Source organism: Bos grunniens, chromosome 3, assembly GCF_055505025.1.
Source record: "Bos grunniens cultivar Pamir isolate PY7600 chromosome 3, Bosgru_T2T1.0, whole genome shotgun sequence".
NCBI classification, from domain to species: Eukaryota; Metazoa; Chordata; class Mammalia; order Artiodactyla; family Bovidae; genus Bos; species Bos grunniens.
This window is the reverse complement of record NC_141167.1, coordinates 98,387,454-98,641,083: the sequence shown is the minus strand read 5'-3', so window position 1 is coordinate 98,641,083 and position 253,630 is coordinate 98,387,454. Positions and strand designations below refer to the sequence as shown.

The 253,630-nt window shown below is 42.0% G+C and overlaps 1 protein-coding gene, 1 long non-coding RNA gene and 1 other non-coding gene across 52 annotated transcripts; all 3 read right to left on the bottom strand.

The window, feature by feature from the left end:
• Positions 1 to 13,694: 13,694 nt before the first annotated feature.
• Positions 13,695 to 13,858, bottom strand: LOC147376210 (U1 spliceosomal RNA). Its single transcript, XR_015161751.1, has one exon. It is a non-coding gene; the product is annotated as a U1 spliceosomal RNA (small nuclear RNA).
• A 23,693-nt stretch (positions 13,859 to 37,551) lies between these two features.
• On the bottom strand, positions 37,552 to 241,798 carry PDE4DIP (phosphodiesterase 4D interacting protein). Of its 50 annotated transcripts, none has more exons than XM_086392183.1 (48): positions 241,256 to 241,798; positions 219,165 to 219,220; positions 213,961 to 214,106; positions 184,263 to 184,373; positions 150,193 to 150,269; positions 147,600 to 147,723; positions 147,239 to 147,414; positions 142,053 to 142,170; positions 106,695 to 106,826; positions 105,940 to 106,059; positions 105,606 to 105,698; positions 105,258 to 105,470; positions 104,244 to 104,402; positions 103,290 to 103,403; positions 102,961 to 103,098; positions 102,073 to 102,252; positions 100,774 to 100,968; positions 97,178 to 97,345; positions 96,926 to 97,007; positions 93,461 to 93,552; positions 91,747 to 91,863; positions 91,290 to 91,427; positions 90,323 to 90,435; positions 88,557 to 88,684; positions 77,927 to 78,015; positions 72,412 to 72,644; positions 68,975 to 69,410; positions 67,660 to 67,852; positions 66,439 to 66,558; positions 64,764 to 65,292; positions 63,116 to 63,351; positions 62,033 to 62,084; positions 60,725 to 60,948; positions 60,056 to 60,208; positions 57,922 to 58,107; positions 54,871 to 55,122; positions 53,865 to 53,996; positions 53,060 to 53,179; positions 51,767 to 51,956; positions 51,053 to 51,177; positions 45,564 to 45,803; positions 43,790 to 43,906; positions 43,005 to 43,231; positions 41,779 to 41,958; positions 40,549 to 40,687; positions 40,186 to 40,232; positions 39,269 to 39,320; positions 37,552 to 38,591 (listed from the first exon to the last, which is right to left on the bottom strand). In XM_086392183.1, exons 1-48 carry the CDS (start codon positions 241,273 to 241,275, stop codon positions 38,446 to 38,448), a joined length of 7,428 nt encoding a protein of 2,475 aa, XP_086248309.1. In that variant the 5' UTR covers positions 241,276 to 241,798; the 3' UTR covers positions 37,552 to 38,445. The 50 variants fall into 50 exon arrangements, 34 of the variants coding, with proteins under 34 accessions (XP_086248309.1, XP_086248310.1, XP_086248311.1 ...); XM_086392184.1 differs by having other exon boundaries at positions 41,779 to 41,922; XM_086392185.1 differs by having other exon boundaries at positions 41,779 to 41,922; positions 53,868 to 53,996.
• Positions 165,676 to 167,914, bottom strand: LOC147376209 (uncharacterized). Its single transcript, XR_015160860.1, has 3 exons — positions 167,783 to 167,914; positions 167,271 to 167,312; positions 165,676 to 165,809 (listed from the first exon to the last, which is right to left on the bottom strand). It is a non-coding gene; the product is annotated as an uncharacterized LOC147376209 (long non-coding RNA).
• Positions 241,799 to 253,630: the final 11,832 nt, after the last annotated feature.

Here is a 253,630-nt window from a genome sequence, read left to right as displayed (position 1 = left end):
TCCTCCTCATCAGAATAGCAGCATTTAAGCCTCGAAAACACTGGCCCTAAATCACACGCATTCTTGGTCTCTTCACCTTACTTTCCCCGCCCCTGCCTCCACGTCCACTGCCTCTTTCTTCCAGGATCACATCATAAGGAATCACTTGCATGTGAGTTGGCTTCTGGAGAAATGAACCTAGGACAGCCCTTAACCCTCAGCTTTTCCACCTGAATAAGAAACGCCAGAACTGAAGGGAAAAGCCTTGATTAGTAAAATAAAATAACAACCTGGGTCATAGGTGAGCATGCTGGACTGGCCCGGGTCATGATTCCCCTCAGCCTCGGATAGGCGGAACTTTGCTAACGTGCAGGGGGCTTCCAGGAACTCACTGGAGCTGGCATTCGGTGGAGGGCAGTAAATGGCTCCCTAAAGGGACATCGGGGAAAAGGAGATACAGAAGCCAGGTTTTCAAAATACATAGAGCATGAGATGGACAGGCATTCAGACCTCTCCAGTTTTACTCACATTATTCCTTCTCCATATTAGTAAAAGCCCAGAAAAATGAACTGAGTTGAAATCTGAGGCCAGGGAATGTAGGACAGCATTATACTGAATTAAATTTGGGCCACATTTATGAAGACCCAGGGAGCTACACAAGAATACAAGATAATCATTGCTTCAGACAATCCAATGGAGAAGGTCAATTATTTATATGCGAGTAACAGAGAAAGACCAAAAAATCTTTAGGGCCAGTGGAGAGACTGGTCCATATTGGACTAGAAGGAGGAAATAAAAAGAGTGGCGTGAAATAGTGTAGGTCTAGTGAGTAGTTCTAAATCATGCTATTGTAAAATGAGAACGGATTGAGTTTTGAGCTAATATGAATGCCTTAACTCAATCCATTGAAATTCTGATTTTAAAGTTCTGGGGATGAGGTTTGGATATCAGTATCTTTTAAAGCTCTGCTAATATGCATCAAGGATTAGAAGCACTGTGGGTCTGATAGGATATAAGTAACCAATATGGCAGTGGCCTATGAGTGGCTGCTTCCTAAAAAAGCTGAATATCAACAAGTAAGGGAATTTGCATTCTTCTCTCAACAGAACTATTTGTACAGCCTGGAGAATATAAAAGAGAAAAAAGGAGACGTAGATAGTTAAGTTAGATATATAATCTCTCTGTTTGGATTCAAATTTCTCACAATTTTCATAGTGCAAGATTAAAAAAAAAATACATAGAACCCAAAGTATAAAATTGACCCTCCCCTTGCCATAAGAATAAAATTTAGTATTTCCTTTTCTGCTGTTAAAATGCAACTTGCAGTTAGCTATTCACTAAACATGTTTCACAGACTACTAACTGGCTCAGAACAGCAGGTTCAACAAATTTTTTTTCATTGAATATATTCTTTATGCAAAAACCCCATAATGAATATTAGGCCTTATCCTGCTATAGTTATCCTTTTACATACCCTTCTATCAGTTCAGTTATGTTGCTCAGTTGTGTCCAAATCTTTGCGACCCCATGGACTGCAGCACGCCAGGCTTCTCTGTTCATCACCAACTCCCAGAGCTTGCTCACACTCATGTCCACTGAGTAGGTGATGCCATCCAACCATCTCATCCTCTGTCGTCCCCTTCTCCTCTTGCCTTCAATGTTTCCCAGCATCAGGGTCTTTTCTCAGGAGTCAGTTCTTCACATCAGGTGGCCAAAGTATTGAAGTTTCAGCTTCAGCATCAGTCCTTCCAATGAATATTCAGGACTGATTTCCTTTAGGATGGACTGGTTGGATCTCCTTGCACCCCAAGGGACTCAAGAGTCTTCTCTAACACCACAGTCCAAAAGCACCAATTCTTTGACACTAAGCTTTCTTTATGGTCCAACTCTCACATCCATACATGACTACTGGAAAAACCATAACTTTGACTAGATGGACCTTTGTTGGCAAGTCACGTCTCTGCTTTTTAATATGCTGTCTCAGTTTATCATAACTTTTCTTCCAAGGAGTAAGTGTCTTTTAATTTTATGGCTGCAGTCACCATCTGCAGTGATTTTGGAGCCCAAGAACATTAAATATCTCTCTGTTTCCATTGTTTCCTCATCTATTTGCCATGAAGCGATGGGACCGGATGCCATGATCTTCGTTTTTTTGAATGCATAGTTTTAAGCCACCCTTTTCACTCTTCTCTCACTTTCATCAAGAGGCTCTTTAGTTCCTCTTTGTTTTCTGCTCCAAGGGTGGTGTCATCTGCATATCTCAGGTTATTGATATTTCCCCTGGCAATCTTGATTCCAACTGTGCTTCATCCAGCCCAGCACTTCGCATGATGTACTCTGGATAAAAGTTAAATAATCAAGGTGAAAATATAAAGCCTTGACATATTCCTTTCTCAATTTGGAACCCGTCTGTGTTCCATGTCCAGTTCTAATGATGTTTCTTGACCTGCATACAGGTTTCTCAGGAGGCAGGTAAGGTGGTTTGGTATTCCCATCTCTTTAAGAATTTTCCATAGTTTGTTGTGATCCACACAGTCAAAGGCTTTGGCCTAGTCAAGAAAGCAGAAGTAGATGTTTTTCTATGTTTTTCTATACACTAGCATAAAATACTAGGAGAGACTCTTTCTTTGAGAAAAGTTTGAGAAAAAGGTGATGAAAATTTAGTATAACTAAACTGAATATTCTTTCACTTCAGAGTTTTATTTGTGTAGATGTCAAGGATATTCCTAGAAATGCCTTAAGGTAGATCCAGCATGAAATGAAATCACCTTCATAGCATTTTGGTGTCCATGGGATGCGAATGGCTTGAGACACAGTTACACTCCCTGCTCTCTTTTTGCTAATTTTATTTTGAGTTTTCACCCTTTCCATTCATTCCTCAGTCTCTTTGGAGCAGGATTTTCCTGGAAAGCCTTATTCCTGTCCATGAGGATGACCAAACAGCCTCTATTAACTGTTGACTCCTCCAGATTGGAGCCTTCCTCTTCTCCTCTCCCTTCCCGCAAATGTATAGGAAGGGCCTGTGGCCTGGGTTGTCAATAACAAGTCATGTGGTTTTGGATAGTCCTTAGATCCTTGAGAACATAGCTCCTCCTTTGTGAATTATGGAACTGGACTTGGATTCGTTCTGAGGTCCCTATTGGTGCTCACAATCCAGGACTCTCTGGTAGCCTGCTTCTCCTCCTCAGAAGGCAGGATGAAGAGGTAGAAGAGGGTGTCTTTCTCAGTTGAGGGTCCTCTGCTCCCATAGCAGTCTGTTTCTAATTGTGTATGAGGGATGCTCAGCACGTCCATCCCTCAACATGTGGGAAAGTGTACAGATGAAGGGGATTCAGGGGTGAAATGACTATTGAGGATTGAGTGGTGGGGGTCCATTTAAGGCTTGGAAGCAGCTTTGAGCTGAGATATCACCAAGCAAGGTGGGGTGAGGACTGGGGTCCTTAGATGCTGCACCACAGGCTGGATGAAAGTTTAGGGAGCTATTCCTTCTAACTCATGGATCTCACTTTTCTCTCCAGCCAGCCTGTGGCTCTCCCTTCAGCTCATCCTGTCAGCAGGAGCTCTGTCTGCCCCTGGCCCCAGTCACCATGTGGCCATCCCTCCAGGCTCAGCAGGACCTAACAAACACTCACGTTTCTTCTCTCTCTCTGTCTTTCACAGATACCAATTATTTTAGGAACTAAGAAAAGATATTGTCAAGTTGAGAAACCACACTATAAAATTCCCTTTTCCATTTGATGAAAAACAAAATCTACAACAGCAACTCAATTTAAACCTCAGCAACACTGGAGGGATCCTTTCCTGAGAATGAACATCCCAACCAACAAGCACTCTCCACACCCCAAGGGACAGAATTGATGGGAATAATCCCAGCATCAGCCTCGGAATGTAATCCTCAGTAAGGTGATCAATGCTTTGATGGACACACAGTTTGGAAAGACCTTAACTCTTGCTTCTCTAAATATCCATCCTCCACACACCAGCATGGGAACAACTGCAAGAAGACAACATATCAACCCGGTCACTCTTTGCCACCAGATGGACTGTGCTCAAAGCAGACAGCGTTTACTATGCATTGTTCTCGCTGAAAGTGTTCATCCTGTGTTTAATGTTGAGGTAGATATCAGATAACTGCAGAATTTAGACCTTTGAACCAGACAACTGGCCTTTCTTTCTTCAAACAGTCAATGTTTGCAACAAAGACAACGAAAAGGAGAAGAGATGTTTTAGGTCCCAAAGGACTAAGAAGATTGTGTTACTTTATTTTTTAGTCCTTCGGAACCTCAAACATCTCTCCTTCTTGTAGTTGTCTTTGATGGTCGTGACATTGACTTCTTTGCAGAGGATAGGTCAGTTGTCTACTCAATGGTCTACATTTCGCAGTTGTCTGATCACTTCCTCATGATTAATTCGGGTGAACCCTTTCTGCCAAGAACACCGTCTAGTGCCTGCTGTGAGCTTCCTAGTGGAGCCTGTGGAGGCTGAGCGTCCACTTCACCTGTCACCACGATTATTATTCCAGCATTGAACACTGTTATGCAGAGGCTTGTAAGATCCGTTCACTGAAAAGACAGGTTTTTGTGTCTGTAATGAGTAATTTGATTAGTGGTATTTTGAGAGTGTATGAATATTGTATTATATGATGCTCTTTCTGTAAAAATTTTACTGTCCTTTATTGATCCCTGATGTGTGTCAGATATCATATCTGTGGTATTGCCAGCTTTGTGCTGTGGAAAAGACAATCCCTACCCCTAACATATTATTAAAAATATTTTTGAGTTTCACTGTGGACTCATGCTTTTTCAAAATTCAGTGTTATAATCCATTATTTTCTTACATTTATTTTTAATTGGAGGCTAACTGCTTTACAATGTAGTGTTGGTTTCTGCCATACAGCAGTGGGAATCAAACGTAAGAATAAATATGTCCCCTCCTTCTTGAACCTCCTTCCCAGCCCTCCCCCATCCACAATCCATTATTAACATGACTGATTTTATTAATATCAATACTCTTGTCTCATGTGCCGTGCTGTGATTAGTTGCTCAGTTGTGTCTGACTCTTTGCAACCCCATGGACTGTAGCCCGCCAGGCTCCTGTGTCCATGGGGATTCTCCAGGCAAGAATACTGGAATGGGTTGCCATGGTCTACTTCAGGGGATTTTTCCAACCCAGGGATCGAATCCAGGTGTCCACCATTGCAGGCGGATTCCACCAGGGAAGCCCAAGAATACTGGAGTGGGTATCCTATCCCTTCTCCAGGGAATCCTACAAAACCAGGACTTGATCCGGGCTCGCCTGAATCGCAGGCAGATTTTTTGCCAGCTGAGCTACCAGGGAAGCCCCTTTGTATCTCCTGTTCAGTTTTGATCTTAAACTCCTCTCACATCTTTTCATCTGTGTTTACCATTTGTAGTAGATTGTATCTTCTGTGTTTCTTTCTCTGTTATTTTATTTTCTTTGTGTATGCATATTTGTGGGTGTGTTTCTTTTGCTTGGTATTTTGGAAGGCCTGGGTAGCTAGTTACTGCACTAAAATTTTTGACACGTTAGTCCTTTAGTATTTCGTCACATTTATAATATTTGAAGTATATGTTTTAAATGTTATCTGTCAACTTCAACTTTTTACTACTGTGATGCTCGAGGACATTATTCTGCTTTTTCCTTCTGTCTTTACCTACCTTATAGTAGTATTACCTTATTGTATTATTTCAACCCAATCAAATGTATACCCTTTATATACTATAGTTTTCCTACCTTTTTTTGTTAATGTGCTAACTGGTAGAGTAGAGGTAGGAGCTGGAGGAGGGCCCCACTGGGTCCTTTCGACCCCCTGGTGGCACAGGATGGCTGTCCCACTCTGGGAGTACCAGCAGCCTCCCTGCAGAAGTTTGAGGGTGTACCTAGGCTGCCCCCAGAGCAGGGCCCACGACACAGTGGCTAAAATCTACAATCACATATATACAGTGATGACCAGATGTATGAAACTCATAGTTTCCAGTCAATTCTTGATGAGCAGAGTTCATCTTTAAAGATTTCTCTTGATGGAGTGAGGACTCCTTAAGTTTGATATATTTAATACTTGTTTTCTGTTGCTTTGATATAGGACAGACACCTTGGCTAAATATAAAGAACTTGTCCACAATGAGTTTATTGATTTTTTTAAAAAATAATATCTTACTTTGTATGTTCTGCTGAGATGTAGAATGTAAATTGATTTTTCTTCACTGAGGGCAAAGGGTGGTCTGGAGCTTCAGGACATTTTTTCTTTTTTAAAAAAAAGTCTTTCAGCTCTACTAGGATAGGTCTTAGAACTGACCATTCCAGGTCTACTTCCCCTAGGTCTCTATGATTTTCTCTCTGATCCTTTCTCACTACCTTTTGTTCATTTCTATTCTGTTTGATGCTTTCATTTGTAATGCAGTGTCCCTTATAAGTTGGGATAAATATGTTCTCTATGTACCTTGTCATTCAGCCTTCTTTTTTCAAAGAATTTTCTATACCTTCAATTTTTTAAAATCTCTGCCAGTTCCAGTTTCTCATTTCTTCTTTCCTGTCTACTTCTGTCTCGTTTACGTAAAATATTGAAGTTTTTTCCATGTGCATGTATCTACAAATGCTTTGTTCAGAACAATTCAAAATATGGATGCCATGTTACATTTCCCAATGTTTTTTGATTAATTTTGAGGCAATCTTTTCATTTGCTGAAATTTTTGACTCTCGTTTTACACTTTTTTCTTCTGTCACCTTGGAAGAAATGTCTGCTATACAGTTTTCATTTTCATATGACTAGGTTTACCTGAATGAGAAACAGTTGTTCCAGGTCAGAAGGGATTAGTGCTTTGAGTGGCCTAGTTGATTTCTTTGTTTTAGTTCTGTCTTGTCCAGTTATTCTAGCAGAGCTAAGGCTTGGGGGAAAGGCTTGGTGTGTCTCTTGATTTAGGGATTCTATTTCTTCCGGTAGGTCCTTTAATTTCTGCCAGTTGCACCATTCTTTTTTCATCACCACAAGTGTCCAAAGGATGCTCCCTTCAGCTCGGTCTCACACCCGATCCCAGTAATTGTGCCTCCTCAAGATTGCCACCCTCGGTCCTCTGCACTGTCGAACCCCTTCCTATCAATTCCCTAGTCACCAGAGCTAGAGCCAATCATGTCTCAGACACCCTCTGAGTTACTCTTTCTGTGAGTTACTTTACCTGAGTTCTGTCTGGAGTACTCCCTCCCTGCTGCGCTCTCCTCTATATGCAGGGTCTTTGTTGATCCCTCTGCTGCTGTGTGGCTCCCAGACCTAGCTGAATACAAACCAAGTCACGCCCACAGTGTTCTCTGGTCCCTGGTTGTTTGGGGCAGGGTTTTGAATGGTGTCCTTGACTCTCTCTGTTAGTCCCTAGCCCTCAGAATTGTATGTTGAGAGATTCTGCTGCTATTATTCAGGTGGACCTGTGTTCTCCTATCATTCTTTTTCAAATCCAAAATTTCGGTAGTACACAAAAGTAGACATAACAGAACACCCCCAGCTTTGTCAGGCATGGTCTACAATTACCAGCTTATGGTTGAACTTGTCTTACTATATCCATGCACTTACCTTTTCCTATTTTTTTTAAGGAAATCTCAGACATCATGTTTCATCTATATCAGCATGTTTCTTCTCGATGAGAACTCTTTTTAAAAGTATTATCATCACGGCATTATAATCATAAATTAATTCAAAATCTTTAATATCATAAAAGACTATTCAAAATTTCCATTTTTTAAAATGCAGCATTTTTTTCAGCTTATTTGATCACATAGGCTTTTAAAATTAATTTATTTGTTTATGGCTGCCCTGGGTCTTTATGGCTTGGTGCAGGGCTTCTCCAGCTGTGGAGAGGGGGAGCTCCTCTCTTGCCGTTTGCTGGTTTCTTGGGCTTCAGTAGTTGCTGCCCATGCGCTCAGTTGTTGCGGCTTGTGGGCTTAGGAGCCCCACAGCATGTGGGATCTTCCTGGACCAGGGATCAAACCTGTGTCCTCTGCATTGCTAGGCAAATTCTTAACCAGGGAAGCCCCGCTCCCCCTCCTCCATTATTGTTTCTAAGTTAGTATTCTTTTTTGGATCCAAATAGAGTCCACAAACTGGAATCACTAAGATAATGCATTTAAGTCTCTTACATGTATGCTTACCTTCAATTTCTTCTTTCCTTCCTTCCTTACTTTCTCTCTCTCTCACTCACTCTCCATCTCTCTTGGTCTATTGCTGTCCTTTTTTTTCCCTTTAAATCATTCATTTGTTGAAGAAACTGAGTTGGTTTTTCTGTAGCATTCCCATAGTCTAAACTGTATACTGCTGCTGAATCACTTCAGTTGTGTCTGACTCTGTGCGACCCCATAGACGGCAGCCCACCAGGCTCTCCTGTCCCTGGGATTCTCCAGGCAAGGACACTGGAGTGGGTTGTCATTTCCTTCTCCAATGCATGAATGTGAAAGTGAAGTCGCTCAGTCGTGTCTGACTCTCAGAGACCCCAAGGACTGCAGCCTACCAGGCTCCTCCGTCCATGGGATTTTCCAGGCAAGAGTACTGGAATGGGGTGCTATTGCCTTCTCCAAAACTGTATACTAGGGTGTACCTTAATAAGTGTTTCTGTCCTTCATACTTCCTTCTTGGTGGTAGAATAGACAGCAGTGTTGTAATGTAATGAAAATGCAAGTCACACACACACGTAGTTTAAAATTTTCTAGTAACCACATTGACAATTAAAAAGTATAAGAGCACAATAATGCAAATATAATCTTCTACATAGCTGATAATGCTATATATACCTTAAAGGAAATATGGGGCTTCCCAAGAACTCGCCCGTCAATGCAGGAGACACAAGAAATGCAGATTTGATCCCTGGGTCAAGAAGATCCTCTGGAATAGGAAATGGCAACCCACTCCAGTATTCTAGCCTGGGAAATCCCATGGATAGAGGTGCCTGTGGGATATGATCCATGGACCCAAAAGAGTTGGATAAAACTGAGTGACTGAGCACACACACAAAGGAAATATAATTCTACCAATGTTTTAAAGTTGTGTTTGTTAGAAAAATATTGTGCATGTCTCCAACTTTTAAGGTTACAGTCACACGAATTATAAATGAAAATCCAGGTCCTCAGTCCTACTACTTTGTAACTATTCAACAGCCATATGTCTAGTGGTCCCTACTTTGGACCTGTTGATACAGAGACTGATGAGATTCACACTTGCAAGCCTGCCAAGACTACTTCAGAAGTGGTGTGCGCTCTTGTGAGGAGGCACATCAAGTCCTGTGTGTTTCTTCAAATAGTATTACCAGCCCTTTTAGTTCAAGACCTCTCAATCCATTTACTGATTCTGTGGCACTAAATGGTGATATTCCATCATCATGTAGTATTTAACTGGAATACTTGCATAAAAAGAAACCTCTCCTAAATACTAAATACTGTTTAGTTACTCAGTGGTACCCTCTGTAAAGAAAACTGCAGCTTAATGAGCAATACTCCAAGCATCCTCTGTGGTCACCAGTTCATTTATTTCCTTTTTACTCTATGTGCTAATATGAATTCAAAAATTCAAACACAGTGAAGTATTTCAATTCATTGCAATATAGCTCTTATCAATACTTAAATTCTCTCTCTTTTGATAGTGAAAGTGACTTTAAGCTGGCTCCTCAACTCTTTTGAAGTTTCTAATAGTATTTGAGACCTTTCTTGATAACACTATAAGGTGCATCTCTTTGATCCTGAATATTTTCTGCCCCTGACCTGGACTCAGTCATTTGTCTAAGAATCTCTGGTTTCCTTTTGTGCAAAATGTTATTCCCAAATCAAATTATAACCTTAAGATGCTTCCTGGATTTGGTTTGTTTCTAGGCATTTCCAGTGGACAGAGCTAAGAAATGCATACTCATCTTTGTATGAATGTATATATTCAAATTCAGAATGTCAGGCTTTATTGAATGTTTATCTTTCATCTGCCTCTTTTCTGAATACCAGGATTTTTGTTTTTAAGGACACGGGGAGTAACAGAAATACAAGATTTCATACAATCTCCTTTGCTTTTCCCCACATCATTTGGAATAAGAATAAATACCAACAATGTCAATAATAACACAATTAAGGAAAGCAGCTTTTTAAAAAATTTTGTCACTGTTCCAGGGTACATATAAATTATTCTCTTTTATAGTTCTCATCTATATGGTTGTTCCACCAAAGTTACATCGTGTTTCCAATGTCTAGAAGTGACATTTAAAAAGTTAATTATATAATGATAAAAAAGTGAATGCTGTTTCCAACTCAAATCTAACTAGAATATATTCACTATTCTGGCCCCAACTATAAGATCTGCAAGTGTCTCAAAGGCGTGGGTGGCCAACCCCTGATCTCAGACGCTGGAATACACCGGCCAGACTCCTCTTTCTGGCTGAGTTTGGGATGAAAGGACAAGATTTCCTGGAGTCAAGGTTCAAGTCTTAGCCTAACAGCAGTTTTTCGTGTCCAAAGGAGACTTAGGAGCGAGAAGTTCTGAAATAAACTGAAATAGGATCAATCAAGACTGCGAATAATAGGGCACCTGAATAAAATATAGTGCTTCCCATTCAGGTCTGGAACCCCGCCCGGAAAGCTGTCACCCTGGCTGGTCAATGACATCACAGCCCCGGGACCACTATTCACAGGGACAAGACGTGCGGTCCGAAGCCCCATCGTGGGGCAGGACTCAGTGGGCGCAGCTTCTGCCTTTTACCTCGAGACCCAGGGTGACCCGACAGGGGGTGGCAGTGCTTCGGTCGCTGCGCCCTTTGGCGGCGGGGCCGGGCCTCCGATGACCATTGACCGGCAGAGCCACAGGGTCCTGCGGGGACGCCACGGGCTCGTCCCCCACCTCCCCGTGGTCCACGGACCTGTGCTTCTCAAAGCAGCAGGTTTCGGACCTCGACTGCTGAGGAGGAGGCGGCAGAGCACGGGGGCCCAGGGCCTCCTCCGCGGGACCCAGACGTTCTGGTCCCGAGAGCAGGACGAGTTGGGCGCTGGGGCGGGAGAGTAGGCCCACTCAGCGCGCACCTGAGGCGCAGTTCGCTTTCAGGAGGAGACTGAGTTCCGGCTGCGCCAGTAGAAGACCCTGCGTGCGGCCTAAAGGGAAAGGTCCCATGGAGACTCTAACTCGGATCGCTGGATTCAGTCCAAAGTGCTGCCATCACACCGTGGAAACACGGCCGTCTCGCTCTCCACCAGCTGAGCCGTGTGGCTCGCAACCGCGCGGTCCCAGGACTCCCCTCCCTCCCGGCGCGCTTGTCACCCCGGCGCGCTTGTCACTCCGCCGCGAGAGGCTTCCTCCGCGACGCCAGCGGGCGCCTGACTCGCCAGCCAGCGGCCGTCTCTACAGCTTTGGGCGAAGTGCAATGAGAGGAAACCCATTCCGGGTGAGCGACGGGGAGGGGCTTTTAGGCCTCCTTCAAATGCGCCTGCTCTGCTGGTATTTCTAGAGTTTTCTGCCCTGAGGTGAAATTCCCGCCAGGAAAAATTTTAAAAAGTCCCTTTGCTCTTTGCAGTTGTCCTCTTCCTGCTGCCATGGGAACTCTGAACGTCCTCAGAAGAGCCCTTGGGACTTCGTGGGCTGTCCCATGTCTGGTACCCCAGGTCCAAAGGTAGAATTGCGGGCCACCGCCGGCTTCGTGTGGCGCGGGAGGGGCGGGGCGACGACACGGCGTTTGCTCTGGTCGGAATTCGACCAGAAGCCAAAGATCCGCCTTCCCACCCGTTGCACCATGACGGTGGAGGATCTGCGAGCCCAAATAAGTTAGGCACAAAGAAGGATTTACAGCAGTAACAGGACTGTTCAAATGTGCCAAATTCTGTAAGCGTTGAGCGGTGCAAAGTATGCGTTTGTTTTGTTGTTCAGCCGCTCTGTCGTGCCCAACTCTTTTCGACCCCATGGACTGCAGAACGCCAGGCTTCCCCGCCCTTCACCATCTCCGAGACCTTACTCAAACTTATGTCCGCTGAATTGGTAATGCCATCCAACCATCTCGTCCTCTGTCGTCGTCTTCCCCTCTTGCCTTCAACTTTCCCAGCATCAGGGTCTTTTCTAGTGAGTTGGCTCTTCGCATAATGTGGCCAAAGTATTGGAGATTCAGCTTCAGTGTCAGTCCTTCCAATGAATATTCAGGACTGATTCCCTTTAGGATTGACTGGTTTAGTCTTGCAGTCTAAGAGTCTCTCAAGAGTCTTCTCCAACACTACAGTTCAAAAGCATCAAGTCTTTGGCTCTCAGCTTTCTTTGGGCTTCCCTTGTGGCTCAGAGGTTAAAGTGTCTGCCTGCAATGCTGGATACCTGGGTTTAATCCCCAACTCCGGAAGATCCTCTGGAGAAGGAAATAACAACCCACTCCAGTACTCTTGCCTCAGAGGAACCTGGTAGGTCACAGTCCATGGGATCACAGAGTCGCATAGGACTGAGCAACTTTTCTTCTTCTTTATGATTCAACTCACATCCATACACGACCACGGAAAAACTATAGCTTTGACTAGACAGACGTTTGTTGGCAAATTAATGTCTCTGCTTTCTAATATGCTTTCTAGGTTTATAGTAGCTTTTCTTCCAAGGAGCGAGTGTCTTGTAATTTCATGGCTGCAGTCACCATCTGCAGTGACTTTGGCGCCAAGTAGAGAAAGTCTGTCACTGTTTCCCTTGTTTCCTCCATCTATTTGTCATGAAGTGATGGGACCGGATACCATGATTTTTGTCTTTTGCATGTTGAGTTTTAAGCCAACTTTTTTCACTCTCACTTTTTCTGCTTTCTGGCATAATACGGATGGTGTCACCTGCATACCCAGTTTTGTACATGATGTACTCTGCGTGTAAATAAGCAGGCTGACAAGATACAACCTTTGATGTACCCCCTAGACTCATCTGAAATGACCCTGATGCTGGGAAAGACTGAAGGTGGGAGGAGAAGGGGACGACAGAGGATGAGATGGCTGGAACGTGAACGTGAAGTCCCTCAGTCGTGTCCGACTCTTTTCGACCCAGTGGACTGTAGCCTACCAGGCTTCTCCGTCCATGGGATTCTCCAAGCAAGAATACTGGAGTGGGTTACCATTTCCTTCTCCAAGATGGCTGGAAGGCATCACCAATTCAACAGACTTAAGTCTGAGTAAACGCTGGGAGTTGGCGATGTACAGAGAAGCCTGGAGTGCTGCATGCAGTCCATGGGGTCTACAGAGTCGACAAGACTGAACTGAAGTAGCTACTGTAGTATATATATAAAAAACAATGCATAACCTCTATGTATAATACAAAACATAAAAAGTTAATAGCTTGAGGGAGCAGTGTATTCACTGCTGCTGCTGCGAAGTTGCTTCAGTCGTGTCTGACTCTGTGACCCGAGACAGCAGCCCACCAGGCTCTGCTGGGATTCTCCAGGCAAGAACACTGGAGTGGGTTGCCATTTCCTTCTCCACTACTTCTTCCTGTATTCACTACTGAGCTGAACTTGTTTGACTAGTCGTGTTTACTTTTTGTGATCTCATGGACTATAGCCTACCAAGTTCTTCCATCCATGGGGTTTCCCAAGCAAGACTACTGGAGTGGGTTGCTATTTCCTTCTCTAGGAAATCTTTCCGAGGGCTTCCTGCATTGCAGGGAGATGTTTCAAATTGCCTGAGCCGGCAGAGAAATCCCACATTATGGTAGAAGGTAGTTTTATCATTGAAACTATAGTTACCAGGGGAAAGTGCGCACGCAGTCCCCCACTACCACAAATTATGCAGTTGAGTTTCCCGCGTTTGGGGAAATCGCAGAGGTCAACACACCCGCAGTGCAATGGGTGAGCCTCGCCGTGGGAGAACCACCTTCGTGATCACAGTATCTCCCCTGCCAGGTAGGTCAGTTCTGTTCAGTCAGCTCAGTCGTGTCCGATTCTTTGCGACCCAGGTAAATATGAAGTAATTCTGCCCGCCGCCCGCACAGCCTTAGACACGTTCACTGTCCGCACAGGCTCACTTTGCTATTGCCACCATCTCTTCCACCACCGACCGCACCCCATCGTTTCCCGCGCCTCTCGGGCACTCCTAACAACTCTTCTAATAAAATCCAAGCAGTATCTGGGAAAAACTTCCACAGCCGGCAAAGTGGCAGGCCCGCTACTGTACCACTTCTGCTGCAAAATTTACATAAGCCCAGCCCCATTCAGGACCTGTAAGGCGGTTCCTCTTCTCCAACCCACGCCCTGTCCCATGCCCCTCATCTCCCCTCCCACCCCAGCCTAGACAACCAATGGGCAGGCCAGATGCTGAAGGAGAAGTGATGTCATGATTCCCAACAGCTTAGGGAGCCCAGGAATCAGTGGAAGCAGATCCTTTATTCTTTAGTTGAGATGTAGGGGACTTTAGCCAGCTTCCTTGCATTCTTAACCTTTGTTCTGGGTTACATGCTAAGAATAGTAATTCTGTGGTCCTCTGTTCAGTTCAGTTCAGTCGCTCAGTCGTGTCTGACTCTTTGCGACCCCATGAATCACACCACTCCAGGCCTCCCTGTCCATCACCAACTCCTGGAGTTCACCCAAACTCAGGAGTTCACCCAAACTCACGTCCATAGAGTCGGTGATGCCATCCAGCCATCTCATCCTCTGTCGTCCCCTTCTCCTCCTTCCCCCAATCCCTCCCAGCATCAGAATCTTTTCCAATGAGTCAACTCTTCGCATGAGGTGGCCAAAGTACTGGAGTTTCAGCTTTAGCATCATTCCTTCCAAAGAACACCCAGGACTGATCTCCTTTAGAATGGACTGGTTGGATCTCCTTGCAGTCCAAGGGACTCTCAAGAGTCTTCTCCAACACCACAGCTCAAAAGCATCAATTCTTCGGCGCTCAGCTTTCTTCACAGTCCAACTCTCACATCCATACATGACCACTGGAAGAACCATAGCCTTAACTTGACGGACCTTTGTTGGCAAAGTAATGTCTCTGTGTTGCTGATCCAATTTTGTTTTAAGAAGTAATAAGTTGTAAAACAATGAATGTAAATATATATTTGTAGGAACAAAATAAACCATAAGTATGTGTTATATGTGTAGACATATAGATTCAGGGTGCTAACTTTAAAAAATGCACAGCATCAGAGTTGTGAGTTCAAGGATTATTTGGGGCAAAATGAGGAGCTCAGGAGGCAGCATTTCAGATAGCTCTGAGAACTTGCTCCACAAAGGTACGGGTGAAGGTCAGTGTATGTGTAGTCTTGGTGAAGGGAGAGTACATGCATTCCAGTGCAGATTCTTTGCAGAAGGTTACTGCTAGTCGTGAGGATCACATGTCACCAGGAAGGATTTTAGTGCTTTTCTAGGTACTAGGAGATATTCAGGTCATAAAATCGGCGCCTGAAAATACATCACTATCTGAAGACTTGTTCTGCCAGTTTTTCCCAGAGCACAGAGTGGGCTCATTTCTGCTCTCCACCCTGAACTCCTTTCAGGGGGTGTTGAAAATCAGTGGCTGCAGCATTTAATCCTTGTAAAGGTGGATGGCAAGTGCCAGTTTGTAGTTGACAAAAGTTATATCTCAAAGTTCTATGTGGTGTATTTTCTGTGCACCTTCTTACTTCATCCTCATGGTCTCCCAGGTACCATGTTTTTCCTTTTCTTACCATACAGAATACAAAAGTTGAAGATTCTGAAGAAGCTGATGACTAAAATAAGGGATAGAAAGATAATGTGTTTGCCTGAAGAATGAGGTTTGTATGTTTTCTCTTACTGGATAAGACTGGGTTAGACCTGAGGGCAGGGAGTGCGGAGGCTAGAGAAGCAACCAGCTTGCTTTTCAGACCAGAGACCAAGGAGTGGAGGAACTTGATTCTTGAAGTGCATTTGGCTTAAGAGGGAAGGTGATTAGCCTGGAGGGAGAATCTTGAACTCAGCACCCAGTTAACTTCCAGGCAAACCTGTCCTTTCTTGGAACAGCTGACACTACTCGTCCTGCACACTGACTTTAAATATTCTTTATCCACTGCTGTCCACTGTAGGAGTTTCCTGTTGCTCCTATAACCTGTTACTACACACTTTGTGGCTTAAAACAACAAACATTTATTATTTTATGACTCTGGAGATCAGAAGTCCAAGATGCAACTCCCTGGGCAAAAATCAAAGTGACAGTTGGGTTGTGGTGATTCTTCATGGAGATGCTAAGAGAAAATCTCTTTCTTTGCCTTGTCCAGCCTCTAGAAGATGCCCACATTCTACTCTCATAGGCCCCTGTCATCTTCAAAGATAATTACAGCTGATCAAGTTATTCTCACAACACATTATTCTGACACCAATTCTCCTTCCGTCTGTATGAACCTTTGCGATTCCATGGGGGCCCCATCTCAGTTCAGTTCAGTCGCTCAGTCCTGTCCGACTCTTTGTGACCCCATGAATCGCAGCACACCAGGCCTCCCTGTGCATCACCAACTCCCGGAGTCCACCCAAACTCATGTCAATTGTGTTGGTGATGCCATCCAGCCATCTTATCCTCTGCCATCCCCTTCTCCTCTGGCCCTCAATCTTTCCCAGCATCAGAGTATTTTCAAATGAGTCAGCTCTCTGCATCAGGTGCCCAAAGTACTGGAGTTTCAGCTTCAACATCAGTCCCTCCAGTGAACACCCAGGACTGATCTCCTTTAGGATGGACTGGTTGGATCTCCTTACAGTCCAAGGGACTCTCAAGAGTCTTCTCAAACACCACAGTTCAAAAGCATCAATTCTTCGGTACTTAGCTTTCTTTATAGTCCACCTCTCACATCCATACATGACCACTGGAAAAACCATAGCCTTGACTAGACGGACCTTTGTTGATAAAGTAATGTCTGTGCTTTTTAATATGCTGTCTAGGTTGCTCATAACTTTCCTTCCAAGGAGCAAGCATCTTTAATTTCATGGCTGCAATCACCATCCGCAGTGATTTTGGAGCCCAGAAAAATAAAGTCAGCCACTGTTTCCCCATCAATTTGCCATGAAGTGATAGGACTGGATGCCATGATCTTAGTTTTCTGAATGTTGAGCTTTAAGCCAACTTTCTCTCCTCTTTCACTTTCATCAAGAGGCTCTTTAGTTCTTCTTCACTTTCTGCCATAAGGGTGGTGTCATCTGCATATCTGAGGTTATTGATATTTCTCCTGGCAAGCTTGATTCCAGTTTCTGCTTCCTCGAGCCCAGCGTTTCTCTGATGTATTCTGCATATAAGTTAAATATGCAGGATGACAATATACAGCCTTGACGTACTCCTTTTCCTATTTGGAACCAGTCTGTTGTTCCATGTCCAGTTCTAACTGTTGCTTCCTGACCTGCATACAGATTTCTCAAGAGGCAGGTCAGGTGGTCTGGTATTCCCATCTCTTTCAGAATTTTCCACAGTTTATTGTGATCCACACAGTCAAAGGCTTTGGCATAGTCAATAAAGCAGAAATTGATGTTTTTCTGGAACTCTCTTGCTTTTTCGATGATCCACGGATGTTGGCAATTTAATCTCTGGTCCCCCTGCCTTTTCTAAAACCATCTTGAACATCTGGAAGTTCATGGTTCACGTATTGCTGAAGCCTGGCTTGGAGAATTTTGAGCATTACTTTACTAGCGTGTGAAACACAAGTTGGAATCAAGATTGCCGGGAGAAATGTCAATAACCTCAGATATGCAGATGACGCCACCCTTATGGCAGAAAGTGAAGAGGAACTCAAAAGCCTCTTGATGAAAGTGAAAGTGGAGAGTGAAAAAGTTGGCTTAAAGCTCAACATTCAGAAAACGAAGATCATGGCATCTGGTCCCACCACTTCATGGGAAATAGATGGGGAAACAGTGGAAACAGTGTCAGACTTTATTTTTCTGGGCTCCAAAATCACTGCAGTTGGTGACTTCAGCCATGAAATTAAAAGACGCTTACTCCTTGGAAGGAAAGTTATGACCAACCTAGATAGCATATTGAAAAGCAGAGACATTACTTTGCCAACAAAGGTTTGTCTAGTCAAGGCTATGGTTTTTCCTGTGGTCATGTATGGATGTGAGAGTTGGACTGTGAAGAAGGCTGAGCACCGAAGAATTGATGCCTTTGAACTGTGGTGTTGGAGAAGACTCTTGGGAGTCCCTTGGACTGCAAGGAGATCCAACCAGTCCATTCTGAAGGAGATCAGCCCTGGGATTTCTTTGGAAGGAATGATGCTAAAGCTGAAACTCCAGTACTTTGGCCACCTCATGCGAAGAGTTGACTCATTGGAAAAGACTCTGATGCTGAGAGGGATTGGGGGCAGGAGGAGAAGGGGAAGACAGAGGATGAGATGGCTGGATGGCATCACTGACTCGATGGACGTGAGTCTGAGTGAACTCCAGGAGTTGGTGATGGACAGGGAGGCCTGGAGTGGTGTGATTCATGGGGTCGCAAAGAGTCGGACACGACTGAGTGACTGAACTGAACTGAACTGATGCAGTAGTTTGAGCATTCTTTGGCATTACCTTTCTTTGGGATTGGAATGAAAACTGACCTTTTCTAGTCCTGTGGCCACTGCTGAGTTTTCCAAATGTGCTGGCATACTGAGTGCAGCACTTTCACAGCATCATCTTTTACACTTTGAAACAGCTCAACTGGAATTCCATCACCTCCACTAACTTTGCTCATAGTGATGCTTCCTAAGGCCCACCTGACTTCTCCTTAATTTAATCACACCCACAAATTCTCTTTTTCCATGTCAAGTAACATAATCACAAATTCCAGGGACCCAGATGTGGGCATCTTTGAGGAAGCATTAGTCTATCACAGCCAGTCTCCCCAGTGAACACATTTCCGCAGGCATATCAGTCAGTGGTGGCTGCTCCATTCTGAAAGTGATCCAGGTGAAAGCAAGTCAGTCTACTGCTTCTGAGGGTCAGCCAGTCAACAGCTGGGCCCCATATTGAGGCATCTGAGTCGGAGAGAGAAAAGGAAAATGCCTGTGGGGAGACGAATCTGAGGACCCAGCCTGGGCAGTTCCCAGGGATCAGAGTTGAGAGCTGCAAATGCCTTCATGGGGGAAGGAGGCTGGGGTGGTGTTAGGAGCTGAGTATATGTGTTTCCCACCCTCCCCCAGCCCCCCACCACAAATTCATATCTTGGACGCTAATCCCCAGTGAAGCTGTATTTGGGGAAGGAACTTTGAAGGATGTAATTAAATGAGATCATAGCCTTGGGGCACTGATAGGATGTTTCAGTTTCAGTTTAGTCACTCAGTCATGTCCGACTCTTTGCGACCCCATGGAGTGCAGCACGCCAGGCCTCCCTGTCCATCACCAACTGCCGGAGTCTATCCAAACTCATGTCCGTTGAGTCATTATGCCATCCAACCATCTCATCCTCTGTCATCCCCTTCTACGCCTGCCCTCAGTCTTTCCCAGCATCCGGGTCTTTTCAAATGAGTCAGCTGTTTGCATCAGGTGGCCAAAGTATTGGAGTTTCAGCTTCAGCATCAGTCCTTCCAATGAACACCCAGGACTGATCTCTTTACGATGGATTGGTTGGATCTCCTTGCAGTCCAAGGGACTCTCACGAGTCTTCAACACCACAGTTCAAAAGCCATCAATTCTTTGGCGCTCAGCTTTCTTTATAGTCCAACTCTCACATCCATACATGACCACTGGAAAAACCATAGCCTTGACTAGATGGACCTTTGTTGACAAAGTAATGTCTCTGCTTTTCAACATACTGTCTAGGTTGGTCATAATTTTCCTTCCAAGCAGTAAGTATCTTTTAATTTCATGGCTGCAGTCATGGTTTTAGAAAAGGCAGAGGAAACAGAGATCAAATTGCCATCATCCTCTGGATCATCAAAAAAGCAACAGAGTTCCAGAAAAACATCTATTTCTGCTTTATTGACTACGCCAAAGCCTTTGACTGTGTGGATCACAATAAACTATGGAAAATTCTGAAAGAGATGGGAATACCAGACCACCTGACGTACCTCTTGAGAAATCTGTATGCAGGTCAGGAAGCCACAGTTAGAAATGGACGTGGAACAACAGACTGGTTCCAAGTAGGAAAAGGGGTACATGTCCCTAAATGAAGAGATACCAGAGAGCTTGGGCTCCTGCCCTATCCCAGCTTAAGTAACAAGAAAAGACCTTGTGAGGATCCAGCCAGGCAAGGACTATCTGCAAGCCAGGAAGAGAGCTTGCACCAGAAACTGAATTGCTGGGAAGTTCCAACCATGATCTAGGACTTCTCAAAATTGTGAGAAAACAGATTTCTGGTTAAGCCACCCAGTCCATAGCATTTTTTTTTTTTCTGGAAGCCCAAGCTAACTAATACAGGAGGTCACTTAGTCATTGACCTAGGCAGCTTCTCCTACTTGGCCCTTTTGGGGACCTGCACCAGTCTTGTTGATTACCAGTAATTAGCACTGACCACCTGCTTTGCTTTTAAAGACTTACCCATGACTTTTGAATGAGAAGTCATCACCTGGTTTAAGATTTCATAGCATAGTTGGACATGACTGAGCAACTGAGCACAGCACACAGCACAGCATAATTTGCTACGTGCAGCAATGGCCTGCAACAAGGATCTCAGAGTTTCTTTTGAATGAGTTTTACATCTTCAAAAACAACCCAGAATGGCCTGGGACAGCTGATCATTCTTCAGGGTGACCCAATACCCCGTGTGGCCTGCATTTCCTCTTCTACTGGATGATTTCTATGCTTTGGACTCTCCACAACCATAGACAAGGGTTTGGGTGCTGGTGAAGAATCTGTGCCTAATTCTGGGGAGGCTCAGAGAAAAAGGAAAGAACTCCCAGAATCTGGGCATGGGAGGGTGCGGGGGCTGAGAGGCTGCTCTTCTGTGAATAAAGGAGGTTGGAGGGTGTGAGAGGAGCTGGGGTGTGTGTGTGTGTGTGTGTGTGTGTGCCCATTGTGTGTGTCCAGGATAAATTCAAGGGAAGTTCAAGAGAGGGCAGCTGCCATTCTGGGACCAGAGACTAGAGCACCTTGGCACTCAAGCTCTGCTCATCCTCCTCCTTCTTCTGCCTTTGTTTCCCTTTCTCCTCTCTGTCCTCACTAGTGTCTCACCAGTGTTTTATTTTTCCCACTCCTCCTTCCTCTCTTGGATCATTCCCACTACCATACCCCACTCCCAACACAAAGCAGGCCAGCAAAGAAGAGGGCTGAGCAATCTGGGAGGAAGATGAGGGAATATTTTCCACCAGCCTAAGAAGCACAGATACATTTCTTTCTGGTTAGATTCTTGTTTGGAGGGGACAGAGTAAGATGGCTCCACCTCCACAGACAGCTAAAGCAGCACAGGCCTTAAGGCCAACCCTGGGGATATTTGACCAAAAGTCAGGAACTCTGGACATGGATGGAGGACATCTGGTTCACAAGATCCCAGACAACTTAAAATCTTGGTGCCACCTTCTTTATAAGGCAAGTTCCAAGGGAAGGACTACATTGTACCCTCCTGGCTTTGTTCACGTAAGGGTGCATAGGTACGTGTTTGTGTCTGACTCTTTTCAACCTCATGGACTGTACCCTACCAGGCTCCTTTGTCCATGGGACTCTCCAGGCAAGAATATAGGATTGGTTTGCTATTTCTTCCTCCAGGGGATCTTCCCAACCCAGGTATTGAACCTGTGCCTCATACCCTGCATTGGCAGAAACCTGAGAAGGTGTGTAGGCCTCCTGTTCCTCCCTTTCCTGGATCTTTACTGCTGAGCCACCAGGGAAGCCCTGGTAGTTTAGTAATTCTGCCTTTTCCCTTTTCTTTGGGTTTTGTTATCTTCCCAAGCAGTGACCTTTCCTCTCACATTTCTTGCTTGAGGAGGCTAATTTAGAAATATCTCTTTGATATTCCGTTTTTTCCATAAGCATTCTTTCATTCTGGACTTAATCTTTTTGAACAATATTCTGAGCCTTTTTGATTATTCAGTAAATATTTGTAAATAAAATTGTTAATTTTGATATATTGATGCAACCAATCAACACTTAGGTTGGCTCCCCAACCCCATGCCATCCACACAGGAAATGAGGCCCAGCTGTGGATGCCCATTGAACAGTGTTGGGGAAGCTCTGAAGGAAGTTTTGCTGGCACCTCCAGATGAAATTGTATGGTCAAGTCATTCAAAATGACTGTTCTCTTGCTATCATTCTCCTTCACCAGCCACTCCTTCACCCACATGACTATCCAATCCCCTTAATTACCAGTTCAATCAGTTGCTCAGTTGTGTCTTGCGACCCCATGGACTGCAGCATGTGAGGCCTCCCTGTCCATTATGAACTCCCAGAGTTTACTCAGACTCATGTGCATTGAGTTAGTGATGCCATCCAACCATCTCATCCTCTGTCATCCCCTTCTCCTCCCACCTTCAATATTTCCCAGCATCAGAATCTTTTCAAATGAGTCAGTTCTTCGAATCAGGTGGCCAGAGTATTGGGGTTTAAGCTTTAGCATCAGTCCTTCCAGTGAATGTTCAGAACTGCTTTCCTTTAGGATGGACTGGTTGGATCTCCTTGCAGTCCAAGGGACACTCAAGAGTCTCCTCCAACACCACAGTTCACAAACATCAATTCTTCAGTGCTCAGCTCTCTTTATAGTTCAACTCTCACATCCATACATGACTACTGGAAAAACCATAGCTTTGACTAGATGGATCTTTGTTGGCAAAGTAATGTCCCTGCTTTTTAATTTGCTGTCTAGGTTTGTCATGACTTTTCTTCCTAGGAGGAAGTGTCTTTGAATTTCATGGCTGCAGTCATCATCTGCAGTGATTTTGGAACCCAAAAAATAAAGTCTGTCACTGTTTCCATTGTTCCCCCATCTATTTGCCATGAAGTTATGGGACCAGATGCCATGATCTTAGTTTTCTGAATGTTGAGTTTTAAGCCAACTTTTCCACTCTCCTCTTTCACTTTCATCAAGAGGCTCTTTAGTTTTTCTTCACTTTCTGCCATAAGGGTGGTGTCATCTGCATATCTGAGGTTATTGATATTTCTCCTGGCAATCTTGATTCCAGCTGTGCTTCATCAAGTCCAGTGTTTCTCATGATATACACTGCATATAAGTTAAAGAAGCAGGGTGACAATATACAGACTTGAGGTACTCCTTTCCCGATTTGAAGCACTTTAATTATAGGGCTTAATCAATAACCAACTATGTGGTTGCCCTGACCCCGGCCTCTGGTTTCTCTGGTGATGGGTGAGCCAATCAGACATCAATGGTCCCTATAAGTTGTAGTCTTCCCTCAAGTCTGTCCCCTCCACCGCCTCTAGTAGTGAAGATCCTTGCCTTGTTGTTCCTGCCATTTGCTGAACATTGTGGCGTATCACTCCAGGACACTTTGTTTAGGATTTGTAAGATTCTATATATATAAGCGTCTGAATGGAGAATTCCAAAGAATAGCAAGAAGAGATAAGAAAGCCTTCCTCAGCGATCAATGCAAAGAAACTGAGGAAAACAACAGAATGGGAAAGACTAGAGATCTCTTCAAGAAAATTAGAGATACCAAGGGAACATTTCATGCAAAGATGGGCTTGATAAAGGACAGAAAAGGTATGGCCCTAACAGAAGCAGAAGATATTAAGAAGAGGTGGCAAGAATACAAGAAGAACTGTACAAAAAAGAGCTTCACGACCCAGATAATCACAATAGTGTGATCACTCACCTAGAGCCAGACATCCTGGAATGTGAAGTCAAGTGGGCCTTAGAAAGCATCACTACGAACAAAGCTAGTGGAGGTGATGGAATTCCAGTGGAGCTATTTCAAATCCTGAAAGATGATGCTGTGAAAGTGCTGCACTCAATATGCCAGCAAATTTGGAAAACTCAGCAGTGGCCACAGGACTGGAAAAAGTCAGTTTTCATTCCAATCCCAAAGAAAGGCAATGCCAAAGAATGGTCAAACTACCGCACAATTGCACTCATCTCACATGCTAGTAAAGTAATGCTCAAAATTCTCCAAGCCACGCTTCAGCAATATGTGAACCGTGAACTTCCTGATGTTCAAGCTGGTTTTAGAAAAGGCAGAGGAACCAGAGATCAAATTGCCAACATGTGCTGGATCATGGAAAAAGCAAGAGAGTTCCAGAAAAACATCTATTTCTGCTTTATTGACTATGCCAAAGCCTTTGACTGTGTGGATCACAATAAACTGTGGAAAATTCTGAAAGAGAGGGAGTACGATACCACCTGACCTGCCTCTTGAGAAATCTGTATGCAGGTCAGGAAGCAACAGTTAGAACTGGACATGGAACAACAGACTGGTTCCAAATAGGAAAAGGAGTACATCAAGGCTGTATATTGTCACCCTGCTTATTTAACTTATATGCAGAGTACATCATGAGAAGCACTGGACTGGAAGAAGAACAAGCTGGAATCAAGATTGCATAACCTCAATTATGCCGAGGCCCAGGGTGGGGAGAATGAAGGATGTGCTTGGAATGATTCAGCACTGCCAGGGCCATTTCCTTTATTCCCACTCTGTGAGCAGGGACTAGAGGAGACATGGAAAATGCTGCCCTGGTAGGAAAGGGGTGGACCCTAAATGAGACTTCATTTCACAGGCTGACCTACTTGGGTTTGTATTTACCTGTGGGCTTGGAGTTAAGCTGGTACATGGAGGAGCCTGAGGATAGGTCCCCGGATATGCTCCCTTTCTGAGGCCTCATCATGTCCCACTGGCCACTGCTGCCCAGGTACCCAGGCTCCAGGATTCTGCCCAGGTCCGTGGTGCCCCTTGGAGGACAGAGGGGCTGGGGAGGGTTGAGGTAGTGGGAAGATCTGGCTTCTGTGTGGTTGGTTGGCAGTGTGGCTGGGGAAGCAGGATGAACACTGGTGACACCTGGGCAGAAGGAAACATGAGTGAGAAGCAGTAGCAGAGCACAAGGATCAGCCAGGAAACGTGTGACTGAGAAGAGCAGACACTGGAGGGGACACACAGGCTGAGGTCCCAGTCAGCTGTGGAAAAGCAGTGACATGAAGACTGACACCCCAGAAGCTACAACTCTAACCCCTTGTATTTGCTAGCATGAGCGCAAGAGTTAGGGGGTGAATAAAGCATCATAAAGTCAGCCATGTGCACAAAAGGATGTGCACATGTGCACAAAAGCCATGTGCACCTGTGGCCCTAATCCTGGCTCCTATGATAATGCCTCCTGATAGAGTCCAGGGAAGTTCCTGGGCAGAACTCACTGGGAAAGTCAGGGGTTAAGAGCGTGATGGGCCGTAGCACTGAGCACACCTGTGAACAGGAATGTTTGTGTTCCTGTGAGTACTTGCTGTTCTGGAAGCTAAGGTCCCAGTTTTCCTTTGGGGTTGTCAAAAGAGGAAGGGGGCATAAATCCAGCTAGAATGGTGGCCCCAGTCACTCCAGAGTGAATGTTTTGCTGAGGTTGGGGGAGGTTCTGTGTGAGGTAAGGGGTGATTTGAATCTTAACACAATTGAAGGAACTCAAATGTCACCACTCGTGTCTGAAGAGTTGTGAACACTCTCCCATGCTTAGTCACTTAGTGCCATGCTTAGTCACTTACTCGTGTAAGTGACTTACTGCACTTGTGGTCACTGTCTTTGTGACCACACGCACTGCAGTCTGCTGGGCTCCTCCTGGGGAGTCTCCAGGCAGGAATAATGGAATGGGTTGCCATGCCCTCCACCCAGGGATCTTCCCAACCCAGGGATCGAACCCAGGTCTCCCGCATTGCAGGTGGATTCTTTACCAGCTGAACTACCCCGGAAGCCCTCCATGGGGGAGGGAGGACCCTTCATTTCATAGGCTGATGCTTTCATAGATCCTGTGCAATCATGGGCCTTCACATCATCTCTGCTTCTATGTAAAAAGAAGCCCAGCTTGGTGGAGAGAGGGAAAGAGGTGAACCGGCTATAGTTTAGGATATTTACATTCAGAAGACTGCTTTTTTCCAGGGATTATCAACATAGGCAGCAGAGTAAAAACCAGCTGCACCTAAGAAATAGGAGTGAGAGCATGGTTTTCTCCAACCAAGCCAACCCTTTGATGGGTGAATGCAGTTGGCTGCTGCCAGTTTTGATCCTCATTTATAACTGTTTCTCAAATGTGGCTACATACTGGAGTCATCTTAGACAATGTGAAAACATAACTGGACCTCCAGAGAATTTGCTTTAATTGGTATAGGGTATAGCTTGGGCAGTGGATATTTAAAACTATCCCAGCTGATTCTATTGTGCAGGAAAGTTTGATGAGTATTGTCCTGGGTCTCTCCCTCCCCAATTTTATAATTTTGTTATTAGGATCACTAGAAATTAAAGAGAGGGCTGAAAAATATTAAGCATCTAAGTTATAGTCAGGATAAGAGACGTGACTTCCTATCACTTTCACACCCCTTTCGATCCCAACACCACACAAGGCAGGAGGGAAATTCGTGGTTGTCTCCAATCGGCTTATTTTCTCACTAAGGCCAAAGGACGTTCCACCTCTATCAGTAATAGTGATCAGTACAGACCACATGCCCTAAACCATGCCGATGCCAGAAAGACACTTATGCAAGGAAATTTTAGCTCCGTAGTGACCTGAGAATCTGCCATGCATCACTGTCCAGATTGTTTCAAAGCAAAGGAGGAGTACTGATGAGTGATGGTTCCTTTGAGAGGACTGTCCTTCACCAGGTAAAAGAAGGGCTATAGCCTTTCTCACCAAGGCTGGGCCATCCAAACTCTGGGCTGATGGAACAGACTGGATGTGACTCCAGTTCAACCCACATCAGCAGACCCTTTCATGCACCATGCTCTCCTTCCTCCGTATTTCCCTGGGCAAAGACAATGTGACAGTGTGGAAAGATGAAGGAAATGGAGGCAAGGAAAAGAAGGGCAATCTAGTGAACAGTCTTGCCTTTTGGCATGGGACAGATTTGTTATCCATCAATTGTTGGTTCCAGGTGTGCTATGGTAGCACGTTCTAGGCCAGAGAGAATAGCGCCTTCCTGTCATCTCGAAAGAGAGAAAAGATTGTTGCAAGGGGCCTGCAGCACTATTCAGCAGGTTACCATTCTAGACAGAGAAGGTATAATGGAAACATGGAATCAGTAGTCAAAGACCTGGGTCCAAGCCCATTTCACCCCCTTACTAGTGACCTTGAAAAAGTAACCTCACTTCCTGAGTTATAGTTCTCTGCCCTGGTAAGACCATGTTCATGTTGGTAGATAAGCTTAGATTACTGTACCCATGTAGCACTGATAGCAGAAGGTAGCCTCTTAGACCTCACTGCCTGCTGGAAGGAAGATGTGCAGACTCACCTAAATAATAGACTCAGTCTAGCTGGTTCTGGAAACCACACTGGTGTCAGAGTAGATTGTGTAACCATTTTCAATACTAAAGTGGTCCAAATGATATTTGGGGTCCAGGTCTACACATTCTCAGCGTGGTCTTAGGTCACTGGACATCTTTTGTATGGTGTTCTTACCATCAATCTCTGGCTCACCTTCGATCAGTGCATGTTTGAAGGCATATCACAGTTTTGTAAACATTTTTGCCAACATGACAATAGTGGTGTGTATGTTCTGTCTTGGATATCATGAGATGTGTTGTTCAAGAATATGGAGTTACTTTCCTGGGTTGGGAAGATCCCCTGGAGAAGAGAATGGCAATCCACTCCAGTATTCTTGCTGGGAAAATCCCACGGACAGAGGAGCCTGGTGGGCTACCGTCTATGGGGTCGCAAGAGTCAGACATGACTTAGCAACTACACCACCACCACCAAGGTAAGAGTAGGGAAACTAGCTAGGGTCCTGCCAAATCAAGAGCCATTCTGAACTCTGATAGTATCCTAAAGACTGGCTGACATTTCCTGAGCTCAACCCAGAGACCCTACACTTTCCAGATTTGTTGGATTTCCTGGGTGTAGTCACAGGTACTTTAGCAGACAAAAGTATTTATGCTGACTACAGAACTAGACAAAGAAGCATCCTACATGTATATGCTACCTTCCTTATCACCTCTTACTGTAATGGTTTCACTGAAAATGGGAAGGGGCAGGTGAAACACCTAGTATTCAAATCAGGTTATGAGACAAAATTGGCAGTGTCAGGTGAATTTAAATTATTGTGTCTTCATGGATTAAATATGCAGTGGTCTTTATCACCAAATATGCTGCTAAAGTTTCTTCCAAGATAGTATGTTCTTATGCATTTGCTCTGGAGAAGGAAACGACAACCCACTCCAGTATTCTTGCCTGGAGAATTCTGTGGACAGAGGAGCCTGGTGGGCTACAGTTCATGGGGTCGAAAAGAGCTGGAAATGACTGAAGTGACTGAGCACACAAGCATGCATTGCTCATTTGCAACTCCAAAGGCCCAAAGCCATATTTCTCTGTTACTTGGTGGTCCTTGTCATCATCTTCAGTCAACAAATCATTATTCCAGACCAAATTCTAGAATCTGAGTCAAGAAATCATCATTCCTTCAATGATGATTTTTCTATTCATGGTAACATTTTTTTTCCTGGTAACATTTTTAAAGAACACATACTATCTTAAGTCCTACTGAAAATGGTTCCCATTGTACAAGTAACCATAAGATAAATCATAACTCTTAACTAGCTTTTCCTTAGTGAGCAAGTACTGGCCAGGACTTCAGAAGTTTTTAATAACCTGTAATAATTGCTTAATATGTAGTACATGGGATTATTTTTAATAGCACTTCAGATAAATCAGTGCAATGTGACTTTAGGCAAGTCACTTAATATTCTTTATATTTCAATCCTCGTTTTAGAAAGAATTTGGATAACTATTTTTTTCTGCCACAAATACACTTTTGAGCTTTCTAACCCAGCAATATCATTCCTTTGCTGGGAGAAATATCGATAACCTCAGATATGCAGATGACACCACCCTTATGGCAGAAAGTGAAGAAGAACTAAAGAGCCTCTTGATAAAAGTGAAAGAGGAGAATGGAAAAGTTGGCTTAAAGCTCAACATTCAGAAAACTAAGATCATGGCATCTGGTTCCATCACTTCATGGAAAATAGATGGGGAAACAGTGGAAACAGTGACTTTATGTTTTTTGGGCTCCCAAATCGCTGCAGATGGTGACTGCAGCCATGAAATTAAAAGATGCTTACTCCTTGGAAGGAAAGTTATGACCAACCTAGACAGTATATTAAAAAGCAGAGATATTACTTGGCCAACAAAGGTCCGTCTAGTCAAGGCTATGGTTTTTCCAGTAGTCATGTGAAAGTTGGACCATAAATAAAGCTGAGTGCTGAAGAATTGATACTTTCGAACTGTGGTGTTGGAGAAGACTCTTAAGAGTCCCTTGGACTGCAAGGAGATCCAATCAGTCCATCCTAAAGGAAATCAGTCCTGAATATTCATTGGAAGGACTGATGTTAAAGCTGAAACTCCAATACTTTGGCCACCCGAAGAGCTGACTCATTTGAAGATACTCTGATGCTGGGAAGGATTGAAGGTGGGAGGAGAAGTGGACGACAGAGGATGAGATGGTTGGATGGCATCACCAACTCAATGGACTTGAGTTTGAGTAAACTCCAGGAGTTGGTGATAGACAGGGAGGCCTGGTGTGCTGCAGTCCATGGGGTCACAAGGAGTCAGACACGACTGAACTACTGAACTGAACTGAATTGAACTGTAATGAGAGGTGGGGCCCCAGCATTGGGAAGCAATCTGCTCACTCCTTCCTTCACTTCACTAGTCATAAGTACTTAGTGGAACACTTGGATATTGTGGCCATTGTCACCCTTGTGAACCCACCAGCCTAGCCAGTCCCAGCAGAGTTATAGTGACACACATATATCAGGAGAACTTCCCATATTTTGGACTCACAAACTGTGGGATAATGTAGGTTAGAAGATGACTCTGTTTTTTTTTTTTTTTTTTTGCCCACATCTCTCTTCCTGACTCAAGCTGCTGTGCCTCTAAACATTCTTGTGCCTGCATGGTATATATCCTTTTCACCTCTGATCCTGGCTTATATTTCCCCATGTACATCTGAGAAACACAGCCACAGGTTCCTGGTATGTGCCAACCCAGGTAGATTCAGCAACTGTTGCATAGAAACTGCCCTTGCATCCTTTCCATTGAATATACTGATTTTCCCAAGTTAGATAAAAGTAACGTCAGGTTTACTACTTGTATTTAAGGAAATATATATGAAATATTAGTTGATTCCCTGGTGGCTCAGACGGTAAAGCGTCTACCCACAATGTGGGAGACCCTGGTTTGATCCATGGGTCGGGAAGATCCCCTGGATAAGGAAATGGCAACCCACTCCAGTACTCTTGCCTAGAAAATTCCATGGATGGAGAAGCCTGGTGGGCTACAGTCCATGGGATCACAAAGAGTCAAACACTCTGACAAGTAGGAAAGAGATCCTGTGGAATTGTAATAAAATTCATTAGTTACACATACAGAGTCTAATTCTCATAGAAACTTAAAACTACAGCCAACAGAGGATGAAATAGGGAAATAGGCATGTCCAAACTGACTTCAGGTTACATAAAACCCAGTATGTTGCCATGGGGGGAATTTGAGTCAACATTATAATGGGATATATCAGGAATAATAAAGTTGGGGAAAATATGCCTTTGCTGAATTGACTAGTCATAAGTTTAAGCTGAAGAAAAGTGAAAGTGTTAGTCACTCAGCCGTATCCGACTCTTCGAGACCCCATGGACTGTAACCCACCAGGCTCCTCTGTCCATGAAATTCTTCAGGCAAGAATACTGGAGTGGGTTGCCTTTCCCTTCTCCAGGGGATCTTCCCAACCCAGGGATCAAACCTGGGTCTCCTGCATTGCAGGCAGATTCTTTACTTTCTGAGCCACCAGGGAAGTGAGTTTAAGCTAAGTAAAGTATTATTATCAAATTGTCTTCATGTGAAAGATTGGTAAAGTCTAAAAGAACAATGTGTAACATTTTACATTTTTCTTTGAGGAAAAGCACCAAGGACAGTTCAAAGAGAAACAGATTGATGAATGACCTCAATAGAGTCCTGCATAAATGAAAGTTACTGGGAAATATTGCCGCCTTGATGTTTTTCCCTGTATACACAACACTGAATAAGCAGAAATTCTCAGATTTGAGAAACAGCGTTTGCAGGATCAAAGAAAAGAAGCCTGAAATTGCAAGGGGCTGTTGGGAAAGATGGTCTCCTTCAGAGACCTTCAGAGTGGAACTAAATGGCCTTTACTCTGACTTATTGAGCCTGTTTTCTGTGGCTAGCACTCTAATGTGATGTGGGTGTCTGATAAGGCTTCCTGGCTTACACAGTGTATCCAGGGACTGCATTTAAACCAGAAGATAAGAATCACAGCCTTCTTGTCTCCAGCATAATTCAAAGCACCTTTGTTTTCCTTAGAGTCACTCACTGTTGCTTGTTTCTCTTCTCACACACTTCCAGGTCCTTCATTTCCTCCTCATGGCTGTTATCTCTTCTTGTCCTCCCACCCACAGATGGTTCCAGGCCCAGATGACCAAGAAAGCAATTATCTGAATCATTCCCTAGGGCCGACTCTTCCTTTAGGAGCTGCCTTTGTGCTGCCATGTTTGGATAGGACCTCTTTGTCACCTGACCTCTTTATAGGTAAATGATAAATTTAATGATGATAAATTTTGAAAAAAATTTATTTTTTAAATTTTAAGGTTTTTTTAAACAACATTGTGTTTCAGGTATACATCAAAGTTATTCAGTAATATATATATACACATATATATATACATATATATATACATACATATATATATATTTCAGATTCTTTTCCATTATAGATTATCACAAAGTATTGAATATAGTTCCCTGTACTATACAGTAAATCCTTGTTGTGTATCTATTTTATATATAGTAGTGTGTACCTGTTAATCCCAAGCTCCTAATTTATACCTCTGTCCTTATTTTTCCTTTGGTAACCATAAATTTGTTTCTATGGAAGTCTGTTTCTATTTTGTGAATAAATTCATTGTATTATTTTTCAGATTGCACATATACATGATATAAAATTGTCTTTCTCTGCTTCATTCAGTATGATAATCTCTAGGTTCATCTGTGTTGCTGCAAATGGCAATATTTCATTCTTTTTCACAGCCAACTAATATCCCATTGTATATGTACATAGTTCACATCTCCCTCATCCGCTCATCTGTCCATGGACACTTAGGTTGTTTTCATGTCTTGTCTATTGTAAATAGTGCTTCTATGAAGATTCAGGTAAACATTGTGGTACAGCTATCTTTTTAAAATAGGGTTTTCATCATTTATTTTATTTTATTTTATTTTAAAAATTTATTTTTAATTAGACAATAATTGCTTTAGAATGTTGTGTTAGTTTCTGTCATACAGCAACGTGAAGCAGCTATAACTGTACACATATACTCTCCCTCTTGACCTCCCTCCCACCCCACTCATCCTATCCATCTAGGTTGTCACAGATGACCAAGCTGGGCTCCCTGTGTTATATAGCAGCTTCCCACTAGCTGTTTTCCATATAGTAGTGTATATATGTCAATACTACTTTCTCAATTTGTCCCACCCTCTCCTTCTCCCACTGTGTCCACAAGTCCTTTCTTTACATCTGCATCTCTATTCCTGCCCTGAAAATAGGTTCATCAGTACCATTTTTCTAGATTCCATATATATGCATTAACAAGCACTGACCCTTATTTTCAAGTATGTTGACTCACAATTTATATCTACTTGCTTTAAAATTGGAAGTCATACTAGTGCAAACACTTTCTAAAAGATCTACATTTTTATAATCCCCTTCCCCACCTTTTGTGACTTCGTCCTGTTTTACATCTTCATGCTTATCTTCTTACTGCTATTTGTATTTACAATTGCTTTGACAATTTTTTTCATTGTTTTTTAAAATCTCTACTGGCTTATTTAAGTGATCTTCAGTCCTTGTATGTATACCTTTCCAACTGTGATGTTCCTTTTCTATAGATTCTTGTTTCTTTTCTCTTTAGAGAAGACCCTTTAATATTTCTTTTGGGGGTAGGTTTAATCTCGCTGAATGCTTTTAGTTTTTACTTGGCTGAGAAACTCTTTCTCTCTCATCTATACTAAATGATCATTTTGCTGGGTATAGGATCCATGGTTGAAGGTTTTTTTCCCTTCCTGGACTTCAGATATATTATGTCACTCCTTCTGGCCTGCAAAATTTCTTCAGAGAAATCAGCTGATAGCTTTATAGAAATTATATTTTAATTGATTCTTTGTTTTTCTCTTGCTGCATTTAGAATCCTCTTGTTACCTTTAATTTTTGCCATTTGAAGTATGATATGTCTTGGTATAAATCTCTTTATGTTCATCTTGTTTGGGACCCTCAGTGCTTCCTGTATCTGGATTTCTATTTCCTTCTTAGATTTGAAAAGTTTTAAGCCATAATTTCTTCACATATATTTTCAATCCCCCTTTCTCTTTATTTTCCTTCTGGACTCCCTATTACGTGAAAGCTGGCATGATTTCTGTTGTCTCATAAGTCTTGTAAGTTGTGCTTTTCTTTTTTTTTAATTTGTCTTTCTATCTCCTCTTTGGATTTGATTCCCATTATGCTATCTTCAAGATCACTTATTCATTCTTCTGTGTCATTTAGTCTGCTAGTCATTGCTTCTAGATTATATTTCTGTCTTGGCAGTTGAGTTATCTATTTTTTATTGGTTCATAGTTATGGTTTCTAGGTCCTTGTTACAGTGACCTACATTTCTGTTGATACTTTTTCTTAATTCAGTTAGCATTTTATTACCTCCTCTTTTATTGAAGTATAGTTGATTTACAATGTTGTGTAAATTACTGCTGTATAACAAAGTCAGTTAGTTATACATACATATATGTATATTCTTTTTCCATTATGATTTATTATAGGATACTGAGTATAGTTCTCTGGACTATATAGTAGGACTTTGTTGTTTATCCATTCTGCATATAAAAGCTTACATCTCCTAACCCCAGCCTTCCATTCCATACCTCCCTCAGCCCTCTCCCCCTTGGCAACACTAGTCTGTTCTCTATGTCCATGAATCTGTTCCATGGTTAGGTTCATTTGTGTTATATTTTAGATTCCACATATAAGTGATATCATATGGAATTTGTCTTTCTCTTTCTGACTTACTCCACTTAGTATGATCATCTCTAGTCACATCCAAGTTGCTGCAAATGGCTTGATTTTGTTCTTTTTTATGGTTGAGTAGTATTCCTGTGTGTGTGTGTGTGTGTGTGTGTGTGTGTGTGTATCATATCTTCTTTATCCATTCATCTGTCAATGGACATTTAGGTTCTTTCCATGTCTTGGCTATTGTGACTAGTGCTGCTATGAACATAGGGGTACATTTATCTTTTTGAATTATAGTTTTGTCCAGATATATACCCAGGAGTGGATTGCTGGATCATATGGTAATTCTATTTTTAGTTTCTGAGGAACTTCCATGCTATTTTCCACAGTGGCTGCACCAACTTATATTTCTGCCAAGAGTGCAGAAGAGTTCCCTTTTCTCCACACCCTCTCCAACCTTTTTTACTGGTAGATATTTTAGTGATGGCCATTCTGAGTGGTGTGAGGTGGTAACCTTATTTTAGTTTTGATTTGCATTTCTCTAATAATTAGCCATGTTGAGCATTTTTTCATGTGCATATTGGCCATCTGTATTTCTTTGGAGAAATGTCTATTTAGATTTTCTGCCCATTTTTGGGTTGGGTTGTTTTTGTTTCTTTCTTGTTGAGTTGTATGAGGTGTTTGTGTATTTTGAAAATTAAGCCCTTACTGATGGCATTATTTGAAAATATTTTCTCCTATTCTAGAGGTTGTCTTTTCATTTTCTATATGGTTTACTTTGCTATGCAAAAGTCTGTAAATTTGATTAGGTTCCATTTGTTGATTTTTGTTTTTATTTCTGTTGGGAGACTGACCTAAGAAAATGTTGGCACGGTCATGTCAGAGAATGTTCTGCCTCTTCTAGTTTTATGGTGTCATGTCTTATGTTTAAGTAGTTAAGCCATTTTGAGTTTATTTTTGTGTATGGTGAGAGGATGTGTTCTAACTTCATTGGTTTACATGCGGCTCTCCAACTTTCCCAACACCACTTGCTGAAGAGACTTTTTCCTGTTGTATGTTCTTGCCTCCTTTGTCAAAGGTAAATTGACCATAGATGTGTGGGTTTATTTCTGGGCTCTCTATTTTGTTCCATTAATCCACATGTCCATTTTTGTCCTAATACCACATAATTTTGATTATTATCATTTTGTAGTATTGTCTGAAGTCTTGGAGGATTATGTTTCCAGCTTTGTTATTTTTCCTCACGATTGCTTTTGCAATTCTAAATCTTTCATGGTTTCGAATGAATTTTAGGATTATTTGTTCTAGTTATGTGAAACATGTCATGGATGATTTTAAAAGGATTGTGTTAAATCCATAGATTGTTTTGAGTAGTATGGCCATTTTAACTATATTAATTCTTCCAATTCAGAGCTGGGATATCCTTCTATGTCTTTGAATCATCTTCAATGTCCTTTATTAATGTATAGTTCTCAGCATAGAAACCTTTGACTTCCTTGGTGAGGTTTATTCCTAAGCAGTTTATTTTGGGGATTGCAATTTTTAAAGGTATAGTTTATTTACATTCCCTTTCTGATATTTCATTGTTGGAGTAAAGAAATGCAACCAATTTCTGTATGTTAACCTTGTATCCTGCTAACTTACTGAATTTGTGTATCAGTTCTAGTAGTTTTTGTGTGGAGTCCATAGGGTTTTCTATATACAGTGTCATATCTGCATATAATGACAATGTTAAATCTTCCCCTTCATTTGAATACCTTTTATTTCTTTCATGTGTGATTGCTATGGCTAAGACTTCTAATACTATGTTGAATACAAGTGGTGAGAATGAGCTTCCTTGTCTTGTTCCAGATTTTAGTGAGAAGGCTTTCAGTGTTTCACCATTGAGTTGTATATTGGCTGCAATTCTGTCATAAATAACTTTTATTATCTTGAGTTATTACCTCTTTGTGCACTCCTGGTCTAGTAGACTGGTGAGATCTGTTTCATTATTTGTTCTTTCAGGGAATTTCTTTTGTTCTTCTAATTGGGAGTAGATCTTCCTTTTCATTTTACTTAACTTTGTATGATTTTAGGAGAAACAGTTATCTATTATGGTCTTGAATGGCTGATTTTATGTGGGAGTATCCCTGTGTAGCCTCCATGAGTCTCATATTTTTGGTGTGAGGGCTGGTTTCAGATGGATGCCAGTCAAGTCTTTCCTCAGTTTGTGCTGGTCATTATCCCCTTGATAGTGGGGTGTGATTGGTGGTGTAGTATCGAAAGCCTGTGCTAGATGTGAGGTGGGGCTTCCTCTCTGCTCTGTATCATGGCTGTCTCAGGGGCAGGGTGTGTTCCCCAGTTGTTGGAGTAGAAGCCTTGAGGGTTGGGTTTAATCAGGCTGTTGCCCTTGAGTGCATGCTCTGCCCCAAAGGAAGTGAGTGGTGAAGCAAGTGAGGGCCATATATTCACAGAGGATATACATCTACAGCTCTACTCAGGGTCAGTCCAAGGTTATGTCCCTATTGTTTGTCTCAGATCTAGTATAAGGCTGTGGTGTGGAGTGGGCTGGGGCTGGAGGTTGGGGGGTTGTGGCTGCAAGGATTGAGGTGGCTGCACTGCTGCCTGAGATCTGGGTTGCCTCTGTGGCAGACCTCACCCAGGACCTGTCTGCCTAGATCTGGTACTAAACTGGAAGACAAACCACTACATACTCCTCAGTGTGGTGTGTTCGTGATGGCCATCAAAGCCCCAGCTGGACCACACCCCAGGGCCTCTGGGTTGTCTCTGTCCTCTCTCAGGGCCTGTCTGCTCAAGATTCACCCCTTGGCCCTTGCACGGCCCTGTTGTGCCGCCCTGTGCACACACTAACGTTTGCTGCATCTACACCTGTTGCTCTGAGCCCTCACTGACTATGGCCTCTGAGGCTATTCTGGGATTACACCCCAGCTGTCCTGGTCTGTCTCTGCAAAGCTAGATCAAGTATCTGCCAAGATCCTGTGCCAGACCGTGGTATGGAGTGAGTGGGGCCAGGGCATTGGCCCCTTTGGATTGGGAAATACAGCAAGGAGGCTGCTCACAGTGCACGACTCTCCACCCTGATTGTCAGCAACCCAGCATGTGCTCCTGATGAGTCTAGACTTCTCCAAACCTTCTGTCTCAGATTTCCCAGGAGGCAAGGGGGCCGGGCCACTCCTTGCAGGACCCCAGGACTGGGATGCCCAAATTGTGACTTGACCTGCTAACTCCAGGGCCGGGTCTACCCTTGTGGACCTTCTCTTTGCAGATCCCTCCCAGGGGCCCAGAACCCGGACAGATTCTTTTCTTTCCCATCCTACCGAGTTATGTGTAGATCCTTCTTGCAGCTTTGGTTTTCAGGAGTTATGCTAGTTTCCAGTTAGTTTCCATTAATAAGTGTCCCACATGTGAATGTATTTTTGATGTGTTTGTGGGGGAGGGGATCTCCATACCAGCTACTACAGCATCTTGATTCTGCTTCAGATGCTGAGCTTTTTAGTGACAGTTTGTCTTTCCTATTCTTACACACTCACCCTGCAGGCTGGTATAGAAATTGGAAACTAAGCAGGCAAAGAAAACTTTTTTTTTATACATAGTTTGCTTTAATAGCCACCAAAAAGACTGTGTCATTTCCTTTCACTGACCCTGTCCACCAGTTATGTTAGCTTTCCACATATCACTATAGCAACATATATAAATATATATCATACATTTATACACACATACACACTTTCTAAAGCACTTTTGTGAAGACACAGACTAGGCTTCAGCACAAGCACAACTGGGGGCCTCTTGCATGTCACTTAAAAATGATCACTGCTTTGCTTTACACAAGACTTTCAGTGGGCTTGCTGTGGCCATTAGTCCCTCGTTCCCAGAGATAAGTTGGGATGACAAAAGGGGACAGTATATGTAAAGTCAGTACAGCTTTTGGAGATCACAATAGAATATAAGTAGGAAGTCTAGGCTATGCATGAGATGGCATATGGGAGTCACCACTCCCACCACATGGATTCAAAGTAGTCAGGTGCTGCAGTGTCGACTGATGCCCAGCCTGACAGTGACCCAGCTGCATGGGCCCTGGGTCAGGCAGTCGGGCCCCCCTGCCCACACTGTCCTGCAGGGCACCGCTGCTCAGTCCTGTGCTTTCAGATCTGCCGAGGAGTGCCAATGTGGGGACCACATGCTGCATTGTGGAGAAGCAGGTCGTTTCCCCTGAGCTGACCCTCTGAGGACAGGTGATGAGGCAAGAAATGTCTGTTGCTGGCTCCCATGCCCCCAGCGTATTCAGAAGCAGTGTCACAAGGTCCTCTATGAACTAGGCATGTTTTCCTTAGTGCTGAGCCGTGGGCACCCTGCCTTGTTATTCCTCAACTGCAGGAAAGACCCTCTGCCTTTCACCCTGCCCACGAGGCAATCTCTCTGACTCCTTCCAGACCCTCCAGTAGGTGTGGAGGAGGGCCCAGATCCTCCTCAGCAGACAGGGAGCTGTGAAGAAGGGGCACAGGCCCATCCTTCCTGCTGTTTTAAGGACCTCTGGTGGCTTCGCTTCTTGCATGTCTCCTGGAAGGCAAGGGTCACAGGACTGGAGTGCATGGCAGGGCCCTTAGGGATTTCACCTGGAGACCAAAGTAACACAATGGAAGTAAGAGTCCATTATCAGATCCTGCTGGTGGCTAACAGGCTGGAGAGGGCTGAGTGGTGACAGAAGCCAGGATCGTGGTGAGAGCCTGTCAAGAGGATGAGCTGAAGGGAGGCGCTGAGGTCTGGAGGAGCAGCGGGTGCCACCAGATTAGAGTGAAACCTTCCCACACCACCTGTGGCCAGATCTCTGCTCACAGCCACTGCACACCAGGTGGCCAGACCCTACGGCTCCCTCTTCAGGGGCCAGCTCACTCTCCAGTTTGCTTGGGAGAACGAGGATGACTTTTGTCATTTCCCAGGAAGAGATATGCTTAGCATGAAACAGGCACATATAGAAGTGGCCTGTTTTAAGAAGGAGAGGGCATTTTGAGAGGCAGGCCCTTGTTAAGTTTATGTTCTGTTTACTTGATGAGGAGATGGGGGTGGAGGGCGGTGGGGGCAGGTCAGCAGGGCCCTCAGAAATCATCTAAATCTAGTGCCTCCTTTCCAGATGAGGGTCAGTGGTCTCACAGAGACTGGGGCCAGCCAAAGCCACACAGCCAGTTAGTGACAAGCCTGGGATTAGAACTGGGGCCCTGGCCCATTTCCAGTGGCCTAGCAGAAGTGGGAAGGAGACTCCCAAGCCAGCGAGTATGAGAGGCTGTTGGGTTACCTTTGCTGGGACAGGAATAAGGCTTTACAGAAGCAGTCTTGTAAGAGGTCTTCTAAAAAGGCTCAGGAAAGAAAGGAATCAGAAGAAATTAGCAGGAAAAAATATCAGGGTTAAATTATGGCCCAACCCATTTTCACACTGTGGGGTCAACATCTTTTTAGGTTACAATTTAGGAACATTCCTAGGAATGAACTCAACTGATTATGGCAAAGCTTTAAAGTCCAAGGTAAAAGGCTTAGTTTTTGACTTTGAAGCCATTTCTAACACCTCAAGTTTTTCTTCAAAGTGGCTGCTAGAGAATGCATTGGTATTTTCAATAAACATAGAGAATGCCTGCCTTATAAATAATCTTTCCCTTTAAGTTTCAGTTTTTCCTTATTACCAAGTTCTCTTTTAGATCAATAAGACCCAATGATTTTATGTTGTTTCCTAAAGAAAAACTTGTCAAAATCAAATTGCTGCTTTCAGCCCAATATTATGCAGTGAAATCAACTTGTTAGGTGGCATCTTTCCATCGGTTTTTCATACAGTGACATAGGAACCCCGGAACCCGTGACTGGCCTCAGGATTCCTTTACTGGAAAGCTCATTCAGAGGCAGACCCCACATGTCCTCTGACCTTGAGAATCAACTGAACTGCATTTCTCCCCAGTCCTGACATGGCATAAAGGAGAGAGAATTGGGGTCAAGAGAGAAGATGATGATAAAGTGAGAGTGAACTGAGAAGTCAGGGAAGGTTTCTGATGAGGGTGGGAGGACTGATGGGGATGGAATCCAGAGGGATGTTCATTGAGAACCTGTGCTCTCACAGGTGGACCAGAAATTTCCTCTTGGAAGGTCAGTGCAGGTCAGGAGTCACCTGTGCATTCTGATACAGATGGTGATAGTTTGCTCTGATCAGTGCAGTGTTTTCCTTACCTCCAAATTAGTCCTTGCCTTCTTCAAAACGTCGTGTGTCCTGGTCACTGAAACAAACAAACAAACAAACAAACAAAAAAACAGTTCCCAAAGGCAGAAATTACCAGCGGGGTCCATATCTGTCTTGGGTGTGTGTGTTCTAAAGCTTGTCTTTCTGGCCACTAAGCTTGGGGTCTCCTGCTCCCCTCCACCCTCACATCTCCTCCTCTGCCTCTATGATTACTGATGGCACAGGAGGTTCAGGGATATCACATCAGTCTTCCCCATCCCCTAGCCTCTATGGTCACTGTCCATTCACAGCCCAGGTGGGGAGCCTGGAAGGCCCCCCAGTTTCCTGTCCCATTCTCTGGCTCAGGCACCCACACTGGCTGAAGATGAACTGCTCCATGCTCTCCTTCTGCTGGTTGGCGGTCTTCAGACGCTCAGATGTACTCTGAAGGAGACTTTCCTGTTTGGATAGTTTGGTTCTCAGTTCCAGAAGCTCCTTTTTCATAGACTCTCCCTGGGAAGAAAAATAGGTGCTCTGTCAGTGGTCAGAAGGCCTAAAGCACCCTGTGATTTGTGGCTCTTTACACCCCAAATAGGATTCTACAATCTTCTCAAGTATTTCTGGACCAGATTTCCCTCATGAAAGCCTCTAAAACCCTCCAGCAGGTGATGGCTCAGGATGGGCCATGAGGTGGGAACACTGAGGACCTGGAAGCCCCTGTGCAAACGAGCACAGGCCACACTCCAGCTGCTGCAGAGAACCTGAGTCCAGGCCACACTGAAGCTCCCAGCTGTGAGTAAGAGCTCTGATTTAGTGCTGACATAGTTCTATTACTTGGGCATCAAAACTTGGTCATTAGGAATATTATGCCTGGGGAGACAGGGCTGGCCTGAGACAGTCTACAAGTCTGTAAATATATCTGCCAACCTCAGGATGGCAAAATACTTCCTCCTTGCAATTAGCAAAGTTGGATCCCATAAAGTTATCACTGATACTAGTCTAGAATGAGAACCCTAGGAGGGATTTTGAAATCTACCTAATCCAAGATCATCAACCAGAGTGGCCTAAGATCTGAGAGCACCTGGGGGAGGCTGACTCTCACCAGGCTTGACCCAGAGACACAGGTTTAAGTGGAAATTTTTCTGGGATTTCAGTGGGTGGGTAAAAAGGGCTGGTCCACTCCTGGTGACATTCTGTGATCCTGTCTGCCTATGTGGACTTGGGGGTGAGTGGGAGTGGGCTTAGGATGGAAAAGGAGGTGTTGATGTTTTAAATGGCCCTGAACTTCAGCTCAGCTGAACTTTAGAAAGTTAAAGGGATGGAACAATTGTGGGTTACCAGGGCTCTCATGTCTCTGCCTCCTCTATGTTCTTTTCTTCTCCTGTTTGGCTCCTTATCCTGGGGGTCAGGCTGGGAGGAGAGGAATGTTTTCAGACCTGTACAGAGAGCGCTCACCATGGAGGAGAGGTCTCCCACCAGGGACACATGCCTCATGTCACCTTTGTCCCAACTGCCCATTCGGCTCCTGATCTTCAGGCTCTGCAGGCCGAGGAGGTAGAAGGCTAGTTGGGGGGCAGAACCGGTAGAGGATGCTGGCTTCTTACCACTTTGTCCACAAGCACAGGGCCGGGGGAGCTTGGCAAGGCTGCTCGCCAGAACATGGTGAGGAGGGAGGCTGACTCCTCCAGCCGGTGGTGCAGGGCGGTGGCGCTGCTCCTCAGCTCCTGGATGCCTTCGCTGCCCATCACCTGGGAAAGGGGCAGTAGCCATGGGCATCCCTGTGGCTGAGAGAGCACAGGCCTCAGCTTCCTTTGTGAGCGAGGTACGGCCACAGGCTTGCTTGAACCTGTGAGACTTTTTTCTAACCTGGAAGCCAAGGTTCTCTGACCTCAGCAAGGACCTCCCACTTTGTAAGAATTCATTTGATTCCACACCTTTTAGCTTTTAGTCCTGCTTTGTGCTCTGGAGTCTAAGGTTCCTATTTTTGTACTGTACCCCCACCCCCACTGCCCTTCCCTAAATCAGGCCTTATGCTTCAAATGGGCTGCACCATTTGTAGCTCAAAGGACTGAGTGCTGCTCCCTTTACCTGGCATTCTCCTCCCCAGAGAACTGCACAGCCGCTAGTGGCGCCCTAACCCCCATGAACCTGTCGCCTTCCTTCTGGGATAATCGCCACTTCTGGGTTCACTCCGTCAGCACTTCCAGCACTGTGCCTGGAGCCCCTTGTTGTATTTGTTGACTCAGGTGTGGGTCTCCCTCTCACGTGTTGGGGCTCCTGGAGCTAAGACAGCACAGTGGCTGGTACCTAGGTCTCTCCCTGGGGAAAGACTCTGAGAAGCCTTGTGGCCTGCTCCCCTCTCCTGCTCAATTTGAGCAGAGAAGTCCAAGGCTGCCACCCTCCTCACCCCTTCCACACATCTGGCCCATATGGATGAATATTCTCAATTCCCAGGCAACTGATGAAGTGATTTTATCCTGCCCACAAATGATCATATCCCAGTGTGACTTTAGCAGATAATAAAGAACCAAACAGCATTCCAAGTATGCTGATGCTTAATATGCTCTACTGATGAGGATGGCAATGCTGCACATGCTTTTCTGTGGTTCTCAGGGGAAATGGAGAGTCAGCTACATCTGGAACAGAACAAAGCTAGTAGTGAAACTAGCTGGTGAAGACAGAAGGCCTAGGTGGATGTAAATGGAAGATACATCCTCAGCTGGTGAGAGATGTGGAGCAGGCAGGAAAAATGATAGTGGGAGAAGGAGTTAAAATCAAAAGAAGAAAGGGCTTAAGGAAAAGGTGCACCTAAGAGCTAAAATGTGATTACCTCTATGCCTGGAGCCTCAAGACCAGAGAAGCTGCAGGTTGGTCTCACCAGTGATGCTATCTTCTTGACCAGCAGTCTGCCCTCCCCAATCTGCTCTCTTAGGGCACTATAGTCATCAATGTGGCCAATGACGTGGCGGCCATGCTTATTGGCAAAGGAGCCATCAGTAGCGTCGCCCTCCAGCTTGGGAGGGTTCTTCATTACTGGAGAAGCATCCAAACCCAGCTCTGAGGAATAAAACCACAACAACAAAGAACCCACTGTTATTCATAGTCATCCTCAGTTCAATCCAAAAGGGACATCAAATAGTAAAAGAGGCCAGAAACAAGATTGACAGTTTTGGAAAGCACACCTGTGAAGTCCATACATATTCTGGGTTCTATATTATTATAGTCTTTCTCTCACCATCTCAGAATCATAAAATTGCCAGGAGGTAAATTTTATCCTTATTGACAAACATTCAGGAAAGACATTAATGTGTTTTTTTTTTTTAATTTGGGGGTTGAGAAGACACAGACAAGGAAATTAAGCTGGATACAGAGAGCACTTTCAAGAAGGAAGAGGTTACAGTACAATGAAGCAATACCAGAGCAACAGGAAAACCATATGAGGAAGAGTAGTAACAAAAAAGGCAGCCACAGGAGGTGGAATGATAGGGCTAAAGGCCTTGGAACATGCAGAGAAAAATCTCTAAATTCAGATAATGTATATACAGAGAACCAAAAGTTACTTGTATTAATAATTTTCCATCATTAGACCCTGAGTCCTGTGGTTGCCCTCTTTACCGTTCATCCTACTGAAGGTTGTGGTCTCTGGGCCAGGAGCTGCAGAAGAAGAGCTGGGGAAGACCAGAACTGGAGAATTCATGCCCACATCCCGAACTGGAGGGGAGGCAACCGAATCTAGGGAGTAAAGACAGCCACAGCTTTAGGAACCCTGGAACACACCACTCCACTGGAGATCTAAGGCACCATGACTCTCCTCTCATACAGTCATCACCCATGTTCCACAATCAAAATCAACAGCAAACTAATCACTTATTTTGAAATAAGATGTGAAGGCTGTTCCATGAGAAAAAAGCTTGTAATTTGAAAAAATTATTAGGTGTATTTTTCTAATCCCAAATATGAATACAATATTGTATGCAGTATGTCTAATACAATGCTTTGTAACTAAATATAAATATGCATAAATATATGCGAAGAATTGATGCTTTTGAACTGTGGTGTTGGAGAAGACTCTTTCTCGTCCCTTGGACTGCAAAGAAATCCAAACAGTCCATTCTAAAGGAGATCAGTCCTGAGTGTTCTTTGGAAGGACTGATGCTAAAGCTGAAACTCCAATACTTTGGCCACCTCATGTGAAGAATTGACTTATTGGAAAAGACTCTGATGCTGGAAGGGATTGGGGGTAGGAGGAGAAGGGGATGACAGAGGATGAGATGGCTGGATGGCATCACCGACTCGATGGACATGAGTTTGGGTGAACTCCGGGAGTTGGTGATGGACAGGGAGGCCTGGCGTGCTGCGATTCATGGGGTCGCAAAGAGTCGGACACGACTGAGCGACTGAACTGAACTGATATGCAGTACATATGTTAAAATATTTGATCAAGAAGTGAATGGATTTATGGGGATTTAACTCTGCTCTCTAATCACTGTTCTGATGAGTCAGTACTGGAAAATATGTACTAGTATAAGAAGAATAGGAGACATAAGCCTTGGTAAGTTTGAGATGCCCTAGTGGAGACCAGACCACAATCTGGAAAATATCACGAAGAGACTGATATGATCCCACTCAGGCAAATGTGGCTTAGAACCAGATTTCTAGCTCAGGCCTCTCTGCTATATGATGATGAGGAGGAGTGACTGAGCCAGCAGGGATGAGTCCTGGCTGGTGCTGTGGGGAGGCACTGAGAGGGCAAAGCCTGAGAGGGAAGAGAAGCAATACCGAGACAGAACATAATGAAGGAGAAGAAACACAGCAAATCAAAACTTCTGCTTTAAATCCTGGGTTGGCCCGTTAACTCCCGCAGACCTCAGCGTATCAATTAATTGTCTCAGTGCCTATATTTTCTCATGTGAAATACAGAGATAGTAAATCCTGCACTAGCTCTGATGAAATTATTTGAAAAATTATTTGAAAACATGGTAAATTTTAAAACACTCCACAAACATAAGGAATAGGCATTAACATATACAGCTGTTAATTGTTTTGAGTACTTCTCATGGTGTCAGGTACTTGTAAATTATTTCATTTAATGCTCCACATAATAGTTTATATTATTATTATCCTCATGTTAAAGATGAGGAAGCTAAGGCTTAAATACTTGAGGAGTTTTAGCACTTTTCCTAAGGCAAACAACATGTAAGTGGCAAACTCAGAATCTGGAGCCAGATCTGACCCCAAACTCCATGCCCTCAAGGCACTGTACTGAAGCATCTTTGACTTCACCCTGACCCTAAGGAGTGTGGAAGAGGCAATATTGTCCCTTCCACCACACACATCCTGGGGACCTTCCCACTGGCCGAGGGCTTCATGATTCCCTTTTCCTTCCTACCTTGGAAGAATGGCTGCTTGTTTCCAGGGTCAGTGTTGGTGGGGAATTTCTGGTTAACGGAGGAGGAGCTGAGGCCGGCTTTGCTGGCACCACCATCCAACTGCTGTTCGAGCTGCAGTCGCAGACAGTTGTTCACCTGAATGCTCTGCTCCAGCTGCCCTCGCAAAGCTCGGATCTCTGCCACCAGGTGGCTCAAGTCACTGCTCAAAGGGACTTGGTGACAGGCATCCCAGGTATAAGCTGAAAGGAGAGAGAGAGGTCTGGTGGCACTGAACCAAGTGTTTCCAAGCATCTGTCAGAACACTCTTCTGTGACGTTCCTTTCTGCCAAGGACCCCACTGTAATCTCAGAATCCCAGGACTAATGTGGCTTAGAATCTGTTTAGAACCATTACATCCCCTGCTGTGATGGGGATGTCACTTTTCCTGGGCGAGGACTGGCACATATTAAGATGGTACACACTCCAGCCTGGAGTTTCCTTGAGACTCAAATGACCCTTGTCCATTTAGAGGGCACATGATTGGCAGATGAAGTCAAACCTAATATTTCTCCTCCTTATTAACCTTAGTCCTTCAGGCTAGAGAGCAGGGTCTTTCAAGGCAGAAGATCAATACTAAGCTGGAGAAGTACACAGACTGAGAGAGAAGATGTGATGACCTCTACATTCAGGAATCAAAGAGGACAGGAAGAAGAAGGCATCAGGCCTTTGGGCAGCACTTAAGAATGGGAGGGATAGGGCTTCCCTGGTGGCTCAGTGGTAAAGAATCTGCCTGCTAACACAGAAGTCATGAGTTCAATCCCTGGCCCAGGAAGATCCCACATGCCATGAAGCAACTAAGCCCATAGGTCACAACTACTGAGCCTGTGCTCTGGAGTCTGGGAACTACAATTATGGGGCCCGTATGCCTAGAGCCTATGCTTTTCAGCAAAAGAAGCCACCACAATGAGAAGCCCATCCATCCCAACTAGAGAAAAGCCTGTGCAACAGTGAAGACCCAGTACAGTCAAAAATAAATGAATTTTAAAAATTAAAAAAAAAATGAGAGGGAGAGATCATAACTAATTGGATTTCTCAAGTTCTACTTGCCTTTTTACCTGCACTCATCACCCATAGCCTTTCTCTATGTACTGGGGGAAGAAGAAATCTAAGAAATGTTCTATAAGACTATAATTGCTCATCTAAAAACATTGAAGTCAAATGTGTTTAAAAAGATAGTATTTGTTTCAGTTTTTATCAAGGTAATAGGATGCATATACCATATTATACATGCATCCAGTTGCATCAGAGCCATGGGCCTTAACCAAACACATTATTTCTGCAGTGAGCTATGTGAATATTCTCACGAAATGGAATAAATGAAGAGTGCAGGACAAGATGGCAGAGTAGAAGGACGAGCTCACCTCTTCTTGTGAAAACACTAAAATCACAACTAACTGCTAAACAACCATCAACAGAAAACGCTGGCACCTACCAAAACAGATATTCTGCATCCAAAGACAAAGAAGACACAGTGAGAGAGTAGGAGGGGTGCTTTCATGATATAATCAAATCCCATACCTGCTGGGTGGGCTACCCACAAACAGGAAAATATATTGCAGCAGTTCTCCCACAGGAGAATTCTGAGTCCCACACCAGGCTTCCCAGCCTGGGGATCTGTAATAGGAAGGAGGAGCTACTGGAGCATTTGGCTCTGAAGGCCAGCAGGGTTTGAGTGTAGGAGTTCCACAGGGCTAGGAGAAACAGACTCCAGTTTTAGAGGGTGCACACAAAGTTTCATGAGCACTGGGACCTAGGCCAAAGCAATGACACCATAGAAACCTGAGCCAGACCTACCTGCAGGTCTTGGAGGGTATCCTGGCTCTCTGTAGGGATATGAACACTGGTGGTAGAAGCTCCAGGGAATATTCAACAATGTGAGCTCCCACTCCAGTGTTCTTGCCTGGAGAATCCCAGGGATGGGGGATCCTGGTGGGCTGCCGTCTATGGGGTTGCACAGAGTTGGCCACGACTGAAGCAACTTAGCAGCAGCAGCAGGAGGCTCTCCAGGAGGTTGCCACTTTGGCACCAAGACCTGGCCCCACCCAACAGCCTATAGGCTCCAGTGCTGGGATGCCTCAGGATAAACAACCAACAGGAGGATGGGAACACAACACTACTCATTAGCAGACAGGCTGAATAAAGTAATCAGGAGTCCACTGATGCCTCTAAACATACCCGTTGACCTAGCTCTGCCCACCAGAGGGGCAAGATCCAGGTCCACCCACCACTAGGCAGGCACCAGTCTCTCCCACCAGGATGCCTGAACAATCTCCTGGACCAACCTCACCCACTAGGTGGCAGATATCAGAAGCAAAAATAACTATAATCCTGTTGCCTATGGAAAGGAGACCACAAACACGGAAACTTAGACAACATGAGACAGCAGGGAAATATGTTCCAAACAAAGGAACAAGATAAAACCCCAGGAGAACAACTAAGTGACGTGCAGGTAGGCAATCTACCAAAAAAAATTCAGAGTAATGTTGGGTAAAGATGATTCAAAATCTCAGAAAAGAATGGAGGCACAGATCAAGAAGATACAAGAAATGTTTAACAAAGAGCTAGAAGGTATAAAGAACAGAGTTTTACAATACAGTAACTAAAATGAAAAAGGCACTAGAAGGAATCAGTATCAGAATAAATGAGGTAGAAGAACAGATAAGTGAGTTGGAAGACAGAATGGTAGAAATCACTGCCATGGAACAAAAGAATGAAAACAAAATAAGGACAGTTTAAAACTAATGCTCTGCGGAGAGGATATTGGCCTTCCTACAACATTGCTTTCCATGAAAAAGTCTACAGCTGGAGTGACTATCCAATGCTGGTTAAGAAGCTGGGTTTGGACTACTCTTACCATCTGGCTTCATGAACTAAAATCTTCTGGCGTGACCAAGGAAAAGTGACTGACATGGAATCTATGAAATATATCATGCAATACAGTAGTATGTAGCACATTTCTCAAGAATCATTCTTCAAAAGTCCTTTTCTTCCCCATGGATAAAGAATCCACATTACAAGGAGGATCCTTACAGGAAGGGTGATCCCTGGAACACCACCTGGTGCTGTGAGGATATAAACTCATAGAGACCAAATTCTGGAGGTGGCTCTGACACAAGGTGGCAGATGTCTACCTGGCATCCAAGTACAAAGCCGGTGCCATTAGTGGGCACACAGTACAAGGTGGTCTCCCTGTTTTTTACTGGAGCCATTTCAACAAAACTCTCCATGAAAGCATGCCAGAGGCCTAAGACTGATTTTATTATCATGAAACCAAGTTTGTAACTTGACATAAAATGAAGGAGGGAGATGAGGGAATAGAATGGAATAGAAAGCTTCAAATAAGATGCCAAAGGCACTATTTTGGCTATGTTTTTCCATTCAGAATTAGTCTTAATAAAATACATTCAATTGAAAAAAGTAAATTAAAAAATTAGGACAGTTTTAAGAGACTTCTGGGACAACATTAAATGTATCAACATTTGTATTATAGGAGTTCCAGAAGGAGAAAAGAGAGAGAAAGAGCCTGAGATAATATTGGAAGAGATAACAGCTGAAAACACTCTTAACGTGTGATAGGAAACAGTTGCTCAAGTCAAGAAAGTGAAGACAGTCCTATACAGGATAAACCCAAGGAGGAACACTCTCAGACACATATTAGTCAAATTGGGAAAAATAAAAGACAAAGAGAAAATATAGCCAAGACATGGAAAAATAAAAGACAAAGAAAAAAATAGCCAAGACATGGAAGCAACCTAAATGTCCATTGACAAATGAATGATTAAAGAAGATATGGTGCATGTATACAATGGGCTATTGCTTAGCCATAAAAAAGAATGAAATAATGCCATGTACAACAACATGGGTGGACCTAGAGATTATCACACTAAGTGAGGTCAATCATACAGAAAAACACAAATATAATATCACTTATATATGGAATCTTAGAAAATGATACAAGTGAACTTATTTACAAAGCAGAAACTGACTCGCGGACTTAGAAAACAAACTTCTGGTTACCAAAAGGGAAAGGTGGGGGGAGGGATAAATGAGGAGGTTGGTATTAACATAAACATCCTCTGTAAAACCTATATGGGAAAAGATTCTGAAAATGAATGGATATATGTCTATGTATAACTATATCACTTTTCTGTACACCTGAAACTAACACATTGTGTATGAAATGTACTCCAATATTTTTTTTTAATTTTAAAAGAGAAAAAAAAAAACAAAGTGTGAAGACTTAGCCAAACAAATTCAGATTTTACTATAAAAACTCTAACAGCTTGTTATTGGTGGAAGAATGGACATATTTATTAATGGAACAGAGTGAAGAATTCAGAAATAGACTCACACATATATTGGCAAGTGATTTTTTTTTGCCTTGGCCGTTGTTTTTCAATGGAGATGCCAAGCAATTTGAGGATGGTTGTGGTGATGAAAAATCAATTGTGTTTCTATATCCTAGCAAAAAAATTACTTGGCAGTTGAAATGAAAATGTTATCCCACACATGAGAAATATTTATGTAAAAATTAAAATATGAAAGATGAATATACAAAAAATTACAAAATATTACTAACAGAAGTTATGGTCAGTTGATTGTCAACAAAGCTACCAAGGTAATTAAATGGGAAAAGGACATTCTTTGTAATAAATGGTGCTGGAAAAACTGGATATCAATATAGGGAAAAAAGAACTTTAACCTTTTTCTCACATCATATACAAAATTAACTCAAAATGAAACACAGCAAAACACAGTTTTGCTCTTAAACATAAGAGCAAAAACTATAAAACTTCAAGAAGAAAAATACAAGGAAATCTTTATGATCTTGAGATAGACAAAGCTTTCTTCGCTAGGACATAAAGAAAAGAGTAAATAATAAAAAAAAAATTTGATGTTCAATAAAATCTAAAAAGTGCTGTCTTTCAAAGACACTAAAAGGACTTAGAGAAATATCTGCAAATTATTTTTCTGACAAATTAATTATGCCCAGAATAAAAATGTCTTTAAAGAAAACTTTTTTCTCACTTTGGAAAGGTCAGTGTGGGAGCTGGTTGTCTGCAACAATCGCTGCGTGGGTGATCAGAATTCACAACATCTGAGACTTTTTCAAATGATGACACCACCAGCATGGTTCTTTGCATTTTTTAAAAATCACTGTATAATCTGGATTTTGATTAACTTGTCTCAGACCATCCAGGTAGGTGAAGTTTGACTCTTGTAGCCTATTTTTAAGGATCTGTAGGCTGAATCTTGCTCTTGTCACCAGCATCTGGGCTTTGTGTGTGAGGGCTCCCCCCTTTTTATTGGGATCCTCAATGACTGAGGCTTTTTCTCAGATAGAACAAAGTAAGTTTCCAAGATCTCTGGAACTCCCAAGGTAAAGACTTCATCGGAAGCTCTAGCAAGAACAAGAAGCTCCTAGGGTGGGGAAGAAGGGAAAACATACCTTTCAGCGTCTTCTTGGAGTCACCATAAAGTGCCTCATAGATCTGTAGCTCTGACTGGAGGGACTGGAAGAGCTGCTGTTTCTCTTCGCACTGTTGCTGCAGGAGGGCCAGCTTACGCTGCAGCCTGGCAAGGGAGAAGCAAGGGTCCACTGAGCAGGTGGATTCCTATCAGGGCAAGAGGCTCTGAGCCAACTTTTACATCATAGAATTTTAGCCCTAGATGTCAACTGAGGTGTCATGAAGACCACTGCCTTTATTTTACAGATGTGGCAAGGGAGGCTCAGAGGGTAAAGCCCCTTTGCTTAGAACTGTGCTGTTAGCTATCACACCTGGGACACACTACCCGGTGTTCTTACTGCCCCACCGTGTCTTGTCATGTTGTCCAGCAGTTACAGGGCTTATGCTGGGAAGCAGCACCAAGGCTGGTGTAGACCTCCTAGGTGATGATGGGACTAATATCCCAAAACTCACTAGAAGTACTTTCTCCAGAATCTGATATGCTAAAGCCTTACTTACATAAGAGAGTTTTACTCTCTCAACTTTGGAGTGAAAAAGTCATTCTTAGAGAAGTCCTTCCTTCTGTTCAAAGTTACCCATAAATCTGAAATAGCAGAAGGGATATCGAGGTTTCTGAAAAGGACCATTCACTGACTTGCCAATATCCCTTTTTCTAAATCTGAAAATGCGGCCATCTTCAACGGGCTCCCTCTAACCTGGAGTCTTTCTCCTGGAGAGACAGTCGTTCCTCCTGGAAATGCAAGATCTCCTGCTGCTTCTCCTTCAGGTCTTCCAGTAACTGCTGCCGGTCTACCTTTTGGTGCTCCAGCTCCATTTCCAGCTCTTGAAGCCGGGATCGAGAGGTCAGCAGAGCCTCCCTCAGGCATTCTGTTTCCTGGGAGTGCTCTGGAAAGCAGGACACAGGAGTGCATATATTGTAGGGTCAAAGGTCAGCAGGAAGATAAGCCCAAACACATCCATCCCGACAAACAGAACTAAGGTGAAAGGAAGGCCAGCTTATGCTGCCAGGGAGGCAAAGCCAGTGTCTGCTGTTACATCCACATGCTCCAAGGAGTGGGGGCCTCTTTCTCTGCAGAAAGAGGTTGCAGCTGTGATTCAGTATGGCCCGCCTTGGTTTTAGGGAACACACTCTGCTTCCTAACTCTATTTTCTAAGTACTCACATACGCTCTATGCAATAATCCACTCGTGAGTTTTGCCAAGGATCAAGAGGCTTATGTAGAAACCTCTCTTAATGTCTTTTTCCTTTCCTGCAAGCATTATTTCATTCTGGGCTTAATCCTCTTAGCCACCATTCTTTGTCTATTTGGCTATTCAATAAATATTTGTAAATAAAAATAATTTGTGATTGAAAATACATTGATTTCATTAACTCAATTAAAACTAAGGTCACCGCCCACCCCCCATGCCCCCACCCAGGCCCCACAGGAAATGATGCCCACACATGGATGCCCGCTCAATAGTGTTGAGAAAGCTCTGCAAGATGTTTTTCTAGCAGAGGACCAGGGACCAAAGAGGAGCCCTGAGTGTGTAAGGAGGGAGATGGAGAGGAGACATGGGGATAGCACATCAGCACGAGAGGGACACAGGGAGCTTCAGCGAGGTCTTGGAAGAACCTGAGAGGGTGTTTAGGCCTCCTGCTCCTCCCTTTCCTGGGTCCAAACTAGCTGTGAGTTGTGGGGAGGTAGGACAGGCACTAACTGGTGTCCAGTTTGATAGCTAATGACTGAATTACTGCAAGTGGGTTGCACAGAAGTGGATTTCCTAAAGCTCCTCCTCCTGGAGCCTAGGCGTCTGAAGGCCCATGCTTGGGCATTGTCAGGAAATAGCCCTTTCTAGAGTGAGAAAAGCTATGGGAGTTTGATGTTGGTGGGTCTGAGTAGCTCTGTTCTCTCCACCTTCTCTCTTTGCTTCTCCAATTGGTGATGGGTGTGGCCAGGGAAGAAATGGATACAACACTGACCACAGTTTGTGGCTTTTGGCACTCACCTCTGGAAACATGACTGAGCTGAGCCTGAAGCCTGTGGTTTTCTTCCCTAAGGACTCTGTTCTCATTGGAGAGCTGAGGTGTGGACTCCAGGCCTGGACTGTAGAAGTTAGAGGTTGAGCCTGTCCGGGGAAGTGCAAGCAGGTAAGTTACACATTTGTGTAATAGAGGATCTCTGTTTGCTCATTCTCTGTCTCCAGACACTGTCCCAACCCAGCAGAAAACCCCGAGGACTCGTGTCCTGGTGGGACAAAGTCTGCTGGGCTGAATGCCTGGCTTTCCTGTGGCTCCTCTGCATGGGTTCTTTGCATGCATTTCATGTGCCCTGGGTGAGCTGTTCAGGAGGCTCTGTTCCCTAAATAGCTGCTCCTGCTGCAGTGTGGACAGGTCAAGGGTGTTTGGAAAGGCTGGCCTCCCAGTGTCAGCAGCCTGGGGGAGAGTGTGGGCAGGAGGCTACCTTGGTGAGTGGCTGCGGGAGGCCTTGCAGACCTGGCTCCACCACATGCCAATCACAGAACCAGGGCACAGAAGTCAGCAGGCAGCAGATGAGCAGCTTTAGGGTGAACAAGAAGCCAGAAGATTCTGGGGACCAGATCTGGTTAGATCTGCAGTGAGGAGAGTTACTCTCTGAGCTCAGATACAGCAACAAAGGGAAGGGAATGGTCCTTGCTCCTGCCTTGCTGACTGTAAGGAGCAAGTGGAGGAAAGCAGACTACAGTGCTTTGAAATCTGTGACTCTCTTCTCTAGGGAAACCTTCAGAATCTCCCTAATTAGACTGGAAATAGGAGGCCCTGGGCCTCTCCTACCACTTTCGCGGGCAGTGGAGCTGAGCCTGTTTTCCAGTTGCTCCCGCAGGCGGTCATTAATGCAGATGGACTCCTCCAGGCGCTGGCGTAGGTTCCGGATTTCACCAAGATGCTCCTCTAGCAGGTCAGCCCCTGCAGCCACCCAGGACAGGAAGAGGTAGAGATGGAGCATCCTGTCTATTAGTGGGACCCACTAGGGGGGCTCTGCTAGTGGTCTCTCAGCAAGATCCCTAAACATCACTGTCCTCTCTCATGGGCATATGGGAGCTCAGGTGACTTTGTTTAAAGAGTAAATTGGCTCCACCAAGATGTATACACACAGACACACACACACAGACACACACACACACACACACAATGGAATATTACTCAGCCGTAAAAAATAACAAAATAATGCCATTGCAGCAACATGAATGGACTTAGAGATCGTCATACTGAGTGAAGTCAGAGAAGGAGAAATATCATATGACATCCCTTATATGTGGATTTTAAAAAGAAATGATACAAATGAATTTACTTACAAAACAGAAAGAGACTCACAAACTTAGACAACAAACTTATGGTTGCCAGGGAGAAGGTTGGGGGAAAGAGATAGTTAGGGCATTTGGGATGAACACGCACACACTGCTATATTTTAAATGGATAACCAACAAGGACCTACTATATAGCACACAGACCTCTGTTCATGTTGCCTGGATGGGAGGCGAGTATGCGGGAGAATGGGTACGTGTATATGTATCACTGAGTCCCTTTGTTATTCACCTAAAACTATCACAACATTGTTAACTGGCTATACCTCAATACAAAAAAAAGGTTTAAAATTAAATAACCTATCACTTTTACCCTAAAAAAGAGTAATTTGATTTCAAACACAGGACAGCTAGTGCTAAGCAAGCCCCATGGGCCTCCTCCCATATAGGGGTGCATGTAAGGGAGTTGTAAGTGTACATGTACAGGGTTTCATAGGGTTTAGAGAAACAATTGACCTGCTCGGCTTTGTATTTACCTGTGGGCTTGGAGTTAAGCTGGTACATGGAGGAGCCTGAGGATAGGTCCCCGGATATGCTCCCTTTCTGAGGCCTCATCATGTCCCACTGGCCACTGCTGCCCAGGTACCCAGGCTCCAGGATTCTGCCCAGGTCCGTGGTGCCCCTTGGAGGACAGAGGGGCTGGGGAGGGTTGAGGTAGTGGGAAGATCTGGCTTCTGTGTGGTTGGTTGGCAGTGTGGCTGGGGAAGCAGGATGAACACTGGTGACACCTGGGCAGAAGGAAACATGAGTGAGAAGCAGTAGCAGAGCACAAGGATCAGCCAGGAAACGTGTGACTGAGAAGAGCAGACACTGGAGGGGACACACAGGCTGAGGTCCCAGTCAGCTGTGGAAAAGCAGTGACATGAAGACTGACACCCCAGAAGCTACAACTCTAACCCCTTGTATTTGCTAGCATGAGCGCAAGAGTTAGGGGGTGAATAAAGCATCATAAAGTCAGCCATGTGCACGAAAGGAAAGTCCTGTGGCCCTAATCCTGGCTCCTATGATAATGCCTCCTGATAGAGTCCAGGGAAGTTCCTGGGCAGAACTCACTGGGAAAGTCAGGGGTCAAGAGTGTGATGGGCCGTAGCACTGAGCACACCTGTGAACAGGAATGTCTGTGTTCCTGTGAGTACTTGCTGTTCCAGAAGCTAAAGTGCCCGTTTTCCCAGTTTTCCTTTGGGGTTGTCAAAAGAGGAAGGGGGCATAAATCCAGCTAGAATGGTGGCCCCAGTCACTCCAGACTGAACTCTTTGCTGAGGTTGGGGGAGGTTCTGTATAAGGTAAGAGGTGATCTGAATCTTACTCAACATGATTCAGGGAACCGAAATGTCATCACTTGCATCTGAAGAGTCACGAACACTCTCCCATGGGAGAGGTAGGACCTTTCATTTCATAGGCTGATGCCTTCATAGACCCTGTGAAATCATGGGCCTTCCCATCATCTCCGCTTCTATTTAAAAATAATCCCAGCTGGGTGAGAGAGGGAAAGAAGTGAACTGGCTATAGTTCAGGATATTCACATTCAGAAGACTGCTTTCTTCCAGGGATTATCGACATGAGCAGCAGAGTAAACAGGTAGCTCTGCCTAAGAAACAGGAGTGAGGAGTGAGGTCCTGGTTTCTTCCAACCAAGCCAACCCCCTTTGAGGGATTAATGTAGTTGGCAGTTGCCAATTTTGATCCTTGTTTATAACTGTTCTCAAATTTGGCTACATTCTGGAATCATCTAAGACAATGTAAAAACAAGTACCAGTGCCTGGTTCCCCAGAGATTTGACCTTAATTGGTATGTGGTACAGCTTGGGTACTGAATGTTTTAAAATCGTCCTAGCTGACTCTAATAAGCAGGAAAGTTTGAGAAGTATTGTCAAGTATCTCCCCTTCCCCAATTTGAAAAATACTAGATATTCATTGGGATCACTGGAAATTAAGGAGGAGGATAAAAAGTGTAAGCATCCAAATTACAGTCCAGGATTTAAAAGAGAGGTGACTCCCTACATTGTCCACACCTCTTTCAACCCAACGCCACACAAGGCAAAGGGGGAAATCAGTGGTTGCTGACACTCAGCTTACTTTCTCACCAAGGTTGTAGGAGGCTTCAAATCTTATCAGTAACAGGGATCAGTAGTCTCATGTTCCAGTCTCCCCGGCCACACAATACAGAGCACATGCCCTAAACCATGCAAAAACACCAGATAGACACTTGCACAAGAAGATTTTAGCTCCATAGAGACCTGAGAAGCTGCCATGCACCACTATCCACTCGGAAGCTTGCTTTAAAGCAAAGGAGGAGAGCTGATGAGCTGTTTGGAGAGGACTGTGCTTAACAAGGCAAAGAAAGGGCTACAGCCTTTCTCGCCAAGGCTGGACCATCCAAAATCTGGCCCATGGAACAGACTGGTTGTGACTCCAGTTCAACCCACATCAGCGGACCACTTCAGGCACAGTGCTCTTCTTCCTGTCTTTCCCTTTGGGCAAAGACAATGTGACAATGTGGAAAGATGAAGGAAAAGGAAACGAAGAAAAGAAAAGTAGTCTAGTGAACACTCTTTGCCTTTCGGCATGGAACAGATTTGTTATCCATCAGTTGTTGGTTCCAGATCTGCTATGGTAGCATGGTAGCAAGTTCTAGTTCAGAGAGAATAGCACCTTTCTGTCATCTCTAAAGAGAGAAAAGACTTTTGCAAGGGGCCTCCAGATGGTTCAGCTGAGCTCAGCCTGTGCTCTCAGCAGAACTGTAACAAAACCATTCTAGATGGAGAAGGTATAATGGAAACATGGAACCAGGAGCAGCAGATCCAAATTCAAGCCCATTTCTCCCCCTTACTAGTGACCTTGATCAAGTAACCTCACTCTCTGAGTTTTAGTTCTCTGCCCTGGCTCTGTCACACAAGGTAAGACCATGTTCATGTTGGTAGGTACTTAGATTGCTATACCCGTGTAACACTGGTAGCAGAAGGTAGCCTCTTAGACCTCACTGCCTGCTGGAAGGAACATGTGCAGACTCTCCTTAAAAATAATCTCAGTCTCGCTGGAAATCAAACTAATGTTAGAGTAGACAGTGTATCCAATTTCAGGGATACTAATGTGGTCTAAATGGGGCTCAAGGTGTACACATTCTCAGCTGTGGTCTTAGGTCATTGGACACTCTCTATATGGTGACCATCAATCTCTGGCCCATCCAAGCTCTTCTTTACAGGCACAGACCATGGTTACAAGGTAATTTCAGATTGCTTTCTAGTATTTTTTAAAGCACTACTAGAGGGAAAATTCATCATGTGAAGTTCTTTTCTTATTTCACATAGGAGGATAGTTAGTTGCCTACTAACTGATGAAACACACATATGAGAAAGATAACAGCGAATATATTTCCCAAAACAGCAAGCGCAGCTCTGCCTCAATCGTCCACTGATAGCGTGTACCCCTGTGTTATTTTTAAAACTCTGCCATCCAGCCAAAGCCATGCAGAGACACACAGTGTGGGTCCACCATTCGCAAGCACACAAACGCAGCAGGAAGTGCTCACTTTCTCCTAACTGCTTCCGCAGCATCTGCAGCTCCTGCTGAGCCTCTGCCAAGGAGACCATGGGTGTCTCACAGCAGCCAGGGAGGGGAGGGCCAGCAGAGCTGAAAGGCAGGAAGCTGGGTGGAGCTGAGGGCAGTGGTGCCTGGGGAAGGCTAACCAGCGTGGGTATGGATTGGAAATGAAGGCCTAGAAACAGAAAGTTAGGGAGAAAGGACATAAGTCATTAGACCGAAAGGGAGAGAAAAGAACGGGTGAAAGACTGAGAAGGTGAAACTATTTCCTGACCAGGTGTCTCCTTGGGGAGTGTCTGTCATTCAACTTGGTGATGACTAAGATGGCCAAGGGGGAGCAGAGCTACCCAAGAGGCTGACTTTTCTCACCCCCTCCTTCTTCTCCCCTGCCAGGGCTATCCTGCTTTCACATTCTATGCTCATCTTGTAAACAACTGGTTATAAAAGGCAAGGTAGCATTACCATAGCTCAGGCAGCCATGAGAGCCCCATCCTAGCCATCTGGGCGTGGCAGGTCAGGATGGCTCTGCCTGAATGCTCTCAGGAGCCCTGGGGTGCTGCTGCCAGCATGGGCCAGTCAAGACTCCCCTACACCTAGAACTCCTGAAAGCAGCAGGACTCGCCCTGAGGAGGACTGAGTAGACTAGGAGAGTGGGGACGCTGGCATGACTAATGCATGAAATTCAAGGCTGACGGAAACAAACTTGAGAATCCCAAATCACTGTGCTCATTCACCAAAGGAAAAATAAAAGCCTTGGCAAACTGAGACACAGTGGCATGCAAATCTGTCTGGACATTCAAATAGTTTAAGAAAAATGCTTAACATATGTGGATTCTTCCATCGATGCAAACCTACTGAATTGTAAACTCTGGCAGAAAGTTTTTTAAAAGAAAAAACTTCGCAGGTGATCATTATGCAGCCCATCTATAGACTTCAGGAAGCCTGGGAAGTTCTGATGGTTGAATCTCCTTTTCCCAAAAACAGTTGAAGGGCATGTAGCCCATGGAGGGAGCAGAAACCAAGACGTCTAGACTTGTGGAGACTGCTTCACACAGAAGACAGTGATCACATTCTGAAAAACATCCCTTATCCCAGGATGCTGACATAGTATCAGAGCAGTACAAGACCCCTGAATTACCAAGTGACACAGTCCAGGCCTCCTTCATTCTGATTCTAAAACCTTCGACCTTCTGCTCTTTTTAACCCCAAAGCATTCACAGAGATGTCTACAGTGCTTGATGAATGGTTTTTCCCCATGATTTCCTGGTTTAGCTGGAAATTTTGGCCCAGAAACTTTGAGCCCAAAAAGAGTTGGAAACATTCTTTTCCTTAAGATTTGGTTGACTTGCTCTCAAGAGAGACAAGGACGGCAGAAGAAAAGTGTTGTTCTTCTGTAGGCATCTCTACTGAATGCAGCCTCACCACAACCACACTGAAGGCAGGCAGCCAGCCCGTCTTGTTGGGGGGCAGCAGGTGAGAATAAGGTTTGCCCGTTCTATGCCATTGCTAGTGTGGAGCTGTGATTGGATAATACAACCCCTGGTAACTAACCTGAGGCAGGTAAATGAAATATACAACTCTTTCAGTCCAAGATATACACCATGTATATATCAAGGACCACCGACTCATTCATAAAACCATGAAAGATAATGTAATGTGAACAGAATCCCTTTTAAGGATACGGAAGCATCCTCAGCTATGAAGGAAATAGCCCCACCAACTACAGAGGCTCCTCTGCAGATAAAATGGGGAAAACATACAAGGGAACAGCAGATGGAAATTTCTTTATGCTCTCTGGCTACAATAATCCTGAGAGAAACATTTTGCCTCTTTGATTCCCAGGGTGAGATGAGAGAAAGAAATGAAGATGATTCTTTTAAAATGATTAGCCAACGACTGGTCAAAATTTGATCTGGTATGCAGATCAAAGTCTGATGTGGATTATTTATTTTTCTACAGTAGTTAAAGACTAATCAGACCCTCTTAGTGAATTTGAATGGTCTTTTGATTTTTGTCTAGGATTCAATGTATCTAAGCTCCTAATGATGCTTTTCTTGTCTCTGAAGAAAAGTCAGAGCTGAGTGAGAGGAGATGAAGCCCCTGCCCCATTGGCTAGTGCATACCTGGATGGGCCTGGCTGGCCTCCTTGGGGGGATTCTGGGGAGCTGGGAAGCTGACGGGGTTGCTGCTGGGTTCGGCCTTAACCTCCTGAGATGAACTGGTTGCTGATGGTTTGGAAGACAGTACAGCAGAATGACTCGAATGATGGATGGAATCTACAAAACCCATGAATGAAAGAACATGTTTGGTATTCTACAAAGAACTGGAATCTGATCTTACAATTTAACCAGGGCAGAGCCTTGTTTTCAGAGAGAGCACCAAGCACAAGCACTGTGAGCAGCTTTCATTCCTTACTTGCAGATTGCTCCTTCAGTGAGAAAAGCCACCTGAGAGGTAATAGTGGGGCTCAGAGCCGGGAACCAAGACAAAGGCACCTCCAAAAATACCAGGCAAGGGCAGCAGCAGATGTGGACACCCAAGGAAACTCAGGGGTTCAGGAGCTGCAGCGGGTGGAGGGATAAGACATCCCATCTTAAAGGAGGAGATCAATCAGACAGATTGTGTGCCCGTGAGGCAGTGGGGAAACAGAAGTCTCCATCCTCTTCTCACTCTTCCCACTGTGGTTTGCCTGGTTCAGCCTGACACATGCCAAAGTGTATCTATAAAGCCTGGATGTAGACGTCTCCTCTCAGCCTAGAACAAGGTGGTTCCACTCAGAAAGTGGAGGCTACCTGAGTGACCAGGTGAAGCCTTCTTCTCTTCATAGTGTGTGTACTCGCTGGCGATGTCCATGTCAGAGCAGGCTTCCAGCTCGTCAGACAAGAAGGAGGAGCTGCTGGGACAGCGCTGAGAGTCTGACAAGGCATGGCTGCTGCACGGTGTGAGGGAGCGGGCGTCCAGCTTGGCCTGCAGGACTTCGATCACTTTCTCCTTCTCCTGCAGCTCCCTGCTAAGCCTAGTGGGGTGAAGGAGGACAGAGGGGAAGCCAGAATCACTGGATGAGCTAGTTCTTATGAGGAAAACTACATAAGTCAAGGGGACCATGCCTGCAAAGAATAAATGAAATTACCCATGTCTGGTTTAGGAGTGAGAAGTAGGCTGGGTGCAGAGGGAGGGGAAGCAAGAGGTGCCCAGTGCACTGGCCACACGATACACTGAGGACTCCCAGGGGCTCAGCCAGCCCTCTAAGGCACTGCTGCTCCAAGCGTGGTCCCCAGGACAGCTGGAGGCTGAGAACTGCTGGTTCCCGGTCTCCAACAACATAAGTACAGAAATGGACGGTGAGCACTGAGAAACACAGCAGTGTGGCATTCTCACTACATCCAAGAGTACGTAAGTAGAATCATCTGGCTGATTAAGGTTCAGACCATGTGTGGGTCTATGATAGATTAGAGATAGAAACAAAATCCTTTGTCCTTCACCACAGATATTTTGAGGAGCACTGAGTGGTCAAAAGCATACTCATGACACAAAGGGATTTGATCTAGTAACTACAAAGAACTCTGAGCCTGAACTTTATTGCACATAAGAAACGATGCAGTGACTCATTGAAAACTGGTTTCCAAGGCACTGTAGCCTCCCAAGATCTGCAACATTGAGGGATTTTATTAGGAACTGTAATCCAATTCTTTTTTTCCCAGGGAAACTGTATGGCCACTAAACTAGCTGCTAACTCAACTTGGGGGTAAGCCAACTTGGCAAAAAGCACACTGTGTATTTAAACACACAGAGTCAGGGAGCAGAGGAGATCCTTGGGGTGCCAAGGACCCTTGAAATTTGGTAAGTTTACTTTTAGGTCAGACTGACTCCAGGTTACTAAGCCTGGAGAATCATTATACAAATAGAAATCAACAGAATTCTATCAAAAGAGTGTAAAGAATTGGGCTAAAAAGAACAGGAAGGTGTTTCATGAACAAATTAATTCATTACAATCAGTGTTTTCCATACCCACCTCCCCACTTCTGACTTGTGAAGTTGCAGCCCTCCTTGATCCCTTAGGCCTTGTTCCCAATTACTTTACCAGATTCTATTTGAATTACCTCAGAGCCAGTGGCTCGAGTCCAGCTTGATCTTTCTCACTTTTATGATCCTCTGCAAACCAAATTCAGAAAGAAACAGTAAGAAATTAAACAGGTCTCACTTTACACATTACAACTGCAAGAGCCTATTCGAGTGCAAAATAGTGACCACTCTATGTGTGGTCAGGACATGTGGAAGAATTAATCTGGGAGACCTCAGGCAGCATCTTTAGAGAACAGACCTGCGGGATCTCCAGCGCTCGCCAGGCAGAACTTCCCTGACCTGGCGATCACCATCATGACTGCCTCTGCCCCAAATCAATGCAAAAAAAAGTTTAAAAGGCACTTGGCCAGATTCCCTCTGTAACATACCAGGCTCCAAGCCTGCCACAGAATGACTCCCAGGTGAGAGCTCTGTGTCCCCGCATAGCTTTCACGTAGAACCTACTCTTGCTTTGAGGAAGTGACCAACAGCCCTGCCCCACCTCTGCACCTACCACTGGGATGTGGGTTGGTTGTCCCCCAAAACTGATCCTGCTGTGCCCCCTCGGGTGCTCTCAGGAAATTCTAAGTAAAAGACTCTAACCGTGACCAATATTCCTGGCCTGTGTACTGTGATGTTCAGTGCCCATGTTCAAGTGGGCATGGTGCTGTCCTTTATCTCTATTTGAATTATATTCATGTGTGATGCCGGGCAATAGGCGAAGAAACAAGAGATGTCAAAAGGTAAGTCATTTGCCCAGAGACTGAATGGTAGCATCAGGCTAGAGCTTGTGTCTTGCAGTTCTCAATTCAGGGCTCTTTTTATTGCCATAAAGTCCTCCCATCCCTCCTCCCTTTCTCCCCCAACACTGGATGAACTCAGCCTCCTTTCCCAAAGGGCACATTCCATAAATGATGACGTTTCTACAGTTGTAATCACGGCCTCTCTGACCCTGTGGTTCCTCCTCTGTGCGGCCTACTGGCCAGTCCTGATCCAATAACAGCCCCCGGGAATGAAGCAGAAGCAGGACTTGGGTTAACAGCTGTGGCAGGTGAGGCGGCCATCTGGGGCTAGGCTCTGGGAGTCACCGAAAGGGTACCAAAGCCATGAGGCCAACTTACTGGTGCTGAGTTTGCTGGTGAGCCTTTCTGTCAGCTGGCTGCCCTGGGCGAGGTGCTCCCGGAAGCTCTGTCCCAGGTAGTAGTCAATGTCATTGCTCCTTAGGAGGTCCTCGAAAGACTTTACTGTGTCTTTCGAGTGCTGGGTGAGAAGATAACAGATACCTCTCCCTTCCCGTATTTTCTGACGTAGGTAGGACAGTTCTCGGGCCTGGTCCTGAATCAGGGAATCATATTTCCTAATGAATGAAAGAAGAGGAAAGAGTAAGAATGGAAAATTAAGCTATGGGGGCTTCTGTAGAGATTTCTGTAAGAGCATCTCTAAGAATTCCTCAGTTTATGCTGAGTTCTGGCACCAAAACCAAAGGATGTATTTAAGAGTAAATTCTGTTCTGACAAGCTTGCATCAAACACCATGGTACACCACCATTCCTCCACTGTTTAATATGCATTAGTCATGTGCCAAAAGGGAAAACTAAGTTCTGTGGGGGTAAATACCGTGCTGTATTTTACTTCCCTTACAGCACCAATATAGTGTAGACTTCTAGTTGATAATAAATGCTAAATATATTTATTGAGTAGGCACTCAATAAATACTAAAAATCCAAAAAAGTCCTTTCATGTCCTCTACTTCAAAGACCATCTATATTACGGCAGACTGTATTTTGCAAAGATGGCCGTTACTCAAGCTCCCGTTCCACATGCTTGGCTACAATGTGGCTGTGCCCCTCTTTCATCATTAGGTAGAAGTCATTCTCTACCTCCTCAAATCCGTGTGGGCTCTGTGACACTGTGCCAAGTCCAGGAATCACTCTTAATTCACTGGGCAACTTTTACTTCCTGACTCTTGGAAGCCAGCTACCATGCTGAAGTGAGACAACCACTATGAGAGGCCCAGGCCAGGAAGAAAGGCCCCAGAAGACAGGAAGCCACGTGCAGAAAGAGAGAAGCCAGGGAGCACTGTGTCACCAGACACGTGGATGAAGAAGCCATGTCTAGCCAGACATCTCAGTGACTCCAGCCCCAGCCATCATCTGACAGCATGAGAGACCCCAAGTGAGAGCTACCTCTACTAAGCCCAGCCAATCCACATAAATTACTGTTTGAATCCCCTACTTTGGGGTGGTTTGTTACTCAGCATAGATAACCTGGATACTGAGATGGACATCTAGTCCAGTGTTTTTCAACACGAAGTATTAATAACAATAATAATTATGGCAAATAGGGTTGAGAGCTTTAATATGTTCTAGGCATTGTTATAAGCACATAGATTAATTCATTTAAACCTAATAACCACCCTTTGAGATAGGTTTTCTTATTATCCTCATTTAATAGATAAAGAAACAGGCTCAGGAAGACTAAGGAGCCTGTAAGTACTGGACCTAGGATTCAAACCCAGGAAGTCTGCCTCCAGTTTTACTACTTGTATGTCTGGTCGCTGTATGAAGGCATTCCTAAGAGGAAATCCCAGGGACCTGGTATCTCCCAGCAGGGGTCATGTGTCCTTTCTTAACACCCAGGGCTACCATTGAAATAGGTCCTCTCTGACTGCCCCAATGGGTTCTCTCTTCTACCTGCCTGGGCTTCCCTATTTCACACATAAACTTAGACATCTTCAATCAAGCAGTGATCCACAGAGCACCCTCCTTACCCAGGCCACGAAGCAGATCTCAGCTCCTCGGCCAGCTTCCCTTCCGTTCCAGTTTTTGGGAGCTGGGCTTCTAGCTGGGACACCCTCTGGATCAGACTCTCCAGATCCTTTTTAGCCTGAAGCCCTGGAGGGTAGAAAGCCCCAGTGCCATCAGACAGCCACCCCTCGTCCTCATCAGTGACACTGTGCGGTGAAGTTCCTTCTAGGGCACCAACGGCCTTCAGCTTTCGGGGTCTCTCCAGACTAGATGAATAATCGCTTGTAACTGAGAGGGACCGAACCCGGCTCTTCAGGTTATGAATGACCTTGTTGGCGTTCTGCAGCTGGGCCTTCAGATCTTTGATGTCCTTACGTAGGACAGAGATGTCTTCTGACTTTCCATACGCCCGGAGCTCCTCCTGCTTCCCTGGTTGGCTCTCCAGGGGCTTCTTCCCAGGGGGGCTGGTCATTGTGGAGTCCAGGTGTCCCTGCTTGGAGCACAGCCCCTCCATCAAGACTGTTTCCCTGAGGCTGTCGTGCTCCTCACACTCTGAGAAAAGATAAGACATCCTCCTGAGTAAAGCTGGGCATGCTGCTGAGGCCATGCCCTTCAAGGTCTTGAGGACAATAATTACTAGAACAAAAGTTAAAGCAGTACTTTATTCAGTGCTGGCACTATGCAGGCCTCCATATGCTGTATTTCTTGTCCTCCAAGAGCCCTGCAAGTCAGGTGTGGTCACCTTCTATTTTACTCAGTGTTTTTCTCCTCAATTTCAATTTGGTGAATGTCCCTATAGCTAAAGTACAGAAAAACACTTTTTTTAGATGTTCAGTTTGCATATCCCCCTGATAGTTCAGTTGGTATCTGCCTGCAATGCAGGAGACCCTGGTTCAATTCCTGGGTCAGGAAGATCCGCTGGAGAAGGGATAGGCTACTCAGTACTGTATTCTTGGCTTTCCTAGTAGCTCAGCTGGTAAAGAATCCTCCTGCAACATGGGAGACCTGGGTTCTATCCCTGGGAAGGGAAGATCTCCTGGAGAAGGGAAAGGCTACCCATTCCAGTGATCTGGCCTAGAGAATTCCATGGACTGTATCATCCATGGGGTCCCAAAGAGTTGGACATGACTGAGCAACTTTCACTGACTCACTCAAAGCTCATTTGATCTTCTCATTAATAAATAGACTTTAGTATTTTTTTTTTTCTGGTGGTTCAGATAGTAAAGAATCTGCCTGCAATGCAAGAGACTGGGTTTGATCCCTGGGTTGGGAAGATCCTCTTGAGAAGGGAATGGCAACCCACTCCAGTACTTTTGCCTGGAGAATTACATGGACAGAGGAGCCTGGTGGGCTGCAGTCCATGAGGTCACAGAGTCAGATACAACTGAGCGACTAACACATACACAGTATTTTTTCTGAAATAATCAGCTGGATGGAACATCTTTTTTTAAAGTTCACGCTGAATTTTTTTTTTAAACAGGCAGCATGTTGAAAACTAATTGTAGAAATTCAAACTCACTCTCAGCTTCATTTTGGGCATGAGTTCTCCAAACTTTCTGTCCCCCTCTGTCCTGTGTCCCCTTCAGTCTACTGCACCCCTCAGCCCTGCTCCTCATCAGATGTGGGGTTGGCCAGCAGCACCCAAATGTGAAGGCTGCCCTTAGTGGGGGAGGGCGAGTCCCACACCCAAGCTCTCACCAGGGCTGGTGCTCTCCTCCCGCTCAGCCTCGTTCTCGCTTCGGCCACAGGTCTCATAGCCCAGGTCCTGGAGGTCCACCTGCACCTGCTTGCTGTCCTGCTTCACCGACGATCCACCTGCTTGGGGACAGACCGGGGGTGCTACAGAGGATCGAAATTTCCCACATACACTCATCCTCAGCAGCATGCACCCTGGCCCTTGGGGAGGTCAGACCCCGAGTGGGATAGATGCTTCTCTGGACTGAGGTGGGAGAAGAAACACCTGCTCCAGGCACCAGGCCCTCCCCACCAGGTGAGCTTGTTCCCCATTGGTGAGCTTACCTACAGATAACCTGGGCTTCCCTGGGACCAGACATGTTTAAGTCAGACACTGTATACTATCAGCTCTACAAGCCCCAGGGAAACTAGCAAATGCTTTGTTCATGGGGCTCAGGGAATGTTTGGATGGAGCAGAACTAACTCAGGTTCAAAGACACCAAGATCTGCACTGTTCTGTAAGTGTTATAAACGTGACTGTTTTATGTTAAACTGATAAAAGTTAAATAAAACTTTAAATCCTCAAATTGAATTAGCTACATTTCATGTTCTCCATAACCACATGTGATGTAGATACAGAACATTTATGTCACTGCAGAAGTTCTACGAGAAAGCACTGATTCTAGACCAACAACATGGTACATTTTTGAAGAGTCTACTGTGGTGCAAAGAGGAGCAGAAGAGAAAGAATCAACATATGTTGAGAGTGGTAAGGCAGTCTGTTGACTGTACCAGAAATCAGTGAAGCTAGATGTTAGCTCATTTCCTCCCTATGCTGTCACTGCAAACTTGCTTTATTCATTTATTTGTTTCTGCCATCTGCAAACTGAAGTTAAGTATCCACTTCCATGGGCTTCCCTGGTGGCTCAGTGAAGAATCCACCTGCCAAAGCAGGAGATGTGGATTCGAGCCCTGGGTCAGGGAGATCCCCTGGAGAAGGAAATGGCAACACACTCCAGTATTCTTGCCTGGAAAATCCCAAGGACAGAAAAGCCTGGCAGGCTACAATCCATGGGGTTGTAAAAGAGTTGGACATGATTTAGTGACTAACAAAAACAATCCACTTCCACAGTGCTAAGGTCATAGTCAGGATTAAATTGGCCATGAGACTGGGAAAGAAGAGTGAAGTCTGCAAAGCATGAGCTTCTCAGGAAGAAGACAGGTGGTGGTGAACTTAAGACTTACTAAACATGACTCTGTATTTCTCCAGCTGGTTGGCCTGGGCAAAGACAGTGGCTTCTGATATCAGCAGCTTCTCCTGGAGATCCTGATAGCGTTGTTTGCATTGCGCCAACTGGGAGCGCAGGTGCTTCGTGGATCCTGAGAGGCTAAATTCTGACTGCGGCCCAGGATCATGGGTCTGGGGCTGGTTATCCAGCTGTGAAAAGAGCCAGCACAGAGTCAGGGCCATCTGAGCGCCTCCCCAGGCAGTGGTGGCCACTTCGCCTTGCGAACCCTGTGTACTTCATCCATGTGTCTGTCGTAACATTCCTCATTCCACTTGGCAGCTACTTGCTTTCCAGACTGAGCACCTGGAGAGCTGGGGTGATGTTTTATTTATCTCTGTTGCTACAGCACACAGCACAGTGCCACCTGAGTCTGTGAGGAACCCTCAGCAAATGTTTGTTCAATGGTTGAAAAGAGAAGGGGTGGAAACCTCCACTCATCTCTCCCTGCATTCCTACCCAGTTGTTCTCTCAGTCCTCTGCAATCCATTTTACCTAATCCTCAGCAGGCAATGGCACCCCACTCCAGTACTCTTGCCTGAAAATCCCACGGGCGGAGGAGCCTGCTGGGCTGCAGTTCATGGGGTCACAAAGAGTCGGACACGACTGAGCGACTTCACTTTCACTTTTCACTTTCATGCACTGGAGAAGGAAATGGCAGCCCACTCCAGTGTTCTTGCCTGGAGAATCCCAGGGACAGGGGAGCCTGGTGGGCTGCTGTCTTGGGGTCGCACAGAGTCGGACACAACTGAAGCGACTTAGTAGCAGCAGCAGCTCAACCCCCTCCCCTTAGAGAATCCTGACAGTTCCTCTGAGGCTCAGGAGCAGACCCCTGTGCTGAGCTGTGAAGTACACAGCAGTGATAAGTAAGAGATGTCATTACACACCACTGACTGGCTGCCTTAAAGCCCCGTGTGGCTCTATATTGCATCCTATGGAAATGATCTGGTTTTGTGCCATCTTTCCCCGCCATGTTGAATATCTGAAGGGCAGAGATGAAGTCTTATTGCCTGTTTCCAGTGCCTAGTGTCTTGCCTGGAAAATTAAGCACCCAAATATTTATGAAAATTAATTACTCATGTAATATTCATGAGATAATATCATAAAAGAAACCTTTCTAAAGGCTGGATGTTAGAGGAACATTATCACCACTACTTGTGGTGCAAAGGTGCCCTTCCCGTGGTACCTCCTGACCCACAGGGCAGACCTGTTTAAGGCAAAAACGGACATTTCCAGCCTTTCTCCAAGGGCTTTTCATCTAACCCCATACTTACTTGGTGAGCATCCACTGTGAGGGCAGCCCCAAGGTCAAGGCTCCGGGGTCTGGGGCACGGCCTTGTGGTCACACCCTCCTCTTCTAGGCATTGGTGCTTTCCAGGAGAGTAAACCAGCTCTGTGTTCATTCTGTTGATCTCCTTGGCCAGGTGCACAAGGAGCTCAGGATTAAGCTTACTAGTCCCTTCCTTGCTGCTCAACACCAGCTGTTCTTTGAGGAGGCTGATGATATTGCGGGCATTCTTCAGTTTTCCCTGGACCTTTCTGAATTCAGCCTGAAGGCTATTCTCATTCAGAACCCCTTTGGCAACCACAGTCTCCACCATCGCCTCGCCCTTCTCCTTGTCTTCCTCAATCTCCCATCCATCAGACATTGCTTCTCCCATCTGCTCTTTCAGCTCTGCATTCTCAAGGCAAAGGCTCAGCATGGTGTTCCTGCAAGAAACATACACAGTCAGGGGCCGGGTCTGGTCTTGGCCTCATTTCCTAAGAGCCCGGTTAACCCACAACTCAGTCCATCAGAGACTCAGAGACACCCCAGTACATGAAGTGACTTCAGAGACCTATTAAAACATCCCTTATTTTATATACAAAGAAATCAAGGCTCAGGAAGAGCAGGAGATTCCCCACACTCCCATAAATACTTGGCAGCATTATCACTAAAAATCTGGGACTCAAGACACACAGTCTACTTGTCTTTACCCATGTTTGCAACCTCATGTTCTAATTTTCAGTGGCCTGTAGAATAAACAAGGATACTTAAACTGTTAATAAAAAATTAAAAAGGACATTGCCTGGGATAAATTTATTATTATGTAGACTACAGTTCTATTAATTATCATCAGTCATTTTTCAACTACTGGATGAGAAACTGGGACCCAGGAACACAGAAGAAACAAACAACACTAACCAGAACTGTAGTCAAATGTACTTATGCTAATTAGTTGCTTTCTGTCTGGCTCCTTTGTAGGAGATCGTCTTCATGAGAGCAGGGATTCTGTCTGTCCTGTTCACCCAGTGTCCCCAGAGCCTCCACAGTGCCAGCTGCACATAGAATATTCATATTTGCTGAGAAGATATAATGGGCTAAACAACTAATTTTCACCAAGATATTCTGGTTGCAGCTTTTCCTCCCACCAAATCCTTTACTAGGATTGGATGAAAGCAATAAAAAGTATGGCTTTAATAAGGCAATTTACTTAAAAAGGCAATTCACTTCATTGACTTAGTGGAGCCACTGGATGCTTACATGAAATTCTTAAGTGCTATGGTTAGTTCAGTGTCTGCAACTGAGAAGTTACAGAATTCTGCTCTTGTCAACTGCAGACCTGAGGAATACTAACAGCAGAATCCTAGGAGGTGCTTGCTTAAAAAGCTTTAGGGCTAAGGCCTAAGAATCCACATTTTATTTAAGTTCCACAGGTGATTCTTAAGCACGTTGAGAACTGCTGACCAGAGAGACAAAGGAAGTAGCTGATTCACAGCCTGAAGGACCAGCAGTTGGCTGTGCCTCTACACTGTGTTTCTCAGAATCCTAAAGTTTTGGAATAGAGCAGAGCTTGTCTAGAGTGAATTAAGGGTGAGCGTGGTTTAGGACACAGGAATCAGAGAGACTGTGAGAGTTTCCTCAACGGAGAAAAGGGGAACAGGTATTTTACTAAAACGGAGGTGTAACAGGGAAAGAAAGGGGCGAAAGGGGCACATGTGTGGTATAAAGAATATTTAATGTTATGTCATAACTTTGTATTTGGGGGAAAACCCTGCTGTTTTCACAATACAAACTAACAAAAGCAATGCTCAACGAAATCTTCCCAAAAGAGAATTACATAGAATTACGAATTACATAGTCAATCTTGTACAGTATCAGTGGTCCTTCTATATTCAGCTGTGGGATTGAAAGAGATGTACTGTTCTCACCCATGATAGCACAACAAAGTTTACACATAATGAAGTTTAAATCAAACTTAAGCTTTAGCTTAAGTAGAATTTAAGATGAGAAATATCATGATGATTCAGAGTAAAAGAACCAGAACAAAGGATGATTGCAAGAAAATTTCAAAAAACGTTCGATAAAGTATATAGGAGAAAAGGCTTAGAAATTAATATTTGGGAGCCAGGGATCTTGCCATGGACTATTATGCAAACTTCAGCAAGTTTGCTAGAACTTTTTGGGCCTGAGGTTCCTTAACAGTAAAAGGTACATTGTGCTAGATGTCAAAGTACTAATATTAATATTATTCTATGACTCAGGGACATTTAAGTGGCGTACAATAGACAGGGAAACTATAGGGTATGGATTAGGAGCTGTTCATCTGCACAGCTGTGTTCAAACAGCAGGCCATGAGGATTGTGACCCTTATGGACAAATGAGTGAGTGGATTATCCCTATGCTATTAGCATGTTTTCCAAGCTTCTTTGGGGGGCGAGGGGAAAGATTAAAGGCAGAGCCATTCTAGCCAATGAATAAGTTACTTCCCACTTTTGCAAAGTAAATAAAACAGAGATTATTAAAATTGTTATTCCACAATTTAAGGATTTGTGCTGCTGAGAGAAAGATGAGTGGAGGCTCTGTGTAAACCCTCCTCCTCATGGACTGTTCTGGTTCTGCATACAGCAGTGAAGCATCTTGGGTAGCAGGAGATTCCTTACACATTCCAGTCAATTCAAAAGAGCAATACCTGTCATACAACTGGGAGATTTCCACTTGTGACAGTCATACATATAGCAGAAAATGGGCATTTTTATATTAAATTAAGAACAGATTTATTTGAATAGGGCTTCCCTGGTGACTCAGAGGGTAAAGCGTCTGCCTACAATGTGGAGACCGGAGTTCAATCCCTGGGTCAGGAAGATCCCCTGGAGAAGGAAATGGCAACCCACTCCAGTACTCTTGCCTGGAAAATCCCATGGACTGAGAAGCCTGGTAGGCTACAATCCATGGGGTCACAAAGAGTCGGACACAACTGAGCGGCTTCACTTTTACTTTATTTGAATAGTTCAAATGGTAATTATTGATAATCACCATTATTCAGGGCTTCCCAGGTGGCTCAGTGGTAAAGAATCCACCTGCCAATGCAGGAGATGCAAGAGACACGGGTTTGATCCCTGGGTCGGGAAGATCCCCTGGAGGAGGAAATGGCCCTCACTCCAGTATTCTTGCCTGGGAAATCCCATGGGCAGGGGAGCCTGGTGGGCTATAGTCCATAGCATCACAAAGAGTTAGACATGGAGCACGTACACACACACACACACACACATATGCATTATCTAGTATTATTAGCTTTTCTAAGAACCTGTAGAACCATGCATGCATGGAGCCTGGGATGTGGACCAAGAAGCCCCATGGTGGCATGAATTCCTTGGCTGCAGCAATGTGGTCCCTTGGCTACAGCAGCCTCTCAATCAGCAGGCTCCTCTTCTCTGGGGCACGTCCTACCTGATGTGGGCCACAGAGGAGAATCCTGCTTCCTCAATTTGAGCCTTTAGCTCCTTCAGTTCCCCCTCAGCTTTCCTCTTCTCCTCTAAGTGCCGGTGAATTTCAGCCCTCAGGTGGAGCATTTCCTCCTGAAGACCCCTGTTACCGTCCCCTCCTGTCAGGGTGGGAGGAGCAGGAGACACATTCTGGGTCTCCACAGCTGCCCGGCTTTTCTCCAACGCCACCTTGATGAGCTGAAAGAAAACCACGGTTTAAAGAAGTTAGTTCACTAAGAGGATCTATGAGGAACATCAGAGCACAAAGGCAGCCTTTAAAGGGACCTAAAAAGGTAGACCTCCCTCCTAGGACTTTCCCAACCATGGGATCCCTGGAGACTGGGTTGGGTGAGAGGACGCACCACACAAGCAGGGAGAATTTTTGCCGTGGGCAGCAGGAAGAAATTGAGCAGGTGGGTGAGGAAAAACCACAAGCACACAACAAACTTAAAACAAATGTGAACAGACGAGGTTTAAAGAGAACTGGAGAGTGTGGATGCTCTTGATTCTTCTCTTTCTTGGGGGACAGAGTTCCCTGGGAGCCTTCTCACAAGACAAAAACTTCATCAGTTCCACAGCACTCAAGCCCTTGATTGCAAATAGCATGGCTAAGATACCACAGCTTAGAGCCTGAGGCTGGGCCTGTAACTCAGACTCTGACAAGGATGATTATGAGGAAGGATCTGGGCACTCAGGAGTCATAACCAGAGAAATAGGGTATGGGTGGAGTTACAGGTAAGACAAAGAAACTAATTTCATTGGCAGCAGGAGAATCACAATCTATAGTTGGCGAGAAGTTAAAGTTGAGACCACCTAGATGGGATGGGATGGGATAGGAGGAGGGTTTGGGGGAGAATGGATACATGTACATGTATGGGCTGAGTCCTTCCACTGTCCACCTGAAACTATTACAACCTTGTTAATTGGCTATACCCCAATATAAAACAGAAAGTTGAATAAAATATTTTAAAAATAAAATAAAATGAGGCCACCTGTCTAGCAACCACCTTCCCTGTTGGCTAACACTCTGTGCTGGTGCTGCCAGCCAAACTCTGTCTACAGATCTAAGCAAGTGAGAAGAAAACAAGCAGAAACAATTTCCAAGCAATTTGGTTTTTGAAGATACTCTTGAAGTTACTCCTTAAGATTTTAACAAAAGCAGACTGTATGGTTTTTTCCTCAAATAACAATTTTTTAACTTTTAAACTTTTTTACTGTTTGTCTTAGGGGCCTCTCCAGCTTTTTCATCATGCTCTTTAAAGAAACCAAAACCCAAGTATGATAATCTACTTAGTGTATGACCAATTATTTTAGTACATGAATTTCTTGCCTGTCAAATATTAATCTTATATCCCAATGTTATAATGGCTTCTTTTTCCTTTCAGCGGCAGCATTTTGGGGTTTTGCTTAACTTCAAATTGATTTTGACCTCCCAATTTTCCACCTCTCCACACAGCTATTTCTGGGTCATGTTTTCTCTCTATAAATATACTGACTTGTACCTGTCACAAATTCTTTCTGGCTATGAAGAACCACTTACAATCATCAACATTATCAAAATATTTATGTGCATCTCCATAAATCATGTAGTGGCCACTTGATTAGGAATGACTTGTAGAATTAATTATATTCTTGATTCCTTCAATTAGATCAGGAATATATTGAAGAAAACAGGGCTCAGAGGAGCTTAAATGAATCAGTGATTAATAGATCTGCTTGGCTCGGCTCAAAGCCACTGACTGTTGCTTTGGACCTCGTAACAGCATGCTAAAATCTAGGCTTCAGGTGCGTGCTGGGGTTGATTCATGGCGTGTATGTGTAAAGCGTTTAGTAGCACAGCACTGGAGGTTGTGAAGAGATGTGCAAGTTCTGCCCTCTCCAGGAAGAAAGGAGAAGCTGCCCACGTGTGCTCATTTCCCAGCACCAATCCCACCTGCAGCTGTAAGCCTGAGATCTGGGAGGCTCCTGAGAATGTCTCTATGGCTCTGCTGCCAGGCTTAGACTGGTGGCCATCCCCGCATGTGCCACGATGCACTTGGGACAAAATGGAGGAGGACTGGATAAAACCACTTTTGAAAGCTTATGACCTAACCTTTCATTTAAATTATGTGACGTTATCTTTATACATAAGCTCTTTGCAACTAAGTTACCTAAAATAAACACTGCCATCAGCCTTGCATATGGACACAGTTATTCTTTGCTGTTAATAAAGGGTGCTCAGTTGCTCAGTTGTGTTTGACTCTTTGGGGCCCCAAAGACAGGGGTCCTCTCTTGATGGAATTTTCCAAGCAAGAATACTGGAGCAGGTTGCCATTTCCTACTCCAGGGAAACCTTAAGGGTTCCTTCTGCTTAAAAATAATGTCTAATTTTAATGATGCCATCTATTTTTTCAGTGCCTTCTGGATGTATGTTATCTTTTATTGATTTAAATACAGTGGCTTTCTTTAAAAAGGGAAAATAAGACCCATGGAATGTCAACACTAGAATGGACCATATGGTTTATCTGGTCTGATTTCTTACTTTTAAATGAGAAAACAGAGATCTGATTTGTTCCCAGGCTAATCTGACTTTTCATATTTCAATGTCCAAGGGAGTTTATTTTGACTGCTTTGTCTTTAAATTTTAAATGCAAACGCATGAAAAGTGATTCTGGATCTAGCATTTTAATTATTTTTTTCTTTATCATCTATGGGAAGCTAATATTTCTATTGTTTTTCCTCAAGCAAAACCCCAGGGTTTTGCAGTGTATGCAATAGTGGTATGAATCCTGTGGTTCTATTGTTAATTACATCACATAAATTATTGTTGCTGTTGTTTTTCTCATTTCCTAATTTTTCTGTTCTATTGCTTCCATTTTATATTTCAGCTTTTTGGTGTGCTGGTTTTTCCATTTGCCCCACAGAAGTCAATGTGCAAACCTGATCTCTTATTTGAATAGAATGGCTTTGTTTTAGCCCTATTGCTCCATACCTCCCACAACGTATTCAGTTCTCAGACAGCATTAAGGTATTAAAAGTGACCCTTTTTCAAGTTCATCACTGCCTTTCTTTCCTTTGCATTTGTGACTGTTGATTAGTTTTCTCTATTGCAAAAGTTCAAATGAAGAAAGACAATGATGATTAGTTTCTTTCACAGGAATTTCCTAGGTATTATAGACTTTACATTTGATTGAGAATGGAATTGTGTGAGAGATACCTGGGGGAAATTACCATTATGGCCAGACCTGAAACTTCCTGAGGAGGGTGAGTCCAAAAACAAAGATGGAGCAATATGCTTTGGCCAAAAGTTGGTTCTTGCCTTAAAAGGAACATAAAGTTGGATGGATATGTGTATAAGGGGAAGTGTGTGTATGCCTGAGGCAGGAAGGGAGCTTGGTGTTGAGAATAAGGTCTACTCCCAAGGACATAACTAGGAGAAGCTCAGAGCACAACCTTAAGGGACCAGTTCCCTGGAAACAAGCAGATACATTTTTGAGAATCTGGACACAAGACAGTTATGACAAAACAAGCTTTATTTAATTGGTAGCAGAAGATCCACGCCCACAACCCTCAGAAAACTTGCTGTAAGTTTACAATGATTTCACATACCTCCTTCCCAGAACTGAAGATTGACTCTCAAGGAAAGGAGATGCAAAGAAAAACAGTGCTTACCCAAGATATTCTTTCATCCAACAGATAAATACTTGTCTAATTTATTAAGTATCTCCTATGCCAAGTGATTGCAGAAGGAAATGGCAACCCACTCCAGTATTCTTGCCTGGGGAATCCCATAGACAGAGGAACCTGGAAGGCTACAGTCCATGGGGTTGCAAAGAGTCGGACACGACTGAAGCAACTGAACACATGCCAAGGGATAGGGAAGACACTGCAAGGCAAGTACAAATGCCCCAATGTAACAATTTATTCCAGGGTTGGACTGACCTCAAAATGTAGTCTGATCATTTCTCCACTCTCAGCTATAGGAAAAAGAAGGTTGAGGAAGAAGTGACTTTACAAACCAGTCTGCCTATAACTGAGAATCAGAGTGGAGAACCCCTACTATCACGCATAGTTTGGACCACATCTGACTCTTTCCGTATCTGTGGCTCCTGCTCATATACTCTGAAGTTAATAACCATCAGTGTCAGCTTAACAGCTGACATCCCAGTCAAGCTCTGTGTGAGAGTAGATATTTTCACTTCCTGCAGACCCTTCTCTCCCACCCAAAATCCTCAATGCAATCAGGGAGTGAGAGGTGAGGCGAGGGATCGGCCCAGAGGGGCAACCGAGCACATAATTAAAGTTACAAGCATTGGTTAGAAGGACTCACAAGCTGTCCAAGCAAAAAGAGAAGTGGAGCTCGTGCAGGAACTCAAGGGATAAGTTAGGGCCAGGTGTGTTTAGAGCAACACAAAGGGGGTCTTGGTAGAAGGTAGAGAAACTGTGTTGAGAACGGGAGGTGTTTCAGACAACTGCTTATGTCCTCAAGAGTCAAAGATTGGGCCCAATCCTGTGAGGTTTGGGTCCTGCTCAAGTGGGTCTTTCCGTAGGATTATTAGACATGCCTCATCTTTTTCTTGTGCAGGAGATGAAGAGGCAGACTCATTTCCCCCATAGTTTTCCAACTGCTCCAAGGAAGCTATCTCTGGAAATGCCCAGCTGCTTCTGCAGAACGACAGATACCAATGATCCACTTGCTCCTGAAAAAATCTACACGACCGGTCCCTTTAGGACATGAGATTGCCAAATGTCCCTGGGCAAGGTGAAGACACAGAGGCGTTCCAGTGGATGCTATGGGATCACTCTCGGTGACTAAGTCCAGGACATTCTACCCTTGAACTCGAGAAAATGCTGGTTACACCTTCACTGCTGGTCAATGAGAACAATGTTTCAGCCTTGGGTACCACGTTCTGAGGTCCGACCAGGGCTTGCTCTTGATGTGTCATCTGCTGGTCACTGATTCATCACCACTTGAGCAGTCAAGTGCCCAAGAAAGTTCTCTTTTATATAGTGAGACTTCCCCAAGAATAAGCCTGGTTTTGGAGGCATTCCAGTCCTCTGTAGTTCCTCAGAGAGCACTCTCCTGAAGCAGGGGCCAGGCCTGCCACCTCCCCAAGTGGCCCTTTGGTGACTGTCTTCTGGGATGTGTTTCGGTTACAAAAGCCCAAGATGGTAAGTGTCCATGGTTTTGTTGTGAGTAAAAATTCTTCTGAAGCTATAGCTATAGATGGTACGTAGGGGCAAAGGAGGGCAGGAAGGGGCAGGGAGCAGGAGCACAAGATACAAGGAGCAGAAAGGGTGGATTGGAAAGAAAAATGGAGTGAGAATGGGGGTTGGAAAGGTGGCTGGGAAGCTTGGGGAGAGCAGGAAGAAGACAGGGAAGTGGTTTATGCACAAAGAGAGCTTCTCATGCCAGGCCCACGATGGCTGCAGGAGACCACCAGTCCCCGAAGGGCTCTGAGCCCTCCACCCCGGGACCCCAGGACTCAGCTTGGACTTACTTGCTGGTGGCTGTTGTGTGCAGCCTCCTCCTCGATACTGTCGGTAAACTCCGTGCTCGCATCCTCCGTGTCGTCCCCTGCAGCTGTACCTAGGAGTGGGTCCAGAAAAGAAAGGTGACTCCCTTCGCAGGTGCCTTCCAGACAGCAGCTTAGATTACACTCATTTTGCCATCCGCCTCTGATTTCTTCCTTTCCCCCCAGAGTGGTCCCCTTGCCAGAAGGGCAGACAGGGAAGGCAGCACCAACACTGTAGAAAAGTCATCACTGATACTTTGTTACTAACACTCCAGCTTAAACCTCAAAAGGTAAGCTGGCTTCAACTGCACAGCTGTTAGACTGCAGGACTAAGTGGTTACCCCTCTCACTTCTTTCCAGAAAGCCTGAATTATTTCCTTCCTGCCACTATGTAATAATTTTCCCTACTGTGACATGGACCCAATGCGACAACTTTTTCCCACCACTGAGTGCGGAGAGGATCCCCGATTTCCTTGGGATGGGGCAGCCCTGCTCCTCCCACGTTTCCATTGTTGGGATCAGTCGTGCGTGGGGTGATTACCTCTATGAGGAACCTTCCTGCGAGGGTCTCGTGTCCTACAGCAGCTGAGGTCTAGTCCAGCTCCAGGGCCGAGAATGGTTCAGCTGTTTCCTAACCCCTTCCTCTTACCTCCCCTCCTCCCATCGCCCCTAAACCCTTGTCCAATGCCAACATCCTGTGCCTGAAGGGTTTCTCGCACCATTTTGTCTAAAAGGAATTTAATCCATTCACTGACTCACCAAAAATGAACACAGTCACCCTGGGACACAAACATCTATGCCCCACACCAAGGGACAAGTAGCTGCAGTTCATGATCTAGATATATGTCTAGGGCAGTGCTGACCAACACAAGTTTTTGCAATTTTATGCCTTTGCTGTTCAGTTCAGTAGACACTATTCACATGTGGCTACTGAGCCCAAGGAAATGATTTTTTTCAAACATCTAAAAGTAAAATATTCTTTTTAAAAATATTATCCTGTTATGTCTAATCCTTTTGAAGAAATTCTGGATGGCACTGAGAGAATTAGTAGCAATACAAAGAATCACTTTCATAATTTTGTATCTGAAACTGTGGATACTGCTTAAAAGAATTTTCATGAGGCTTTTTTCTTATAAGAGTCCCAATGTTATGTCTGTCTATCTTTTTAAATGTAATTCAAATAGTCATACACTTGGCTGGTGGCTGCCATTTCAGACAGCACAAATATAGGGTGTTCCTTCTTCTCCACATCTGTAAAAATAAGACTGTTCATCAAATTTTAGATTAAGACCTATCGCTCACATTACTGATTTCTTCTGAAAATGTAGGATTTTATAATTAATTATAATTATAATTAATTCAAAGAAAATGTATCGTTGATACTCCTTGGGTCTTACAGAACCTGCACAAGTTAAACAACGCTGAGATCCAGTTCTGACCTTGGCCTCGGAAACCAACCTGTTACAACTCCTCTTCTGGCCACTGAGTAACCTGAGCCTCAGAGATTAGGTGGCTTGACCACAGTTACACAGCTGTAGCTAGCCCTGTATAAGAGCCATGCCAAGATGGCAAGTCTCTGGATTTTCAGGCAGAGACCACTCACTGTTCCTTCTGGTGACAAATCAGATTTTTGTCTCCTCCTCCAAGAGCAGAGAACCTGCTCCTGAGCTCGCACACCATGAATGAAAGGCTCTGCATAAATAATGAGCATTCACTACCCTCTACAAGTGAGATGAGCAGGCCAGCTCACACCTACACTCCATCTCTCGGCATCTGCAAGGTTATGCCAGGGTACTTGCAATGGCCCCGGCCAATCTCATGAAAAAGTACTAAAAGCATGTTGTCCTAACAGCTTAATTTTATGACTCATTTGCTGATCTTTACCATGAATGCTGTGTTCACTTCGGACCAAGGCAGTACCCTATTCAGTAAAGCCCTGCTCACAAGGAGACACCTTTGGAGCTCTGTGGCAGACTGTTGTACAATAGAGATTTCCAATACTTACTTTTTTAAACCAGCCCCAGAACCATCTCATTCAGGACACTGGTTTTCTAGAGGTGAATGAACACACTTCCTAAGCTGTGGGGGCTTTGGGAATTCATTGAACCCAGGATGCTAATTCACTTGAGGACAACTATGGTGTATTATGCTCACTTTGAACACTATTGTTCACTGTTCCCTGAACAATAGAGATCAGAACCTTTTTTTCTTTCTCTACAAAGAAAATGAATTGTTCCACTCAGTGACAGACTTAAAAAACACACTTTTCATATTGTTTCCCTTCTGAGTGTTGAAAAGAATAATCCTGTGGTTGAAGAAAGTTCAGCTCTATGAGGTCAGGATTCTCACCCCCACCATACCACACTGGGCTCACATCCTACGATGATTCCTGTACAGGATTCCAGAAGTAAGGTAAGTGGAGATTAGAAAGGGTGATTGTCACTGGCCTTGAAGGCTTCTAACCCTTTCTGCCCTCGACTTTCCTTTGTCGACCTTTCTGATGCCACATCTGCCTTTCTATTAATAATGTTCTCTCTTTAATTCACTCTGGGGCAGGATACCATGATTTTGACTTCATCAAGAGTTAAACGAAGACAAAGCAAAAATGCCCATTTCATCCTGACACTCTACTGCATAGGGGTTTTGTTTTCCTTATTCATTTTCTCAGCAGCAGCAGTCTGTGGTACTTCCTTCAGGGCAGCTTGACGGGTACCTCAGCATTTACCAATTTGAATGCAAAAGGCTTTTTTGAATGTGTTTGTTTGAGGGGTAAATTTAAAAAAAATATATATATATATATACATGTATATATATATATATAAAATATTGAAATAAGTTATCCTGCACAAAGTCCTACCTGTAAGTTTACAGTAGACAAGCCTCTGCTGTTACCATTCCTGGTTTTAAAAATGACAGTAAGAACTTCCCTTTTGTGGAGAATACCCTTTTCTAAGCTTTTCCAAGCAACAAAACACTTCTCAGAACTATAAATTTCTAATTTAAAGGTACTATATTTTATACTGATGAAGTTATTGCTAATGTTTGATAAATATGAACTAAAATGTTCTGCCACCTTTAGAACTACTGAAAGCTAAGAATCTGTTCTTTCAAATTTACCTTGTCTCTCGATCTCCAGGGTAAGTTTTACATGTTAGACTGGAAACTGTATTAAAAACTTTTATTTGAGGCTTCAATAATAGTTATCAAGTTGTGGTTCTCCCAAGTTTCAAGGCCCTGAATCACAGAGAAGGAGGTGCTACCAAAACTTCCCTCTCTTGAAGCATTACTTTCTATCAACTATCTGGCTCTATAAAGTACATAGAAATAAACTTCTAAATACAATACTTTAAAATCTTTGGGCAAAATTTAAGTGGTATGAAAATATAAGGTCTGTTTTATCACAGAGGCAAAAAGTCATACTTTTGTGCTTTTTAAGTTGAGGATGGCATAATTATTGAGAACATGGACTCTAGAGCCAGTTTGTCTAGGTTAGATTTCTGCTTGCATCATTAGTTATGTGCCTTTAGACAAATCCTTTTCATAACTTAGTTCTCTCACTTCTTAGGGTTAATAGTAATATCCACTCCATACATTTTTCAGCTATAAAGGGTTTGGTGCCTTTGAAGTGCTTGAAACAGTGCTTGGCATACACTCAGTATATTCCTTATTATTACTATTTTACAATATTATTGGCAAACTGGTTTATGTGCTAGAAAGTAGAGAGTTGAAAAAGGGCATAGAACCTAAATGTACTCAACAGAACACTCAGTGGTAAAGAATCCGCCTGCCAATGCAGGAGACACAGGTTTGATCCCTGGGTCGGGAAGATCTGGAGGAGGAAATGGCAACCCACTCCAGTATTCTTGCCTGGGAAATCCCACGGACAGAGGAGTCTGGTGGACTACAGTCCATGGGGGTCACAAAAGTCAGACAGAACTGAGTGACTAAACAACAGTGTTTTCAGGGGATGATCTTAAGTCTATTTGATCTTAAGTCTACCTCTTCGCTGCTCACTATGGAGGTCTGAAGTAACACTCTTCTAAGTTCTTCCTACTTTGCAGGACAGTTGAAAAAAACACAGATCAGTAGATTAAGATGAACTCTTGAATAGGTGTTTTAACAAATAGGATTAATCATCATTAAATAATAACTCCTTAAAACTCCATCATGCACAAATAAGCCTTGAGGGAAAGTCATGAAGTATTATTTTAATTCTTCAGTAATGAGCCCCAACTGGGCTGCAACAAGACCATTTTCTCCAAATTCTACTCTACAGTCATTCTTGTTTTCTTTTTAAGCCATTTATATGCAACCAACAGAAAAGGAATAATATTTTCCCATAAAGTTACTCAGAACACAGGAGTCATAGCTGACTAATTTTGAAACGTGATTTAAAGAGCTAAACTTTATAGATGAAAAAGTTTGCAGTAACAAGTGCCTGGCTGTTTTTCCCTCAGTGCCAGGCTCTTTATGTCCTCCGGGCCCACCTCCCTCTCACTCTTAGGCACTCTACCATGAAATTATAAGAACTTTCACCTGTTCACCTCATGAACCAACTATTGATGACTTAAATATTAAGATCCTACATGAGAGTATCAAAGAAAAAAGGTTTCCTATCAAACTGCAATTTTACCTGCATCCATTCCCTTCTAGAACCATAAGAAAACTAAGATTTCATAGAGTCTTCCATAAGCTTCTCCTGAGAAATAAAATTCTTTAACTAGACATTCTAATATTGGAACCAAAGTAGCTGGGGGGCGGGGTGGGGACACATGTCTGCAGTCAAGTTCCTTTATGGTGTATCCTTGTCTTTAAATCACAGTATCTCTTAGGTACCCTTCCAGCTTACAAGCTTATAATTCAGAAGGCAACTGTTTTCAGTGACTTAAAATTCTGTAATGTCAAGGAATTCTTCCTTCTATGATCTCTTTGTTCCTCAAAGAACACAAGAAACAGGCCTTTCCAGAACATACACAGGGACAGCACCACCCATCATAACAATTGTTCAGTTGCTCAGCTGTGTCCGACTCTTTGAGACCCATGAGCTGTAGCGTGCCAGGCTTCCCTGTCTTTCACTATCTCCCGGATAGCTCATAACAATAGGCTCCTCAAACTTTCATCCCACTTTCCACTACTCTCCTTCAGCAAGCAGAGCAGGAAGGGTTTTTTAAGGTAAAGCAATCCATTTCACATTTCTAGGGGAAGTTTAATGCCGTTTCTTTAGCTTCATTTCCTTGAGAGTAGAAAAATTCAGGTTTCTTCTGCTTCCTTCCTTTAGTTAAATAAATACAAAGGCATTCACTTATTTCAGAGCCTTATTTAACTTGGAGTTTTAGTACAATCATCAATAGACTGGTTCTCCTATAAGGGGAAAAAAAAGATAAAGAGCTTTCTCTACTTTTCTCATTGATCTTTTAAGAATGAAACCAAATAATTACTGTTTGGCCTTTGATACTTTTATTGGATAAGTAACAATTTTGTGTTTCAACTAAAATAGCTGAAATTCTAACACTTATATATAGAAAAGTACATGCTCCATGCTAGCACAAATGTTAACACAGTTTAACACAACACAGTGCCATGAAGAAATGAAAACTTACAGCTTGTTTTGGTGGGTAAATAGGCCTAAGAGGATCTAGTGCCCAGTTACTGGATGTAACATGTTACTTCCTTCTTCATCTAAATTGTTAGGAATCACTTTTTCCTCAACAGCCCTAAGATCAAAACTTTAAGTGGTAAGAAGTAAACCTGCTTTTATTATCAAATTGATCATACTTAGTGGAAACACACAAATTCATGGTTTATAAAACATACTTGTATATACACATGCCTCTAAAGTTTACAGACTGAGAGGGGTATTTCAAAGCAATTATTTTGAAATTGCAAAAGGAAGCACTGTCTATTCATGTTATACACTAAAAACAAATCTACATGCATTTGCTAGACAATCATGAGTTCTCAAAGGGAACAAGGAAGTCGATTTGGTTCATGTACTTAACAACCATACTCTTCATTATTATTTTAGATCAAACATTTTCTGATGTTGCTGAATTTTTTATTTTATCCTTCCAGCTTTAGCAAGAAGAAAACAGTATGATAAAGATTTTTATTTCTGGAATTTGACTTTAAATAACAAAAAGGGAAAGTGATGCAAAAAGAATTAGTATATCATTTTATAAGTTTAATTACTCTTATTTGAAATCTGATAAAATTAGTATTGTTAGCGCTACAGTTCAATGTCTCTCTTCCACTTCCCATCCTTTGTTGGAAGCAAATTACAAACACTGATTTTTTATTTGGGAAATTTATCCTGGCTCAGTGATAATATGGGAAGAAGTTGAGGACTTACCTTCTGTTAATACTCACACTACTTACAATCTATATGATTGTCTTTTAATTGTCATAAAAATGACTTAAAGTTAATTGCTCCAAATGCCTAGTGACAAGGTGGCTTAAATCCATATTCTAAAATGCTTTAAGACAATAGAAACTATCACCCCACAGAAATTATTCTGCTGTCCTGGCCTGTGGACTCATTCCTTGTTTTTCTTATTGGGTTGCCTTATATAAACTCCATATCCCCAGCTATTTTTTCTGCAGTACAAATGATTCTGCAGTACCAAAGGCAGAAGAATAAAAGCTCTCTGAGCTTCACCACAAAAAGAAATGAGAGAAAATTCTCTAAATGTTTGTGTCTCACAGGATATTAGTATCTGAAAAACAAAGCTAATTTCACTTATCACACCTCTAGTACCATTTCTACAAGGCAGGATGGAAAACGGACTTGAAAAGCGTGTGAGTCACTATATTCCTTCCCTACTCTCTAAGAAGTTTGTCACATATCCCTGCACATTGGCTGCAAACTGCAGAGTTACTAGTGAGACCCTAGTTGAAGGAGCAACTTGAGTTTTTCAGGGACGTGAAGATTCTGTGACTTCAAAATATAAAGAAAAGAAAGAAAATGACCAATAAGTCAGAAAACGATAACTTGATCATATCAACAGGAACCAGAATTTTCTAATACTAGCTCAAAGAAAGCAAAGGTATTAAACAACTGTTTGCTCTAGGGCTTACACTCCAAAGGGAAGTGATTTTAGGTAGGTCACTTATTCCTCAATGACAGGAGCAATTTGGGGTGTAATCTGTTCTGTTTCTCCTTGTCTTAATCAGAGGATTCTAGATCCAACTGAAGCAGAGAGAGGAAGAAGATGACTGAAGCAGAGAGAACTGAAATCAATTTTCTTGGACTGTTTTGAAGCTGTGAGCCAAACTTCTGAACCAGACACTGGATTAGAAGCGTAAGCAAGCATAACAGTGATAGGCCTTTTACAGAAATCTGCCACTGGGGTCATTTAGGCATAAATGGTGCAAGTGGAATAAACTAAAGAACCTCCTTAGGAAACTTACGGCTTGGACCTACTATCCTATTCAGGTCAAGATTTTCTTGCTCTTTCACAGATCTCTGACTATACATAATGACAAAGACAAATCTTTTAAAAATACAAATGAGGAAGCAGAAGAAATGAAAATACTGCTGCTGTCCAGAAATGAATGAAGAGAAGTGGGTGTGGGAGGGGGCGGAAGGGGGGGTAAGGATAAGAGTTAAAGGCTGACAATATTAGAACAGTCCCATCAGGCCTTTTCAAAAAAGTTACTGTAACTTGACTAAATAGTTAAAAAGAGAACACCAGAAAATGCTGATTTATACTAGGTATTATCAATGATCAGACTTCAATGATACAGTTTAATCCTGTAATAGAAAAGAGTTTAAAGGAAATATCTATCAAAAGGACTTCCATTTCACTCATTATATAAATCTTCTTGGAGGTCCTTTTCAACTCTTTAGTTTCTAAAAACTATATAGACTTCAATTACCTTGACCTCTTACAACCATTACAACCAGAAAGGAAATATGTGAAAGACCAAATCTATCAATACTATCAAATCTACCAAATCGATCAAATTCAGATTCTTCTGAATTTAAGTTCTGTTTCCAATTAAGCATAGTCTGAGTGAGAATTTAACTCCATTTTATTTCACCTTTTTCCCCCCTCAAACATAAGGTTCTATAAGCACACAAGGCTTTATCTAAAGTTATTGTAATATTGAAAAACTCCTGGCAAAGGTAGAACAATTCAGTAAAAGAAAAGGTCTGCGCTCCTAAGGAGGGAGTGGAATCTTATTTTATAGCATGCTAAATACAAGTATATGAATGAAGGGGCCAAAGCATCATCTGCGGGATACAGAGCAAAATTCATTAGAACCATATTCTCTAAGAAGATGCCAAATTATCACACAAAATTGTTAGACTGGCAAACTCTCTCCAGTTAGCACTGTTCACAAGCCTTATTCCAACTCTATAGACCAGAAAGTCAGAACCAGATTTTAGTCACATCTATGATATCAAGATCAAACTTCTAATTTCTGTGCCACTAAATCCCTTAACTTTCTAAAATGTTTCCTAAGGACCAATATCAAAGGTAAGAAACTAAAGAACAAGTTACTCCATCTTTTCAGGATCCGAATCAGGACTAGAGTTCACTTACTTTCTCCCCCAATCTATGTATTTTGTTAATTTTTTGGTAGGAAGTTGGGTTTCTCATTATTCATTCCACTACCTTTTCTAACATTTAGCAACTGTTCAAGATAACAAGGGAAATGCCTACTCTTGTAGGATGACAGAAACAGAAGTAGTAGCTTACCTAAATTACTGTAATCTCTATGAGCCATTAGAAGCCAAATATCACCCATGGCTGAATCTTAACAGGAAACTTAGCACCACTGGTCTATTAGTAAAAATAAGAAAAGACATTTCCTAAATGCCTTGTAATCATATGAGAGGCTAGTTGGTGGGTTGATATTTCTACAGCTTGATTATCTGTTTCTTTACTTCTAGAATGTTACAAAAAGCTTTGTGCAGGAACGGGTCACTAAAAATTGGAAGACTAAGAAAAAAATGGATGATTCAACTTATACTTCCTATCTCCTTTATTGAATGATGCCTTTTCCCCTCAAAACAAGCCCATTAAAACTGTAAAGCATTTCCATTTAAGAGGAAGCTTATGGCTAACAATCTTTTGCAAATTCAGAGAATTCCAGGGTGTTTCTCCAGGAAAATATTTTCTTCCCTGTCCACGTTAGAGTGATGCTCTGTTACAGGTGTTGCTGAGGTTACAGAAACTTGGACAGAATTTAGAATGCAAACAAGCCATGTAAGCACATGAATGTGAAAGAAGTAAAATGTCATGTAAAAAAATGGGAGGGAAAAAAGAAAAACCATTGTGCTCCACGTAGTTTAGAAAGGGTACTCAGTTCCATTTATGGTGCTAAAGAGCCCCAATCCCTAGTTCCAAATTCCATGTTTAAAATCTGAAACCTCAGCTTCTAAGCTAGGAAAATTATACCCAGCAGAAATAACAAATTTCAGGAGCTTGCAAAGCTCCAGAGTAACTTTGGTTACTGTTATTTTTTATTGATATTTAAGATATCAATTACATTGATATTTAAGATACCAGAAGTATAATCTAAAGGGCCTCCTTTCTTACTTCCATCATGTTGCAATAACAAAACACTGGACAATGACCAAAACCTAGAAAGATGTGTGACATTTCTTTCTAAACTATTCAAACACATCAAAGCCAGAAGCCTTAGTTGTTTTAATATGGAGAAATGCAAAAGCACTAAAAAGTCAAAAATATAGTACTCCAACTAGTGCCACTACCAATGAAAAAATTACAAGAAGTAGGCTATTCTGACCATAATGAGTTATTTGGTGAAATACTGAACTTGAAAGGGGACATTACATTTGAAATTATCCTTTTATGTGGAGAATTCTGACCCTGAAAGACCTGGGAACCTCCTTAAAGTTATGTTCTGACTAAATATTATACGCTTGATTTAAAAAAAAAAAATTAATGTAATTTAACCTGCATCTAATCTCTTTTCACTGTCATTCAATAATCAACTCTGAAACAATATTAGAGGTAAAGGTTTACTATAAATGTTTTAACAGTCTTTGCCTCTGCTCTTTAACTTGGCCTTCCCAATACTTTCAGTCTACTACTGCAAGTCTTAGCTTTGATTACCTTCTAAGGATTATACCATTTCTGCAGAGTCATTCTTACAGACTCTCATTCTCTATCTCTCTCATCTTGAACCTTTGATTAAAAAATTGCTCACTCAAAGAGCAGGAGTTGATCGAATGGCAAAAAAAATACACACACATGCATTTATGACATGATATGGAATATATGAAATGGATTGTGGAAGTGGGGGGGGAATAAACTTTATTGGCCCATAGAAAGGATAAGGGAAAAGAAGGAAGGAGGGGTGAGGAAACTAAAATGGAATGATTTAGAGTGTGCAAATATACCTTGTAACCTCCACCATTCAACTTAGAGACAGTTACGAACAGTGAAATTCAGGTAGACTAAAGTGAGTCTCACTCCGTAGGTGATGCTACTTGTACCAGTTCTAGCATTAGTAAGTCACCGTTTAGTTCAGACAGGGCTCTCTGGTTAGTGCACGCAAGGGTCTCCATCCCGGGCTGCAGTCTGACCCGCCAGTGCTCAGAAGCCATGCTCGTGATGAACTCGCACACTTTCCAGTTCCCCACCTCCAATGGCGGCCAGGGTCTCCAGCCTGCTTAAGCGCTCCAGGCTTCTTCCGAGAACTTCTTCTAGCCGATTGCGTATCACCTGGGCCCCTTCTAGTTCCACCTGCAGAGTTCGGTCTCTCTCAGAGCTGATTAAACATGCCACACATGGAAGGAAAATGAATTAGCCATCAATGTAATGAGTCCATTGTTGTTGTTTAGTCGCTAAGTCATGTCCGACTCTTTTGCAACCGCATAGCTGTAGCCCCCCAGGCTCTTCTGTCCATGGGATTTTCCAGGCAAGAATACTGGAGTGGGTTGCCATTTCCTCCTCCAGGGGATCTTTTGGACCCAGGGATCGAACCTGTGTCCCCTGCATTGTAGGCAGATTCTTTGCCACTGAGCTACCAGGGAAGCCCATAATGAGTCCATAGATGCTTCCAAAGAGCCAACAGTGCCACTCTGAGCCATGAGACTCTAGGAGACACATTTTACTGTGTCTCTAGAATACAATCAATGAATGTGGTCTTTGTTGTGGCACCTGTGTTCATTGCTGGTAGACTAGCAAGGTCTGCTTTCTGTAAAGTTTGTCCTTTTATCCGAGATTCTGGGCCAATCTGACATAAAATTATAGTTCCTAATATTTAGCTAACACCACTATAAGGTTACTAGGAGACATTTCATTTTCTAACTGAATGCGTTGCTGCTGCTAAGTCGCTTCAGTCATGTCTGACTCTGTGCGACCCCATAGAGGGCAGCCCACCAGGCTCCCCCGTCCCTGGGATTCTCCAGGCAAGAACACTGGAGTGGGTTGCCATTTCCTTCTCCAATGCATGAAAGTGAAAAGTGAAAGTGAAGTCCCTCAGTTGTGTCCGACTCTTAGTGACCCCATGGACTACAGCCCACCAGGCCCTCCGTCCATGGGATTTTCCAGGCAAGAGTACTGGAGTGGGGTGCCATTGCCTTCTCTGAAAAACCAAAACCCAGGAAAAACTAACTGTAAACTGAATTCATGTTGAGCCAAGTAGGGTTGGTTGCTACTGAAGGTATATGTTTTGTCATTTGTTAACCAAACTTTACAGTACTTTGAGAAGGAATCCAGTTCACAGAGTCAGATTCTTTAACAAGTAACACAAGTGGTCCTATCATACCCTTCCTCTGCCTTCATTTTCTTGAAAGAGAAAGAAAACAAATTTGACTCAGCAATACATTAGAGAAAGCTGAAGAGTGACAAAAATAAAAATTAGGAAACAAAGAAAGGGGCTAGGAGGGAAGACAAAACAAGAAAAAAAATAAAGAGAACAGAAAATGTACCAGAAAGATAATAATATATATGACCAAAAATTAAGAGGTACAGGAAAACATATTCATCATGATGGCTATTGGTAATCTTGCAGTAATAGTAGCCATAACAACAAATACATTTTCTTCAGTGACATTCAGTGAATATCAGGGCCCTTTATAGTCTTACTCTTATTATTAGAATATAACGAAGCAGCCTTTAATAGGACAAGGAGCAGACAAATGAAAGAAGTATACAAGTTCTTACTACATGCAAGGTACTAATTGAGACACCTGACATGTATTCTCATTTGATCTTTGCAATAACTACATGAAACAGGAAGTATTCCTGACTTAATTTAGACGCTGAGGCTCAGAGGAATCCATAAAACGAATGACAAATTGGACCCCAGTAATGGTCCACTTTCTTTTTCTTCCCACTTTGTAAGCTGTAGGCATCTTCACGTAATGAGGAATAAAAGGAAAAAATGAAGTCACTCTCTCACCTCTCTGGATGGGCATGGAACTTCACCAGACTGCTATAGAGCTGTCTCTCTGCCTGTAAGGCCTCATTGAGCCGACTCCGCTCATCTACCAGTCCTTCGAGCATCAGCAGCAACTGAGGGGAAAAAGAAGTGAAGCAACATGCAAGCAGAAACATGAAGCCACAGTTAATTCTGAGAAAGAGATCAAAAGAACGTATTAGCACAGACAATGACTCAAACAGCTCACTATCTCATTACTGACTTAACCTTTCTATATAGTATGCTACAGTTTTCAAGTCAATGTCATATTTGTCATAAAGTTTTTATCTTTTAAACTCTGTAAGGCAGAATTCAACTATGGGAGGAAGAAGAAGAAAGAAGAAAACAAAGCCAGAAACACAGGAGACAGGCTAAGAGGGAGGAGTGGGAGACAAAGCCAGGATAGGGCAAGAGGGACACAGACAGCAGGACTCACAAGTGCTCTTCATCCACTGAGTAAACATTAACTGGGCCCCTTCTCTGTGCCAGGTTCTAAGGACAAACTTACTATCCAGCTGGGGAAAAGACATCCATCAGTCACAGACAGGTGTCACTGTGAGCTACAGTAAAGTGCTCTAAAGAAGACGACCTGTGATAATGCATGACCGGCAACCTGTTTAAGGGAACTGGTAGCATTAAAGCCAGTTTGGAGTGAGATGAGTAGTTAGTGTCTAGAGACATGGTAACAGAGACACGGAGGAGTACAGGTAAACCGGTCTTTCGATTAATAACAAGATTGGCACTCAAGAAAGGTCAGATCTGGGGCAGCGGTTACAATGGAACCACACGTGGTAGAAAACAGCACCTGTGGCTGCTACTGGCCACGGTGGGGAACTTGGGAGCACAGATTCTCGATGAAATTCCAGCAACAGCCACCATCATAAGTAACTGACATCTTGTTCACTGCTGATTTTGCAGTAAAAATAAGGCCTGTACTCCAATAGCTTACTTGTTGTCTTCGGTTTCCGGACGTTTCCTGTCCTTGTGATTCTACTGAAGCCACTTTTTCCCGAAGAAGCAAGACTTCCTGGGTCAGGCGTTCCATAGCTGGGATGTCTTCAGGATCAACCAGCTGCATCTGCAGGTCCTAAAAGTAAAAAAAACTAGTAATAAAAATAGTAATAAAAAAAATGCTATTCAGCAGAGGAACAAATGCTCTTGAAATAATCTACTACGCATTAAGTGGGATATTAATAAGCCGTGATAGTAACAATAGCTTCTTCATGAAATCTGAGCCACTCTGATATCAGTCAGAGAGAATATGGTAACACCAAGAGGCTCAAACAAGCACCGCATCCAGAAGACAAGCACCGGCACAGGGACTCAATGAATCCAAGTGCTGTCTGAAGGTGAAGGTATTCTGAGCTGTAATCATTTCCAAGAGTCTTTCAAAAGCTTTGAACGACCTTTATGAGGTCTTCCTTAATCTGTATGGTCCTGGTCAGGGACTCCATGTCAGCAGCCTGAACCTGCAGCTCTTGCTCCTGCACAGCCACCATGGACTGGAGTGCAGAGAGTTCCATCTGTGGAGAAAGAAATCCTGAAGTCAGTGGGCAGAGCAAACAGTGGGTGTCATGGTTACATTTTGACACTGAAGCAGATGCTTTTCCATATCATATTATTATCAACCAGTAGTGCAAATAAAAACTAGAACATGAATAGTGAGCTACTGGATCAGATCCATAAACCACACCGTGTGATATCAAAGGATGTTTCATAGGAAGTTGTAATGTGGTTTTAATGATGTCCTCTACTTTTTGTTAGCACTACAAAACATACCAAATTGGTTTTTTTTTTTAATTTTTTTTTTTTTTTGGCTGTACTGCATGGCATGTGGGATCTCAGGGAAGTCCAGAAACATTAGTCTTAATTGAGTGTATGTGAGAGAAACAGGAACAACATACTGGCTAGGGTAGAACCGAAATTTTAGAAAAGGAGGGAAACTAGGGGATTTTTTTTTAAACTCGTATTTTTAAAATACCACACAATTTCACATCCTCAAAACTTGAGTCATATAACATGATTCTGTTTGTAAGGAGAGATGTGGTAATGAAAAGAAATACAATAAGATAATTTCATCACAAATATGAACACAGGTTTTATATTATAGATCTAACTATGGGAAAGAGGTGGAACAAAAACTGAGGAGCTATATAGACTGGCCAACCAGACTTAGTTTAGGGACCCATGACACTGTCTGATCTTCTACAGTAGAGGCGATGGTGACATAAAGGTTTTTTAGTTTTAGCCTGTAACCCTATATTGTGGCCCTAAAGCTTCCTCTCTCTTCATCCAAGTTGGACAAACAATTAGTTGTATAGGGAGGCAGAAGGGGAAGGGATTCTGTAAGGCTGAGAGGCCTCTTCTAAGAAAATGATGAAAACTGTCACTAGAAATAGAGCATATGGATGGGAAAAATTATCTGCTCCGGGAAAGGACTTCTGAGGAAGCATGCTGAGTCACAGAAGACCTGAGCTTAAATCACAGCTTTAGTATTTTCTAGCCACATAACAATTCCTCTCCATCTTTTAAAACAGTGTTTCAGCTTCTTCTTCTGTAAAATAAGGCCAACATTAACCTACTTTGCAGAGTTGTAAATATTAGTGCTAATTTAAATGCCCAGTGCAGTGCATAACATACAGCAAGTTCTCAATAAACATTATGGATCTTTCTTGAATGTCTCTTGTTCTATGTTTCTAAAACTAATTTCATGGATCTGTCATAATTATAAGCAGCAATTATATAGCACTTCATTTTTTTCACAAGTCTGCTATAATTATTTTATTCCAGTTAGATATGGGTAAAGAAAACTGTGTTCTTTCAGCACTTAAAAAGTTTTAAGCAATTTCTACTTTTCTCTAGAAAGAAAAAAGGCTCAACTTGCATTTGGACCCAGATATTATACTTGGAGAATTTTACTCTTTCATTTTTAAAAAAGTTTTTTTAAAAAATTTATTTACCTTTAATTGGAGGATGATTGCTTTACAATGTTGTGTTGGTTTCTATAATACATCAATGAATCAGCCATAGGTACACATATGTTCTCTCCCTCTTGAATACTTAAAACTCTTTTGAAAAAAAAATAGGAACTTAGAAATTAGACTTAACTAGAAAACTCACCCGACTTTCTCTCTCTTTTTTAGCCATGAGCTCAAGTTCCTCTTTGGCATTACTCAGTTCTTTTTCCAGCCCCGCAACTGTATCCAAGTCCCCTAAAGATGAATACATAGTGCTAGTTACAATCAGTATCAACATAATACGATCTGTGCTGCCTTGTTTCTGAGGAATTTATTCTAAGATGCAACCCAATAACAACAAAACATACATACACAGGATGTTCTTTGCAGCATTATTTGTAATAACAAAACACTGCAATCCATCTATAAGCCTATAAAAAGAAGATTGAATACATATAGTATATCCACACGATGAAGTTCTATATATAGCTGTAAAAAAGAATGAGGAATATCTTTATGAACTGATATGGAGTGATTTCTAAGATATTAAGTACAACAAGCTGTTTAGAAAAGAATACATCTATGGAGTATGTTTTATGTTAGGAAAAGGGGACGCATGCATGTTACATATACACATAGGATTAATCTGCTTACTTCTGTAAAAAGAAACACAGGAAGGATACCTCAGAAATGAAACCAGTTGCCTTCAGAGGATGAGTGAAAACAGGAGAGAAAGGACAGAGAAGTAGATGGGACTTCTGAGTACACTTTTCTCTATTTTTGAGCTTGGAACCATTTTAATGTTTTATTATCAATGGGTAAAGTTAGTTCAACAATAATGAGGAAGAAAAATCCAAAACTGAATACTAACAAAAATGAATGAAACTAAACGGCAAATAGATAAGATAATCACCCAGAATACAACTTAAAAAATTAATCCAAATAATTTTTGAATCCAATATTCAACTGTACATCCTCAGTTGGAAATATTCTAAGGATAATAAGAATTACAAAGAAATTTTAAACATTATTTAATAGATTTACTTTTGATAGTGGTATTCATATAGCCATTCTGAAACTATTTTTCTATATTATGCAAATATATAAATATAGTGATGTTATAGGTAACCAGGTTTCTCAATGTTGGGAGAAGGGAGATATAAAATAAGGGAGAGAAAGAACTTTTACTGTTAAACTGGAATTAGAGGAACCAGTATCAAAAGGTGTTACACACACACATACACATCCTTAGCTCTTTTCACTTAAAAGGGCCTAGAAGCAAAGGACATACCTGAAGTTATGAACTTATCTTATGCCCAGGTATTAGTATATAAATGCTATTACCCATTAAAAGGAACTAGAGAGCTCCTTGAAGTAATGGATAATTTCAGGGTTGAGGCAGGCAAAGAAAAAGGTAATTATATAACATCTTGTGCCAGAAAGTATGGAAGTAATCAAAAACTGATGAAGAATTATTGAAAGGACAGAGAAACAGTTTGAAGGGGCTCCAATTAGCCAAATCCCAAATAATTTGGTCATCACGTGGAAGAATGACAGAAATGGGTAATAAAATATTAAAAAAAAAAAAAAACAAGCCATTACTTCATACTGATATAAACAAACAAAAGGAACAGAAAGGATAGGGAAAGGGCACCTCTTCTTTATACAAGAAGACACATTACTAAAGAAAGAAGGAATTTTAGAAACAGAAAATCAGTCTTCTAAACTACCAAAGTAACAGTGGGTACAAGCAAGCTTGAAGATGCTAAACCACTGGGTGAATGGCTGTGGGAAACAGAACCATCAACACCTTAAGGTATTTGGGCAGATCACTTATCTCTTATTAATTACAAAGGCGAAAATGAACCTTTACAATGGAGACATCTGGTGGATACAACCTTAACCGAATGACTAAACTTAACATCACTGAACATAACACAAGTAGTAACATGGGCTCCTGAGGCATTGCACCAAGAAAGATATCACCCAAGCAGCATTCTTGCCAAAGATGTTTAACTTGAATCTAACCACGAGGAGACAATCAGAGCCAAACTGAGGGCCATTAGCTGGCCCAGAGCTTTAAAAAATGCCAGTGTCAGGGAACAGACTTGTGGCTGCCGAGCGGGGATGGCGGAGGGCTGGATTGGAAACTGGGGGCTGGCAGATGCAAACTATTATATACAGAATGGATAAACAACAAGGTCCGACTGAATGGCAAAGGGAGCTATATTCAATAACCTGTAATAAACCATAATGCAAAAGAATCTGATAAAGATATATACAACAGAATCACTTTGCTGTACACTGGGAACAAACAACACTATAAATCAACTACACTTGAAATTGAAAAAACTGCTAATGCCAAAAAAAGACAAAAAAGGCTAGAAAATGGTTCTAGATTAAAGGAGACTAAAGAACCATGATGGTAGGGAGGGAAGAAAACAACCAGCTATCAAGAGTATTACAGGGACAATGGAAATCCTGAAAATAGACTGCCCAGTAGATGCTAGGACTATGTTAAAGCTACATTGACTGAACTTGGTAATTGTAGTTACCCAGGAGATTGCTCTTGTTTAATGAAGTATTTAGGGATGAAGTGTCATGATCTCTGCAATTTTTAAATGGTTCAGAAAAAACATTACATCTGTGTGTACACGCACATACATGCAAGAAATGATGCAAAAGTGGCAAAATGTTAACAGTTGGTGAATCTTAATAAAAATGTACATGGGTATTCACTGTACTATTTTTCCCACTTTTATATAGGTTTGAAATTTACAAAATAAATTGGGGAAAGATGCTTTTTTAAAAAGGCAAATAGGGAGTAAATTAAACAAATCCAGCATCTTTACCCTTCGACTAGAATAAAGTTTCCCACTAAAAAATGATTACCTGCACAGCTTACCTATGAATTCCACAATGCCCTATACTATAAAACAGACACAAAGTTTTTACATTCTGAAAATCATTTAAAAAACTGTAAGTTAATTCTTCAAGTCCACAACACTTCTATCAGCGCTATAATCACCAAGTCACTAATCATGGTGAGCCCCTGTTTCTGTAACACTTCTCCAGATCCTGATATTTTGGTCTCTGAGACTAATCTAAGGCATTCGTTTTGAGTTTTGCTCACACCTCACATATAATTCAGTTACTTTTATGGAGTTCAAGGCCTACAACCACCTCTTGGATGGGGCAGAGCTTGGCAAATGACTCAATGTACACTGCCTACTCTTCCCAATACTGTAATGTAGCTTATGTCTAGATGTAGTAAGTAGCCTCAGCTTGCTTCAAAGATACTCAGGAGAAGGTATCAGCCCCATGGTCCTGCCGTGTAGGTTTGAAAACACTGCCTCCTGCATTCTTGAGTCCCTGCAAAGCTATCTGAAAAGGAAAATTAGGATGCAGCTTCTTTGGGCCAAATTGTATAGCCAGAACAATAGCTTTAATTCAATGTAAGGTAAAGTCAGTTCTCCCAAGAATAGATATATCTTCAGTCTTTCAGTGGAATCCAAGCTTATTTTTTCCATTAAGGTAGGAAAGGAAAGAGTCTTGGCCAAATCTGTTAACAGAGTGTTACAAGAAGGAAAGACGGAGATTCCTTAATGAAATCAAATTTGATACTTACCTAACGAGGACCTGGGTACGCTAGCATCCCCTTTGGCAGTCAATGAAGTGCTATCATCTCTGGAGGGTATATGCACTGAACCCTAAAAATTGGAAGAGTTGGGGGATTTAGGAAGATACAGGAATCATGATCACAATGACAGGACTTGGAACATCCTCACACAACTTGGAATTAAAATTATCATACTTATGCCTCAGATATAAAAAGAAAATGCAGCTGGCATAAACATCTATACAAGTCTATAGTTCTTACTTGATCAGTTTGCTCTCCGAGATGGGGGCTGATGGAGGTAACTTCAGCTGGTCGGTTAGAGAGGGGTGCTTGGGACATGATGAAATCTTTCCCTCCTAAATATTGGCGCAGGGCCTGTAATTCTGAATTTCTTTCCATTAGAGCTTGTACCATCTTTTCTGCAGCAGCCTAGTAAGGAAATCACAAGCAACATGAGACAGAGACTCTACTAAAACAAAATTTGTGTTCTGATGTCATTTGTTAAAAGCCAACCATTTAAAAAAAAGTTAGTGGGGCTCTAAGAAATGGTTTCCTTGCTTTCATTTTACAGGAAAAAACAGTCAAGGAGTGGAAAGAAAGTCTGTCATAGACAGAATACTGGAAAAACAGAACACAACATGTCTATCATAGATAAACTCATCTGAAATTGGTTCTGCTAGAAATGCCAGGCTAATAACATATTGAACTGGGTAACTGATATCTTTCTTTACTTGGGGATACATGTGCCTTTGGCATGGATGGTCTTGCTCAAACATTTGTCATTTGCATGGTTTGCTCCCTTAAAATGTCTAGGAGAGTGTCAGTCACTCAGTTGTGTCTGACTCTTTGTGACCCCATGAACTGTAGCCTGTCAAGCTCTTCTGTTCATGGAATTCTCCAGGAAAGAATACTGGAATGGGTTGCCATTTCCTTCTTCAAGGTCTTTGCCAAATTTCAACTTTTCAGATTGGCCTTTTCTGCATTTCCTATCTAAATGCAGCAAGCTCATCTACTCCCAATTTCTGCTGACCTGCTACATTTTTTTTTACATTGCACTTACCAGTAATCAATATATCTATTATTGTCTCTCTCTCCCCCAACACCTGCAACTGGATGAAAGTTTTCTAAGAGCAAGCACTGTGATGTTTTATTCAGTGCTGAATCCCAAGCTCCCAGAACAGAGTCTGGCCCATAGAAGGCACTCAATACATAGGCACTCAAGACCTAGATATTGAATGAATCACACAGGAACATTTTATCAGACCACATGACCAGGAGAATCTGGACCTCAAAATCACACCAGTTTATTTCATTTCTAATCCCATAGTTTACTAAGACACATGATGGCACAATAAGGAAAAAATTGATAAAGAACCTGCCCGCCAATGCAGGAGACATAAGAGACATGGGTTCAATCTCTGGGTTGGGAAGATGCCCTGGAGGAGGGCATGGCAACCCACTCCGGTGTTCCAGCCTGGAGAATCCATATGGACAGAGGAGCCTGGTGGGCTATAGTCAACAGGGTCACAAAGAGTCAGACACAACTGAAGCAACTTAGCATGCACACCACATAGAAAGTCTGCATTTAATCAGAAAATCCAGAAATAATAAACTAAGACTAAAATTACTAAGAATGTAAGATGATGGATATGTCAGATATAGCATCAACTATCTCTGGGGAGAATTACTACTGTTTTAAATAAGAATCTGAGCCCTCGCCATAACTTCTAAGAGAAATGAAAGAATAACCTTCTAGCTTTAACATGGAAAATTCAGACTCTTTAGGGATTTGGACATAACCATCTTAGATGTAACAGTACGTTATTAATTTGCCTTAATAAAAATCTGTTAGACTATGGGAAGAAACAAAGTAAATAATACACAAGATATCTTGTGTCATACATATGATCTAACTGGCTTGACTCTTTCTAGTAATGCTGCTTTTAGCACCACTCCCCCAAATGTGGTTCTTGGACCAGCAGCATCACCATCATCTGGAAGCTTGTAAGAAATGCAGATTTTTGAGGCCATGTTTTTTAAAAGCTATTTGAGGGATTGTTCTGCATATAAAATTCAAGAACCACATCTAGAAGAATACAATCACTACTCTTCCTTGAGCTGAAGATCTTTTGTAATTTCAGGCATCTCTTAGATTCCATTATTTTACTACAAACGCATACACAACATATATGTATATATTAAGTGTAATAAGACTAATTCTTTCACATGACAAAAGGGTGAAAAAGAAAACTCAAAGACTCATTAGTCTCCTGCTAAATTTTTAAATAATTTACAATGATTTTGTTAGGTCATTCTAAAAGCAGTTTCTGCAGCACAAAGCAGCATGTTTCTAACAAAATGTGTATTTACTTCAGTGGGCCTAAGAATTGGATGAGTGGAATATAACCATCCCATACTAAAAGGAAGCATTAGAGACTATTACAGTCAAATAACATAGGCAATGGTAAGAATCTATTTCCCTCTGAAAACTGACTAGGGGGAATTCTGAGTGACAGGTCCCTGAAATGTAGCACAAGCCAACTATATCAGACTCTAGCCTTTAGGAGAAAGATATATGGAAATGAGGATTAAATTAAGAATTTGCTTTTGAAATATCTGTGGTACATATATACAATGGAGTATTACTCAGCCATTAAAAAGAATACATTTGAATCAGTTCTAATGAGGTGGATGAAACTGGAGCCTATTATACAGAGTGAAGTAAGCCAGAAAGAAAAACACCAATACAGTATACTAATGCATATATATGGAATTTAGAAAGATAGTAACGATAACCCTATATGCGAGACAGCAAAAGAGACACAGATGTATAGAACAGTCTTTTGGACTCTGTGAGAGAGGGAGAGGGTGGGATGATTTGGGAGAATGGCATTGAAACATGTATAATATCATATAAGAAACGAATCACCAGTCCAGGTTCAATGCAGGATACAGGATGCTTGGGGCTGGTGCACTGGGATGACCCAGAGGGATGGTACGGCGAGGGAGGTGGGAGGAGGGTTCAGGATGGGGAACACGTGTATACCTGTGGCAGATTCATGTTGATGTATGGCAAAACCAATACAATATTGTAATTAGCCTCCAATTAAAACAAATAAATTTGTATTAAAAAAAGAAATATTTGTGCATTGTTATTTTGAAATTACTATATCCCATATTACTATGAGATTGTTTATTCTCATCATGGCTTTGAAAAAAATCTTTTCTTCCCTCTTAAGATAACTCAGACTTTACATGAATTAAGAGAAAATGTACAAAGAATAAGCTTCCCCATATCTTGGGTAGAAACAAAATATCACTCAAGTCTTGATAATTTAGAATTGAAATCAAAACACTCCAGAACCCCATATTTCTTATGGTCAAAATGATCAGAACATTAAGGAAAGGAAAATGTTATCAATACATAATGAACTTAATGAGTGGGAATATGTATTATTTAGGCACCCTCCAAAAGCAAAGTGTTCTAGAAATAGTTCATATGGGCATCCCTGGTGGCTCAGCTGGTAAAAAATCTGCCTGCAATGCGAGAGACATGGTTTTGATCCCTGAGTTGGGAAGATCCCCTGAAAAAGGGAATGGCTACCCACTCCATTATTCTGGCTGAAGAACTCCAAGGACTGTATGGCCATGGGTCACAGAGTTGGATACGACTGAGTGACTTTCACTTGATGATTCATGTAAAACTATAGTCTAGTCAATAGGCTGAAGGAAAAAAAGCTAATAGAATGGACTTAAGACAACATAAATTTTACAAGTTACAAGGGTCTGATGCTTTCTGTAGTGTGGACTATAAATGTACAGGGCGATGCTCTCCCAGCCTGTGCATTAGTCCTTACGTGGCTCTCCTGCTCTCTGGTGCTCATGGACTGAAGCAGGCCCTGAATCTCCATTTCATATTCCACCGCTTGCTTGTTCCGATCACTCAGAAGGTCCTGCAGCATCCTTTCCTTCCGCTGTAGACGCTGGCACAGCTCCTCAACTATCTCAGTCTGCCCTGGTCCAAGTTTGCAGAGCAATGTTGCGGTAAGATCCTAATACAGGAGAGAGAGTATAAGTTCTGGAGGAAAGAATTCCCTCTAATACACATCAAAGGGCTTAAAAGAATCTTTCATAGAAGAGACAGCAAGTATGATGTTTTACTCATTTTTGTTGCCCCAGATCTAGCACAGGCCTTGCACATAAAAGACTGTCAGTACACAGTGAATGAACACTAATAATACAGAAAAAAAAAACTTAGAATGACAACTTACATGTTGTTTTCTAAAATAAGTCCTTTCCTTATATGCTCAGGGCACATAATATTGGGGATAAAGGGGCACTCAATTCATTTATTTTCTCCCCAGTTTAACTTTATAGGGGAACACACAATGATAAACTGCAAAAAACAACAAGCACTGTTTTTATAAGCATGGTGATGTAGCTCCTAGGTCTACACTAGGAGGTAATACATGGTGGTTAAAACTGCGGAGCCACACCATCTGGGTTGCACACTGGTTATACCACTTATTAGCTATGTCACTTTGGATAAGTTAATTCACCTCAGAAGTCTGTTCCCTTGACTGTAAAAGAGGAATAACAGTATGTACCTCATAGGTTTGCAAGGATTCAGTGAATTAGTATCCATCTTAAACGGGGCTTCCCTGGTGGCTCAGTGGTAAAGAATCTGCCTGCAGTGCAGGAGATCAGGGTTTGATCCCCGGGTGGGAAAGATCCCCTGCAGGAGGGCATGGCAACCCACTCTAGTATTCTTGCCTGGAGAATCCCATGGACAGAGGAGCCTGGTGGGCTACAGTCCATAAGGTTGCACAGTCAGACATGAGTGAGGCGACTAAGCAGTAGCAGTAAGCTCTTAAAACAGCGCCTGACGCAGCATATGCACCATAACAAAGGTTAGTTACCATACTGTGGGTATATTTTTTAGATCTCATTCTCACATAACTTCTTTGAGAAAGATAATTGTTCCCTTGAGTTTATAGGCGTAGGGGAAAAATTCCCGTGAAAGCCAATGACCTGCTCAGGCACAGGATGGAATTAAACACTTGGGTCACCAGTCTCTCAGACCTCAAGAGTCCTAATCCAAGACTGAGATTATGTCATCACTAAACCGACAGCCCATAAGTTAACTAAATCCTTGCCTCCACTTCTTTGTTCCTGTCATGCAGAGATGTCTGTAGCTGCTGAATGATGCTTTCTTGCTCCTTCTGCCAACGGCTAAATTTGGTTTCCATTTCTTCTTTCAGCCACTGGAGGTTCTGACAGGTGGCAGACAACTGTTCCACTTCCAGGCCTTTGGACCTCAGGAGACTCTCCATACTCTACAGTCACAGAGACAGCAGTTGCTAAGTCAAAGAGCCACCCCACACTCCTCAGCATGAACAGGAGACCTGACTCACCTTTACATTATCTCCTCCATTATCTTATCTATTTATTTTGCAAAAGGAAAAACTGTGTATCTAATCTAACAATGCCATATTAGTCTATTTTTTGTTATTAGAAACTCTTATCTAGTTTGTAGAGAGATAGATATAATGTATGTCCTAAATAAAGTATTTTGGAGGAAGTGAAGAACTTCTTTAAGAAGTTCCAGATGGTTAGATATTAAAGATCTAAAAGAAATATACAAAAATAGCCCAGAGTAAATATTAATAAGAGAAACAAGGACTCTTGACTGTGGTTATACACAGACATGTACATAATATTAATGAGAAAAATACAATATAACAGTTGTATCTGAGCAATGGTTCTATAAAAGCATATAAACACTGGCAGGGATTAGAAATAAATTAGAGCTATGAATCCATATTCACTGCCCTGTCCTACAAAGTTCATACTAGAAGTGCTAAAACTTCTCACTCCATAGTCTATGATAACAGAACTAATGACTGCTATTTTTGTTTGGTTTTGTATTTTTTAATATATAAAACACATATCCTGATTTTCAGCAAATGATGGAAGGGGTGATGCTTCAGGCTTGGAATCCAAGTGGGAGAGGGATGCTGAGTCATGACGGCGTTTGCTCTAACCTGCATGGTAGCTTCATTGGCGGAGAGGATACCGCGCAGCCTCTCTAAGTCGTGATCTCGCTCTCTCATGGCAAGGTGAAGCTGACGCAGTTCTTTTTCCTTTTCTTCTAGGCTGGAGAACTTTTCATCTATAGCCCGCTGCAAGCAAAATAAGCATCCCAAAGCTCCGTAAGAGCCACTATTCTGATTACGCTTATTCAATAAGATTCCAAATATAAAAGAATAGAAAATCAACTCCAAAAAGCAGCAAATTCAGTTAACACACATTTCTATAGTCCCTCTGGGGACAGAATAACCCATAGCATCATGAGCAGAATTATGGTACATACCTCTAGGGCAACATCTCTATCTTGTATTCTTTGCCTAAGTTTCTCAAGCAACATTTCATTTGCTTCAAGGGTTTTGTCTGAGTTATTTCGGTACTGCAGGAGCTCCCGAAATTCCTATCAGGACCAAGAAATAATTCCCTTTATTCATTTTACTTAGTATTAACTGAATTCCTACACTGTGTCAAGCAATCTGTTAGTGTTTCAGGATAAAAAACACAATGTGATCACTCTCAAGGGGAACACAGTTTAGCAGAGATAGCAGACACACAAAGCGCTAACAATTCTGCATCATATATATGTGAGTATACAGAAACACGTCTCCTGGGGGAACACAGGACGCACTGTCTAACTCTGCCTGAAGGTGTCACTAAAGTTCGCAGGAAGGAGGTTACATTGCTCTTAAAGCAAGCACTAGGAGTTTCCCAAGAGGCTGTGTGAGGTATTTCTGTCAGAGAAAAAATGTAGGTATAATATATGTATGCGTATTATGAAAAAAATCATATGGTCAGTGAAGTATAAGGTATTCAATGTGACTAAATCTTAGAGTAGGTGGTAGAACTGACCACTCTCTCCCTTAGTTTTCCATTTTTTCCCTATAACTTACATTTTATCACCTAAATAGCTGGATATATAGAGGTCTTCAGCGGGAGCAGAAGACATATCTTCTCTTCATCTTCCTCTTCCTGGCCTGGTATCTGACTCACAGAGATGCTTAATAACTATTGGCTAAATATTTACCGCTGAAGTCTTTCCGGTCTTTGTTCTTACTTCCTACACTTGCTGGTTATCATCTTGGTTCACAGATTGTACTTTCTATTTCTTTTGAATCCTCCTGGTTCCCACATCTCAATGATCTACATGTAGGAGGTACTCAACACAAGTGGACAGATGATATGAACATAAATGCCCGTGTCCTGTGAACCCAGTTTTAGCTGAGTCATTCTGTGGACTCACCTGAAGCAGCTGCTCTTTGTGACTCAGACTGTAGTGGAGGTGCTGAATGTGCTGCTCTTGGGTGCGAATCTCATTATATTTTTCAGCCTCCAGGGTATGAAGCTGTTGGCTCTTACTCTGAAGTTCTCCTTGTAGCTGCTGTAGGGCTTTTTGCAATTCCTGAATTAAACAGATTCCCTTTTTCAAACAATCTAAAATTTTCACATGGTCATTAGATACGGAGGCCTTAAAACTTTCAAGGCATAGAGACCAAAAAAATAAAGTAGCAAAAAGTGCCATTCTTAAAATTACGAAAGAAATACTACAAGGGTCAAATAGGATGAGGGAAACTATGGGAACTGTGGATGGGAGTATTAATACTCTGATTCAATACTTACTTTTTGGCTTAAAAGTGATATATCTATATAAGCACTAAGTGGGATTTGGTTCCAGTGTAAACATGGATCCTTTATCAATAAGCTCAAGGATACACGATTACTACCCATGCTTTTAAATCTTAAAGAAGAACTGGGAGCATTTTTTCCAAGCTAACAAGAAACTATTTAAGAATTATGTGTTTTAATTTTTTAAAAAAGCACACATGGCTAACTATGCAGGCCATTCCTCTCACTCAGTTGGTCTTCCTGCTTTTCTGTCTCACTGACTTTTACCCACCCTTCAAGAATAATCTTAGACAATATGCTCCTTTGTGAAGCTTTCTCTGGCTCCCTCAGCTCTCCCTATATATTCCTATAGGATCCTTATGCCTCCTCTATAATATTTGCCACACTGAAATACTGTTTACAAGACTGTCTCTCATACTATATTACAAGTATCTTAGGAGGAAAGTGCCTGTGATACTCACTCTTGTATTTCCACAACACAGCCCAATACCTGGCATACAGAATAAGGGTTAGCAAATGTTGAACTGAATTACTTAGATTAAGTAAGTTCAACACAAGCTATCCCTATAAAAAGTTATGACCAGGGCAAAGTTCACCTTTACACACTGCCACACAACGATTAATGATTTACTTGGTTATGTTTCCAAGAAGCCTCTTTCTGCTGTTCTCTCTCCTGTGCTGCAGCCTCTACAAACCGCACACATCGTCTAGCATCAGCCAGCTGCCTTTCTTTTTGGCGTACTGCCCTCTGGAGCTTCTGTATTTCAAGCTGGCTGCAGAATAAAGCACTTTGAAGATCAAGCAGAGCCACCTGTTGCTGAGCTGGGGAAGTACCCTCTGAGTTCTGAAGAGAGAGAGAAAAGCATCGTCACAAGAAGGCCCGGCACTGAGCAGCCAAGAAGACCACCGAGACCAAGACCGTGGCTGAGAGTGGCACATCCTCAAGTGATGCCTCCTGCCCTGGGTGATCCTCACATACATGAAGCTGTTTAAGCTGACTCTGGTGCAGCATTTCTCGAAGCTTAGCCATTGTGTCGTTTTGACCTTCAATCACCTGGTACAACTCCTCGGTCTGCAAACGAGAGAGGGGGTACCAAACATATTAGCAAACTAAGTATAAACTCCATTATCTTATTATCTCACCGATACAGATTTTAGTAGCAGGACTATTCCAAAATACCAATCTAGATGACACGACAATTCCTCTAAGATCTGTTAGGCTGAAAATATCCATTTCTACAAATTATAGGATACTTGTCTACTTTGATGGGAAAAACATTTCCTCATAGGTCCATGATTGCCAAACATTTTACCTCACTTTCCCTGCTTTTCAGAGTTTCCTTGAGGTTTTGAATTGTATCATCTTGCTTCTGAGATGACTCCTGAGCAGACTTCAGTTCATAGCTCATTTCATTCAGTTTTTCTTGAAGCATCTGAATTCAGTAAAGAAAAACAGTTCGGTAGGTCAATGATTTCTTTTACTCTCAAATGCGACCATGAAATCTGTCCTCAAATCTAGGTTTAAAGGATTTCTTTAGGGGATGTTACGTTGCTATTTTCCCCCACACAGTGTAACCATTAAAGTCTTAAGTCAATCAGCAAAGTAGCAGGAGACATGAAATACTTCCTTCAATACTCAATTGCTTCAACTCTCATGAGCTGTGCTTTCTGTATGACAGCAGCCATACTGGGGGTACTTGTCCACATGAGTCACTGTGGAGCCTTTATACAAAGACCAAGGAGCTTTTGCTGTCTACTACATGACAGGACACAAGGGTAGAACAAGCAAGGAGTGCTGCGTCCCAAACTGTGGGAATCTTCTTCTAAGCAGATGTTAAAGCCCATGGGCTGTATAAAGGTCAAACGTTAAATCAAAAGCATAAACTTCTTGTCTCAGTACCTTATACAGTTAAAAACCATAGTCAAGTTTTAATTTCAGACCTAAAAGACAGCAGAAATTCTGATCTGTGCAGAACAGACTAAAACACTTGAGACCGGAAGGAAAGAGCTACACTTCTAAGGACATAAAGAAACCCTGTGATCCCCAAGGGCATGGTTTTGATCATACCTTGTTGGTGGTCTCTGTTTGCTGGATTTTTTCCTGGAGTTCTGCCAGATGGGAATCAGATACAGACTGCTGAGTTGTACCGGTCTCATTTGAATTCAACTTCTGTTGTTTGAGTAAGTCTTCAGTCATGGGCTAGGAAGAAGCACAAGACAAGTTAAGTGTATCCGACAATAAATTTTATCTTCAAATGTTTTTGGCCTCTTTTGCCAGAGACTTAGAAAATTACAGCTGCTGAATGGATCATCAGTATGAATTGATGAAGACAAGGAAAAGTTCTGTTCCTTATTAAGACTTATCAAGTCACTTACTCCCAAGCTACCATTCATACCTTTCTGTACGAACCTATACAAACACTACTCAAAGCAAGTAATTCAGAAATTAAAAAGGGAGGATTTTAAAAAACACTCATGATGGCCAAATATTTGCTATATTCTATTTTCAATCAGGGAATTCAAAATATCAAATTTCTACCATTCCTAGGGGAGAAAACGTTATAATTCAACTACCCTCCTTATAGTATGCCTATTTCACATTATTAGAAAAATGAGTAGATTTCAAATATGAAGCATACATTAGATAATAGTATTTAATCAATACTAAATTTCCTAACTTTGGTAACTGAATTGTTGTTATGCTATCTTTAGGAATTACATGCTTATTGAGCATAAAGATATATCTGCAATTAATTCTCAAATAATTCAGAAATAAAAAATGTGTCTACAGATAGTTGGAGTGATAAAGCAATTGTAGCAACATATTAGCAACTGGTAAATCTGAGTAAATCTTAGCAACTGGTGAACTTGGAAGTTCTTTGTACTTCTCTTAAGACTTCTCTAAGTTTGAAATTATTTCAAAGTAAAAAATAAAAATTAAAACTTCAAATCCATAAGGTCTGGGAAGGACGTATGTTTTATAGAAATATTAGTTCATCAAAAAGACTTTGGAGTAAAAAACATCTATTTATATTTGGGACAATCAATCAGACTAAGATAACTCATTGAACTTGACCTAATATTCATTATGAGCTGCTGCTACTGCTGCTGCTAAGTTGCTTCAGTCGTGTCCGACTCTGTGCGTCCCAATGGACGGCAGCCCACCAGGCTCCCCTGTCCCTCGGATTCTCCAGGCAAGAACACTGGAGTGGGTTGCCATTTCCTTCCCCAATGCATGAAAGTGAAAAGTGACAGTGAAGTCACTCAGTCATATCCGACTCTTTGCGACCCCATGGACTGCAGCCTACCAGGCTCCTCCGTCGATGGGATTTTCCAGGCAAGGGTACTGGAGTGGGGTGCCATTGCCTTCTCCATTATGAGCTAAGATACAGAATTAAAACTTTAGCAATTCACTGTGGCATTAAATTCCACCTTTTCTCTCCCTGCTTCCTCCCCTCTTCTCTCCCACTCCCAATTAGGGAAAATACAAATCCATTAGGAAGAGAAAAAAGGCAACTGCTCTTCATTTTTTCTTTACCTCACATGTTCAAGTTCTGACTACCACCTTCCAGGCTGTGGGGTTACAGCTGACCTTAAACCACTTCCTGATAGCAATTGACTGGAAGTATGGGCCTCCCTCCTGGCTCAGATGGTAAAGAATCTGCCTGCAATGAGGGAGACCTGGGTTCAATCCCTGGGTTGGGAAGGCAACGGCTACCCACTCCAGTATTCTGGCCTGGAGAATTTCAAGGACAGAGGAGCCTGGCAGGCTACAGTCCATGGGGTCGCACAGTCAGACACAACTGAGTGCCTTTCAGTTTCTTTCTTAATAAAGATTTCAGAAGAAAAATCTTTTCTATTCTCCCAGCGCTGTTCATCATTTTAAAAAATATCTACGAAGTACCCTAATATGCAAAGCACTATGGGAGGGGGAGTGGGGAGCCACAGAATAAAAGAACAAGGAAACACACAAAATAAAAGATAGTGACAAGGAAACAGGTAAGCAGGACAAAGTCATTAAGTTACTCTAAATTGGCTGATCAGTGGGAGGTCTCTTTCAGACAGCATTTAAATGAAGATCTACCTGATAAGGAACCAGCAATGCAAAGATCTAGGCAGAGCAACAACTCATGGAAAAGACCTAGGGTAGATACAACCCTGGGAAAGAAAAATGCCTTTGTGGATGGAGAAGTACTTTTCAACAGAAATATAATGTGAGCTACATGTGTAATTTAAAATTTTCTAGTTATCTTCATTGACTAAAGTAAAACATAAATAAACTTAATTTTAATAAAACATTTTGCCACTCAGTCGTGTCTGACCCTTCAGGCCAGAATACTGGCGTGGGTAGCCTTTCCCTTCTCCAGGGGATCTTCCCAAGCCAGGGATCGAAATCCAGGTCTCCCACATGGCAAGTGGATTCTTTACAAGCTAAGCCACAGTTCAGTGCAGTTCAGTCGCTCAGTCGTGCCCGACTCTTTGTGACCCCATGGACTGCAGCATGCTAGGCCTCCCTGTCCATCACCAACTCCCAGAGTTTACTCAAACTCATGTCCATTGAGTCGGTGATGCCGTCCAACCATCTCATCCTCTGTCGTCCCCTTCTCCTCTCGCCTTCAATCTTTCCCAGCATCAGGATCTTTTCAAATGAGTCAGATCTTGACATCAGGTGGCCAAAGTATTGGAGTTTCAGCTTCAGCATCCATTCACTCCTTCCAATGAATATTCAGGAGTGATTTCCTTTAGAATGGACTGGTTGGATCTCCTTGCAGTCCAAGGGACTCTCAAGAGTCTTCTCCAACACCACAGTTCAAAAGCATCAATTCTTTGGCGCTCAGCTATCTTTATAGTCCAGCTCTCACATCCATACATGACTATTGGAAAAACCATAGCTTTGACTAGATGGACCTTTGGCTGGCAAGGTAATGTCTCTGCTTTTGAATATGCTGTCTAGGTTCATCATAGCTTTTCTTCCAAGGAGCAAGCATCTTTTAATTTCATGGCTGCAGTCGCCATCTGCAGTGATTTTAGAACTCAAAAAAATAAAGTTTGTCACTGTTTCCACTGTTTCCCCATCTATTTGCCATGAAGTGATGGGACGAGATACCATGACCTTAGTTTTCTGAATGTTGAGTTTTAAGCCAACTTTTTCACTCTCCTCTTTCACTTTCATCAAGAGGCTCTTTAGGTCTTGATGAGCCACAAGAGAAGCCCAAGAATACTGGAGTGAGCTATCTGGAGTATAGCCTATCCCTTCTCCAGGGGATCTTCCTAATCCAGGAATCGAACTGGGGTCTCCTGCATTGCAGACGGATTCTTTACCAACTGAGTTATCAGGGAAACCTTTCAATGAAACATTTTGACCAAATATATTTAAAATATTGTCACAAGTATGCATGCAATATGAAAATTAACAAGATACTAATTCTTTACATTGTTCCTTTAAAATTAAAGGTATACTGTACACTCATAGCATATCTCAATTTGGACTAGCCACATTTCATGCAGTCAACAGCCACACAAGGCTAACGGTTGCCTTGCTGGAGCACACAGGGCCAGAGCACGATGGGCAAAGTGGGTGCTGACACATGATGAAGTGGGAAGGCAGGCAGGGGTCAGATCAGATGTAGCTTCTGTGCACCACAGGTAATGAAGCTGTATTTCATTCTCATTGACATGGGAATGGACTGCAGTGTTTTTAACAGAAAAGTAATCAATTATATTTAAATTTTTAAAAGATCACTCTAGTTGCTATGTGATAACTGAACTGTTGGAGAGCATCAGGAAAAATGAGAAGACCAGCTAGGAGGCTGCTGCATGGGAATGAAAATACTGCTTTGGATTATAGTGGTAATAAAGGAGGGAAAGAGAAATGGATAGATTCGGACATGTTTTGAAAGTAGAGGCAACAGGCCTGGATAGTGGGAGAGGGAGAAAGAGACAAGTAGCAAGGATAAGGACTCCTAGAAAAAATTGAGATATTTGTTGTTGTGGGTATAATGGGGAGCCTTGCCCTGAAGCAATGTGAATTATGTCACACCACAGGAGAGGCAAGTCTTTTCATAGATATTTACAACAGTTCTACTGATAAATAACTTTATCACTTAATGATAAAACCTTCTCTACAAAACTTGGCTTCTTACTTCCTCGGTGTAAAACAACTTTTCAACAACATCTATTTTAAAGTATTTTCCAAATTTAAACTGTAACAAGCAGAATTAAGTAAAATAGCTTCAAGTTTTAAATGCCAGGGAAGGTAGCCATATTTAGTCACTTCAAACCAAAGAATCTTAGACCAGTGAAGGACACTTTATAAACTAACCATCTGATCCACTCTCAACTCACGTGTGAGAAAATGGAGACTTATAACAGGTAAATAAATTGTCCAAAGTTACATTGGAAATAGAATCCAATTAAACTGAATGCACTTAAAGCGGTAACTTCTCTTTCATATTTATAAAAATCGACTGCCTACCATAATGCCTGGAATATTAAGTAAGTAAGTGTTTTTCGCTCAGTCGTGCCCAACTCTTTGCGACCCCATGGACTGCAGCCCACCAGGCTCCTCTGTCCATGATACTTTCCAGGCAAGGATACTGGAGTGGGTTGCCATTTCCTTCTCCAGGGGATCTTCCCAACCCAGGGATCAAACCCAGGTCTCCCGAATTGCAGGTAGATTCTTTACCAGCTGAGCCACAAGGGAAGCCACCTGGAATATTACTCAAACCAAAAATTTTTGCTTACAGTGAACAACAGAAACAAAAGCAAATAAGCAACAGGTCTGTCTTCTAATTTCCAGCCCAATGTTATAATCCCTCAGTGGCTCTCTTAGAAAAAAGACTGGCTAGATAGAAAGGGAGATGTTTAATTTAAATATTTCAACATCAACTTTAAATCTGAAGAATGCCACAGAAAAGCACATAATGAGTCTGGACCTCATCTGAACCCATCTTGGCATGCGTATTCATAGGAAACCTCTCCTTCTAGGAATGTCATGTATGGACCAAAAGGCTGGAAGACGCTTGTGTCTTCTTTATTCTTAGTACTTTGTTACTTTAAATCTCAAGAAAAAAAAAAAAGTCCTTGCAGGTAAGTCTGCCAAAAGAGTGCTTAGCAAAGGCCCACTGAGTAAACAGCTGACAATTAATTCTTGTGAGTATCAAGTACATAAACCAATCACTCCTATGAAGATTTTGTAGAGCATGACATCAGTAATACTTGATCTGGTTGAATGCGTGTTAATCTCCAGGGTATCAGTTACTAAAATCATGTTGTAATCATAATTTTAAGTTGCTTTTGACTCAGGACAAATCGGAGAAGGCAATGGCACCCCACTCCAGTACTTTTGCCTGGAAAACCCCATGGATGGAGGGGCCTGGTAGGCTGCAGTCCATGGGGTCGCTAGGAGTTGGACACGACTGAGTGACTTCACTTTCACTTTTCACTTTCATGCTTTGGAGAAGGAAATGGCAACCCACTCCAGTGTTCTTGCCTGGAGAATCCCAGGGACGGGGGAACCTGGTGGGCTGCCGTCTATGGGGTCACAGAGAGTCCGACACGACTGAAGTGACTTAGCAGCAGCAGCAGCAGGACAAATGCTTTTCAGCAACAGAAAAGAGAATTCCTTCCAAGTCTAATGGTGCATAATATAAGACCTTTAGGCTAAAAGGCGGTTATTTTGATCTGGATTAACATTTTTCTTGACACTTTCCTAGTCATAACAGCAAGTCATAGAGCTCAAACTGCTATAATTTTCTATCCTATTGTTAGTAATAGAAGATACAGCAGCATCTAATGCTTACATCTTGCAAAGGGCCTGATCTGGGTTATGTAGCTAAGCTATGAGAGGGATAAATTCATCACAGTCATACAAGAGCAGGTTTTGGCATTGCAAGGTTTGAAGCAAAGATCTCTCACTCTTTGAATTTAGATAGAAAAGGAATCTGCACATGAGCCAAAACTGAAATAATGTTCACTAAGGGACACGGCCCTCCTATCATAGCTTTTCTAGTTCTGGGCCAGACCATAAAGAAGGAAATAACAAGATAGAAGAAGGCTTCAAAAAGAAAAACCTTGGGTCTTCAGACATAAATTCTGTAGGAGGCAATAAATCAGTTTGCACAATATGAGAAAATTAGTAAGCAGAACTACATTGTTGCTCGTTAGCTTTAAAATAAGAAAGAAAGAAAAAGGAGAAAGGCAACCAGGAGGAATTCTGATGGTGACATTTAACAGTAACCAGATTAAACAAAGGAATCAAAACGCCCTTACAGAACAATCTCCCTCTTTAGGAGAGAAGAGCTTTTCTTCATATTTTGAGTACAATTTAACTAAAGGAAAATAATTTGCACTTACTTCTATTCTATACACACTTGTTCAGAGAAAGACAAAAATCTGTCTGCCTTTGTCCCACTTAGCTCTGCTTTCGCCATAAAGCACACTAGGCCTTAAAACGCTTATAAAAGTCAACCAGACTTAGACAGTAGATCTGGAATCCAAAATACACATTTTATCTACAAACACTTTAAGTCTAATTAATCTATTTCCCTCCACATTCTTAATTACTGGAGAAAATAGCTTAGCAATCAAATGCCATAATTCTTCAAGCTGAATGTTTTCTCTCTTCTATGTTTTAATATTCAACAAACAGTAAAGATGGTAAAGCCTGATGACAGCAGAAGTCTTATACTGCTGTATTAAAGGGCTATTTTTTTTTCTAATGTCTACGTTTAGTGAAGTAAAGGGATTTGACCTAAAGGTACAATTACCATATTTTAACTGTGCTCATTAGGATGCCAAATTTCTTCACAGTATCTATCCCTAAAGAATCTGCCTGACATCCTCAGGTTATAGAATGAAAGCCCTGCACTTAAAATAAGTAGTTATTTAATTCAATGCCATCAGGCAGTGTGATTTAATACACAGAATAAAAAGGTCTTGGATGAGAATGGCTAGGAACCTTTGACACCACCGGAGCTAAGTCATTTAACCATGAGCTTTCCATATCTCTAAACTGAGAGACTGCATGAGATGATCTTTAGAATCCTTCTCAATTCCAAAATTTGTTGAGCCTAGGCACCAAGAGAGTATTTTAAATTTAATATGGAGGAAAAAACTCTTGCTTTACTGCAGTTTTCTAAGTCTTCACCTTTCTTCAATATTGGCCATATTCGAAGGGGGCTATATTTCTACAATATTGGTCATATTTCCCATCCACTCTGTCCAACTACTTTTAGATCCTAATACGGAAACACTACGATGAATCTGTGACATCTATGTTGGCTCACAGAAATACTGTACTGGAAAGCTCAAATTTAGCTGTGAAACTCAATGAAAGAAAAGGAAGTGAAAGGAAAGTACACAAGTGTTGGGCATCCTAAACATTTTACATAAATGAAAACACAGTTTAAACTTTTGGATATTCATACTTCTCCCTAACAATGCTGTTTCTGACAAGTTAGTGCAAATTCAAAAATATTTCCCCCATATTCTTATTGTGATGCAAATTTTATACATAATAGAACTGTTTTTCAAAGCTATCAAGTGACAATCAACAATTTCATTTAGAAGCTCTAAGGTTCTGGGATGATGTTGACTGGTTAGCAAGCTTTCCAAAAACACCTTCTAGACTGTCCACCTCTGTAAGGGTATCACTAAAGAATCTGTATCAAGTAGAACATGCCAGATGTTTCACAACGTTAACTGAAACTAACGCTGCTGTATAAACAAGACAGCATCTGTCAGGTAGGTCCCTGTACACAACTGAATTTAAAAGGCTGCATGAACAGCTCAGAGTAAGATCAACTGCCATCTTCCAGTCATTACGAAATTCATGAGTAAAACAGACAAAACTCTATCACCCAATAATGGATGAAGTCCTGCTCAACACCAAATATCTTTACATAGAGCTCATTACACAAACTGGCTGTAGACACTTTTTGCCTTAACATTTTAAATTTTGAATTCCCAAGTCTCTTTTATGAAAAAGTCATCAGTAGTCCTCAAATGACCTCTTAATTTATTATAAATGTTGTCCACATATTACAATATTTTGGTGGATTAATAGGTTCTCCCCAAACCTTTACCCTATGCTCTAATCAGTTCAAGGCACAAGTGGGGATGAAAGGCTTAATGCTCTAGGGAGGACTAACTTGAGAACTAACTCCCTCACAGGAGAAAATATTCATAAATCTAAAAGTGAAAACAAAACAAACAGACAAAAGTAGAAAGGCAGTAGGACAAGTGAGAGGAAAGAGTTCTAGTGCCAGAAAGAAGATTAAATTTTTCTAGGGTAAAAATGAATTATGAATCTTCGTCTTAAACATGTACAATTTTGATAATTAGTGGGAAAGCCAACAGATAATCTTATAAAGAGGGTATTGTGGAAAGTAAATTACTTGCGTGAATCACATTTATTAAAATGGACAGAAGCAAAAGGTAAAGCAAAAATGGGTTCAATGATTACTTTTCTCAAGTCTAGACCATTAACTTTCCCCTAGAAAGAAATCATGTGAAGCCAGCTAACTTTAATCAGAAAGGCACTATGCAGCCATTTTGTATACCTGGACCCGAAGTGGCAAATAATCTTCACAGAGATCATCCCACAGCTCCTGCAGGTCTGAAATCTCCAAGGGATAACTCACAGGTGTCTTGTAAAGGGGTTTCAAAGACCTGTTAAGGAAACCAGAACTAACTCCATCTGTCATGATATGGCCAGGCCTGGTTCCAGATGGATTGGATTTCACTGGAATAGGAAGCTTGCTCCCTCGGGGGCTCTGGATGGGCTTATAATCAAGACCTTTAATCATGCTAAGAGCTAGCTCCAGCTTATGGTTACACGTATGCTGGGGAGCCTGCTCATCTGAACAGCAGTCACACTTTGCAAGTTCCTTTGCACTTCTCTCAGGTTCCTCATCCTTTGGTTGTGGAGGACTAGCCTGGATGCTTGCATCCAAAGATTCCACAGAGGATCCCGGGGTCCCTTCCTCCATGCTTTCTCCATCTGGCGGTACCTTCGCATTTGGTAAATCCGGTGGCCCAACCTCGGACAACGCTGGTTCTTCAGTGCAAATGCTGGTGGACCATCTGGTAGAGGGGCCACACGAGATACTTTTCGCCACCTTTCGAGGTACCTTACAAATGGCTTCATAGTCAGAATCAGCCACCCGCAAAGCTGCACAGCCTCGGCATCTCCTGGGTCGATTTCCGGGGCCTTCCGAAGCATGACAGCTGTGCTCCTGAATCTGATCCTCATTTTCTACCCAACACTCGAACCCTGAATAGGCAAAGTCTTCCTGGAGCAGTGCAGAGTATCTGACATCGGGTAAGCCGGAAATGTCAACCGTTCCATTCCCCGCCTTGGTCTCCGCGCCAGGGTCATCGTTATTCTTCCGATACATGCTAGCAATGCAGAACTTGAGGCGGTCCTTCTCCAGCAGCAGCTTCTGCAAGCGCTCAATAGAAAGGGCTTCGATCCGGGCAATGACGGTGTCGAATCTATAGATCCGATCGAGCATGAACGCGCACTTGCTGCAAGCAAACTCAGCTTTGCCATCGCGGGAGACATCCTTGCCCAGGACATGCGACAACAGAACCTGGAGGTTGAGCTTGGACGCCGTGTGGAAGATCCAGCGCCGCTGGTTTCCGCACAGCTCCCGGGCACAGATCCTGCAAATCTCCTTCATCTTCCCTCCTGCGGTTGCCGAGCTTCCCTGAGGCGGCTGCTGCTCGGTGATCGCTCACTGGCTCTTGGTTGCGTTCCGTCTCCCGCCTCGGTGGCCTCCGGCTAGCATGGCACAGCTCGGTGGGGTGCCCACTCCGCAGGGGCGCTCCGCTGACACCCGCGCGCGGGTTCTGGGTACCAGAGTGGTCAGCCCCGCCCCTCGGGGAGGCGGCGGGCGAGGAAATGCCTCAGGAGGATGCTGAGTGACAGCAGCGCAGGCCGCGCTCAGAACCTGCCATGTCTCCTCCAGCTGTCTCTCTCTCCAGCCGCTGTGTCCTCAATGTCCTCCCTTTTCAGCGGGCTGAGTTCGCGGTCCTCCGGCGGCCGCCCGCGGCTGACGCAAAGACTCAGAGATTGAGGATCAGATTTCAAGATGGCGCCAGCGGCTCGCCGCCTGCGGCCGCCGTCAAACTGCTCTGGGAGCTGTAGTCCAGGAGGCCGGCTCCTCGCTCTGCGCATGCGGGGTGGCCAGCGCGTCCCCTCGCTCCCAAACAAGTCAGTGCTCCTCGCGGTACAGCGCAGACTCGACCTGCTGGGGTTACCCGGGTGGAAGAGCGGGACGGATGCCCACCGCTGCCAGGCCACTTTTATCTGCTAAAATTTCACTCCAAAAGCGCACCAGAACCCTTGCGGTTCCTCCCTCCCGCCCGGGAGGACTGTCCCCAGGCTCTGCTCGGGGAGGAGAAAGCCGAATCCCCTCCCCTTCTGTCCACGGGGACTGCCACGTACTCAGGAGGCAGCAGTCTTGCAGCACCACTGGGTACCGCTGCGCGCTGCCTCGCTCCGGCCCCACCTCCTCTCCCTTCTCACTCCTGTTCCTAGATTAAAAGGCCCTGCGGCTTCACCCGCGCCCGGGGAGGCAGGAATTTTAGGAGGCTCAGTGCAACCTCCCTCTGGACTGTTGGGAGCACTCAGAAAAGAGAACAAGTGTTTCTTCCCTCGCCATGCTGGGGTTGAGTTTGCCAGGATGATTTGCCTTTTTTTTAAAGAGCGTAAATTGAGAGGCGGCACAAAGTAGTCACCTGAGAAAGAGTCCAACAAAAACCACACGAGTGCAGCTGGTTTACCAAGATTTTGAAGAAAATGGACAAAATGAGCTTTTTCAAGAATGTAGACACCTGAGAGGAGACTGCCGTCAGCAAATCCTCTTTCAAGTTTCACGTGGACTGCAGGCCTTATTTTCTGGGTGGGAAGGGGAGACAAACACTAGAACAAAAGACCTTGTTTATTTAAGCAAGAGTCCAAAGTATCAGGGAGTGCTGCTCTCTGCAGAAGTGGGGCTGGGAATTTAACTGACTTCAGTTAGTATCCTGTCTTATTCAACATTATCCAGTAGTAAGTCACCCCACCCTTGGGTATAGAACTTGAATTGCACACAAAGAGTGGAGGGAAGCTGGGGCTCTCTCTAGGTGGAATTGAGGTGTCATCCTTCTTTTATAATTTTCTCCCTGGCAAACTCCAAATAGGAGGAAAAACAGTCCCAGGCAATCATCTGGAGTTTTCCCAGAGCAGGACATTTCCCAGTTACAGTAATGCTAGATTTCACTACCTTGACCTTGTGAGATATGAAATTAATAAGGCCAACAACAGTCAAAGTATTTCTGAACCTCATCTCCAGGTCAGAGCCTATACTCCTAAACCTGGAGACATGCAGATGCCTTCAATGAAAACTCAATAAACACCCAAAGTTCTTATGGAGGATTAAATGAGAGGATTTGGGGTAAGTACTTGAACAGAATTTGGCTCATTAAACAAATGGGACTCTGCACACACAAGATTGTATCACTCTTTTATTTAATCATCGAAACAAAATCTTAGTAGCTCCATCATGAACGATAAGGACAGTCCTTAGAGCTTTGGCTTTAGTAGGCTACAGAACTTTGCATCTGTGATTTCACCTAAATATGCACATTCTGACCCCCAAACCAAGTATGTAAAAGAGATTTCCAAGTAAAACTCACCATAGGTGCGTTTTTGCATGGAGAGGGCAATGGCACCCCACTCCAGTACTCTTGCCTGGAAAATCCCATGGACGGAGGAGCCTGGTAGGCTGCAGTCCATTGGGTCGCTAAGAGTCGGACACGACTGAGCGACTTCCCTTTCACTTTTCACTCTCACGCATTGGAGAAGGAAATGGCAACCCACTCCAGTGTTCTTGCCTGGAGAATCCCAGGGACGGGGGAGCCTGGTGGGCTGCCGTCTATGGGGTCGCACAGAGTCGGACACGACTGAAGTGACTTAGCAGTAGCAGTAGCTATATGAACTTCAGAGTCAGAAGAAATTAAGTAACAATCTTTGGAATATATACAGAGGCAAGGAGTTTCTGGCCTGCCAGAACACTACCCTGCTATACCCTGTCTTAAGTATTGTCTTCAAGAAAAGCAAGGACTCAAAAGTCCAAAAAGTACAAACTAAGGTATTAATTAAGGCCTCATCTTTGGCTGTGGATGCAAGCCCCATTCTCTTACTAAAGAAAATGCAAAATGAAACAAAGTAATTAATGAATCAAAAGTGCTCTTTGGGAGGAAACTAAATAATACTTAGTATTATTGTGTATTCTTTAATAAGATTTTGCACCTGACCTGCAGTCTCTAAACTTTAATGACATCATACAGATAGTTGACATAGACATTCAAGTCAGTACAAACAGAGAAAAAGCAACTTAGCATTGAAGAATATGTTTGCTATAACAAAGATCAACATACTAGAAAAGAGAGCTATACATTTCTTGGCTTCCAACAAGATAAATAAAGCACTCAACTCTTTACTCCCGGAGGAAATACTTAAAGACCGTATCTCAAAATGGATAATAAGCTAGAGTACTAGAACTTCTCCTAACATGATCATTTGATATTTTTCTGTTCAGTTCAGTCACTCAGTTGCGTCCAACTCTTTGCAACCCCATGAACCACAGCATGCCAGGCCTCCCTGTCCAACACCAACTCCTGGAGCCTGCCCAAACTTATGTCCATTGAGTTGGTGATGCCATCCAACCATCTCATCCTCTGTCGTGCCCTTCTCTTCCTGCCTTCAATCTTTCCCAGCATCAGGGTCTTTTCAAATGAGTCAGTTCTTCACATCAGGTGGCCAAAGTACTGGAGTTTCAGATTCAACATCAGACCTTCCAATGAACACCCAGGACTAATCTCCTTTAGGATGGACTGGTTGGATCTCCTTGCAGTCCAAGTGACTCTCAAGAGTCTTCTCCAACACCAATTCTTCGGCACTCAGCTTTCTTTATAGTCCAACTCTCACATCCATACATGACCACTGGAAAAATCATAGCCTTGACTAGATGGACCTTTGTTGGCAAAGTAATGTCTCTGCTTTTAATATACTGTCTAGGTTGGTCATAACTTTCCTTCCAAGGAGTAAGCGTCTTTTAATTTCATGGCTGCAATCACCATCTGCAGTGATTTTGGAGTCCAAACAAAGTTTGACACTGTTTCCATTGTTTCCCCATCTATTTGCACCTGACCTGCAGTCTCTAAACTTTAATGACATCACACAGATAGTTGACATAGACACGCAAGTCAGTACAAACAGAGAAAAAGCAACTTAGCATTGAATAATATGTTTGCTATAACAAAGATCAATATACCAGATGCCATGATCTTAGTTTTCTGAATGTTGAGCTTTAAGCCAACTTTTTAACTCTCCTCTTTCACTTTCATCAACAGGCTCTTTAGTTCTTCTTCACTTTCTGCCATAAGGGTATTGTCATCTGCATATCTGAGGTTACTGATATTTCTCCCAGCAATCTTGATTCCACCTTGTGCTTCATCCAGCACAGTGTTTCTCATGATATACTCTGCATATAAGTTAAATAAGCAGGGTGACAATATACAGCCTTGACGTACTCCTTTTCCTATTTGGAACCAGTCTGTTGTTCCATGTCCAGTTCTAACTGTTGCTTCCTGACCTGCATACAGGCTTCTCAAGAGGCAGGTAAGGTGGTCTGGTATTCCCATCTCTTTCAGAATTTTCCACAGTTTATTGTGATCCACACAGTCAAAGGCTTTGGCATAGTCAATAAAGCAGAAATAGATGTTTTTCTGGAACTCTCTTGCTGTTTCCATGATCCAATGGATGTTGGCAATTTGATCTCTGGTTCCTCTGCCTTTTCTAAAACCAGCTTGAACATTGGGAAGTTCATGGTTCATATATTACTGAAGCCTAGCTTGGAGAATTTTGAGCATTACTTTACTAGCGTGTGAGATGAGTGTAATTGTGCTGTAGTTTGAGCATTCTTTGGCATTGCCTTTCTTTGGCAATTTCTTTGGGATTGGAATGAAAACTGACCTTTTCCAGTCCTGTGGCCACTGCTGAGTTTTCCAAATGTGCTGGCATATTGAGTGCAGCACTTTCACAGCATCATCTTTCAGGATTTGAAATAGCTCCACTGGAATTCCATCACCTCCACTAGCTTAGTTTGTAGTGATGCTTCCTAAGGCCCACTTGACTTCACATTCCAGGATGTCTGGCTCTAGGTGAGTAATCACACCATCGTAATTAACTGGGTCATGAAGATCTTTTTTGTACAGCTAAAAAGATCACTTTTGTATAGATCAACTGAAAATAAAAATTTTAAAGTCAAACTCGGGAGAAAAGTTATGTGGGACATCCTTGATGGTCCTGCCAATTCAGAGGACATGGGTTTGATCCCTAAGTCCAGGAAGATCTTCCATGCCTTGGAGCAACTAAGGCTATGAACCACAACTACCGGACCTGTACTCTAGAGCCCACGCTCCACAAGAGAAGGCACCACAATGAGAAGCTGGCGCTCCACAAGAAAGAGTAGCCCCCACTAGAGAAATCAGAGAAAAGCCTGCCCACAGCAATGAAGATCCAGCCCAGCCATAAATAAATAAGTGAAATTTTTTTAAAAGAGAGAGAAGAAAAGAAACAAAAGTTATGGATAGTAAATTCAGCACTTTGTGGTTCTTACCAATATCATCTTAGTCAAGATTTTTTGTATCTAACTGAGTGTTGGAGAAGACTCCTGAGAGTCCCTTGGACTGCAAGGAGATCCCATCAGTCCGTTCTGAAGGAGATCAGTCCTGGGATTTCTTTGGAAGGAATGATGCTAAAGCTGAAACTCCAGTACTTTGGCCACATCATGCGAAGAGTTGACTCATTGGAAAAGACTCTGATGCTGGGAGGGATTGGGGGCAGGAGGAGAAGGGGACGACAGAGGATGAGATGGCTGGAGGGCATCACTGACTTGATGGACATGAGTCTGAGTGAACTCCGGGAGTTGGTGATGGACAGGGAGGCCTGGCGTGCTGCGATTCATGGGGTCGCAAAGAGTCGGACACGACTGAGCGACTGAACTGAACTGAACTGAATACTGTCTACCTCTGGGGAGGCAAGCAAAGTGGGGAGCTGAACAGAACATTTACTTTTATTCTGTAAACCATGGATGATTTGAATCTGGGGTGGTAAGTATATATTCATATATTAGTTTTTAAAAGTTTTAAAATTTGGAAATATCCTATAGTTAAAACTAAGAGGAGTTCCCTGGCAGCCTACTGATTTCCACTGGCTTTTACTGCTGTGGCCTGGGTTCAATCTCTGGTCAGGGAACTGACATTCCCACAAGCCTTGAGGCAAAAAAAAAAAAAAAAAAAAAAACCCACGACAAAACAACTAAGAATTGTGCCAATTTAAGAAAATCCCATGGATGGAGGAGCCTGGTGGGCTGCAGTCCCTGGGGTCGCCAAGAGTCGGACACGACTGAGTGACTTCACTTTCACTTTCACGCGTTGGAGAAGGAAATGGCAACCCACTCCAGTGTTCTTGCCTGGAGAATCCCAGGGATGGGGGAGCCTGGTGGGCTGCCATCTATGGGGTCGCACAGAGTTGGACACGACTGAAGTGACTTAGCAGCAGCAGCAGCAAGACACATAGAGTCTAAGTGGTAAAACTTGAACCTACAATGAGAACTTTTATAATATATAAAATAAATATCTGTGGACAGTTTATATAAACAAAAGTTCAAGGGGATATGCAAGTTATTATTTAGTGATTACGTCTGGAGAGTATAATTATGGAGACTTCCTTTCTCCTTTCCTCATTTGTATTCTGTAATTTTGTGTAATAAGCATATATTGATTTTGTGATAAGAAAAAAAAGTGTTACTAAGAGGCAGGATAAACACATTTTGATATGTTCATATAATGTAATATTAGAAGTGTGTGTGTGCTCAGTCATGTCTAACTCTTTGTGACACTATGGACTGTAGCCTGTCAGGCTTCTCTGTCCATGAAATTTTCCAGGCAAGAATACTGGAGTGGGTGGCCATTTCCTTCTGCAGGGAATTTTCCCAACCCAGGGATAGAACCCATGTATCCTGCATTTGCTGCATTGCCAGGCAGATTCTTTTCCACTAGTGAACCCAATATTAACCATCAATAAAAAAGAATGAAGTCTGATACCCACAACATGAGTGAATCACAAAAGCATCTTAAGTGAAACAAGCATATCAGTATACCCTGTGTGATTTCATTTAAGTCTAACAACTTAAAGTCTGTTTATATAATAATAGAAATTCAGAAAGTGGTTATTGGCTGGGGTGGGGGGAGATAGGGTAACAACTGATTGAAAGGGGGAACAACAGAATTTTCTGGAATGATGAAAATATTCTATATCTTGTTTTGGGTGATGGTTACATGGATGTGTACAATTTTGAAGCTCACAGAACTAAATGGTTTTATCTGTAGATTTTAAATGTTATTATTAGTTCAATTTTTAAAAGATTAAAGGAGTAAATAAATGTGTAAGTACCCATAAAATTTTAATCTGAGGGATTTCTTTGGTGAAAAGTAACTTCTACTTTGGGCTTCCCTGGTGGCTCAGTGGTAAAGAATCTGCCTGCCAAGCAAGAGACACAGGTCCCTGGGTTGGGAAGATCCCCTGGAGAAGGAAATGGCAACCCACTCCAGTATTCTTGCCTTGGAAATCTCATGGCCAGAGGAGCCTGACTGGCTAGAATCCACAGGGTCACAAAAGAGTCAGACATGACTTCGCGACTTAACAACCAACCTCTACTTTATCGTAAGAATAACTTTGAAGACTGGGAAAATAAAATGTAGCCCAGAAGAAATTCTATAAAAGGCTCAGTTGAAACTTCATAGTTCCTAGCCATATGAGCTTTGGAAAATATTATTTTATATACATGTACACACCATATAGATGGCACAGTGGTAAAAGAATCTGCCTGTCAATGCAGGAGATGCAAAAGACAGATTCGATCCCTGGGTCAGGAAGAACCCTGGAGAAGGAAATGGCAACCCAATCCAGTATTATTGCCTGGGAAATCTCATAGACAGAGGAACATGGTAGGTTACACTCCACAGGGTCTCAAAGAGTTGGGAACAACTGAACAACTGAGCATGCGCACATACACACATACATTTATAATTGAAGTGAAGCATTTGTTAAGGTAAGACCTAGCAATAACCTCAGATATGCAGATGACAACACCCTTATGGCAGAAAGTGAAGAAGAACTAAAGAGCTTCTTGACGAAAGTGAAAGAAGAGAGTGAAAAAGTTGGCTTAAAGCTCAACATTCAGAAGAAAACTAAGATCATGGCATCCAGTCCCATTACTTCATGGCAAATAGATGGGGAAATAGTGGAAACAGTGGCTGACTTTATTTTTTGCGGCTCCAAAATCACTGCAGATGGTGATTGCAGCCATGAAATTAAAAGACACTTGCTCCTTGGAAGGAAAGTGACCTTCTTTACTGACCAACCTAGACAGTATAATAAAAAGCAGAGACATTACTTTGCCAACAAAGGTCCATCTAGTCAAGGCTATGGTTTTTCCAGTGGTCATGTATGGATGTGAGAGTTGGACTATAAAGAAAGCTGAGTGCTGAAGAATTGATGCTTTTGAACTGTGGTGTTGGAGAAGACTCTTGAGAGTCCCTTGGACTGCAAGGAGATCCAACCAGTCCATCCTAAAGGAGATTAGTCCTGGTGTTCATTGGAGGGACTGATGTTGAAGCTGAAACTCCAGTACTTTGGCCACCTGATGTGAAGAGCTGACTGATTGGAAAAGACCCTGATGCTGGGAAAGACTGAGGGCAGGAGGAGAAGGGGACAAAAGAGGATGAGATGGTTGGATGGCATCACTGACACAATGGACATGGGCTTGGGTGGACTCTGGGAGTTGGTGATGGACAGGGAGGCCTGGCTTGCTGTGGTTCATGGGGTGGCAGAGAGTCAGACACGACTGAGCGACTGAACTGAACTGATTGCTTCTAAAACTTATCAAAAGTACATAATAAAGGAAAATTCTACTGAGAAAAATTTTCATATTATGATAAGCTATTAATGAATGTAACAAATTAAGCAAATGATTAATTTTATATATCAGCAGTTTGCCCTCAAAATGAATTGACAAATGCATTCACAAGAACATATTTGCTGTCTGCTGCTGCTAAATCACTTCAGTTGTGTCCAACTCTGTGCGACCCCATAGACGGTAGCCCACCAGGCTCCCCCATCCCTGGATTCTCCAGGCAAGAACAATGGAGTTGGTTGCCATTTCCTTCTCCAATGCATGAAAGTGGAAAGTGAAAGTGAAGTCACTTAGTCGTGTCTGACCCTCAGCGACCCCATGGACTGCAGCCTACCAGGCTCCTTCGCCCATGGGATTTTCCAGGCAAGAGTAGTGGAGTGGGGTGCCATTGCCTTCTCCTATTTGCTGTCTATCCTAAGTCAAATCACTTATATCTGGCCCTTAATTTCCTAATCTACAAAATAAACATATTGAAATTAAACAGTGGTTTTTCCACCTTTGGCATGTATCAGAATCACTTGGAGGGCCTGTTAAAAGGTAGATTTAACACATTTCTAATTCATTTGGTCTAAGAAGGGCCCAATAATGTGTATTCCCAACAGATTCTCAGATCATACAGATGCTGCTGAGAACCAAACAGAACTCTCTTAAAGTGTATTCCGACACATCTCAGCTAAAAGATCAGTTCTACAGATAAATGGGAAAACTCATTAAGGAAGAACTACATACAAAATTGTTGAATGTAGAGAACTGTATGCTCCTTTGGAACAAGATTCCTAAGTATTACTATGATCGGGATCTTTTGCACTCTCTCTATTTTGATCTCCAAATCTGGGGCCCTGGGGAGATGCTCTTAGAACCGTAGCTACTTTTGTACTCCCTCTGTTGTAGTGTTTCTAAGACCTCATTCTGGGCTGAGAGGGAGTTTCCAAGAGGTGGAAAATCCCTATGTCCAAACCAGTTGTATTAGATTTCATCACCCTAGTTTATGACATTGAAAATAGCTGTCCTAATTACTAAAAACTATGCCCCCCTCCCCCTCAAAAAAGTCATTCTGGCAGAGAAACAAAAGCAGATGAGGAAATGTGAGAATATCAAAGTCAAGCCAGTTAGACTTTATGGTAGCACCACAAGCATGTGAATGATTTCCCTCTGCTGGTTAGAAATCCTGAAGAAGACAGAAGCAATCATACTTTGCATTAATTAAACACACAGCATTTCAAAACAGTTGATTTAATACCAGGAGACTTCCAGTTCAACTACAAACTGTAGTAATATGGTTATCAGCAGAACTTATCTTAATACAGTAAACACTGCAGGCTTTCATGTTATTAAATATCCACAGCTGTTTAAATGAATTTCAAAATACTTGTTAATAACTGATGAGCAAGAATTTATGCAAACTCAGTGTTTTTTTTTTCTCTGTCTTCAGGGAGTTTTCAGTTTAGTTGAAGGGGTGAGAATGTGCATGCTACAATTAGAATAACTGATTGGGAAACTAAATGGTACTGACAACTTCAATGTAAGTGCAGAAAAAGCTGAGATAAGTGTGAGCTAATTCAGGTGAAGTGGACAAGAGTGGGACCTGAAATGGGTTTTAGGATGGAGGAAACAAAGGAAAGGAAAAAAAGAGAAAGAAAGCAAAAGTAAAAAAAAAAAAAAAAGAAGAAGAAAGTAGCATCATGAAAAGTCTTGGGAGTTAGGTTAAATCTGGGCTAGCCTGTCAGTAAAGAGGATTTTGTGGGACATCTGATCCTAATCCATGTATCTATATTTACACTTTGTACCTCTCAAAAATTGCTCATTCAAAGAACATATATGAAAGGCCACCTGAAAACCAGACCCTATGCTATGGTGGGCCTTAGCAACTATAATTTGGTTAATGTTTGAGAAAGGCAAAAGAATTTGGACTTGGTGTTATGAATTTGAGCAAAGAATGACATGATGAAAAGTTTATTTTAGGGAAATCAGATAACAGAATGGCTTGAAGATTTTGGGATGGTTACAGGGAAGACTTGCTAAAAAAAACCATTGCCATGATTCATATGTGGGATAATGTGGTACAGTATAAAAACGGGAAAAAAAGTGGTAAATATGAGTCATTTTGAAGGCGTGAACAGCAGGACTTGATGCAGAGAGGATGAAAGGTTAAAAATGGTGATAACGGTTTTGGTCTAGAAGACTGGTAGAAAAATTGTCTAAACAGAAATGTGGGAGTTGAGGCCATATGCAAAAAGATTATACAAAGTTTTATTTGGGACATGCAGTATTTAGGGACCGAGGGAAAAACTAAGTGGAAAAACTAAGCAGAGCTCTTCCACAATCAAAACACAGGTGAGGGAATTCCCCGGCAGTCCGGTGACTAAGATTCACCACCTTCACTGCAGGGGCCTGGGTTCAATCCCTGGTCAGGGAGCTAGGATTCCACAGGTTATGGGATACAGCCAAAAAACAAAAGCAAGCAAACAAAAAACAATTGGCGACTTCCTGAACGGTCTGGTGATTCGGACTCTACTGGACTCTACTAGGAGGCCTGGGGTCTCCCTGGCCTGGGAACTAAGATCCCACATGCTGCACAATTTTACCAAAAATAAACAAGAAACAAATAGATAAAGATGAAAACTGGAACCAAAGAAATAAAAATAAAACTTAGAAAAAAAAAAAAACAAACACAGGTGAGAGGGGAATGAAGTTTCAAGAATGAGAGGGTTAGTTAACATTGTCACTATCTGGACAAACATCAGGAGGAATGAGGTCAAGCATAAACTATTATCCACAACAGGTTAGACTTGTAAACTAAAGAGGTGTCACCTTAACCTCTCAGAATCCTTCCCTATTAAGCCAAATGCTAAATTCTTTTTGACCCTATTTCTGAGCATCTCTAGTGTGTTCAGAAATGTTGTTTCACATCTTCCCTACACTGTCCTTTTCAGTTCAGTCTGTCAGTCATGTCCGACTCTTTGCAACCCCATGAATCACAGCACGCCAGGCCTCCCTGTCCATCACCAACTCCCAGAGTTCACTCAAACTCACGTCCATCGAGTCGGTGATGCCATCCAGCCATCTCATCCTCTGTTGTCCCCTTCTCCTCCTGCCCCCAATCCCTCCCAGCATCAGAGTCTTTTCCAGTGAGTCAACTCTTCACATGAGGTGGCCAAAGTACTGGAGGTTCAGCTTTAGCATCAGTCCTTCCAAAGAACACCCAGGACTGATCTCCTTTAGAATGGACTGGTTGGATATCCTTTTGAACACCACAGTTCAAAAGCATCAATTCTTCTGCGCTCAGCTTTCTTCACAGTCCAATTCTCACATCCATACATGACCACTGGAAAAACCATAGCCTTGACTAGACGGACCTTTGTTGGCAAAGTAATGTCTCTGCTTTTGAATATGCTATCTAGGTTGGTCATAACCTTCCTTCCAAGGAGTAAGCGTCTTTTAACTTCATGGCTGCAGTCACCATCTGCAGTGATTTTACACTGTCCTTTTAGGGTTCTTAAAACCTGAAACCTGCATCATGTTACACAGCCTTAGATGCTTAAGTCTCTAATCATCCTGCATACTATTTCTAGAGCGTTTATGGCAAAGATCCATACTGTCCACAACCTATAGCATGTCCACTACCTACCTTTCCCTTCTCCAGGGATCGAACCAGGGTCTCCTGCACTGCAGGCAAATTCTTTACCAGCTGAGCTACCAGGGAAGCCCCACTAGCTACAGCATCCAAAACCCTTAGCCTGGCATTTCAATATCTATACGAAAATATCCTAACCTATTTCCCTTTCAGCTCATCTCACATTTCTTCCCTGATCAAATGATGACAAGGTACATTTTTTAATATAGAGGTATTACCTGTATACCCCCACCCACCTCTTTCCTAAATCTGATAATTAAAGCCCTTAGCATTCCTTTGACTAGTTTTTTGCAGAGCAAAGAACAGAGGTGGACTAAAGCCAAATGCATTTCCTGACTTGGATAAAATTTTAAACCCACTGAAAAGATTAAGCCAGGTGTCCCAGTGTGGAAGAGAAAAGAGAGAAATATCTTTGAGGTCAACAAAAGAGGAAAGGGTGAGTTTTCACCCAAATCAGGAAGAGAATGGGGTGGAGGTGGGAGGTCAAAGAGAAACAGGGACCCACCTCCATTATTAGTGTCCTGCAGAAGCAGCCGGACCTGAGAGGAGAAGGCCTGGGTGACTTGGAGAGGATAAACTCTAGTCTAGGCTCCATCAAAGAGTCCACTTAGGATTGGTAGAACTGTGTCTGCTATGGCAGGGGTGCTTTATCGGTGGACCAATGATCAGAGTAGTCTCCTTGATGCTTTGACATCTGATAAAGCCTATGGTCCGTCACGTAACTGAGAGAGTGGGGAGGAGGAAGTACCAAACGAATGGAGTTTAATTTCCCACCAGCCTGACTAGGATAAGGACTCAGGGTAACACTAAATTGACTTAAGGAAAGTAATGTGGTATTTCCTACACAACTGAATTTGTAAATTCAGAGTCACACCCACTATGAACCTTTTGTAGGTGTTCAATGAGAGTGAGTCAGTCCTAGGCCACTTTCACCTGTCTTTTCATTGGCTTTCAATATCATCTCAGCCTTTTCCACTTTTGTATTAATTAATAACTTCCAATTTATATTTTTGATACTGTGATGGGCTTCCCTGGTGGCTCAGATGGTAAAGAATCCACCTGCAGTACAGGAGACCTAGGTTCAATCCCTGGGATCTTCCCTGGGTTGGGAAGATCCCCCTGGAGGAGGGCATGGTAACCCACTCCAGTATTCTTGCCTCAAGAATCCCCATGGACAGAGGAGCCTGGCAGGCTACAGTCCATGGGGTCTCAGAGAGTCAGATACAACTGAGTGACTAAGCACACACAGCCTTTTCCATCTTTGTATTAATAACTTCCAACTTATATTTATGATACTGTGATTAATAATAATATATATTTGATTTGTCCCTCTTTCTGGCACAAAATCCAAAATCTTTGGCATTTCCTAAAAGATGAAAGTGATAAAGCTGTCTTTTATTATGTTAATGAGGTGACTCAAAGCGTGGGGTAGTCACCAGAGGAACAAAATTGTTATTGTTGTTCAGTCACTAAATCCTGTCCTACTCTTTGCAACCCCGTGGACTGTAGCATGCCGGACTTCCCTGTCCTTCATTATCTTCCCATTTGCTCAAACTTATGTCCATTGTGTCGGTGATGTCATTCAGCCATTTCACCCTCTGTGGTCCCCCTCTCATTCTGCCCTCAATCTTTCCCAGCATCAGGGTCTTTTCCAATGAGTTGGTTCTTAGCATCTAGTGGTCAAAGTATTGGAGCTTCACTTTCAGCATCAGTCTTACCAATGAATATTCAGGGTTGATTTCCTTTAGGATTAACAGGTTTGATCTCCTTGCTGTCCAACATACTCTCAAGAATCTTCTCCAGCACCACAATTCAAAATCACCAATTCTTCAGTGCTCAGTTTTCTTTATGGTCCAACTCTCACATCTGTATATGACTACTGAATAAACTGTAACTTTGACTATATGGACCTTTGTTGGCAAAGTGACGTCTCTGCTTTTTAATACACTGTCTAGGTTTGTCATTTTGGAGAAGGCAATGGCAACCCACTCCAGTACTCTTGCCTGGAAAATCCCATGGACAGAGGAGCCTGGTGGGCTGCCGTCCATGGGGTCGCACAGAGTCGGACACGACTGAAGCGACTTAGCAGCAGCAGCAGCAAAGGCTCTTTAGTTCCTCTTTACATTCTGCCATTAGAGTGGTATCATCTACATATCTGAGGTTGTTGGTATTTCTCCTGACAATCTTCATTCCAGCTTGAGATTCATCCAACCTGGCATTTTGCATGGTGTACTCTGCATATAAGTTAAATAAGCAGGGTGACAATATACAGCCTTGACATACTCCCTTCTCAATTTTAACCAGTCCAGTGTTCTATGTAAGGTTCTAACTGTTGCTTTTTGACCTGCATACAGGTTTCTCAGGAGACAGGTAAGGTGATCTGGTGGAATTTTCAGTCCTATCCCCAATCTCTGGGGAAGGGAAAAAGACCTGAAGGCTGTCAGTCACCAATGGCCAATGACCCAATCAACCATGCTTTTGTAATGAAGCCTCCATAAAAACCCAAGAGGACTGGGTTCAGACAGCTTTTGGGTTGGTGAATGCCCGGAAATTCAGGGAGAGTACTGTGCTTGGTAAAGGAAGGCTTGGGAGCTCCTCACCACTTCTCGTATACCTTGCCCAATGCATCTCTCTCATCTTGCTGTTGCTGGGTTATATCCTTATATAATAAACCAGTGATCTAGTAAGTAAACTGTTTCTCTTCTGTGAGCAGCTCTAGCAAATTAATCTAACCCAAGGAGGGGATTGTATCATGTGAACCTCTAATTTCTAGCAAGTTGGTCATACATGTAACAGTCTGTACTTGTGACTGGTGTCTGAAGTCCAAGGAGGAGGCCACTGAAACTTCTAATCTATTGCTGGCCAGAGGCACAGGTGATAAAGTGGGATTTGTAACCATTGTCTGAAGCCCCAGGGGTGGGAAGAAGATGGACAGAGGGGTCACTGAGAAGGGTGTGGAGGCAGTCCTTAAGGTGAGACTGAATCCTTAACTGTGGGCTCTGATGCTGTCTCCAGGTAGATAGTATCAGAATTGAGTTGAATTCTCGGATACTCTGCTATGTCTAATAATGGCTCAGTGTTGTGTGGGAAGTGCTCCTGCTCGGAACACACATGTTGCAGTTGGTACCCAGAACCACTAAAAGAATATCTTTATCCCAGAATGCTCCTCTGAGTTCAACTCTCAAGTGGCCAACTACTATTTGTACCTGCAACTATATGTGTCAGTGAAGTGAAATGGCTCAGTCGTGTCTGACTCTTTGCGACCCCATGGACTGTAGCCTACCAGGCTCCTCTGTCCATGGGATTTTCCAGGCAATGGTACTGGAGTGGGTTGCCATTTCCTTCTCCAGGGGATCTTCCCGACCCAGGGATCGAACCCAGGTCTTCCGCATTGCGGGCAGACGCTTTACTGTCTGAGCCATGAGGGAATCTCAAAATTATCCCAGGAAAGACGGAATTCTTTTTTGCCATCTTCCCTCTACCTATAGTGCCTCCCCCTCTTTCCTCCTAATTATCTATTAAGGGTCATGGGAACTATGAATTGGGAGCTAAACCCAACCCCCACCTGTTTTTGTAAATAAAGTTTTATTGGAACACTGCTATGCCAAGTCCTTCATGTATTGTGTATGGCTGGTCTTGGGCTACAATGGCAGAAATCTTATGGCCTGTGAAGTCTAAATTATTTCTATCTGGTCTTTGCCAGATAGTTTGCCAATCCTTGCTCTTTTTTCTTTTCTCAATGTATTTATCACAGTTTGCAATTATTTGCTTGATTATGTGGTTATTTAGCTCCCTTATTAGAATATAAGCTCCCTGAGGGGAAGGACTCTACCATGCTTATTCTTATGGTTTCTCCAGCACTTAATTGCACCAGTGTCTGGCTATGGTAGGGACTCAATAAATAGTCACTGACTGGATTACATGAGTGAATGAATAAATAAATGAATCACTTGCATGCATGCCAAGTTGCTTCAGTCATGTCTGACTCTGTGATCCCATTGTAGCCTGCCAGACTCCTCTGTCCATGGGATTCTCCAGGCAAGAATACTGGAGTGGATTGGGGTTGCCATTTCCTTCTCCAGGTGATCTTCCACACCCAGGGATCAAACCTGTGTCTCTTATTTCTCCTGCATTGTCAGGCTATTATATCTTAAAATTTTATTTCATTCTTTTGTTGCTGTTGTTCAGTCACTAAATTGTTTCTGATTCTTTGCAACCCCATCAACTGCTGCTGCCAGGCTGCTCTGTCCTCCACTATCTCCCAGATAGTGGTGCTCAAATTCATGTCTATTCAGTCAGTGATGCCATTCAACCATCTCTTCCTCTGCTGCCCCCATCTCCTCTGGCCTTCAATCTTCCCCATCATCAGGGTCTTTTCCAATGAGTTGGTGCTTCGCATCAGGTGGCCAAAGTATTGGAGCCTTCGTTCTTTTGCCTTAGCACAAATCCTTCATTCTTGGTTGCCCTCTAGCAGCCTCATATCTTAAGTAATAGAGTTCCATAATAGTTAGTCCTCTCACCTTCTTTCTCCTCTACTCATTCCTCCTTCCAGATTAATCTTTCTAAGACATCTCAATATATCCTTTTCCTGCATAGTAACCTGGAGACCTAAGGACTTAACCCACAATTATAAACCTCTTGACCTGCCATCTAAGGTCTTCTGACTCCAGCATTATCCTATGTATCCAGCCTAAACTCACTGTCTCCCTCACATCCTCACTATTCCACCTGCTGCTTCCTTATCCTGAGATTTCCTACCTCTCTCTTACCTACTTGTAACACTCTTTCCCACTGTTACCACCTCCACTTGTCAAAGCCCTATCCAGCCTCAAGTATTTCCTTTAAGCTGCCTTTCTTAATCCCTTCCTATCTTTCTCTTCTCTGAACTTCCAAAGTACTTTTTATACCCATAGTAATATGTGTGTCATTTTGCCTTCTCCCCTTAGGCAGATAAGCTCCTTAAGAAGAGGAACCACACTTTACTCATCGTGTTATCTTCTGAGGTACTCCATTGGATGAATAAATAAATTGATGTCTATTATTTTTTTAATCTCTTATTAAAATCCTGTTTATTTCTCACAGACCAGAATCTTCACTGCCCACCCAGCCCCTTTCTTTGATTTTTTTTTCCTTTCTCCTCTGCCTTGTATTCTGTTTCCATCAGAGGTTTTCTTATCTTCCAATTAGATTGTAATCCCTAGAAGTCAGAGACTCACTGTATGTTTTTGTCTTCTCTTCCTTCACCTTACAGTACCTTGTGCATTGTAAGTGCTCAGGAAATAAAGTTGCAAAGAAACCCCTCATTTTTCCACCTCCTCTCCTGCTCTAACAGAACTATGATTGCCTTGGGTGATAAAGCCTGTTTCTGAGACACGTTACCGATGAAGGCTTGTCTGGAAGACACCGACATTAAATGATGATTTATAAATGAGTCTCTAGCTTCAATTTCATCAGCTTAAGAAGGGGATACTGAAAAACTGCTGTAAAAAAAAAAAATCTCTTTACATGAAGTTGGCTGGAGCTGCCTGAGCTGCTAATCCTTGAAAGGTTTTTAGTCTCTGCCTTGAGCATTTAGAGTGCATTCTTGCCTTAACCTTCTACACCAGATGTCTCCATGGTAACACTGGAATGTTAGCTATTTTAGGAAATCTGCCTCACTGCATGCAGTGATATTTACATTAGGTTCGAAACGAGGCATAAATGCGATGGCTCGAGTGGCTGCTGCTTTGTGTGAGGAGGAAGGTCCTGATGGCTTAATGGATGACTCCCCTACGTCTGTTGTCCTGTGTCATTTTTTAGGCCAACCATAGTGTAATCACACAATAAAAATGGTGTTTATATAATACTGGTGGGGGGGAATGCAGAGGAGAAAAAAAGAAACAAAGCAAGAATTTCTCCAGATATTCCTTTGCAAGGATATTCTCTCGTCTCCTGCCTTCATACCCTTCGGGTCTGATTTCATTTAAAAAGTTCTTTTAAATAAAGCTTCTACCATTCCGTAGAAAGCGGCTACCCTGATGGCTCAGCAGGTAAAGAATCCACCTGCAATGCAGGAGACGTGGATTCAATGCTAGGTCATGGAAGATCCCCTGGAAGAGTAAATGGCAACCCATTCTAGTATCCTTGCCTGAAAAATCCCATGGACACAGGAGTCTGGCAGGCTATAGTCCGAAGGGTCACAAAGAGTCGGATGCGACTGAACAGGCATATTGGATTCTGAAGAAGAGAATAATATCAATAACTAGAACAACTGACGGCTTTTGCCTGCAACTTTGTGGATACCTTCACTAAGGAAGAGAAAAACACTTTGTAAACTGCACTTTATTAGGTTTTCTGAGTCCCTAGTAAGAAAGATGTAGAGCAGTTGCCGTGGCCTGACAGCTCCATCACGAAGCTCCTGAGCAGGGTGGTCACAACATGCTGTTGATCTGAATGGACATGGAGCATTGAAAGCAAACGTGGAGTGTTGCCAATCCGTGGCATGTCAAGGTTGTGGCATTGTTGTTGTTGTTGTTCTATGGAGTTAATTATATAAAAGACGTTCATAACAATTCTCCAGGTACACTCCAGCTAAAATGGATGCTAATAAAGAATCCGCCTACCAAACTGGAGATGCGGGTTCAATCCCTGGGTTGGAAGGAAGGAAATGGCGACCCGCTCCAGTATTCTTGCCTGGAAAATCCCATGGACAGAGGAGCCTGGGGGGCTACAGTCGGTAGGGTTGCAAAGAGTTGGACACAATTTAGAGGCAACAACAACGCACAATGTTCTGGTGGAATGAAAAAGGCAAACAGCTAGAGGGATAGTAAAACAAATTAAATCAAATAATTTTTATCAAAACTGTCTTTCTTATTTGAGGAAGACTCTGAAGTAAACTTCAGAGATTTTTTCTCTGAAGCTCAGAGATTATTTCTCAGTCCAGACTTTCGTACTGGGATTACATGAGAAGTAAAATATTTATCTATGGGAGGAGGGGTAAGATGAGTGTCTTACATTTGAACAACTCAAACCTAGAAGTGTATGAGTTGTGAGCTGTCTTTCTTCTGAAGCCAAGGTGTGGAGTTCCCAATTGGGAGGGCTGGGAGGAGGTGGCGGAGAAGGCGATGGCACCCCACTCCAGTACTCTTGCCTGGAAATTCCCATGGACGGGGGAGCCTGGTAGGCTGCAGTCCATGGGGTTGCGAAGAGTCAGACACGACTGAGTGACTTCACTTTCATTTTTCACTTTCATGCATTGGAGAAGGAAATGGCAACCCACTCCAGTGTTCTTGCCTGGAGAATCCCAGGGATGGTGGAGCCTGGTGGGCTGCCGTCTATGGGGTCGCACAGAGTCGGACACGACTGAAGCGACTTGGCAGCAGCAGCAGCAGGGAGGAGGTGGAGGAAGTGAATCACTCCTCAGAACTCAAGCTCCTTTGTTCCCTAACATCTGTAAGGGGTTTTGGGGATGGCTTTGCTGGAGATGAAAAAATTCTTCAGTCTCTGTGGAGCAGGCCCAGAGCTTAGAAGTTTAACTTGTGCCTTTCACATAGTGGAGGTGTGGCTCCTGTGGTGACAGGAGGCATGGCAGATTACAGTTTGAGTATAATACAGTAGAACTAAGATGCTGTTATTGTTAGCAAACAAGGATAACACCTGCATCCAGGGCTTCAGTTCAGTTCAGTTCAGTCGCTCAGTCATGTCTGACTGTAATCCCATGAACTGCAGCACGCCAGGCCTCCCTGCCCATCACCAACTCCTGGAGTTTACCCAAACTCATGCCCATTGGGTCGGTGATGCCATCCAACCATCTCATCCTCTGTTGTCCCCTTCTCCTCCCGCCTTCAATCTTTCCAGCATCAGGGCTTGGGGTGTCACAAATAAGGAGTTGTCACACTTCACTATATAGGCAAAGTGCTCTATAACTGGTTTTATAATATTGTTTACTTTTATCTAATCCACAGAATGGGCTAGGTTGAAGCAGTTAATAGATGCACTGAACCATGATTTGCTATCCCAAGTGCATGCATGTCCAACTTTGTGTGACTCTATGGACTGTAGCCTGCCAGGCTCCTCTGTCCATGGAATTCTCTAGGCAAAAATACTGGAGTGGATTGCTGTTTCCTCCTCCAGGGAATCTTTCCAATCCAGGGACTGAACCAGCATCTCTTTTGACTCCTGCCTTGGCAGGCAGATTCTTTACCACTGAGGCACCTGGGAAATGACATCAGTGATCTGCTCAGTCAATCCTGCATCTCAACAACCACCAGGATTGTCTTTCTATAATGCCACTTCAAAGGCTTTTATTTCCTTTGCTTTTTTTTTTTTTTTTTAAATTTTTAGTTCTTCATTACCTAGAACAGCAGTCCCCAACCTTTCTGACACCTGGGGATAACTTCATGGAAGACAATTTTTCCATGGACTAGGGGTGGGGGGATGGTTTCATGATGATTCAACCTCATTACATTTATTGCACACTTTATTTCTAATCTAATTCTGCCACTGATCTGGTAGGAGGTATCATTCTGCAGCCCAGAGATTGGGAACCCCGCACCTAGAACATGAAGTCCTTTGCTTGACATTTATGGGACTTTCCGGCTATATATTCCATCATTCTTCAACACTTTTCGTATATTTGGTAATACCAATGACTCCCAATTCCTTGAGTGTGTTCCATACCATTGTACATATTGTTCCCGTGCCTAGAATGCCTTTCTCTTACTGTCTATCTAGGGACTCAGTCTTTAAGGCCCCAGCTTCAGGCTGACTTCCAAGTGAGGCTTTCTCTGACTTCCAAAGATAGAGATAATCCTTTCCTCTCTGGGTCCTCTTAGTACTATGAGTATATTTCTTATATTTCTCTCCATTTGTTATGCTGCATTTTAATACTTTGTTTATATGCCAATCACTTATTGGATTTTAAACCCTTTGAAGGCCAGGATGCCCAGACCAGTGGTTCTTATCAAGAAGCCATATCCTAGAATGCACTGAAAATTTGTGGGGCATTTCTTGTTTCAATGATGAGTGGGGCTAGAGGTACAACATAACTGGCAATAGGCAGGACAGAGCCTTGTCCCCAAATCTGAATGACTTTCAAATGTTCCACTGGGCACTAATGGAAATAATCAAATTGTTTATATAATCATCTGAATCTAGGACTTAGTTCTGTTGTATATAGGAACACAACGTTAATATACTCTGAATCTTCTATGAATTAAACTGATATGTAAATTAAAGGAGGATTATGTTAGTTCTTTTGGAGAAGGAAACGGCAACCCACTCCAGTGTTCTTGCCTGGAGAATCCCAGGGACGGGGGAGCCTGGTGGGCTGCCATCTATGGGGTCGCACAGAGTTGGCCCCGACTGAAGTGACTTAGCAGCACCAGCAGCATGTTAGTTCTTTATTGGAAATTTTACCAAGAGCTTTTCACCTTGACATTGCCACTTGCTGTTTTTGAATTGCCAATGTAATATACCTGCATTAGACTGTATTTGAAGCTGTGACTCCACATACAAGCATCTGCTTATTTCTTTATATCCTTTAATAGATCTGTGCCTTCAAATTTACATATTAATATGACCACTGGTTTATTATAAATTAATCTCTTTTTATGTTTCATGTAGTTCAGTATCTAATTTACTGGGTTGCTATGAGACTTAAATTGAGTTAAAATATGAGGTATTTAGAGGAGTAGCACCTGGCACACAGAAAATGCTACCATATATACTGATGTTATTACTATAGAAAAGTTGTTGAATATTCATTGATAAATATTTTAAATTATACTTGGAATAGGTATTAAGAAATCCTGTGACTACTTTTAGGTCTCAATATTATAATAATCTGAACCATTAGAATATAACTACATGATCCCAAGATGTTATAGAAAGTGCTTCAATATTTTTTTGTGTGTCTAGGAGACTAAAATGAGATTATGATTCTCTTTGTGACCAATTTACCCTGAAGGATTCACACTCTGCTGTGGTCTTCCTGGGGAGCAATAACACAAACTGGTAACTTTGAGTTTGGTCTTTGCCTATGAACCAGTTTTACTATGTGCAAGGGTAACAGGTCCAAAGGGATAACTGTGACCGTTAATCTCACAAATATGCTATATTTAATAATTTTATATTTGTCTTTAGTCAGACAAAGATAGGTGCAATGTGAGTCAAGTCTGCAATATCCGACTCGATGACTATGTCTTTTTTAGCTGCTACTCATTTTAAGAATAGCCTTACTCTCGTCCAGGTTGTTGACATGCGTAATGATAACAGTAGTTACCATGTTTTGAGCACTGTGGCGTGCTGCGATTCACGGGGTCGCAGAGTCGGACACGACTGAGCGACTGAACAACTGAACTGAACTGAGGCACTATAAACATATTATTTCTAATCCTTACAAAGACCTGTAATCATTACAGAGAAGGAAACTGTACTTGGAAGGGCTATGTAACTTATTCAGGGCCATTCATCTAAAAAGTGTTTATGTTGGAATCAAATGCCAAAACCTGAGCTCATTCTTTCATACCACTCTGCTTCCCTAATTAAAACTCAAGAGACTTCATATTAGAATTGGTTCTTGAAGGACCAAGATTATTTCTCTAAAAAGGACTTGACTGTATCCTTTCATTATGACAATCTGAACCACTTGAGCATGGCTAAATAGTCCCAAATATAGTCCCAAATTTCAAATTTCTTTCTGTTTAGGCCATAGAATGTAAGACAGAAACACTGTGACCAAAACATTGTTTTCTTTTGGAACCTGGACACACACTGAGAGAAGTTTTCAGAGGATTATCTGAATGCTCACTATAAAGCTGACTCTCTGGCCAGTCTTCTTTGGGCTGTTTAGAGATGATGATTGGGCTTCCCAGGTGGTTCAGTGGTAAAGAACCCATCCGCCTGCTAATGCAGGAGACTCGGGTTCAACTTCTGGGTCGGGAAGACCCCTTGGAGAAGGAAATGATAATATAAAATAATTCTATGTATACTGAGCAGCACTTGGTGCCAATTTATTTTTTCCTTCATAAGGCACACACCCAAAGGGAGTAACTAGAAAGTGAACTATGGGAGGCTTTCTCTCCTCCACATTTGAGAGGACCTACTGTCAGAGGCCCTCTATGGCAGAGCTTTCCATCTTGGGTATTCTGGACAACACCTAAAAAAGTGGCCCACCCCTGTGCTGAGATGTCATGCCGTCAGGTCTCAGGTGGTGGGTAGGTCAGAAGGTAGACACAGGTAATCACCTCTAACCATGACCAGCCTCAGTCACTTACTTCAGAGTAACAGAGACCCTCAATCAACTGGTCCCAGCAACATTAAAGAAGCATATCAAGTTAGTACAATTTATGTGACTTGATGTATTTCTTTTCTCTGCTCACCCAATGTTATTATCCTCTAGACACTGTACTTAACTTATTCTAAGCATTCCTTTAGGATAGATTGGTAAATAATTTAGTCTCTTTGAAATTATAATTTTTCTGTTCAAGTCTGTTTTAAAAACTGATACCAACTCAATTCCCCTTATTAGCATTCAAATATTGAACTACATATACTCATTTCAGTGCTTATATAAATATGTGTACATAAATATATCACATCAATGTGTCTGTAAATATAAAACTAGAACAATGAGAGTGATTTTATTACAGAATTTACATGAGTATTTTTCTTTGAAAGTGCTTATCTTGGGGACTACACACTTTCCCCAGTGATGCTGAACTCAGAATGTCAAAATTATAAGGATCCTTTGGAGATTATTTGGGCTAATTTTTCCCATTTTACACATATGGAGGCTGAGAAGTGATGTATCCATAGAAGTGACTATCCATAGTTAATAAAGAAAGAATCGGGACAGAAATACAATTCTTCTAATTTCCAACCAAGTTATTTCAAATTTTAAAATGTTGTGAGTATGGAACAGTCTTATGGACTCTGTGGGAGAGGGAGAGGGTGGGAAGATTTGGGAGAATGGCATTGAAACATGTAAAATATCACGTATGAAACGAGATGCCAGTCCAGGTTCAATGCACGATACTGGATGCTTGGGGCTAGTGCACTGGGACGACCCAGAGGGATGGTATGGGGAGGGAGGAGGGAGGAGGGTTCAGGATGGGAAGCACATGTATACCTGTGATGGATTCATTTTGATATTTGGCAAAACTAATACAATTATGTAAAGTTTAAAAATAAAATAAAATTTAAAAAAATGTTGTGGGATCTTCCATATATTTCAATATATATGCTGCAAAAAGCCTATGAACTTTAATTTTTACTCATATCTATGAAATTACATGTATGCACATCATTTTCTGAGTTTGTTAACCAGAGCTTTCCAACCAAAATGGATTTAGAGTCCAAGGGGTTGATAGTGCAGTCAAGATAGTGATTTCTTCTGCCCTCATTGTGGTCTAAACACCCAGGCTGGCCACTTTCAAGTGAGAGGTTCCATTCATTTCTGCCGCCTCTTATAAATATTATCATTTGCTACTATTTAAAACTATAATTAATGAATAAATTTATTGCAGGGTCTCAAGTTTAAAAACTGTATTTCTTTTATACTGGTCATAGCTATTGAAAACATTTTTTTGCTTATTTGAATTTTCAGATTTTATTTTATGTAATTGCTATTTATGACTTGAGTAATAAAAAAGAACAGTTGATAACGAGAAAAATGAGAAAAAGTCACTTAAGCAACTTGATTATGTTGTAAATCATTTCATTTTCTACATGTTTATTATTATTAGCTATTTTTTGTCATGATATGGGAAAGGTGGAAAACACTGCTTTATACACATTGTTAGCCCTACTCTTTTTAACCTGATTCCAACCTTTGTATATGTGACCAATAAATTAAATTGCACATTTTGCTTCATCATTGATCTAAGATTTGTAAGAATACCTAGTAATTATTTATGTTGCTTGAGCAGAGATGGATCCTAGGGTTCCTTCATAAAGTATATTTTTAGTAAATTAAAAGTTGAATGAAGAAGAGGAGCTCCTTCTGAGGTAACCTCCAAGAACCACCATACAGATGAATGCAATTACTTTCACAGCGGTGAGGGTTCTTTGCTCAATATTAAAACCACGATGCATTCTCTATTGCTATACATCACTCAGCGTGGCAGGCAGAATCCTGAGACGGCCCCTGTGATCATCACCTCCTTGTATCCACACCTTTGTATAATCCCCACTCCTTGAATGTGGGGAGACCTGTAACTTGCTTCTAACCAACAGAAAATGGCAAAGGTGAGGGATATCGCTACATAGTTATGCAATGTTATATGGCAAAAGTGAAGGGGTGTGGCAGATGTAATTAAGATCCCTACTCAGTTGACTTTAAGTTAACCAAAAGGGATAGTACACTGATGGCTGGACTTAATCAGGTGAACCCCTTAAAAGAGTGTCGAGAAGTAAGAGACTGTCTCTCTCCACTGCTGCTGTGAAGAAACTAGCTGCCATAACTTCTACAGTCGCACAACCATATTCTTCCAACAACTTGAGGGAGCTTAGAAGTGGATCCTTCCCTAAGTGAGCCTCTGGCTGAGAAAGCAGCCCAGCTGACACCTTGATTTCAGACTTGTGAGACCCTGAGCAGAAAAGTCAGCTAAGTCATGCCTGGACTCTTGACCCACAGAAACTCTGGAGTAATAAATACATGTTGTTTTGAACCACTGAGTGCAGTAATTGCTTACATAGCAATAAACACTAACACATTTATATGTAAAGCTGGGCTCCCAAAAGCATGAAGCAGGTGCCTCAGGAAGTACAGCCCAAACCTCACCTGCACTTCCATGTCAGCTGGCTCCTCCAACAGACGTAGCAGTTGTTGTTTCTCTTGAGACAGCTGCTCTACAAGTTTCTCCTGTGCAGTCAGGCTTTGACTCAGTTCTTCAATTTTTCTGGAGCAAAGGAAAAGTAAGAACAACAATTACGGTCATGATACATTACTAACTTTATTTTTCAGCCCACTCCAAAGATAGCATGGTCTGGTACAGTCAGTTTTTACCTTTTTAAAATCATTGAACTCTTTGATACTTTTCTTCAGTAAGCCATGCATTCTCTGCCCCAGCCCCGCAACGTATACACAAATGAGTTTTTTGCTTACATTGTTATAATGTAAGTAAGGTTCATAGACCTCCTGAAACCAATCCATGGATCTATAGACCATAAGTATAAAACTCTTAGAAGTTGTGGATCTTTTTATTTGTTATTGTTGTTGCAGTTAAAAAACAACTATCAAGTAACCATTATGTATATGGGCTTCCCAGGGACACGGTGGTAAAGAATCCACCTGCCAATGCAGGAGACAAGAGATGTGGGTTCGATCCCTGGGTAAGGAAGATCCCCTGGAGGAGGAAATGGCAACCCACTCCAGTATTCTTGCCTGAAGAATCCCTGAAGAGGAGCCTGGTGGGCTACAGTCGATGGGGTCGAAAAAGAGTCAGACATGACTAGGCACACATATACACATTATGTATATAATTCAATGCGTCCCCAATGTACTGGTGATATAAAGTTGGAAAACACACAATCTCTACAGAAAGTTAAACTTTTTTTGGTGTGTGTGCCAAGAGTCTTGGGAATAGGGAGTCACAGATATATCAACAGATAGACTACAGTAAGTGCTACCCTACCAGAGGTATGAACCAAATAGTACAGTGAGTATTGTCATGCAGCTACAGGAAGAAAGATAAAGAAGTCATTCATTTGACTTGGAGGAGCCTGAGGGAAGCTCAGGAGAAGAGATTTTGAAGACTGGATTGTTTTATAGGCTCAGAGGAAGAAGTTTAAATAAAGGAATGAAGGTATGAAGATACAAGATATATGGGGAAGAGTTACTGGCAGGGAAAAGGCTGGTGGGAAGAGACAATGGCTAGAGAAGAGGCTGGAAATTCAGACCAGAATTCAGTTGTCAAAGACTGCATGCTGTGCTGATGTATATAAACCCAGGTTCAAATCAACAGTTTTGTGCAAGGCGTATCTTGCTGTTTCTCTGTGTGTAAGTCTGAGTACTAGAGATACCTGTCCTTGGAAAACATGCTGGTAATAGATGTAAAATTTCCGATTGTGATTATTATTCCTGTGTGTGTGGCTTCCCAGGTGGCTCAGTGGTAAAGAATCTGCCTGCCAATGCAGGACATGCAGGAGATGCAGGTGTGATCCCTGGGTCAGGAAGATCCTCTGGAAAAGGGAATGGCAACCCACCCCAGTATTCTTGCCTGGAGAATCCCATGGACAGAGGAGCCTGGCGGGCTACAGTCCCAGGGGTCACAACTGAGCATGCATGCAACACAGCATATGTTAAGACGGTGACAGCACCTTGGCAGGAAAATGGTATGGCCAAAAGGTTACGGGCACCAGAAAGTCAAGTAGGAATCTCATAGACAAATTATAAATTAATTTAAGGTATGAGCATCAGCTTAGACTTGGGGATGAGAAAGGACTTTTAAAATTTAAAAATGTATATGAATGTAAGTTGCAATGATAGTTATGATGACGAATGTGGACTTCCTATTAACTTCCCCATGGTATCTGTGCTAGAACATCTCTACTTTTCTCAAGCCTCAGACCTCACTATTCCCTTTGACCCTCAGTCTCTACAGATGATCTACTTTCCTACTTTACAAAGTTATTCAAGGCCATCTGACATGAACTCCCTCAATTTGTTAGGTACGTCTGTCTTTTTTTTTTCCTTTTGGTTTGACAAGTGTTCACTGGAATACAGAGATAGGACAGAGTCTCAGGTAATCTAGCAGAGAAGATCTGAAGGAAAATACGACAATGCACAGAAGACTGTGCACTGATGGCTGTGTATACAAAACAAGGACTTCCCAGGCGGCGCAGTGCTGAAGAATCCACTTGCCAATGCAGGAGACACAGGAGATGCAGGTTTGACCCCCGGGTCAGGAAGATGCCCTGGAGTAGGAAATAACAACCCACTCCAGTATTCTTGCCTGGAAAATTCCATGGACAGAGCAGCCTGGAGGGTTACTGTCTATGGAGTCACAAAGAGTAGGACATGAATTAGTGACTGAGCATGTACGCATACAAAACAAGAATATAAATACTTAATTCTGTCACAAAAGCCTTCACAGAAGTAAGCACTGATGCCTTCAAGAGTTTTGAAGAATGAACAAGAGTTCACCAGGAGGGGAAAACACAGATGTTTCCCCACAAAGGAAGAGCATGAACAAAATTCTGGGTACCTGACATAGCACTGTATGCTTCTGGAGGTGGTGTGCCTTCAGGGTCTGGATTCCAGCAAAGCCTGAAGCCATGTTACATAACTCTCTAAATGACAATTTCTTCCTTTATAAAATATAATAATCCCTATCTTATGGGATTGTTAACTTTATGAGAGAACTAAACTTTATGGGAGAATTAAACAAGAATATAAAGGACTCAGCTCAGTTATATAGTAAGAGCCCAGCAAACCTTAGTCATCATTATTATTACTAGTCTGCTGCTGCTAAGTCGCTTCAGTCATGTCTGACTCTGTGCGACCCCATAGACGGCAGCTCACCAGGCTCCCCCGTCCCTGGGATTCTCCAGGCAAGAACACTGGAGTGGGTTGCCATTTCCTTCTCCAATGCATGAAAGTGAAAAGTGAAAGTGAAGTCATTCAGTCGTGTCCGACTCTTAGTGACCCCATGGACTGCAGCCCACCAGGCCCTCCGTCCATGGGATTTTCCAGGCAAGAGTACTGGAGTGGGGTGCCATTGCCTACTAGTCTAGAATCAGTGAAATGTGAAGGAGTCATGGTAGGGGATGAGTCTGGGGGAAATCAGGGGTCAGAACATAACAGGCTTTGATGGCCACACTAAGAACAGATCTTACTTCCTAAAGATGTTGGGAACTTTCCAAACGGCTCTGCAATAATATGATCAGATTTGTGTCTCAAAAAGATCACACTGGTCATCGGTCACTGTGTGTACACTGTGTGTTTTTCACCTATCCAGTTAAAAACCACTTACGGCTTTTTATGCCACCGTAGTATCATGCATTGAAGAGGCTAAATATTTGTCAATTTCATTTCAAAACTGCTCTGAATTGTTAGATTGGGATGAAATGGAGAAGGGCAGGACCAGAAGAGAACATTTAAGAAGTTGCTCCAATAACCAAGACACAGCCCTGCCCTCAACAATTGCCCACTTACATTTATGAGAAAATTCAAGTTCCTTTTAAATACAAAGCCAGCACAGTCAGATGCCCTTTTCCAAATACAGCTTACCTCTCACTGGTCTTTCCCAGACCCTCCACTCTGGTCCTGTAGAACTAATTCTTTGTCCTGAAATATGCCTGTCCCTGAGTCTCCCCTCAGTGGTGTTTCCTCCTGCACAGGACCTTTCCCCTCCCTAACCACTTCTTACATTGTTTCTTTCAACTCCTATTCACTCTTCAAAATCCACCTCAGATTTCACCTCCTCCAGGAAACTTTTTCTTTCGTTTTTTTTTTTTTTTAATGTATCCTGGAAATGTTCTAGGGTTCCATCTGTTTTATTTTTAATTTAATTTAATTTTTTAACTTTACAATATTGTATTGGTTTTGCCATATATCAACATGAATCCGCCACAGGTATACACATGTTCCCCATCATGAACCCTCCTCCCTCCTCCCTCCCCATACCATCCCTCTGGGTCGTTCCAGTGCACCAGCCCCAAGCATCCAGTATCATGCATCGAACCTGGACTGGCGACTCGTTTCATATATGATATTATATATGTTTCAATGCCATTCTCCCAAATCATCCCACCCTCTCCCTCTCTCACAGAGTCCAAAAGACTGTTCTATACATCAGTGTCTCTTTTGCTGTCTCGTATACAGGGTTATTGTTACCATCTTTCTAAATTCCATATATATGTGTTAGTATACCGTATTGGTGTTTTTCTTTCTGGCTTACTTCACTCTGTATAATAGGCTCCAGTTTCATCCACCTCATTAGAACTGATTCAAATGTATTCTTTTTAATGGCTAATACTCCATTGTGTATATGTACCACAGCTTTCTTATCCATTCATCTGCTGATGGACATCTAGGTTGCTTCCATGTCCTGGCTATTATAAACAGTGCTGCAATGAACATTGGGGTACATGTGTCTCTTTCAATTCTGGTTTCCTCAGTGTGTATGCCCAGCAGTGGGATTGCTGGGTCATAAGGCAGTTGTAGTTCCAGTTTTTTAAGGAATCTCCACACTGTTCTCCATAGTGGCTGTATTAGTTTGCATTCCCACCAACAGTATAAGAGGGTTCCCTTTTCTCCACACCCTCTCCAGCATTTATTGCTTGTAGACTTTTGTATCGCAGCCATTCTGACTGGCATGAAATGGTACCTCATAGTGGTTTTGATTTGCATTTCTCTGATAATGAGTGATGTTGAGCATCTTTTCATGTGTTTGTTAGCCATCTGTATGTCTTCTTTGGAGAAATGTCTATTTAGTTCTTTGGCCCATTTTTTTATTGGGTCATTTATTTTTCTGCAATTGAGCTGTAGGAGTTGCTTGTATTCCAGTGGCACCCTGCTCTTGAGTAGATGACAATCCTATACACCCCAGAGTATCCCATGTTACTCCTACTAGAGAACTTATTAATAATGTATAACATGTGTCTTGATGACAGGAAATGGGTCTTTCATCTCTGTAACCTGAGTGCTTAGTCCTTTGTCTGGCATACAGCAGGTGCTCAATCCATGTGAATAAGTGATCATGTCTCTTGTTCACTATCATTTGACCATTGTTCTACTTACACCTACTTAAATCTCCTGATTGCCAGCAAGTCAGTTCTGTTAATGGATACCATTAAAGACTCAACCCTAAAGAGAGATTCTTTACTTAGGGGAGCCATAAAGTCTTGGAAATGGTGAAGGCCCACCGTAAGTCCTTAAAAGGCAACAGTGTAGCTGCCATATACTCTCACAGGCTTGAAAACAGACGAAAGACAAGTAGCAAATACAGTACCAAAGGTACCTACTTGTCCCTCTGGGCCAGGGTCTCAGTGTACTGGTCAGATTTGACCCGGTCTCCTGGTACATCTTCCCTCTCCTTGGTGACTCCCTTCAGTTTCTCTGAGAGCTCCAGGTTACACTCTTTCTCTGCTTCCACCAGAGCCGCCATCCGTGCGGCTTCATTTTTTGCTAGTCTGGACTCCTGCAAGGAGGCACAAAAAAGAATGAAAACCAAGCAGCTGCAGAGCCCCCACCTAGGTTAGGAGCCCTGAAACACAGGGACACTTAAGGACCTTAGGAAGGAAAGTAGAGAGGGAAAAGGTGAAGGCCAGGAGGCAGAGCAGTCAGGAAAGAGGTAAAAGGGGACCCGTAGCTGGGGATACTCACCTCTTGCAGAAGCTGGATCTTATTCTCCAGGAGCTCGTAAACATGCTCCGTCTCCTGCTGTCTCTCCTCAAACTGGCGCCGGAGCTCAGCTTCATTATGGCTGTTGATATTCTCTGCATCAGCGCTAAAACCACAGAACATCAGCCAGTCACAGCCAGCTATATAACTTAGCAAGTGGACCCACTCAGGCTGTTTCAGTAATTCTGAATCACACTGGTGAGAAGAAATTATTTGTGGAACAGCAATTATTCGTGGAACTGCTCATTCCAACTTTTCAGATAATCTTTTAGGAACTCTAATTTGTATTGCTTGTCAATCAGAATATAATACTTGACACCCAAGAAGCTTCACTACTGCTACAGCTTTAAGAGGAAAAGCTTTCAGTTGAAAGGCAGGCAGTCATCAAATGGCTTAGAACTCAGCATCCATGTTCACTGCCACCTGTCCCTGGACTTTTCCATTTGGACTGCTCTCCCAGAGTCCTTTGCTCATTCCTTGATTTCTTGCTATTTGAATTTAGAGTGTTCCTTCCATTTAGGTTGCTGGAACAGAATATCCATTTGGACAGCCATAGAAAGGCTCTTGTCCTTTCTAGCCAGTAACCTGTAGACTGTCCTGAGTCTGGGCTACCTACCCAGAGTTCTATCCAGTTTCCCCATGGTCCCATGCAGAAAGTGGACATTTAATCTATGGAAGATCAGGGTTCTGGGCCAGCTTTGCTTCTCTGATGTCCTCAGGAATGAATGTCCAGGCACTAGCACGAAGCGGGTAAGGTGTCACCAGCTTATTTATAGCTGACAACAGCTGCCCTTAGATGTCTGAGGATTAGTGAAGGCAGTATCAGGTGCTGAATGATCTTAATTCCGGTTTGATTTTATTCCTGTTTTAAGCCATTTGTTGAGAACCACTGACCATCTTCTTGTTTTCAGGGTAGAGAGAACAATACTGAACCTTCACAGGCTCATGATAAATCAAAGGTGCTCTGTCCAAGCCCAGGAGTATTTTAATATTAGGCCCAAGAGGTTGTGTCCATGGCGACTAAATGGAGCTTCCTTAAAGATTATAGAATTCCTTGGTCGAAGTGGACACTACTCAGCACTGTCCTGGAAACTATATTTATCTTGAGTTCATGTCATTATACAGCCTTTTGGGAATAGAAGGGTCTTTGTTGTACAAGTGATACCAGTCAAGAGAATAACCTAAGAACCCCCCTAAATAGGCAGACCTCAGGAATAATCAACTTTTACTTTGACTCCATATTCCTTGATAAATGTAATAGACAACAGCAAAGTACAATATCGTAAGATTGAAGTTACACATTTTCTGAGTAACTCAGTTAGCCAGGAATGCCTGATTTAATAGGCTACAGCTGTTGTGAAGGCAGAAGTGCCTTGAACTTGATGCCAGACGTTGTGGGTTCTGCCACTCATCTGCAAAGACTTTAACACTCTGTACCTTAGCTTTCTCATTTCTAAAAATAGGATAGTGCCACCTAATAAAAGGCTGAAATGATAATTAAAAATACACTATACAAATCTCAAAATTTATAACTCAATTGGTATTTCACATTTTCCTAAAATCTATAAGCTCATTTAATGCCTTAGTAAGTAATTGAGTAATATCAGCATACTGTGTACAGCTGAGTCTAGTTTGAGTATTCTAATATTACTGGACTATCACTCTATTAATTAAGTATCAAGAAATACTGTAGAGATAGAAGGAATGCCAGATCAGATTGAATATATACTGATTCTAGGACATAATCTGAAAATTTTTAGTAAAAATTTCAGTAACATTTGTCATTTAAAACTAAGGGGTTTTTAATTATAAAAGTAACCATGCTAATAATATTGGTATATAAAAATAATCAAGTCTTCTCCCTATCACAAATTCCAGTCTCTCTCTCTTGAAGACAGCAATGTTAAAGTGTTTGGTATGTAACCCTGCAGTTTTTTCTATGCATACTCAACCAAGCACATGTACACATAGGGTGTTTTTCTTTACCCAAAGGGGCTTATATTCTAAGTATCACTCAGCACTTCACCCCTTACTTAGTGTATCAGGGACTTCCCACCTTGAAATGTTTTCAACCATTGTCCTATTGATGGATAGTTGTTTTCATTTTTTTTTGCCATTATGAAAAAATGATGTGGTTAATATCCTTATTTATTTATCCTTTTATGCTCATACTTTTATTTATAATGAATAGATTCCTTTTAGGAATTATTTGATCAAATAAAGTATTAATTTTTTACTTTCATAAGTAGTACTACATTCCAAAAATGTTACCACAATTTGCATTCTCACCAGCAGTATATGACAGTACCCATTTCCCCCGAATTCTGTGTCAACCCTGGATGCTCTTTGTAGATTACTGACTAGGTAGTTTATAGGCTTAGGTTTGATGACATTACAATCTACTTCAATGTCACTCAGACTTGCAGAGAGCCCGGAAAAGAAGGCCCCTTGTTTCAACTCCTGAATTGGATACAGCACTCAAATGCCAGAATTAAGGTTAAAGAATTTGGTTACAGCTAAATGAGCCAGACTCTGGAAAGAACCAAGAGTTCAACTAGTTCAGACTGCAACTCACCATGTTTTATCCGGATGCTGTCTCTTGTCCTGGAGTTCTCGTTTCAGGCTCTCTACTTCAACCTTCAACTCGATGTTCTGAAAAGCAAACAGGCATTAATTATCATTAACTGCCACAGACACCTGGTTAGACAGAGAAAGACAAATATTATACGATACCACTTATATGTGGAGAAGGAAATGGCAACCCACTCCAGTATCCTTGCGTGGAGAATCCCATGGACAAGAGCCGGGTGGGCTCCAGTCCATGGGGTCACAAAGAGTCGGACACAACTTGAGCGACTAACACACACATATGTGGAGTATAAAATATGACACAAATGAACTTATTTACAAAACAGAAACAGACTCACAGACATAGAAAACAAACTTATGATTACCAAAGTGGAGGTGGGAAGTAGGGATTAGAGTAAGGGATTAACAAATACATACCACTATACACACACATATCTGAATCACTTTGCTATACATCTGAAACTAACACAATATTGTAAATAACTAAGTAATTTTTTTAAATTTGCTATTATTACTTACAAAAACAATAGTTTTCCCTTCCTGACTGGGATAGCTGAAGTTCTCAGCCATAATCACATACTAAATTAATAATATGCCATACAAAGGAAAGAAAATAATGACACCAAAGGTGGAATATCCTGGGCACCTGCACACAAACAGATATTCAATCTAAACATTCTTCTTCTAAGTAAGTAGAAAAGAGGAATGAAAAGGAGGGGGAAAAAAATAAATACAGTTACTTCTCTAGGTTTTATCATTTTATCTATCCAAGCAAACAGACAATAAAGTTTATGAGCCTCATACAGAACTGCTAAAACAGTCTCGTCTTACAAGATTAGATTGTAAATCTTTTATTCTGGTGGATAACAATCAATTATTCTGGTGGATCAAGGTAATTTCATGGTAATTTCAAAATCTAACACATGGAAATGTAAGTACATTCCAATTTACAACATTAAATTTTAACCCTCTGTAACCATTCTCTTCAGAAAAATTCCTGCATAGTTAATCACATTTCTCCATTCTCCATTAGTAAATATTCAAATGTAAACTGTTAAATTCTATATACAGCTGAAGAGAATCTGAATTTAACTGTATTTGCTTATCTTATCACCAAATTTTGTCAGCTTTTTGTCAAGATACCTATGCAAATGTATGTACTCAAGAAAGAGTGGCTGGGGAGGAGAGACTCCCTCTCTTTCTACATGTCCCCAGAGGAGTATGGGGCTTCCCTTGTGGTTCCGCTGGTAAAGAATCTGCCTATAATGCTGGAGACCTGGGTTCAATCCCTGGGTCAGAAAGATCCCCTGGAGAAGGGAAAGGAAACCCACTCCGGTATTCTGGCCTGGAGAATTAGTATCTAGAACTAGAGTACTGGGCTAACAGTGTTTACAGATTAACTGTGTTTAGTTAGATTTTCTCTTTGTTGGTAGCTTGTTTTGTTTCAGGAAACATCACTTGACTGGAATCTTAACACCAATCCATATTAAACACAAAATTCTCCTGAACTGATTTCCATTATTGGTGCTTACTACAAAGTTCAATATACAATTAGGTTAAAAAAAAAAAAAAAAAGAGAGAGTAACCAATTACCTGACTCCTTTCCAAGAATTTTTTTTAAAAAAGATTATCGTTTTATTTGACATACCATACCTTTTTTCCCCCTCCCCTTCCAGTTCTATTGAGATATATTTGACATACACCACTGTGTAAGTTTAAAGGGTAGAGCATAATGACTTACATAAATAATGAAATGAGCTTAGTAAACATTCATCATCCCATGAAAAGTGAAAAAGTGAAATGAAGTCGCTCAGTTGTGTCAAGCTCTTTGCAACCCCATGGACTGTAGCCTACCAGGCTCCTCCGCCCATGGGATTCTCCAGGCAAGAATACTGGAGCGGGTTGCCATTTCCTTCTCCAGGGGATCTTCCCGATCCAGGGATCGAACCCGGGTCTCCCACATTGCAGGCAGATGCTTTAACCTCTGAGCCACCAGGGAAGCCCATATAGATATAAAATTAAAGAACAGAAATTTTTTTCCAAGTCTACAATTTTAACTCTATAAATTGATCCACTACTCATATAATCTACAATGTGGCTATTCCTTTTAAAAATAGAGGTTTAAAAAATTCTTCTCCAGTAGAAGCTGTGACACAGTGAATCCCTAAAAAACAAACAAACCACCTTTCTTAAAAATCAAGAGAAAATTTTTTGCCTGACCAGTTTAAAAAAAAGAATTTTAATGCAAAATGTATCAATCCTTTCAGCATCAGAATAGATTCATTATTACTCACTATATTAATTAGGTGGAGAAGGAAATGGCAACCCACTCCAGTATTCTTGCCTGGAGAATCCCAGGGACAGAGGAGCCTGGTGGGCTGCCATCTATGGGGTGGCACAGAGTCGGACATGACTGAAGCGACTTAGCATGTATGCATGCATTGGAGAAGGAAATGGCAACCCACTCCAGTATTCTTGCCTGGAGAATCCCAGGGACAGAGGAGCCTGGTGGGCTGCCATTTACGGGGTTGCATAGAGTTGGACACTACTGAAGCGACTTAGCAGCAGCAGCAGCAGCAGCAGCAGCATATTAATTAGCAATAGTTTTCACACTATGTTCCACAAATAAACAATATTCTACCTACAACAACTAGAGAAAGAAGAACAAACAAAATCAACGTTCAGAAAACTAAGATCTTGGTATCCAGTCCCATCACTTCATGGCAAAAAGATGGGAAGACAATGGAAACAGTGACAGACTTTATTTTCTTGGGCTCCAAAATCACTGCAGATGGTGACTGTAGTCATGAAATTAAAAGACGCTTACTGCTTGGAAGAAAAGCTATGACCAAGCTAGTGAAAAGTGAAAGTGAAAAGCACTCAGTCATGTCTGACTCTTTGCGACCCCATGGAATTCTCCAGGCCAGAATACAGGAGTAGGATAGCCTTTCCCTTCTCCAGGAATGACCAACCTAAACAGCATATTAAAAAGCAGAGACATTACTTTGCCATTAAAGGTCCGACTACTCAAAGCTATGGTTTTTCCAGTAGTCATGTATGGATGTGAGAGCTGGACTATAAAGAAAACTGAGTGCCAAAGAAATGATGCTTTTGAACTCTGGTGTTGGAGAAGACTCTTGAGAGTCCCTTGGACAGCAAGGAGATCAAACCAGTCCATCCTAAAGGAAATCAGTCTTGAATATGCATTGGAAGGACTGATGCTGAAGCTGAAACTCCAATACTTTGGCTGACTCATTTGAAAAGACCCTGATGCTGGGAAAGAATGAAGGCAGGAGGAGAAGGGGATGACAGAGGATGAGATGGTTGGATGGCATCACTGACTCAATGGACTTGAGTTTGAATAAACTCCGGGAGTTGGTAATGGACAGGGAGGCTTGGCGTGGTGCAGTCCATGGAGTCACAGAGTCAGACACGACTGAGCCACTGAACTGAACTGAAACAGACTCACAGATTTAGAAAATAAATTTTGGTTACCAAAGGGGAAAGATTGGGGGAGGGATAAATTAGAAGTTTGGGATTAACAGATACACACCACTATATACAAAATTAGATAATCAACAATGACCTACTGATTAGCACAGGGAACTCTACTCGATACTCTGTAGTAATCTATATAGGAAAACAATTTGTAAAAGGATATACATATATATGGAAAACTGAATCACTTTGCTATACACCTGAAAATAACACAATACTGTAAATCAACTACACTCCAACATAAAATAAAAATTTAAACATATCCAAAGAGAAATGGTTTTACCTGATCAGTTCTTTAAAAAAGAGAACTTAAAAATTTTTTTATTTACTTATTTTTGGCTGTGCTCGTTCTTCATTGCTGCAGGGGCTTTTCTCTAGTTGCAGAGAGCAGGGGCTGCTCTCTAGTTACAGTGTGTGGGCTTTTCCTTGCAGTGGCCTCTCGTTGCAGAGTCCTAGGAAATTTGGGCTTTAGCAGGTGCACACAGGGGCTCAATAGTTGAGGCTCCTTGGTTCTAGAGCACTGGCTCAGTAGCCATGGCATACAGGCTCAGTTGTTCCACAGCATGTGGGATCTTCCCAGATCCAGGATTGAACCCATGTCTCCTGCATTGGCAGGCAGATTCTTTACCACTGAGCCACCAGGGAAGCCCTAAAAAAATGTACTTAATGTAAAAATGTACTAATCATTTCATCATTAGATTAGAAGATTGCCTGTTATGTTTTCTAAGTCAATAGTTTGCACACTGTCCCACCAATATTCCACAAGACACTTTTAGGAGTGGGGGAGGGAGAAGTTTAAATTGAAAAAGTGTGGTCACAGCCTGAGAGTGTTAAAATAGTCTGCTTTGACTCTTGCAGGCCCCCCTCTCTTCCATTGTTAACAACACTCAGTGGGGAAACAGGTCATGTGGGGAATCATGAAGATGTGTAACATATATTTCTTACACTTGGTATATGCTTGTAGTCCAGCTGAGAAAAGCAAAGTTCCAAGGTATGGATTTAAAATGCTAAAGGCAATGACTGATGAGGAAGTACAGGATATAGCCTAACCCAAAGAAGGTTTAATGTCTGGATAAAGAAAGTCACTGTAGATGAGTAAATATGGTATTAAGATAGAAATTGCTATACAATCCATTCAATAGGTCACTTATTTCAAGCACAAATATTTTACATAGCAACATTCTAGAATAATTGAAAAAATTTTATCCATGATTTAATAAATAAACAAAATGTGGTATATCCATACAATGGAATGCTGTTTGGCCATAAAAAGGAATGCTATATGCTACAACATGGCTGATCCTTGAATACATTATGCCAAGCAAAAGCAGTCACAAAGCCACACATTGTATGATTCCATTTATATGAAATGTCCAGAGTAGACAAATCCAGAAAAATAAAGTCCATTGGTGATTGACTCAGGCTGGGGGAATTGGGGAGTGATGTTTAATGGGGAGGGGGTTTCCTTGTGGAGTGATAAAAATGTTCTAAAATTTACTGCCTTGATATTTGCACAACACTGGATATTCTAGAAACACTGATGTATACATTAATTATACACTTTAAATGAGTGAATTGATGTGGTATGTGAATTTTATTTCAATTAAATTGCTATAAAATATTTTCAAAACCCCCAGGAAGTTACAGTGGTTATAATTAAATGGTAACAATGATTATATATTGTATATCATACATGCTCTTAGAACATCATTATTGTATCTGAACTAAAGAGCAAAACTATACCTTGCCTTCAAGCATTTCTAGTGGAGGTTGGCACTGGGTATTTCAAAATCTCTTTCCAATCCTGGCCCTCCTCTCCAGCCCCCACAGTTACCACCCTATGAGGTACCCCTTCCTTATCCCTGGGATAAGAATGAATAGTCTCAAAACTGATCTCTCCAACCTCAGTCTCTCTGTAACAGGAGGGAAAGGGACAGGGCACAACTTTTCACAGAATGACACAGCCCAAGGACACAACATAAATCACAAGAATCAAATGGGTTCAAGATGACAGACATGTCGACTTTAACTAGACCTTGATCCTCAATTAGCAAGCTAAATGACACACCCAGAGGCACCATGACAGTCCCAAGGCACTGTCAAAAGACCAAGGAGTGGGCAGTGGCCCAATTCCTGGAAATTTCCACCCTTTCCCCAAAATAGTTGGAATAATCCTCCCACTCATTCAGTTCAGTTCAGTTCAGTTGCTCAGTCGTATCTGACTCTTTGCTACCCCATGGACATCAGCACGCCAGGCTTCCCTGTCCATCACCAACTCCCAGAGCTTGCTCAAACTTATGTCCACTGAGTTGGTATGCCATCCAACCATCTCACCCTTTGTCGTCCCCTTCTCCTGCCTTCAATCTTTCCCAGCATCAGGGTCTTTTCAAATGAGTCAGTTCTTTGCATCAAGTGGCCAAAGTATTGGTGTTTCAGCTTCAGCATCAGTCCTTCCAATGAATATTCAGGACTGATTTCCTTTAGGACTGACTGGCTGGATCGCCTTGCATTCCAAGGGACTCTCAAGAGTCTTCTTCAACACCACAGTTCAAAAGCATCAATTCTTGGACGCTCAGTTTTCTTTATGGTCCAACTCTCACATCCATACATGACTACTGGAAAAACCATAGCTTTGACTAGATGGACCTTTAGCTGGCAAGGTAACATCTCTGCTTTTTAATATGCTGTCTAGGTTGGTCATAGCTTTGATTCCAAGCAGCAAGCGTCCTTTAATTTCATGGCTTCAGTCATCATCTGCAGTCATTTTGGAGCCCAAGAAAATAAAGTCTCTCACTGATTCCATTGTTTCCCCATCTATTTGCCATGAAGTGATGGGACTGGATGCCATGATCTTAGTTTTCTGAATGTTGAATTTTAAGCCAATTTTTTCACTCTCCTCTTTCACTTTCATCAAGAGGCCCTTTAGTGGCTCTTCACTTTCTGCCATAATGGTAATGTCATCGGCATATCTGAGGTTATTGATATTTCTCCTGGCAATCTTGATTCCAGCTTGTGCTTCATCCAGCTTGGCATTCTGCATGATGGTGGCTCAGACAGTAAAGCATCTGTCTACAATGCAGGAGACCTGGGTTCGATCCCTGGGTTGGGAAGGTCCCCTGGAGAAGGAAATGGCAATTCACTCCAGTACTATTGCCTGGAAAATCCCATGGACAGAGGAGCCTGGTAGGCTACAGTCCATGGGGTCGCAAAGAGTCGGACACGATTGAGCGGCTTCACTTCACTCACTCTGCATAAAAGTTAAATAAAGCAGGGTGACAATATACAGCCTTAATGCACTCTTTTCCCAATTTGGAACCAGGCTGTTGTTCCATGTCCGGTTCTAACTGTTGCTTCCTGACCTGCATACAGATTTCTCAGAAGGCAGGTCAGGTGGTCTGGTATTCCCATCTCTTTCAGAATTTTCCACAGTTTGTTGTGATCCACACAGTCAAAGGCTTTGGCGCAATCAATAAAGCAGAAGTAGATGTTTTTCTGGAATTCTCTTGCTTTTTCAATGGATGTTGGCAATTTGATCTCTGGTTCCTCTGGCTTTTCTAAATCCAGCTTAAACATCTGGAAGTTCACAGTTCACATATGGTTGAAGCCTGGCTTGGAGAATTTTCAGCAGTACTTTACTAGCATGTGAGATGAGTGCAATTGTGGACATTCTTTGGCATTGCCCTTCTTTGGAATTGGAATGAAAACTGACATTTCCAGTCCTGTGGCCACTGTTGAGTTTTCCAAATTTGCTGATATTGAGTGCAGCACTTTAACAGCATCATCTTTTAGTATTTGAAATAGCTCAACTGGAATTCCATCACCTCCTCTAGCTTTGTTCGTAGTGATGCTTCCTAAGGCCTACTTGACTTTGCGTTTCAGGATGTCCCACTCATTAGCATATGAAATTACCCAGCCTATAAAAACTAACCACGTCATATTTTGTAGCCACACTTGGCCTCTGCAATGGCCCACACTCTGTATGTGGAGTGTGCTTCTCTCTGAATCTGAATAAATCCACTTCTTACCTATACTTTGTCTCTCACTGAATTCTTTCTGTGATGAGACATCAAGAACCTGAGCTTCATTTCCATGCTAAGTCCTTTCAGTCATGTCCGACTCTTGCAACCCCATGTACTGTAGCCCGCCAGGCTCCTCTGTCCATGGGATTCTCCAGGCATGAATACTGGAGTGGTTTTCCATGCCCTTCTCCAGGGGATCTTCCTGACTCAGGAATCAAACCTGCATCTCGTGTCTCGTGCTTTGGCAGGCGGGTTCTTTACCACTAGCGCCACCTGGGAGCTTCATTAGGTCCTGAGTTTTGGCTGGGTTTGAGTACTGGTCACGTAGGTTCAAGTCCGAATCTGAGGTAAATGATTTCATCTCCACCATTTAAATTTCCCTAAAGTACATCTCTAATTAGTTTACTGCCTTTACTCAGAAATCTTTTCAAGGTTTTTAATTGAATAGCAATTAAATTTTACACAACTCAGCTTGAGAATGGAATCTACTCAAAACTGGACCTCAACTTACCTATCCGGCTTTATCTGCCATCACACTCCACTAGCCCAGCTGGTGTTCTCCCACACGTCCTATGCTTTCCAACTAACACGTCACTATTCTCCCTTCAGCTTCATCATTCAATGCCATGTCCCGTGAGGCCTTACTTCACCTCCCCCTTAAAAATCATTTCTTTTGCCTCTAATTTTTCACAATTATCATTCTTTTTATATTTCAATATTGACACACCATATAATGCTTTGTCTTTCTACCTGCCCTTTTACACTTCTGAATGACAGATTCCCTTGGGATAGAGAAAAACGATGGTGTGGTGGAACCAGCCAGATGTGATGACAAGCATGTCATCTTAATGCCTTTCAGCTCTGTGATGCTGGAACATGGGTTTTAGGACAGGAGACCTCAGGAGGCAGAAATCCCTTTCTGCCACTTACCAACTGGTGACCTTTTTTGTGTAAGTTACTTGACCTCTTAGAACCTAATTTCGTCATCAATAAAATGGGATTATAAACATTACCTTGAGGGGTCTAGTGAGGGGTAAATGAGATAACCCAAGTACCCAGCACAGTGCCTGATTCAAACAGCTGGAGGCTGTGACTAAGTGACGCCTTCAGTGCTTTGCAGCTGTGTGTGTAGTAAGTACGCTGGATGAGTGAGCTAACCAGCCAACCATCCAACCAAGCAACAGGAACACATGCACACAGGCAGAAGGATGATAATATGTTTGTTGGAGAAAAAGGAGATTGGATAATGCTGTCTGAGTGTGCTGTGGTGTGCTCAGTTATGTCTGACTCTTCGCTACCCTATGAACCGTAGCCCTCAGGGCTCCTTTGTCCATGGGATTTTCCAGGCAAGAATACTGGACTGGGTTGCCATTTCTTCCTCCAGGGAATACTTTCAAAGCAGGGATCAAACCCATGTCTCCTGCACTGGCAGGTGAATTCTCTACTACTGAGCCACCAGGGAAGCATGCATCTCTTAGAGAATATTTAAAGTTTAAAACAGAGAAGGACTTTGAAGGCTTCAAATAAACAGTGTTTTGTACACTTTTTTTTGTGTAAGTATTTAAAACACTTTTTATCTGAAGTCTTTAAAAGACCTCTGTTTTAAACTGTGAATATTCCCTAAGAGGTATATTATTAACTCACTGAAGATAACAGGTTGCTAAAACTGAGACATGAAATGGAAAAATAACTTGCCCCAGCTCAACTCAAGTCACTAGTGGAATTACCAAACACAGCTTAGAATTCCAGCCTCCTCTTCTACCTTTCATCCTCTCCCATAAAAGGGAGAAGCATTCTAGTCCTGTGCCTAGTCTTCTCCAAGACTCAGAAGCACTAATTAAGATTTCCAGACCTTAAAATGGGCAGTTTAGAGAGAAAGGTGAGCATGGACCAAAGATTAGATGGTATTAGAAAATGATCTTAAATTGGTCCAGCCACTATGGAGAACACTAGGGAGTTTCCTTTAAAAATGAAACACAGAGTTCCTGTGGGCTTCCCTAGTGGTTCAGTGGTAAAGAATCCTCCAGCCAATGCAGGAGACTTGAGTTTGATCCCTGGGTCAGGAAGATCCCCTGGAGAAGGAAATGGCAACCCACTCCAGTATTCTTGCCTGGAAAATCCCATGGACAGAGGGGCATCATAGGCTACAGTTCATGGGTTTGCAAAGAGTCAGGCACAACTTAGCGACTAAACAGCAATAACAAAAGAGCTGTTGCAGGGAAGAGCCAATTCTGACTCCACGTTGGATTTGTTTCTTTGACTTTAACCTTTGCTTGTCATTGCTTTTGTTATTATAACTGTACATAATTGCTTGCCTCAGGGAACTCTGCCCCTCTGACTGACTGTTAAACTAGAGTGCCTTTGTTCAGCTCACAGGGAGATAATCTAATTCTGGTGGCTCAGAGGGTAAAGCGCCTGTCTGTAATACAGGAGAGGGGGTTCGATCCCTGGGTTGGGAAGATCCCCTGGAGAAGGAAATGGCAGTCCACTCCAGTATTCTTGCCTGGAAAATCCCATGGACAGCAGAGCCTGGTAGGCTACTGTCCGTGGGATCGCAAAGAGTCAGACACGACTGAGCGACTTCACTTCACCTGTGAATAGGCTTCCCTGGCGGCTCAGATGGTAAAGAAGTTCAGAAGACCTGAGTTCAGTCCCTGGGTTGGAAAGATCCCTAGAGAAGATAATGGCTACCCACTCCAGTATTCTTTGAACAGAGTATTCCATGGGGTTGCAGAGAGTCAAACAAGAGTACACAGCTGGACAACTGACATTTTCACCTGTGAATGGTTGCAACAAAGAGATTAACATATTCCCACCATAAGGTTGGCCATTCTAGGAGAGATTTGCAAGAAAACGGTCTTCTTACTTTACTTCCTCAACTCCTCTCCATCTCTGTTCTATGAAAGAATCTGGCATACAGACCCTGACAAGATGGTTATTTTGAGACATTGATTTGCCATCTTCTTGGTCACTCATATTCCTTGCCTCAACATCTTGTCTCCAATCTATTGGCCTGTCGTGTAGTGAGCAGATGTCAATGTTCATTGCAGCACTATTTACAATAGCCAAGACATGGAAACAGCCTGAATGTCCACTGACAGAAGAATGGATAAAGAAGATGCAATATCTATACACAATGGACTATTACTCAGCCATTAAACAGAATGAAATAATGTCATTTACAGCAACAAGGATGGGCCTAGAGATTTTCATATTAAGCAAAATTAAGTCAGACAAAGAGAAATATCATACATTATCACTTTTTTGTGGAATCTAAAAAATGATATAAATGAACTTATTTACAAAACAGAAATAGACTCACAGACCTAAAACACAAACTTATGATTACCAAAAGGGAAAGAAAGGTGGAGGCAGGGATAAATTAGTAGGTTGGGATTAACATTTCCACACTTCTATAAATAATAAACAAGCACCGACTGTATAGCACAGAGAACTCTACTCAATACTCTGTAATGACCTATATGGGAAAATAATCTGAAATAGAACAGATATATGTATATGTATAACGAAATCTCTGCTGTATATGTGACACTAAAACATTGTAAATCAACTATACTCCAATGCAAAATTTAAAAATAAAGACAATTATTACATTAAAAAAATAAATTATGTTATGGTTAAAACAAAGCCCTTATTGGTTAGATGTACATTCTGACATCTTTCCAGATGCAGTTCTGTGATGTCTGACAGTTGCTGTGAGGAACCAAGAGGACAGAGTCAACAGGATGCTGGTAACTGTTGAAGTTGGTGACAGGTACATGGGTCCCCATACTCAGGATAGGTACATGGGAGCGCTGTTCATTTTATCATTATCTGCTTTTGAAAATTTTCCTAATGAAAAATCAGGAAGCGTATTTTCATCATGAAAATGTAGATGTCCATATTCTTTATTACTTTTACCTCTGGAATTCTCTAAATTATGGTCACAGATAGCAAAGAACACCTGGCTCCCTATACCTGTAGCAGCCCCTTTCAGCCACGGACTTACATAAAACAGTGGTGCTGAGTCTATTTCCCAGTACTGAGGGATAAAGAAAATACACCTGCCTCTTAAACCTGGGGGACTCAGAATACAACTTGGTCACGGGGAGAAAAGATCTGCAGAAATAAATGAGAAGCAAGGTTCTTCAGAGAAGAACCTGCAATTTCTTCAACTGGGCAGACCAAACTAATAAAAGCACAGTTCTCTCACTTGCCGCCTACCCTCTTTCCAGTCTCCTTCAACTCTCATCCTGCCTCACACTCTCTCCTTTTCCCTCCCCCTCCCCCACTCACCTCACCCAGCTGGAACAGACCCTTCTGGTCTGACACAGTGATGTCATCGGTCATTACCCAGTGGCTATCTCCTGAAAACCAGAGTTCTGAGTGATAATAGTTTATGGCAAGAGTTTCCAAGACTCTGCTGACCTTCGGTGGGGCCACCTTCTTCAACTCTAAAAAAAGGGCGTCTGCTGATTGAGGAATCAATCATACAAGTGCCCTTGGACACCACCAAGGCTTTGTCTGAGCTGCTCTTAGCCTGTGATGTCTTCTGTCTTCTTTCTAAAACTGTTCTTAATTACATGCATGCTTGTGCATGCGCAATTGCTCTGTTTAAACATCCCCACCCCACCCCCTCCAGGAAACTGCCCAATCCCCAAGTCAGAACTTAACAACTCATTTCTCTTCACTCTCACTGAACTTTGTCACTAAAACAACTATAATTTTGTATCCATACTAAGACTCTTCTGAAAGTGAAAAGAGGTGCTGTCACAAATATACCAGAACAACCAGCAAAATCAGGACTGTTCTGAGTAAACCAGGACTCTGTCATCTGACACCTATCTCTAGCACAGCACTCACCTCACTCTGCTTTGATTAGGTATATAAAATGTCTGGCTCCCTGTCTAGATTTTAATATCTGGAGAAGTACTTTGCCCTCAGTGCATGCCAGCGTGCATGCTAAGTCACCTCAGTCGTGTCTGACTCTGTCCAGCCCCATGGACTGCAGCCTGTCAGGCTCCTCTATCCATGGGATTCTCTAGGCAAGAATACTGGAGGGTGTTCTTGGTTGCCCAGCCTTCCTCCAGGGAATCTTCCCAACCCAGGGCTCAAACCCACATCTCTTTTGTCTCCTGCATTGGCAGGTGGGTTCTTTACTACTAGTTCCACCTGGGAAGCCCTCAGTAGCTCTCAGTATATGTTTATGGAATAAACCCTTTATCATCTGTCTTAAATTGCTAACTTACATGTTCGTTACAGTGTTTATCCTCAGATTGGTGTGTGTGTGTGAGTGTGTGAGTGTGTGTTGTGTGTGTTGTGTGTATCAACTAATCCTCAAGCACTTTGGGGGAAGAGATTATGTCTTATCTTATATTTCATAGTTTGCTTAGTCAGGGGAAGAGCAAGAATTCAAAAAATGAAAAAGAAAGTTTGACAGCATACCAGTATACATTCATTGACAACATCAGCAAGTAAGCTATGTATCAGAGATTAACACTTGCAAGAAACAAAGTGCTTTTCGGTGTGCTAAGAAGTGAATTAGGGTCAATGAATGAAGGAAATGAGTATTACATCAGTAGGAAACAAGCCAGGGAGAAGCAGGCCTTCCATAGAAGAGCCTTTATTTGGAACAAAAGTAAATATGGCCAGATCTTACTCTAAATCAATTCTGTGAACTATAGGAATTCCAAAAAAAAAATAGGAATTCAAAAATTATAGTAGTTTAATAGGAGGAAGAGTCTCAAACTCTTGACAGCAGATCCTCTTATAATTTGATTATTAACCCAAATGGAAAAGTGACTCTGGTGGATGGGTTTTATTTTAAAATGATTTCTTCTCTTTTTAGAATGATATCCCTTCTAGGAAAAATGTGGTTCAGAAATATTTTTTGTTCCCAGTGTATTTCTTTTCCAGACTTCTCTGATACCCCTGGGGCAAAGCATTAGCTCTATAACACAGGATGAAGTACTGAATATTTTCATAAGGGGTTCTTCAATCTGTCTCCAACAAGGGACAAAGGGTTGGTCCCTACACAATCCCTAGAAACAACATTTTAGTAGCTTCCAAGTGAGTTGTTTTGTAGATGAGATTTCTTTTCACTCACCTAATTTTAAAACAAAAATAGAACCCTAGAAGGTCTAAATATGTGGCTCTTTCATTAACTGTGTGACCTTAGACTAGCCACCTCCAGAGCTTTATATTTTTATCCAATCAATTAATTTGAATCTCCCTCTTGCCCATAAGAATGATAATACCACTTGCATTGCTCATCTTCTCTGTTGATGTGAGATGTTTAGCCAGAAGGTGTTCAAATGCAAATCATGGAAGTTCTCAGACCCTCAGATGGAGGAAAGACTTTATTCAGAGATGCAATTCCTGCCTTTGTACAGATTCCAGGTTCACTGCCATTCACGAGTGCAGTTAAGCCCCACATTAGACACGTAGGCTGTCCCAGCATACGACAAGAAGAGCTCACCGCCAGGGAAAGACAGTAGGGTGCTGTGTCCCCGGACTCAGTAATCAGAAGACTACAAGGCCAGGCACTCTCCTGCCAGAGACCGCTTTAGTGTCCAGTTCCCCAAAGAAATGGAAAAAAAACAAGTGGAAAGTTTCAATTTATACAATACAAAATACAAGGACCTACATCCAGATGGCAGAACCCTTTCAGGTCACTCTTTCAAGCCCAACCCACATCAGTCCATTGTAGAGGCCCGAAAATGATACCAATCCCTCCCAGCCCAATTTACCTTGATGAGACAAACACAGACATCCACCTGTGAGTAAGCACTGAGGCTTACTTCTAAGTGGCCAGGTTATTTGGACTCAGCCAGAGTGCACGTGTGTATATGTGCGTGTGTGCATACATGTGAGAAAGGGAGACAGAAAGGGTGCTGCTTGGACAGAGACAGGTAGCTAATTTGTGAGATGGTAACATTTGTTTATTCACTTTTTTTAAATCAAAAATTTACTGAGCTTCTCCTTTGTATATGTAAGGCACTCTAATAAGTACTAAAAAGAGCAAGGCAGACACAATCAGTCCTCAGGGAATTTACAGCCTATGGGGCAATCAAACAGACAATTATAGTAGACTGTGATAAACAAGAGAGACCCAGAATCAAATAGATGTATGGTAACACACACAGGTGGCAGATATAAATAGTAGCAGACACATAAATCAATGCAAATCCATCCTATAACTCCTAGCTTCAGCCTCCAAAGAAATGTCCCTAGACTTAACTCAAGATGTGTCGTACCTTGAGTTGCCCTTCCCAGTTACCCAGTTCTAATCTTTTAGGGAGGAGGAATATAAACCCAAAACTACTGAGCTGCCAAGGGAAAATAAAGAATCCTATACTTAGTGCAGTGGTTTGGCGAAGAGTACAGACTTTCGAACTAAATCGGCCTGGGTTCAAATACTTACTCTGTCACATTGCACTAGGTTGAATTATACGAAAGTGCAGATATTCAACCTTTTTTTTTTTTCTATGATTTCACATAGTTCCACAGAGTTCATCCTCTATATTCTAAGCAAATTATTTAACCTAAGCTGTAGTTTCTTCAGGTTCTTATAATCACCAACTTTCAGGGATACAGTGAAAATTAAATGAAAAGATGTAAATAAAAATACTTCATATAATAGGTGTTCAATAAATATTAGTTTCCCCAAAGGTAGTAAAATGTATGAATCATAAGGAGATTTCTGGTGAACCCTGAATTTAGAAACTCAAGAAAGAAAGATTAAAATTAGGCTAAATGATAAAATGATAGATTAAAATTTTGGATTTTGATGTGGGGGAGGTTGTGTGTTGGGAGAGGGGCAGGGGACATATGAGAATTCTCTGTGCCTTCTGTTCAGTTTTGCTGTGAACCTAAAACTGCCCTAAAAAAAAATAAAATTAATCTTAAAATATGGGGAAAGATATGAAGTGTCCTGGGCATGCTTTATTTAGACTCTGAACTCAGAGGTCCCAATATACACACTGCCTTGGTGTTCACAATGATCTCCAACTTAAAACTCTTCTTAGTCCCTCTGTTAAAATCTTGGTCGAGTCCCAGAAGCCTCTGTTGATCTGGCCCAACTGAGCTAGCAAGTGAGAAAACATCTATATAAATACCAGTGATCTCAGTAAGTCTCTCCCCGTCCCCAGCACATTCCTTAGCAGGACGAACCTCTCCCTCTCGACCGGAGCCTTTCTGTTCACAAATAGGACTGGCTGGGCCTAATTTAGAAAAGTGCAGGCCTCTTATGAAAGTCAGGGGTGAGGCTGGAGCCCCTGCAATCCCAGGACACCTTGTGTGGAGACAGGAACCCGGCCTCACAGAAGGTGCTGAAAGGGGTGCTCAGAATGACTAGTTTCCATCAGCTGTTTAGAAACTGGAGTTCAGAGGAGCCATCTTGTGCTTTAATTTCCCTTTGGGCAGCAGGTATAGAAGTGGGATAAGTGGAAATTTACTTTGAAGTTATAAAGCATAAAAAATATATTAATTCTTCTGCAGATAAGTTGGTGTATAAACTTAGGCCTTCTAAATATTTTAAAATTCTCTGTGGCACCTAACATGATCTGACATTTATCCCAAAATTCAGCTCTCAGTTCTAGATTGACACTTGCTTTGATCTACTTTCCAAAAAAATAATACCACTCATTGGTGTTCTGCAAAATCCAGGACAGTTTTTCTTACACTGAAACTTACACTACAAAATGGGATCTAAGTTCTAACACTTGGCAGTCACTGCTCCCTTGGAAGCCTAGCTGTGTTCTGAAGTCCTAGTATCAGGCAACTCCTCCGAAGTTATATCTGTGTCTGAGACCAGAGAGAAATTTAGGCTGAAGATGCTAAGCTGTGTCATCCATGATGGCAGTTATTGAACACTTCAGGTGTGCCTACTCTAAAATGAGATGTGCCATAAGGATTTCAAAGACTTAATACAACACTGGATTGCAAAGACTAACTGCAACAAAAGAATACAGAATCTTAATAATTTTTAATGCTGATTTCATGTTGAAATGATATTTTGACTATGTTCTTAACATTAACTGACTTTTAATGTGGCCACTAGAAAATTTTAAATCACATCTGTGGCTTACATTAAATTTCTCTTGGACAGTGCAGCTCTAAAAATGTTAGGAAAAAAAGAGGCACTAGTGCATTATATGCAGGACATGTCCTACTAGCGTGGATGACCACAATTAATCCCATGGTCTAAGAGTAAATGAGGACATGTCCTACTAGCGTGGATGACCACAATTAATCCCATGGTCTAAGAGTAAATGAGGCCATGTCCTACTAGCGTGGATGACCACAATTAATCCCATGGTCTAAGAGTAAATGAGGACATGTCCTACTAGCGTGGATGACCACAATTAATCCCATGGTCTAAGAGTACCTGTATGAATTTTTTGCGCTTGTGGTATTCATCAATCAGGGCTTCCCAGGTGGCTCAGTGGTAAAGAATCCACCTGCCAATGCAGGAATTGTGGGTTCAGTCCCTGGGTGAGGAAGATCCCCTGAAGGATGAAATGGCAACCCACTTCAGTATTCTTACCTGGAAAAATCCCATGGACAGAGCAGCTGGGCAGGTTATGGTCTATGGGGTCACAAGAGAGTCAGACATGACTTAGTGACTAAACACCAACAACATGATATTCATCAATCAACAAAATACAGAAGTGACTCTAACTAATTATAAATGGACCAAAATTATTTAGAGGGTGATAACAAGCACCACACTGAAGGACTGAGATCACACTACTCAAATTATGCTCAGACACTAAACTGCCAGTGTCGGGGGGCAGGGACTCCCTCTATCTTCTCACCACTTTATCCCCATTACTAGCATGATGCCCACACACAGAAGTGCCCAAACATGGAAGATAATTATATATTTATCAAATGAATGGGTACTGTTAAAAATAGAAACATAACTCAGTCTTCAAACAATTCTCACTGTAAAGAATTTTCTCTGAACTGTTTCTTTTCTCTATTTGTTCACTTCCTACTTCTGCTAACCGTTCTCCCGGAGAGATTTCTGAGTTCCAGGAAGAGTTGGAGATTCACCTGGAGTACTCCAAAGCCAGTCTATGGGCTCTCTGGTGGAGGAGACAGCCAAGGATGGAAAGAAGGTCTCCTCTTTCACCTGTGAAGATGAGCCTTTTTGCAGCTTCCAGGGTGTTTGCAATCAATCAACACAAACTTCCTGAGTCTCGATTATGGGCTCAACAATGTTGAAGAGAATGTTGAACGCAATACAGTAAGTTGGAGATCAATCCAACCCATAAAGTGTTTATAATCTAGAAGGAGAGATAAAAAATGTATACACAGAAAGATAATTGCCAGCCAGGGGTTAAACACATGTGCCAAATTATGTATCTAAACTCCAATGTCTAAAAGAGTGCAAAGAGTAAAAGATGGTTTCAGGCAGTGGTGATGAGGAAAGGTCCACCTGGGAAAGTGGAATCTAAGTTGGACTCTGAAACCTGAGTAGGGTTTGAATAAGCAGAGAAAAAGGATACAGGTATTCCAGGTGTGAACAAGGATGTATCAGCAGGAATTGACACACGTGAGGGAGACTGAATCACTCTAGGAACATGTCTTAAAATACCTAGTGAGAGAATAATGCTTGCTTCCTACTTCACTGAGAATATTGAAGTTACTAGAAGAAAACCCTTGACAGTCTCCTACCATCATATCTATCCATCTACCAGCATCTGTTCTCACAAACTTTCTGCTTGTGGCCACAGGTCAGCTAGCCAAGCTCCTATCTAAAGCCAAACCTTCCACTTAAGCATTAGGTCCCATTCTCTCTACTTCTCAAAAACAATATCCAGAAAGTCTTCTCCATCAATATTTTACTTTGTATAGGAAAATTCTATTGGTATACAACATGCTATTATTATTCATCTATCTTTTAAAAAGTCTTCTATGGACTCTTCACCCTTGTCACTGTTCCATCTCTTTGCTCTCCTTTGCAACAAAACTCAACACAATCAGTCATACTCATTGACTCCAATTCCTCTCCTGCCATTTTTTTGTTAAACTGACTGCAGTCAGGCTTTTGCCTCTACCACTCTACGAAAACATTCATGTTGCAAAATCCAAAGGTCAGTTCTTAGTCATCATGCACTTGAGCAATGAGCAGCACTTCAAAAGGTTGATCCCTCTCTCTTCCACTGTATGTTCTCTTTACTTGGCTTCTGGGATCTACACTCTGTGGGTTTTCTTCCCACTTCACCAGTTACATATTCTCCATTTCCTTTGCTGATGCTTCCTCCTCTCCTCAAACTATCAACATAATCTGGGGCTTAGTCTTTGATCCTTTTATCTTCTGCATTGGTAGATCTAACTCCCTTAGCAATCTGTACAGTTAAAAAGGAGTAAACCACTGACACAAATAACATGGATGAACATCAGAATCATTATGCTCAGTGCAAGAAGCCCAACTCTAGACTCTATGATTCTACTCCTACAAAATTCTAGAATAGAGAAAAACTAAGCTGTAGACAGAAAGCAGATCAATGGTTTTCAGCAATCCAAGATGTAAAACAACTAGCACCAGTGGGACACATGGCAACTTTAGAGGGGGATGGAGATGTTTCAGTTCTGGGGTAATTGTTACATGGGTGTATATATTTGTTAAAATTCAAACTGTACACTTTATTAAGTTGATTTAAACAAAAAGGAAAGGAAAACAGAAACAGAACTGATAAAGGAAATGGCCATGCAAATAGCCAAATACAAAGGGTGAGTAAGGAGCTCAGCACCAGGACCACCAGTGAGGTGGAGGCACTGCCTCAGGTCAGCCTTAAGGGCTGTAAATGCTTCAACTGTAAAACACAGGCATAAATCTTCCTCCATTGGTCATTCTTGTGTTTATTGACTCCCCATCCCATCTCATATCTGTAAAACAAAGTCACAAAAAGGTATGGAAGGATCACGTGGTGGACAGACTCTAACAGGGCTCCCCATGATCCCTGCCTTCATGTTCATGCTTTTGTGTAATCCCCACCCCTTGAAGTTTGGCAGGGTGTATAACTTGCTTTCAACCAATAGCATACGGCAAAGGTGACTGAATTCCCCTAGAGCTTCTCCTTGCTGACTTGATGAAGTAAGCAAACATGTGGGGAAAGTCCACATGGCAAGGAACAATACAAGGCTTCAAAGAACTGTGGGCAGCTCTAGCCAAGATCCAGCAAGAAGTCTGAGCCCTTAGTCCTACAAGGAAATAAATTCTGCCAACAACTCGAGTGAGCTCAGAGGCAGATTCTTCCCTAGTCAAGCCTCCAGATGAGAATTCAGACTGGCCAGTTCTTTGATTGTAGCCTAGTGAAGCCCTAAGCAGGCAAGTTGGCTAAACTGTGCGTGAGGACTTCCCTGGTGGCCCAGTGGCTAAGACTCCATGCTCCCAATGCAGGGGACCCAAGTTCCATCCCTGGTCACGGAACAAGATCCTGCATGCCGCTATAACTAAGACCCAGTGCAGCCAAATAAATATTAAAAAAAAAAAAAAAAAGCTGTGCCTGAACTACTGACTCATGTAAACTGTGAAATAATAAATATGTATATGTTTTAAAAATCAATTTCTAAATGTGGCCTCTCCTGACCACACTTTAATGCTGTAATCTGCCCTCTACTCTTATGCTTTTTAACTCCCGTATTCTACTTTTACCCCACCATGAGAACTTCTCACTTTCTAGCATTCTATGTATGTTATTTAAGATTTATTATTTATTGTCTGTTTCCTCACAGTAGAATATAAATTCCATGAGGGCAGAAATGCTAATCTGTTTTGTTCATTTACATGTAAATATATACATATACATATATACACACAAACTGTATATATTAATATAAATATATTCCAATCACCTCCCGTAGCGCCTGGAACATAGCAGGTATTCCTAAATATTTTCAAATGAATGAGGACTAATGCTTAGATTTCAACTAGGACCAAGTATTCTTATTCTTGCAGAGACATAGCATAGCTAATCACTGTCACATACTGAGGCTTCTAAAATTTACTCTTAGGTGACCTCTGAGTCTGATCTTCTTCAAATTAAAAATCCCAATTCCACTGCCCTATTATCATAAGCCTAATTTTTTATTTTTTAAGTTTGACTATTTCCCAATTTCCTCTGAATTTCTGGAGGTCTATACCAGGCAGCTCAAGTCTGATAGGGCAGTGTGCGGGGATAAGGACAGCCCAGTTTCTATTATGTTCCACATGGCAATTGGTACCTGTTTAGCAAGTAAAACAAGGTCAATGCCACCCTTTAGGGCAGATACATCAATGAGACAATGCCACCACTTCCTGCCACAATCCTAGTGAAAAGCACCATGAAAATGGATAGCATTTCACCAGAGATCTTTCTTTTCTCTTTAGTTAGACCTTAATACAATGTAGAGTTATTCACCAAAAAAAAAAAAAAAAAAATCATTTGCATTTGAATGAGTAACTAACTTTAGATTCTAAAGGATGTGCCAAGACCTTGCTTATTAACTGAATTTAGGCCATGCAGCTGCTAGGATATCAGGTATACTCCCCTGAGGTTATTAACGGCAAATTTGGTCCTGTGAAAACAGGACAAGACACTAACTTCATACGGCTATTATGCAGTTGGGATTAAATATATGTAAAGTGCATAGCATAGTGGCTGATGCATAGTAAATACTAAATAGACTCCCTCCTCCATAGGGTTTAAAGCAAAGCATTTAGCATTTATTTTCTATGTGTATGCAGGTAGACGTAAGAGTTGGGTCCCTGGTTGAGAAGATCCCCTGGAGGAGGACACAGCAACCCACTCTAGTATTCTTGCCTGGAGAATCCCTATGGACAAACGAGCCTGGCAGGCTACAATCCATGAGGTCACAAAGAGTCGGACATGACTGAGCAACTAAGCACAGCCTATCAAGACCCTTAGACACTGGTGACATACTTGGACACCTTGAAGAAGTAGGGAGAACAGGAGAGGAACGAGGGAAGAGAGAATTAGGAAGTGAGCCCTGAGCGTCAAAGGAAGGTAGAGAAGGCATGAAGTGGTGTTCTAACTGATCATCACCCTCCACCGGCAGCAGTTCAGGCAAGCCCCCAAGTGACTCCTACAAACCAAGCTTTCCATAGCTTAAGGAACCTCTCTACTCTCACCCCCAGCTTTAGAGAGACTGACAGGGAACAGTACTACTATTCTGACTCCGAGTTCTCTGAGTCTTCAAATGGTTTGGCAGCAACCTGAGTTTCTCCATAATCTCATAGCTTGGAAGGGATGGGAGAGAAAATTAAGACTTCAATGGAGACTGCTTCCTGCCTCTAAGGGTTCTCCTCCTCCAAGCCCCAGAGGTCCAGCACCGTTGTTTGAGTTCTGTGCCAGGAAGACTCTAGGATCCAGCTCTGGACTCTGCTGCTCCTGACTGTAAAACAGAGTGATGGCAACACATCATGACATCAATTGAGTTGTGCTGGGTGGGAAGGACAAGGGTTATGTTTGTACGGAGCTTGACTAGAGAGAATCGGGATAGAGGAGTCTGATGGAGTATGTCTCGGAGTGGCATGTCACCTATGAGACCTCAGGAAGAAGCTCTGAAATCTATCAAAGAAAAGTGACCCAGAAGGACTAGCCTACTTCAGGCATTCAGACAGTGCCCAGAACCTCTTTTGGTAGCTCCAGGTCATGGTGTTTATGCTGACAGCCTCGCTCCACCCACCCCAGGGCCTCAGAGGAGGGCTTCCTCCTCAAGCCTCCATCCATGTGGCTAAGGCTCTGTGTACAGAAAGAGGTAGAATCCTGCCCTGCATGCCAGTGGGACCTTATATGAGGGTGAGAGATGAAAAGCTGGCGTGACAAGGCAGCCGGTGCCTTTCATTCACTCCCAACCTCTTGGAGCCAAGTTTCCAAATAACAGGGATGATAACTGCCCAGTGCAGCCCAAAGTCTTTTCTAAAGTTGCCTGGCGAAGAGCCAACTGACTATTACTTAGCTCTCTACAGAACAGCATGTACCAAGCCAGATTGCTGTCTTTCAGTGTGTGGGTGGATTAGCTGCTACCTAACATGATAGGGTAGGCCTCTTTCCAGTTTGCACCAGCCCCCTGCTCAGTACCTTCTCCATGGTCAACAGAGCCTCATTTCTCTGGGAGGCTGAATTTGCTTAGGTGAGATGGCAGGGGCCAGAGGAGGAAGCATAACCCACTGCCTCCTGCCGTCAAAGTTCCCAATGGCTTTTGGAAACATATAATAATGAAATGCCTCCAGAAGGGGTATGTAGGCTGAATAACTAAATATTTTCTTTTGATAGCAGGCACAGGATACAGAATCAATTATCAGTGAAGAACTCTTGCTTCTGCTGTATATACTCTGTTTTAGGCCAGTAATATAAAAGGAAAGAAAGTCTAAACTTCTGATAAGCATATAGATTCCTTGAGCTTTTGCTGAAGGCCAAGAAAGTCATTGCAAGTGCCTGAACAGGAAGCAAGGCCTCATGGATTCTAGGTTCAACCTGATGGTTAAGTTGCTGTGTGATCTTAGGCAAGTTACTTTACCATTCTGGGCCTCAGCCTCATTACATTTAAAATAAAAGATTTATTCATTTGGGAAAGCTGTTGTTGTTGTCCAGTTGCTAAGTCATGTCCAACTCTTTGCAACCCCATGACTAGAACATGCCAGGCTTCCCTGTCCTTTACTATCTCCTGGAGTTTGTTCAAACTCAAGTCCACTGAGTCAGAGATGCCATCCAACCATCTCATCCTGTGTCACCCCCTTCTCCTCCTGCCCTCAAAGTAAATACAGTATATAGGAACTCTATATTTTTGCAACTATTCTGTATGTCTAAAGTTATTTTAAAATAAAAAGCCTTCCTAAAATGTGAAGGGGGTTATCTCTAGGATCTTTTACAACTCTAAACTGTGATTCTATGTTCTTATTTATCTCCCTTCAAGTGAAAGTAATTTTCCAGCTTTCCAAATATATACCAAAGCAGAATTTTCAGATCCACTCACTACCACAGACAAGATGTTAAGTAACCCAAGCACAAACCTATTTTCTGCTTTTAACATATTCTGGGCAAAAACTGAATTCTCCAAAAGCATATTAAAAACATTCCATCCATATCCTCTTTGTTCTTGCAAACAAATTCATCCAGTTGGGAAAAGCTGTTTCTGGCAGTCCATGATTACTGAATCTCAATTTTTCCCTAGCAACTGGGCTAATTATAACTGCAGCTACCTGGTAACAGCACTAGGTTTTCCTGACATTGGCTGGCAGTCTTAAAGCCGTCTCAGTTCTACTGGCACCTTACTTCCCGAGTCAGCATCAGGGGGACTGGGAGAAGGGAAGTGGCTATCTTAGCTAGGGTGAGAGTATCCAAAGATTTGGCTGCTCAAAATCACAGAACTGCAGAGCTGGGAGAGATGTCAGTGTCAATCCCAGTCTGGCCCACACATTTTATACATTAAGAACCAGAGACCCAGAAAAAGCAACTTGTCAAAGCCAGAAACCTGGCTGTCTTCTTGGTTCCTTTCCCTCCACCCTCTTCCATTACCAAGTCCTACAGATATTTTACCTCCCAAACATTTCACAGACCAGCTCCCTCCCCTCCATTCCTACTGCCACGGCCTTCATCTAGGCCCACATCATCTCTTGGTTGGTCTCTCTGTTCTCCTGACTTCCTGCCTTATCATCCTTGAATCCATCTTCCTCTCCCACCAGAAGGATCTAGCATGTTTCCTGCTTAAGTATGGAGTCCTGCCCCAAGGCCACAGGTGCGAGGCCTTGTACCAAGGCCACAGAACCAGAGCCCAGAACCAAGGTCACCTCTGAAGCTGACTGAGCCCTCTGTAACTGTTGCCAAAAGCCCTGGTGATCAGCAGGCTTCCTGACTCCAAATTAGGCAAAAATGCCCACTCCAGTAGTCATCCAGTAGTGCCCTAACCAATCACCTAATGCCAACCTTCCAGCAGGAATTTTGTCCAGAGGCTACAAAAACTGCCTACTAACCTATGAAAAGCATCGACTTTCCCTGATCTGTCAGGAGGTTGGCCCGCTGTGATCGCAGTGCCCACATTATCTCTGCTCTTTGTTCTTAATAAACTCACTCCCTTCTGAACTGCTCTGTGTCTGGAAATTCTTTTCCAACCCACTTTTGGACTGTCTCAACATTAAGGCCCATAAATGACTTCCTACCTGCTCTCCTCAGGATGAAGTCTACAGTCTTTAAAGCAGCACAAAGGATTATGTCCATCATACCCTTCAGCCTCATTGTACGTTGAGAACTCGAATTTAGCAACAAAAGACCACTTAGAATTCTCCATACACACACATACTATGTGGTTTCTTGTCTTTAAGCTTTTGCTTCTTTGCTTTTACCACCTCCTCTCTCCCACTGACTAACCAATGCTTACTCTCCTTTGAAGACAAAGCTCAGGGGTCCTCAATGAATCCTTTGTAGATTTTCCTTCAGTCTATTCTATTCAGCTGGGTTAGAGAGGCCTCATTTGAGTTCTTTATACTCATACGATCTCTATCACTGCCTCCTATCAGACTGTTATCACTTGTGTCTTATGCATGTTTGAAGCCCCAACTTCTAGCACAGTACTTGGAATATAGTAGGTGCCAAAATAATGTTTATTAATGCATGAATGGATGAATCCAAAGCTCCCATTATCTGTCTCCTGCTTACCTTTCCAGTCTCATCTTAAACCACCACAAGTTCTATTTATATTGAAAGATCTGAAGTGTGCTAAGTATGCAATGCTTTTTCATGCTTCCAGAGTGTTAGTCGCTCAGTCATGTCTGACTCTTTGCAACTCTGCCAGGCTATAGCCCACCAGGCTCCCCTGAGTATGGGATTTTCCAGGCAAGAATACTGGAGTGGGTTGCCATTTCCTTCTTCAGGGGATCTTCCCAATCCAGGGATCAAACCCAGTTCTCCCAAATTGCAGGCAGACTCTTTACTGTCTGAGCCACCAATCCCCTTTTTAAACTTCTATGCCCTTGTAAATACTGTTTCTTCTGCCTGAAATGCTTTATCCCATTCCTTGTTCTATTATTTCTTACGATTCAATGCAAACTTCACATGCTTGGCAAGGACTTTCTTGGAGAAATTAATTATCATCCTTAGTATTATAGAACAATTGGTACATACCTCTATGGTAGCCCTTATTATACCATTTTTATGTATTTATTGATAACTTTCTCCACCAGCACTTAGCATAGTAGCACTGGCATACAGTAGTCAGTAGATGTTTGAAATCCTGAACGAATGTGTACAGACATGAGTAAATGAATGGCTAAGGTGATAATATAAACAAAGTAAACATTTGAGATGGGAATTTAAAATGCCTATTTTTTCAACTATATCATGCTGCTTTTATCAGTGTGTAAACATGAATACACATAGCTAAGAAGAAGTGGCTTCGTGATAAGATCATGTAGAAGTATAAATTATACGGACATAGTTAAGAAGCTAGTTGAAAGTGGTTTAAAATTAAATGAGGCTTCAGATTTAGTTTTAGATTTGTTTCCTAGTGGTTGAAAGAATAAGTCTTAAATATTCAAAGGAACAAAATTTCTCTTCCCAAAACTCTTCAAAGTATTATGACATCTAATTAAGAGCTCTTAAAAATGAGAAGAGTTGTGTTATGCAAAAACCAGGGGAAAAAGTTATTTTTGTTAGGGATTTCACAAAATTTTAAAGGGACTGTGACAATTATGGGAGAGTTGCTTTTAAAAAATTAAGTGGAAAATATACTTAATATAAAACTTGCTATTTTAACCATTTTTAAGCATACAGTTCAGTGACATTAAATACATTAATACTGTATAACCAACCATCTCCAGAACTTTTCCCCTGGGTTTATATCCATTAAACAATAAACCCCCAATTCCCTACCTCCCCACAGTCCCTGGCAACCACCATTCTCTGTCTCTATGAATCTGACTGCTCTGGGTCCTACAATAAGTAAAATCATATATTTATCCTTTTGTGACTAGTTTATTTTACTTGGTATAACATCCTTTAAGTTCATTCATGTGTCAGAGCTTCCTTCCTTGGCTAGGCAATATTCCATGGTATGTATACACAACATTTTGTTTATCCATTTATCTGTCAATGGATATTTAGGTTGCTTTTACCTTTTGGCTAATGTGAAAGGTGCTGCTATGAATGTGGATGTACAAAGATCTGTTCAAGTCCCTACTTTCACTTACTTTGGGTATATACCTAGAATTGGAATCGCTGCATCATATAATAATTCTATGTTCAATTTTTTGAAAAACTGTCACACTGTTTTCCACAGTAGTGACACCATTTCCCATTCCCAAGCAGCTATACACAGGGTTCCCACTTTCTCCACATCCTGACCAACACATGCTATTTTCTGTCTCTGTTTGGTTTTTACCAAAGCCATTTTAAAGGGGGTGAAGTTTTAAAAATTTTAACCAAAAACAAAAATACTGGTTACAACTATTTAATGAATGAAGTCTCCCTAATTTCTTCCTACTTCTACTCCCTCAAAGAGGAAATCACAAGCAAGGCTTCAAGAACCTCAGAAAGCAGAGAGTGAGGAGTCAGCACACACAGACTGTGTTCATACCAGACTTCTACAGAAGTGTTTAAAAATAGTTTGGCCAAAGTAGCCCTTATTTCTCTCTCTTTATTCACCTTTCCCCCTTCCTTACTATACGTATTTCTTAAAGTTCACATAAGTAAAATACAGGGGGGAAAAACTTAGCAGCTGACTAAACAAGGTATCCAACTATAAAAAGAAGACAGAGTCAGCTCTGTTAAATATAAGAAAACCACTCACTCTGCAACAGCAGCTGCAACAGTCACTTTAGACAGTAATCCGAGAAGGTATACACTCTCCAGGTATGCAGGGTAGCAATAATGCTTTACAGTGTTCGAACATCTAACACATTAAACAAGTCCACATATAGGGAGCAGGGCAGGACAGGAATTCATGCCTCCCTCTTAGGAAACAAGTTTCAATGAAGTTAAGAACCAGGCCAAGGAGATGTAGTGGGAGAAAGGTGGAGTCAGAATTCAAGTATTCTGAGTCTAAAACTTCTGTCCCTACATTTTTATATCCCTCAAAGATACTTGTCTTTCTGTAATCACCTTCCATTGGTTCAAGTCAAGGTTCCTAAATTATATGGCCTGATGGAGCTCCTTGGGACTTCACTGAACTTTTGGGGGCCTAGTCTGTACGTACACTATTACTCATCACATTTCCCAAAACCTAAAGACATCATGTTAGGACCAAAGAAAATTAGTCATTGAGCCAAAAAGAAATCCAATAAAGACAGTAAATCTTGAGATTCTCATATAAGGAAAAAAAGTATCACTATGTGGGCTGATTGACTGGAGACCAAACCAGTCAATCCTAAAGGAAGTCAACCCTGAATATTTATTGGAAGGATTGTTGCTGAAGCTGAGGCTCCAATACTTTGGCCACCTGGTGCAAAGAGCCAACTCACTGGAAAAGACCCTGATGCTGGGAAAGATTGAGGGCAGGAGGAGAAGGAGACGACAGAGGATGAGATGGTTGGATGGCATCACCGACTCAATGGACATGAGTTTGAGCAAACTTCGGGAGATGGGGAAGGACAGGGAAGTCTGGTGTATTGCAGTCCATGAGGTCACAAAGAGTCGGAAACGACTGAGGACTGAACAGTAACAACAAATGTGGGGTGATGGATGTGAACTAGATTTACTGTGGTGATCATCTCATGATATATATGTGTGTGTATATATATCTATATATATATATAGGATTGTTATGTTGTACACCTGAAACAAATGCAATGTTAATTATATCTCCATTAAAAAGAAACATAGGTCTTAAAAAATAAACTAAATAAGCTGAATTTAGAACCAGGCCAAACTACAAAGATGATAAAAAATTTTTAATTATAACCAATCATAGTTATAATAATAGTTTCTGTGAAAGCAAAGGACTTTGTATTATGACTAAAATATTTTATTTAAAAACTTAACAAACTCAGCCTTTCTTGTTTCCTGGGTTTTTTTAAAGAAACATTCATATTTGAGGGTGCCAGTAACTTTGCTGCTACAAAGACACTTGGATTACATAGTGTTATTTATACTTGGGCAAACTAAAATGAAGAATTGAGACAAATGGTCCCGAGTCTACTACTGAGGATGAAGAAACTGATTTGGAATAAAAAATGGTCCAAATTGAACATGTTCAGTAACTGGACTGATGTGGATAACTTTGCCATCTCTCAGTTTGTCACAGCAGCAGCAAAAATTACATGACGGCTTACTACCATGTGATAGGCATTGTGCTGATTTCAACTAATAGGCTCATAGGATCCTCCTTCAGACCCTGTAAGATAGAAAGTATTACAACACCCCCTTCAGCAAAGATAAATTCTAGTATTTATATAGCCAGTGGTAGAACCAAGATTTCATCTCAAGTCTGTCTTGTTCCTGACTCTTAGCGACTGCACTCAGTGACGGCAGAAGAACAGGGATGATAAAAATTTGGTAGGCAAGTAAAGTCAGTGGGCTGTTTTAAAAACCTGGCTGCAGAAATAAGCTATGTATAAACATCAAAGTATTCTCAGGAAAAATATCCAGTCTCAAAAGAAGAGAAACCACAGCTCAAAGAAGTCAGGCAGTTTAAAGCCCACAAAACAAGAGAACACAACTCTTTCAACTCCTATCCTAAAGGCCAAAACCACTTTAACTTCCAACATGAATTATGTCACATTCAACACAGACTCTATTTGGTCCAGGATGATAACATTCAATTTCTAAGCAACAGGATCTGACCTTGTCAGATTTTAAATTCCATTCTTAGAATGGAAACCTTAAGTCTTTTTAAAAATGACCTTGAATAATAATAAATTCAAACAAGCTTAACAAGTAAGCAGTCATCATGTGGCAAAACACAGTGGATGGAGGTTTTAGTGTGCTGTTTGGGGATTGGGTGTTTACCACACAGCAGTGGATTTCATAAATTCCAGGGTTGGGCATATTTCTAGTGGCAGAACACTTGGCTATCATGAGAAGGTGCAGGATTAGATAATCAACAGCAACGAGGAAGTTCGCCAAGATGCCGCCCAGAAATTATTTACCAGAGCAGCTGCAGTTCAGAAATGCTAACACGCCAGTCTCCCTGGGAGTGGGCCATGCTCAGCTGTAGACCACTTACAGTTTTCTGACTTGACTTTGCTTCAGAATCAGGAGCTCTGTGTACTGCAATGATCTCTCCCTTCGGTGCTTTAGATATTGTCTACCCCACACTCTAAACCTACAATTAATAAATGCAACCATGAGGGGGCGGTGGCATCTAATCATGTAGGTACATGCCTCAGTTGTTCTGTGCTGAGGGTACACAGCCTCCTCCTGTGTGTCTAGTCATTTACAAAAGTTGAAGCTTAAAGGTAGTTTAACTTAAACACTCAACAAACAGTAGCCAGTCTCACAGAACCAATTCTTATGTATAATTTAATACTATTTTATTTCTTAATTCTCTGAACAGCTTGAAAGAGAGAAACCCTTAACTCCTTTTACATTTACTTGCCTTGAAGTTGATACTTTTAGGTTTTTATATAACTAACTCTTACAACTTCTCTTAAAATTAAACAGCCTTGTAGATTCCTTTACAATTAAGAATTGTGTATATCTACTTCAGTCTCTCCCTCAATTAGCTACATAAAGGAGGACTTGCTACTTGGAAAGAGAAAGACAGAACCCTCTCTCTAGTCCTTTTCTCCTAAAGTTTCTCATACTTCCGTTCCCTATAGTCACCATGGTGAAATGCTTGCTTGTCTCTAAGACAGTATTTTTTACTCTTCAGTACAACTAACTTAAAAGTTTGCCATAGTAAACTATATGTAAAATGATAAAATAATTCCTATTCACAATAGAATTTTCTTACATGTTTCACAAATACTAGTTTTCTTTAAGTGAACCATGCATACAACACCCAAGTTAATTCAGATTAACTTAGTTGAGTATGATTTAATGCTTTTACTATATTCAAAGAAGAGTCCTTTCAACACTAAAGAAAAATCAAGCTAAGTTTAGCCACAGAACAGGGTTCTAAATTCTTATCTGAACTACCTGACTTACCATGTGATGCATCACATATCACTCTCCTTGTCTCTGCCAACATGGCTGCTAATTCATGGTCCTAACCTTGTGGGGTCACACAGGGACTAACACGGTTAAATGGGAAACATTCGCATGGGAATATGTGAGGGTGAGATTAAAAGAACCAAACTGCTTCATTTTTAAATATCATAGTAACTATTACTACTAGTAGGCATACAACTACTGCCCTCTCATTATGCATAATGCGATAAAGTTCACAAAGTGCTTTGATATATCTTATTTAATCATTATGGTGGCTATTTATTCATACTCTCAACAGATAACCTTCAGTGCCTATGGTGCTGTGTATTACTCTTAATGCCAGTTCTGCAGGAACTGGAAGAGGCTCAGAAGGGCTAAGTAACTCACCCAGGCCTCTGGTTGTCCAGGGCTCCTGATTTCTGGTTTTCTAATCCTTTATCCTTCTGTCAAAGTGGAACTCTCCTGATTTCTATCAATCCCTCATCACAACAAAGTGTGATAAGCTAATTTCAACTATGATATTAATGATGATAAAGGCTTTATGTGTTCTGCTTCCCAAATGAGGGCATGTTAACCTAAGCTGTTGGTGCTTCCCAAATAATCACAGCAAAATGGGATGAGTGATCTGACAGGTGAAAGGAATAAGAGGTATGATGAGAAGTGAAAGGAGGGAGTACAGAATACTCAAGTAGGCAGTAGTTGTATGCCTACTAGTAGTAATAGTTACTCGGAGAAGGCAATGGCACTCCACTCCAGTACTCTTGCCTGGAAAATCCCATGGATGGAGGAGCCTGGAAGGCTGCAGTCCATGGGGTCGCTGAGGGTCGGACATGACTGAGCGACTTCACTGTTACTTTTCACTTTCATGCATTGGGGAAGGAAATGGCAACCCACTCCAGTGTTCTTGCCTGGAGAATCCCAGGGATGGGGGAGCCTGGTGGGCTGCCATCTATGGGGTCGCACAGAGTCGGACATGATTGAAGTGACTTAGCAGCAGTAGCAGTAATAGTTATTATGATATTTGAAAACGGAGCAGTTTGGTTCTTTTAATCTCACCCTCCGATATTCCCATGCATGTGTTTCACATTTAACTGTGTTAGTCCCTTTGTGACCCCACAAGGTTTAAGATTCCCCAAATTATATGAGGCCAGCAGCTGCCTGATTACTCTGTTTTTATGACCAAAAAGAGATAGGGCCATTTTTACCACCTGAGTGGGACTCATGGTATTGTGTGCGTGTGCTAAGTTGCTTCAGTCGTGTCCAACTCTTTGCGACCCCATGGACTGTAGCCCCCGAGGCTCCTGTGTCCATGGGATTCTCCAGGCAAGAATAATGAAGTGGGTTGCCATGCCCTCTTCCAGGGGATCTTCCCCATCCAGGGATCAAACCCACGTCTCTTACATTTCCTTAACTGGCAGGCAGATTCTTTACCACTAGCACCACCTGAGAAACCTCATGGCAATACTCGAGTCTAACAAAAGGGTTGTCACTTCTGCATGTGACCATGTTCTCTTACCCCCGGACCATGCTCCCATGCAGCTTCTATAATAATTTTTTTTTGTTTTTGGTTGCACCACATGGTTTGTGGGATATTAGTTCCCCAACCAGGGATGGGAAGCACAGAGTCCTAACCATTGGACTGCCTAACAAGTCACTATAATCTTAATCACACTTCTCCAGGAAAGCAATGGTGCCCTCTCACACAGACCCAAAGTTTCCCTGAAGACTGTCTCCTTAGCTATTGCAGAGCAGAGGGTGAGACTAAATGAGATGAAATGACTCAAGCAGTCACTTGATTCAAGCTAAAAAAAATTCTAAGAAAGGATTTCTCTAAGAAAAATTATCTAAGAAATTGTCCCTTCCTTCTGCCTTGCTTTAGAGACAGTTAGTAGGAAAATTTTCCTTTCTCTGCACAGTGAGCAAATTTACTCACTATTCCTACTCCAAGGCAAACACTGCTACTCATGCTCCCCTTCTTCCTCCCTCTGTTACCAACCCTCACTTGGCAATATCCTCCTTGACTACTGGCAGTTCCACTGAGGCACACTCACAAAAGTGAAAGTCGCTTAGTTGTATCTGACTTTTTGCGACTATAGTCCATGGAATTCTCCAGGCCAGATTACTGGAGAAGGGTAGCCTTTCCCTTCTCCAGAGGATCTTCCAAACCCAGGTCTCCTGCACTGAGGGCAGATTCTTTACCAGCTGAGCAACCAGGGAAGCCCACCTCACTATATAGCCACATAAAAGATGAAAGATGAGTCTGATCAATTTCAGGAAAATTCAGGTTAAAACACAGCAATCCAGGAAAGACATAAAATAGGGCTAAATGCCTCAGATTTAGCTGCTCATAATAGTTGAATTTACCAAAGAGTGGTTTGGGTCTCATGGATACCAGTTATTCCTCTGATCCAAAGAATTATCTAGCAGCCTGTAATGCATCCCAACCTTCTTCTCAACAGGACAGGGCACACATAGATAATGATAATATTCATACAGTCTTCTGGTGTGAACAGCTGGAGATTCAGGATCTCTGATAAAGTCAGAGGCCATCAGCTCCAGGTCACTCAGGCCGCTTCAGTTCCTGCTTGCCCAGACACTAAGGAAGCTAAGGAAACTAACATTGTGGCGTGGAAGCTTAATCCTTGTAAACCATAGCCTAACGTCCTCTTACCAAGGTGCTGCCTCACCCTCAACTCAGCCAATCCCCCCAGTCTTCCTTCCCCACCCCACTCACCCATCAATTAAGATGGCCCTCCCTTCCAGGGAAGCTGACATTCCCTCTCACACCCCACCCAAGGCCAACAGGCTGTTCATTCCATCAATACCCTTTCTTCACTCTAAGGTGAACTATTCCGAAAGATGAAAATGCCTAACATTCTATCCTAGAAATTCATCTGAATAATCATCTTCAAAAACAAATCATGGATTTAAGGAATAGAAATGTCCTCCATCTCTGCCCTTTCCTCCATGGCATCATTTCCTGCCCCCATGCGCCAGCCAGAGCTAGAAGGCTCCCTGCTCTAAGCAGAGAATGGGACTTAAAAACTACAGCTTCAGTCTTCTCCAGGGGTTGTTTAAAAATGCTGGTTTCTGAGTTCCCCTTCCCTTACTAAATCAGAATCCCTGGGGGTGAGTCAGGAATGTAGCTATACTTATAAGGCAGCTCCCAAGGTGACTGCTCTCCACAGTTCCACATCAGACTTTGGGAGCCTCTGATTTAATCCCACTCCCTATTTTTACAGAGTAGGAGAGCAGGAAATAAAAGAGGTGAAATGGGTTGTCCAAGGTCAGAAGGCGTGAAGGTGACCACAGCCGGCCCGGAACCGCCTCCCTCGCTCGTTCGCACAGCATGAGGAGGAACATAGGAACAACCCCCAGCATCTTGATGTGTCCACACTGGCCCCTCGCCACCCCAGCGGAGTGGCAGCTCCCCCAGCACTCACCCGCTTGTAGATGTCCTCCCGGCTGGCCTCATACTTCTGCTGCATGCGCTCCTCCAGGAAGTAGATGCGCAGCTTGAGGCTGAAGTTCTCCTTCTTCAGGTCATTGAGGTGCTGGGACAGAGTGCGATATCCATTAGACATGGTGGGCAACCCATGGGGAGGAGCACGTGCCCGGTTGCCCCCCTCAGCCCAGGAACGTGGTGCAGCTGCACCGCGGCATGAAGCGAGCCGGCGGCCACACTGCGGGGCTACGGCGACATGGCCCTGGCGGCTGGCTGCCTCCCGCACTTGGGCCTGGGCTCGCTGCTCTGGGTGCTGGAGCGCGCCCGCTTTCCTTTTTTACCTCGGGAGATATTTGCGGAATCCCTGACAGAGGAACATGCTGCGTGAACTCAAACACAAGTGGTGTAACCTGACTCCTAGCTAGGACTCGGCTCTCACTCTTGCAGAGTCTCCCAGGCCCAACTGTAAGCAGTTAACAGTTTCTCCTAAAAGAGAGGGGGGCTGACCCCCCAGAAGCTCCCAGGAAATGGGGAAGGGGAGTAATTCAAGGTGATGGTGGGATTGCAAGTTTACAAAATGGCCCACAGAATGGTGACCATGTATGGAATATCCCCCGCTTCCTATCAGGTGCAAATCTTCAAGAAGGACTCATCAGAGGGGTTTCTAATTTCCTTTGATATCCAGAGGCTCATCTCTAATCAGTTCCTTCCCAGGTTTTCTCCCTGGACCTTTCAAGCCTTGAGGCAGTTAGAGAAATGACCTTTCTTATCCTGCTCACCTCCCCCTACACCTGCGTGTGTGCATGTGTGTGTACGTGCCTATGCGTGCTCAGTCATGTCTGACTGTCTGCGACCCCATGGCTCCTCTGTCCATGGGATTTCCTAGGCAAGGATACTGGAATAGGTTGCTATTTCCTTCTCCAGGAGATCTTTCCAACCCAGGGATCAAACCTGTGTTTCCTGTACTGGCAGGCAGATTCTTTACCACTGAACTACCACTGGGAAGTCCACACACCTGAGCTACCTCCAAAGAAAGAGGCAATCTTCCAGTTCAGTGAAATCTTTGCACTCTCTACCAGCTACACCAGCTCAAAGAGGCAGGGTCAAAGGCTACTCCCTCTAAGGGATGAGGGAGAAAAAGAGGGTGGGAGGTGATAAAGGGAGGCGTCAGACTGGAGCCCAGAGATTTCACCCAGTCACTAGTTCTTAACTCCAGCACCTGCCAAGTGGAGCCAGGCACTCATCACCAGATCCTGCTCCTAAAGCAATTTAAGATCCTTGAATGACAGCTGCAACATTAGCAGGAAGTATTATTTATACCACACCACACAGGACATTGAAGGTGACTGGGAGACAACTCCACAGCACAGATACCAAACGCAGGTTCTCGGTTGCAATAATACTAGCGTGAAAAAAAAAAAAAACTTAATATTAACATTCAAAGTAAAGAAAACAAAAAGTTTATACTTAATTCAAGTAGTCATTTCCTCTCCACACTACCTGCTCTTCATTCATCTAATTCTTTATACATGATAATTCCAATAAACATCCCCTTTGTACACAGCAGGTGATACGCTGAACAAGAGGGATACAAAGATGAAGACAGTCCCAACCTTCCAAGAGATAGGTGCCCATATAGATACAGATGCATATGTTTTGAGCTTCCCAGGTGGCATGAGTGATAAAGAATCCAACTGCCAATGCAGCAGATGTAAAAGACGTGGGTTAATCCCCTGGAAGATGGCATGGCAACCTACTCCAGTATTCTTGCCTGGAGAATCCCATGGACAGAGGAGCCTGGGGTGCTACAGTTCATAGAGTTACAAAGAGTCTAACATGACTTAAGTGGCTTAGCATGCACGTATGCATGTGTTTTACGCTATGGCCTGTGTTATTTAAACTTTTTACACTTCATACTGAAATCCAGTACATGCACACACACACACACAACTGAAGTACAAATTCCCCAAAGTAATGTTAACCAGCACTTTGTGGGATGGATGCACTTTGATATTTTCTATTCCATTTCTCTTTTTGGGAGTGACCCACTGAACTGATTTCAGTTCAGTTCAGTTCAGTCGCTCAGTCGTGTCTGACTCTTTGCAACCCCATGAATCACAGCACGCCAGGCCTCCCTGTCCATCACCAACTCCCGGAGTTCACTCGGACTCACATCCATCGAGTCAGTGATGCCATCCAGCCATCTCATCCTCTGTCTTCCCCTTCTCCTCCTGCCCCCAATCCCTCCCAGCATCAGAGTCTTTTCCAATGAGTCAACTCTTCGCATCAGGTGGCCAAAGTACTGGAGTTTCAGCTTCAGCATCATTCCCTCCAAAGAAATCCCAGGGCTGATCTCCTTCAGAATGGACTGGTTGGATCTCCTTGCAGTCCAAGGGACTCTCAAGAGTCTTCTCCAACACCACAGTTCAAAAGCATCAATTCTTCAGCGCTCAGCCTTCTTCACAGTCCAACTCTCACATCCATACATGACCACAGGAAAAACCATAGCCTTGACTAGACCAACCTTTGTTGGCAAAGTAATGTCTCTGCTTTTGAATATGCTGTCTAGGTTGGTCATAACTTTCCTTCCAAGGAGTAAGCGTATTTTAATTTCATGGCTGCAGTCACCATCTGCAGTGATTTTAGAGCCCGAAAATATAAAGTCTGACACTGTTTCCACTGTTTCCCCATCTATTTCCCATGAAGTGATGGGACCGAATGCCACAATCTTCGTTTTCTGAATGTTGAGCTAAAGCCAACTTTTTCACTCTCCTCTTTTACTTTCATCAAGAGGCTTTTTAGTTTCTCTTCACTTTCTGCCATAAGGGTGGTGTCATCTGCATATCTGAGGTTATTGATATTTCTCCCGGCAATCTTGATTCCAGCTTGTATTTCTTCCAGTCCAGCGTTTCTCATGATGTACTCTGCGTATAAGTTAAATAAGCAGGGTGACAATATAAAGCCTTGACGTACTCCTTTTCCTATTTGGAACCAGTCTGTTGTTCCATGTCCAGTTCTAACTGTTGCTTCCTGACCTGCATACAGATTTCTCAAGAGGCAGGTCAGGTGGAATTGATTTCAAGACCTACTAATAAATTTTGTCCTGAAGCTTTGAAAAATACTGAATCTATGGGAACCCAGAAGAAAGAGTGATTCATTTTAATTGGGATGGTGAGAGAAAGAAAGCTTCCACTAGAAGTTGTATTTGCAATTTGCTTTGAAAGATAAAAAAAGTTTGAGAAAATAAACTGGATTCAGGAGGCACAATTAGAACTGAGCATTCTCTCAAATCCTGGAGGAGGAAATGGCAACCACTCCAGTATTCTTGCCTGGGAAATCCCATGGACAGAGGTGGCTGGCAGGCTGCAGTCCATGGGGGCCACAGAGAGATAGACATGACTGAGCATTTTCTCTTGAACGGATATGAATGATAAGCAGCAACACATTTCTTACCTAGACCACTAGTAACTTAAGACAATATAGTCTTCATTTTTTTTAAATGCACATTTAAAATGCATTTAGCTGTTTCCATTAAATTGGTGCTTTTAGAATAAATGAATGTCATCTAGGCTTAGGTAGAGACAGTGAGGAAGAGAAAGGTCTAAAATTCAAAAAGATCCTTTTTCTGGTTCCAGCTCTGTTACTAAATAACTATATGACCTTGGGAGTACACTTCTCCAGAGGCCTAACTGTCCTCCTTTATAAAATGAAGTAGTTGAAACCAGGTGATTTTTAAGGCCTTTTCCTGGTCTAAGCTTCTAGAGGAATAACCTAGTTATTATTACCTCCATTTTGAATGTGCATGCATGCTTAGTCGCTCAGTCATGTCTGACTCTTTGTGACCCCATGGACTGTAACTTGCCAGGCTCCTCTGTCCATGGGATTCTCCAGGCAAGAATACTGGAGTGGGTTGCCATTCCCTTCTTCAGAGGATCTTCCTGATCCAGGGATTGAACCCACATCTCCTGCATTGCAGGAGGATACTTTACTGCCTGAGCCATGAGGGAAGACCCCATTTTGCACAGGGGAACCAGATACCAGATTCTAGATTAGTGTTTAATCATGCTTTTGATGTCTACTTGGATTCTTTCATCATGTAAGATAATTAAATAGAAACTTTATGGAAAGTAAAATTGAATATGAATACAGGTGTTCTTATCCAACCTAGGTATCTCTTTCTTCACATTAACCCTATTTCCTCTTGAACTCTGTAATCCCTTGTTCTTTTCCTATCCCTCTAGCCTTTTCTGTGTTGTTATTGTTTTTTAATTTCCTGGCTCTTTAATGCTACTGCTTAAATGACAAGTAGTCCTTAGCCTTCTGATTTTTTTCTTTCCACATTTTCTCCCTTAGAGATTTTGTCCACTTTTAGGGGTATCATTTTTGCCTCCCAAACAGTCCCCAAATCCCAAACCAAGCTGTCTCACCCAAGATCTAGCCCTATATAGGCAACCAACTCTTTGCTAGTTAGTTCAACTTGAATATGCCATTCCTACAACATTCCCACAATAATCCACAAAAGCAAAAACTTTTGCAACAGTTATCTATCCTCTCCGACAGAATTCATCCAGCCATCTCTTCTTATTACAGCTAGAAAAAACTCCATTATTTTGAAAACATTATTGTCAAAACTTAAGTCTTACTTAAAACCCCTTCACAGGCATCTCGCCACTACTAGCATAAAAGAAAAACCATCACAGCCTCTCAAGACAGCTTGCCTCTCACTTAAGTCCTTTTTTCAAGTTCATATTTCACTCAAAGGCTTCCCTGCTAGCCAGACTGGAAAAATTTTCCTCTTGAGCACTTAAGGCAAATATTAACATTTGGCAATACCTCATGGTATAGCTCTTCTACTGTCCTGCAGGTTTATTTACACATTTTAGAGCTTTTAACTGTTCATGTGTCTAACTATTGAGTTAGCCAAAAAATTCATTCAGGATTTTTCATAACATCTTATAGAAAAACCCCAATGAACTTTTGACCAACCCAATAGTCTGTAAGCTGCTCAAGGGTCAATGACTGAAATGTCTTTCTACATTCTTTCAGCTCCCACAATTGCCAAGAAGACCTCTCCAGTTCATTCATCCCACTGTACAGTATACAATCAGCTCAATCAGACTAGAGTGTCTTGAGGGCTGGCAAGACATACTTTGTGTCTTCATATTCTCATTGCAGAATATTTAGGAAGTACTCCCTAAATATTTGTTAAGTAGGGCTTCCCTGGTAGCTCAGTTGGTAAAGAATCCACCTGCAATGCAGGAGACCCTGGTTCAATTCCTGGGTCAGGAAGATCCGCTGGAGAAGAGACAGGCTGCCCACTCCAGTATTCTTGGGCTTCCCTTGTGGCTCAGCTGGTAAAGAATCTGCCTGCAATGCTGGAGACCTGGGTTGGGAAGATCCCCTGGAGAAGGGAAAGGCTACCCACTTCAGTATTCTGGCCTAGAGAATTCCACGGACTGTATAGTCCATCGGGTCACAGTGAGTTGGACATGACTGAGCGACTTTCAGTTCACTTCAATGAACAGGTAAGTATTGTATATATATTTCTTTTTTGCTGATTTGATCTGTTTAATATGGGCTAGCTTGCTTATATTATTTTCATAGTTTTCCAATAATATAAAAAAGTTGGTTTTAATGGTTCCAAAGAAACTACATCTTCTAGAGTGATGACTAGAAAAGTGATGTTTTATTTACTTAAATTTCTAAGTTTATATGCCCATCTTGATCTTTCTCCTGAATTCCAGTCTATATCTAACTTCCTAGTAGAAATCTCCAGTTGAATACAGATATCTCACACTCATGATATATAAAGCTGAATTCCTGATTTTTCCCAGCACATGTTTCTTCCTCTTTGGATTGCATTTCAGTTTGTAATCACCAATATTTGGAGTTGTTTGGGCCCCAAACTTTGAATTATTCTTAACCCTTCTTTTTCACACACATCGTCTCATCTGTCTATGCTGCTGCTGCTGCTAAGTCATTTCAGTCGTGTCCAACTCTGTGTGACCCTATAGACCGCAGCCCACCAGGTTCCCCGTCCCTGGGATTCTCCAGACAAGAACACTGGAGTGGGTTGCCATTTCCTTCTCCAATGTGTGAAAGTTAAAAGTGAAAGTGAAGTCACTCAGTCGTGTCCGACTCTTAGCGACCCCATGGACTGCAGCCTACTAGGCTCCTCCATCCATGGGATTTTCCAGGCAAGAGTACTGGAGTGGGATGCCATTGCCTTCTCCATCATCTGTCTATAAATCTGCCTAATTCTACTTTCAATACATACAGAGAATCTATCTGCCACCACTGCCGATGGTACCTTTGCCACTCTGGCCCAAGATACTGTGATCTTTCCCTTAAGCTAATTTTTTTAAAGTGCTTTTATTTATTTAATATTTATTTGGCTGTGCTGGGTCTTAGTCGTGGCATGCAGAATCATTAATTGTGGCATGTGGTATCTAGTTCCCTGAACAGGGATTGAATGCAGGTTCCCTGCACTGGGAGCCCAGAGTCTTAGCCACTGGACACCAGGGAAGTCCCTCCCCTAAGCTATTTGAATAGTCCTTTAACTGGTCTCCCTGCTCCCACCCTTGCTCCCCTAATAGCAGTGATACTTAGCAGAGCAGCCACAGTGAGCCTTTTAAGATATCAGATTACTCCTCTGCTGGAAACCACCAGTGGCTTCCTATCTAACTAAGGCTGAAAGGCTAAGTCTGTTCATTAGCCCATAAGGCTCAAGGCCCTGAGTAATATGGAGCCCCTCTCCTGCCCTCTCTTTTACTTTTTTTCCCTGCTACTCTCCCTCTACATACCCTCCTCCAGCCACATGGTTTATCTGCTGTTTCTCAAAAATACCAAAATACCCCCTCCCTCTCAGGGCCTTTCAGCTAATTGATCCTTCTGAATGGCATGGTTTCTTTAGTTATCTGCATGATTCTCTTCCTCACTCTCTTCAAGTCTTGGATCAAATGTCACTTCCTCAATGAGGTGACCACCCTATTTAAAATTGTAGCTCACCCTATGCCTCACCCCAGTCCTCCATTATTTCCTTCACTGTTTCTTTAATCCCATAGCATTATCATCTTCTAACATACTGTATTTACTTATTTTCTTTCTTGTCTGTCTCTCCCACTAGCATGCAAACTCCATGAGAAAGCCAGGATTTGGGCCTGTTTTGTTCACTTCTATGTTGTCTGTATCCAGAATAGTGCCTGGCACATAGTAGGTGCTCAAAAATACTTGTTGAATAAAAGAATGGATGAATAACTAATGCTGACTTTGACCTCACTGGATTTAATCTTAATAGAACGTAACGTGTATACAAGATTCCACAGTTCTTGTAGGATGAAGAACATAGCTAAAGGTAATTTTATAAGTAAAATAAATTATTCTAACAGGCTAATTTTAATACACAAGACAGAATCTGAAGTGTGAACAAGTGTTCTGAAGAAATGGGGAATAATATTACATATGACAAATAATAATCAAAGGAGAGTACTGGAGTGGGGTGCCATTGCCTTCTCCGCAAAGGATAGTATAAACTATACAAATAGCAAAAACTACAGAAATTAGGAAAAAGAGGCTACCGGAGAAGGTTCCAGAGAGGAATGACATTTTAGCTCACCTTAAAGGATGAATCAAGTTTGTATAGACTAGAGGGAGAATACAAGGCAAGCTAGGTGGGTAGAACATAAGCAGTGGTGCAGATGACCAACTGGACTGAAACAAAGGGCACAGGCCATCCTGTGTGGGGGACAGAGAAGATAGGAAGTAAAGAACCATTTCAGAAAGATATCGAAAGTCAGGATGAGGAGTCCAACTTTGTTCCTTTAGGCAGATCCTGGCTCTCAGTTCGGAGTAGGCAATGGCACCCCACTCCAGTACTCTTGCCTGGAAAATCCCATGGACGGAGGAGCATGGTAGGCTGCAGTCTGTGGGGTTGCTAAGAGTCAGACACGACTGAGCGACTTCACCTTCACTTTTCACTTTCATGCATTGGAGAAGGAAATGGCAACCCACTCCAGTGTTCTTGCCTGGAGAATCCCAGGGACGGGGGAGCCTGGTAGGCTGCCGTCTATGGGGTCACACAGAGTCGGGCAAAACTGAAGCGACTTAGCAGCAACAGTTTGAACAAAGGGTGAGGAGGGAGGCAGTTGCCAGAGGGCCAGGAACCTCTTACTAGGAAGACTGTTTATTTGCTTACTGTTTATATTTTATTTTACTTGTTTGTGTTTTGTGGCTTTAACAAACAAAAAACACACCTGGGCTGCACACTAGACTTTCTCACTCAGGTCTCTCAGACCTTTGGATAAGCTTTGCACTGCTAAGGAAACAAGCACATGCAGGTTCTTGAACACGGGGCAATGCCTCTGTCTTTGTTCTTCCTTTTGTACATAGTGCATCAAAAATCTGTACTCTTCTCTCAAAATATGTTTTCCAAACATTAATGGCTCTCCCCCGCTCTTTTCTTAATTTCTCCTTCCCACTGCTTCTTAATGTATTAGACCAGACTGGAAACAAGACTTTACTAAGAACTCGGTCAATGCCAACAATAGTAGGAGATTACAACCCAGCTGTTGTATGTCATGCCCCATTAACATAACCAACTGTCAAGTCAGCCTTTAAAAAAAAAACTCAGCCTCACATTTGCTTAATCATATTCAGACCCCCCAGACAGTTCTTATAATGGAAATGCTTGAAGACATATTAATGTCTTAGCAATCCCTCTCCTAAAAATATAGTTCCACTTCACTAAAAATGATTAATCATCTTAATTGGCACATTCTTTTCAAATATAATAAAACTTCTGCAACTTAAACTCCACTAATTTGATACCTGTGATAATTCATATCTTTACATTTCATGAAAACAAAAAAATTCTTAAATAAGTTAATATGGTAAGCAGAGGAACAGGAGAATCATTTTTAAGTAACCCTTGATATTTTATCAATGCTGTCCACTTACAAACTGGCGATAAATGTTATCACTATTATATATATTTATCTAGGTGGGGTAACACAGAATTGTGGAAAAAGCAATGCCTTTTGAACCAAGGACATCTGGGTTCACATCTCAGTTCTGCAATTTTCTACTTGTGTGACTTCAAGAAAAATACTTAACAGTAATTAACTGTAGGAAAAATTCAGGAGATGGGATCCACATAGGTTATTAAGAGTGTTGCAATTATATCTGTACCATATTAGCAAAAATAATATATGTTAAAATTTAGATATTGGATACATGGGCAAATGTTTTCTTGTTTTTTGCATGTTCTATTGTTTTATTGTTCTATTGTATGTTCAAATGTTTTATTGTTCTTTGTGAAAAGTCATTATTTTTTAAAAAACTATTTTAGATGGAAAGAAACTAGGAATTGAAGGCAGCTTTCAATTAGATATAAGGATAAATTCTCTAATGGAGTTGGATGTAATGAACTTATTGCCACCCTCCATCCATACATTCATACATCAAATATTTACTTAGTATAACATTATGAGAGATAGTAAATTTCCTGCCACAAAAAGGAGTCAACTGAAACTTAAGAACCACTTGTTGGGGATATTGTTAAAATCTTCACACATTCAGTTCAATTCAGTTCAGTCGCTCAGTTGTGTCCGACTCTTTGCGACCCCATGGACTGCAGCACTCCAGGCCTCCCTGTCTATCATCTTCACACATTAGCTTGGAGTTAGTTCTGGAGAGCTTTTAAGGTCCTTAGCTATCCTGAGGGTCTAGTCTGAAACCTATTTTCTCATAGAAACAATATTATCAAAGGCAGCACCAATGAGAGAGCTGTCACTTTTTGAAGAATCTCAGAGCATCCCACCAGCTCTCTCATGGCAGAGCCCTAAAAGGCAGCAGGAGTCTAACTGTTCAGATTAAATGCTCTGGTTGCCTTGTGTGCAGGAAGAGAAAGAGGAGATTAGTGAGCATAAAAGACATACTTCCAAGATAAAATCAGCAACGACGACTAGGACCTAAGGATGACCCTCAGTAGACTTTGCTAACTATCATATTTTCAAAACAGCCCTATGGGAAAGGCACACCAATGGCTGGAGAGTAATAGAACCCTACTTGTTTTGAACTGGAGGGTAGGGATAGCAGGGATGTGGCAGGGAGAAGGAGGATGGTTTGTATCACATATAAATATTTTATTTATAATACATCTGTGTGTCTGTGAGTCCCTATGCTTTTTGGATAAAATCTAAGTTGAAGAAATACAAAAGTTTAATTTCGGGCTGTTCTGAATGACTTTGACTTGTATTCCAAAATTAAGTCGATATAATTATACTATCTTCACAACAATCACTTGTATGGGATTTGACAATATACAAAACACTTCCATTACATGTATTATTTCATTTACCTTCACCACAACACTGTGAAGTAAGTGGGTTATCTATTATATCCATTTTGCACTCTAGGAAAGTAAGCTTATCTAGAAAGTGGAAGAGCACAGACTGCAACTTCCCATAGGCTGACCCGTATTTCATACTCAGGGTCTTCATCATGACACTAGAGACCCCTGTGACTCTAGGACTCCCCATGTGACTAATAAGGTCTGTCTACTTCTACACCAGGTCCCTTCATCTTTTCAAAATGTATCCTTCCTTATAAAGAATATTCCTGTGACCCCAGAGGATCTGACTACCTGACCCTCTATGAAACATAGTTTTCTCCATTTTTCAAGATGAATAAACCAAAGCTAGTCCTCAAAGGATTAAATATGGGGTAACTACATGACCCAGAGAAGGCAATGGCACCCCACTCCAGTACTATTGCCTGGAAAATCCCATGGAAGGAGGAGCCTGGTAGGCTGCAGTCCATGGGGTCACTAAGAGTCGGACACGACTAAGCGACTTCACTTTCTCTTTTCACTTTCATGCATTGGAGAAGGAAATGGCAACCCGCTCCAGTGTTCTTGCCTGGAGAATCCCAGGGACAGGGGATCCTGGTGGGCTGCTGTCTATGGGGTCGCACAGAGTCAGACACAACTGAAGCGACTTAGCAGCAGCAGCAACTACGTGACCGAGAAATTCCACTTCTAGGTATACACCCAAGAGAAGTGACACATATGTCCACGTAAAATCTTGTATATGAATGTTCATAGAAGCATCATTCACAATAGTGAAAAAAAGCAGAAACATCCCAAATATACAAAAAGAGAAGACTGAATATACACAGTTTAGTATATTCATATAATAGAACACTACTGACATGAGACTACAACATGAATGAACCTTGAAAACATTATTCTAATGTGAAATGAGCCAGGCACAGAGTCATATATTGTATGATTCTATTTATACAAAATTTTCAGACTAGACAAATACATAGAGAAATTAGATGAGTGGTTTCCAGGGCCTGGGGAAATAGGGAACAGGGAGTGACTAGTAATGGGTATGATGGTTTAGGGGGAGTGATGAAAACATCCTGAAACTAGATAGAGGGAACTGTTGCACAGCTCACTGAATACACAAAAGACATGGAACTGTACACTTTAAAAGGGTGAATCCTATGGTATGTAAATTATATATCAATAAAGCTGTTATTTTAAAAAAGAAGAAAAAAAACCAAAGCTGGGAGAAATAACATGTACAGTCCTTTACCTTTACAAAGTATTCTTTTATGATAAAGATCCAATTCAAGTTCAATTCAGTTCAAAGCAAATGATTTAGAACTGACCATTTCTAAATGTATATCAATCCTACTTAGATTATGGGGTCCTAACATAAAGACTAAATAAAGTATACTCTAAGTGGCCCTCACTATTAAATACTCATGGGTTACTATGTTCTATCAAAAGTTAGAATTGCACTCATTTCACACACTAGCAAGGTTATGCTCAAATTCTCCAAGCAAGGCTTCGAGAGTATGTGAACTGAGAACTTCCAGATGTTCAAGCTGGATTTAGAAAATCCAGAGGAACCAGAGATTAAATTGTCAACATTGACTGGATCATAGAAAAGGCAAGAGAATTCCAGAAAAACATCTACTTCTGCTTCATTGACTATGCATGCCAAAGCCTTTGTGTGGATCACAATAAACTGTGGAAAATTCTGAAAGAGATGGGAATATCAGACCACCTTACCTGCCTCCTGAGAAATCTGTATGCAGGTCAAGAAGCAACAGTTAGAACTGGACATGGACCAACAGACTGGTTGCATATCAGGAAAGAAGTACGTCAAGGCTGTATATTGTCACTTTGCTTATTTAACTTATATGCAGAGTACATTATGTGAAATGCCGGGCTGGATGAAGCACAAACAGGAACCAAGACTTCCAGGAGAAATACCAATAATCTCAGATATGCAGATGACACCACCCTTATGGCAGAAGACTAAGAGGAACTAAAGAGCCTCTTGATGAAAGTGAAAGAGGAGAGTGAAAAAGCTGCCTTAAAACTCAGAATTCAAAAAACTAAGATCATGGCATCCGGTCTCATCACTTCATGGCAAATAGATGAGGAAACAATGGAAACAGTGACAGACTTGGCCTCCAAAAGTCACTGTGGACAGTGACTGCAGCCATGAAATTAAAAGACACTTGCTCCTTGGAAAAAAAGCTACAATACACCTAGATAGGGTATTCAAAAGCAGTGTATTTTCTTGGGCTCCAAAATCACTGCCGATGGTGACTGCAGCCATGAAATTAAAAGATACCTGCTCCTTGGAAGAAAAGCTAGACAGCATATTAAAAAGCAGAGACATTACCTTGCCAACAAAGGTCCATATAGTCAAGGCTATGTTTTTCCAGTGGTCATGTATAGATGTGAGAGTGGGACCAAAAGAAGGCTGAGCACCAAAGAATTGATGCTTTTGAACTGTGGTGTTAGAGAAGACTCTTGAGAGTCCCTTGGACTGCAAGGAGACCCAACCAGTCCATCCTAAAGGAAATCACTCCTGAATATTCATTGGAAGGACTGATGCTGAAGCTGAAGCTCCAACACTTTGGCCACCTGATGCGAAGAGCTGACTCATTAGTAAAAACCCCGAGGCCTGGAAATATTGAAGGCAAGAGGAGAAGGGGACAACAGAGGATGGGATGGTTGGATGCATCACCAACTCAATGGACTTGAGTTTGAGCAGGCTTCGGGAGACGGTGAAGGACAGGGAAGACTGGTGTGCTGCAGTCCATGGGGTCGCCAAGACTTGGACATGACTCAGTGACTGAATAACGTCAACAATCAAAAATTAAAGTTTTGTTATATCCTTACATTAAAAGAGAAAGAACACACAGTCCACTTTATATTTTGACACAGGAGAAACATACTCATTAGGCTGCTCTGAAGAATATGTATAACTTCTGCAGAACATTCTAATAAGGAAAATGTCAATCAAAGTTGATTAACTTGGTCTTTCACCTCCACACAAGGTTTCTGTCCAGTGTTCCAGAAGTCAGCTGTTGATGCCTACCTCAGAAAGCAGACTGAGAACTCTACAAACATGTGGCTTTTTTTATTTTGGGTTGCAAAATAAATCGTTCTTTTGAAACTCTGTTTCTGATATTTCAACATAATTCCTGAAGTTCAGAGTTTTTTAAATGCCAAAATATTAACAATATCATTGTATTTTTTTTCCCCCTTAAACCCAGAAGCATACAAATACCCATCCTCTACACAACCTTTTCTTGAAATAACTGGCCTGATGGTAGGACAGCTAACAACAGAGCTGTTACATCAGGTCGATAAATAAACCCTGTCTTAGGCAATGTCATTGTGTAGTTAGGACAGGGGTTCCAGTGAAGTCTCTGCTGTTTTCCCCCACCATGGATACATACCCATATCACCTCCAATCCTGGAATAACACAGTGTCGTCATCATCACATTACAGCACTACCGACTATATAAAAACAAAACAAAACAAATAACAACTTCCCTGGTCACCAAAAATAAATGGCCCAGCCAGAAATAGTGCTGTCAGAGACAGTTAAATGAGCTCCATGCCAAAACAACAGTTGTGCTGCACTGATGCTGGGAGCTCCAAGAACTAGACTCCAAACTAGATTCTCCTGCAGTTTGGCCTGACCAACACCAGCAGGAATTACTTTTGCTTGTTTACAACTGGTTGGACTCAGAAAGATTGTTTGCTGAGCTTTTCATATTCAGGTCAGGGGGAATGTGTAAATTTATGGCCCCATTTACTTTTCTAAATTTTCATTAATTCTTTCTCCATTCTTCCCTAGCAAAGAAGGTGATTTTAAACACACAGTTAAGACTTTCTCTAGGCATAAGAATTGAGTTCAAAGTGATACCATGAACAACCATGGCTGTAACAATAAGGCTTTGACCTTAAGTTCAGAGTAAAGAGGGGGAGATAAAACCAACTTGAACTCCAGTCAACACTCTAGTGCTTCCGCTACGACAAAAAGCCTTCTGTTTCTGAACTTGCTCTCTGCTGCCTCCAGAACTTTTCATGGGTAGCAATGTAAGCCTGCAAAGTCATTCCTCTTCAATTTCCACTCAGCTTTGACTTCACTATCTCCAACTAGCCCCTAAGGACTTGATTTAGATATTACCTACTAAAGGAAGCCTGCGTGATGCTAAGTTGATTCAGTCATGTCTGACTCTGTGCGACCCCATGGACTATGGCCCGCCAGGCCCCTGTCCATGGAATTCTCCAGGCAAGGATACTGGAGTGGGTTGCCATGCTCTCCTCCAGGAGATCTTCCCGACCCAGGGTTTGAACCTGCGTCTCTTACGTCTCCTGCATTGGCAGGTAGGTTCTTTACCACTGGTGCCACCTGGAAAGCACTACTAAAGGAAGCCTGCATGCATGCATGTTCAATCACTTTAGTCATGCCCGACTCTTTGCCACCCTATAGACTGTAGCCCTCCAGGCTCCTTTGTCCATGGGGATTCTCCAGGCAAGAATACTGGAGTGAGTTGCCATGCCTTCCTCCAGGGGATCTTACTGACCCAGGGATTAAAACTGCATCTCCTGCTTTGAGGGTGGATTCTTTACCATCGAGCCACCAGGGAAGCCCAAAGAAAGCCTATCTGATCCTAAAGTCCGGGTAACGGCCCCTCCTGAGTGTTTCCACAGCATTGTGATGATTAAATTTTGTTGTAATTGACTAATCTGTAAGCTCTGTAAGAGCAGGAACCATGTCAGCATATCCATTACTGTATCTGCAGTGCTTAAGACACTATGCTGTATATAGTAAGCATTTTAGAAATATTTGTTGAATAATTAGACAAATAAAGTGAACACACAAAATTTAGATAATACAAAAAGTACTAAAGAAGACAAAAAGCATGGCTAATCCTCTCACTCAGACCTAATCACTTTAAATATTTTGGTATATGTCCTTTCGGACATTTCTATTTTTTTCTCCCTCAAAAATGAGATCTTATAAATACTATGATATCACTTCTATGTGGAATCTAAAAAATACAACAAACTAGTAAATATAAGACAACACAAGGAGACTCACAGATATAGAGAACAAACTAGTAGTTATCAGTGGGGAGAGAAGGACAATATGGGGGTGAGGGAGTGAGAGATACAAACTGTTGGGTGTAAGATAGGCTCAAGGATGTATTGTACAAAATAGAGAAAATAGCCAATATTTTTAATAATGGGAATAATGGAAATTTAAAAATTGTATAAAAATGAAAAAAATTTAAATGAGATCTTATTTTATGTAATACTCAAATTGTTGTTGTTGTTTATTCTTAAATTTGTAATTGTTATTACAGACATCCTTCCAAGCCAGTATATTGCTCTATGATGCTCTGTTACATGCGTATGTGTGTGTTAGCATTAGTCGCTTAGTTGTGTCTGACTCTTTGTGACCCCACAGACTATGGACCCCACCAGGCTCCTCTGTCCATGGAATTCTCCAGGCAAGAATACTGAAGTGGGTTCTCATTCCCTTCTCCAAGGGATCTTCCCAACTCAGGGATTGAACCCAGGTTTCCTGCAGTGTAGGCAGATTCTTTACCATCTGAGCCACCAGGAAATTCTGTTCCCTTAGATGTTATTTAAGTTAAATTTCGTGTAATTTAAATTTCTTATGTCCCTAATTAGAGTGTATACTCTCTGAGAATGGTAACTCATATACATGTCTGCATCATCTACAGCACTAAGAGTCATTCTTTTTATTTATAGTTCCTAAGAAAAAAATGATTCATTTGATGCCTATTTTTGGCAATGTTGCTTAGGAATGAAAGTTGCCCAAGTTTTGTGGGATGACTGTGTGGAATCCCTCTGAAAAGTCATGTTTAACAAGAAGAAAAATATTCTGTGCTTATGACTGCCAAAACGTTAGGATTTACTCTCCTTCCCGTCTCATCTAATAACTCTGTGAAAGTCTCAAGACAGTAGTCAAATGAATACCAGTATGCCTGGGGCACTGTAGTTTGAGGAAGATAAATGCCATTTAAAAATTTAAACAAGAAAAAAAGAAAATGCACTTAACCAGTAGCATTCATTTTCCAAGGGTATAATTACAGAGAAACTCAAGAAGCACTTGAAATGGCTTGACCTAAAGGCAGAAGTGACATGACCCAGATTCACTTAAACTAGAACACGAAACCCAGGATGTGGTAACTCAGATCTCCATGAAGGTAGAAAAGTTCCTTTTAGGACTCATCCCCACCTTCACACCAGACTTCAAGACCCAAATGGAAAAATCTGCCAGGATGGGTGGGGCCTCAACAGGCTGACTCACTGTGGTTGGATTCAGACTGCCTGGAAAAGCTAGCTTCAGACTATAATTAAGCAAACATTGCAGCTGGTCTAGCTGGCATTTTCATGTTAAAGACAACGTTATTAGAGAATGTGTAAACAGGGGAGGGCAGTGGAGACCTCCTCTAGACCTTAAAACCACAGATATCCACTACCTCCATGGCTTTCCTGTAGCATTTGACATTTAATTCTCTGCATAAAACCAAACTGCACACATTTCACTAATGTAACCTCTCCTTCTGAATAGTCCTTTCATTTCCCCAAGAACCTTGACTCTTGGCATTACCTTGGCTCTGCCACTTTATACCTATATACCTTTCATGGAGTTCTTTGAGTCTTGGTCTCCTCACTCATATAATGAATGTACTATAATATCTATCTCATAAGTTAGGAAAAGGAACTGAAGAAGAGCTGAAATAAAATACGTTAAGTGTCTAAAAAGTGTCTTGTTATTGTTTAGTTGCTAAGTTGTGTCCGACTCTTTTGCCTATACCCTCCTCAGAATTCTTTTATTACTCAGTGAATACTGAAGCAGAGGCCAGGGGAATACAAATACAATGTCAACACTTTTCAACAAGTTTAGCTTAGTTGATGAACATCTACTGAGCCCTAACTGTGTACTCTGATTATGCTAAGTTCTAGAGACTATAAAAAGATGAACAAGAGGTTTCTCTGCCCTTGAACTGCCTAGAATCTAGGTATATACTTCGAGATTGGAGAATTAGGGTAGGCATCCTAAAGACAAACAAAGAAAAAACAGGCCCTGAACTAAAACTTGAAGGATAAGCAGGCTTTAACCAGGTAAAGAATAGGAGAGAAAAGGTATTCTAGGCAGAGGAAATAGCTGGAACAAAGACTGGGAAGTATGAAACAGCTTTTAATTGCAAGCAGTTCAAAATTACGGAATAGAAAGCATATGATAGAGAAATCAGTCCTGGGTGTTCATTGGAAGGACTGATGTTGAAGCTGAAACTCCAATATTTTGGCCACCTGATGCAAAGAGCTGACTCTTTTGAAAAGACCCTGATGTTGGGAAAGATTGAAGGCAGGAGGAGAAGGGGACAACAGAGGATGAGATGGTTGGATGCATCACTGACTCAATGGACATGAATTTAGGTAGATTCCAGGAGTTGGTGATGGACAGGGAGGCCTGGCGTGCTGTGGTTCATGGGGTTGCAAAGAGTTGGACATGACTGAGTGACTGAACTGAACTGAACTGATGGAGAATATTGGGAGATAAAATGGATTTACAATGTACCTGGGAAAGACGAAACTGCACTCTGTGCCCATCTAAATAGCAGGAGTTCATGACTCTAGTCCCATATGAGCCAGTACTTTCATTATCACCAACCAGAAAGTACTTACTGTTTTAGGTCACAACAAATGACAAGTATTCTCAGTGTATTATGAGACACTGGGTAAGTTCCTTTGTTACTCTGTGCCTTTATTTCCTTAGCTATAAATTGTGGTGATGATCATGCTTTCTTCAGAGGGTTGCCATGAGCATTAAATGAGATGATATTGTACACATTGATACTTAGAACCCTACTTCACACACAGGAAGTGATCAACACAGGTTAGCTAGTATTATCTATGTGCTGCTCCAGTCTCACTCATTCCAGAGATGCTGGGGATGGGCTGGGTGCTGTGATCAGTGAGAAAGCATACAGGAATGAATTTTTCTCAACACATGACTATGGCCATTTGACTTATGACTATGTAAAATAACCCAATCCCCTGTCAGGATGTGGTATATAAACTCTATGATTCTGAAAGTCACAATTTCTATGCGTCCTGGGTACCTCAATTATTTTTTTTTCATTTTAATTGGAGGCTAATTACTTTACAATATTGTGGTGGTTTTTGCCATACATTCACATGAATCAGACATGGGTGTACATGTGTTCCCCATCCTGAACCTCCCCCCCACCTCCCTCCCCATCCCATCACTCAGGGTCATCCCAGTGCACCAGCCCTGAGCACCCTGTCTCATGCATCAAACCTGGAGTGGTGATCTATTTCACATATGATAATATACATGTTTCAATGCTATTCTCTCAAATCATACCACCCTCGCCTTCTCCCACAAAGTCCAAAAGTCTGTTCTTTACATCTGTGTCTCTTTTGCTGTCTCGCATATAGGGTTATCATTACCATCTTTCTAAATTCCATATATATGCATTAATATACTGTATTGGTATTTTTCTTTCTGACTTACTTCGCTCTATATAATAGGCTCCAGTTTCATCCACCTCATTAGAACTGATTCAAATGCATTCTTTTTAATAGCTGAGTAATATTCCATTGTGTATATGTACCACGGCTTTCTTATCCATTCGTCTGCCAACGGACATCTAGGTTGCTTCCATGTCCTGGGTATTGTAAACAGTGCTACGATGAACACTGGGGTACATGTGCCTCTTTCAATTCTGGTTTCCTTGGTGTGTATGCCCAGCAGTAGGATTGCTGGCAGTTCTATTTCCAGTTTTTAAAGGAATCTCCACACTGTTCTCCATAGTGGCTGTACTAGTTTGCATTCCCACCAACAGTGTATGAGGGTTCCTTTTTCTCTGCACCTTCTCCAACATTTATTGTTTATAGACTTTTTGATAGCAGCCATTTTGACTGGCCTGAGATGGTACCTCATTGTGGTTTTGATTTGCATTTCTCTGATCATGAGTGACGTTGAGCATCTTTTCATGTATTTGTTAGCCATCTGTATGTTGTCTTTGAAGAAATGTCTGTTTAGTTCTTTGAGCCATTTTTGTTTAGGTCGCTTATTTTTCTGAAATTAAGCTGCAGGAGTTGCTTGTATATTTTTGGGATTAATTCTTTGTCAGTTGCTTTGTTTGCTATTATTTTCTCCCATTCGGAAGGCTGTCTTTTCACCTTGCTTATAGTTTCCTTTATTGTGCAAAAGCTTTTAAGTTTAATTAGGTCCCATTTGTTTATTTTTGCTTTTATTTCTATTACTCTGGGAGGTGGGTCATAGAGGATCCTGCTATGATTTACATCAGAGAGTGTTTTGCCTATGTTTTCCTCTAGGAGTTTTACAGTTTCTGGTCTTACATTTAGATCTTTAATCCATTTTGAGTTTATTTTTGTGTACAGTGTTAGAAAGTGTTCTAGTTTCATTCTTTTTCAAGTGATTGACCAGTTTTCCAAGCACCACTTGTTAAGAGATTGTCTTTTCTCCATTGTATATTCTTGCCTCCTTTGTCAAAGATAAGGTGTCCATAGGTGCATGGATTTATCTCTGGGCTTTCTATTTTGTTCCACTGATCTATGTTTCTGTCTTTGTGCCAGCACCACACTGTCTTGATGACTGTTGCTTTGTAGTAGAGCCTGAAGTCAGGCAGGTTGATTCCTCTAGTTCCATTCTTCTTTCTCAAGATTGCTTTGGCTATTTGGTTTTTTTTTTTTTTTGTATTTCCATACAAATTGTGAAATTATTTATTCTAGTTCTATGAAAAATACCGTTGGTAGCTTGATAGGGATTGCACTGAAGCTATAGATTGCTTTGGGTAGTATACTCATTTTCACTACATTGATTCTTCTGATCCATGAACATGGTATATTTCTCCATCTATTTGTGTCCTCTTTGATTTCTTTCATCAGTGTTTTATATTCCATATATAGATCTTTTGTTTCTTTAGGTAGATTTATTCCTAAGTATTTTATTCTTTTCGTTGCAATGGTGAATGGAATTGTTTCCTTAATTTCTCTTTCTCTTCGCTCATTGTTAGTGTATAGGAATGCAAGGGATTTCTGTGTGTTAATTTTATATCCTGCAACTTTACTATATTCACTGATTAGCTCTAGTAATTTTCTGGTGGAATCTTTAGGGTTTTCTATGTAGAGGATCATGTCATCTGCAAACAGTGAGAGTTTTACTTCTTCTTTTCCAATCTGGATTGCTTTTATTTCTTTTTCTTTTCTGACTGCTGTGGCTAAAACTTCCAAAACTATGTTGAATAGTAGTGGTGAGAGTGGGCATCCTTGCCTTCTTCCTGACTTTGGGAGAAATGCTTTCAATTTTTCACCCTTGAGGATAATGTTTGCTGTGGGTTTATCATATATGGCTTTTATTATGTTGAGGTATGTTCTTTCTATGCCTACTTTCTGGAGGGTTTTTATCATAAATGGATGTTCACTTTTGTCAAAGGCTTTCTCTGCATCTGTTGAGATAATCATATGGTTTTTAATCTTTCAATTTGTTAATATGGTGTGTCACATTGATTGATTTGTGAATATTGAAGAATCCTTGCATCCCTGGGATAAAGCCCACTTGGTCATGATGTATGATCTTTTTAATAGGTTGTTGGATTCTGTTTGCTAGGATTTTGTTAAGGATTTTTGCATCTTGTTCATCAGTGATATTGGCCTGTAGTTTTCTTTTTTGTGGCATCTTTGTCTGGTTTTGGTATTAGGGTGATGGTGGTCTCATAGAGTGAGTTTGGAAGTTTACCTTCCTCTGCAATTTTATGGAAGAGTTTGAGTAGGATAGGTGTTAGCTCTTCTCTAAATTTTTGGTAGAATTCTGCTGTGAAGCCATCTGGTCCTGGGCTTTTTGGGTCCCTCATTTAAAAATAGGGACAATGATGCTTGTTTCATGTAGGTGCTTAAAGACAAAATAAGGCAATTTATTTTGAGGGGCACTTAGCCCACTTCTCAAATCTACAGTTCTGGAAAGAACAGAAACCAGTCCATCAATGTATCCTCTGGCAATGGGGCAGAGAGGGGAGTGTCTTTACAACAAATCTGATGGGGACTTCCTGGTGGTCCAGTGGCTAAGACTCTGTCAGGGAACTAGATCCCTTGTGCTGCAACCAAGTCCTGGCACAGTCAAATAAATGAATAAATAAATATTAAAAAAATAATAAAACAAAGTTGACAAGGTTTAAAATTAACTCACTCATTCAAAAAGTACAAATGAAGCATATATACTAAGCAAAACTCTTTTTACCATAGGAAACAACACCTGTTAATTTACACCTACCAAAGTAAAGTTGAATAGGCTTACCTGTGTCACTGTTTCTGACCCCCTCGCCCTGACCATCCTTCTCTACCCACTCATACTGTTGGTCGGGGACAGAGAATGCAAGAAAAGGGAAGAAATGGTATCTTGGAAGCTCTGTTCCCTTTGCCCCTTCTTCCTGCATCAACATATTGAAGAAAGATGCTGTCACTTCCACTCATTAATTGACCAATGATGTATTTTCCATAATGTACCAGTATTTACATTTTTAGTTTATTATTGCTTACTCTGGAATCAAAGCCTCTTTCCCCTAGAATTTCCTACATCAACAAATATTTCAGAAGCCATCATATTACTGATCAATTATTTTTTACTGATTAAGTACCTTTACTATTACTTCTTTCCTTGCTCCAAGTCTCCTTCTTTACCTCCCTTGACTAAGTCTGTTCAGGCTGCTTTAGGGAAATCCCACAGACTAGGCAGCTTGTAAACAACTGAAGTTTATTTCTCACAGTTCTGGAGCCTAGCTGTCTAAGATCATGGTTACAGCCTGGCCAGGGGAGGGTTCTCTTCTGGGTCACAGATGTCTCCTTGTATTCTCCATGGTGGAAGGGGCTAGGGATCTCTCTGGAGCATTTTTTTTTTTTTTTAGTGCGAAAAGTGAGATCTTTATTTACATGTTTTCTTCCATTATGAATGTGGACAGCAGTGGCAGAGACTGTTTCTACAGAAATTGAAGATATTTTCATGATGCATTACTATTGTTGTAGATCTCAAAATGACATTTAATACCCACCATTACTTAAGTTTAATTATTAGGTATGCTGGTAGACATTGTTATTTAAAGATTAACAAAGAAGCACATATATTACTGTATCATACATTTGTATCTTTTATATTTCTGATAATTATAATTCAGTATAATTGGAGCCTCTTTTATAGGGACTAATCTCATCCATGAGTGCTCCCCCGTCATGACTTAAGCACCTTCCAAAGGCCCCACCTCCCAGTGCCATCATCTCTAGGGGTCTGGATCTCAACATATGAATTTGAGGGAACACAAACATTCAGACCATAGCATCCATCTAGCCCAGTCTATTTATGAATCTACTTCTCTTCCTTTCACCCAAATTTCCCCTCCATCTGGAATATTATCATCTCCTCTGATTGGTAAAAATCTAATTTGGATTTTAAGACCTCACTCAATGTGCAGCCCCCAGGAGATGTGTCCTCTGACTGGCCACCCTTCTCTGTCCTTTAATAAAATTAAACATTCTCTCTCAAGATCTCAGAGTACACTGTCCTTATCTTATGATAAGGACACCTTGTATTATACTTAATGCCATGTCTGTACTTCCTAGTAGATTATAACTAAGGATATAAATGGCATTTTATTTACAATGGTCAAGTGTTTGTTGCAGGATAACTGAAGTCAGGATGGTGTCATGGTCTGAATGCACAAGCCCCCTAATTCATATGCTGAAATCCTACTCCTTGTGGACAATAGTACTGTATTAGGAAATAGGCCTTTGGGATTAGTATCTTATAAAAGAAACTTCAGAGAGATCTCTAACGCCTTCTGCCAGGTAAGAAGATAGTGAGAAGGCATCAGCTATGAACCAATAAAGGGACCTCACCAGAAGGTAACCATGACAGTGAAAGTGTTAGTGGCTCAGTCGTGTCAGATTCTTTGCAACCTCATGGACTGTAGCCCACCAGACTCTTCTGTCCATGGAATTCCCCAGGCAAGAGTACTGGAGTGGGCTGCCATTCCCTTCTCCAGGGGATCTTCCCAATCTGGGGATCGAACCTGAGTCTCCTGCATGGCAGGTGAATTCTTTATCATCTGAGCCACCATGCTGGTGCCCCATTCTTGGACTTTCAGCCTTCAAGACTGTGAGAAATAAAGTTTTGTTATTTGTAAGCTGCCCAGTCTCAGTTATAGCAGCCTGAGTGGACTAAGACAGATGGATTCCTGACAGCTCAGCCCAGGCCTGTATCCCCTGGATGTTTGCTTCATGCTCTGAAGGAGCCGACCCTTCTCTGGCACAAAACATTCAACATTAGTATTTCCCTTTCCCCTCTCCCCTTTCCAAGTATAGCTCTCAATTTTTATCCCAAGGCTACTGAATGCATGATTTAAACTTTAGAGAAATATCATGTTATTTAGAGTTTTAGGGTAGAACACTGGAATGTGTCCCTCTCCCTCCTACACTTCTTTTCTAACTAATTTCTCCTCTAAATTTCAAATCCTTACATGGAGATTCTTCATACAGCAGGTGCTATCATTCAAAGTCTACAGAATGGATGGATGGATGAATGGATGTAAGAATGAACAGACCTGTGAGCAGGACACAGCTTGGTTTACTGACAATGACCTTTTTGACAAGTATGTATGTTGTAGCCTTTCTGTTATTTACTTAGTGCTTGATACGTAGAGGAGAGATATTTAAGATATATCTCTTACTGGCCTTTTCTCTTCATCTTTGCATCAAGTGCTCCAACACTTTGGCCACCTGATGTAAAGAGCTGACTTATTGGAAAAGACTCTAATGCTGGGAAAGACTGAATGCAAAAGGAGAAGAGGGCAGCAGAGCATGAGATGGTTAGATAGCATCACTGACTCAATGGACATGAATCTGAACAAACTCCAAGAGATAGTGGAGGACAGAGGAGCCTGGCGAACTACAGTCCATGGGGTCACAAGGAGTCAGACATGACTTAGTGACTGAAAAACAACAACTATATCCTAGCTTGACTTCTGTCAGTGGTTCCCAGCATTGAGCAGTAAAGACTAATCAGCAATATTAGACCTGAATGCTAAGAGAAAAAGACTTAGGACTCCACAGCTGAAAGTCAGTTGACCCCTGCTCATCAACCAGCTCAGCCTATTATTTTGTCCTCTCTCACAGCATCCGGCCATCCATCCTATCAGTGGAAGTGACATCCTTCATTTCTACAGGCCAAATCACCACTCAACCCCAAGGCACATGCAGGCAGACTGCCTTTCAGAGAGCACCCACACAGCTTTGAGAGGTGCTGCAGGTTGCGCTAGTGGTAAAGAACCCACCTGCCAATGCAGGAGACGTAAGAGACGCTGGTTCGATCCCCTGGAGGAGGGCATGGCAACCCACTCCAGTATTCTTGCCTGGAGAATCCCTTGGACAGAGGAGCCTGGGGGGCTATAGTCCATATGGTCGCAAAGAGTCAGACACGACTGAAGCAATTTAACATGCACAGAACACACACACACAGCTCTGCTCACCCTTTCTGCACTGCAGCAGATGCAAAAGGCGAACAAAGAGGAAGGGGTTGGATGGTACCACTCCCACTCCCACCACCAGAGCACCACAGCTGTTCAGAGGTTTGGTCCTCAAAAGCCATTTAATATTCCTGCAAACTCTGTCTTTTTTTGGAAAAAAAAAAAAAAAAAAGAACAGTAACCATGACAACTCTGAGCAAAAAGGGAAAGAAAAAAAACCAAGGGTAGGCTGTTTCAATTCTCAGGCACACATTATAAGGAACATATTCTTTATTCACAGGAATGTCTCGTATATTAGGTCCTAGTGAAACATTTCTATTTACACATTGAGAAAAGAGGGGGGTAAATTCATGTCAATACTGCTTTAGCAACCCTTTTTTGAAATGGAATGTTTATTATTTTATATCAAAAGCTATCCACTCAAGAATGAAAGAAACCCACATATCTCGGGGCAATTTTTACACAATATTCCTGTGTGTCCCAATTCCTGGGTAACCCCCAGGGGGCATCAGAGAGCTTTTTCCTTTTTTAGCTCACAGGGATGTGAGAAATCCTGGGTGCTCTTTCCAGGTCATACAAATTCCAGTGCTGTGCTCAGTCGATAAGTCCTGTCCTACTCTTTTCAAACCTATGGACTGTAGCCCTCCAAGCTCCTCTGTCCATGGGATTCTCCAGACAAGAACACTGGAGTAGGTTGCCATTTCCTTCTCCAGGGGATTTTCCCAACCCAAGGATCCAACCTGCATCTGAGGTCCCTAGCACTGGCAGGCAGGTTCTTTACCACTGAGCCACCTGCAAATTCCAATAGATAGGTTCTCTTGTGCAGACTTCCTTGGATCAAGCCAGGGTACAGGAAGCTTGCGGCGTGTGTTACATTGTCAGTAATTTTGTTTTTGGCCATGCTTCCTTGGTGACTCAGATTGTAAAGAATCTGCCTGCAATGCAGGAGACCTGGCTTCGAACCCTAGGTCAGGAAGATCCCCTGGAGAAGGGAATGGCAACCCACTCCAGTATTCCTGCCTGGAGAATTCCATGGACAGAGGAGCCTGGCAGGCCATAGTCCATGGGGTCGCAAAGAGTCAGAGATGACTGAGCAACTAACACAACACTAAGGATAACCCTATCAAGATGCAGAGCACTTCAAGAGTTAAATCAGGAGTTTCAAGCAACAATGCCAGATTCTTGTTGAGAAGCAAACAGCTGTGGTTGAGCCAACTCGTGGTGCAAACAGTATCCAGATACCCAGAGTGCTCCAAGCCAGCAACAGAGAATGTAATGCTAACCAATTGACTAGATCTCTTGGGCTCAGTACAGCCAAGCTACAGATTCTCAGGGTGCCATTTAAACTCCCTAAATTTATCTGAGAAGTAATCCAGGGATAAAAATGATAAGACAGAATCAGTGGTACGGGTGATAGCTCATGAACCACAGTGCTCAGTACATAGTTAACAGTGCATAAGCTTATTGGGATAAATGCTCTTAAAAGAGACACCATTATGATAAGAATACTCATGCTGTCGTTGTTCAGTCACTAAGTCATGTCCAATTCTTTGCCAGCCCATGGACTGAAGCATTCTAGGATCCACTGTCCACTATCTCCTGGAATTTGCTCAAATTCCTGACCATTGAATTGGTGATGCTATTTAACCATCTCATCCTCTGTCCCCTTCTCTTTCTGCCTTCAATCCTTCTCAACATCAGGGTCTTTTCCAATGAGTCAGCTCTTCGAATCAGAAACCAAATTATTGGAGCTTTAGTTTCAGCATCAGTCCTTCCAATATTCAGGGTTGGTTTCCTTTAAGATTGGTTTTACATCCTTGCCATCCAAGGGACTCTCAAGAGTCTTCTCCAGCACCACAATTCAAATGCATCAATTCTTCAGGTCTCAGACTTCTTTATGTTCCAACATTCACATCCATACGTGACTACTGGAGAAACCATAGTTTTGGCTACACACACGTTTGTTGGCAAAGTGATGTCTCTGCTTTTTTAATATGCTGTCTAGGTTTGTCATAGATTTTCTTCCAAGGAGCAAGCATCTTTGAATTTCATGGCTGCAGTCACCATCCACAGTGATTCTGGAGCCCAAGAAAATAAAATCTGTCACTGCTTCCACTTTTTCCTCATCTATTTGTTATGAAATGATGGGACCAGATGCCATGATCTTAGTTTTTTAAATGTTGAGTTTCAAGCCAGTTTTTTCAGTATCCTCTTTCACCCTCATCAATAGGCTCATTAGTTTCTCTTCACTTTCTGCCATTAAAGTGGTATCATCTGCATATCTGAGGTTATTTATATTTCTCCCAGCAATCTTGATTCCAGCTTGTGATTCATCCAGCCCAGCATTTCTCATGATGTATGTACTCTGCATATAAGTTGAAAAAGCAGAATGACAATATACGGTGTTGACATACTCCTCTCCCAATTTTGAACCAGTCCATGGTGAGTAAAGTGTTCTGGTATTCCCACCTCTTTAAGAACTTTCCACAGTTTAGTTGTGTTCAACACAAAAGTCAAAGTCTTTAGCATAGTCAACGAAGCAGAAGTAGATGTTTTTCTGGAATTCTGTTGCTTTCCCTATGATCCAAGGAATGTTGGCAATTTGATCTCTGGTTCCTCTGCCTTTTCAAAACCCAGCTTGTACATCTGGAAGTTCTTGGTTCACATACTGTTGAAGCCTAGCTTGAAGGACTTTGAGTATAACCTTGCTCGCATGTGAATCAGTGCAGTTGTATAGTAGTTTGAATAATCTTTGACATTGTCCTTCTTTGGGATTGGAAAGAAAACTGACCTTTTCCAGTCCTGTGGCCACTGCTGAGTTTTCCCAATTTGCTAACATAATTGGGTGCAGCATTTACACAGCATCAACTCTTAGGATTTTAAATAGCTCAGCTGGAATTCCGTCACCTCTACTAGCTTTGTTCACAGTAATGCTTTCTAAGGCCCACTTGACTTCACACTGTAGGATGTCCAGCTCTAGGTGAGTGATCACACCATTGTGGTTATCTGAGTCATTAAGACCTTTCTGGTACAGTTCTTCTGTATATTCTTGTTACCTCTTCTTAATCTCTTCTGCTTCTGTTAGGTTCTTACTGTTTCTGTCCTTTACTATGCCCATCCTTGCATGAAATATTCCCTTGATATCTCTAGTTTTCTTGAAGAGATTTATAGTCTTTCCCACTCTATTGTTTTCCTCTATTTCTTTAATTGTTCATTATAAAAGGCTTTTGTATCTCTCCTTGCTATTCTCTGGAACTGTGCATTCAGTTGGGTATATCTTTGCTTTTCTCCTTTGCCTTTTGCTTCTCTTCTTTCCTCAGCTATTTGTAAGGCCTCCTCAGACAACCACTTTGCCTTCTTGCATTACTTTTTCTTTGAGATGGTTTTGATCACTGCCTTCTATACAATGTCACAAACCTCCATCCATAGTTCTTTCAGCACTCTGCCAGATCTAATCCCTTAAATCTATTTGTTACCTCCACTGTATAATCATAAGGGATTTGATTTAGGTCATACCTTATGGCCTAGTGGTTTCCCTAGTTTCTTCAATTTAAGCCTGAATTTTGCAATAAGGAGCTCATGATCTGAGCCGCAGTCAGCTCCTAGTCTTGTTTTTGCTGACTGTTTAGAGCATCACCATCTTCAACTGCAAAGAACATAATCGATCTGATTTCAGTATTGACTATCTGGTGATGTCCATGTATACAGTTGTCCCTTTTGTTGTTGGAAGGGGGTATTTTCTATGACCAGTGTGTTCTCTTGGCAAAACTCTGTTAGCCTTTGCCCTGCTTCATTTTGTACTCCAAGGCTAAACTTGCCAGTTACTCCAGGTGTCACTTGACGTCCTACTTTTGCATTCCAATCCCCTGTAATGAAAAGGACCGGTTTTTTTTTTTTTTTAGTGTTAGTTCCATAGGGTCTTGTTGGTCTTCATAGAACTGTTCGACTTTATCATTAGTGGATGGGACAAAGACTTGGACTACTGTGATCTTGAATGGTTTGCCTTAGAAACAGAGATCATCCTGTCATTTTTGAGACTCCACCCCAAGTACTGCATATCAGACTCCTTTGTCGATTATGAGGGCTATTCCATTTCTTCTAAGAGATTCTTGCCCACAGTAACAGATAAAATGGTCACCTGAATTAAATTCACCCATTCCCATCCATTTTAGTTCACTGATTGCTAAGATGTCAATGTTCCCTCTTGCCATCTCACTTAAACACGTCCAATTTACCTTGATTCATGGACCTAACATTCCAGGTTCCTATGTAATCCACGTTCAGATGTTCTTTATAGCATCGGACTTTACTTTCACCACCAGACACATCCACAACTGGGCGTCTTTTCTGTTTTGGCCCAGCCACTTCCTTCTTTCTGGAGCTGTTAGTAATTGCCCTCCACTCTTCCCCATTAGTATATTGGACACCCTCTGAACTGGGGGACTCAACTTCCAGTGTTATATCTTTCTGCCTTTTCATACTGTCCGTGGGGTTCCCCAAGCAAGAATACCGGAGTGGCTTGCCATTCCCTCCTCCAGGGCATCACATTTTGTCAGACTTCTTCGCTATGACCTTCTGTCTTAGGTGGCCCTGTATAGCACGGCTCATAGCGTCTTTGAGTTATGCAAGCCCTTTTGCCAATGACAAAGCTGTGATCCATGAAGAGGAAAGAGTACTCATAATCCAAGCTAAACTATTGGTCATATTATCATAAGACATCACTATCCCCATATGCCTTCTAACTGGAATAATGATTCCTACCCATGTGACTTACCTTCTCAAAGTCTCGAAGGGCCTGGGTTTGCACCTGAAGAGGTCTTTCAAATGCTCTCAAGGAACGCCCCAAGGGCATCTTGTCACCACTTCTCCAGGTCTGTGACTGCAGAGGAGGGCCTCGATCTTTGGTGTCACTAAGAAAAGCTGCCAGTGAAACAGAACAGAAAATTGTATCTAATAGTGGCATTATGATCATTCCAACCTTCATGTTCCAGCAGAACTTGGTTTCTGCAAAATACGAACCAATTCTAGGCCACACAGAAGCAGTTCATGTGAAGTAGCCTACAGTAGATCTTATTAACAGTGGTCCTGAGCGCAGCCCACTGGTTTATGTCCATGCACCTTTATAAGGTGATGTTCCTGCTCCTGCCATCAGAAAGTGGAGTCTACTTCCCTAGCACATGAATCTGAGTTGGCTGAGTAACTTGCTTTGACCTAGAGACGGGTGATGAAAATGCCACTTTGGGATGAATTCCACAGATTGGGCCTTGAGAGGCTTTGCATTTCTGTTCTTGCCTTCTTAGAACCCCATGACCACAATGCTGGGAAGAATCCCAGATTACCTCCCTGGGGGATAAAGGCCAAGTCCCGGGAGAATAGGATGCCAATCACCACTGCCAGGCACCTGAGAAAAGCTGTCTCAGACCTTCAGTCCCAGTCAAGCTGTCAGAGGATGGCAGCTGTTTGAGTAATTCAAGTGAGACCAACAGAAGAAATGCCCAGTTTCCCAACATCCAGGATTGTGAGAAATAATATATCATTGTTGTTTCAAGCCATGAGTGGGCAAACTTTTTCTTACAGGGCCAGACAGCAAATACTGTAGGCTCACGGGCATGATCTCTGTCACAACTACTCAACTCTGCCCTGGTAGCTCAAAGCAGATGCAGAGAATATGATAGAGAATGAGCATGACCGTGTTGTGATAAAACTTTATTTACAAATACCGGCAATTGGACCCATGGGTGGCAGTTTGCTGACCCCTGTTTGAAGCCACTAACAGAGTGGTGCATCACATGAAACCAAACACAACTGAAATAGCTTTATTTGAAAAAAAAAAATCAAACTACTAGCTAAGAAGTATCTCTACAAATCTCTTTACAGAGAATCTTTCAGGTTATAGTATAGGAGTAATAACAAATGTAACAACCAACACTGTAACAGGTGTTACAAAATAGTTTCATATGAATTATTTCATTTATAAATTACTGCTGAGAATTCCCTGGTGGTCCAGTGGTTAGGACTCTGCTTTCTCTGCAGGGGGCCCAAGTTTGATCCCTGGTCTGGGAACTAAGATCCCACACACCTCACAGCCAAAAATAAATAATAAATAAAAAGTTATTGCAACCAGTGAAACAGACTGAAATAGACTGATGTGACTATTACATCCATTTTACTAATAAGTAAATAAAGGTTCAGAAAATTTCCCCAATACGACCAGGGTGGCACTAAGTGGTAAAGAACCTTCCTGCCAATGCAGGAGACATAAGACATGCAGGTTCGATCCCTGGGTAGGAAAGATCCCCTGGAGGAGGGCATGGCAACCCACTCCAGTATTCTTGGCTGGAGAATCCCATGGACATTGGGTCCTGGCAGGCTACAGTCCATAGAGTTGCACAGAGTTGGACATGACTGAAGCAACTTAGCACTCAAGAATGCATGCACACTGCTAAAAAGAGGCAGAACCAATATCACGTCCCTTCCGTTCAACCTTTCTAACAGCATGTTAACATCATGTTATTTTAGCAGCAAAGGGGACTGTAACAGGCCTGAAAGGGAAAAACAGGCAAAGGGACAGAGACACAATCTTTCCATTAACCAGTGTAAGCACTCGCCTGGGAGAAGTTCATGAAGGCTAGGCTGCTACCAACCCTATGCCTGCCTTGAAGAAGTAACACTGTGGAGAATAAGAAATCGGGGCTTCCTTCAAGCACAGTACACAGATGACCTCCGACTAAGGCAGGCTTGGGGTTGTAGACTCAGATTGAAGACAGAAAAACACATCTTTTCTTGACTGACAGTAAGAAGCAGTGAGCCTTTATTACTGAACTTATTTAATCAGAAAGAATGGCAGACGTCACAACACACTGAGCTCTACAGAGACTGTCAGTTCGAGCGACAGTGAAATGGGCTCTGGGTGACTCCAGGCCCACTGAGAGAGAGTTAGCTACACACAGACATGCGGCCCCATCTGAAGGGGCCAAGAGGCAATAATGCCACCATATGCTCTTTTTCTTTCCTTTCTTTTTCCCCCTTTTCCTTTTCTTCTTCCTTCCTTCCTCCCTTGTACATGCTTGTCTCTCTTGTTGAAAATTAATGGACCATGTATGCATGGGCACCAAAAACAAAACAAAAAAACCAAGTAGGACTACAGTAAACTAAAAGGCTTCTGTTCAGCAAAAGAAACCATCAATAGAAAGAAAAGGCAACCTCTGGGATGGGAGAGTACACGCTTCCCTCCCTTCTTCCCACTTTCTCTTTCTGCAAACTTGCTAGAAGAAATGCAAGAAAATGTCCCCAGATACTTCAATCAACTTCTCAGAATTTTTTTTTTAATTTAAGAAAAGGGAATTCCCTGTTTCTAAAAAAGAAGTAAAAAGAATACAAAAAGTATTTTTTTAAAGGAAGATGACAATGAAGGGAAAAATGAAGAAGAAATAAAGATGATAAATAGGGTGGTTCCAGTGCAGTTTTATTTTCTGGTTTAGAAGTATTCAACTACTCATAACTACTCATTACATCACTGATTTTTAAAAAAATGAAATATAAGGCTATATGGTTTGGTTTTAAACTGGACATTGTACAGTATCTTTTCATTTCTGTAAAAATAATATATTATCAAGTGTGTCTTTAGGTGGCCCTGTTCTTAATGGTATCTTTCAATAGCCTATAACCTTGCCTGGTAGAGTAGCAGGGTTTAAACTAGCACAGAAATTTAAAGCAGGTTTTATTGGTACATAGCACAGATTAGTTACAGATAAGAGTTGGGTTTTTTCCCACCTTAAATCGTGTTTGATTCAGTTTGTACAAAGTAATTGTTGTAATGTTAATTGTCTATCACACTGATTGCAAATTAATAATAATAGTAATAATGATAATGGTGTACCTGTTTTGTTGAAAACTTGATATTTCTAAGTAAATCCAAATGTTTAATTAAAATAAATTAGAAAAAATTACTTCTTACACATTTACATGAAATTAAATAAGGTGATTAAATGAAAGAAAATTTGATAAAGCAGAGCAATGTATTACAGTTGACTCATAGAATATGATAGAAAGAGAAGAGACTTCAAAGACTAGATCTGGACACAACAAAAATGTTTTTTAAAAAAAAAGACTGGATATGAATCCTGACCACCTGCTAATTATAGGAATTTAGGCAAATCTTTTAATTTTGCTGAGTGCCATTGCCTCTGTAAAAATAGGAATAATAATGTTTACCTCTTAGAACTTTCATATGGATTAAATGAAACAATAAAAGTAGTCAACTTGCTTATAATAGGCAATTTCTTCTTTACCCTTCCACTCTTGCCCTAGTCTTTCAATTTTTACCTCAAAACAGAGGATCTTCATGCTCAAAATGAGTACGGTAGACCTTTAGAATTTATGGATTTTACATACACAATTACAAATGCTAATTTTAAATGACTCCAAGTCCTTAACACATTCAAATTAAGAAGTTTTTTCTGCACTGTGCATATGAACCATCTGTGCTTCAAGGCTGGTATGAAAAGGCAAATCACTTAGCAAAGTAGGTAAAACGCCAAGTGACTGAAAGTTTTTGTGTGAATAGCCCCCAAAAGAGAATTATTTTCACTTTGGTTTTGTAATTTAGGTAGACCTCTAGCTAATTTTAATGCAGGAATAATATATTATTATTACACATTAATAACAATATTTACAGGTGTTTATTGCTTGACAAGCTCTGTACTAAGAGCTTTTCTTTTTTTAATGTTTATTTATTTATTTGGCTGCAAGTCAGGTCTTAGTTCGAAGGCAATGGCACCCCACTCCAGTACTCTTGCCTGGAAAATCCCATGGACAGGGGAGCCTGGTGGGCTGCAGTCCATGGGGTCGCTAGGAGTCGGACACGACTGAGCGACTTCACTTTCACTTTTCACTTTCATGCATTGGAGACGGAAATGGCAACCCACTCCAGTGTTCTTGCCTGGAGAATCCTAGGGACGGGGGAGCCTGGTGGGCTGCCGTCTATGGGGTTGCACAGAGTCGGACACAACTGAATCGACTTAGCAGCAGCAGCAGCAGCAGGTCTTAGTTGCGGCATGCAGATTCTTCTTTGTGTCATCTGGGATCTTTCACCGGGGGGCACAGACTCGGACTCTCCTGGGCTTAGCTGCTCTGAGGCACATGGGATCTTAGTTCCCCAACCGGGGTCAAACCCACATCCCTTACATTGCAAAGAGGATTTTAAAAAAAATTTTTTAATTTAAACTTTTTATTCTGTATTGGGGTATTGCCAATTAAGTGTTGTGATACTTTAAGGTGAACAGCAAAAGGATTCAGCCATACATATACACGTATATCCATGCTCCCTCAAACTCCCCTCCAATCCAAGTTGCCACATAATATTGAGCAGAGTTCCCCATACTATACAGTAGGTCCTTGTTGGTTATCCATTTTAAATACAGCAGTGTGCACCTGTCCATCCCGAATTCCCTAACTGTCCCTTCCTCCCATTCTTTCCCCTCCAGCAACTGTAAGTTTCTTCTCTAAGTCTGTGAATCTCTTTCAGTTTTGAAAGTAAATTCATTTTCTTTTCAGATTCTGCATATAAGGGATGTCATACAATATTTTGCAGGGAGGATTCTTAGCCATTGCACCACCAGAGAAGTCCTCGAAGAGCTTTTCTAATCTCACTTATGAGGTTGACACCATTATTATACCCATTTTAATGGTATATTCGAGATTTCATTCTAGTGGAAGAATCTATTTTAATCATTTTACAAGTGACTTTAACTTGCAATTACAGAATTGCTAACAGTATGAAGAGTTCAAAATATTTCAGTTATGAGTTCTGCACTGTGCTGCGAAGGTGGGGTATTATATACTACCGTGGTATGTGCAAATTTTGAAATTCAAAAAAAGTCTGAAGATATAGCCATGATGATGGGATCTAAAATTTAAGAGATTTATGATCAGCAGGAGACCAAGAGTACAGCAAAGAAAGATCCATGACCTCCTTACCTGCTGCATGACTTGTTCTGGGTACCATCTCCCCATCATCTTCTGCAAAATAATCTCTGTGAAGAGAAGCACATCATTCATTAATGAAGTAACATCCCACACAGTGTTCGATTCCTTGGTGTCAAGACATCTGTTTTTATTTATTTCTCCACAAGCAATCACTAAGCTGTTATTGTACTATGTATCAGGGTCAGGGTTAAGTGCTGGAAATACAAAGACATGCCCCACCCTATATGTGCAGAGACAGCCACTGGACAAGCAATTCCACAGGCACTGAATTACTATTGTGGCAAGTGCTCTGAAGGGATATGCAGAGTAACTTAACTACTAGAGAGATTCAGAGAAAAGAACATTTAAACTGAGATGAAGAGAATGTCAGCCAGATGAAAAATGGAAACAGAAGAGTATTCCATCATGAGGGAAAAGCAAGGACCCTGAGTCAGGGAGGAACTTGACCTGTTGGAGGGACAGAGAAAGCCAGGGCTGCAACCAGACCATGCAGGGCCTTGAGGGATGGCGTAAGCATGTGAGATTTATGTGCAGCGCAATGGAAAACCACTGAAGGAGTTTAAATGAGGAAATGAGTGGTAATTGATCAGATTTAGACTTTAGATCATTCTGACTGCTGAGTGGCACTGTATAGAAGGAACAAAAGTAGATGGAGAAAACAAGAAGCTGTGATAGTTTTAACTAAAGGGAAAGATGGTAGAAATGCAGAGAAGCAAAAAAATTGATACGCTTAGGAAGTAGAATTGATTCAGAAAACTTGAGAAACAAACAAAAGTCTACTAATGGAAATGTTAAAAACACTACAATGCAGTAGCAAGATCTATATCTGTCCAGCACAGTGAAGACCACTATCCCTAGAAGAGAAGGAAAAAAAACCTCAAAATGTATTCAACAAATGCTTGTCAAGCACTTACTATGATTTTAGGCACTGGTTTTAAGCTCTACGAATGTAGCAGTGAACAAAACAGACCAAAACACCTGCACTCATGGAACTTATATAAAAAAGGAAACAAAAAAGCAAAATGTATAGTAACAATTGGGGATAGGTACTATAAAAAATTGAGGACAGGTACCATAAAAAAGGTAGGGAGTAGAAGTAGGGAATGCTGGAGGGATGGGGAAGAGAAGGGGGTTGCAATTTTCAGCAGGCTAAGTGTCTCTGAGAAGCAATGATGTGGGTATTTGGGCAAAGAGTCTTCCAAGCAGAGAACATCAAGTGCAAAGGCTCTTCAGAGGAAGCATGACAGCATTTCTGGAACAAGGAGGCTGGTGTGGCTGGGCTGAGTGAGTAGCAGGAGGTGAGGTCAGGGAAGTAATAGGAAGGCTGGGCAGGGGACAGATAATTACATAATGCCCTTCTGGACCCTGAGAGGAATTCAGCCCCTGGAGTCTAGTGCATCAAAAAAAGAGGTGAACTGAGTGATGGATGTTTTAAAAGGGCTGGCTACTGTTTTGACAACAGACTGGTTGGGAAAGGCAAGAAACAGAGAGGCAGTTGAAATAATCCTACAAAGAGATGCTTTCAACATTTAGCTTACTCCTTAAACCCTCGGGTACTCCCAGTTAGATGTCCTAAAAATAATTCTATAGCTGGAGATTTAGAAAGCTTCTCTTTTTAAAAATCAGGAGACATTCACAGGGAGGTGGAAGAGAGCCAGTCATTTATTTAGAAACTGTTGGTGTTCTTCCTTCTCTGCCTCAGGGCTGGATCTTGGCATAAATCTCCACTTTGCTAAGTTCCAGATGGACATAAAAGTACCAGGCAGAGCACACCAGATTACACACACCACCTGGCAATTCTTTATTATTCAAAAGCAGGTCACCAGTTTGTGGTTCTTCCAGGCCCTCTGCCCCTTTCCCTTCTCCACTTCTCATTAAAAATTTTCCCTGAGAGTGAAAAATGAAAGAGATGAACTACTACTTGTGGTTTCCCTCTGTTGAGAAAAAGTAAGGGAAGGATTCTGAAACTATCAGCCAGAATAATGTCTTGAAAAATTTGTGGAGAAAAAAAATACTTAGTCGCTGCTACTCATGCATGAATGGATTCCTTTATGTTCAGCCCACAGACCTGGGTAACCACTTCTGCCATCAGGAGCAAGATCATTCCTCAGGCCAAATTCAGCCCATCCAACATGCTTCATCTGGTCAACACAAGGTTGACCCATTCCTAACATCTCTTGCGAAATGAATGGGTCTGGCAATACTGGGCCTGCCTTTCCACATAGAAGGATAACCTGCCGCCTTTAAACAGAGGAGACATGTTCTCCGGTTTGCCACAGTCCCTGTCACTCCCTGTTCTTGTAATCCCAGCTCATGTGCTCATTTATGATACTGGCCTGGCTCCTTATAGATCTCTGAGGCTGTCACCCTGCTGCTGCTGCTAAGTCGCTTCAGTCGTGTTCGACTCTGTGCAACCCCATAGACGGCGGCCCACCAGGCTCCCCCGTCCCTGGGATTCTCCAGGCAAGAACACTGGAGTGGGTTGCCATTTCCTTCTCCAATGCATAAAAGGGAAAAGCGAAAGTGAAGTCGCTCAGTTGTGTCCGACTCTTCACGACCCTCCATGGTCTGCAGCCTACCAGGCTCCTCTGTCCATGGGATTTTCCAGGCAAGAGTACTGGAGTGGGGTGCCATTGCCTTCTCCATGCAGACAAAACTTTCACTTCTGCTTTAAGACACTGTCTTGAGTTACCTGTGTAGCTTTTTGTTGTTGTCTTCCATCGCTAAGTTGTGTTGCAAAGAGATGGGACACGACTTAACGACAGAACAACAAAAAGCTACTAAGGGGCTTACAGGTCGCTTTTACCTCTGGGCTTCCTTAAATACTTGTAAAAGAAACACACGAACTTCTAAGGTTCCTTCAGTAATTACACAATTCTATTCTAATAGACACTAGTAGCATTAAAACTCATTTTAACACTTTCTAAGGATGGGGAAACTTTCCAGATATGATCTCATTCAATTCTCCTTGCTCTGAAGATTCCACATTATAGATCAGGAGCAAGCGACAACAAGGTGATGCATATGGATGCCACAAGCTACTTCACTTTCTCCCCCATCCCACACTCACCCCTGAGCTGACTGCCTGTCTAATATGAAGCAATAACCAGAAGGGTAGAGAGGTCACTCTGGATGAGTACTGAGTTAATGGGCTTTCTGTAGCCTCTGGAGATTAAAAAAAAAAATCACTTCAACTCTATTAACAGCTCAAGTTCCCTCTCATTGCCACAGAGTGGGGCTCACTCAGCTGCTCCAAAAGCTTGGGAAGGAATTTGATGCTCCCCCAGAGAAGGGGCACATGGTTAAGAAACACAAGGTATGTGTCGAGGGGATTGCAATTTGTGAAAATAGCTGATAAACCAAAGTGCAAAGAGAGGTGGGGTATAGTAGAGACAAACTCCAAGCCAGGCCCCACCACCCACCCACAAAGCACTAACATATGTTGGTAAATTTTTCTCTATATTACTTAAGTCCAGAAAAAAATTGTATGCCCTTGTCCTAGTTTCTCACATTCAAGTACTTCTAGTTTCTTTTTTTTTAAACATCAGTCCATGAATGACTCATGGTCAGCAAGCATGTATTTCATGAGGGCACATATAGCTCTCCTGCATAGATGTACATATATAATCTTTGTCCAAAGATATTTTTATCTTACATGTTACCTGCATGTTCTACCTTATATGCTTTTCATGTATAAATGAACCAAACTTTCCCTCAGTTAGCCTTATCTTTTTGCCCACTACCTTGCCAATTTGTTAATCAGTGATACCAATTTCAGAAAACTAAGATCATGGCATCTGGTCCCATCACTTCATGGCAAATAGATGGGGAAACAGTGGAAACAGTGGCAGACTTTATTTTTTTGGCTCCAAAATCACTGCAGATGGTGACTGCAGCCACGAAATTAAAAGACGCTTACTCCTTAGAAGGAAAGTTATGACCAACCCAGACAGCATATTAAAAAGCAGAGACATTACTTTGCTAAAAAGGTCCATCTAGTCAAGGCTATGCTTTTTCCAGTAGTCATGTATGGATATGAGAGGATAGTATAGTTTAGATGGACTATAAAGAAAGCTGAGTGCTGAAGAATTGATGCTTTCAAACTGTGGTGTTGGAGAAGACTCTTGAGAGTCCCTTGGACTGCAAAGAAATCCAACCAGTCCATCCTAAAGGAAATAAGTCCTGAATATTCATTGGAAGGACTGATGCTGAAGCTGAAACTCGAATACTTTGGCTACCTGATGCAAAGAGCGGACTCATTAGAAAAGACCCTGATGCTGGGAAAGATTGAAGACAGAAGGAGAAGGGGATGACAGAGGATGAGATGGTTGGATGGCATCACCTGCTCAATGGACATGAGTTTGGGTGAACTCTAAGAGTTGGTGATGGACAGGGAGGCCAGGCATGCTGCGATTCATGGGGTCACAAAGAGTCAGACATGACTGAGCAACTGAACTGAACTGAAATTGGTATTTCACTAAAATTTCACTAAAATCACACTTACTAATTTTTGCCAAGATACCATCCTGCTCAATATGAAGAACCAAACATTTTCCAAGTATAACCCACCTACCAGCTGCTCACCCACTTAATTTCTGCATGATGTATTATTCACATTTTCTTGACTTGCTGGTAAGTAGCTATGAAAATACTGGACTCAAGCAATACATCAACATTCAATATCCCACAGGAACAGCCTTTCCTACAGTTTTCCAGAGTGATTAGGTTGAAGATGATCAGGACATAACTGGTCTACTCAGAGCCACCTACAACATTCTTTTTTAAAAAGATCTATTTAGGTTTCTGTCACAGATCAACATGAATCAGCCATAGGTATACACTTGTTCCCTCCCTCTTTTTTTATAATTAAATTATTTTTAATTAGAGGATAGTGGAAACAATGGCTGACTTTATTTTTGGGGGCTCCAAAATCACTCCGAGATGGTGACTGCAGCCATGAAATTAAAAGATGCTCAGTCTTTGGAAGGAAAGTTATGATCAACCTAGACAGCATATTAAAAAGCAGAGACATTACTTTGCCAACAAAGGTCCATCTAGTCAATACTATGGTTTTTCAAGTAGTCATATGGATGTGAGAGTTGGACTCTAAAGAAAGCTGAGTGCCAAAGAATTGATGCTTTTGAACTATGGTGTTGGATAAGACTCTTGAGAGTCCCTTGGGCTGCAAGGAGATCCAACCAGTCCATACTAAAGGAGATCAGTCCCAGGTGTTCATTGGAAGGACTGATGTTGAAGCTGAAAATCCAATACTTTGGCCACCTGATGTGAAGAACTGACTCATTTGAAAGGACCCTGATGCTGGGAAAGATTGAAGGCAGGAGGAGAAGGGGACAACAGAGGATGAGATGGTTGGATGGCATCACCCGCTTAATAGACATGAGTTTCGGTACACTCTGGGAGTTGGTGATGGACAGGGAGGCCTGGCGTACTGCGGTTCATGGGGTTGCAAGAGTCGGACACGACTGAGCGACTGAACTGAACTGAACTGAATTGCTTTATTATATTGTGTTGGTTTCTGCCATATTTCCACATGAGTCAGCCATGGGTGTACACATGTCCCCTCCCTCCTGAACCTCCTTCCCACCCCGTCCCACCCTTCTAGGCTGTCACAGACATCTGCTACATGCTGACACTCCGATGCTGTCAGACTGCGCTCTGGTGACTTCTTCCAATAGTTTTCTAAGTGTGCTAGTCTCAATCATATCAGGAATATCCACAACACTCAATTTTGTGTTCCTTACAAATGGCTATTCCAAGATGTGAGCCACTGGTCCACTAGTCTGGTCTCTTGTAACACTGTGGGGAGGGGTACAAACTTGGATTCTTCCTCAGCAAAGGGTAACACCATGGCAGAGTCTTCAGAGAAATATTCTCTATAAGGCAGCCACAGACCATCCTTTGCAAATTGCATATATATTTGGTGTTAATGCCTTGTATTTTGGTCTGTTTAATTTATGGACTGAGGAAAGCAGTAAACTGTGTTAATGGACCATATTATTCACAAGCAATGGCAAGGTGGTAATCATGTAACTTCACCATTAAAAGTAAGTTTCCAACAAGTCTTTGAACAGTGTGAAATATTAATATCCCAAACCAAAACCACCCCAACTATATCTGTTGTCTGTCTAGACCTCACTGCTTTCTTCTTCTATTAAGACAATTAACCTAGGGCTATTTCTTCCCATGAAAAGTGAAAGTGTTAGTTGCTCTTTGTGACCCCATGGACTGTAGCCTGCCAGGCTCCTCTGTCTATGGAATTCTCTAGGCAAGAATACAGAAGTGGTTTGTCGTTTCATTCTCCAGGGGATCTTCCTGACCCAGGTATCAAACCGGGGTCTCCCACACTGCAGGCAGATTGTTTACCATCTGAGCCACCAGGGTAGCCCATTTCTTCCCATAAGAGTGTCCAAACTGCCACAGAGGTGGTTATTTTTTCAGGCTTCTTCCCCAAGGCTATCACATACACTCAGCCACATGGTCTGGTCCCCTTGCTTTGTCACGCATCACCACCCTTCCTTAAAATCTCTAAGCTGAGGGACAAAGACCTTCTCCCAAAGGCATTTCCTGTCTTTCAAACTTCTTCTTACATGGCTTTCTTATCATAATGGAAAATTCAGGAGGAGGAAAGGCAATCAGCCATACTAGTATTTAGAGCAAAAAACTGGGCCTTGCTTGCTATTTTTAGAGTTTTTCATTCCTTTTCATAAACATTTACTGAGAAGTTACTTGTATAACAAGCACCAAAAATATCACGATGAAAATGAAATGCCCTGAAATCAAGGTGCTCAGAGCTGTCTACTAGGGGTGGCAGACAGGATTCAAAGAGATACTTATTACAACAATGAGATTTATAACAGAGATTTCAGAACGTAAATGAAATAGTAATTAATTTTGTTCTGATGGGGAGAGGGGGTCTAGGAAATGTACAGAAAGCCAAGAAGACTGAATTTGGGCCTTGAAGGATGGGTATGAATATGTAAGGCAACATGACAAAGACCGCAAGGTAGGAAACTGAAGAGGGTGTGCAGGGCTTTAATTCTGCTCCCCTCAACCTGAGTCAACATCAACTGCTCCTTAGGCCCCTTCCAAGTTCCTTTTAACTTTCCCCTCCTCAAGCCTTCCCCTCTCAAACTGTAACCTTCAGGAGGGAGTATTAGGGTTGTCTAAGGAAAAACTGTTTCATTTGTGCTCCCCTCCTCCAACACCATAGCTTCATCTAACTACTTAGACTCCCCAAAGATCATATAAAATAGGTCAGCAAGAAAGGACTAGGACTAACTTTTACATTGTAGTCAAAATGCCTACAGTTACAGACTACCAGAGAATCTGGAAGAGTGAAGAGGCTGAAGGTTTAAGATGGTAGAAAATATGAGTGAATATCTTCCTTTTTTTTTTCTTTACTATTTTTATCCTAGAATGTTAATTCTTCTTTAAAATATTAATAAACATATTCTGATTTATTTACACTGCTCTTCTACTAAGGCCCTTGATAAAAGATGAACTATGTAAGGAATTGGGCTCAGTGTGATCATCTCAAACAGTGGAGGGTATATCGTATGACAGGAAGACTGTGCAAGTTTGCTGTTTAAGCTCAGTTCATTCGCTCAGTCGTGTCTGACTCTTTGCAACCCCGTGAACCGCAGCCCGCCAGGCCTCCCTGTCCATCACCAACTCCCAGAGTTCACTGTTTATTGGGGTCCAAACACATATCCTGTTCTAATTCCACATTTTTTAAAGTTCATCTGTCATGAACTTAGAGATTCTGATTCAAATAAATGTTTCTAATGTTTAAACATCTCTTTTTCATATTTTAAACTTATATCCACATTCAACCCTTGCAGATATAAAATGTCCAGAAGGACAAGGAGAACTGTGGCTTGCTTTCTTGGCATGTGGAATCTTAGTTCCCTGACCAGGGATCTCATCAGAGGCCCCTGAATTGCAGTGTGGAGTCAATCACTGGACAGCCAGGGAAGACCCTAGCCCTGAGGATTTTTAAATGGTAGGGCTTCACAAGTGGTGCCAACTTGGAAACAAAGACATCCATAGGTAATAGTCTCCAGACTGCCTGTGTGTAACTTTATAGTTCAACATGTTTTCTTACACTGGAATTTTCTTCAACACTAATCTTGAATTAAATGATCATTATTTTTATTGTGAGCAACCACCACCACCCACCACCAATGAAGCCACCGCCATTTATTGATTGACTGATTCTTTCCAGGAATTATCTCATTCAATTCTCCCATAATCCAGTAGGTCCTGCTACCCCTATTTTACAGGTAAGGAAACAAGAGGCCTGGAAGGAGGATGTAATTTGCCCAAGATCATCCAGCTAGTTGATGGTAACACTGAACTTAAAATCTATATCTGACTCCAACCTTCACATGTCCAATATATCCTGTTTCTACTCACACATTTACCAGGAGTCTCCTTTGTACCTGCCCTGATTCCAGACAAATGACCCCTGAGACAGTGAGATGTGAGGAAGGGTGGGCAGTGCTGCTGTGGGAAGGAGAAGTGAGTTAGACTCAAATCCTGACACATATTTGTTTTTTGGGACACCAACTCATTCCCAATACGCACATGGTTCACAATGGAGTGTTTGCGTCCTGGTATATCAGATGCCATGTGACAAGTGATTAAAATCCTAAAAAGGAAGTGGCAAGTGTGACTTTTTACATAGGCTCTATCCTGAAAAGTGAGTCATCCACTATTTTATACTTCCCTATCTCTACCCACAGTCCTCCAAATGGTCATGACTCCCCTGAATCCTTTTCTGTGACAACAGTTGGCATTGTCCCTAAAAGACAAAGGGAATAAACTGACAGGCAGAAGATGTGATGGAAACAGATACAGTCGAAACTGGGAAGGCCATTAGGGAACAAGCTCTGAGATGTCTCAGATCTTTTTTCCTCTTGCCAAGAGAGACACTGAGTATATCTTCTCTGCCCCAAATATTGCCAATATCCCCTCTTTGGCATCAGAATTGCAAAAACACACATTCAAATGCAAATGGGGTAGCAGTCACAGATGCAGAGCACAGGAGCACTGTGTAATAAATACAGTGAGATTATCATTTTTTTCTCATCTCAAGGCCTATCATTATAACCTCGGCAAGCTGGAAAGCTTAATTGGCAAAGCCCCTCAGAACACAGAGAGCATCACTTGTGAATCTCCCTCTGCATGCTGACTAAGTGTGAGCTGACTTGGCATTGACACAGTAACATCCACTTTTCTCCAGTACAGGCTGCAATTACACCCTTCACTCAACAGAATCTATTCACTGAGAGTGGCTGTGGCCCAAGGGAACTCTGGGAGACCGTTTTCTGAAGTGCTAAGTCCTCAATCACTACCAGGAGCTACAAGCATCACTATGCACCAGCAACAACTTTGAGTATTATGAGCTATTTTGCTTCTGCACTGAATCTTTATTCTAAAAGGAACTTACATTTTTCATGCTGCTATTCCTCAAGGTTCAGAGAAACCTCTTAATACTGTGAAAAGGTATGAATAAAGGGTAGTTCAAATAATTATCTCACTTTGCCTTATGAAGTTATTAGACATGCAGATGTCTAATAAATTCTCCTCCCTGAATCAGCCAAGACACTGATATCACTCTTTCAAAAGAGATGTGAAAATGATCTATTCTGAGTTCAGCCATATCACTCAGGGATAGCATATGGTCTCTCTACCCTCTTCTAAAACTTAGCTTGGCTTTTTATCCTTGGTCCTGGCAAAGCAGTTTTCATTAACAACCTCTATTCACAGGACACTGGGGAATGCGGAGCCTGAGGCCCTCACCAAACATGAAGAGATAGATTTTTTTTTTCTGTTTTCACCTACCTTTTTATTCACATAACCTTTTACCTTTTCCTTCCTTGATAATGTCTGTTTTTAGTGATTTTTAAAGAATTAGGTGTTCTTTCCAGAAATTTTGGAAAGGACAAAAATGCATAGGAAAAAATTTAAAAATGCTACCACTTAAAGGCAACATTGATAAAGATTTTTATGTATTTGTTTTTAGCTGTTCTTCAGTTTATATGCCTGTGTGAATTTCACAAAATAGAAATAATACTGAACATGTAATTTTGCACCTTGATTTTATTTGTTTCATTAAGCTTCCCTGGTGGCTCAGATGATAAAGAATCTGCCTACCATGTGAGAGACCTGGGTCCAATCCTTGAGTTGGGAAGATCTCCTGGATCTGGAAATGGCTACCCACTCCAGTATTCTTGCCTGGAGAATTCCCAAGACAGAGGAGCCTGGTGAGCTACAGTCCATGGGTAGCAAAGAGTCAGACACAACTGAGCAACTAACACACATTGAAATCAGAGGTTTTGAGGACTGCATTTTTAGGGGAAAAGGAAGCATCAGGGGAGGAGGCTGGTGAGAGGAGGAGAAGAATGTCACATTAACCTGCCCAAAATTAGAAAGAATGAATCTAGAGTCTTCCTTCTCAGTATGGCTTTCTAAAGTACTAAAACAAAGCTGACAGAATCCCAGAGGATAATAAAATTAACTGAGGTATGAGATTCTAAAGCAGTGCTGAGAATGATTCAAATGATTCAAATAGCTGACTCTGAGGTCTTGGCTCAGTAGGGAGATGAATGAAAAGCAGATGAAGAGCAGAAGGAGCGAAGGACCTGGAGTAAGTGATAAGGTAAACTGAATATTCAGAAAGGATGAGGAGATGGAGGACTTGACCCTGTGGTCAGGGAATACACTTTCAGAGTTCAGGACCCTAAGGATAGAGAATTTGGAGTGAGGATGAGCTACAGTGTGTACTCATATGTGCTCATAGTGTCCTGAAGTGAATTAGAGTTAAGAAACTAGGAGATCAAGTTACAACAGTAATATATATGCCTGCTTCGTGACCTGTCTAGAGTGCCAGCACCTTGAAGGCAGGGTTTTTATATCATTCACTATCATGTATCCAGCATTTAAGAAGTCTAGATCATAACAGGAATCAGATGCATATATTTCTTAAACAATGAATAAATAGCATTTGAATGAATAATGGCATCCAGACTTGATAACCTGCTGTATTCATTCTACATTAATGGTTAGTAGACACCTTGGAGAAGGAAATGGCAACCTACTCCAGTATTCTTGCCTGGAGAATCCCAGGGACGGGGGAGCCTGGTGGGCTGCCGTCTCTGGGGTCGCACAGAGTCGGACACGACTGAAGCGACTTAGCAGCAGCAGCAGCAGACACCTACCAAAAAGATACTCACATGAGCCTTGCAGGGAATGTTCTCTAGAAAGTTCTTAACTGAGGATCTGCTATGTGTTAGAAGTATTGTAAGATACTGAAGATTTAGAGACAAAAGACAGTCCTTTCTTCCAATAAACTCATAGAGTATGTAAACCAATTAGCCACATGCAATAATAAAGAAGGCATAGTGTGCTCTGGCTACAGAGAACACCCAGAACTAGGTTCCAAAAATAATCCCCAAAGGAGGTAATGCTGAAGATAACCTCAAGGGATAAATAAAGATATCCTAGCAAAGGCAAGGCCAGGTTTGTGGGTGGGAACAAGTGGTATATTAAGGCCCACTCATAATAATTTTAGCTCAGGATGAGTAGAGAGACACCAGCTCCCTAGGTCTGCTGGCAATGATGCTGCCCCAAGGCACCAATCATCTGGAAATCTATAAGTAACGCACAGAAGAACCTTTTCTAAAACTAACTCAGTTTCAAACTTTACATGTTGTCACTTGGTAGAATAAATGTAAATTTCTTCCTGCTATAAAAACTTATATTGACTTAGCTTTAAAGCAGCACATAAGAGGTATTAACAATAATCCCATAACCAAATACAGTATCTATTTTTTCTCTCCTTGCAACAGACATCCTAATACGTATGCATAATTTTGATGTAATTTATACCCACTTTTACTTTATTATACTAAAATTTTGTTTATTACCATTTCAGGAAACACTTCAAGATGGTAACAGAGATTAATAGTGACAGGGAAACAGTTTACTCTAGAGAGGGATACGAGTTGGGAACACTGCTACTGATTCACCTGGGATTATCCTAGAGTATGCCACTTTATGTCAGTGTGTCTCCACTTTCCCTTCTGAATACAGAAACTCAGATCTTGAAAAAGATATTTAAACTGAATGAAATAATCTTCATATTAACATGAGTAATATGAGCTTAAACCCCAAGAAGTTTGCAATGTATTTCCAAGAACTAGAAGTGTTTGACATATTCTAGTCTAATAACATTTGATTATTCTACTTCTAAGCATCTGTCATTCAAAAATAATCTGATGGAAGGAAATGCTTTAAGCACCTAGTTGTTTATCAAGTATTATTTATAATAGTTAAAAACTGGACATCTAAAGGACTCAGTATAGGGTAATGATTAAATAAAATATTATTAATATAATACAACATGACAGGCTATTCCACATTATGAATAATAGTATTCCATATTATGAAATGGAAAATAAATATATTCTTGAATGAAGTGCTAGAGATTACTCAATTTAATTTTCTTTGTCAGTCAATGCATTCTCTATGTCAGCAGTTATTTCTTCTTTACACCCCTTCTACTTTGGCCAGGATAAATAAATACTCTTGGCCAGGAGCAGGTTACCTTTTCTCTAACTGACCCTAGAGAAGCAAAGGAAGAAATAAGTTTTTGCAGAATAGAATAAGCAGAAAAGGACTAGAGATAATGACACAAATTAAGAGAAAGTTTATTAGACACTATTAAATTGCTATGAAAATACAAGTTGTTCTTATTGTTAAAATAGTCTGTGACTAGTAAAATGCCTCAGCTATGAGAAAAAAAGGAAAATTCAGATCATGCTTGTCTTGATGATCACAGAACTCAGAAGATGTCCTGAGACAGAAGAAAACAAGTGCTCAGTGCTTCTGAATGTTTTAAAATAGAATTGGATAGAGCTACCTTGGGTCACCATGACATCTCCTTTTATTCTGGACTTTCTTCTAACTTTAAACACCATTTGAATTTTTGCCAGAGACAACTTGTGGAATGTTCTGAGCCCAGTTTGGAATTTTATTTATAGAATAAAACTTCAATTTCACTGCCCATTTCAATAAGAGCAGGGTCCCAGTGTAACCACTGAATGGACAGATACTCCATATAGCCTTGGATGAACCACCCCTGAGCTGCCCAGAGTGGAGAGGGCACTGTGATGAGGGTCAGCCAACTTTTCCTTTCAGATGCAGAAACAATCACTTCCCAGTTTTCTGATATATTTTTTTTAATTTCTTAATTTGGCCACGCCGGGTTTTAGTTGCAGCACCTTTGATCTTCATTGTGGCGTACAGGATTTTTAGTTGTAGCTCTTGAAAACTCAGTTGCAGCATGTGGGATCTAGTTCACCAACCAGGGATTGAACCCAGGCCACCTGCACTGGGAGTGCAGAGCCTTAGCCACTGGATCAGCAGGGAAGATCTTCTTCTGGTATTTTAAATCCAGCCTTAGCCTATAAGCTACAAGAAGAAGGAGGGAGTCTAATATGCAGGAAATAAGAAAGTGGGGATGAAAGCACTGATAAATTTCTCAAGCCCAAATCCAAATATGGTCTATTTAAAAGCAGATCAGAGTTGCAAAGGCAGAGATTTTCCTTCCCCAAATGCAGAAAATTAATTGCTAGAAGTACAGTATGTTAATTAGGAAATCCAACATCCAAAATGTTTCAATTATAGAATTATGGAAAGGAGTATTTTCCTAATAAAAAGTGTTACATGCAAAGCAGCAGCACCACTACAAGCGAAGGTACCAGAACCAACCAGAGCTTCATGCTCCAGGGCTTACTTAACCTTTCTAGCTTCAGCTGCCACATCCATAAAATGGGGCGAATGCCATCTCTGGTTATAACTGCATTAGCAAATAGGACTCTCTGTTAACTCACCACAAATTCAAGATAAATAAATGTTCCTGTTTTCTTTAGGCTGAGAGTAAATACTGATAAGAATAATTGCAAATAAGCTTTCAATGGGTAGCTTTTAAATGCAATATAACTATAATAAATGGGCATGTTATCTTACTTGAAGGCTACACTTTAATCGTGTGGGAGGGGAGAAGTAAAATAAAAAACTTAAAAAATTTTGAGACTGAATTCCTACTGAATTTCTTGGATATTACTTCCCTTCTTTAAATGTTCACAGCCACAACGGGCAAAAACAATTAATGCTTGCATTTTATTAAATTAAATTACAGGGTAATAGAAAACAAACCAAAACAGATGAATTACTTTGCTAATTTCCTTTCTTAACCTTCAATCTTAAGTGAAGAGAAAATTGCTCAGCCGTGTCCTACTCTTTGCGACCCCATGGACTATAGCTTACCAGGCTCCTCTGTCCATGGGATTCTCCAGACAAGAATACTGGAGTGGATTGCCATGTCCTCCTCCAGGGGATCTTCCTGACCCAGGGATGAAACCTATATCTTTTGCATCTCCTGCACTGGCAGGCGGGTTCTTTACCACTAGCGCCACCTGGGAAATCTTAAAGGTGGCCCCTAAATAGTTCAAGTTCTCTTTTTCTTGAGTTATTTGTTCAGGGAAGTTGTATAAGGTTCATATATGATTTGCCTTTTATTTAGCTTTCCCATATGTTAGAAACAAGAACATTTCCATGTAAAGGGGGAGGAAAATTAGTAATGCTCTTTCCAGAATTTAACAGTGTGGCAGGCTGAATAATGACTCAAGGAAGTCTGCATTCCTAATCTCTGGAACCTGTGAATATACCACTTTCATGGCAAAGGGCACTTTCAGATGTGATTAACGATTTTGAGATGATAAGACTATCCCAGAGTACCCCCACTGCATCTAATGTAATCACAAGGGTCCTTGTGAGAGACATATAGGAGAGTCATAATGAAAGGAGGTGGGATGAAGAAAGACTGGAGTGATGCCTTTGCTGGGAAGGGACCATGAACCAAGCCATGTGGACAGCCTCTTTAGGCTGGAAAAAGGCAAGGAATGGATTCTTCCCAAGAGCTTCAAGGAGAAACACAGACCTGCTGACCCCTTGATTTTAGCCCAGAAGACCAATTTTCAGACTTCTGACCTCCAGAACTGCAAAATAATAAATTGGTGCTGTTCTAAGCCACTAAATTTTCGGTAATTTGTCACTGCAGCAAAAGGAAACTACTATAAACAGGGATTCACACCCCACTGCTCTAGGGAGACGCTATTCCAGACTGTTGTTTAGTTGCTAAGTCGTGCCCTTCTCTTTTGTGACCCCATGAACTGTAGTCCACCAGGCTCCTCTGTCCATGAGATTTCCCAGGCAAGAATCCCAGAGTGGGTTGCCATTTCCTCTTTTAGGAGATCTTCCCAACTCAGGGATCAAACCCACACCACCTGTATGGCAGGCAGATTCTTAACCCCTGAGCCACCAGGGAAGCCTGCTAGTCCAGACAGGTGAATGCTAAACATTTAGACAGGTTTCCTAGGTGGTCATGTAGTAAAGAATCCTTCTGCCAAGCAGGAGATGTGGGCTTGATCCCTGGGTTAGGGTTTGATCCCTGGATTGGGAAGATCCCCTGGAGGAGGAAATGGCAACCTACTCCAGTATTCTTGCCTGGAGAATCTCATGGACAGAAGAACCTGGTGGGCGACAGTTCTTAGGGTTGAAAAGAGTCAGACACGACTGAATGACTGAGCATGCACGCACAAACATTTAGAGCAGTAGAAGTGGTTTGCCTGATGGATTCTAGATGAATGAAGTGAGCAAAACTACCTTTATCATCACCTCCTCATCATCCCCATGAGTGTATGGCTCTGACAACCCTTTCCTGATTCATGGATATTAATTTGGTTAGGGACCAAACCATTTTTTTTTTTGTTTTTGGCCACAGTCTGGGGGATCGTCCCTGACCAAGGAATTAAACGCACACCCCCTTCAGTGGAGACATGGAGTCTTATCCACTGGACCACCAGGGAAGACCCAAACCAGCATTTTGTAAAGCCAGTGTATTCACTGGAAATTTGCTGTTTCAGAACCAAACATGCTCTCTCCCAGTGATTTAACCAAAGAGTCTGGCAGCAGTCAGGCAACATTCCTGGGGGAAAAATTACTCCCACTGACTTGCACAGGGTAGATGACATACAGCTGGGAGTAGGGGATATTTAAGAACTCAAATACTCAGCACCCTGTTCTTTATGGGTAGACTGAGCAAGATAAAGAATATGGAGGCTTATGTGAAGAATCCCTCTGTGAGGAGAATTTCCAGAAATTTCAAGAATGAAATTTGGGAACAGAATCATAGTCTTAAACTTATACATAAGCTTAATCATAGTCAGGGTAAGTAAGCAGCTTCAGAAGCAACTCAGAAACCAAGTCACCTACAAGACTCAATCAAATGAAGCAACTAAGAGAACAGACTTTGGAATTAGATAGTTCCAGGCTGATGGTCAACACTGAAATCAGATTGATTATATTCTTTGCAGCCAAAGATGGAGAAGCTCCATACAGTCAGCAAAAACAAGACCAAGAGCTGACTGTGGCTCAGATCATGAACTCCTTATTGCCAAATTCAGACTTAAATTGAAGAAAGTAGGGAAAACCACTAGACCATTCAGGTATGACCTAAATCAAATCCCTTATGATTATACAGTGGAAGTGAGAAATAGATTTAAGGGCCTAGATCTGATAGACAGAGTGCCTGATGAACTATGGAATGAGGTTCCTGACATTGTACAGCAGACAGGGATCAAGACCATCCCCGTGGAAAAGAAATGCAGGGAAGCAAAATGGCTGTCTGGGGAGGCCTTACAAATAGCTGTGAAAAGAAGAGAAGTGAAAAGCAAAGGAGAAAAGGAAAGATATAAGCATCTGAATGCAGAGTTCCAAAGAATAGCAAGAAGAGATAAGAAAGCCTTCAGCGATCAATGCAAAGAAATAGAGGAAAACAACAGAATGGGAAACACTAGAGATCTCTTCAGGAAAATTAGAGATACCAAGGGAACATTTCATGCAAAGATGGGCTCGATAAAGGACAGAAATGGTATGGACCTAACAGAAGCAGAAGATATTAAGAAGAGATGGCAAGAATACACAGAAGAATTATACAAAATAGATCTTCACGACCCAGATAATCATGATGGTGTGATCACTCACCTAGAGCCAGACATCCTGGAATGTGAAGTCAAGTGGGCCTTAGAAAGCATCACTACGAACAAAGCTAGCGGAGGTGATGGAATTCCAGTTGAGCTATTTCAAATCCTGAAAGATGATGCTGTGAAAGTGCTGCACTCAATATGCCAGCAAATTTGGAAAACTCAGCAGTGGCCACAGGACTGGAAAAGGTCAGTTTTCATTCCAATCCCAAAGAAAGGCAATGCCAAAGAATGCTCAAACTACTGCACAATTGCACTCATCTCACACGCTAGTAAAGTAATGCTCAAAATTCTCCAAGCCAGGCTTCAGCAATATGTGAACCGTGAACTTCCTGATGTTCAAGCTGGTTTTAGAAAAGGCAGAGGAACCAGAGATCAAATTGCCAACATCCGCTGGATCATGGAAAAAGCAAGAGAGTTCCAGAAAAACATCTATTTCTGCTTTATTGACTATGCCAAAGCCTTTGACTGTGTGGATCACAATAAACTGTGGAAAATTCTGAAAGAGATGGGAATACCAGACCACCTGGCCTGCCTCTTGAGAAATTTGTATGCAAGTCAGGAAGCCAACAGTTAGAACTGGACATGGAACAACAGACTGGTTCCAAATAGGAAAAGGAGTACATCAATGCTGTATATTGTCACCCTGCTTATTTAACTTATATGCAGAGTACATCATGAGAAACGCTGGACTGGAAGAAACACAAGCTGGAATCAAGATTGCCGGGAGAAATATCAATAACCTCAGATATGCAGATGACACCACCCTTATGGCAGAAAGTGAAGAGGAACTCAAAAGCCTCTTGATGAAAGTGAAAGTGGAGAGTGAAAAAGTTGGCTTAAAGCTCAACATTCAGAAAATGAAGATCATGGCATTCGGTCCCACCACTTCATGGGAAATAGATGGGGAAACAGTGGAAACAGTGTCAGACTTTATTTTTTGGGGCTCCAAAATCACTGCAGATGGTGACTGCAGCCATGAAATTAAAAGACGCTTACTCCTTGGAAGGAAAGTTATGACCAACCTAGATAGCATATTCAAAAGCAGAGACATTACTTTGCCAACAAAGGTTGGTCTAGTTAAGGCTATGGTTTTTCCTGTGGTCACGTATGGATGTGAGAGTTGGACTGTGAAGAAGGCTGAGCACTGAAGAATTGATGCTTTTGAACTGTGGTGTTGGAGAAGACTCTTGAGAGTCCCTTGGACTGCAAGGAGATCCAACCAGTCCATTCTGAAGGAGATCAGCCCTGGGATTTCTTTGGAAGGAATGATGCTAAAACTGAAACTCCAGTACTTTGGCCACCTCATGCGAAGAGTTGACTCATTGGAAAAGACTCTGATGCTGGGAGGGATTAGGGACAGGAGGAGAAGGGGACGACAGAGGATGAGATGGCTGGATGGCATCACTGACTCGATGGATGTGAGTCTGGATGAACTCCCGGAGTTGGTGATGGACAGGGAGGCCTGGCGTGCTGCGATTCATGGGGTCGCAAAGACTCGGACACGACTGAGTGACTGAACTAAGGCAATATTTCTTCCTCAGCTGTGTGTGGCCAAGATTTTAATCTAAAGTTCAATTTTCTTGTCTTGAAAATGACTATATTAACATTTACTTAAGGGACTTCCCTGGTGGTCCAGTGGTTAAGAATCCACCCTCCAGTGCAGGGGATGTGGGTTCAATCTCTGGGTGGGGAACTAAGATCCCACATGCCATGTGGCAACTAAGTCCATGTGCTCTGGAGCCCCCACACCACAACAAGAGAGCTGGCGTGCCACAACAAAGACCCAGTGCAACCTAAATTTTAAATAATAAATAAAAAATAACATTTACTTTAGACCTCACAGGGGTACAGCGATTAGGTGAAATAAAGTTCACAAAGGGATTAACACAGAAGCTAACAAATGCAAGCTTGATACAAATGGTAGCTTTATAGTTAATTTTTATTCTTTGAACCCCCAAGTAGAACCCCTCAGGTAGTAAAGAATACACCTGTCAATACAGGAGACCCAGGTCAGATCCCTGGCTTGGGAAGATCCCCTGGAGGAGGAAATGGCAACCTACTCCAGTACTCTTGCCTGGAGAATCCCATCGACAGAGAAGCCTGGTGGGTTACAGTCCATGGGGGTCACAAGAGTCAGGCAAGACTTAGCAACGAAACTACCACCACCACCACCATCACTGTGCTCCAAGAGCAGCCAATGCATATGTCTGCTTTAGCCGCTTCTAGAATTATAGACAACAAAGTCAAAACCTCAAAGGCAGAAACCGTCTTTAATCCGTTTGTTTACTCTCAGCATTCAGCACAGTGTGCCTTGCCTGTATTGGCTCACATTTAAAATGTTTATGAACTGATCTTAGCTGCCAGTTAGGAAGTATCTGAGACATCAGTTACGATATATGATTACAGGATTTTTCCATCTGTGACCCATTAGGTGGTGAAATAAACTGAGTCACACAAGCATTTTTTTTAAAGTAAAGGAATAGGTTGGGAAAGATCGGAGTACAGACCACACAGTAAGGATAAGGATTGTTACATGAAACATTTGATTCAGTTATATATTGTGTGTATTTGGTTGCAGAGTAAATACATTTCTTATTGAGGGTAGAAATAGAAAAGAAGTGTGAACATAATGACTCTTCTACTTCACCAACGCTTGGTGTTTTCTCTTTCATTTCAGCGATTGTGATAGGCGCATAGTGGTATGGCATTGTGGTTCCAATATGCATTTCTCTAACGACTAGTGGCGTGGAGCTCCTTTACACTGTATCTCATATCTTTGAATATCCTCTTTATAATCACTTTAGAAAATTGTTCAGAAGTATCTACAAAAGCTGAACATGCATTTCCTATTACCTAGCAATTCCATATATTTACTCAACAGAAATGTGTACTTATGTTCACCAAAAGACAGATACAGGAATCTTTGTAGGAACACTATATTCATAATAGCCCCAAATGCTCATTAATAACAGAATGGACAAATACATTTGATATATCAACACATAATAGAATCCTACATAGAAGCAAAAGTGAATGAACTACAACTACACACAATGCAGAAGAACTGTACAACATAAGATTGAGTCAAAGAAGCCAGATACAAAAGGGTACACAGTGGATAATTTCACTTACCTGAAGTTCAAAAGCAGGCAAAACTTATCTATGGTGTTAAAAGTTAGGATAATGGTTATCCTGGGGGTCACAAGGGCTTCAGGGGTGCTGGTTATATTCCCTTTCTTGATCTTAGTGCTTGTTACATGGGTATACTCAGTTCGTTAAATTGACTCATAAAAATCATAAACATATGATTTGTGATTTTTCTGACATTTCTGAATTTGTCTGAAATGGCTACGTGGAAAAAGTTCAAAAAAAATAATAAATAATACTTTTTTTTTTAAGTGAGAAAAATACTGATAGAGGCAAGAATCCCTAATACATTCACCCTCATTATCATCAAGTGGTCACCAAGTCTGTGCTTGAATAATTCCAGGGTTAGAAACCTATTTATGTCCAGGTAGGTCACTTGTTAAAAAACCTTTCCTTTGCACCAAGCTATAACTTGCATCCTCACAACTTGCTCCCATTGGTTGTTCTGTTCTAAGAGATTCCAAATCGGCCTAATCCCTCTACCACCAATTGCTCCTCAAATATTTTAAGGGAGCAATACAGCGTTTCCACCATCCTTCCACAGAAAAACAAAAATGAAGTCTTTGTCTCCAGACCTCATCTCTGATCCTTGAATGAGCCCCATTTGAAAGTATATGGAAAATTTTAAATATAGCCAGCAGCCCTGAAGCTCTCACCCCAAGTCTTTACTCCCCCAGACTAAAGAGCCCCAGGTCTTTGGTCACCCCTTAAGTGTGGTTCTCAGCCCCCTGAAGACTCCTGATTGCACTGCCGTTATCCAGTGATGCTCAAAATGGAACTCTGGCCTCTAGGAGAGGCCTGTGAAGAGCAGAAAAGAGAAAAAAGTAAATCTGGATAGTGTACTTCTCAACACACTCTCACCTTCAATGTGTCCTTTCTTCAAAGCTCATGTTATACAGTTCTCCCATGTTGAACAACCGGCTAAAATCTCCCAGGTCTATTTCACAAGTACTGTTAAGCACCATATTTACCTTCTGTGTTAGTACAATTTGCCCTCTATTAGAACTCAATAACACACATCTGAGTTCCACTCCAATTCTCCAAAGCTAAATCTTGGAGATGACAACCTATCAGTTATGGAAACATCTCTGAATACAGCCTTTCCATCACTCTTCCCCTGAAAAACAAAAATGAACTCTTTGTCTCAAGAGTGAGCTGCATTTGAAAGTATATTGGGGGGAAGCAGTGGGGCATGGGGGAAACACAATTCCACAGTGTATCTCCAATTTCTGACCTAAAAGCAACTGTCACCCTGACCTCGACAAAGCCTAAGCAATAACCGGCACCCTGGTCTCCTCCTTTTCTCCCACAGAGTCAGCTTCAACTGGAGACTCTGGAAATGAGCTCTGGTGTGAGACTAGTAGAGGGTGAAGTTGAGAAGGAAAACGTGGCAGGCTGAGAAGCAATCTGATATTTTTCAAGGTATCTGAAATCAAAGGTATCTCTAAAGACAGACCTGAGGGAATTCCCTCTGATCTGTGGATCAATTAAAAGACAGAGAAACCCTTCCACAAAAACTTCCAGCAGCCTCACTGGTTATTTTTAACATTGAAACTAAGTGGAAGGGAGATTCCTTAAGCAGCGAGACACCAGAGAACAGATGGACAGATGTGCAGGAGACTAGAAGAAGTGGGTTGGGAATTAGGGAGGAGGAGGCGATGAAAAGAGAAGCCTTCAAAGGCCCCTAGTGGTGAGGGGCGACCTCTCCAAAAGGGTAATGGGGCCGGGGTAGGGGGCGGGGGGGCGGGGGTGGAAAGACACCAAAGCCAGAGAGCGGCGGGAAAGACGCAGCTCACCTACCGTGTCCACGCCTGCTCCATTTTCCAGGCGCTGTCCTTACTCGCGGGGCGCTCCTCACCCGGGAGTGGAAGCAGCCTGGGAAAATGAGAAGCCTGGCCCTCGAATCTCCAGCGCAAAGAACCTTGTCTTCCCCAGCTCCCTCTTTCTGTGTCGGCGAAGAGAGAGCTCTGCTCCGTGCTTCTTCAGAAAACCCGATTTGACGTGGCCAAACCTCTAGCTAACCGTGCTAGGGGCACAAGGGAGGGACTGTTCTCAGTAGGAAGCCGACAGGAGCCGAGTGGCGCCCAGAGCTGTTTGGGGAGCTGGGGCCAGGGGCAGCGCGGCGGTGCGCGCACACACTCCAGGCTGAGACACCACTGGCTGGCACGAGTTGCTCGACACCAGCTGAGCTGTCAACCGCGAGGGGAGGCGGGGCTCCCCGCAGCCAGTGTGCTGGGGCCAGTCGGCCCCAGGTTACACGCCGCGGCCTGAACACACCCTTCCGTCTTCCCTGCCTGGATGATGCTGGCAGAAGAGCAGAGGGCTTAGAGGACTCCGCACCAAGCCCTCTGTCCCTTCCCTGAACCACCGAGGGGCTCTGGAAAAAAACAACCAACTGATGGGAAAATCTGGAGAGGAAGTCCTCTTGGGTGCCTGCATTACCCCACCCACAGGTAACCCCCCAGCCAGAGCCGGAGTCTAGGAACGTTTTAGGTGCAATCTGAAAGCAAATGCAGCCCTTACAGGGTTATAAGACATGATGCTATTTTCCCAGAGATCTCATATGTCAGTGTCACCATTAATGTGGGGACCAGGAACTTTACTCGGGAAAGGAGGCATTCTTACAAAACCTTACAGCCTTATTAGCTGCCTCCATCTCAGACATCTTGATATTATGGTATTCTATCTCCCTGGGTTTCAATTTCCCAAGCACAAAGGCTACTGGGCTTTGTTAGCTTCAAGAGGGCAGTGGGTCCCTGAACTTCCCGGAAAAGCTTCAAGACAGTGGCCGTTCATGCGTGCTTAGTCACTCAAACGTGTCTGACTTTTTGCGACCCCATGGACTGCAGCCTGCCGGGCTCCTCTGTCAACGGGATTCTCCAGGCAAGAATACTGGAGTGGGTTGCCATGCCCTCCTCCAGGGGATCTTCCCAAGCCAGGGATCAAACCCAGGTATCCCGCATTGCAGACGGATTCCTTGCTGTCTGAGCCACCAGGGAAGCCCAAGACAGTGGCCATCAGAACCCAAACTTTCCCTCTAACTGTTTTAAAATCATAGAAAAAGGCTCTTTGGTGATCCCGATGCCTGAGACCCTGTATCATCTATTTAAGTAACAGAGTTTCGACATATCAGACATACTATAATTAAAGTGCGTACAGCCCCGAAGCTCCTTTTTAGCTCTAAAATAAAACCTTTTTATTAAGCGACATAATCACTGTGATTAGCATTACCACTGACCTTTTTTTAATTTGCAGAAAGCTTTATAGTGCCCACATGTGGCAAGGCTGACTTAGTTATATTCATTTCACAGATGATAAATTTGAGACCAAAGAAGCTCAAGGTCTCTGGTAAGGCTCTGATACAGGCTGTCTTCTATATGGTGCGGCCCCTGAGACATGTCCACTGAAGAAAAGACCAACAAACCTTCTCTAGAACAAATTAATCCTCTCAGGTATCCTAAGAGTTTAACTTAGGAAGCATGAGTATTGGTGAGACTGAGTATTGGGGAGATTGTGGGGAGCCTGTGTTCTTGGGGCAAACCATCATTCCTCCTCCCACCTCATCAGTTAATTCTCCTAATTATCAGTACCGACTAAGGGTTGGGAGGGCAGGGTAACATCTGAGATTTCAGAAGAAATATCTGAAAGACCTGCCCACCAACCTCAACATAGCTTGTACCTCAGACCATGCTGGGATTTCTTTGGAAGGAATGATGCTAAAGCTGAAACTCCAGTACTTTGGCCACCTCATGCGAAGAGTTGACTCATTGGAAAAGACTCTGATGCTGGGAGGGATTGGGGACAGGAGGAGAAGGGGACGACAGAGGATGAGATGGCTGGATGGCATCACCGACTCGATGGACGTGAGTTTGAGTGAACTCCGGGAGTTGGTGATGGACAAGGAGGCCTGGCGTGCTACGATTCACGGGGTCGCAGAGAGTCAGACACGACTGAGTGACTGAACTGAACTGAAGACCATGCTGCTCCTGAGCTTAGAGTGTTTCCAGGAAATGTTTTAAGGTCCAGTTTGACCTGAGACAAGGCTCACCAGGTCACCTCTCTCAAAAAGAATCCCCTGATGCTTCTGAAGGCAAAGAAGAAAAAAAGAAAAAAAGGTGGGCAGGGAGAGCTAGAGTTCCATCTTCCATACCGAAGTTGGTGCTTTATTTAGTTTTGTCTCAAACCAAATTATGGGCTACTGAGTTTGGAGAGGAATTGTGTCTACAGCCAGACATGTGCTATATTCAAGAAATTATAGCATTAGCTAGATAAACTGTGGGTGTCACAGACGCAAGGCTAGAAAATATGCTCAGTCATTTTAAAATTTTTATTTTTTTTAATTTATTTATTTTTCATTAGAGGATGGGCTTCCCCAGAAGCTCAGGTGGTAAAGAATCTGCCTGCAATGGGGGAGACCTGGGTTCAATCCCTGGGTTGGGAAGATCCTCTGGAGGAGGGCAATATTCTTGCCTGGAGAATCCCCATGGACAGAGGAGCCTGGCGGGTTACAGTCTATGGGATCACAAAGAGTCGGACACAACTGAGTGACTAAACAATTGGAGGATAATTGCTTTACAATATTATGTTGATTTCTGCCATATGTCAACATGAATCAGTCATAGGTATATATGCTCATTTTTAAAATAACTTTTACAAAGGTCATAAAACATTCATTGTAAAAGAATTGAAAAATACAGTAAAGTATATAGAAATTAAATCATCTATCATACCAAGAGATAATCAATGTTAAAGTTTGTTTAACTTTTTTCCAATCTTTTAAAAATATGTCATCTAATGCAAATGTTGACTCTCCTACACTTACAAGAGTATATTGTTGAAAAAAGAAATTTCTTTTTTTTAATTAAATTTACTGTTAAAAGAACTAACTTTTTATTTTATTTTTTCCTCTCACTTTATTTATTTTTATTTTAATTGAATGATAATTGCTTTACAATGTTGCATTGATTTCTGTCATACTACAACATGAATCAGCCATAAGTATTGTCGTAAGTTTTAAAAGAAAATATTCAACCATATATCCACTTCTCCAGCACAACTGTTTAAATTTCTCCATATTTCCTATAATTATTATCCATATACTCAATATTACATAACCATTTGTATAGTTACAATTATGTACAGCTTAGCTATATCCCCCTTTTCTCATTTATTAGATATTTGTCCATATTGTTACAGAATATTCATATTTATTATTCTAATGATTATATAATATCAATATAACTATAGTTTACTTAATAATATTCTATTACTGCATAGTTATGTTATTTCTAATATTAGACTCTTATTAACAATGCCTTAATGAACTTTTCCTACTTCATTATTTTATTCTTTTGAATTACTTCCTTAGTATAACTTTTTAAGGTAAAGAAATTGTATAGTAAAAGAACCTTCTAATTTTATCATATTGCACAGTTTAAAGAGCACTAGGATTTATCATTTTAATTTTTTTCCTTATCTAATAGATAAGTAATAACTAGGAGCTTCCCTGATAGCTCGGTAAAGAATCCGCCTGCATTGCAGGAGATCCTGGTTCAATTCCTGGGACTGGAAGATCTGCTAGAGAAGGGATAGGCTACCCACTCCAGTATTATTGGGCTTCCCTTGTGGCTCAGCTGGTAAAGAATCCACCTGCAATGCAGGAGACCTGTGTTCAATCCCTGGGTTGGGAAGATCCCCTGGAGAAGGGAAAGACTACCCACTCCAGTATTCTGGCCTGGAGAATTATAGTCCACTGTATAGTCCATGGGGTCACAAAGAGTTGGACTTGACAGAGCGACTTTCACTTTCAAGTAATAACTTAATAGTTATAAGACCTTTTAGATATCTATCTGTATTTATATAGTATATAACTAATATCATCTCATTTTACCTTATATTTCTTAGAATACTAGCAAGTTCCTATTTCATATGTTTACTTGCAAACCATTATCTGTAGTAGCTAGTCATGAAATCCTGCTGTGTTGATCACTGTATTAGTCATCTTTGTGCTGAAACAATGCTGCTTAACAAAGAGCTCCCAAATCTCAGCATTGTACAACAGACATCCAATTTCACTCAAGGATCTGTGGTTCAGGTATGGGCTGGTTGGGCATGGATTCAACTCTGCTCCATGTAGCTCTCATTCCAGGATGCCTACTGAAGAAGCAGTGGCTACCTGGGGAATATTCTTCTAATGGCAGCATACAGGAGGGTTAAGAGAGTTGGCAGAGACTGTGATGTCTCTTAAAGTCTCTGCTCAGAACAAATACATTGTCCCTTCTGCCATATTTAATTCTCCAAGGTAAGTCACATGGCCAAGTCCAGAGTCATGACGCAGGAAATTGCACTCTGCCCACAGAGTACAGAAGGGGTGAGTATTCTGAAACAAGAATACAATCTACCAGTTACTGTCAATTTCCACTGTTGTACTGATCTTTGGAGAACAATGCTCATCAAGATGAAACTTTTATCAGCTGGGGTCTCTGAATGACTCTAATGTCCAGTGTTCCTGCTGGGCCAAACTGAACATGTGGAATGAGCAAGAGATACACTTTTGCTGTATTAAGTTACTGAGATTTTGAGATTGTTTTTTTAATCAATTATTTATTTATTTGGTTGCCCCAGGTCTTAGTTGCAGCACGTGGGCTCCCTAGGCTTCATGGGCTTCAGCAGTTGCAGCACGGGCTTAGTTGCTCCCCAGGATGTGGAATTTTAGTTCCCTGACCAAGAATGGAACCTGCATCCCCTGTATTGCAAGGAAGATTCTTAACCACCAGATCTCTAAGGACATTCTAGGGGTTATTTATTACTACAGAATAACATGGCCTATCCTGACAGCTTTTTTTAAGAATTTCATTTTATTTTTTAATTCATTATAAGATAGGCAGAAGACTATAGATTCCATGGATCATTATGGTAGAAAGTCACATATCTTCCTCCCTGCATATCTCTCTCATTTTTCTAGATTAGAACTCAATCTGGATAGATAATGTTGATAAATTAAACCAGTTACATTATTCTTTCCTGAGTACACTGCTTCTGAACTGGTCAACTGATGGTGCTTCAGGAAATATTTAAATTGATGATAAGGGACAAAAAATAGGAAAGTGTCTGTCTTCACGTGTGTGTACTCAGCTATGTCTGACTCTTTGCGACCCCATGGACTGTAACCTACCAGGCTCCTCTGTCCATGGAATTTTCCAGGCAGGAATACTGGATTGGGTTGCTATTTCCTACTTCAGGGGATCTTCCAAACCCAGGGATCAAAACCAAGTCTCCTGTGGTTTCTGCACTGCAGGCGGATTCTTTACCCACTGAGCCTGTCTTCATCATCAGTTCCAAATACTCCAATGGTATGTTTACCTTCCATTTATTTAGTTTTTTTATTTCCTTTCCCTTCCTTCTCCCCACCTTGATGGATTGCTTCATGAACTATAAGGCAATAAAATAACCATGTCTAATATGTTTTTTGCCATATTCTCTTCTAAAGGTATAATATGTACTGACTCCTTTCATTCCCACAATAATGTAATGAGGTAAGCTCTAGTTATTTGTTTTGTAAGTAATTAATATAGGACACAGGGAGGTAAATATTGTCTCAGTATATAAAGCTAAGATTTGAAACCAGTTTAGCTCCAAAGCATCATGCTTAGCCTCTCACCATGTACGCTGTTTCCCTAATTTTGACCCCTAACATTCACTGAGACTTAGATAGGAGGACGATACGTCTGCCACACCTGTCACTTCACTGACCACTGCAGTTGACTCAGCTGATGTAGTTAATAAATAGACGTCTCCTTTGTCCCTCACAGCTCCATGTCCACCTCTCTAACCTTGGATTTAAAATGTCCAAAAGGGAAGGGATATATGTATGTATATGGCTGATTCATTTTGCTGTACAGTAGAAACTCACACAACTATAGTTATAAAGAAATTATGCTGCTGCTGCTAAGTTGCTTCAGTCGTGTCCAACTCTGTGTGACCCCATAGACAGCAGCCCACCAGGTTCCTCTGTCCACAGGATTCTCCAGGCAAGAATACTGGAGTGGGTTGCCATTTCCTTCTCCAATGCATGCATGCAGGCTAAGTCACTTCAGTCATGTCTGACTCTGTGTGACCCCAAGGACAGCAGCCCACCAGCCTCCTCTGTCCACGGGATTCTCCAGGCAAGAATACTGGAGTGGGTTGCCATTTCCTTCTCCAAAGCAACTATACTCCAATAAAATTAATTAAAAAAAAAAAGTCCTTCTCAGAAAGCAATCATTCTGCAGGCAAGGATAGAGTGTCTGTGGCAAAGACCACCACAAATTCTTTCCTTCTTCTTCCATTGAGAGATGGAATCTAATTCTTCTTGCCTTTTTTTTTTAATCTTAGATCTAACTGACTATAGAATATAATATAAAAGATGTTCTAGGCCTTCTGGGGCTAATTCAAAAAAAGCCTTGCAGTTTCATACTAGACTTTGAAGGCACTTACTTTTGAAGCCCTGAGCTGCCAGATAAGAAACTCCCATGCTAGAGAAACCATGTGGAGAAGGCCCAAGACTATGTGAAGAGACAAAGAGAGGGGCCTAGTTGAGCCCACCATCTAGAACCATCAAGGTATCTGGCATGTGAGCAAAGCAGTATGGGACCTTCCAGATCAGTTCAGCCACCAGCTGGAATAATCAAGCAACTCCAGCTGTGGTTATACAGAATAGATTTACCCTGCTGAGTCATGCTAGAATTAATGATCCCTAAAACCATGAGATGGGGCTTCCCTGGTGGCACTAGTGGTAAAGAACTCAACTGCCAGTGCAAGAGACATAGGAAAGAGGGCTCGATTCCTGGGTCAGGAAGATCCCCTGGAGTAGGAAAAGGCAACCCACTCTAATATTCTTGCCTGGAGAATCTCATGGACAGAGGAGCCTGGCGGGCTACAGTCCATAGAGTCACAGAGCTGGACATAATTGAAGCGACTCAACATGCACACACGCAAAACCCTGAGACATAATAAAGTGTTTTTTGTTGAGCCATAGGTTTTGGAATAGTTTCCTAAGTAGCATTAGATAGTGGTACCATATTTGGTACCTTTAAGTGGGGCATAGCTATGCTCCTGCTGCTGCTAAGTCGCTTTAGTCGTGTCCAACTCTGTGTGACCCCACAGATGGCAGCCCACCATGCTCCTCTGTCCCTGGGATTCTCCAGGCAAGAACACTGGAGTGGGGTGCCATTTCCTTCTCCCAGGTATAACTGTAACAAAAACTTAAAACCAGTGGCAGTATATTTGGGACTTGGATGCCACAGAAGCTGTAAAGACCTATTAATGAAGCTGGAAGGACACTGAGGAGACTGCTGAAGAGTCTGTGAAGGACAGTGAAGAAAATACTATTGGAGACTGAAAAAAAAATAACCTATGTTATGTACTGGCAGAAATTTAGCAACACCATTACCCATGGGAATGTGGAAAACAGAAAATGTTACCTAATGAATGGGAAGATCTGGCAGAGGAAATTTTTAGGCAGAATTGAAAACATACTAACTGGTTGCTTTTAATCACATATGATAAAATATGGATAGAAAAGATGGGCTAAAAAAAAAGAAGAACCATTCAGTTTTTAAGCAGAATTTAGAAGAAATATAGTCAGGGTTTGCTAGTCAAAAGTCAAACTGCTCTCCTCTTCATTTTCTCCAGACAGCAAAAGCTTTCAAAACAGGAAGCAGTTTCAGGGCAAAAGAACAAACAAAAAATCAAATCCAGGATTTAATAAGACACACGACATAGTTAAGACCTCAAGAAGATTTAAGATAGTGCCTCATACACCATTTCAGTCAAACAAAAAGACCTGTATGAAGCTTAAGCATGTGTCTTTCCACTAAACAAAAGAGCTTCTAAAATGTTTAGGGCCCATTATCCTATAGCACATTATCCTATAGTGATATTGTACAGGAGGCAGTGATCAAGACCATCCCCAAGAAAAAGAAATGCAAAAAGGCAAAACGATTGTCTGAGGAGGCCTTCCAAGTAACTGAGAAAAGAAGAGAAGTGAAAGGCAAAGGAGGAAAGGAAAGATATACCCATCTGAATGCAGGGTTCCAAAGAATAGCAAGGAGAGATAAGAAAGCCTTTTTCAGTGATCAGTGCAAAGAAATAGAGGAAAACAATAGAATGGGAAAGACTAGAGATCTCTTCAAGAAAATTAGAGATACCAAGGGAACATTTCATGCAAAGATGGGAACAATAAAGGACAGAAATGGTATGGAACTAACCATAGAAGCAGAAGATATTAAGAAGAGTGGCAAGAATACACAGAAGAATTATACAAAAAGATTTTAGTGATCAAGGTAACCACCATGGTGTGATCACTCACCTAGAGCCAGACATCCTGGAATGTGAAGTCAAATGCGCCTTAGGAAGCATCACTGCAAACCAAGCTAGTGGAGGTGATGGGAATTCTAGTTGAGCTATTTCAAATCCTAAAAGTAGATGCTTTAAAGTGCTACACTCAGTATGCCAGCAGATCTGGAAAACTCAGCAGTGGCCACAGGACTGGAAAAGGTCAGTTTTCACTCCAATTCCAAAGAAAGGCAATGCCAAAGAATGTTCAAACTACTGCACAATTGCATTCATCTCACATGCTAGCAAAGTAATGCTCAGAATTCTCCAAGCAAGATTTCAACAGTATGTGAACCGAGAACCTCCAGATGTTCAAGCTAGATTTAGAAAAGGCAGAGGAACCAGAGATCAAATTGCCAACATGTGCTGGATCACAGAAAAAGCAAGAGAATTCCAGAAAAACATTTACTTCTGCTTTATTGACTATGCCAAAGCCTTTGACTGTGTGGATCACAACAAACTGGAAAATTCTTCAAGAGATGGAAATGCCAAACCACTTTACTTGCCTCCTGAGAAATTTGTATGCAGGTCAAAAAGCAACAGTTAGAACCAGACATGGAACAATGGACCATGTCCCAAATTGGGAAAGGAGTACGTCAAGACTATAAATTGTCACCCTGCTTATTTAACTTATATGCATCATGTGAAATGCCAGGCTGGATGAACCACAAGCTGGAATCAAGACTGTTGGGAGAAATATCAATAATCTCAGATATGCAGATGATACCACTCTTATGGCAGAAAGTGAAAAGAAACTAAAGAGTCTCTTGATAAAAGTGAAAGAGGAGAGTGAAAAAGCTGGCTTAAAACTCAACATTCGAAAAACGAAGATCATGGCATCCCGTCCCATCACTTCATGGTAAATAGATGGGGAAATAATGAAAACAGTGAGAGACTTTATTTTCTTAGGCTCCAAAATCACTGCAGATGGTGACTGCAGCCATGAAATTAAAAGATGCTTGTTACTTGGAAGAAAAGCTATGACAAACCTAGATAGCATATTAAAAAGTAGAGACATTACTCTGCCAACAAAAGTCTGTCTAGTCAAAGCTATGGTTTTTCCAGTAGTCATGTATGGATGTGAGAGTTGGACCATAAAGAAAGCTGAGTGCCGAAGAATTAATGCTTTTGAACTGTGGTGTTGGAGAGGACTCTTGAGAGTCCCCTGGACTGCAAGGAGATCATACCAGTCATCCTAAAGGAAATCATTCCTGAATATTCATTGGCAGGACTGATGCTGAAGCTGAAACTCCAATTCTTTGGCCACCTGACATGAAGAAGTGGCTCATTAGAAAAGACCCTGATGCTGAGAAAGATTGAAGGCAGGAGAAGGGGACAACAGAGAATGTGATGGCTGGATGGCATCACAGACTCAGAGGACATGAGTTTGAGCAAGCTCCGGGAGTTAGTGATGGACAGGAAAGCCTGCCGTGCGGCAGTTCATGTGGTCTCAAAGAGTCAGACCCAACTGAGCGACTGAACTGATACTGATACTGATCCTATAGCAGCCTCTCAGGCAGCCCAAGGAAGAGAAGACTGTTTCAGAATAAAAAGCAGTGTGTCTTTTGTCTAAAATAGTTAATTTTAAATTAGTAGAAAAGATGACCTCAAAGTTTTTAAGCCAATTGTATCAGCATGTACTGAAAGGGATTAAGACAATACAGCAGGAAAAGATACCTCTGGACCTTCAACTGGCTGCTGAGAGGAAGCAGGCTAAGTTACCCAACTGTATAAAATGGGCCAGAGTGGACATCCTTGTCTTGTTCCTGATCTCAGAGGAAATGCTTTTAGCTTTTCACCACTGAGTATGATGTTAGCTCTAAGTGTGTCATACATGGCCTTTATCATGTTGAGGTATGTTCCCTGTAGGGAGAAGGAAATGGCAACCCACTCCAGTATTCTTGCCTGGAGAATCCTGTGGACAGAGGAGCCTAGAGGGCTGCTGTCCATAGGGTCGCACAGAGTTGGACACGACTGAAGTGACTTAGCATGCATGCATGCATTGGAGAAGGAAATGGCAACCCACTCCAGTATTCTTGCCTGGAGAATCCCAGCTACAGAGGAGCCTGGTGGGCTGCCATCTACAGGGTCGCACAGCATCGGACACGACTGAAGCAACTTAGCAGCAGCAGCAGCATGTTCCCTCTATGCTTACTTTCTGGAGCATTTTTATAAAAGTGGGAAAAGAATTTGAAAATGAATAGATACAGGAATACATATAACTGAATCACCTTGTGGAACACCTAAAACTAATGCAACATTGTTAATCAACTGTACTCCAATATAAAATAAAAAGTTTTAAAAAAAATTAGAAAAAAAAAGTTACTCAATTGCAAAAAAAGGACTGTTTCTTATGAAAAAGGAAGAATGACTCAAAGAGCAGAATGAAAAGCCCAGAGGACACCAAGAAATCTTCAGATCAAGAGGAATCAGACTTCAAGGAGCTGTAACCCAGAAGCCTCTTCTTCACCTGAACTTGACTTCGATGGAGAGATTCTGGACTTCCGAATCACCACAGGAAAAGTTATGAAACTTGTAGGACTTTGGGATGAAGTGAGCAATGCGTGTAGTAATGCTTATGGTCAAAAGGTGAAAGAATATGGTCAATTAAAGATGGTTGAAAATTCTTCACTAATTCCTTTGGGAGATTTGGGTTTAGTGACTCTCTTGACCCATAGAATGTGGTGTGAGGTCATAAATTCTGAGGTTGCATCAGCTTCTACCTGCGTGCTAAGTCGCTTCAGTTGTATCCGACTCTTTTTGACCCTGTGGTCCACTAGGTTCCTCGGTCCATGGATTCTCCAGGCAAGAATACTGGAGTGGGGTGCCATTTCCTTCTGTAGGTGGTCTTCCCAACCCAGGGATCAAATCTTGCTCTCTTACATCTCCTGCCTTGGCACTAGCGCCACCTGGGAAGCCCTTGATATTCTGAGTTGCCATGAAAGAAGTGTGATTACTTTTCTGGAGAGACACTGAGGACAGGCCCTGAGACCCTTGTGAAATATTACCCATCAGTCTGCATGCAGGCACTAGGTCTCATGTGGATTCTGTGCCAGATGTGAGTGTCGTTGCTTTGGGAATTCCAGAGCAGCCTTCAGCTTAATACTACTGAGTGACCCAGTGAATATCACATGATGCAGACAAATTGCTCAGCTGAGACCTGTCCAAATTCCTGACCCACAAAATGACAAGATATAATAAAATAGTGTTGAGCCACTGTCTTGAAGCACATCATTATGTAGAAGTAGACAACTGGAAGAGTCCCTTAAAATGTACACAATAATTCTGATACATTATCTCATTCATTCACTCAAAAATACTGAGGGCTGTTACATGTCAGGCAAAATTACTATATTAATATATATTAGAGACAGAGCAGTTAAAAAAAATAACCAGCAAAGACCCTGTTTTCATGGAGTTTACAGTCTATGGGATAGGCAGACAATAAACAAGAAATAACTACAACATGCCAGATGGTGACAAGTGCAAGGAAAAGAAACCAAGCAGTGTTGACGTCCCAGTAAAGCAACCTTCTTTTATAAGTGAGGAAATGAAGCCTTAAAGAAACTGAATGATGGGCTAGTAAGAAAAACAGGTTCCCAGATATAATAAAACTGGAGCTTTATGTGGTGAAACTGTCCAACAGAGTTCATAAATGCAAATCTGTTCTGTATTATTAGTGCAGCAGGGGAAACTAATTGGCAGAATTGAGACTTGGATGGATGTGCCTGCTTCCCCGGGCCATGCAAGTAACCTGGAGAGAAAAGGTTATGCGTACACGAATTGAAAGATCTGCCCTCC

Coding starts and splice junctions, on each gene's coding strand:
- PDE4DIP (XM_086392162.1), bottom strand. CDS start 116,310: ATGAAGGAGATTTGCAGGATCTGTGCCCGGGAGCTGTGCGGAAACCAG. Junction 106,060..106,694: donor AAACAGAGACCACCAACAAG/GTATGATCAAAA, acceptor TACTGAATTCAG/ATGCTTCAAGAAAAACTGAA. Junction 100,969..102,072: donor ACAGGAACAAAGAAGTGGAG/GCAAGGATTTAG, acceptor CTCCTGTATTAG/GATCTTACCGCAACATTGCT.